This window comes from Artemia franciscana, chromosome 3 (assembly GCF_032884065.1).
Source record: "Artemia franciscana chromosome 3, ASM3288406v1, whole genome shotgun sequence".
Lineage (NCBI taxonomy): Eukaryota > Metazoa > Arthropoda > Branchiopoda > Anostraca > Artemiidae > Artemia > Artemia franciscana.
The window spans coordinates 9876046-10123033 of NC_088865.1; the positions used below are offsets into that span (position 1 = coordinate 9876046).

The window sequence follows — 246988 nt, forward strand, 5'->3', positions numbered from 1 at the left end:
CGATATCTTTCCAAACATCAAATTTTATTAAGATCTGATCAATAGTTCGTAAGTTAAAAATACTTCAATTTTTCTATTTTATCCAAATGAACCGGCCCCCCACTCCCCCCAGATGGTCAAATTGGGAAAACGACTATTTCTAATTTAAGCTGGTCCCGTCCTTGATACGCCTGCCAAATTTCATCGTCCTAGCTTACCTGGAAGTGCCTAAAGTAGCAAAACCGGGACCGACAGACAGACAGACAGACCGACAGACAGGCCGACAGAATTGGCGATTGCTATATGTCGCTTGGTTAATACCAAGTGCCATAAAAAAGAAACATAGGATTATATGCAGAGGACAAAAGGAGACATTAACAGTGAAAAATGCCAGATTTACAGGGATATGTAAAAAAGCTATGTTTATATTGGAGTACGTGATCATTGTTGGTATAAGTGTAGTGGCCCAAAGAGCATGGGAAACTAGAAGAGTGGAAAGTCCGGTGATTTAACATGGAAAGATAAGAGTTGAAAACTACTAGCGCCAGTCGCAGCGTAGTGGCTGGCGAAATCATTAAAATGTCTTTAAATAAGTAGAAAAAATTGAAGTCGAACTGGATAATTGGTAAAGGCCAAACCAAATAGTATTGAAAACTTTCAAGAACTATGTTAGCTCAGTAGGCCTAGGAATGATGGGAGTAAATTGTGACTAATTAGGCTAATTGAGCTAGGAAACTTTTAACAGATAGGTCAACTATTTAAATAGTTTTGGCTCTTTACCCTCACCAGCAGCTTAAGCTGCCTTAAACATCAAGTATTTGGCTGTTTAGGGTAGGCTAACCTACTGTTTAAAAGACATATATAAGGCCTAGCTTATTTGTCGATGATGGCAATTATGCCTAATTGCCTTGTTGACAAAATTAGGCGTAGTACATAATACTAGTACTAATTAGTAGTATGCCTAGGTTTGATGAGAACAAATCATGGCTAATAAATTAAGCTTAAAAAATGCCGAATTTCACGAGACGCTAGATGGTGTTGTTTTTTTTTTTTTTTTACACTAGCGCCAGTTTTCACTCTTATGAGTTACCAATACAGTTTGTAGTTGCCCATAAGTCTTGCAGATATTACGTGGCCAAGTAAGCATTCGTTGTTATCTCTTACAGACAACATCCGGGGAAATTAGGATTTGATGGATAATTCGGTTTAAGGATGCCCAAGCACACTAAAGGTATTTAAAAGTTTTTTTTTTCAAAATGTGTTATTTCCTCCCTTCTATTCTTGCAGAAACGATTGAAAATGATTTTGTTCTGTGCTTAAATAGCTTTTGCTGACTCCTGGATGTCTAAACAAAACCTTCGTTGTGCATACAACCGGTTCTCAATACTTGTTTCAAACACGAAACAGACTTTTCAGTTTTTCCCTCTCCATTAAAATTAGGTTGTTCATCATAATTCCTTGGAAGTACTGCACCCATATAATATTTAAATATATAAAAAAAATAAAAAGCGCCAAGTCCCATTTCTCCCTATGGGTAATATACCAACAATTCATTTCATTAAATTCAACAGTTCATTAATGTTACCTTTCTGTATTTTAATTATTTTTTTTGCGTGCCAAAAAATAAAATTACTCTATTTAAGGTATTGCTGCAGCGGCAAGAAATCCGAAACTTCTTAAATGACAGTAGGTTACGGTTAGAAGAGTGATAAGTGGTAAATGTACAGTTTATTTGCGGTCAGATTGAGCAATTGAGATTCGATGCCAGAGTTACTGAATCATATGTTAAGTACCAAGGATAGTGAAAATCTTATCTGATTGTTTTAGTTGGTTAGGTGTAAACTTACACGACCACATATAGAACTTCCAACTTGGACAAGTAACTATAATCTGCAAAGAAAGTGTCAATTGGTGTAAACCCAGCTGGAGTTATTGAGAAACGTATTTGTGATTTCACTACCGAATGCCAGAAGTGTTTGCCCTTGTTTGTAGATGTCAAAGTTCATTTTTATTTCTGTTGTCTCTTATTTTTTTTCTTGATTTTTACCCTGTCTTTTTCTGGGCTTTCTGCCCAGTCTTTTTGTAATGGGTTATAAATAAAATGATGATGATGATGATGATGATTTATATAGCTTTGAAATTAAGAAATACGGGGAATAAGCTAAGCTTTTCATGAAAAAGGTCTACTTGTGCAGATTTTAGTAGCAGCGGGAGCCTGATTTAAAAGTAAGAACACGGGGGGAAAAAGCAAAAGTTCTATCTTTTTTAAGTCATTTATTTACCACACTAAACTGTATTGTGTTTCAATATTTTTTCAAGTTATTTGATTCGTATGAAACGGTAAAGTCTACAATAGCCAGCATATTTACTTAGACAGGAATCATTGGAGGGAATTATTGGAAAGCAATAAGGAAAAGTGGCAACAGGCACAACTTTTGGGGATACCCCTCGTATCGGCTTTTGTTGTTGGTTGTTTAAGGAAAAGTGGTACCAGACAGTACTTCGGGGGATTTCCCTTGTATAAACTGTTATTGTTGGCTGTCTAAGGAAAAGTAGTGAAAGACATGACTTTTGGGGATTCCTCTAGTATTGGGTGTTTAAGGGAAAAATGATAAAAGCCACAGCTTTTGGGGATTCCCCTTGTATTCGCTGTTACAGTTGGCTGTTCAAGGATAAGTGGTAAAAGACACATTTTTGGGGGACGTCTTTGTATTAGCTGTTATTGTTGACTGTCTAAGGAAAAGTTGTGAAAGACACAACTTTTGGGAATTCTCCTAGCATTGGTTGTTTAAGGGAAAGTGGTAAAAGACACAATTTCGGGGGATGTCCCTTGTATTGGCTGTTTAAAGGCAAGTGGTAAAAGATACAAAACTTTCGGGTATTCCCATTTTATTGGCTGTTTAAGGGTAAGATAAAAGATACATTTTTGGAGAATGTCCCTTGTGTTGGCTGTTGTTGTTGGCTATTTAAGGAAAAGTGGTACCACTTTTCCAGACACAACTCTGGGGAATCCCGTTGTACTGGCTGTTTGATGAAAAGTGGTACAAGGGTCAATTTGGGGGAGGGTGGGGTTCACCTTGTATTGGCACTTATGTTGGTTGTCTAAGGAAAAGTGGTGAGAGACCCGACTTTTGGGGATTCCCCTTGTATTGGCTGTTTAATGATAAGTGGTAAAAGGCACATTTTTGGGGGATGTTCATTGTCGTAAATCATTTCGTTTTTATATAAATCAACAAAATCATATTTTGCAACCTAAACTAATCTGTGATGTGGTGTCTTACCTGGGAAGCAATTAGCTCTTAAAATGCTCTGTATAAATTAAAATATTGAATTGCCATTCAGTATTGTATTTTTTATTCAGTTACCCTTTCAACGTTACATTGAGAGGGTCGTCATATTTTAGTTCTTGCGTTTGTTTTAAGTTTTGATTTTTTATATTATCCTTGGATTTTTATTAATAATTTTTATTTTGTTATCGTGCACTGAGGACGGTCAAGCAGAGGTCTTGACCGAAATATTTGCATTGTAATCTGCGTTTTTTCACTTGTTTCTTTTTTATCCTCGTTTCTCTCTTCTTTACTGTTTTTGTTTTTCGTTTTGTGATGTTCCTTGTGTTGGCTGTTTAAGGAAAAGCGGTACTACCTTTCCGGACACAATTCTCGGGGATTCCCCTTGTATTGGCTGTTTAAGGAAAAGTGGCATCAGACATAACTTTGGAGGGTACGCCTTGTATTGGCTATTGTTGTTGGCTGTTAAGTAAGAGGTGTACCAGACAGCTTCTGGGGATTCCCCTTGCATTGGCTGTTGTTGCTGGCTGTTTAAGGAGAAGTGTTACCAGACACAATTTTAAGTAATCACTCATTTAGAATGGTTATTTAATTTTTTGTTAAGTTTTAATTATAAAATTATTAATATTATTAGTTTTAATTCATTAAGTTTAATCAATATTTTATCATCTGAAAGGGGTTACACTTTGAAATCATGCCCCTTTTGATTGCTTGACTAAACTATATTATATAAGGTCAATACGGTCACTTTTAAATGCCACTGTCATTTTAATTTAAAACTTTCATTTTAGGATCGATTTTAAAATGAAATTCTTTAAATTACAATCATCGTTTCAAAATTTAATGACTAGGTTAGCGGTGAAATTTTGCAGAATCTGACCTCTATTTCTTTTGTGCAATAATGGTTGTTCAGTTATGTTGAGACGACCCAAGACCTATTTTTCTAGCCAAAGCATAAATTCCAACTCGCAGGACTCAATACAACTTCTGACTAAGCCGAAAAGCCAAAAAGATCAAATATAAGCCGAAAAGACCAAAATAAAAAACAGGATTGCAAACTCACCCCTCTAGACCGAGAAAAGATGGAAAACCATCTAACATCTTTCAATGTCTTTCCTTCGGGTAGCGTCACTGTAATGTGTTCACCATTATAGCGGGAGAGTGGATTTTTCCTGGAAAAGAAAGTATAATTATTTTTTTTTAGTCATTAGAAAAAAAGTAAAGAACTTATTATTTTTTGTATCATTAATAGCGTAGTCGCATGGCAACAGCAGGAAATAAAAACTGCTAGCGATCATCGACAGTTGACATTACGATGTTGAATTAAAAAGTACTTTTTCCTTCTAATAATAATTTTTGGTGACTCTTTTTCTCAATTTTTTTTGTCAGAGTATTCTTTCTTGTCTGCAAGCCTTGTATGCAACCGCTAATGTTTATGCCACATTTATAAACAATAGAAGTTACTTTTTGGGATTTTTCCCAAGAACTTCAAATTTCAATCATAAGCTGAAAGCTTGCGAAAAGTTTGTATATTAAACATTATACACCAATGGTATGTATACACACTATTATAATTCTAATATCCTGATATTTGTTGTATTCACTTGATGTTTTGCAAGTTAATCTTATTATTCGCAAAGAGAACTTGACCCGTATGGCTCCTTTTTTTTTAATATTATAAATTATAAAACTATTATATTATTACTTAAGCTTTGCCATTTGCCATTTTACATTTTCTTCTTATCAGCTATTGGTAAACATGAAACTAAATGAACACTGTCTACCTATTCTTTGGTTCAGCCAAATTATAAACGCATATATCTAGTGCTACTACTACAACAACTAACAACTTATTACAGTACTAAGCTGCCTCCTATTTCAAAGCTTTACTCCTTCAATAAACAGATAGCCCCACTTCTCCCCTTCTATGAAGTAGGGATGTCTCCCAATTTCACCCTGCTTTTCTATCTTTATAGAAAATATCACCCTTCTATCGGCTATACTTTCTAAGATACGACCAAATACCTAGAAGCAGGTCCGTATCCTGGATTAAATTAGGGGCGGGTGGGGGTAAACTAGGAAGCCCTCACCCTGGATACAACCACGCCTACAGGGGTAAAAAATATGTCACTATTTTTTTACAGTCGTAAACTACAATAACAAGATCTAGTATCTATGATCTCCAGGAAAAGGAGCGGTAAACAAAAACGGGGTTCGGAAAACCTATTGACGACATTCTGTATCTTCATCAGTTTTTTTTCTTCTTCTTCTTCTTGTTTAAATTGGTATGGAGACACTTTTGCATAATCTCATCATCGGTATAGAATTTCCAGCCCTGTAGCTTGTTGCAGCAGCAGAGGTCAAACTATATTTGTCCTTATTTCAGTTCAAGGATTCTATGCAAACTGTTTTTTTTTTTTATCAATCTTCCTTTCCCTTGCCATCATCACAAATTACACAATTACTACAATTATTCATATGACAGACAACAAATTCTACTTACGAAAGGAAAAATCAATCGGTCTTAAAAAAATTCTTATTATTATTTCTGTAGAATTTGTAGTACAAGCATTTTAAATTTCGACATTGAGGATGGAAGGGGTAATCCAATGGGAGGGAACTAATTCAAACTAACCCACTATCACCTTAGCTTTCCAATAGAAAATGTCTATTTAATGTACCAGAATGATTTTGGAAATATTCTATTTCTTCTGTAATGTGGCTTGCGACCTGAAGTTATTTAGCTGACGTGACCTTTGACAACAAATATATGCTCACGCTACAAAGATAGTTAAGATACATATTGGAGATATTGTATCCTTTTTAGTAATTTGGTAAATAAGCATGGAGCCATGGCCAAGAGTATATTCCGGAAGAAGGGCAATTGATTTCAAGGGAACCAACAAAAGAAAGGGTCTTAATTCATTAATGACATATTCAAACCTTTTATTTCCATATATTTTTCTAGATTTCCAAAAAAAAACACACAAATTAATTACAACTCAGAGCAGCAAAAAGCCACCTAAGGCTAGCCAGAACAGCAGTTAAAAACTGCGCCAGTTTCCTGGCTATTTTTACCTCACGGGTCAACACTTTTTCAGTTCCATGCAAAATAGAGGTATGAACCGTAATTCCTTTAGTTCCTTAGCGCTGGTCACGAGGTGTACTAGCTAATTATTAACTAAGGGTCAACTGTACACTAAAGTTAACTAATAATTAACTAAGGGTTTCAAATCCTACAGTCTCCCTTCAATCAGACTTTTCAGCTAAGGGAAATAAAAATGAAACTTACTGGCCCTTTTCATTTGGAATAACAAAGCCATCAACAGAAGGTCTTGAAGATGAACCAGCCATGAAGACAGAATCTGAAAAGTGAAAATTATTGTCATTAGCAGAATGAAAAAGTAAAATCAAATCATGGTGAACTGAAAAACAAATCGTCGTGAACAATGACTGACTAAAGAAGCTTTAAACACCCGACAGCTATAACTTGCGGCGAAAAGATATGATTGTTATATCAATGGATTCAATAGTTAGAAATCCACCCATTGACCTAGCCAGGATTTGATAATTTTTATGCATATAATACTTTTTATGTATATAATACTTTTTCTTAGTGAACAATCCAAGGCCATATCCATGGGCGTTAGGCGGTTTGAACCCCCCCCCCCGAAATGTTTGTCTGATTCGTAACAACGTAACAGAAATGAATATAAACAAATTATGATGCGTTTTTTAAGTTTTTGTATCCCCCCCCCCTACAAAAAAATTCTTGATACGTTCTTGGAACGATCTAAGCTTGCTTAAAAAAGAAGAAAAATGCCTTATTCTTTAACATATTTTTACAATCATTTCAACATATTTCAAAAATGTTAAGCAGATTTCAAAAATGTAATTTGGTAAATGAATGAAGCAAAAGTTGCACAAGATAAATGAGCCCATGGTAGGTACCCGCCACAAAAAAGTCGACATGGCATGGCACGAGGTAGTTTATTTCTGCCACGTGAATATGATAGATAAAGTTGCGGATATAGCTATGCAGGGATGCCACCCGGTGAAAAAAATCACTAGATGTATGTTGTTTTTGTGTCGATTTAGTGATTTTCTTCAACGATTTAGTAATTTATGTGCTCATTTAGTGATTTTTTTTTGACGAGGCAATACAAAATCCCTAGAAATACTGATAATTCACTAAAGGTGGCAACCTTGTAGTTATGTCCGAAAAAACAGAATAAAATGTTCAGTGTTTTTACTAGAAATCAAAACAGTGGCGTAATTTCGTCAAAATCCGGAGGGAGGGGAAAATTTGGAGCCAATTTTCTCAAATCAATTGAAAAAGAAAACAAAACCTGAACAATGAATAACGTAACACCATAAAGGTAAAGATATACTAAAGAAAACTGACCTTTTTCTGTGGGTGCTTGAATTATACAAGCCTATCTTAGTTCTAACAATATTTCTGAAGAAAATAGATTTCAGCTGGGGGTGAAACAAACTGGGGTCTGGGTGGGGGCTTTGGGCAAATCAAATTATTGAAGGGACAGTTGATCCCTGCTTCATAACAAATTAAGCCCTTGAATCAAAAGTCATTTTAAATTGAAAGCAAATTCTGACTAGCTGAACAAGCTTTATGAAAATACTACTGAGCCAAAATACTAACAAAAAATATGAGGAAAAACGAAAGAATTCAATCCGGAAATCCGTCAAACTGATTCCATAGTGACAGGAAGGGTGTTTCTTGGGATGGCTAACTTTCAAAAAAAAAAAGTTGAAAATTACAATGAAAATCGAACTAGATATCGTCGGTAATTTGTCTCTATCTTTCTACGAATACATACTGAGCATGATTAAATACGGGTCTAAGACCTGGTAGGATGGTGGAAAGAAGTGTGTTCCTATGAGTAGTGAACGAAAAACACATTGATAGATCCAAGTTTAATAACTGTCCCGTTGATGAAGTACTTGTAAGATCTACTTATGCTACTATATATAGTTTTAAATAGTCAATTGGGAAAATCGCATATACAGCAATGGCATAAATCTGGGTAGAGTACTAATTGCACCATCCCCTCCCTAAAAAAACATTTTATTCACTAGGCATTTTAACGTTTTAATCGAGGTTCTGCTCAGCGTTCTTAGGTTGTTTGGTCAAGTTTGAAATATCATTCCTTTACGGATTTTGATCAACCATAAATCAATGAAGCCGTTTTAAAATGATACACAATACTTACTGAAAGGGAGAGAGGTTTCCCTAGATATTGATCTGAACGAATCCCACTAAAAAAAAACTAAAAAAATATGTTAAAAACATTTTTTTTTTAGTACTTCCCGTGATCCTCCCGCAATGGGTCTGACATGAGTGCACCCATGACTATACACATTTCAATTAGCCTAGTGTTATGTAGTAGAGATTCAGTTACATGCTAGAGACCTCAAGGGATCAATTCTTAGCTTATAACGTTGTATCACTTGTTGTTTCCTTAAAACTTAAATAAAATAATGGTTCGAACGTAAGATTTATTTCATTTGATTTAATTGGCATACAGAAACATGTACCATCATGTAATATGGGTAAATATACCAAAATATTGGCGATGACCATCTTTAGCTGGCAAATCACACCCATCAGGCAATGGCTCAAGTCAATCAAAGTCGATCTATGCTACAAGTTCAAAAGATGAAAAAAACAGATATGCTAATTGATTACTTGGAAAAAAAAGGAAATTCAAGTAATTTTTAATGTGTTGGTGATTTGAAATTTCAAGGGAAAAAGGACTATTCTGGATTATAAAATTATTCTTTCAATCTATAAAAAAGAGGCACAGTGGCAAAATCTAGACATTCAACGCCTTCCTTTTATGTTTTTTACTGGTACTTGTGTATTATGGCGACAACATTTGGTTCTTAATCTGTAATAAAACCGGTTTTCTATGTGCACTCGGAGATGATCAGCATAGCCTGAGTGAGATAAACTACTATGCAGGTATATTTTAATTAAGTATTTAATATATAGAGTTGGTCGGGTTAGGGATTTAATATAATGCGTTCTGGGCGGCCTGCTTTTCACATTTCTCTGTACTAGTTTTCATAATTGTTTTACTAAAGTATTATATTTTGATAATATTTTGGTATATTTTATTATGATTAACCTAACTTCTCTTCTTGAGTGTTGTCGCTTTAATACACAAGTACCTTTTTATTTAATACATGACCTGAAAAACCCATCCCACATATCTTGCCTATGCGTCTCCCGCCACCTAGTCACCAATCCCCTATATCTCACAAGCCATGGTAGAAACTATTTATTTAATAACTATTACAGGCTTTTTACCCTGACGAACCAGATCACAAACTCATAATCCGGATTACAAAATATACCGTTCACTACGAATCCACAACTCAGCTAACAGTTGGGATTGAGATTTCATAGTTGAAAATACGAATCGGACAATCAAACAGTTCGTGGTAGCGAACTGTAAGTAAGGAGTGACCCGGCTGAATAGTAACCGAAACTCTAAAAAACGGAAGTTTGATACAAATAGATACATCAAAAGAATTGGATTTTTATGCTGATTTTAAATATATAAGTTTCATCAAGTTTAGTCCTACTCATCAAAAGCTACGAACCTGAGAAAATTTGTCTGTTTTCAAAAAAAAAACTTCTAAAAGTGATAGAATCTTAACGAAAATCACACCGTCGGATTCGGCATATCAGAGAACCCTACAGTTGAAGTTTCAAGCTCATGTCTGCAAAAATGTAGAATTTTGTATTTTCTGCCAGAAGAAAGATCACGATGCGTGCTTCTTTGTTTTTTTGTTGTTTTTTTCCCCAGGGATGATCGTATCGACCCAGTGGTCCTAGAATATTGCGAGAGGGCTCATTCAGACGGAAATTAACAGTTCTAGTGCCCTTTTCAAGTGACCAAAAAAGTTGGAGGCCAAATGGACCCCTCCAACGCTCATTTTTCCCTCCCACGGCTGAAAGTTATGAACTTTGCCCATTGTTTACACATAGTATTTGTTATTGGGAAGTACATAGACGTTTTCAGGGGGTATTTTTCTGGTGGGGGGAAGTAGAGGTCGGTGGGAGAGGGTTACGTTGGAAGATCTCTCCATGGAGGAATTTTTCATGGGGGAAGATAATTTTCCATGAAAGGGGCACCGGCTTTCCCAGCATTATTTAAAAAAAAAACGATCAGAAATTATATAAAAAACAAGTTTTTTCTACTGAAAGTAAGGAGCAACATTAAAACTTAAAGCGAACATAAATTATTAAGTAAATAAGGGGGTTCGCCCCCTCGTCAATACCTCGCTCTTACTGTAATAACAGTAGTCAAGTATGGTTCTGAAACTTGGGCGCTTCGGAAGGCAGAGGATGATTTGCTAAATGTTTTCCAGAGGAATTGTGTACGGGTAGTTTGTTGTACCCGTTTGACTGACGGCATATCGAAAAAGCCTTATAAGAAGTGTGGTTCTGTCCCACTTTCTAGGGCTATAATTATGGAAAAGTTTAGACAGGTAGGGTATGTTTTGCAGACGAAGGCTGACAGATTGCCAAAGATTGCTCTTTTTTGCCATTCATCTGGGGCCAAGAGAAAAGCAGATTGTCCCCGAATGGAGTCAGAAGAGATCATAAGTAAGAATTTAAAGTAAATCAGAACTTCTTGAGACAGGGTAAAGTGTAAAGCTTTGAGTAGGTTGAGGCTGAGAAGGAGTGTACACAGTTGTATTGGCCTTAGGAAGTTTGGTGTTGCAGTGAGTTCTTAGTCGTATTAGTTGTAATAGAAATTGGCCTTTGTAAGATTTCTAACATAAAACAAGAAGAGATTACAGCGAACAGTGAAAAGAAACTTAAATCTGAAATCAAACAAACAATAAAACCGAAATTAATAGAAATTACCACAAATCTGATTGATGTTGCCATACCCTTAAACCCTTCAAAGCTTTTGGTATCATTTACATTTACACCTCACTAAAAACAGAATACAATTTGAAAACTTCTTGCTTTTTTTTTATCGTAACAACAGAATAAGATCAAATAGCGCTTTAGTCTAATATGAAGCCAATTTTCATCAATATTTTCGTTCTTTAAGATTCACTCTTTTCAACAGTATAAGATCAAATGGCTAAAAAATAATTCAAGCTATTTATTTAGCGTTCAGTAAAGTGCAAATGGCATTTCAAGTTCCTGGTGGGTAAGGAGGGATGGCAACAATTTTCATTTCAAGTTCGAGTTCAGGTTTTAGTTTTTAAATTCAATCTTTTACTTTTCACAAAAAATTAAAACTTTAAGTTAACATTTTAAGGAAACGTTCTGCACGTTCTGATTTAACCAACAAAGATTGTAATTCAATTGCTGTTCGTTTTTTAGTTGACATAAACTTTTGTATGTATCAATATTCTTAACGTTGGCTAAACTTTTATTAATAATATAACTAATTTTGGTTAGCCGTAAACGCAAAACTGCATGAATGGTCACGGTGAGGTTAGTGTGATTGTTACTGTTGTGGTAAGATTAATTGCACTGAGGCATCTGGTGGGAGCAGTGGTGGCTGAAGTAATGGTATTGTAATCATAAAGCTCTAAAGTCTTTGAACAAGTTGTGGAAGAAATTATATGTCATTTGTGAAGTGTATTGCCTTTTCTTCAGGGAGGTTCAAAGAGCGAGGCGACCGGTGAAACCCGCCCCGGGAGCCAGGAGTGGGGAAGGGTGCTATGATGGGGAGGGGGTGCCACGGCTGGAGCTTTATATATGTTTGAGTCGGGAGAAGGCGCTGTAATCGATTTTCCCTCGAGAACCACCAACCCTAAGAACAATCCTGCTTTTGTTCAAGGAAGTTCATACTGAAATTTTAATATCATATTAGTAATTAGTGACTAACACCCTAAGTTAGCAAAGTGGTAAAAATCTCGCATTTGTACTCTTCAAGCTAAGAAATCCTTCAACTCAAATTGTGATAGAAATTGGAAGCCATTTATGAAATAGAACTTTTGGGAGCAAAGTTTTTCTGACGAAGTAAAATTGAAGTCAAAATTTAAAACGAACAAAAATTATTGCTCCGGAGCTTATGCAACACATATCTGCAAAACTAACTCAAATAAAATAACTCCCAATATTTGCTTCTATTTGCAGAATTAAATAAGAAAATCACACAAGTTTTTCAGTTGAAAGCTAGGAGCAACATTAAAATGTCCTTTGGTATGCTGAATCTGAATTAGATCCTGAATCTTTGATCGGGTGACTTTGGGGAAAAAAGAGCGTCGGAGGAAGGCTAGCTACCCTCCAGTATTTTTGGTCACTTAAAAAAGGAACTAGAACTTCTGGTTTTCTATCAAATGAAGCCTCTTCCGATCTTCAACGATCACTGGTTCGTTGAGATTACTCCTGAAAAAAAAATAAACACGCATCCGTGATCTTTCTTCTGGCAGAAAATGCAAAATTCCACATTTTTGTATATAGGAACTTGAGACCTCTATAGTAGGGTTCTCTGGTATGCTGAATCTGATGGTAAGATTTTCATTAAAATCATTTGTTGTTTTGGAGATGTTTCCCACTTTTTCAAAAAATTGGCAAATTTTCTCTGGCACGTAACTATTGATAGGTATAATTAATTTTGATGAATTTTACACATTTTGAATAAGCTGTAAAATTCATTCTTTTGATGTGTCTATTTTTATCAAGACTCCTTGCTTACAGCTCGTTACCACGAACTGTTTGATTCTGAAAACTAGCACTGATGAAAATGCGGAGACAAATTAATGCTACCCATGTTAATAGATTATTTTCCATGTTATTCAAAATGGGGATTGTGATTCTTTTCCAGAGGATATTCGACCACGCCGATTCCAATGCTGCAGTTTTCATTTATATTTTCAAGGTACCGAACGACATTGAATTATTATTTGTATTTGTCAATCACAAATTTTCGCATGAAAATTTGACAATATTCAGCTCGAAACATTAACAAATACAATTAAGCCATTATTAAGCTATTTTTGCAACAAATTAAGCCACAAGCCATATAAACCATTTAAATCATACAAGGTCACATGTAGTTATTCATAAACAATGAGTAAAACATTAATACATTATTAGCGCTGAAGTCGTCCAAAATTTCGGTATCTACAAGTTTGACTACAGTGGGACACGGGCGTAAGTCTTAAGGCATCCTATATCTCAAGTTTGATAATATGACCCTTCAATGTAACAACACGTATCGCATTTCATGTTGCATTCCTAAATGAATATACTAATAGGTATTAAAAAAACCCTACCTGAATCTTGTCCATCATATTCAAAATCTCTGATATGAATAGTCCTTGAATCAACTGCATAGACTTTTCCTTGTATTGAGTTTCCTCTAGATTCTAAGTTATCGATGAACTTTCCATAATAAGCGGCACTCGAATATCCTGAAATTACAAAAGAAAATCATATGAAGTAACTGATACAAGAAAGATCTTCTGGTCAAGAGAGACCCTCAATTTTTAACGAACCAAAAGTCGATTTCAAACAGAGAATGTTATTTGGTGGAACTTAAAAATTCAAAATTCACTCACTTAAAACCCTGAAAGTTTAAAAAAAAATCATAGAAGTATGCATTCTTAATAAGCTTTTCGAGGGTTGTATTATTATTATTATTATGCGTTTTTCTCCGTATCCTAAGCTAAGGACTAAAATTCCAGGAGCGTTTTCTTTAAATAGTATTAAATTATTTTAGTTAATTTGTTGTTTGTTTTTTGTTATGTAAATTTCCTATGGCCCACGGGCTTTTTCTGGAATAAAATTATTATTATTATTATTATTATTATTATTATTATTATTATTATTATTAAGCGTTTTTCTCCAGATCCTAAGCTAAGGACTAAAATTTTGAGATCTTGGAGAAAATCCCATGTATGTGGAACGCTAGAATATGGCACGTGTTACTACTGACAAATTTCTCTTCAATTCGAATTTTGTCTCGTATCACCTAAAAAAAGGTTAAATAGTTGACACTTATAGAAGACTCGAGAGGCGTCCTCCTCACAGAAGAGGGTACTTGCATGGGATTGTAATCTAAAAGTAGCACTCATTCTATTCATACAGAGGTTGCACAGAGGTTGAGAGAAATTGTGATAATAGGCTAAAAATATAAGAAATTGGCATAAAATGGCTTAAATCGCCTAAAGAATAGTCCGTCTGCAGTGGTGTTTCTTGGAGAAGGGCAAACGGGGTATGATTGCATACTGGTGAAACTGGGGGTAATTTAGATATCTTATAGTCCTAAAATAAGTAGACAATATTACTATGGAGTAAGTTTATACGACGCAATTCTACAAACGTAGTGCACAAAAGTTTAGTTGAAATCTAAATATCAAAAACAAATCTTTTGATGAAATTTAAAACTGCAAAAATATTTGAGTCTGACATTTTTCAACTGTAGTTCTTTCCGAGGTATCGAACAGAATAAACCAACAGAATATCCAGATATTTCTGGAAAACACAAAGTTTCGTATCCGGTAAGATACACCTAATAAGAGATAATCACGTCACATAGTAAAAAACAAAATAGCCCATAACTCCTAAAATTAGAGACAGATCAAAAAAAGAAGTACACTATTAGAGCCGCCTTGTCCAATACCTCTATGTAGGAAACTAACTGTCCCTTGTCTAGAATAACAAGGAAAATATGTTGGTTTAAAAATCAAGAAAAGTGATTGCAACCACGATATTCTGCATCGAGGGCATCTTTTTCGTTTTCTTTTTTTCTGCTCCTGAGATAACGGGGCACTCGGACATAGTAGAGAGCTGATTAATAGCTCATCTTAAAGGAAACTGCTACATCTGATGCCTTTTTTTATATTAGAAAACAAAGTTTCTAAAATAGAATCACTTTTTTACAAAAAAAAACTGCATTTTATGTACAAGCTTGATGAATGATGATCATAATAGGTTGTAATTCTATATGACGTAATAAGTGAATGCAATATTTATGCACGTTTATCTATCAACAAGATAATTTTACTTTATTTTAGTCCTCAGTTCAGAATCGCTAAAGTTATTATGTAAACTGCAAAAAATTTATTGGTTTCTGATCAATAATTTTAAGTTTTAATAAAACTAGAAAAATACCAGAAAAATTTTTAATTTGTTCTATTTTTTGTTAGGTTTTAACTCCCCAACGTGTGATTTAATGTGTATTTCCAAAAAAAAAAAAAAAAATCAGTTTCAAACAGTTCGTGGTAACGAACTGTAGTAAGGAGCGACCCGGTTCAATAGTAACCAAAACTCTAAAAAATCAAATTTTGACATCAATAGCTACATCAAAAGAATTGCATTTCAATGCTGATTTTAAATATATAAGTTTCATCAAGTTTAGTCTTACCCATCAAAAGTTACGAGCCTGAGAAATTTGCCTTATTTAAGAAAATAGGGGGGAACACCCCCTAAAAATCGTAGAATCTTAACGAAAATCACACCATCAGATTCAGCGTATCAGAGAACCCTACTGTGTTTTTTTTGTTTTTTTTTCTTTTTCCCAGGGGTCATCTTATCGACCAAGTGGTCCTAGAATGTCGCAAGAGGGCTCATTCTAACGGAAATGAAAAGTTCTAGTGCCCTTTTTAAGTGACCAAAAAAATCGGAGGGCATCTAGGCCCCCTCCCACGCTCACTTTTTTCCCAAATTCAACGGATCAAAATTTTGAGATAGCCATTTTGTTCAACATAGTCGAAAACCATAATAACTATGTCTTTGGGGATGACTTACTCTCCCACAATCCCTGGGGGAGGGGCTGCAAGTTGCAGACTTTGACCAGTGTTTACATATAGTAATGATTATTGGGAAGTGTACAGAAGTTTTCAGGGGGATTTTATTTTGTTTGGGGGTGGGGCTGAGGAGAGGGGGCTATGTTGGAGGATCTTTCCTTGGAGGAATCTGTCATGGGGGAAGAAAAATTCAATGAAAAGGGCGCAGGATTCTCTAGCATTACTATAAGAAAACAATGAAAAATAAACATGAAAAAGTTTTTTCAAATGAAAGGAAGAAGTAGCATTGAAACTTAAAACGAACAGAGATTATTACGCATATGAGGGGTTCTAAAAATATTTTAGCATAAAGAGCGAGGTATTTAGGAGGAGATATATACCTTGCTCTTTATGCTAAAGTATTTTTAGTAATTTCAACTATTTATTCTACGGCCTTTCTGATTCAGGGGTCATTCTTAAAGAATTGGGACAAAACTTACGATTTAGTGTAAAGAGCGAGGTATTAACGAGGGTACAAACCCCCTCGTATACATAATAAAAATATAAGGTTATGAAAGTTGGTTACGTAAGTTAATTCTTAAGTTACGTATATTTTTTACTAATAAAAACGTTCGTTAAGAATTAAAAGTTCTAGTTGCCTTTTTAAGTAACCGAAAAATTGGAGGGCAACTAGGCCTCCTTCTCCACCCCTTATTTCTCAAAATTGTCTGATCAAAACTAAGAGAAAGCCATTTAGCCAAAAAAAAAGAATTAATATACAAATTTCATTTTAATAATTTATGTGCGGAGAGCCAAAACCAAACATGTATTAATTCAAAAAGTTCAGAAATTAAATATAAAAAAATATTTTTTTTAAGCTGAAAGTAAGGAGCGACATTAAAACTTAAAACGAACAGAAATTAATCCGTATATGAAATGGGATGTCCCCTCCGCAATCCCTCGCTCTTTACGCTAAATAAAAAAAACAAGTTTTTTCAACTGAAAGTAAGGAGCGACATTAAAACTTAAAACGAACAGAAATTACTGTGTATATGAAAGAGGCTGCTTCGTCATCAACGCCCCGCTCTTTACGCTAAAGTTTGACTCTTTCTCTCAACTCTTCTTTTTAAAACAGTAAATAACTTTAGCGTAAAGAGCGGGGCGTTGATGAGAAAGCAGCCCCTTTCATATACGCAGTAATTTCTGTTCGTTTTAAGTTTTAATGTCGCTCCTTACTTTCAGCTAAAAAAATTAGTTTTTTTTTTTATTTGATTCAGTCCAGGATCGCTAAGGTTATTGTGTAAACTACAAAATATTTACAGTGTTTAAGAATTAATTAAAAATTTTTAATTAAAACTAAAAAAACCTGACAATTTTTAAATCAGTCTTGATTTTTGCTAGGTTCTAACTATTCGACATATGAATTTATGGGAATTTATCCGGCCAGCAGCAGTAGCTAACAACCTAGTAAGAGATAATCACAGCCCAAAGTAAAAATTACAATAACTTATCTATCTATCTATCTATATATATAAAAATAAGTTGTCTGTGTGTGTGTGTGTGTGTGTCGAGTGACGTCACCGGGACAAAAATGACGACCGGGACACAGGGAATATAAATGACGACCGCGACACTCAAAGAGAAATTACAGACTGGGACACCGGGACACAAATGACGACCGGGACACAGGGAAACAACTACAACGGGGACACCGGGGGCACAGGGGGGATATATAAATGACGACCGGGACACAGGGAATGTTCGATTAGCAATCACCATCAACAAAGCTCAAGGACAATCATTAGAATAATGAGGTATAGATCTGAATATGGATTGTTTTCCCCATGGACAATTATATGTTGCATGTTCAAGAGTCGGTAAACCTGACAATCTATTTATATGCAGAGACAATGGCACAGCGAAGAATGTTGTATATTCGCAAGTTTTACGTAGTTAGAAACATATATATATATATATATATATATATATATATATATATATATATATATATATATATATATATATATATATATATATATATATATATATATATATATATATATATATATATATATATATATATATATATATATATATCTATATTCACAGGTGGTACACAGGGACACAACTACAATATAGCTTAACTAATATGGCGCGGAAAAAGCTAAAAAAAGAAAAAACCTAAAAAGAAAAAACTTAAAAAAAAACAAAAAAATAAAAAAGGTAAAAAACAAAAAACAAAAAAAGCTAAAAAAATAAAAAAAGCTGCAAAACTAAAAAAAAAAAAAAACTAAAAAAGAAACTATATCTATATATATAGATAAGTTGTTTGTAGGCATGTTTGTTTGTTTGTGGGTTTGCATATGACGTCATTATAAGTATATAAGGCTTTGTATATGAAGTCATTATAAGATGACACTACAGACCGGGACACCGGGACACAAATGACGACCGGGACACAGGGAATATACAACTACAACGGGGACGCCGGGGGGCACAAGGGGATATATAAATGACGACGGGGACACATCTATCTTTGTTCACAGTTGGGGCACAGGGACACAACTACAATGGCGTGTAACTAATATGGCGCGTAACGACTTACGCGCGCGGGGGGCTTGGGGGGGCGCGAAGCGCCCCCACCAACTAGGTGTTGGGGTGGCGCGAAGCACCACCCCAACAGCTAGTAACTTATAACTTCTAAAAATACGGCCAGATCCAAACAAAAAGCACACCATTAGATCCGCCTTGTCCGAAACCCCTCTATAAGAAATTTACCTTCCCTTGGCTTGAACAACAAGGAAAATGTATTGGCTTGAAATCAAGAAATGTGGCTGGAACCACGATATTTTGCACATATGGGATCTTTTTTTCTTTTCTTCAGATAGCGGAGTGCTGAATATAGTAGAGAGCTGTTTAATGGCTCATTTTCAAGGAAATTGCCACGTCTATTGCCTTTTGTAATTAAAAACAAAAAGTTTTTAAAATATAATCACTTTTTACAAAAAAACTCAATTTTCTTGCACAAGCTTGATGAATGGCGACGTCATAATCTAGGTTGTAACCATATATGACGTAATAAGTGAAAGCAATATTTTATACGCGTTTATCTTTCGACAACATAATTTTATTTTATTTTAGTTCTCAGTTCAGGAAGGCTGAAGTCATTATGTAAACTGCAAAAATATTTATGGTGTCTGAGCAATAATTTCAATTTTTTATTTAAAGCAAGAAAAATACCTGAAAATTTTAAAATTAGTTTTGATTTTTGATAGGTTCTCGATACTTGACGCGTGGTTTGGTGGGTATCTCAAAATATCTATCTCAATATGAGCGATTGGAATTCAGTTACAATTATTCACAAAAGACTACCAAAGGGAACCACTGCTAAGTCAAAGCAGGTTGTGAATGCTGCGCAAAGAACTGGAGTGGCAGTTCACACTCAATTAAAATATGGCGCTGCGACCAATAAGCACCCTGTTACCCCTTTGAACACGGCAAAGCTGGATCATGAAACTGAGGAACTGAAACATGAAAAATTACCCCTAGATATTGGCAAACTGATTCAACAAGGACGAAACGGATTGGGAATGACACAAAAGGATCTTGCTGCAAAAATATGTGAGAAGCCAAAGATAGTAAACGAGTATGAGAATGGAAAAGCTATCCCAAATCAGCAAATTTTAGCCAAAATAGAAAAAGCGATTGGGATAAAATTGAGAGGGAAGGATAAAGGCCAACCCTTGGCGCCTCCTTTTAAGAAGAAGTGAGTTTTCAGGGAGGGGCAGTCTTTGGATAGCCAGCGAAGAGCAGGATTGTTACAATGGTCCTATTTTATAAGACTTGGTTTTTGTTGAGAAGTTACAAGAGGTCAAGATAGCTTATTTCTGCTCTTGTCAGGCAATTTTCTTTTTATGAATCTTGTGTTTTGCAATTTTTATTCACTACAAATTTTCAAACATATGTCTTGAATAAATTCTTTAGTCAAGTAAGAAAAAAAAAAAGAGCCAAGAGCTCATATGGCATGAGCTCTAGCAAAATTATAAGAATCAACAGAGTGATTTAAAATGAAAATCAGAGGCTTAATGCCGGTCAGGATTTAAATAATAGCTCTGAGACACGAGGTCATTCTAAATATAAAAATTCACTGAGATCCAATCACCCACTCATAAGTTAAAAATACCTATTTTTTTCTAGTTTTTCCTCTCCCTTCAGCCCCCCAGATGGTCAAATCGGGGAAACTACTGTTATCAAGTCAATTTGTGCAGGTCCCTGACATGCCAACCAATTTTCATCGTTCTAGCTCGTCCAGAAGCACCGAACTCACCGAAGCACTGGACCCCCCTAACTCCCCCAAAGAGAGCAGATCCAGTCCGGTAACGTCAATCATGTATCTACGACATTTGCTTATTCTACCCACCAAGTTTCATCCCGATTTCTCCACTCTAAGCGTTTACCAAGATTTCCGGTTTCCCCTCCGACTTCCTCAATGTCACCAGGTCAGGTCGGGATTTAAAATAAGACCTCGAAAACATCTAATATCAAATTTCATTGAGACCCGGTCAACCGCTCTTAAGTTAAAAATACCTCAATTTTTACCTTCTTTATGAATTAACGCCCACCCAACTCCAACTCCCCAAAGAGAGTGGATTCAGTCTAATTATGTCAATCACATATCTAGGACTTGTGCTTATTCTTCCCACCAAGTTTCATCTCGATCTCTCCACTTCAAGCGTTTTCCAAGATTTCCCGTTTCCCCCTCCAACTCCCCCAATATCACCGGATACAGTCGGGATTCAAACTAAGAGCTCTGAGACACAAGGTCCTTCTAAATATCAAATTTCATTAAAATCAGATCACCCATTCGTAAGCTAAAAATACCTCTAATTTTTTTAATTTTTCCTCCCCCTCCAGCCCCCCAGATGGTCGAATCGAGGAAGCTACTGTTAGCAAGTCAATTTGTGCGTGACTTTGACATGCCTACCAATTTTCATCGTCCAAGGACGTCCAGAACCACCGAACTCGCTAAAGAACTGGAAATCGCCTCCAACTCCCTTAAAGAGATCGGATCCGTGTATCCTTCTAAATATCAAACTTTATTAAGATCTGTCACCCGCTCGTAAGTTGAAAATACCTCATTTTTTCTCATTTTTTCAAATTACCCCCCCCCCCCAACTCCCCGAAAGAGAGCAAGTCCGGTACGGTTATGTCAGTCACGTATCTTGGACTTGTGCTTATTCTTCCCACCAAGTTTCATCCTGATCCCTCCACTCTAAGCGTTTTCCAAGATTTTAGGTCCCCCCAAAGCCCCCAATCTCACCGAATCCGGTCGGGATTGAAAGAACTCTGAGACACAATATCAATCTAAATTATTAAACGTCACTAAGATCCGATCACCCCTTCGTAAGTTAAAAATACTTCATTTTTTCTAATTTTTCCGAATTAACCGCCCCCACTCCCCCCCCCAGATGGACGAACCGGGGAAACAACTATTTCAAATTTAATTTGGTCTGGTCCCTCATAAGCCTGCCAACTTTCATCGTCATAGCTTATCTGGAAGTGCACCAGGACAGATAAGACGACAGACAGACCGACTGACAGAATTTGCGATCGCTGTATGTCACTTCGTTAATACCAAGCGCCATAAAAAAGGTCTTGATACTTTTCAAGAAGGTTTTACTTAAAATAAAATTATCTTTCGAAGATAGGCACACAAAGATGGTAAACACAGGGTTTAAGCAGGCTCAAACGCCATTTCATCATTTTGAATAATCTAGCCGTGTATTTTTAGGATTCATTCCATTCTATTTAATCTAGTCTCCAAGTATTATTAAAAATATGTATGTTCTTAAATCAAACAGAAATCTTTCCGTATATGAGGGGGGCTAAACTTTCCTCAACCCTCGGCCTTTACGCTAAAGCCTTAAGATTCTTTAAGAATACTTATTCAAATTCTACGGCCCGTGTGCTTCAGGAGTTGCTCTTATATTAGTGGAGTATGCTCTAATATATTAAGGAAGTATGACAAAAAGTCAAACCTTAGCGTAAAGAGCCAGAGTTGAGGAAGGAACATCTCCCCTCATGTACTGAATAATTTCTGTTCGTTTTAAATTTTAATATTGCTCCTTACTTCCAGGTAAATCATTTTCTACACGGTAGTACAAAATTTTCAAGGTATACGTAAAAAAGACCAGTTCCTTTGAAACAGGGTTTGGAAAGGTATTTTGATTTTGTTCTCTATTGTAAGCTTTCCGCTTCTAAAAAGTAATTTGGCTTATTACAGAAGACCGGGAGTGGCACATTTAGGTTGTTCCCCCCACGGAAGCCAGGGATCTTTGGCTTCCCTGTCATCTTTACAATATGATAAGAAATTCTTGACAATATGGTAAGTATTACTTTTTGTTTGCTAGAAATTGAACTATTCAAGGCAGTTGGGTAAACTTTGCAGTCCATGAGTATAATGTTTATACACAAGTAGAAGGGACAAAGAAGAAAGAGACACAGAGAAGAAACACAATACCAACTGTTCTCTAGGAAGACAACCTCACAGGGAGCCTCAAGATAAATCCCTTCAAAATCTTGTGCATTTAGAGTTTCCTTCATATTTTTCGTAAACGAATTTAATAATTACTTAGACCACATTGCTTTTCCATTTGCGAAAAATTAAGGAAAAACCTTAAAGCCCGTTTTTTCTTGCTTAATTTTTCGTAAACAAATTTAACCGACTACATTGTCATTTTTACCAACTAGATCAGTTTTTACCCGACAGGGATCAAGATTTCAGTAAATCGGAAAGATCATAGCTAAACTGGCCCTCCTGGGAGAGAATCCTCTACTTTCGCACTTCCCAAGGATTAAAACTATGTTGAATTTAAGCGTGTTAACATAGGTTACCCAACTACTTAGTTTAGTTAGTTACCCAACTAAACCCAACTGCTCTGGATGTAACATGCCAGTAAATATGAATACGCCAACCACCTCCCTTGTATCCTTGCCCGATACCCGTCCAGGACCACACTATATTCTTTTCTTAATCCCCTACTACCTTTGGTCCTCACAAACTACTTCGTGTCAAAAAGACGCTAGAAAGAAGCTATATTTTGGGTATAACTCCATATATTGGACTCGGTACCATCTTGGATAGCAGCCGAGCTAAATGAACAGTGGCATATTCATTCAAAATCAAGGAGGAGATGTTAGTTTGTTTTTTTTTCATTTTTCAGCAAAAATACAAAAGAACGTATTTAAAAAAAATAAAACAAAAAAGGTACTTTTCAACATCTAGTGGGGAAAGATCAATGCCCCTGTGAGATACTGAGACTTTTAAGAATGGATCCAGAGTCTGAATGGGGTCCCAGGGAGTTTTGAAGTATTTATTCCCACTCCTTTCCCTTCCAAAAGCCACACATCTTTTTTGAACGTTAAAAACTGTTACTGAAGTGAGCCTCATAAATACATCTGCAGTACAAATGACACCCAACAAAAATATTTTAATTCTTATGTCATCTACGTCAACGTCTTTATGTTATCTCATCTACTTTTAAAGATTTCGCGAATACTACCATCTAGAATTTTTCTTTTATTTTTATTATCATTATGATAGATCCCCTGCCCCAGGCCAACTGGGGTCTAGGGAGGGGGCACTGTGAGATCTTTGAGGGGAATCCCCCCTGTCCCATAGCCAATAAGCCCCTGATATTTACCACTTATCTAGCTCATCTATTTTTAAAGTTAGCGAATACCCTCTAGTATTTTTCCTTTTCTTTATTATCATTGTCAAATGTGACCTCACGACTTTTCTGTCGTTTCAATTTCACTGAGTACATGGAATTAACTTCAGTAGTGGTGCGTCAGTATAGAAATACCTCTTCCTTCCGTTTACGTGTCTTCGAAAACAGCTAAAAGTGAATTTGACCCATAGCCCTAATTATAAGTTGTCAGACTTAATTCCTTAGCTTTTAACGGTACACAGACCGGTTTTGATATCATCTGCTGCGCTTGGCGACTTGCTTGAAAAATCGACAGATAAAATGATTAAAGAGAAGCAAATTATGCCTTTTAAAGGCTCAGTGAACCTGAAGATCGTAATCTGGAATCTTTCGGGCCGTGTTTCTTTCAAATAAAGAGAGAAATACTAAAAAACTCGGCTTTCTGTCGACTTTTATCCAGTACAAAAAACAGAAGATGTTTTGGGCTTCATTTAGAATCCGCGGAAAAGTAGGGGGTCCGCGGACCAAAATTAAGGCTAAAAGATTTTTTTTTTAACTGGTACACCTGTTTACAGGTAGTTGTATACGCAAAGGGAACTATTGGATCCTAAGCTCCACCCAATGTTGTCAATTCACCAGAATTAGGAGGGGGCTAAAATATAATTTTCAAAAACTAGGGGGGAATACAATTTCGTTGTTTTTAAATTATTTAAATGAAAGCAGGTCGGACAAAAAAAGCAATTTTTCTATGATTATACCAAAAAAGGGCATTTTTCAAAATCTAGGACGATGAGGCACGACGCCCCTGTACCTCAGTTGACACCACTGACTCCAGCTCTAAATGTGCAGAATATAGCAATTCTCCCTATATTGTCTAAATCTATAGCATAACTTGATCACTTTCTGGGTTTTTGAACCTGTCCCCACCCTGAACCGCCTACTCCCTCCAGGGGCGTCAATTCCCGGAAATTAGCCAAGGAGGGGGAAAATGTATTTTTTGTTTGTTTTCAAATGGGCAATTTCGTTGTTTTCAAATGAATAAAATAGGTCTACCAAACAGCCATTTTTCTATGAAAATATCGAAGAAAGGCATTTATCAAAATCTAGGAGTAGAGGACGAAAAATCTGAGGGGACATTGTGCCCCTGCCCCTTGCCTCCAATAGATACCACTAAATCCACCTCTAAATACAGAAAATATTACGCTTTTCCCTGTGTTGTCTTATTTTGCTATATAATTTAATCTTTTCTTGGATTACAAACCTGTCCCACAAAAAAAAAAAAAAAAAAAACTGTACGTATAACATATTTTTCTGATCAGGAAAATTAACCTAAACCGTTTTTCCCCGGCCTTAGAAAATTGTTAGCTAAAGCCAACACCGTTGGGAATTTCTCTAATGGATAAAAACGTTATTGGAAAATTTTGAGCGAAGTATCCAAGAACTGATAATACAGAATATGACTAGTTTCATACTATAAACGTTGATAGAGAACGTACGGATGCTTGTATTTCCTCTTTAGAAAATTAGTTTTGGGTTTCAAGTGAACATCAGAAAAGTTAGCCTTACTGGCTTTGCAGAATTTTTGTATTTATCGGTTATATAGTAAGCACTCGAGAAGTGAAGTTCGATTAATGCTTATGAAATCAAACAAAATATGATGAAACTATAATAGTTTAGAAACAAATTTGGGCTAAATGTTTGATTAGGAGGGGGGCATATCATATATTAAGTTCGTGACCTGACCTAACCAAACCAAAATACCAACTAAATACTTAAATAAGACATAGCTACAATTTATTTTCCAACCAAGCCAAAGCTAATTGTGTGGTATTAAAAAGTTACTTGACCAGTTTCTTGTGTCATGTTCGCATCATCCGCGATCGAAATTCTATAGTGTTTATTACATAACGGATAAGTACCGAATTCTTTTCCAAGCTTTTGTATAATTATCCGCCCAGTTCATGCATTTCTGAGAAGTGTCTGCTAGCATTTTTTTAAGCGATATAGCACAAAATTGATAGCAAATATTGTTAGTTAACAATTGGATGACGAAAAATTACTGATAAATTAAAATAATGACAAAAAAATAAAGTTAGTTAGTGACAAAAAAAGCTTCGAAAGGACGCTTTTATCAAACTAAACTAACGGTTATATTTATATTAAAGATATATGCCTCTAGCAAAGAGCTTCCTTCTTTGACAGTGGATTATGGTCACAAAGAATTTATTTTAAGAAAAATTTCGTCTCTCAAACTTTTGCTCTTTTTATTGGTTTAGAATTTCATACAAGAGAGCCGATCAGATGTGCAATCTTTTAAGGTGATACCGTACCTTAAACTACTCCTACTAACAACTCATTGTAGCACCAAGTCACCTGAGGCCAAAAAAGCTATGCACGCTCCCCCTCCATCCCTATTGTTATACGAGTTCAGTCTAGAAAGTCAATTCCCTGCAACACGTTGGATTGTCGGTCCCGGTTGTGCCCGTGTTTGGCTTCAGCCATTCCGCTGTCAGGTTACTCTGATACTCTGAACTATCAAACTATCCAGAACTTGAGGAGCTTGGATAAGAGACCTGATCAAATGACAGGAAACTAAAAGGCAACACCAATTTTCCCAAAGATCTTATAAAACCATCTAACTTCTTGCGTTTAGTGCTGAGAAAGAGATATTCAATTTTAATCAAATTTACATCGTCATAAAGAGTGAGTTTTTTTCGACAGTTTGTAAAAGAATTTCCTTTTAAGCTCCGGAAAGGGCTGTCCCCAAAAATGTTTTAGTATATCAGCTAGGAAACCGCTAAAAATATATCACTGAAGTGACTTGGTTGCTTTTGGTGTTCCCTGTGATGTTATCCGCTTGGATGGAAAAGATCACCGAAAATAGGGATCTTAATTTTCATCGTTGTTTCAGTCAAATCTCACAGTCAAACAGTTCGTGGTAACGAACCCGGCTCAATAAAGGCTCGAAAAGGAGCAATACCCGGCTCGAAAAGGAGCGACCCGGCTCAATAGTAACCGAAACTCTAAAAAATGGAATTTTGATACCAATAGTTACATCAAAATAATCACATTTTAATGCTGATTTTAAATATATAAGTTTCATCAAGATTAGTTTTACCCATATCAAAAGTTACGAGCCTGAGAAAATTTGCCTCATTTTCGAAAATAGAGGGAAACACCACCTAAAGGTCATACAATCTTAACGAAAATCACACCATCAGATTCAGCGTATCAGAGAACCTGATTGTAGAAGTTTCAAGCTCCTATCTATAAAAATGTGGAATTTCACATTTTTTGCCAGAATACACATCACGGATGTGTGTTTATTTCTTTTTTTTGTTTTTTTTGTGTCGTTTTTTTTCCCAGGGGTGATCGTATCGACCCAGTGGTCCTTAAATCTTGCAAGAGGGCTCATTCTAACGGAAATGAAAAGTTCTAGTGCCCTTTGTAAGTGACCAGAAAATTGGAGGGCCCCTAGGCCCTCTCCCACGCCAATTATTTTCCCAAAGTCACCGCATCAAAATTCTGAGATAGCCATTTTATTCACCGTAGTCGAAAAACCTTATAACTATGTCTTTGGGGACGACTTACTCCCCCACAGTCCCCGTGGGAGGGGCTACAAGTTACAAACTTTGACCAGTGCTTACATATAGTAATGGTTATTTGGAAGTGTACAGACGTTTTCAGGGGGATTTTTAGGTTGAGGGGGGGGGGGTGGAGAAGATGGAGATATGTTGGGGAACTTTCCTTGGAGGAATTTGTCAAGGGGGAAGAAAATTTTCATGAAGGGAGCGCAGAATTTTCTAGCATTATTTAAAAAAACAATGAAAAAATAAATATGAAAGTTTTTTAAACTGAAAGTAAGGAGAAGCATTAAAACTTAAAACGAACAGAAATTATTCCGCATATGATGGGCTCACCTCCTCCTAATACCTCGCTCTTTATACTAAATTATTTCTAGTAATTTCAACTATTTATTCTACGGCTTTTGTGATTCAGGGGTCATTCTCAAGAAATTGGGACAAAATTTACGCTTTAGAGTAAAGAGCGAGGTACTGAAAAGGGGGTGAACCCCTCATATACGTAATAAAAATATGAAAACACAGAAGTTCTTTACGTAAGCTAATTTATAAGTTACGTATATCTTTTACTAATAAAAACATTCGTAAAAAATTAAAAGTTCTAGTTGCCTTTCTAAGTAACCAAAAAACCGGAGGGCAACTAGGCCTCCTCCCCCACTCCTTTTTCCTCAAAATTATTCGATCAAAACTATGAGAAAGCCATTTAGCCGAAAAAATAAATATGCAAATTTCGTTTTAATTATTCATCTGCGGAGAGCCAAAATCAAAATATGCATTGATTCAAAAACGTTCAAAAATTAAATATAAAAAAAAACAAGTTTTATTAACGGAAAGTAAGGAGCGACATTAATACTTAAAACGAACAGAAATTACTTCGTATGTGAAAGGGGTTGCTTCCTAATCAACGCCCCGCTCTTTACGCTAAAGTTTTTTACTGTTTTAAAAAGTAGAGTTAAGAGAAAGAGTCAAACTTTAACGTAAAGAGCGGGGCGTTGATGAGGAAGCAACCCCTTTCACATACGAAATAATTTCTATTCGTTTTAAGTTTTAATGTCGCTCCTTACTTTCTGTTAATAAAACATGTTTTTTTTTATTTAATACACGATATGACCTAATACAATACGTTTGATTCCAAAAATTCATCGGAATAAAAGTTTTGTTATTTTTTTGGATATTACGGGGAAAGTAACGCTATAGCCTATACAACCAAAGAGCATATACACTAAAAGGCAAATATTTATTGAGTACAAAACCCTTATCAGGTGAAATTTGCAGAGCTTTGCGCTGGAATGTAAAAAGTGAAATGATGTCATTATGTAATAAATAAGTTTGAATTATGCTGAATTTTAGACGGGTCGTGTTTAAATCGATTTTTTTAATATAGTAAGTTTCCCTCGAGATTTACTTCTCTAAAGTTAGCTTTTTTTAAAGTTGAGTCACAATGAGCAAGAGGTGACCAAAAGAAAACGTAAAGGTCATATTTTGAGTGCATGATACTGATATTGTAATTTAAAGTTTTACAGTAGGCACTTGCATGGATTTTTTTTTTTCAGAATAGCAAGCGACTAAATAAGACGTTAAATTATGATCAAACGTAACAAATTTGCGGGGTGGGAGTCCCAAAATTCTTAAGAGTTTTGGGCGATAGCCTCTCTTCGCATGTGTCAGCTATTCAATAGTTACAGAACAAATTTCACTGCTTCATACGAACTCTTCTCCCTTTTTTATTTCTTTTTAAACATATACCGTTTTAACCAAAAATGAACATAAATAGTACCAACTTTTAAATTAGGTTCCAGAGGGCCTCTTATTAGCAATTTTCATTTCAAATATGTAAATATATAAAGCTCTTACGTCTGCATATCTATATTTATATTAGATATATCTATAAAGAAAAAGAATTTCGTCCTCAAAATATTTGTTCAGACGCATAGAAAAACCAATCAGTACGAAAAGAAAAGTACTTAAACAACGGGTGAAAGATTTTTCTTAAAAACCACAGATAGCATGTACTTGTACGCGCTTTCTGTGGTCGAAATGATGGCGAGAAATTCAAAAGCGTCTCATCAGCTTCACTAGAAGCTGTAGCATCTTTTGTTATTGTGTTGTTGCAGCATCTAGTTCATTTAACAAAGCTTTGACATACTTTCGGGTACTAAACTATTGACACGCTTTTCTTTTTCGAAATTTTTGCTCATTTATTCATTCGATGACGAAAAAACGATCGGTACTATAGAAAAAACTGGAAAAATTTCCTAGCGCCAAAAGGTATCGTGGGAAAAACCTGTTGGTTTCCTGTCGTACAGATTTTTGCTTTTCCCTGTTTGTCTGAACGGAGTCCTATATTGGTTATTGCTTGGTTGTTATTATTGTTTCTTTGATTAGAGGAAACGGTTGCAGTAAACCAAATGATTTTACAAAGATATTCATTAGAAACCTGTTTGTTACTTAATATTTCACTTTGGAAAAAAACAATCTAGAACCTGCTTGACTGTAATGAAAGCGAAAATAAGTGACACAGATTTGTATACGCACTTACATATAAACACAACCATCTTCATCGAACAAGATAATGTTAAAAACAAATTGAAAAAACTCATTTTTCGAAAAGATATGGAAAATAAAATTTACTTTATTTGTATATGGAAGCTTTGCATAAAAAGAGCATACTAGGGCGAAAGGGCAAAGCTACCCGTGGCCCACAAAGCAATGGGAAGGAATGTTAGGTCATGTTTTCCAAAGGCTGGAGGCCCAAGCGAGTTTCGGGAAGCAAAAAAAAAGGAAAAAAAAATGCCAAAGACAAGTTAGGTTTATCCAACTGAAATATACCAAAGATGATGATAACATAATAATTTAGAAACACAATTATGGAAACTGTGACAAAGAATTGTGGAAAGCAGGCCGCGCAGAACATATTATATTAAATACCTAACCCAACCTAATTACCTAACCGCCTCTATATATTAAATATTTAGTAAAAATATGTATACATCGTAGTTTTCTCACTAAAAAAAAGCAAATCATAACCAATCCAGGAAGAGAAACAGCGCCATAGTGCTGTCTATATAACGAAACAGGATAAGTCAAAGTATTACCAAAGATTGTGAAACATTATGTAGTGGCATATTCCCCAGATCTAAATAGCGACCGTATTTTTTGAACGTATTTGAAAAGATTAAAATTAGAATTATTAACTTATCTGTTGGGCATTATTCGGCAAAGAACATCCAGAAAATCTTAACAATGCTTAACATCATTTCGGCCGAAACCTCAAATTAATTAAAAATTGCCACGGGTGCCCATTGGATATGAAAATTGACTCTTAAGAGTTTGAAAATTACCTTCCCCCTTGTATCTTTCTTTAAAAAAAGAAAGAATTCTATTAAAATTACATAAACTTTTTTCTTGTATAAATCAGGGTATGGGGGTATAGATTTCCGGAGGGGGGTTGCACTGTATATTGTTTTTATGTCTGTAATTCCCTTCACAAAAAAAGCTCAGTCTCCTAGTCCAGCATGATAAACCTGATAACAATAGAAAAAGATAATGGGCTGGTACCGCTTATACGTGCACACAAAATTTTTAAATTGTGATAAAAGCATGTTGTTTAAATTCTATTAAATTTAATTGAATCTCCAATTTAAATTTCATTCTCAGCAGACATTTCATACATCATGCAGATGCAGGGATAAATGTCCTACAAACAGTGCTGGCATTGAGTGAAATGCGACTAATAATTCTACTTTCCCTCAGTACATTTATGTCAATTCTTTTTATGGAGCTGGTTAAAAGAAACATTTCGAAAAGCGAAAAAAGCAAGAAGTCAGCATGGTATTGTACATACAGACAGTTCTACATTTATAGGTTAGTATCTGAATCCAAAACGGGTAAATGTATCACAGTTAATATTATTGACTTACCAATAAAATGAACATACCACTCGATGCCTTTTTTTATGTTCTTTACGAATATAATAATCGCTTCTATCGCAAATTCAAATTTAAGCACTTTTTGAGCTCTTAAAAATGACGATTTTTCAAATAAAGCATGAGTTATCGGTCGTCTTCCGAGAAAATAATTCTACTTTTTCTCAGCGTCGTTTTCTCGGTCGTTTTCGACAAAATAGTACTACATTTTCTCAGTGCCAAAATTATTTATTTAAATTAGGTCAAAAAGTGCTTAAATTTGAATTTGAGATAAAAGCGATTATTATATTCGTAAAGAACATAAAAAAAAGGCATCGAGTGGTATGTTCACTTTATTGGTAAGTCAATAATATGAACTGTGATACGTTTACCCCAAAACGTAAGGGATACGACGTTACCACAGCTTATTAGGCATTTCAATGACTAATAAGAGAGTCGGAGTTTCAATTAAATACTAGAAATAAAAATTAACACAATTAAATGATTCCTGGAGCGAATTCCCCTCTGCCAAATTTGATGACCAAAGTACAACCGCTTTTATCTATCTCGTTATAGTACGAATGTCATTAAAAAGCACTAAGCCTTATTTTCTTTTCCAATGATTTCTTTTTTTATTCAGGGAATTAGATTCACTGTATATCTACCTTCTTATTCTTCAATGATTCGATGCATGTCCTATTTGCAGATATTTAAAGTGTGCTGTCCTATTTTAAGTGTAATGGACCCCTATTTTCTCTCGATTTCTTAATGTTAAAAACGGGCATGGATTAATTAAAAAAAAAATATCTGCTCAAATTAAAGAGCAAATTTGACACTTAAGACGAGCAACAGTTTAAAGCTACATATTAAATTGTATTTTTCCCAAATTATTGGAGGGACTGCCCCCCTCTCAATAACGCCACTGGTTATGTTAACTAATTATGTTTAAAGTTTCAGGAATCAATGGTTAAAGTGGACTGACTCCACGACACTGGCGGATCCAGGGGGGGGGGGATTTTCGGTAAACGTATCACAGTTGATATTATTGACTTTTTTATAAAGTGAACATACCGTTCGATGCCTTTTTTATGCTCTTTACGAATATAATAATCGCTTTAATCGCAAATTCAAATTTGAGCACTTTTTGAGCCCAAAAATGACATATTTTCAATATGAGTTTTCCGTCGTTTTCGAGAAAATAATACTACGTTTTCTCAGAGCCAAAATGGTTTATAGTTAGGTCAAAAAGTGCTTAAATTTGAATTTGCAATAGAAGTAATTATTATATTTGTCAAGAGCATACAAAAAGGCATCGAGTGGTATGTTCACTTTATAAAAAAGTCAATAATGTGAACTGTGATACATTTACCAATTTTTCTTGTGCCCTCATTCCATTTTTTCAAATAGACCTGACAATTTTGCCTAATTATTGGCAACCTTGTCCTCCCTCCATGATTTTGCTCTAGATCCGCCTTTGCTCCACAGCCCTGATTTTAAGTCATAACCAGATTAACAAAACGAGTAGTTTCTTAAAGTCTTACCAAAACAAAGTAGAAATAATAAGCCTGTCCATTTAACCGCTTTAATGTTCATCCTTTCACAATAGAAAATGAACTGCAGTTGATCAGCAGAGTTAAAAAGATGAAGCAGTAGAAGCCAAGAGGTATCAACCCGCCAGACCGGATATTTAACTCCCGTGACGGTCGGATTCACAACTATTGAGGATCGACCCCGTTTTCGCAAAACTGGAGTAATCATCTTCAGCTTATATAAAACTATCTGATTCAAAGGGTTGTTGTGCCCATTACTGATTGATCAATGATCGTATTTTGGTAGGTCATTATCAATTTTACGCACATCAAAATTCAGCTATTGCTGCCCCGAAATTTTCGTTCGACTCGTAAAACGTAACAAAAACGAATATAAACAAATTTTTGACGTGTTTTAAAAGTTTTTCTGTAGCTCCCCCCCCAAAAAAAAATCCTGAATACCACCCTGCTTAAACATAACCTTAGTTAATTCAATTAAAATTGCCGAAGTTTGACCTTTTCGGCCAACCGTCTGAGGCTACACGGAAAGCAGGTCGTCCTCGAGTGGGGTGGGAGGATGTCATAAATAAAGATTTAAAGAAAATGGGAGCTTCCTGGGAGAGTGTTAAGAGGGAGGCTGAATAGATTAGGTTGGATGATGACGGTGCGTAGCTGTGTTGGCCTCAGGTGGCTTGGTGCTGCAGTGAGTGATTAGTAGTAGTAGTAATTCATAATACCAAATAAACCTAATTAAAAAAAAATACAAAATGTAAAAATTTTTGGATACAACCTATGACTATATCCAGGGATTAGGGACGGGGGCATGAAATATTGCAATAGTAGCAATTATAATATTTAGAAAGAGGATTGAATACAGGTGTATTGAAATACAAATGGTGTATTTATCTTTTATAAGATAAAAGGTTAAAACGACATTGACTTGGGGTTGAGGCTCAGTTTTACTGAATCTGACTTTGAAAATCCAATAAATATAAATCCTTTGAATGGAGACACAAGCATTGTGACACACAACACAAGCATTGTGTTATACTGAAAAGTATTTATTTACATAAAACCATAACCAGAAGCCGACACTTTTCTCATTCAATACATATGTTAGACTCACTTTACTAAGGGCTAAACATACACATACACGATTCTTTTCTACGGGTTTGAATATATTTTCTATAACGTTTTAAGGAAATGCACGAGGATCCAATAGCTACCGATTAGTGGAAATCGCCTTAATTCCTTGATAAAATATATTAACTGTTCTACACTGTGTTACGTTCTATAAACACAGAATCTAAAGGCATTAAATATTTTGGTGTTTAATAACCAAGTTCAAAACTGTCTGTAATATTGTTGAAAAATATCCGTTCAACGCTTATGCATTTTCTCAACAGAACTGAATGCTGGAAGTTTATATCTTAGTTTTTGTAAGTAGGATATTGTTTTGTGTATTTTTTTTAATTTCTTACTTTTTTCATTTTATATACTTCTACTTTAATTAATATACTTTTTCCATTGCCTTTAAAAAAAAAATTGTCTCTAAACTTCATTAAGTTAAAAAAAAAACAATGTTTTCAACTAAAAGTAAGGAACAACATCAAAACGTCAAACGAACAAAATCATTTCAATTATAATGGGGTTTCCCCCCTTTTCAACACCTCACTCTACAAGCTATAGTTTTTTGGCACTTTAAAAAAAGTTACTTATTGCTCTAACTAAACGACCCTTGTGTTTTGGAAGTCGTTTTTGAAGAATGGTGATAAAATTTGAACTTTAGCCTAAGGATCAAGGCCTTAAGGAGGGGAAAGTTCCCCTTATATATGTAATAATTTCTGTTCGTTTTAAGTTTTAACATTTTTCTTACTTCCAGCTGAAAAACTTTTTCATTTAATTTCTGACCATTTTTTAAATACAGCCAGGATATCTGGCTCCACCTCCAAGGAAAAATCCCCCTTCCCATAGAAATATCCTCTGGACAATTTGAATCTGACGAAAATTTACCCCGGACAATTACCATCAATATCATGCGTAAAATTGAAACGGTAAAGAGAAAACAAGACATATAAAATAAATTTCGAATAGAATTTCTGGCAAATTCACCCAGTGTAAAATTTCCCCTACAAAATTCACCCCCTGGAAACTTCAATCTCCATGGAAAATTCTTCCCACGCAAAATCCTCCCAGCAAAAAATTCATCCTCCCCTTCCCAACTGAAAATGTATGCATACTTTCCAATAACAAATACAATACCTAAGCAGCCAATTTTATAACTTAAAAACCTTTCTCCAGGGTCTGTATGGGGTCATTTTAATTAGCTATTGGGTCTTTCAACTATGCTGAAAAAACAGCTATTTCAAGATTTTGATCGGACGATTTCGGGAAAAAGGGGCATGGGAGGGGGCCTAGTTGCCCTCCAATATTTTTCATTTAAAAAGGTCACTATAAAATTTCACTTCCGTCTAAATGAGCTCTCTCTGGACGTTCTAGGCCCACGGGGTCGATACGATCACCCCTAGGAAAAAAAACATACATGATCCATATTTTTGCAGACATGAGCTTGAAACCTCTACATTAGGGTTATTTGATACGCTGAATCTGATGTTGTGACTTTTATTAAAATTCTATGACTTTTAGTGGGTCTTTCTCCCTTTGTATGAAAATCAAACAAATTTTCTCCGGCTCGTGCTTTTTACAGGTAAGACTAAACTTGATGAAACTTATATACTTACATTGAAGTGTAATCAAACAAATAGAAAAGGTTTTTCAACAAAAGTAAGGAGCAAGTTTAAACCTTAAAAAAATTAAATTACTCTGTATATAAGGGGGATTGTCCCCTTCTCGACACCTTGCTCATTAAAAAAAGTTTTAGTGCTCTGAAAAATCTAAGTTCGAGAGGGAGAACTGTCCTGTTATGAAAGGTACATTTTGCGTGGCCGTTATAAAATCAAAACGTGGTATCTATGCAGGCAGGATGATTTTTGAGTATCTCTACTCCTTTTGTAAACTATTCTAAGGCGTAGGAAATGGCATAAAGACAAGTGTACATCTGTTACAATCATCAAAGCAATAAATCTTTCTGTAATTTTGATTTGAGTTTGATTTTCTTTTAAGAATAAATGCATAATAATTAAATATAATATTGATTAAATGAATTGACCCCTTTGCGAGATTAAATATAAAAGACTAGTTTTTTTTAACTGAAAGTAAGGAGCGACATTAAAACTTAAAACGAACAGAAATTACTCCGTATATGAAATGGGCTGTCCCCTCCGCAATCCCTCGCTCTTTGCGCTAAAGTTTTTAATTGTTTTAAAAAGTAGAATTGTGGCAAAGAGTCAAACTTTAGCGTAAAGAGCGAGGGATTGCGGAGGGGACAACCCATTTCATATACGGAGTAATTTCTGTTCGTTTTAAGTTTTAATGTCGCTACTTACTTTCAGTTAAAAAAAAAGTTTTTTTTATTTAATTTCTGAACGTTTTTGAATTAATGCAAGTTTGATTTTGGCTCTCCGCACATAGATTATTAAAATGAAATTTGTATGTTAATTCTTTTTTTTTGGCTAAATGGCTTTCTCTTAGTTTTGATGAGACTATTTTGAGAAAAAAAGGGTGGGGAAGGAGGCATAGTTGCCCTCCAATTTTTCGGTTACTTAAAAAGGCAACTAGAACTTTTAATTTTTAACGAACGTTTTTATTAGTAAAAAATACGCATAACTTAAGAATTAACTTACGTAACAAACTTTTATATTTTTATATTGTTATTATGTATGCGAGGGGGTTTGTATCCTCGTTAATGCCTCGCTCTTTACACTAAATCGCAAGTTTTGTCCCAATTTTTTAAGAATGACCCCCGAATCAAAAAGGCGTAGAATAAATTTATATCCTCCTAAATACCTCGCTCTTTATGCTAAAGCATTTTTAGAACCCCTCATATGCGTAATAATCTCTCTTCGTTTTAAGTTTCAATGCTACTCCTTACTTTCAATTGAAAAAACGTTTTCATGTTTATTTTTTCATTGTTTTTTTATAATAATGCTAGAAAATCCTGCGCACTTTTCATTGAATTTTTCTCCCCCCATGACATATTCCTCCAAGGAAAGATCCTCCCACATTGCCCCCTCCCCTCAACCCTACCCCCAAACCAAAAAAAATCCCCCTGAAAACGTCTGTACACTTCCCAATAACCATTACTATATGTAAACACTGGTCAAAGTTTGTAACTTGCAGCCCCTCCCCCAGGGATTGTGTGGGAGTAAGTCATTCCCAAAGACGTAGTTATTATAATTTTCGACTATGCGGAACAAAATGGCTATCTCAAAGTTTTGATCCGTTGACTTTGGGAAAAAATGAGCATGGGAGGGGGCCTAGGTGACCTCCAATTTTTTGGGTCACTTAAAAAGGGCACTAGAACTTTTCATTTCCGTTAGAATGAGCCCTCTTGCGACACTCTAGGACCACTTGGTCGATACGATGACCCCTGAGGAAAAGAAAGAAAAAAAAAAAAAACAAACAAATATACTTAAAAAGGCAACTAGAACTTTTAATTTTTAACGAACGTTTTTATTAGTAAAAAATATGCGTAACTTAAGAATTAACTTACGTAACAAACTTTTATATTCTTATATTGTTATTATGTATACGAGGGGGTTTGTACCCTCGTTGATACCTCGCTTTTTAGACTAAATCGTAATTTTTGTCCCAATTTTTTAAGAATGACCCCTGAATCAGAAAGGCCGCAGAATAAATAGTTGAAATTACTAAAAATGCTTTAGCATAAAGAGCAAGGTGTTTATCTCCTCCTAAATACCTCGCTCTTTATGCTAAAGTTTTTTTTAGAACCCATCATATGCGTAATAATCTCTGTTCGTTTTAAGTTTCAATGCTACTCCTTACTTTCAATTGAAAAAACGCTTTCATGTTTATTTTTTCATTGTTTATTTTTTATAGTAATGCTAGAAAATCCTGCGCCCCTTTTATTGAATTTTTCTTCCCCCATGACATATTTATCCAAGGAAAGATCCTCCCACATAGCCCCCTCCCCTCAACCCCACCCCCCCCCCCAACCAAAAAGATCCCCCTGAAAACGTCTGCCACTTCCCAATAACCATTACTATATGTAAACACTGGTCAAAGTTTGTAACTTGCAGCCCCTCCCCCAGGGATTGTGGGGGAGTCAGTCATTTCCAAAGACATAGTTTTATGGTTTTCGACTATGCGGAACAAAAAGGCTATCTCAAAATTGTGATCCGTTGATTTTGAGAAGAAAATGAGCGTGGGAGGGGGCCTAGGTGCCCTCCATTTCTTTTGGTCACTTAAAAAGGGGACTAGAATTTTTCATTTCCATTAGAATGAAACCTCTTGCGATATTCTAGAACCACTTGGTCGAGACGATGACCCCTGGGGAAAAGAAAAAAAAACAAATAAACAGGCACCCGTGATTTGTCTTCTGGTAAAAAATACGAAATTCCACATTTTTGTAGATAGGAGCTTTAAATTTTCGCTATAGGCTTCTCTGATACGCCGAATGCGATGGTGTGATTTACGTTAAGATCTATTTCTTTTAGGGGATGTTTCCCCCTATTTTCCAATATAAGGCAAATTTTCTCAGGCTCGTAACTTTTGATAACAAGGACTAAATTTAATGAAACTTATATATTTAGAATCAGCATAAAAATTCGATTCTTTTGATGTATCTTTTAACGTCAAAATTCCGTTTTAAGAGTTTCGTTACTATTGAGCCGGGTCGCTCCTTACTACAGTTCGTTACCACGAACTGTTTGAAAGTTTTTTTAGAACCCCTCATATGCTTAATAATCTCTGTTCGTTTTAAGTTTTAATGCTACTCCTTACTTTCAATTGAAAAAACTTTTTCATGTTTATTTTTTCATTGTTTTTTTTTTACAGTAATGCTAGAAAATCCTGCGCCCTTTTCATTGAGTTTCACTTCCCCCATGACATATTCCTCCGACGAAAGATCCTCCCACATAGCCTCCTCTCCTCAACCCAACCCCCCAAACCAAACACTTCCCAATAACCATTACTATATGTAAACAGTGGTCAAAGTTTGTAATTTGCAGCCCCTCCCCCAGGGACTGTTGGGGAGTACGTCAGCCCCAAAGACATAGTTATGATGGTTTTCGACTATGCGGAACAATATGACTATCTCAAAATTTTGATCCGTTGACTTTGGGAAAAAATGAGCGTGGGAGGGGGCCTAGGTGCCCTCCAATTTTTTTGGTCACTTAAAAAGGGCACTAGAACTTTTCATTTCCATTAGAATGAGCCTTCTTGCAACATTCTAGGATCACTTGGTCGATACGATGACCCCTGGGAAAAAGAAAAAAAAAACAAACAAATAAACACGCACCCGTGATCTGTCTTCTGGCAAAAAACATGAAATTCCACATTTTGTAGATAAGAGCTTGAAATTTTTGCTATAGGGTTCTCTGATACGCTGAATGCAATGGTGTGATTTTCGTTAAGATTCGATGACTTTTAGGGGGCGTTTCCTTCTATTTTCCAAAATAAGGTAAATTTTCTCAGGCTAATAACTTTTGATGACAAAGACTAAATTTGATGAAACTTATATATTTAAAATCAACATAAAAATTTGATTCTTTTGATGTATCTTTTAGCATCAAAATTCTCATTTTTAGAGTTTCGTTTACTATTGAGTGGGGTTGCTCCTTACTACAGTTCGTTACCACGAACTGTTTGAAATCCTTGTTGTTTGAAATTTACTGCATTTTGTTTCATTTTACATGCAATTTAATTGCTCTTCTTATTTGAGAGTTTTTTCCTCAAATTATTTAAAAATAAACTTATTCCTACGAAAATATGTTCTGAAATATATGTACCCATTGTAATCATGTTGGAGGAACACAATTGCTACAGTAAACTTCAGCGTAAAGAGTGAAGGATTGGGAAGGAGAATTCCTTCACATACGGGATAGTTTCTGTTTGGTTTAGGTTTTAATGTTGCTCCTTGCTCTTAGTCGAGAAATTTTTTTTTATTTAGTTTCGGATATTTTTTAAATCCTCCCCAAGCCTACCCAAAATATGATGTGTACCACCTGTTTCATAAAACTTTAATTTCTAGTTGTTTGCCTAACATAGGATATAAAAAGTTCGATTGTACTAACATTTTGAACAAACTTTGAACATTTAGTCAAAAGTTTAGATAGACATTAATTTTGTTGAATAATTTCTTAGTCATATTTTTACTAACAAATTTTGTGTGGATTTAAAGGGGCATTAAAGTTCGCATGGATGGAAATCATACATGACTTTAGATCTTCTATACGGCTCAAGTCATTGCCATCTCTTCAATGGGGTCCTTTGATGTTTAAATATATTGTATACATATGTCTAAATACATTGAAACATAGTACATAAATAGGAAAAGATAAACATTGCCATTTAGAATCGAGGAAAGCGAAGTTTTCGGTAGGCCTTGCCAACCCCTCACCCCATGATATATCCTCCCTGGTGAGGATCATGATTCCCCAGATTGCCTTTTTCTCCTCTGTGCCAGAAAGAATATGAATATGATATTTATGCCATATAGAAAAAGATTGTCTCAATCGGAGGGACACTATTACCCCCTCCCCTGCACCAATAATAAACAAAATTCACTGGAAACAAGATAGATCATATATCATTTTTTACTTCCCTAAACCTCCCCCAAAAGTCATTGCTTGTTTATCTGTGGATATTTGGGTATTAACATACAATCTTTGAGGCATCTGACCCCCAACCTACAAAATGACCCACCACACTTCATAATAGCTGACCCTTCATAATAGCTGATGCGCGCTTACACATAACTGTGTATAATTTTATTAAGTAAGAAGGAAATCAGTTTAGGTAAAAGAAGCTTTTAAAAAAATATCAGAAACATTTGTCTGCAATAGGACAACAAGCATCGTCAAGCAGCACCCTTATTCGGGTTTAGTCTAAATGAAGGGAGATTGATTCCTACCCTCCCCCTATCTATATTTATCTGAAGGCTCATGGAGATTTAAAAAGTTGGGTACTTGTCTGTTAAACGGAACGCACTCAATGAGTGAATTTAGATTAATCCTAATGAAATATACCTCAACATGAGGATTATATAATATTTTAGAAACAAAATTATGGATACTACGAAAAAGAATTTTGAAAAGCAAGCGGCGCAGAACTCATTATATTAAATACCTACCCCAACCTAACCCCTAATCACCTCTACATGTTAAATGTTTAATATAGATATACATACATCTTAGTTTTCTCACTCAAAACAAGCAAATCATGACCGATCCAGGAAGAAAAACCGGTTTTTGTTAGATCTTACACAGAATAATTCTTGAGTACGTTTCGCCTAACGGACAGGTACCAAAAACTCGACAATGATATACGCTCTGTTAAGCACCCTGGACCCCCCAGCCCTTTTTGCCGACACAATTACCCATCGTTCCTCCTTCATAATAGCGCAATTATACATCACTAAAAATAGTTTTATGCAAAAATCAAGTACATCAACTCATCAAGTCATCAAGCATTAAAATAAGTGAGTATATTAATTATTTATTTTGTATGGACTACTTGGCTTTTCAGAACGAATGTGCCAACGTACGACAATACTTCCTCTACAACAAAGAAGCTTGATATATACCTAAAGAATCAATATATACCTGTTTGAGGCCTCCAAATTGATTGGCTATCTCAGAATTTACAATTGATAGCTACTTTGTCCTCTTTGTGGCAAAAATGCAGTTTGGTGCCACAAAATGTGCGGAAAAACGTGAGTTTCCCATTGCAGTCTTTTTAACAGCAGCACCAAAAGGACAAACAAAAGGTCTCTAGAACTTTTTATTTCCGTTGGAATTGATCATGTCCCAATCTTTTAGAACCACTGGTTCGATACGATCATTCCTAAAAAAAAAAAAAAACAACAAACAAATAAATAAACACGTATCCGCGAAATTTCTATTAGGAAAAAAAAAATTAATTCCATATTTTGTGGATAGTTGTTCGAAGCCTCTATAGTAGGATTTTTTGATATACCAAATTTTATAGTGTGATTTTCTAGAAGATCACTTGCCCTTTTGGGAATGTTTCCCCCCTCTTAGGAAAATCAGGCAAATTTTTTCAGGCTCACAGCTGCGATGGGTAACATTATCTTTTTGAATTTTAAATATATGAAACAGGCATAAAATACTGATTCGTTTTACACGTTAGAAATTATCAAAATTCCTTTGTGTGGAGTTTTGGTTACTATTGGCCCGAGTCACTCCTTGCACTTTGTGACCCCTAACTGGTTTATAAACTAGATCTTAGTGGTGAAAAGTAACCAACGAGTAGCTAATCTGGAAACCATGACGTTATGCTCGCTCATTACTCTTCATTTAGCGGGGTCCAGACGATATTGTGCCGGCAGCACTAGAAGGACCTTGGAAAAAGTTCCAAGGACCATTTTGTTCAATTGGCTGCAGCTTCGCTTCTTGAGTTTTGCCACGGGTTTTTTGTTTGGCCTCCTGGTTTAAAATTCAATGAGGGGGCTGGTTCTCAAAATAAGACATCTTGAGATGCAGTGCCAGCGGGACGACGCAACAAGTGACTAAGGAGAATTAGACGACGTCTTTTGATACTGAGGGAGAGTTCTCCTGATTGGCGAAAGCTCCTCCTTAAGATGCTATAATGTTACAATTTTTGTGGAGCTGTGAAGTTTGTTTTTTTGGGGGGGAAGTGGGGGAACGGGCTAAGTTTTTCCTCCGGTTCTCACGAAGCAGTCTAAATTACGATCATCAAACAGTTCGTGGTAACGAACTGTAGTAAGGAGCGACCCGGCTCAATAGAAACCGAAACTCTAAAAATGGAATTTTGATACCAATAGTTACATCAAAAGAATCGCATTTTAATGCTGATTTTAAATATATAAGTTTCATCAAGATTAGTACCCATCAAAAGTTACAAGCCTGAGAAAATTTGCCTCATTTTAGAAAATAGGGGGAAAGACCCCCTAAAAGTCATACGATCTTAACGAAAATCACACCATCAGATTCAGTGTATTAGAGAACCCCGTTATAGATGTTTCAAGCCCCTATCTACAAAAATGTAAAATTTCGCATTTTTTGCCAGAAGACAAATCACGGATGTGTGTTTATTTGTTGTTGTTTTTTTTTCCCCCAGGGGTGATCGTATCAACTCAGTAGTCCTAGAATGTCACGAAAAGGCTCATTCTAACGGAAATTAAAATTTCTAGTGTCCTTATTCAGTGACCAAAAAATTAGAAGGCACCTAGGCCCCCTCCCACGCTCATTTTTTCCCCAAAGTCACCGGATTAAAATTCTCAGATAGCCATTTTATTCACCATAGTCGAAAAACCAAAGAACTATGTCTTTGGGGACAACTTACTCCCCCGCAGTCCCCGTGGGAGGGCTGCAAGTTACAAATTTTGACCTGTGTTTACATATAGCAATGGTTACTGGGAAGTGTACAGACGTTTTCAGGTTTTTTTTTTGGTTGGGGGAGGGAGAGTTGAGGGGAGGGGTTACGTGGGAGGATCTTTCCATGGAGGAACTTCTCATGGGGGAAGAGACTTTCAATGGAGGGGGCGCAGGATTTTCTAGCATTATTTAAAAACAATGAAAAATGAATATGAAAAGTTTTTTTCTAATGAAAGTGAGGAGCAGCATTAAAACTGAAAATGAAGACATTATAACGCATATAAGGGGTTTAACTCCTCGTAATACCTTGCTCTTTACGTTAAAGTATTTTTAGTAATTACAACTACTTATTCTATGGCCTTTGTGATTCAGGGGTCATTCTCTAGGAATTGAGACAAAATTTAAGCTATGGTGTAAAGAGCGAGGTATCGACGAGGGTTGAGCCCCCTCATATACGCAATAAAAACATACGAATACAGAAGTTCGCTACTTAAGTTAATTAGTAAGTTACGTATATTTGTTACTTATGAAAACGTTCGAAAAAAATTTAAAGTAAATGCCTATTTAAGTAATCAAAAAATTGGAGGGCAACTAGTTCTCCTCCCTCGCTCCTTTTTTCTCAAAATCTTCCGATTAAAACTATGAAAAAGCCATTTAGCCAAAAAAAAAAAAATATATCTAAATTTCGTTTTAATTATTTATGTGCGGAGAGCCAAGATCAAAACATGCATTAATACAAAAACGTCCAGAAATTAAACAAAAAAAAAGTTTTTTTAAAAGAAAGTAAGGAGCGACATTAAAACTTAAAACGAACAGAAATTACTCCGTATATGAAAAGGGCTTTTCCTCCTCAACGCCCCGCTCTTTACGCTAAAGTTTTTTACTGTTTAAAAAAGTAGAGTTAAGAGAAAGAGTTAAACTTTAGCGTAAAGAGCAGGGCGTTGAGGAGGAAAAGCCCCTTTCATATACGGAGTAATTTCTGTTCGTTTTAAGTTTTAATGTCGCTCCTTACTTTCATTTATAAAAACCTGTTTTTTTGTTTAACATATATAAATAATTTTAAGATACGTCAACAGAAAGGGAGAAGGTTATATTGATTACTATGAACATTGTAGTGTCGACGTACAAAAATTTAAGCGGAGGAAGTGGGGAGAGACAGTGATTTTTGTTTCAAATGAATATGCAAGAAAGTTCTATTTTTCAAAATCTTAAGGGGGCGGGTAGCTATATATTTCTCGATTTTTAAAATGAAAATAACGGAAAAATGTATTTCCAAAATAAAAGGGTAGAGGCTCTCAATATATACCCCTGACAGTGGGTTCCCCAGAAAAGTGATTAAATTACAATGACTACACATTCTGGAATCGTTAAGTTTCATATTGTATTTCTCTCAGCTTTTGCTTTGTTTCTGTTTCTAGATTCTTTCTGTACCCAAATTTTTCTCCACTGAAATGAACAAAAATGGTGTGAAATGAAAAATAGTGCTATAAGTATGAACAGAGCGATCAAACAAGGTAAGGAAGGCAACTGCTTGATAGTAGCCTAGGTATGGTGGTAAACAAGGCTAATACTGGCAATTTTAATAAGTTTTATTAATTTTTATATGACAACTACTTGGTCAAGGTCTTTTGAAGCAACACAGAACTTCTTCCCATTAAATAGCTATCGTTTTCACTTTCATCATCTATCTACACATACAGCATAAAGAAAATCGCTTGTCATTATTTTGCATGACAGGAAGGAAATTCATTTGTTTTACGAATGTTAAATTACTGTTCATGTCATTTCTAACATTGATGAAACAATAAACACTTGCCGGAGTGAGAGAAAAAAGGGTGAGGAAAGAAAACCAGCAAACAAAGTTATGAAAAACTAAATAATTTAAAAATTGTAAAGATAAGGGAGGAATTATTAACTGAAGTGTATTTGGGACAAATATTTATTTATGTATTTATTTTACTAAGCTTAAAACCAACTAGGACCGCTTACACAGAACAAAACAGATAAATGAATAACTCACAAAAAACAATCAGCAACAAAAAAAAAAGAAAAAAAAGTTCATTCAAATAACAATGGTACATCTAAACATGTCAAAATTGTTGTGTGTAAATCACACTTGACCAAGTCAGCCAAAGTGGCAGAGAGAGGCGAAAAAGCGGCCCAGAAAGCACCAAAATGAAGGGATTGTCTGAAGCAAGTATCCTTGTCTGGATAGAAAAAGAAGATTTTCTATGCAGCTCAGTAAAAGATGGGAGGCCACCACCAACAAACATTCCGGATGCACTACAATTCAAAGGAAGATTAAGAAGCCATCGTAAAGAATTGTTATAAAGAACCCGAAGAGAATTCTCACACCTAACAGACAGAGATTGTACAAAAGCTAGACCGTAAAACGGAATGCAATAAGCTCTGAAAAGAAAGCATCTTACAGAAGGGTCGCGACTCCCGAGCCTACGAATGAGTAAGTTAGCCCTGCAGCGCAGCGAACGTGAAAGTGCCTTAACACGAAGCTCATCCGTGATCCCCAATATTGGGGATCACGATTTATTAGGCAGAGAGCATGTAAAAAACGAAATTGTCTTTTCCCTTTAAAAGTTCAAAAGTGGTTTTCCATATTTTCTGGATATGTTTTGGATAAGCCTCACCTGCGTATGCAGCCTGTCTCAAGCCAGGATAAAGAGGAAGGGTTGGGCTTTAGGCTTGCAACCCACTCTTGTAAAAAAAAACATAGGCAGCAGAAACATCTATTGAGAATAGCCTCGAATCTAATTGTTTTCTTATGATAACCGCGCGCCCCTGGGCACGAGTTTTGACAGCGAAAAATCCCTTCAAATTTGGGTTCTGGGGCGTTCGGACAATGTCCCAATTATCCAAGACAGAAAAAGTTTTGAAAGAAATGATCCAGCATGATCTAGACATCCTCACTCTGTCCGAGGTACGATGGCCTGGTTCAGGCCTCAAAAGGCTGCCATGTGGACACAGCATTATATTCAGTGGTTCAGAGTCAAGGAAAGAATAGGAAGTTGCCCTTATGATGACGAGAAAAACCAGTTTATCCCTTTTAAAGTGGCAGCCAGTTTAATCCAGAATTCCCACCGCTAGTTTTGCCAGCCAGCATGCAAAATTATCTGTGATGGTCTGTTACGCACCCACAAACGAAGCAAGCGATGATGTAAAGGAAGAATTTTACAGAACCCTGCCATCAGTTGCCAGTAATATACCTAGACATGACATAGCTTGTTTTGTTGGTGATGTCAATACAAAAATTGGTGACAACCGCGAATATTGCCCCCAGTTTATGGGTTGCCATGGCCTCGGTAATTGGAACGAAAATGGTGAGCTTTTAATCGATTTTATACTCTCAAATGACCTAGTTATTGGTGGGAGTTTGTTCCAACACCATGATATCCAAAAATCTTCTTGGACCTCCTGAGATGGCATCACCCCAAATCAGTTCGACCACTGCCTAGTCAGTCGCAGATGGCACACTAGCCTCATGGACATACGTTCACATAGAGGAGCTGATGTCGGGTCAGATCAAAACGTGATGATTACCACAATTTGAATTCAAACTGAAGAAATATGTTAAACAAGCACCCTATCAAAACCCACCTTTTGACTCGCATAAACTACTTAATAGCACAAAGAAACTGCGTGATTGAACTTTTTAACAGATTCGAATCACTTTCATTGGCAGAAAATCCAGACCAAGATGAACTGTGGGGAGCCACAAACAACTCCTTACATACGGCTGTGACAGAAATACTAGCATACAACAAACCCCCTAATGACCAATGGCTCTCAGACCGAACTTGGAATCTCGTAAGGTAGAGGAAACGCATAAAAGAAACCTTTCTTCAACGATAAACACCATGCCGTTTAATCTTGAAAAACACACGCTACCGCAAAGCAAACGAAGCCATAAAGAAGAACACAAGGAATGACCACCGAACCCTGATCGAGAACAAAGCCAAACTTGCTGAGGAAGACGTCAAGAGAGGACACTCTAGAGCCCTTTATCGGATCACATGTGCCATGGTTGAAAAGATGCGCATTGTCAATGACCAAGTCAAAGATCCATCGGGTGTACTCGTGACCAAATCAGCAGCAGTGAATGAGTTATGGGCATCCCACTCCGAAAGACTTCTCAGTAGGCCACCACCCAATGAGCCACCCAACATTTCCGCAACGCTATCCTTCTCCCTAAGGATTAGTGTGGAGCCCCCAAGTGCTACGGAGATTCAAGCGGCTGCCAAGATATTGAAAAATGGTAAATCCTCAGGAGAAGACCACACATCAGCAGAGATGATAAAGGTCTCAATCGCAGCACTGATAAAATTCTGGACTGCCTTCTTTGCTACAATATGGGAAAAGGTAAAGCTATAAGTTGATTGGAAGCGCGGAATACTAATATACCTGTTAGAAAAGGGTGATGCCAGTGTCCCAGGAAACTGGCGAGGAACAAACTTGATTTCGGTCCCCGGTAAACTATTGTGTTATTTCATTCTGAAGAGGATACAAAATGAGCTCGAAAAGCACCATAGGGACGAGCAATACGGGTTCCGCCTGAACCGTTCTTGTGCCGATCTTATATTTAATTTGCGAGTCCTCACTGAAGAAAGTCGAGAATGGCACTCAAAGCTTTACATAATCTTTATAGACTATGAAAAGGCATTTGACTCTGTTGATAGGACAAGTTTGTGGAAGATCCTTTTTTATTACAGGATCCCAAGTAAAATAATCGTAATTATTATAGCTCTTTACGATGACGGCAAGTGCTGCATCAAGACATCCGAATACCAAACCCGATACGTTCGAATTCTATTTGGCGTCAAACAAGGCTGTGTACCGTCTCCGTTACTTTTCGTGATAATTATCAACTTTATTCTCTGCAACTCCGCAACCGATGGTACCGAATTTTCTGCCGAATTGAGAGTTAGTGACCTAGACTTTGCAAATGACATTACAATGCTACAGTTCTCCAAGCAACGTCTGCAAGAGCTTCTAAACAGGGTCAGCAAAAAAGCAAGCCAACTTGGCCTAAGAACAAATTCGAGCAAAATCAATTCAATGGCGACTATTGTTTCCCCACTTCATATCAGTTGTGGAAATGAGGAAATCGAACAGGTAATGGAATTCAAATACCTTGGAAGCATAGTGAAGAATATGGGATCAGCATTCAAAGAAATAATGACTAGAATAGGTCAGGAGAATGCCGCCTTCAATAGGTCCAAGCGCATATGAAAATCGAAAAATTATTTGACCCACCTTAAGTTACGGCTGTTCAACAGCAACGTCATCCAGGTCCTCCATTACGCAGCCGAATTCTGGAGTTTGAACAAGCAACAGGATATATATCATTATCATTAGGACTCGGAGGTGGAAATACTTGGGCCAAGTTCTCCGAATGCAGGACACTCCAATCTCAACAACCACTTTACATTGGCACTCAAACAGAAGTCGAAGACAGGGAAGACCTCGCAACACTTTGCGTCGAACAAACCAGTCTGATCTGCAGAGTACCCATGCTTCTCTTCAACCCGATTGGGAAGACATTTACGCAGCTGCCCAATTCAGAAATAATTGACAAAGCCTTGTGGATGCCCTGGGTGCCTCTGGTGGCACAGGTGGATCAAAGGGTCTAAGGGAAAGGTAAGTTTCAGACATGCATCAGTAATCCATATACATCAATAATGCATATGCTTATCACATTTGGGATTACCACTTGATACCCAGGAACTACGATTTGAATCTAGATAATAAATTTCTTGACAATAGGTGCACTGTCAGTGTTTTTCCCTTGACGTATGAAAACAAAGAAAGGGAATAAAAAATGAAAAGAGAACAAACAAATAGGTTAAAAAATGAGGATTTTATCAGCCAGTAGCTAAATATGAAAAACAAGCAAATATTTCGACAAGGACGTCCGCCAAGTCCTCCTCAGTGCTCAAAAAAAGAAACAAAGAAGAAAACAACGGCAAAATCTAACCTTTATAAGTGAACTACACGAGAGGAAGAAAGACACTGATTCAAACAAAAAAACCAAGTTTAAATCAATGAAAGAGAAGTTACCAATTAGATTGAATAAGTATTCTTTGCCTTGCAACAGATTTTGCCTGTCTACAATTTTGGTTTTCATTAGATATGCGGACAGGTTGTCTTAAATTAGACTGGGCGGAAGTATTCATAGACTCTTTTAATATTGAATTATTATAAATTGGGCTTAAGGAAATATCTCCCGTATCTCTTTTTATAGCCAAATTTCTATTTATATGTTTTTTTTATATCAATGGCCTCTTTAAAAGATTGCGGTAGACCATTTACGGTACATATTAAAGTTGCCTCTTCAAAAAGAACTAAATGGTCAGGATTTTCGTATATATGTTGGGCCAGAGCTGAAGCAAAGTTGTCATTTTTATTTTCCAATCTCAGGGACTTATCTATTGAAATTTTGTGTTCTTGCAATCGTTCCCCTAGTTGTTGATTGGTCCTTCCAATGTAAAATTTTCCACATGAACACGGGACTCTGTAGACGCCACTACCTAGTATAGGTAGTTACTAGGTAGTAACAGTCGACAGTCACCAGTAAACAGTCGAATGCGTTTAACTTCGACCGGTTCAGTTTCTCGATTGAATGCAGCCGTGCTGAGCGTCAAAATTCAAATTTCAGCAACATTAGAGACATCATTTCACATTAAGTGGTATTATCTTTAGCCACGTCAAGCCAAGATGGGAAAGGGAGGAGTGCCTGATAGGTTGCTTTTATTTTTGTGTATATTTTAATTTAATGTATATTTTAATTTAAATTCGTGGAAGGATTTTGTAGGTGACCAAGACTAAGTTTATTTCCTGTTTCATTGTTTCTTTTTTTCTAAGAGTCAAATATTTATTTTTCTTTGTATCTAGGTCAAGTTTAAATAATAATAATAAGTTAAATGTTTCATCAGACACATGTGTAATGCTATGATATGATCATAGGCTACCAACTGATCCCCCTCTTGAGGTGTTTCCCAGGAAAATGCTAGTTGAGGGGTTTTGTGCCATCTTGTTAGGTGAATGAAACTTTCAAGAATTTATCCAGGACCTAAAATATACCCCCAGAAGTTGTTACCATGCAACTAAGCTATCTTTTCCCTACTCTTTCCTTAAGATAGTACCTATAGCCAAGTACTTGGACATTGCCTTATATCTGACAGTTTCTTTTTAATCAGCTGTTCAAAAACCTTTAAAAGTCCTAGTTTAGCTACTTTTCACTATCATGGAAAGGGGTTAGGTCAGGGAACTGAAACTTTCAGAGATGGGTCCACAGACTAAAGTAACTCCTGGGAAGGTATTTTGAATTACCTAGCCCCACCAGCCTACTTCTCCCTATAGAGGGCACTGACATTTTCTTACCTTTAGAAATCTTTGGGTTAGGAAAATTAAGCCTTGCAAAACAGATCTTCAGCTTAAATGAAATACAAGAAAACCATTTTCAGCTTCACAACTTTGCCCTATGCTAATTTATGAGGTTCCAAAGATCTACAAACACATTTATTAAATATAGAAAAAAAAATTAAAATGGCTTAAAATTCTTCCCAAATAATTAGAATAGCATTTAAAAAACATAACTTCTTTTTAAGGAAAACATAACTTCTTGGGAGGGTAAAGAGGAAATCTTTAAATATATAGAGAAGGAGAATAGATATATAGAAGTATAGATAGTATTGATAGTATAGAAGTATAGATAGATAGAAGATAAAGAAGGAGCATGCACAGCTGTATTGACCTTAGGTGGCTTGGATCTGCAGTGAGTTGTCAGTAGGCCTAGTAATAGCAAAATCAGCTTACGATTAAGAATAGTCTACTTAAAATTTGCTGTCTACTTGGTTGGTGGGCCAACCAAATATACAACTATAAACTCAACATTTTATTTGCAATTAAAAGACACAGAAGGCCTTGCCACCTTCACTGGAATTTTTAGGCAAGATTAAAGAAGAAAGTTTACATCTAGACTTTGAATGATTTTTTCATTGAACTCTCTCTGAAAAGAATCTTGTGAATAATCCAGAAGTTTATTATTTTGTTAATTACCTGAAAGTTATTTATTTTGTTTTGAAGAAATATGTTAGTTTCAATATTAATGCTTCAGTATATCTACAGATATCTTTGACAGTGTCTCTACAAGAGATTTCGTTAAAGTTGTTTATGAAGGAGAGTGTTTTCCTGGGTCTGTCCAAGAGAAAAACGAGAACAGTCTCAGAGTGAGTGTCATGTGCATGGCAGGTCTAAAAAAGTGGAAGTGGCAGGACCAAGAAGAATCAATATTTTATCCAAGGAAAGACATTTTGAAAAAATTGTTGCCTCCTACCCCAGCACATGGTACAGCTTCCAGAGCAGTATCATACTTTGTGTTTGCTGACTGGTAGTCTAGTCTTGTTCCTAAGGTATTTTTACTTTTGAAGTCAAATTTCTAATGTAGTTTTATGTTATGAATAGTCATTGTTTTCTACCAATCCATGAATCTTTTTACTATGTCCTAGGGTATACCACCTTGTGTTCCAAGATATACCACCTCTGCTTCTTAATGGGTCAAATGGTATAAGCAGGGACAACCCCTTTGTTTTCTTCTGGCTATAAAAGACACATTACAGTTTATTGAGCAGTTCTGGGGCTTTCATTTGAGCCAAAAACCATTTTTCTACTCCAATACTAACTATGCATTTTGAAGGTTTTCCAAAATCCATCCCTGCATATACCACTCTCCCCTAATCCATGGATTAAAGTGAATAAGTCTTTTAGATCTGGAACCCCAAGCAGATGTAGTACACACATTGAGCATAAAACAACATTTTTCCACATAACAAGGTTTCGTTATAGCATGTCACTTATTTTGGTCTGTATTCACATGTGCTGAATTCTTCAGAAATAGCTCAGATTAACATCACTTACTACAAGGCCCATACCCTAGACAACATGAGAAGTTAAGTTGTTCATCAGATTGTGTTGTGAATGAATAGGTTTATTCACATTTGCCATAGACAATAACATTTTTGGTTCAAACGTTTTGAAACACAATTGGAAAATAATACACTAGGATAGCCAACTGGATGTTTGTTTCACTCAAAAATAGTTTTAGCAAAGCTTTAGGCAAACTTTAGGACACAGAACTGGGGCCTCATTGGAAGAAGCAGCATTCCTCATTGTAGGACAGTTCCTACTCTTTTAAGTTAAAAATAGCCACACATTTTGTTTGTGCTTCATTTTTGTGCATCATTACTCCTGGCTTTGGAATGTTCCAATGCCTTTGCCCTCTGAAATATCTAAAATATCCATTGGATAATCATCACTTTATTCTTTAGTTTCAAGTCATAGAGCAGCAAATCAGCAATTTCAGCTGAAATACAAAATTCTGTCATGAATTTTATTCTCCCTTCCTTCTTACCCTTTACGTATGCTAAAATAACACATTCCTGATTCTGTTGTAATTTTCTGAAATATCTAAATTCTACAATAGCATAATTATTGGGTTTTTCTCTGTTTTAAGTCACACTTTTGTTTGCAGCTAACCAAAAATTTTGTTTTGCAACATTTTCGTTTATGATATTTGTTGCTGTATATTGTTTCATGCTTTTTTTTTATCTGTCCTACCAGTTTGTCATCTTGTGCAATTTTGCACGCATCATAGGTATAAAAACAATACAAACACTGCTGGGGGAAATGATGTAATTTATGCTCTTTAAATGTACATAATTATGACATCACTTGCAGGATTTTTTTTTCAAAACAAGACTCTAGACAATACATTAATCCATTAAAAGATCTAATACATTAATCATTTAAAACTACAAGATACTATATATAGTTTGTAAGTTTGATAAACAAAAATGAATTACTAGGTTTGCCAAAGACTAGAAAGATTGAATCCCACAAAAAACTAAAGATTATCATTTGCAAATTCACTAAAAACAAATTGTAAAAAAAAATATCCTACCATCTGGAAAAATTCCAGGATGAGCATGCCATGCTTTCATGTATAGTTTTTAACATTTTAATTTTTTTGTTGATAAGCCGAAACGTTTTCTACTGTTCTTTATGCATTTGGAAATAAAGGCACTTTTTTATGTTTCTATTTTCAAATAAGAATTTGTAAACAAGTTTACCTTCTGTCTAATTGATTTCTGGATTGAAGGTATTTTACAGTTTGGGCGGTGATTTGCCTACCTACCTCACACAGTAGCTGAACTAGAATTTTACCAGACAATTCTTACTTCATATTATGCAAAATAATCACACTTTTGATGCAACTCTGCTATACTTTACTGCCATTACAATATAACCACTGCTGGGGAAAATGATGTAATTCATGCTCTTTAAATGTTCATAATTATGGCATCGTTTGCAGGATTTTTTTATCCAAAAATAAGGCTTTAAAAAATACATTATCCATACACAGTTGATCATTTAAAGACATAAGATACTATACATAGTTTGTAAGCATGATGAACAAGAATTAATTACTAGGTTTGCTAGAGACTAAAAAGATTGAATCCTACAGAAAACTTTTCTTGAAAATTATTATTTGCAAATTTGCTAAAAACAAAATGTAAAAAAATCTTCTGCTATCCGGAAAAATTCCAGGATGACCATACTATGCTTTCGTGCATAGTTTTTAATATTTTTGTTTTGTTAAGAAGCTAAAAATATTTTTCTTTCATATTTCTATTTTCAAAATAAGAATTATATTTACATTCTGTCTAATTGAATTCTGGATTGAAAGGATTTTGTAGCTTTGGTGGTGATTTGCCTACCTGTTGAAGATTTGTGTAGGGCAGTGAGCTTTTGCATAATACCTCCTTCCAAAACTGGAGATATTTATTTTGTTACACATAATGGCATTTTAAAGCAAAGAACTTATTAGTTCATTTTAGTTATTTTCTTAAACTAGGCTGAATTATTTGTATGGGAGTTTTGTATCTTAATAAATTTTCAGCATAATTTTATCATTGTGTAATAATTTTGACGTTTTCTATTCATAAAGGGAATTTTTCTTTTTATGCCCTTTATTTCAATTGCACATTTTCAGTAAGTATAATATTTATGCAGGGAAATGGATATATTCAAGGAGGAAGTCCTTGAAGTTCTTAAGCTCCATTTTTTTCTGAGGAGGGTATTAGCTCCACTCCTATTTGTGGTAATTTCTGTTTGTTTTAATTTTGACTTTGTTATCTGTTTAAAAGAAATTATTAAAAATTAAAAACAAATCAATATCTCAAAAGTGATGTCTTATTCATTTGGTACACATTTTTTTTTGCCCAAGTTCATGACCAATTGCTGCCTTTAATTTCTTTAAAGAAATTGATGGATTGATTGTTCCATGTAGCAACTTACTGTCTGATGTTCTGTTATGTTATTTGGATTTCAAGCTGCATGGCAAGTTTGATCATTTTGAATATGTTTCTATCAGGTTTAATAACAAACTTTATGGCTAATTTACATTTTTAACTAAGCAGACTTTACGTTTGAATTTAATATCAAACTTAAGTAGGCTGCTAGATTAGTTTTTATAGCTATGGTCAATGGTAAAATAATTGAGGTTAGAAATTTCAAGGCCTTCTTCCTTGGAGATGTCCATTTCCCTGCACAGGATATTATACTTACTGAAATAAAGGACTTGAAAGGCAAATATCCCTTTATGAACCGGAAATGGTTGTAAAAAACCGAACTTGGTGCATTAAAAGTAAAACTACTACTACTGATAACTCACCCCAGCACCAAGCCGCCTGAGGCCAAAACAGCTACGCATGCTCCTCCTCCAACCCAATCTATTCAAGGCATCCCTCTTTACATCTTCCCTGGAAGCTCCAATTTCATTTACATCTTTATTTATGACATCCTCGCATCCCAGACGAGGACGACCTGCTTTCCATTTAGCCCCATGCAGTTGGCCAAAAAAGACGATCTTTAGCAATCTGTCATCCTTCATCCACAGAACGTGGCCTAGCCATCTCAACCTTTCTTTCATTATAGCCCTAGAAAGTGGGATTCAACCACATCTTCGTACAACGTACTATTTGAAATTGAGGCAGCTGGGTACCCAGAACAATCGTAGGCAATTTCTCTGGAAAATATCTAGTAAATTATCATCCACTTTTCAGAGTGCCAATGCTTCAGAGCCATATTTGACCACTTTCATCACTGTAGCTTCCAATATTCCAATCTTGGTTTGCAGACTTATCTTCCTATTCTTCCAAACTTTTTTTAACTATGAAGTCTGCAATGCGTTATGATCTGTTCACGAGAGTCCCAGCAGAAAAATTCCCTGGGGGTATTGGCGCTAATTTAGGAAAATTTATGGGAGATAAGTATTTATTTTTAATCTTAAGGGGAAATTTTGTTTTTGTTCTTTTCTCTTTTTTTTTTACAGCGAAAATGCCATAAAAGGATGTTTTTCAATGGACATATAAATAATACGTATTTTTCTAAATTTGGAGGGAATGTTGCAAAAGGGGTCAGGTACTACCAGGAGTTTCATTTTTATTAGTGTATAAATACAAGTGTTTCCCATTGTCCTCTTTTTTGTTACAGTGAGTTGTTGTTAGTTGCAGTAGTGGTTGTGCATTTAAAATCCTCGAAGGAATTAGGACATATTATAGTTAAAAAAAGTGAATTTATAAGCTCTGGTGCTTGCAGTTTCAATCCACTTGACTCTAGGCTTTTTCCCCTGACAAGAGGTAAATGCTTCTGTGAAACTGACATGGCTTTGTGTCATGTTGACCTCATGTGGTTTTGTGCTGCAACAAGATGTTAATAGGAATAGTAGACCTAGTTGTAGTTTGAGACAAAGTAGGTGTCTCTTCATTGCCTTTGCTATCTTGATGACTAGGAATGTGCTGTACAAATTACATTTCAAATAGGGATAAATCCTTTTATTTGACAGTGAAAACAATGACAGTATCTCTGGATATGATATTTCGATCACACACACAGTGATCATCATCAGCAGATAAACTGTGTATACATTATGTAATATTTTATCTGCTGATGACGATCACTGTGTATTTAATCAAGATATCATACCCAGAGATCTTGTCATTGTTTTCACTGTCTAATAAAAGGATTTATCCCTATTTGAATTGTTATTTGTATGTCATGGAAAGGCAGTGCGGTCTTTGAAAATACTTACTAGGAACATGCTTAAACAAATCTTGTGTTGTAATTGTTGGAGCCAGAGTAGTTTTGTCACGAGATGTGCAAGTGCCTAAACATGTAAAAAATCATTAGCAATATAAAGGTGGTCTGGTCACTCCAAAAAAAAGAAGCTAAAGTATGGGATTATAAGTTTCATCCAGAATTTAACCATCCCTAGTGGAATATATTTCCCTAAAATAAATTAATTTATTTACTTTGTTTTTCAGCATTTCCAAACTTCAATCACAATATTTGATTACACTTTTTTCTAAATGGTTTTTTTGATTATAAAAGTTTGTGAAACATCATTTAATGATATTTTAAGATTTATTTAATTAATTAATTAAGATTTAATGATATTTTCAGCTTGTTGGTTGACTTTTCTCTAGTAATGTACCAATTTTCATATTATGTCAATTTTGTACTTAATACTGAAGCTCTTCAATGCCCTACCATCTCAGAAATGATGGCAGGTAGTTTTTTTTCTTTTTGATTCCAGTTTTTTTTTTGCTGGATATTCTTCGAGCCCACTTTACTATCTTATTATATATATATAATTTTTAGTACTCTTTGCGGAAAATGAATGTTACAATGTGATGTTTTGAAGAAAGTAAATGCCCTAATTATAGGCGGGGCTAAAGACTTTCCTGAAAAGGATGGTGGCCAGCCACTCAGCTAGACGGACATAATATCTCCACTGGACTTGTTCCTCTTCTCATTAAATATAATTTTTCAATCATCCCTATGGCTACATATTTTACTCATCCCTAAACATCCAGGGAGTAAGCTGGGCCAGCTCAAGTATTTGACCTCTGATTAGAAGACCTAAAAAGGCTAGTATTGCAATAACCAAGGGAGCACATCTTGTTCTTTTCAGGAAAAATTAAATAAAAAAAACTAGTTTTTTTAACTGAAAGTAAGGAGCGACATTAAAACTTAAAACGAACAGAAATTACTCCGTATATGAAATGGGTTGTCCCCTCCGCAGTCCCTCGCTCTTTACGCTAAAGTTTGACTCTTTGCCACAATTCTACTTTTTAAAACAATTAAAAACTTTAGCGTAAAGAGCGTGGGACTGCGGGGGGGACAACCCATTTCATATACGGAGTAATTTCTGTTCGTTTTAAGTTTTAATGTCGCTCCTTACTTTCAGTTAAAAAAACTAGTTTTTTTTATTTAATTTCTGAACGTTTTTGAATTAATGCATGTTTGATTTTGGCTCTCCGCACATAAAATATTGAAATGAAATTAGTATATTAATTTTTTTTTGGCTAAATGGCTTTCTCTTAGTTTTGATCAGACGATTTTGAGAAATAAGGGGTGGGGAAGGAGGCCTAGCTGCCCTCCAATTTTTCGGTTACTTAAAAAGGCTACTAGAACTTTTAATATTCAACGAACGTTTTTATTAGTAAAAAATATATGTAACTTAAGAATTAACTTACGTAACAAACTTTTATATTCTTATATTTTTATTATGTGTACGAGGGGGTTTGTACCCTCGTTGATACCTCGCTCTTTACACTAAATCGTAAGTTTTGTCCCAATTCTTTAAGAATGACCCCTGAATCAAAAAGGCCGTAGAATAAATAGTTGAAATCACTAAAAATATTTTAGCATCAAGAGCGAGGTATCTATCTCCTCCTAAATACCTCGCTCTTTATGCTAAAGTATTTTTAGAACCCCTCATATGCGTAATAATCTCTGTTCGTTTTAAATTTCAATGCTATTCCTTACTTTCATTTGAAAAAACGTTTTCATGTTTATTTTTTCATTGTTTTTTTTTATAGTAATGCTAGAAAATCCTGCGCCCTTTTCATTGAATTTTTCTTCCCCCGTGACATATTCCTCAAAGGAAAGATCCTCCCACAAAGCCCTCTCCCATCAACCCCACCCCCCAAACCAAAAAATCCCCATGAAAACGTCTGTACACTTCCCAATAACCATTACTATATGTAAACACTGGTCAAAGTTTGTAACTTGCAGCCCCTCCCTCAGGGATTGTGGGGGAGTAAGTCATTCCCAAAGACATAGTTATTATGGTTTTCGACTATGCTGAACAAAATGGCTATCTTAAAATTTTAAGAGGGCCTATTTGCCCTCCAATTTTTTGGTCACTTAAAAAGGACACTAGAAATTTTCATTTCCGTTAGAATGAGCCCTCTCGCGACATCCTAGGACCACTTGGTCGATAAGATGACCCCTGGGAAAAAACAAAAAAAAAACAAACAAATAAATAAACACGCACCCGTGATTTGTCTTCTGGCAAAAAATACAAAATTCCACATTTTTTAGATAGGAGCTTGAAATTTTTGCTATAGAGTTCTCTGATATACCGAATGCGATAGTGTGATTTTCGTTAAGATTCTATGACTTTTAATGGATGTTTCCCCCTTTTTTCCAAAATAGGGCAAATTTTCTCAGGCTCGTAACTTTTGATGACAAAGACTAAATTAATTGAAACTTAATATTTAGAATCAGCGTAAAAACTCGAATCTTTTGATGTATCTTTTAGCATCAAAATTCCGTTTTTTAGAGTTTCGTTTACTATTGAGCCGGGTCGCCCCTTACTACAGTTCCTTACCACGAACTGTTTGAAAAGAAAATAATTCGGTATTTCGGGGCTTCTGACATTATTACTCCTTTGCGGAAGTTAGGCTCAAATTGAAAAAGGATTATATTTTTTCTCTGGGCCCCTTCCACCTCTTAGTTCGTTTATTTTCCCGTTAGTTTTCACCTGTTTTCGCTTTATAGTTGTGTTATCTCTTAGCAGTTCTTTCGTTAGTTGAGTTATGGTTGTGGTATATATGTTTTATCGCTCGTATAGTTCTGTTATTTTCAAATTATACTCCATAATAGAGAGGCTCCAAACACCCAGCATTGTATATTAAGCTCTTAATTTGACGTTTTTTTCTAACGTGACCAGATTCGTCCTGCGCCCTTTTCAGTGAATTTTTTTCCCCCATGGCATATTTCTCCAAGGAAAGATCCTCCCACATAGCCCCCTCCCTCAACCCTACCCCCAAAACCAAAAAAATCCCCCTGAAAACGTCTGTACACTTTCCAATAACCATTATTATATGTAAACACTGGTTGAAGTTTGTAACTTGCAACCCCTCCCCCAGGGACTGTGGGGGAGTAAGTCATCCCCAAAAACATAGTTATTATGATTTTCGACTATGCTAAACAAAATGGCTATCTCAAAATTTTGATCCGTTGATTTTGGGAAAAAAATGAGCGTGGGAGGGGGCCTAGATGCCCTCCAATTTTTTTGGTCACTTAAAAAGGGCACTAGAACTTTTCATTTCCGTTAGAATGAGCCCTCTTGCGACATTCTAGGACCACTTGGTCGATACGATGACCCCTGGGAAAAAAAAAAAAAAAACAAACAAATAAACACGCACCCGTGATTTGTCTTCGGGCAAAAAATGCAAAATTCTACATTTTTGTAGATAGGAGCTTGAAACTTCTACAGTAGGGTTCTATGATACGGTGAATCTGATGGTGTCATTTTCGTTAAGATCCTACGACTTTTAGGGGGTGTTTCCCCCTATTTTCCTAAATAAGGCAAATTTTCTCAGGCTCGTAACTTTTGATGGCTAAGACTAAACTTGATGAAACTTATATATTTAAAATCAGCATTAAAATGCGATTCTTTTGATGTAGCTATTGATATCAAAATTCAATTTTTTAGAGTTTTGGTTACTATTGAGCCGGATCGCTCCTTACTACAGTTCGTTACCACGAACTGTTTGAAAAAAATCCTTGTTAATCACTTGCCTGCCCTAAAGGTTTTTGAAGCCCCCCTGTTGGAACAGTATGTATTGGAAACCTAGAAGCCTACCTATGAATTTATAGTGAATTATGAATCTACGAGGACAGCACAATACTGATTAGGTCCCATCCAATATATCTGTTTCGTGCTCAATTTATCCAGAAGATGGCGATCAACATTAAACATTGCGAGCGAAACGTTTTGGGAAGTATCTAACCAACGCTAGTTACCAATTACTCTGAGGCCTGCCATGGCCAAATCTATGTTTTTCAAGCAAATTTCGCGCAACATCCTTTTTAGTTTGCATGGCCAAGCTGCACTCAGGTAGAAAATTCGGGGAAGGGGGACTAGAGGAGTTTTAGGCGTGGGGGAAGCATTCAATGCTTCAGAAGACTATTTTTTGCTGGTATTTATATACTTTCTAAGTATATTCTCTCATTTTAAAGGGGGAGGGGGGTAATGTTTTTCCAGTTCGCTTCTATGTCTGTAATATATTCCTTGGTAGGCTAATAGAAGTATGTAAAAGGTATTAATTCTCCAAAGAGTCTAGTCATTAGTTCTGAATTACCGCTGCTTGACATCATTTAATATTTTACTTTTTCAGTCATTATCCAGTTTTAGTTATTTTCTTTTTGCTTTTCAGATGGTTGGACTATACTTGCTTTGGGAATGTGATAAATGACACGCGTCTTCTTGCGCTGAAGGTCCCTTTGAAAAAGGTAAGAAATTTGTTATTTTCCCTTGCTCGTGCTGACTTCCAGGCGCATCACATATGCACCATTCCCTCTCTTAGTTTGTTTGGTAACTCTGTGAAACAAAAAGAAGATAAAAAAAAATTGAAGAAGAAAAAAAGTTCGTATGGGGAGTTGGAGTTCTGATTGATTTTGAGATCAACGATAATGATACGGATAAAATATTTCCAACAGAAAAATTAAGTATAGAAAACTAAAATACCAACATAATAACTATTGAAAACTTTATTGGTAATTGATGTGGTTTTGCCAACTACTGCAAATTTCACTTGGCAGTAGCTGATATATATATATATATATATATATATATATATATATATATATATATATATATATATATATATATATATATATATATATATATATATATATATATATATATATATATATATATATATATATATATATATATATATATATATATATATATATATATATATATATATATATATATATATATATATATATGTATATATATATATATATATATATATATTTACAGGGATTTTTAAACTGCCCTCTCGCAGTTCATGATATTTTTGAATTTTTCTGATTTCCTTAACTTGGCTTTTATTACTTCAAGGGATGACAGTATAAACCGCATTTGTTCGGTTTCCTTGCCATCTTTCGAATAGAAAATGTTCTCATAGATGGCACTTTAATACCAAATTTTGTTTTGACTGATTAAGAGATTTGTGCTCCAAGTGTAAGCAAATATCATTTACCTTAAAAAGCATACCAAAAATTCAATTTCCGAAATTATCGAAATCTAGAACCATTTTTGACGCTGAATGAATTGAGTGAAAGAATAGAAATTGTTTTGTTTTAAGAAAAAAACCTCCCTTTTTCTTAAATCAGTGAATAATATTAAAGGTGAAGGTATTTTGCTTGAGCATTATCACTAGTCTAAAAAAGCTAAGGAAATGATTAAAAAATGACACTGGAGAAACCTCCCAAACAATGAGAGGCTCATGATTTCATGTTACTTTTTTCTTTCTTTTTTTAACCAGCTTTATTGTGAAATAAAGAAAGAATAATGCTTGGGGGAAAAACACAATATAATGTTCGGTAAACCTTTCAAACAATGACAGGCTCAGAATTTCATGTTTTACTCGTCGCTTTCTTTTTTTAAAGCAACATGACGGTCGGCTGTAAAAATAAAGGACGAAAAATGCTTGAGAGAAATATGCAAAATAATCTTTAGGAAATCTCTAAAATATTGAAAGGCTCATGATTTGATGTTTGCTCTTGTTCGTCTTATTTCGTGTTATTGTAGGATATGAAAAAATTGTTAGAAAACCAAGGCACAATGATATTTAGGAAACCTCTCAAATAGTTAGATGTTTATGACTTGATGTTTCACTCGTGTTTTTCTTTTTCTTTCAAGTCGCATTGAAAGATGCAAAATCAACCTCAGGATTAAATGTTTATATTCTTGAGCTTTGGGTATTTTTTTCCTGCAAATATTGATGTATCTTTATCCTTTTCATTTTAAAAAGACCATGAACTTGGTTCCTTTAAGGAAAGGTAATTCCTCCCTATTGTTTCCTTGCGTGAGGTATGCTTGAAATCAGCCAAACCTGTTTTTCATCAAAATTCTACAGCCCTATTATTACCTTGAGTTTCCGAATAATATAAAGGTCACTTCCAGCAGAAGGGGTAGCCTAAATGTCGTGGAATGGATACGACCAAACAACGTCGATTTTTGAACTCCGACTGATGTGTCTGATAGATAGTGAAATTGTCCGAGGTTTTCCAAAAAATCCTCTAAAAAGCACACACTTAATAGGCCTACTCATCAAATAGTGAACAGAAATAGTAAACTTTTATCATTTATTAAACTTATTGTTCAATACAATTTAGCCGGTCAGTAAAGTGAACATACCAATTTCGGTCTGCAACAGAAGGCAAACCGTATATTTATCCAAATGAAGATCTTTTTTTCGTTTATCCATTGATACGAAGCTCCGCTACAAGGGCGAAATTCTACTCCTATGAGAACTCAGCCTAAGATCGATCCAAGTACTTTGAAACAGAACGGTTCGTAGTTAATATACATTTGTATATTTCACTATTTTTGAGCCGTCCTAGCCGAGTGGTTAGCTCTGCGGGTTTAAAATCATGAGGCTAGGGGTTCGAGTGTTGATGTCGCTGGTTATTTTGTTTGAAACGGGGGTCTATGGTGAGGCGCTGTAAGCTCAGCCAGAGTCGACCCAGCTCTAAACTGATACCTGGAGAAATCTGGGGGGAAAACATAGGTAGTGTCAGATGATTTGCCCCCAACCAAGCATTAAAATCCCGGACTAGGCATCAAATCAGGAGATCGGGACCTGCGCAACGCAGATCATTAGTCAGCATGCGAAAAAGTATGAGTTAAGTTTTAAGTTGGACTAAGAATTTCTTTCAAATTTGTTCTGGCTTCGTTCAACTTTTTCCTGTTGTTTTAGGACACAATTAAACAAATTATAGTAATCGTTTGAAGACAATTAATTAAAAAGAATGTTAGTAAATTGAAATTGAGTTTAAAATTGTTAGTCAATTGATTAAAAGATGTTAGTATTATAAAGAAAATTTGGTTTTTCCTAAATGTGACCTTTTTTTTTTATAAATGAATGCTTTCTTAAAACGGTTGAAAAACTTGTAAAACCGAAAAAAAGCAAAAAAGAACATGTTTACCGTTTCCTACTTCTCTGTAAAGTTCCTATTGCGTAACATTCCGCCTTTTGAGTTAACATAGCTGAGCATTTGTACTTGTTTATTTAAATAGCTATTGCAGCACTCAGATTGACGCTAAATTGTGCTGCTTTTACAATCACAAAGAAAATGCAAAGGAGGAGGTTTCTACATCTATGTATTCATCTATTGATTTTTTGTAATTTTTTGCTTTTTTATTTTTTCAGTGAAAAAAAAACAGAGTGCATTCTTCAAAATCTAGTAAGGGTGTGTGTGTAAATCTAGGGGGTTGACCTTCCCCCTCCCCTGATTTACGCTCATGATCCCACATGTTTAAGAGAGCTAGGGTTATCTATTATAGTCAATGGTAATCCGAGGAAGTGTATGTTGATACAACTATGTAACCATATAACGCCCCTGTAAATGATGTTTGATATAATTACGTATATACTACATATGCTAATGTTATGTCAGATGTACTTTTGAGAATGTATATTTTTTTTTAGAAAACAAATTTAGTTAACTTCAATATTTATATGCCCTTCTACAGTTTTCTACAGCATATTCAAAGAATTTTTTTTTGGAATATGGAGGAGTTTCTACAGCTATGTATTCATCTGTTGATTTTTGTGGTTTTTTTGCTTTTTTATTTTAATCATTGAAAATGTCAAATAAAAATACCAACAGAGAACATTCTTCAAAATGTAGATAGGGTTGGGTGTAAATCTAGCGGGTTCGCTTTCCCCCTCCCCTGATTGACGCTCCTGATCCCACATGTTTCAGGGATCGAGAGGTATCTATATTGTCAATGGTAATCCGAGGAATTGTATGTTCATGCAGCTATGTAACCATGTAATGCCCCTGTAAATAATATAATCACGCATATACTACATAAGCTAATGTTATGTCAGGTATACTTTTGAGAATATATATATATTTTTTTTAGAAAACAAATTTAGTTTACTTTAATATTTCTGTATTGTTCTACAGTGTTTTTTTTTATCCTAATCCAACTATTTTAATTTCGAATATCTTAAGATGGGGTGCCACAAATTGCTATTGGCAATTTTTCTATATTACCTCCTTCATCCTTCATTGTTAATTCTTTTGACCGACTTTTTGTGTGACCTAAAAATCACCAACTCTTTTAAATTAATTTTTACAGAAAATAAACAATCAATAGATTATAAGGTCGCACAGAAAAATAAATAGAGGGTCGTATTGGTTAATTTATGTGCCAATGGTAATTTTATTCAACTTAAAGTGCGTTCAGCTTCAAGTATTTTTAAATTTCAACTTGCCTCGTGGATCTGTTTTAGGTCCATTCATACCTGAAGACCGCTATTTTCTAATATTTTTCTTTTTATTGTTTAAAAATTATAAACTTTTCAGGGCAGTATCACATTTTTGTCGGTGTTGCCAATTACTTCAAATAAATAAGCAAAACAAAAAACTTAATTTTGACAATATGTTTCGTCCGTCAAAATTTGAACATTAACAAACAGTTTATTTGCAAAGGCGACTACACCTTCCAAGAAAAGGTGCACCTTCTTAAGATGTTGGGTGCCCTGTATTTTTAGCTTATTTTTCGCTTATTTTTAGTCCATGCTGATTTGTCTTTATTTGGCGCTTGGTACTACTAAAAGCCATCTACCTGCGTATGCAGGTCTTTTAAGTTAAAATTGAATTTCCAATTTTTTGTTACTTCTTAAAATATAAAATTGTGTTTTCACTGTCCTTGGTACTTCAAGACAAAGTTGAAGCGTTATGTTTTTTCCCTCTGAGATGAACGTTGCAAAGTTTGCTAATATTTGCTTATTTGAATACAAAAGAATGCACAAAAAAATATATACAAAACCCAATTAATTATGTTTACATTAAGAGTGAATAAGGGAAAAATACACAAAATTTATTTTGAACATTTATTGATGCCATAAAACGCAATGAAAAATCTTTTCAGAACCCCAGCTCTGACGTCCATAAATACAAAACTATCACATTGTGTTACAATATGCACGCTTTTTGGGACTGTGATGGAAAAAAGGGACCTATTGGGCAGATAAGTTTATATTTAAGCACATTTGACCAGTGCAGCTGATTCACGAAAAATGTAAAGGGACAAGTATTTTAGGATGGGAAGGGGGGGCAGAAACGGCCAGATAGCCATGATAAAAAGGAAATTGGCTATGAAATGGATACAAGAAGGCATTTTTCAAAGTCTAAGGTGGACAGGGGGTAATTGTCAACACCTTTGCAGATTAATAAGTCGAAAAACGGGGCTAATATGAGAGAAACGTGTAATAATGTTCAAGCAATTCTTTCAATTTATCCCAGGCACGTGCAGAGGAATTTTTTTTCGGGGGGGGGGGGCTGATAAAAAAATCATTTGATAATTTGGATAAGAAGTGCCAAGAAATTCAGGAAACTTTACATTGTGGGAGCTACTCTAATCCCCCGTGCGTAGGCTCCTGGTCTATACCCCCTCTCGTGCTGAAAAACTTTGTCAAGTTTTTCCTTCATTAGAAAGATTCTCATTAATGCCCGTGTTGAATATAGAAGTCAAGCTGAGGCTACTACCGCAATTTTTTTGTTTCTTTTTTTGTCGGCCCAGCCCAAATATTTATTTCCTTGAAAGTAAACCTCTGTTAGCACATTGGCAGCTTGTTAAACTGCGGTGCTGGCAATTATTGATGTGTATTCCAAGTATGGAATTAAAATCGATGTCTCAGTTCGTAGGTCGAAGATCGACCGTAAATTTGTCTCAACTTGCTAAATATAACCATAGCATCGGACTCCATGTACTTGGTCACTTGTTTGTATTTACGTCTTGACCCAGTCACAGCATGAGAATTTTCGACTTTTCTTCTATCAGTAATGGATTTGCCGCCTTACATAATGACGAAAACGGGTATCTCTGACAGGGCTATACCAACTAACGCCATAGTGCACAATCGTTTGATTGATGTTTTGTGTTGAATTTCGATTGCTTATTAGAAAATTTGCGTTTATTATGAAAGGCCTTCGTGCCAAATCGGCAAGTCAAAAATAGTTAGCTGATTGATTAATTTGTACACTGTGTGGTCTTTAATCATCAGATCTTGACGTGTACATGGTCCGAGAGTATAATTCTCGTTGCAAACTTATTAACAGCTTTTAAATATAACCTACCACCACGACGAAGGTGAAGAATAGCCAAGATCTGTTGCTAAGACGTTAATAAGAGAAAAATAAATTGTCAGTCATTAATGCAAAAATCCTCCAATTACAAAAACGATCTGTTTTGAAAATTATGTTGGAACTTTCCCTTGTAAGCTTGCTAACCTGACAATACAATTTTTCCTTCATTTTTATCAGTTTAACTTCATTAAATGTACAAAGGCTTCTGTAATTTCATTCAAGTTTCATTGTTTTTTTCTTAATCCTTTTGAATTTTCATATTCTTCCAACCATTCATTTCCTATGGTATTTCATTTTTGTATGAAGACGGCATAACGTTATTGAAGCAAACTTTTCAGAAGCTAGGCGTGTGGAAATTAAATAAAAAAAAAGTTAACCAATTTTAACAAACTAAACCAAGTCAAGTTTCAAAGCGATTCCGCAGTAACGTCAAAGAAAGTTTGGTTACTAATGTAAGGTACGAATTTTTGTTGTTATGGTAGCTAATCTAAAAAAGGAATGCTTCAACGAGGTTACTATATTAATAATAGTGTAGTACCTTCACTACAAGAAGGTGCATGGGAAGGGCTCCACATCTTTAGACGTACCATATTTTGATGCACGATAGTTTTAACCGCTTTTGCATAATCCGTCTGTTTTTGTGTCTTTGGCAATTTTGAATCGTAAAGCTAGGTTCTGACAGAGCGCGGATATTGCTTCGCCAGGCAAAATTGCTTGTCGAGCCTCAAAAAGGCCATTTGAAGCCAAACAAAAAATTGCTTCGCCACGCTTCAGCATGAATTTGAAAAAATCGCATAGCAAACGCGATATGTTAAGTAAAAAGATACTAATTGTTGAAAATAAATCATTAATAATTAATTAATAATTAAATAATAATTAAGATAAATAATTAATTAATATCCCATATGGCTTGATACATGCTGTAAATAATACGACTAAGTGGAATCAAAAGAAAATGCATGAATAGAGGTTGCAAATAAACTTATGAATCAGGTAAAAATTTATTGCTACATGGCTTTTCTCAGGAGCATTTTTTGTTTAAGCTCAAGGAAGGTAAATTATTTCAGTGATTAGTTCTCAATGAATGAAAACAAATTTCATATTTACTTTAATGTATTTTAAGTCTGTTTGTAAGCTCAAATAATATCAATAGTAAGCTCTTAATATCTTATTTTCTTTTTTCGCAAAAATGGTAAAAACTGCATGTACAACCTACAACACAGCTGTTGCAGACATATGCAATACAATGTTTAAAAAATTATTGTTTGACCAACAATTTATGACTAAATTTGGTAAAGGTGCAGATGTGCTACCCATGACATAAAACAACTTATTTCCTACTGTGTATTATTCACTTCATGGGACAGCACTTATCCGCGTTTATCCTAAAATTAAATCAATAACCAGATTCAAGCTGAAATGAAAGGATTGAAAATGTTGCCTGAATTCTAGTGTCAATTCTAAATCAAGAAGTAGATCAAGAAGAGACTTTCCATATCATAGTGATTAGTGATTAAGTACATTAATTTACAATGATTCTATTGATGAAATGGATTTTTCATGTATACTGCTTAAAATGCATGGAAAGGGCCATTTTACCTACCAAAATGCATGATTAAGTCCTATGTATATGGGCTGTATTAGGCTATTAGCATTTCCTGTTTTTTTTTCTCCATCATCCACTCCCTCGTTTCCTCTCAGCCTCTTTGACCCTTCTCAGGCATCTCCTGAGGCAGATTGTATTATTTTTTTTATCCCGGATATTGTTCGTTTTCTCCTCGAAACTCAGCCCTCTCTCTACTGTTGTCATTTTTATTCTGTTTGATGTAATTTAAATATTTATATAATCCACCCTCATAATCTTATTTAATTAATTGTAAAATATGCATTGTTGAAATGGCGTACTGTTTTGAGCACTTTTCCAAATGTAAAGTTGCGTAAAAATTAATAAAATATTCAAAATCAGTCGATACATTTCAATATCTGTTTTTCATAAATTTGTTTTTACAATTCTAAACTGCAAGAGAAAATGAGAAGATGAATGAAGATGGCATCTGAGCATTTCCTTTTATTCTTGAGAGTAATCAAAGTAAGCATACTGTCAGATGCATAAGGCACTATCTTTTTCTTTATTTTTTTAAGCCAAAAAAAAGAAAAAAAAATACGGCTTCAGTGTGAATTAACAAGGTGTTTTCACTTGGCGCCACGAACTATTTTTTTTTTGCGCCCTCTCAGAACTTCGCTTAAGACTGTACCGTAGACGAACTAATTTATATCAGACTGCAGACTTACTGTGTTTTTTGGAGCTTTGTGTCACATTGTCAACAGCCAAAGTAGTGGCGCTAATTTGGAAGAACGGCAGGGAAATGTGCCCCCTAGATTTTGAAAGTATAATTTTTGGGGTATTTTCATATTAAAAATTATTTTCAGTTATTTCAGTTACTTTTTGGGTATTTTCAAGAATATTAGAGTTATTTAGATACATTTAAATCAAATAGTTAATTTGAATTAACAAGCTTGTCTGTTAGTTTAGAGAAAGAAAGAAAATGGGGTATCCAAATAATGGATTTCGAACACCAGAAATATATGAAATTATCCAAAAAAACACGGAAACCCTACAAGCGACGATGCCATGTATGGGAGCAGGTGAATGTTAAAGTTTTAGTTTGTTCCACTAGCTGCAAAACACTATTTATGGTACCAAGTGTCAAGATTTTACCTTCAATTACGGAAATATCTACCTTTTTGACAAAAAAGTCGGCAAGAAGTCCTGCTAGTTCGTGAAATCCTTTGTCTACCCCCTACCCCAACCAACACTGGGAGCGTTGCTAGTCAAGCCCATGTCTGTAGTTTAACAATCGATAAGTAAATATCCCACCAAGTCCAACCATCGTAAAATGTAAAATGCAGATTTGAGAATTTTGTACTTGTTGCCTTATTCTGTCAAACAAAAACACCAATATTCATTTCATTATTTTTCCTTGTGCTGTGTCATTTTTTGTTTTCATATTTTTGACATTGCTTGAGCACCGCCGTAAAATTTCAAATTAATCAGTGCCACCCCCCTGTAGGCGGATTGTGAACACCCTCGCCATCGTTTGTTCTGGTGCGTCATTGCGCAGTAATGTGCAACATCTTTCACTTTTTCATAAGAACCATTTGTCAAGGTGTCTATAAAATACTATTAGGATCAGGAATGACTTTTTAATAACAAGGGATTCAAAAGTTTCAGTACGATTTGTAGTGAAAGCAGCGGGTGTTTGAGAAGACTCATTATCATAATTTACATGGATGAACCTTTGATATCAAATTTGAAGTAGGGGGTCATTGATGATATTTTGAATCTGGGTCTCGCTCACTTTCAGAAACTGATCGACCGTTTAAATAATGTGTTGGGATATTCTGATCTTGGTTGGTACGCGTTGAACTGTGAAGTTTTATAGAAAAAGTGGAAAAAATGTCACATTTTTTCTTCTTGTTGTAGCCTATTACTTTTACAAAGAAGTAGTTCTTCGTAAAATTTGATTTTTAAGCATCCAAGTTACGATAAAATAAAATCATACGAATAGCTCCCCAAATTTTACAATATGCCTTCTCAATTACTTTGAATGCCTTTCGAAAGTAACTTAGTTTGAATAACATCGATATTTTTCAAAATAATGCATTTTTATGTATTTTCCGCGTTCAAGTGGGGATTGATCGACCGTTTAAATAATGTGTTGGGATATTCTGATCTTGGTTGATACGTGTTGGACTGTGAAGTTTTACAAAAAAAATGGAAAAAATGTCACGTTTTTTTCTTCTTCTTATAGCCTATTACTTTTACAAAGAAGTAGTTCTTCGTAAAATTTGATTTTAAAGCATCCAAGTTACGACAAAAAAAAATCATACGAATAGCTCCCCAAATTTTACATCATGCCTTTTCAATTACTTTGAATGCCTTTTGAAAGTAATTGAGTTTGACTTACATCAATAGTTTTCAAAAAGATTCAAAATAATGCATTTTTATGTATTTTCTGCGTTCAAGTGGGAAGAAGGGTGAGGCTTCAAAAATTAAAGTTGTCATCTGTTGTATTTGTAAGTTGTTAGTGATTGTTCTTTTACTTTTTATTTATTTATTGTTTATACTTGTTGAATCTTGTTAAATTCTGAAATTATTTAATTGTAAGTTTTTATTTTACCAAAAATTGGTTCTTTGTAAAACAAGAGCTAAGAGCTCATATGGCACTTGTGACGAGGCAAGAAGAGCTAAGAGCCAAGAGCTCATATGGTATGTGCTCTAACAAAATTCAAAGAATCAATAGATTTATTTAAAAAGAAAATCAGAGGCTTAATGCCGGTTGGGATTTAAAATAAGAGCTCTGAGTCACGATGTCCTTCTAAATATCAAAATTCATTAAGATCCGACCACCCACTCGTAAGTTGTAAATACCTCATTTTTTCTAATTTTTCCTCTTCCTTTAGCCCCCCAGATGGTGGAATCTGGGGAAACGACTTTATCAACTCAATTTGTGCAGCTCCCTGACACGCCTACCAATTTTCATCGTCCTAGCAGGTCCAGAAGCAACAAACTCACCAAATCACTGAACCCCTCCCCCGAACTCCCCCAAAGAGAGCGAATCCAGTACGGTTACGTCAATCACGTATCTAGGACATTTGCTTATTCTATCCACCACTCTAAGCGTTTTCCAAGATTTCCGATTTCCCCCTCCAGTGTCAACAGATCTGGTCGGGATTTGAAATAAGAGGTCTCCGACGTGGATTCATTCCAAATATCAAATTTCGTTAAGATCCGGTCTCCCGTTCTTAAGTTAAAAATACCTCAATTTTTCTAATTGTTCCAAATTAACACCCACCAGCTCCTCCAAAGAGAACGGATCCGTTCCAATTATGTCAATCACGTATCTAGAACTTGTGCTTAATCTTCCCATCAAGTTTCATCCCGAGCTCTCTACTCTAAGCATTTTCCAAGATTTCTGTTTCCCTCCTCCAACCCCCTATGTCCCCGCATCCAATTCGAGTCGAAAATGGAGTATCTGATCCGATCTCCTATTCGTAAGATAAAAATACCCCAATTTTCACGTTTTGCAAGAATTCTGGTTTCCCCCTCCAACTCCCCCCCAATGTCACAGGATCTGGTCAGAATTTAAAATAAGAGCTTTAAAGCACAAGATCCTTCTAAATATCAAGTTTCATTAAGATCTGGTCACCCGTTCATAAGTTACAAATACCTCATTTTCCGAATTACCCCCCCCACTCCACCAAAGAGAGTAGATCCGGTCCGGTTATGTCAGTCACACATCTTAGACTTGTTTTTATTCTACCCACCCAGTTTCATCCCGATCTCTCCGCTTTAAGTATTTTCTGAGATTTCCGGTTCCCTCCCCCCAACTGCCAACCCCCCCCCCCAATGACACTGTATCAGACTGATATTTTAAATAAGAGATCTGAGTTACAAGGTCCTTCTAAATATGAAGTTTCATGAAGATCCGATCACTCCTTCGTAAGTTAAAAACACGTCATTTTTTCTAATTTTTTTAGAATTAACCCCCCCCCTCCCAATAGAGCGAATCCGTTCCAATTATGTCAATCACGTATCTAAGACTTCTGCATATTTTTCCCACTAAGTTTCATCCCAATCCCTCCAATCTAAGCGTTTTCCATGACTTTAGCCCCCCCCCCGAACTCCCTCCAATGTCACCAGATCCGGTCGGGATTTAAAATAAGAGCTTTGAGACACGATATCCTTCTAAATATCAAATTTCATTGAGATCCGATCACCCGTTCGTAAGTTAAAAATACCTCATTTTTTCTAATTCTTCAGAATTAACCCCTCCCCCCCCAACTACCCCAAAGAGAGCGGATCCGTTCCAGTTACGTCAATCATGTATCTAGGACTTGTGCTTATTTTTCCCCACCAAGTTTCATCCCGATTCCTCCGCTGGAATCTATTTTTTTCCGAATTAACCGGAAAAAAATAGAAAAAATGAATTTTTTATGGCACTTGGTTAATACAAAGTGCCATAAAAAAAGGTTTTTAAGCATTCAAATTCCGACAAAAACAGAATAGCTCTCAAAATTTTGCATAATACCTTTTGAATTATTTTGAATGGTTTTTATTGTTTTTTATTGTTTTAAAAAGTAGAGTTGCGAGAAAGAATCAAGCTTTAGCGCAAGGAGCGGGGTGTCGAGGAGGAAAAGCCCCTTTCATATACGGAGTAATTTCTGTTCGTTTTAAGTTTTAATGTCGCTCCTTACTTTCATTTAAAAAAACTTGTTTTTTTTTATTTAATTTCTGAAAGTTTTTGAATTAATGCATGTCTGATTTTGGCTCTCCGTGCATAAATTACTAAAATGAAATTTGCATATTAATTCTTTTTTTGGCTAAATGGCTTTCTCTTAGTTTTGATCAGACGATTTTGAGAAATAAGGGGTGGGGTAGGAGGTCTAGTTGCCCTCCAATTTTTCGGTTACTCAAAAAGGCAACTAGATCTTTTAATTTTTAACGAACGTTTTTATTAGTAAAAAAACGTAACTTAAGAATTAACTTACGTAACAAACGTACATAACTTACGTAACTTACGTTACGTTTTATCCCAATTCATTAAGAATGACCCCTGAATCAGAAAGGCCATAGAATAAATAGTTGAAATTATTTAAAAAATTTTTAGCATAAAGAGCGAAGTATTTCTCTCCTCCTAAATACCTCGCTCTTTATGCTAAAGTATTTTTAGAACCCTTCATATGCGTAATAATCTCTGTTCGTTTTAAGTTTTAATGCTTCTCCTTACTTTCAATTGAAAAAACTTTTTCATGTTTATATTTTCATTGTTTTTTTTTTATAGTAATGCTAGAAAGTCCTGCGCCCTTTTCATTGAATTTTTCTTCCCCCATGAAATACTCCTCCAAGGAAAGATCCTCCCATATAGTCCCCTCCCCTGAACCCCACACCCAAACCAAAAAAATCCCCCTGATAACGTCGGTACACTTCCCAGTAACCATTACTGTATGTAAACATTGGTCAAAGTTTGTAACTTGCAGCCCCTCCCCCAGGGACTGTGGGGGGTAAGTCATCCCCAAAGACATAGTTATTATGGTTTGCGACTATGCGGAACAAAATGGCTATCTCAAAATTTTGATCGGTTGACTTTGGGAAAAAAATGAGCGTGGGAGGGGGCCTAGGTGCCCTCCAATTTTCTTGGTCACTTAAAAAGGGCACTAGAACTTTTCATTTCCGTTAGAATGAGCCCTCTTGCAACACTATAGGACCACTTGGTCGATAAAATGACCCCTGGAAAAAAAAAAAAAAAAAAAAAAAAAACAAATAAACACGCACCTGTGATTTGTCTTCTGGCAAAAAATACGAAATTCCACATTTTTGTAGATTGGACCTTGGAATTTTTTCTATAGGGTTCTCTGATACGCTGAATGCGATGGTGTAATTTTCGTTAAGATCCTATGACTTTTAGGGGGTGTTACCCCCTATTTTCCAAAATAAGGCAAATTTTCTCAGGCTCGTAACTTTTGATGACAAAGACTAAATTTGATGAAATTTATATATTTAAAATCAGCATAAAAATCCGATTCTTTTGATATATCTTTTAGTATCGAAATTCCGTTTTTTAGAGTTTTGGTAACTATTGAGCCGGGTCGCTCCTTACTGCAGTTCGTTACCACGAACTGTTTGATAACCTTCAAACGGGGAGGAGCTTCAATAATTTACTGTTATCCACCGATATAATTATAATTGGTTCGCCTTTTACTTATTATCTATTTATTTTTTAAACTTGTTAAATCTTGTTAAATTTTAAGATTTGTCAGTTGTATGTTTTTGATTTTACCAAAAAGTGGTTTCTTTTAAAAGTAGTACTTTTTTAAGTATCCAAATTACGTCAAAAAATCTTCAAACGAATAGCTCAAAATTTTGCATAATGCCTTTTGAATTAATTTGAATGCGTTTTGTATGTGACTTACTTAGCCACACGTTAGATTTTCTCTAAACGACGTCAAATAATGCACTTTTATTTATTTTCTACCTTCAAATGGGGGGGGGGGCTTATAAAATTTGTTGTTATTTTCTGATATATTTTTAATTCGTTCGAAATTGTTCTTTGACCTATTATTCATTTATTAATGCTTAGATTTGTTGATTCTTATTAATTTTAGAACTAGTCAATTGAAATTTTTTATCTTTACCAAGAAGTGGACCTTTGGAAAAGGAAAATTTCTTTAAGTATCCAAATTGCAACAAAAATATTTGGTTCGAATAGTTCCCAAAATTTACATAATGCCTTTTGGATTCCTGGAATTTTTAAAGAAAAATATAATTGAACTTGCTTTGCTTGAGGGCATGTAAAAGCTTATAAGAAAGTCAAAGTTTAAAAATAATTAAAATTTAGGAAACAGAGTGACTGTGTTTCAGTATGAAAATTAAGTTTATTCTTGTTAATTGGATAGTATGATTAAAAGCTAATTTGCAGGTATTAGAACAAAAACATGATGTAAATGGAAAAAAAAAGGCCAATCTACTAGTGAGAAAACTTACCATTTATTTTTTAAGAGTTTTTGTCTTTATAGTTGATCCGTATTTGTCTCATAGTATTTGGTATCGTTCTGTTTCTCCTGAATAAAGTATACTTAATTGTATTTCTTTTAGAGGATTATAAATTGTGCGTCATGGCATGGGTTCTTTTTCCCATGCGAATTGCTGGTAGGTCTTTTCAAGGGGGTAAAGCAAACATTCCATTCATGTCTGATTATAAAGTAAACCCAGTGGAAAGTCGCCAAAGAGAATTTGCTTTTCAAATACTATACTGTCTTATGTAGATGTTTACTGATTGTTTGATTCTGTCAGGGTTGACACTCGAAGGTATTAGAAATTGTCGCGTGTACGGGAAGGGTTGAAGTATTTTGTTCACCCCTTTGCTCTGATTTCAAGATATCCAGTAGGGTTGGTGTTCATTTGTTGTTTTGACTCAATCAGTGGGCTATTGTTCTCAGTTGATCACTTCCTGCTGTTCTGATATGTTCTTTAAGATGGGCTGGATTGATAGGGAAGGTAGAAGAGTTGATTGCTGGCCTAAACGGATTGCTTGTCTTTAGTAGCGGGTGGCAGAGATGATTTAATTCAAGAAGACAGGGTTTTAGAACCAAACCATTTATTAAACCACATGAGCCTAAAAAAGTTGATATGAAGTCTCTATTAAGCTCGCTAAAAGCTTGTCTAACTCGTAATTTTTCCTCTTTCAAACATATGGTGAGGTGTATTCGATAAATAATATCCCATCCTCTTCGATTTGATGTAGAAACTCTATATTCGTTGTCTCTGTAGTATTGAAAGGCAAACTAAAGTATTTTAGATCAAACAGCTCGTTTTAACGAACTGTAGTAAGTCGTGGTAATGAACTCTATATTCGTTGTCTCTGCAGTATTGAAAGGCAAACTAAAGTATTTTAGATCAAACAGCTCGTTTTAACGAACTGTAGTAAGTCGTGGTAATGAACTCTATATTCATTGTCTCTGCAGTATTGAAAGGCAAACTAAAGTATTTTGGATCTTCATAAAGAGAATCCGTGTGAAGTCTGGTTTGATGAATGGTCTGAGTTTCTTCCAGTTACAAGGGAATGGTATTAAAAAATTTCATCTGTTTTAACATGTGATATGTTGCCAGTTTTCAAGATGCCTTATGTTGCGTAACGCAAGTTCTGTGGGAAAGCCAGGATAGAAAAAGTGGGTTTTTTTGTGCTGTTTTAATGATAATTGGTAAAATTATAGATGATAGGGTTTTTGTCGTTCTGGAAAGTGTGTAGGTTAGGTAAATGACACTTTCTGAAGTAAGCTCGGAGTCTCGATTTAGCTGTGGGAAGATGCTTGTGAATCACTATCTCTACTCTTTCTTTATTTCTAGGGATTAGAAAATTGAACCAATCGGTTTTTTTTAGTCATAGCAATTCCAATGTTTTGAGTGATACGAAAATTGTGATTTGGAACGTTAAAATGTTAAAAATGGCTATTTAACTGATATTTCGACTGAAGAATTCAGAGATTTTGAACTGAACTTGTTAGGAGTTTCAGATAATCATCTTCCAAGGGTATGAAACATGGACTTAAGGGCTTTTGAACTTATTTATTCATGTAGGAAGGACGTAGTGCAAAGGCAGGAGTAAAATGATGGATAAAGATTCTTTTTTGTCTTGCATAGGTCGATATGGTATTCAATAGGGTTCTAGTTGCTCATTTTGTGAAAGAAACTGCAAGGTCTCAGTCTTGGTGGTATATGCCCCTGGATATCCGACTGAGGGGAATAGTTATTTTTCAGATGAATTTTACATATAGTTACAGGCACAAATACATATGTTTCAAGGTTGGAATACTGTATTAGATGCTTTTAATGCCCAGGTTAGTAGAAATAGGGATAAATGGTATTCTAGCTTAGGTAAATGTGATGTAGAAAAGATAAACATTTTCAGGTATGCGATCTAGTTATAACCAACACAGAATTTGGTCATAGAATAAGTCAGCATGGTACTCACATGATGGTAAGACAGTCAACTTTACTGATTAAATTATAGCAAGTCACAGACTGACAGAATCGATGCAAGAAACTATGGTATATAGGAGTGCTGTTACTGACGTTGAAAGTAAATATCACCATCTAAACAATGAAATAACTATAGAGAAAACAAACGGATCTACGACAAGTATGAAGAAAAAGAAGAGAAACAATCACAAGAATACTTCACTGGCATTAAACTAGGCATTTTCAGCGCTAAAAGAAACTCGAAAATACAATATCAAAAATTTAATTTTATATATATATATATATATATATATATATATATATATATATAAATAAGTTGTCTGTCTGTCTGTGGATCAGGTGACGTCATGTTTCTGTGTTGACTGTCGTCATGAAATAAGTAAGAAAAGAAAGCGTTCCGAGGAATCACAAGAACAGCAAGAAAACAGGCTTGCGGCTAAAGAACGCAAAACCGCGCAGTTAGATGAAAATCCACCTGGACAGCGAGAGTCAAAACATATCAAAACTGAAAATGATAGCGATGATGATTGGGTTTGGGATTTTGACTTGGATAAGGTCATCAATGCCTACCAGATTTAAGTTAAAAAAACAAAGGTTCGTCGATATGTACTTCATAGTGACGCTGAAAAATAAAGAAGAAAAAGAACACTGAAAAAAGAAAAAAGGTAAAAAACTAAAAAAAAACTAAAAAGAAAAAACACTCAAAGAGAAATTACAGACCGGGACACAAATGACGACCGATACAGAGGGAATATAAGTGACGACCGGGAACCTCAAAGAGAAATTACAGACTGGGACACCCGGACACAAATCACGACCGGGACACAGGGAATATAAATGACGACCGGGACACAGGACACAACTACAACGGGGACGCCGGGGGCACAGGCGGGATATATAAATGACGACCTGGACACAGGGATTGTTCGAATAGAAATTACAGACCGGGACACCGGGACACAAATGACGACCGGGACACGGGACACAGGGAATATAAATGACGACCGGGACACTCAAAGAGAAATTACAAACTGGGACACCGGGACACAAATGACGACCGGGACACAGGGAATATAAATGACGACCGGGACACAGGGACACATTATTAGAATAATGAGGTATAGATCTGAATACGGATTGTTTTTCCCATGGACAATTATATGTTGCATGTTCAAGAGTCAGTAAACCTGACAATCTATTTATATGCACAGACAATGGGACAGCGAAGAATGTTGTATATTCGCATGTTTTACGTAGTTAAAAACATATATTTATATCTATCTCTATTCACAGGTGGGACACAGGGACACAACTACAATGGCGCGTAACTAATATGGCGCGTAACGACTTACGCGCGCGGGGGGGCTTGGGGGGGCGCGAAGCGCCCCACCAACTAGGTGTTGGGGTGGCGCGAAGCGCCACCCCAACAGCTAGTATATATATATATATATATATATATATATATATATATATATATATATATATATATATATATATATATATATATATATATATATATATATATATATATATATATATATATATAAATGACGACAGGGACACAGGGAATGTTCGATTAGCAATCATCATCAACAAAGCTCAAGGGCAATCATTAGAATAATGAGGTATAGACCAGAATACGAATTGTTTTCCCCATGGACAATTATATGTTGCATGTTCAAGACTCGGTAAACCTGACAATCTATTTATATGCACAGACAATGAGACAGCGAAGAATGTTGTATATTCGCAAGTTTTACGTAGTTAAAAACATAAATATACATATATATATAAATATATATATATATATATATATATATATGTATATATATATATATATATATATATATATATATATATATATATATATATATATATATATATATATATATATAAATAAGTTGTCTGTGTGTGGATCTGTGGATCTGTGGATCAGGTGACGTCACCTGAAAAAACTGGATCAGGTGACGTCAAAACTGAAAAAACTAAAAAAAGGCAAAAACTACAAAAAAAACTAAAAACTAATAAAAAAATAAAAAAGCTAAAAAACTAAAAAAACTAAAAAAAGGCAAAAACTACAAAAAAAACTAAAAATTAATAAAAAAGCTAAAAAACTAAAAAAACTAAAAAAGGCAAAAACTACAAAAAAAACTAAAAACTAATAAAAAAAATAAAAAAGCTAAAAAACTAAAAAAACTAAAAAAACTAAAAACTAAAAAAAACTAAAAAAAGGAAAAAAACTGAAAAATAAGCTAAAATAAAGGTAAAAACCAATAAAAAACTAAAAAAAAAAACTGAAAAAACTAAAAAAAGGCAAAAACTACAAAAAAAACTAAAAACTAATAAAAAAAGTAAAAAAGCTAAAAAACTAAAAAAACTAAAAAAACTAAAAAAAGGTAAAAAACTAAAAAAAATAAAAAATAAAAAAACTAAAAAACTAAAAAAAGGCAAAAACTACAAAAAAACTAAAAACTAATAAAAAAAATAAAAAAGCTAAAAAACTAAAAAAACTAAAAAAACTAAAAAAAGGTAAAAAACTAAAAAACTAAAAACTAAAAAAAACTAAAAAAAGGAAAAAACTGAAAAATAAGCTAAAATAAAGGTAAAAACCAATAAAAAACTAAAAAAAAACTGAAAAAACTAAAAAAAGGCAAAAACTACAAAAAAAACTAAAGACTAATAAAAAAAGTAAAAAAGCTAAAAAACTAAAAAAAATAAAAAAACTAAAAAAAGGTAAAAAACTAAAAAAAATAAAAAATAAAAAAACTAAAAAAAAGGAAAAAACTGAAAAATAAGCTAAAATAAAAACCAATAAAAAACTAAAAAGAAAAAAGGAAAAAACTAAAAAAAATTTTCATCTAAAAAACTGAAAAAAACTAAAAAAGGTAAAAACTAAAAGAACTAAAAAAGAAAAAAATAAATGACGAGACAAAAGGAATGTTCGATTAGCAATCAACAAAGCACCGGGACACAGGGAGTATAAATGACGACCAGGACATAAGTAAAAAAAAACTAACAAAACTAAAAAGAAGGTAAAAACTACAAAAAAACTAAAAATAAAAAAAACTAAAAACTAATAAAAAAACTAAAAAATCTAAAAATCTAAATAAACTAAAAAGAAAAAAAAAGGAAAAAAAATAAAGGAGAAAAACAAAACTAAAAAACGAATGTATATACGGACCGGGACACCGGGATACAAATGACGACCGGGACACAGGGAATATAAATGACGACCGGGACACAGGGACACAACTACAACGGGGACACCGGGGGAAACAGGGGGATATAAATGACGACCGGGACACCGGGACAGGGAATGGTCGATTAGCAATCACCATCAACAAAGCTCAAGGGCAATCATTAGAATCATGAGGTATAGATCTGAATACAGATTGTTTTCCCATGGACCATTATATGTTGCATGTTCAAGAGTCGGTAAACCTGACAATCTATTTATATGCAAAGACAATGGGACAGCAAAGAATGTTGTATATTCGCAAGTTTTACGTAGTTAAAACCATATATATATATATATATATATATATATATATATATATATATATATATATATATATATATATATATATATATATATATATATATATATATATATATATATATATATATATTCACAGGTGGGACATAGGGACACAACTACAATGGCGCGTAACTATTATGGCGCGTAACGACTTACGCGCGCGGGGGGGCTTGGGGGGGGGGCGCGAAGCGCCCCCACCAACTAGGTGTTGGGGTGGCGCGAAGCGCCACCCCAACAGCTAGTATATATATATATAAATAAGTTGTCTGTGTGTGTGTGGGTCTGTCGGGTGACGTCATGTTTGTGTGTTGACTGACGTCATGTTTTTGACTTACGTCATGTTTTCGACTGACGAAATTACAGACCGGGACATCGGGACACAAATGACGACCGGGACACCGGCACATAGGGAATATAAATGATTACCGGGACACTCAAAGAGAAAGCGACCGGGACATAAGGAATGTTCGATTAGCGATCACCATCAACAAAGCACCGGGACACAAATGACGACCGGGACACAGGGAGTATAAATGACGACCATGACATAAGTAAAAAAAAAACTAAAAAAACTAAAAAAAAGGTAAAACTACAAAAAAACTAAAAAGAAAAAAAAACTAAAAACTAATAAAAAAAAACTAAAAAAGCTAAAAAACTAAAAAAACTAAAAATACCAAAAAAGACAAAAAAAAAGAAAAAAAGAAAAAAAAAATGAAAAATAAAGGAGAAAAACAAAACTAAAAAAATAAAAAGAAAAAAAAACTAAAAAGAAAAAAAGGGGAAAAATACAAAAATTTATTTCATCATATACCATTTCAAAAACGAATGTATATACAGACCGGGACACTGGGATACAAATGACGACCGGGACACAGGGACACAACTACAACGGGGACGCCGGGGGGCACAGGGGGATATACAAATGACGACGGGGACACAGGGAATGTTCGATTAGCAATCACCATCAACAAAGCTCAAGGGCAATCATTAGAATCATGAGGTATAACTAAAAAAACTAAAAAAAAGGTAAAAAACTAAAAACTAAAAAAAAAAAACAATTCAAAAACGAATGTATATACAGACCGGGACACCGGGACCCAAATGACGACCGGGACACAAGGAATATAAATGACGCCCGGGACACTCAAAGAAAAATCAAAGACTGGGACACCGGGACACAAATGACGACCGGGACACCGGGACACAAATGACGACCGGGACACAGGGAATATAAATGACGACCGGGACACAGGGACACAACTACAACGGGGACGCCGGGGGCACAGAGGGATATATAAATGACGACGGCGACACAGGAAATGGTTGATTAGCAATCACCATCAACAAAGCTCAAGGGCAATCATTAGAATCATGAGGTATAGATCTGAATACGGATTGTTTTCCCATGGACCATTATATGTTGCATGTTCAAGAGTCGGTAAACCTGAAAATCTGTTTATATGCACAGACAATGGGACAGGAAAGAATGTTGTATATTCGCAAGTCAAATATATATATATATATATATATATATATATATATATATATATATATATATATATATATATATATATATATATATATATATATATATATATATATATATATATATATATATATATATATATATATATATATAAATATATAAATATATATATATATATATATATATATATATATATATATATATATATATATATATATATATATATATATATATATATATATGTATATATATATATATATATATATACTAGCTGTTGTGGTGGCGATTCGTGCCACCCCAACACCTAGCGCCCCCCAAGCCCCCCGCGCGCGAAAGTCGTTACGCGCCATTGTAGTTGTGTCCCTTTGTCCCACCTGTGAATATAGATATATATATATATATATATATATATATATATATATATATATATATATATATATATATATATATATATATATATATATATATATATGTGTGTTTTTAACTACGTAAAACTTGCGAATATACAACATTCTTTGCTGTCCCATTGTCTGTGCATATAAATAGATTTTCAGGTTTACCGACTCTTGAACATGCAACATATAATGGTCCATGGGAAAACAATCCGTATTCAGATCTATACCTCATGATTCTAATGATTGCCCTTGAGCTTTGTTGATGGTGATTGCTAATCAACCATTTCCTGTGTCGCCGTCGTCATTTATATATCCCTCTGTGCCCCGGCATCCCCGTTGTAGTTGTGTCCCTGTGTCCCGGTCGTCATTTATATTCCCTGTGTCCCGGTCGTCATTTGTGTCCCGGTGTCCCAGTCTGTGATTTTTCTTTGAGTGTCCCGGGCGTCATTTATATTCCTTGTGTCCCGGTGTCCCGGTCGTCGTTTGTGTCCCGGTGTCCCGGTCTGTATATACATTCGTTTTTGAATTGGTCTTTTTTTTTTAGTTTTTAGTTTTTTACCTTTTTTTTAGTTTTTTTAGTTATACCTCATGATTCTAATGATTGCCCTTGAGCTTTGTTGATGGTGATTGCTAATCGAACATTCCCTGTGTCCCCGTCGTCATTTGTATATCCCCCTGTGCCCCCCGGCGTCCCCGTTGTAGTCGTGTCCCTGTGTCCCGGTCGTCATTTATATTCCCTGTGTCCCGGTCGTCATTTGTATCCCGGTGTCCCGGTCTGTATATACATTCGTTTTTGAAATGGTATATGATGAAATAAATTTTTGTATTTTTCCCCTTTTTTTCTTTTTAGTTTTTTTTTCTTTTTATTTTTTTAGTTTTGTTTTTCTCCTTTATTTTTCATTTTTTCCTTTTTTCTTTTTTTTGTCTTTTTAGTATTTTTAGTTTTTTTAGTTTTTTAGCTTTTTTAGTTTTTTTATTAGTTTTTAGTTTTTTTTCTTTTTAGTTTTTTTTGTAGTTTTACCTTTTTTTTAGTTTTTTTAGTTTTTTTTTTTTACTTATGTCCTGGTCGTCATTTATACTCCCTGTGTCCCGGTCGTCATTTGTGTCCCGGTGCTTTGTTGATGGTGATTGCTAATCGAACATTCCTTGTGTCCCGGTCGCTTTCTCTTTGAGTGTCCCGATCGTCATTTATATTCCCTATGTGCCGGTGTCCCGGTCGTCATTTGTGTCCCGATGTCCCGGTCTGTAATTTCGTCAGTCGAAAACATGACGTAAGTCGAAAACATGACGTCAGTCAACACACAAACATGACGTCACCCGACAGACCCACACACACACAGACAACTTATTTATATATATATGTATATATATTATATATATATATATATATATATATATATATATATATATATATATATATATATATATATATATATATATATATATATATATATATTTATTTATTTATTTATGTTTATTTATGTTTTTAACTACGTAAAACTTGCGAATATACAACATTCTTCGCTGTCTCATTGTCTGTGCATATAAATAGATTGTCAGGTTTACCGAGTCTTGAACATGCAACATATAATTGTCCATGGGGAAAACAATTCGTATTCTGGTCTATACCTCATTATTCTAATGATTGCCCTTCAGCTTTGTTGATGGTGATTGCTAATCGAACATTCCCTGTGTCCCTGTCGTCATTTATATATCTCCCCTGTGCTCCCCGGCGTCCCCGTTGTAGTTGTGTCCCTGTGTCCCGGTCGTCATTTATATTCCCTGTGTCCCGGTCGTCATTTTTGTCCCGGTGTCCCAGTCTGTAATTTCTCTTTGAGTGTCCCGGTCGTCATTTATATTCCCTGTGTCCTTGTGTCATGTTCACATCAGCCGTGATCAAAATTCTATAGTGTCTATTCTCTAACCGATGAGTACCCTATGGTTGTGGCTTGAGTCTTATGTTCTTTTTTTGTCTTTTTTTTTTAATTAGATATTATTGCATTACAGTTGATAAGTCTGGCTAGTTTCCTATGCTGCAAGCTAGTAAAAAACGTCAGTTTTGACATAAGTGCAGCGTTTGTATTTTTTCAAAGCAGTTTTTAAATTTGTGAATAAAGAATCCTAAAACCAAAGTTATTCTGATCGTTACTTGATCTTATTGGACAGTTAAAAACAACAATGCCGGAAAAGTGACCGGTTGCCCTATTCATAGACGGCTTCCATACTTACTTCCCTGATAATTTAGTATACATTTCACGTTCACAGTTCTACCAATAAGAAAGTACTACTATTACCCTTTACTTGCACAATGTCCAACAACAACATTTTTTTAGTATTCAAGTATGCTAATGCAATGTTTATACAACCTAACGAAATAAGCAAACATATTTCTCGTAAAAAGAGTACACAAAACATTACGCAACGTATCACAAAAATTAATGCGTCAGGATTTATGCCGTGGGCTTTCAGATTGGTCGATATCCACAATTTGAAATCCAAACTTTCTTTGGTCATGTTTTTTATGTTCCGTGCTCTAGTTAAACAGTTCAGAGGCTATTCTGAACCAGTCATAGTCAACAGTGGTAATTTAAAGGCACTGTGTTGCATTTTCGAAAAAAAAATAGAATTATGTTCCCAGTACCCCTAACAAACCCATTTTTCATAGTAGGTTCAATCTGTTTTCTCCTACCTTAGTTGGCTTCTATTGTATCTAGAGGTTTTCCCCAAGGGTATATCCTGGACCTTTGTTACATTATTTTGGGAGGTACAAAACACGCATCAATCATTTGTTCATATGCATTTTTGTTTAGTTTTTAAGAGTTCGACAAATTTTTTGTGGGACAGGGATTCGAACCCGGTAACCCCTCCCCCTGGACACGGCCTGATTTCTCTCTTTCCTGAAATGCGTTCTTTCCAGCGGCCTCAATTAATGGAAATTCAGGAGTGAGTGGAAAATTTTTTTTTTTTTTTATATCTAGGGATGCAAATTATTTTTTTTTTTTCAATGGAAATGCCAAGAAAAGAGTATTTTCAATGAAAATAACTAAAAAAGAATTTTTCAGAATATACGTGGTACCTGGGGGAACGTACCCCCTAAGCCCTCCTCTCAGTTGAAACCAACGGTTCTGTTCTCTTGCCTTTCCTTAAAAATTGTTAGAAATCGGAGCTTTTGACAGGAATTTTATTTTCATCTTATCTCTGATCCTAATTGAAGCTTAAAGTTACCAACAGCTGTTTATTAATAAAACTAAAAAGAGGACTGTAAATGTATTTTTCATCCTTTTGGCTCTCTTGCAAAATTTATGTTGATTAACATACTGTATTTTGAATTACCCCAGCTGCATAGTATGGACTTACTAGAGACAGATTTATCCCTATGTATTTTTTTGATTCTATATATTTTTATCTCTGAGCTCGAAGAGTTGATTTAAAGGCTACATGAATATGACGTTAAATGACGTCCAATTAATTTGGCACAAATCTGATATCACAAATGATATCAATCTGATGTAACAATGCTGATATCACAAATCAGCACATCTTTGGCTCGGGCCGTGAGTTCTACTGCTAAAGGATCGGAGTCAGCTATGCTTGTGTGATTATTTCTGGGGCGTGGGGCAAGGCCGTATCCATGGGGATTAGGGGTTGACCCCCACCTCCCCCCGAAATGTTTGCCTGATTCGTAAAAACGTAACAAAAATACATTTATAACATTATAATAACATATTTTATTTCTTTATATAATGAAACAAATCTTATATAAAAATCATTAATTTAAACAGATTTTTGATGTGTTTTAAAGTTTTTTTTTGTAAACCCCCCTCTCCCGGAAAAATCTTGGATACGTTCTTGGTGTGGGGGTAAATTCATTGAAACAGCCAAAAAAGTAAATTATTGGATAATTTGTAAAACTCATGAAAATAATTTTTCAAATATTTTTTTTTGTGTTTTCACTAAACTTGTGGTTAATGTGTTTTATTTAGGGGCAGTTTAGATGTTGTTAACTTGTTGTAGCCCTCATAGAAAGCTATGTTCTGAATTTGGCAAAGCCACATTACTTTTTCGACTAAGTATTTTTTTTTCTATTCAAATATTTATAAAATGTAAATATTCTTAAAGAATTTTGGGGGTAGATGGTGGCACCATTTTTTGCTGCATTACAAGAAATTTTGACAGGGGGTAAGCCCTCATAGAAAAGTTAGTCTCAATTTGAAATGGTGATACTAACTTTTTGCTACAAACATTTTTTCGGGGGTAGTAACTTGTTGGGACCCTCATGGGAAGCTATATTCTGGATTTTCCGTAGCACGAGCACTTTACCCTTTTTTATTATATTCTAACTATTATAAAGGATGAATATCTTCTAAGGAAATAATTCCCTTCTGGCGGTTTAGCTGTGGGAAATATGACTGTTTTTACGGTAGATAAAAGATTTTATTGTGCGTAAAAACAGGAAAGGGGAATTGGTAAGTTATCAGATTCTACAGCCGACTTCAAAGAAAGATTGATGAGGGTTTACACCGTTTGAAGTGAAACGGAAGGGCTTTATTTGTGGTTATCTCAACTATAGCAAATGTATTAATTCCTTCATTAGGCTTCTGAGTAACCAAGTTTCATTCTACTTTGAAATTGTTTCTTCAAGAAAAGCAAATGCGGTAACAATTTCTCAACTCCCTTTTTGTTGTTGTGTCGAAAGAATCTATATTTTTCCCAGGGTCGTATCCAGGATTTTTCTTGGGAAGGTTTTTTTTTCGGGGGTAAAAAAGAAAACTTTAAAAAAAAATTTAATATTCATTTTTGTTACGTTTTTACGAGTCAGGCAAACCTTTTGCGGGGATCAAACCCCCTAACCCCCCTCCTGGATTACCTGGCACACATCTCAATGAGCCATTTATTCTGCTATATGCAGCACAGTTCAGCAATGCCATATTCTTTTTTGCGCCACACATTGTATACTTTGCCCAGTGTTGCATGTGGCGTCAACAGTTTTTGAATGTGGGTGACCCCTCAGTTTGAGCTTGAATGTCTGGTAGTATGAATGTACATAATTTCGTATTATTTTTGCCGTATCATCATCACTTAAGGTAGCTTTTGAAAAGAGTCGGGCTTTTTCAGAAAAAGAAAACAATTGGATAAAATATCAATTCATAAACATGTTTCTTAAATTCAAATGATTTTACTTCCAGCTTAAGGACTTTATTTCTTGTTATATGTGCGTTAACAGCAGAGACAGTCTTAGAGGAGGGACAAAGGGGGCACTTGCCTCGGGCATAGGAATTTCGGGGTGTAAAATTTCAAATAAAAATAATCTAACGGTTATTATTATTTTGCAATTTTTGAAGTTTTATGTCTATTAAAATAAAGTAGATGGTGCAGTTGATAAAAGAAAATAACTAATGAATTATTAATTGCCCAATAAAATAAAAATAAATTAAAAAACATGTAAATAATGATTATTAAAATAATTAAAATAAAATAATTAATAAACATTAAATAATTAAAAATAAGTTAATAAATTACAGATAATTCTGGTAAAAAATGAACATTTGTTAAAGTTTAATCTGAAAATTTTGTGGGAAACAGAGGAAGGGTGCTAATTAAGTTTTTGCTTCGGCGCAACAGAGGCTGGAACTACCACTGGCTAGCAAATGTATCAAACGTTATTTTCCGACTCTAGCGAACGACTCTAGCCTCAAATTTTAATATTCCTCAAATTTTTTGCAGTAATTTCAGGTAAAATCCACAGAATCAACATATTTTCGGCACTTTTCCAAAGTTATACCCCATCCTGACCCCCTCCTCCTTCTAAAATAAATATTACAAATGGACCTGTTAGGAATATTCAAAGTTAGAACTTCTTGAAATTAGTCATGTGAAATGACCATTAAGATATATAAATAAGAAATTGTTAATTTTTCTATTTTCCTCATAGTATATGACCCCACCCCCCTCCGATTTCCTATATATTGGTTGTTTGTTTTTCGAAATTTGTCTCGTCACGTGAAAGATATCTGTGAATCTGCCTGGAAGCCGCCTCAGCGCTTCCCGTGCAGCCACTGAACTATCCTTCTGAGAATAAGATTGCGCGTGACTAAATGAGAGCTGCTCCATCTATTATTAATTTTTCATTGACAGGATATTGCTCTAAAACACTAATCTTCTTATGTATAGCTATTTGCTTTTAACCTTCATATTCTACATGTTTGTAAAAATGTAGTATCATGGTATTATTCTGGAGTGTTCCGGATCCAGTCGTTCCTCGGTTTCAGGTTAGAAAATTGATAAAAGGTAACTTCGCATTATGGCTAGGTCTTCACTCAAGGTTTTATTGCAATGGCAAATACTTAGATAATATATTTTTTTATACCATTTTACTATATATTCCACGGATTTTAAACAAATGACAACTAGGGAAAAACTCGTGCATTGTGTTTCATTCTGTAAAAGGAAACATTTATTTTGGTCACCATCTGTCTTAAACGGAATATCTTTTATTCTTTTGCTCTTTTTATGACACTTGGTATTAACCAAGTGACATATAGCGATCGCAAATTCTGTCGGTCTGTCTGTCGGTCCCAGTTTTGCTACTTTAGGCGCTTAAAGGGAAGCTAGGACGATGAAATTTGGCAGGCCTATCAGGGACCGGACCAGATTAAGTTAGAAATAATCTTTTTCCCAATTTGACGATCTGGGGGGGGGGCGCAAAATTTGGGAAAAAATAGAAAAAAATGAAGTATTTTTAACTTGCGAAGGGGTGATGGGATCTTAATGAAATTCGATGTTTAAAAGAATGTCATGTCTCAGAGTTCTTACTTTAAATACTGACCAGATCCGGTGATATTGGGGAGAGTTGGAGGGGGGAACCTAAAATCTTGGAAAATAGAGTGGAGGGCTCGGGATGAAACTTGGTGGGAAACTTGGTAAGCAGAGGTCCTAGATACGTGATTGACATAACCGGAACGGATCTGCTCTCTTTGGGGGAGTTGGGGGGGGGGGGGTTAATTCTATAAAATTAGAAAAAATGAGGTATTTTTAATATACGAAGGAGTGATCGGATCTTAATGAAATTTCATATTGAGAAGGACCTCATAACTCAGATCTTTTAATTTAAATCCCGACCGGATCCAGAGTCATTAAGGGGGGGGGGACCGGAAATCTTGGAAAATACTAAAAGCGGAGAGATCAGGATGAAACTTGGTGGGAAGAATAAAAATGAGTCCAACATACGTGACTGACATAACCGGAACGGATCCACTCTGGATCCGGTGACATATGGGGGAGTTGAGGAGGGGACCTAAAATCTTGGAAAAACGCTTAGAGTGGAGGGATTGGGAAAGAACTTGGTGAGAAAAATAAGCAGAAGTCCTAGGTACGTGACTGACATAACCGGACTGGATCCACCCTCTTTGGTGGAGTTGGGGGGGGGGAGTAATTCGTAAAATGAGGCATTTGTAACTTACGAACGGGTGATCAGATCTTAATGCAATTTGATACTTAGAAGGATCTTGTCCTTTAAACCTCTTATTTTAAATCTCAACCAGATATGGTGACATTTGGAGGAGTTGGATGGGGAAACCGGAATTCTTGGAAAACGTGAAAATTGAGGTATCTTTATCTTACGATTGGGTGATCGGATCTTAATGAAACTTGATTCATAGTAAGATCTTATGTCTCAGATGCTCCATTTTCAACTCGAAGACCCGGGGACATAGGGGGCTGGAGGGGGGAAACAGAAATCTTGGAAAACGCTTAGAGTGGAGAGGTCGGGATAAAACTTAATGGGAAGAATCAGCACAAGTTATAGATACGTGATTGACATAATTGGAACAAATCTGTTCACTTTGGAGGAGTTGGGGGTGTTGATTTGGAAAAATTAATAAAATCGAGGAATTTTAACTTAAAAACGGGTGACCGGATCTTAGTGAAATTTGATATTTAGAAGGAACTAATGTCTCAGAGCTCTTATTTCAAACCCCGACCAGATCTGTTGACATTGGAGGGAGTATTAAGCGAAAACTGGAAATCTTGGTAAACGCTTAGAGTAGAAAAATCGGGATGAAACTTGGTGGGTAGAATAAGCAAATATCGTGGATACGTGATTGACGTAACCGTACTGGATTCACTTTCTTTGGGGGAGTTAGGGGGTAGGGTTCAGTGCTTTGGTGAGTTTGGTGCTTCTGGACGTGCTAGGACGATGGAAATTGGTAGGCGTGTCCGCGAGCTGCACAAATTGACTTGATAAAGTCGTTTTCCCCGATTAGACCATCTGGGGGACTGATGGAAGAGGAAAAAGTAGAAAAAATGAGGTGTTTATAACATACGAGTGGGTGATCGGGTCTTAATGAATTTTGATATTTAGAAGGACCTAGTGACTCAGGGCTCTTATTTTTTAATCCCGATTGGCATTAAGCCTCTGATTTTCCTTTTAAATCATTCTATTGATTCTTAGAATTTTCCTAGAGCTCATACCATATGAGCTCTTGGCTCTTGGCTCGTCCGGCCTCGTCACAAGTGCCATATGAGCTGTTAGCTCTTGTTAGATTGGGTTTAACGTTTTTAGTGTTCAGTCAGGACCGTATCCAGTACTTTTTTGGTGGTGGGGGCTTATAAAAAAACTTAAAAAGGAATATCAAAAAGACATCCAAAATTCGTTTTATGGCACTTGGCAAATACCAAGTGCCATATAGCGACCGCAAATTTTGTTGGTCTGTCGGTCTGTCTGTAGGTCCCGGTTTTGCTAGTTTAGGCACTTACAGATAAGCTAGGATGACGAAATTCGAAATAGTCGTTATGTGAGGGAGTGGGGGACGGTTGATTCCGAAAAATTAGAAAAACGAGGTATTTTTAACTTACGAATGGGTGATCGGATCTTAATGAAATTTGATATTTAGAAGGATATCGTCTCAGAGCTCTTACTTTAAATCTCGACCGGATCCGGGACATTGGGTGGATTTGGAGGGGGAACCTAAAATATTGGAAAACGCTTTGAGTGAAAGGACCGGGATGAAACTTGATGGGAAAAATAAACACAAGTCCTAGATACGTAAATGATGTAATCAGAACTGATTCGCTCTCTTTGGGGGTGTCTTGGGGGAGGGTTAATTCTGAAAAATTAGCAAAAATTAGGTATTTTTAACTTACGAAGGAGTGATCAGATCTTAATGAAATTTCATATTTTGAAGGACCTCGTAACTTTGATCTCTTATTTTAAATCCCGACCGGATCCAGTGTTATTGTGGAGAGTGAAGGGGGGGGCCGAAAATCTTGGAAATCGCTTAGAGTGGAGAGATCAGGATGAAACTTGGTGGGAAAAATAAACGCAAGTCCTAGATACGTGATTGACATAACCGGACTGAATCCACTGTCTTTGGGTGGGGGGGTAGAGGGGATGTTAATTCAGGAAAAATTAGAAAAAATGAGGTATTTCCAACTTAAGAACGGGTGACCGTTCGTGATGTATTTTTAAATTTTGATATTAAGAAGGAACTCGTGTCTCAGAGCTCTTACTTTAAATCCCGACCAGATCCGGTGACATTGGGGGGGGGGGTAAGAGAAATCGTGGAAAACGTTTAGAGAGATCGGGATGAAACTTGGTGAGTAGAATAAGCAAATTTCGTAGATACGTGATTGACTTAACTGGACCGGATCCACTCTCTTTTTTTTGGGGGGGGGGGCTAGGGGAGGGGTCGATGGGGCTAGGGGTAGGGGAGGAAGTCGTTTTCCCCTATTCGAATATCTGGGGGGGGGCTGAAGGGAGAGGAAAAATTAGGAAAAATGAGGCATTTTTAACTTACGAGTGGGTGATCGGAATTAATGAATTTTGATCTTTCGAAGGACCTCGTGTCTCAGAGCTCTTATTTTAAATACCGAACGGCATTAATCCTCTGATTTTCCTTTTATATTAATCTATTGATTCTTAAAATTTTGCTAGAGCTCATGCCATTTGAGCTCTTGACTCTTTGCTCTTCCGACCTGGTCAAAAATGCCACAAAATACGAATTAACGATAATATATAACCGTGTTTTTTTTGTATTTAAAATTCAATTTGCAACCATTATTTTACTATTCAAAATGAATATCATAAAGTTCTGTCCAAAATCTGAATGTTTTGTTTAGTGGTGTATTTTCAAAGTTGTAATATATGAAACAATCAAGTTTCAAGAAACTTGAATTCTCAAGTTTAGGTAATTATTTGACTTTATTTCTGCTCGTCTTTGGTTTAATTTAGCTCTTTAATTCTTTTGAAAAATTTATTTTTTGAAAAGTGTTTTTAAATTAATTACTGTTCGTTTTTAATTAATAATATTTTTCATTTGCTAATAAAAGAAATACTTTTAAACTTTTGTTTTTGTTTTTTTTCTGTTGGTGTTTTGGTTTTTTCGTTTTTTTTTTGTTTTTTTTTTTAGTTAAAATTCTAAATTGCTATGTTTATGTCAAACAAAAAGTTTCGACAAATTGGGTTAAAAGATTTGCTATAGAATTTTAGTTGAATGAGGAGCGATAATATAAGTCAAACAAATGGACTGGAAAGCTCCATAATTTTCTGCCTTCTTTACGGCTGAAGCTATCCAGACCCTGATCATGTTACTATATTGAATAAAGACAAATATTGAACGACCTCTTCATTATAAGAATCTTGCTGTGTCTTTTCTGTTCTTAATTACTTGCTTGTTTAAATAAATTCATTCTGAGTTCATCTATTAAAATGAGTTTCGATTACTTGTTTAGAAACTAAAAATATCATATCAAGAATCAATGCAACTGGTTTTGTTTTGGGTTGAGGTTCCTGTACTTCTGACACTTTAATTGAGATGTCTTCATGGCCTGAAAAATCGCAATAAGGATCGATACAATTTCGTTTTTCATCAAAAATTTATTTTTCTTTGTAAGTTCCCCCTGTCCTTCACGACGTTAAAATATAAAATTTGCTTGGTCACCCGTCCAATATTCTCTCAAAGTTTTTTTTAGCTCGATTCTTTAAGCTGCTAGTTTATGCCCTCAGCCGTACCTGAGATATTGCAGATACGTATTTTGGACAACTTGCATGCAAAGGTTTTTTCCCTTTGTTCAGCATCCCCTTCAGTATTCCCTGGTCGTTTAGTGTAGTGCCCTTAGCTGTTCCTGAGAATTGCAGGTAGCCTAAACCTTTTTGACAACCTGGGTAGACATAGTGTCTTTTGATGTGGTTCAAGATATCCCTTAACATTCCTTGAAAGTTTCAGCTTATTATCCTTAGCCGTTCATTAGGTACAGAAACGTCACTTTGACAACCTGGATGCACATAGTTTATTTTGAAAATCTTAAGGTGGTTAAATGTAATAGATTTATGGTATTTCACTTACGCTCTTTTTTACCCTTTTTGGAACGGTATTTTTTTCAGATTCATATTATAATTTGCTTTATTTTTCATCTTCAAACCCACTTGAACTCAAATTTTCTAAGACTATCGTTTTTAGCGAAGTATTGTCGGAAAACTTATTTTGTCTCCTTATCTCACTCTTTCTCTCCATCACTCTTTCTCTCACTCGTTCGCACTTCTTGTAGTTTGTTGTTTTACTTTAGTGCAGAAATAAAGTCTAGTAGGTAGACTTTATTTATACTTTTTTGTTTTCAATTTTATTCCCTATAGATTAAAAACCAAATAATTATGGCTATCGTTATCCCTGGGGGTCATAATTTCAGGTGGAGGAGGAAGAAGGCCCCTCAAATGTACACTCAGCAGGGCCAACTGCCGTGTTCACGCGTCAGATGAGTTACAAACCTTCTCCCAGTAATGGGTTAAATTGCATGGTGAAGCAGAACACCATCGTGGGAGGATCCTCTATAGGAGGACAACTGCGGCAGGGCGTAAGATCCAGAATTATGGACAACGGCCTCTGTAAAGGGCTGCCTCGACCCTTTCGGGGTACCTGCAAGACTAGGAAACTTGCGGTCAATTTTTCCCACTTGAGGAGTGGCGCCCCTCGAGGAAATTATAGCCTAGTAAACAACACAGCACTCGTACGGGATTCTGATTATTGGATAATTTTCTGGGCATGGTTTGTTTTGATTGGCGTTTTCGGGCTGAAAAACCTCTTCCTAGCTAATTTATCTACTATGGGCTGCCTCCCCGTAGTAGCATAATATTTGTAGGCATGAATATATAATGAGTCGGAGGTAATAGGCTTGGGACTGTCTGTGCAGGATTTCGACTCTTGTTGATAGAAGAGCATCGCCAAGTGCTGAAAACCATGTTGTGACCAAGATGGGCCCAGGATTGCACAAAGCCTCCAACTTACTGGAGGTCCCAGGGACTTCTTGCTGTCCGGTTCTAAGCCGGCTTAAGCGCTTCGGTGTAGACTTGAGAAGATATGTTGGTCCCCATCCTGCACTGGTATCCGGGATCACTGCTTTTCTTGAGGCCAAAATAATTTCAAAGATTTAAAGAACATGAAAATTGGAACTTGGAATGTTACGACGTTAAAAAATGACTATCGCATCGACATTTTGACTGACGAATTCAGACGGTTTGAACTGGATTTATTAGGAGTTTCAGAAACTCATATCCCAGGGGTAGGAAGCATGAAATTAGGTGACATAGAATTTGTTTACTCAGGAAGGAAGGATGGGGTACATAGACAGGGAGTAGGGCTCATGATGAATAAGGCAGCTGCTAAGTCTTGTTTAGGCTGGGAAGGTATTAATAATAGAATACTAATTGCTCATTTTATGACTAAAAAGTTTAGGGTATCAGTTATAGTAGTATATGCCCCCATTGAACCAACTGATGGAGATACTAGTGACTCAGATGAATTTTACTTACAGTTACAGGAGCAAATAGACAGGGTACCAGGTAGAAATATGGTGTTTTTGCTAGGAGATTTTAATGCCCAAGTTGGTAGAAATAGGGATAGATGGTATCCTAGCCTAGGTAAATTTGGTGTAGGAAAAGAAAACAGTAATGGCTATAGGCTTTTGCAATTTTGTAGGTATAACAGCCTAGTTATAACCAATACGGTGTTTGGTCACAAAATGGCCCATAAGTTGACATGGTATTCACGTGATGGTAAGACAGCAAACCTTATTGATTATGTTATTGTAAACAGAAGACTAGCAGCATCAATACAAGATACTAGGGTGTATAGGAGTGCCGTTATTGATGTTAAAAGTAAAGATCACCATCTAGTAGTGTCTAAGGTTAATTTAAAGCTGAAATTTCGGAAGAGTAACTCCCTCCCGGAAAGTTATGATGTTGGTAGACTTCAGGATGAAAATTTGAGAAAAAAATTCCAGGAACAGTTGAGTACTAAACTTGAGGGTTTAAAATTTGACAATGTGGAAGATGGATGGAATAATTTCAGAAAAACAATTTGTGAAGTTGCTGATGGCGTCCTAGGGAAGAGTGCTAAGACAGCAACTAGGAATATTAGTGAAAAAGCTTTAGGTTTAATAGAGAGTAGAAGGGGTTTGTATAAGAATTATCTGAGCGATAGGTCGTATGAAAACAAAAGGAATGTAAAGAGAGTGGAGAAAGCATTAAAATATGAACTAAGGAGATGTGAAATGGAGGCGATGGATAAAATTGCTGAGGATCTGGAAGATGCGGCTAGACGGCATAATAGTAAAATATTATACTGGCATGTTAATAAATTGAAAGGGAGTAGCCGATCCGGACTAGTCCCAGTTAAAGATAGAAATGGGGCCACAATTAGTGATAAGGAAAAAGTTAAAGAAAGATGGGTGGAACATTTTGAGAATGTGCTAAACCGAGATACAGTTGCAGGAAAAGATATAGATGAAAATGAAAAAGTTTGTGATACCTTGGATGTGAAGGAAGATTTGTTTAGTGAGGAAGAATTAGCGACAGTACTAGAAGGATTAAAAAATAATAAGGCCCCAGGTGCTGATAGTATGATTAATGAGTTCCTTAAATATGGTGGCTCTGAGGTTAGGAATAAGCTACTGAAGATTATGAACATGATTTTTGAAAAAGGGGAAGTACCCAATGATTTTAGGAAAACCTTAATTAAACCACTGTATAAGAAAGGTGACAAAAGTGAATGTCGTAATTATCGAGGCATTAGTCTAGTCTCTGTAGGTAGCAAATTACTGAGTAATATGATACTTTTTAGACTGAGACATGCTGTAGACAAAGTTTTAAGGGAAGAACAATGCGGTTTTAGAAAAGGTAGAGGATGTGTCGACCATGTTTTCACTCTTAGGTTAATAATTGAGAAGTCCCTTCGTTGTCAAACACCTTTGGTCCTTAGTTTTATCGATTATGAGCAAGCTTTCGATTCTGTTGATAGAACAGCGTTAACAAAGGTCTTATCGTTATATGGTATACCAGAAAAATACATTAAAGTGATTTGCGCTATGTACGAGAATAATACTGCTGCGGTTAAGGTAGGAAATGAGGTTAGTAACTGGTTTTGTATTAAATCAGGAGTTAAGCAGGGTTGTGTTCTATCCCCCTTTATATGGATCATTGTGATGGACTTCGTCTTAAGGAGCACAGGAAAGGCAATTGGAGACCATGGAATCAAATGGGGAGGAAGAACGCTCCTGGACTTAGATTATGCTGATGATTTAAGCATATTAGATGAAAGTGTGAGCAAAATGAATGAATTTTTAGAGGTTTTACGAGTTCAGGGTGCTAAAATAGGCTTGAAAATTAATGTTAAGAAGACTAAATCACTAAGGCTAGGAATAAGTGAAGATGAACAGGTGACCTTAGGTAACGAAAAGATTGATCAGGTTGGGAGCTTCAGTTACCTTGGTAGTATTATTAGTAAAGATGGTGGGAGCAGTGAAGATGTTAAAAGTAGAATAGCTAAAGCTCAGGGTGTTTTTTCACAGTTAAAAAAAAGTTTGGAAGAATAGAAAGATAAGCCTACAAACCAAGATTAGAATATTGGAAGCTACAGTGATGACAGTGGTCAAATATGGCTCTGAAGCATGGACACTCCGAAAAGCAGATGAAAATTTACTAGATGTTTTCCAGAGAAATTGCCTACGGATTGTTCTGGGTACCCGGCTGACTGACCGTATTTCAAACAGTAAAAGGTAAAGGTAAAGGATACGGCATTAGACTTTACAGTCCCTACCGGCGGTGCTGATCTCCGTTTCTTGGCCCTTCAGCCAGGAAGTACAATGGGGGGTTGGGGGCCAGCCATCCTGTGCTTGCGCACACCCTTCCTGTTTACCTTCCCCAGATTTCTCCAGGTACCCATTTAGAGCTGGGTCGACTCTGGCTAAGCTTACAGAGTCACGCCACTGACCCCCGTCCCAACTGAAGAATTGGGTACACCGGGATTCGAACCCGCGTCCTCTCAGACAAAGGATCCCGAATCCAGCGCATCAACCAACTCGGCCAGGACGGCTCCTTCAGACGGCAACCTTCAAACAGTAGGTTGTACGAAAAGTGTGGTTCAATCCCGCTTTCTGGGGCTATAATGAAAGAAAGGTTGAGATGGCTAGGCCACGTTCTACGGATGAAGGATGACAGATTACCGAAGATTGTCCTTTTTGGCCAACCGTCTGGGGCTACACGGAAAGCAGGTCGTCCTTGTCTGGGTTGGGAGGATGTCATAAATAAGGATTTAAAGGAAATGGGAACTTCCTGGGAGGGTGTAAAGAGGGAGGCTTTAAATAGATTAGGTTGGAGGAGGAGCGTGCGTAGCTGTGTTGGCCTCAGGCGGCTTGGTGCTGCAGTGAGTTATTAGTAGTAGTAGTAGTATAAAATCCACCTCATGGTATTTCCTGAAATATTCAACTTTATACCATTTGACGTTCCTGAGACATTCCAGGTATACCCTTATGAAAACCTTGGTGGACATTATTTTAATAATATAGTTTAATGATAATAATATATAAATTAATAATATATATTATTTTAATTTAATAATATATCAATAATAATAGATTATTGTCTTTTGGTGTGGTTCAAAATCGCTCAGAAATTTCCCTAAAAGTGTCAATAGTGTCAATTTAATTTCTTTAGCGGATCCTTAGATATTGTGAATACGCCCCTTTGATCGCCTGGATGCATTTAGTGTCTTTTGATTTAGTTAAACATCCCGTCAACGTTTCCTGAAAGGTTTAACTTGATATCTTGACATCCTGGATGCACGTAGTGTCTTTTGATTTAGTTTAATATCCCCTGGAAGTTTCAATTTGATACCCTTAGCCGTTCTTGAGACTTTGTAGATTCTCCCCGTTGAAAACCTGTATCACATGGTGTATTTTGATTAGTTCAGCCTTCCTCTCAAAATTCCCTGAAAGTTTTATCTTGATACCCTAAGCCTTTTTGACATCCAGGCTTAAAATTTCTCAATAATAAGGATTGTATTAAACAATGCACAACTTGTATTATTGACAGCCCTTGTCCTAGGGACTGTAGGGGGTCATGTTATCTCCAGGGGTATGTTTATTGAATCTTTCAACTATTGAAGTAAAATTAACTTCTCAAAATTTTGATCGATGTCTTTGGGGGATCAAGCGTGGGACATAAAGCTAAAACGGCATTTGAAAGAAGCTGGTTTCCTTCGCTTCATAAAAAAGAACACTAGAAATTTTAATTTCCAATCTAATGAGCCCCCTCTAATGTTTCTACGACCGCTCCTTCCATATGAAGTGACCTGGTCGAAAGAAAGAAAAAAAAAAGTAAATATCACTTTGAAGCCAAAGTGCTCTGAATTTAAAGTTATTCGTTAATTAGGCAGCACTAAGACTCTTGCTAGACGGTTTGCTAAATATCACAACACAACAATCACACTGCTTTGCCTCCAACGTAAATACAACCGTATCTATTTGTTCATTCATCATTAAACGGAAGACATTCATCTTATGCAGCATCCATTGCTAGTTCAACAGCTATCTCGATTTACTTCTAAATTATGGCTGCCACAAACTTCAACGTAAAACTGAGCCTAAGCTATTGTTTTTTATATATATATATATATATATATATATATATATATATATATATATATATATATATATATATATATATATATACTTCGGTTGAGTGGAAATGCTTTCACACTGTCAAAAAGCTTTTCATCATAAAATTAAATCCAAGCTATTCATAAATCGGTGCTTCCAATTAAGCGGAGATGCAGTTACGGCGGAAATATTCAGTAACTCTTTCAAAAATATATAGAGAAATGTAATTCAGTCGAAAAAAGAAAATAGAGACAAAGTTGCAACATACGATAGATATTTGTCTGTGGACCGCATAACATACTCTAAACGCTATAGCGTTTCCTATATGAAGCGTCACAAGGCTCCAATGTTTATTATTTTTTACTAGCTGGTAGTTTTTTACTAGTTGGTGGGGGTGCTTCGCGCCCCCCAAGCCCCCCCCCGCGCGCGTAAGTCGTTACGCACCATATTAGTTATGCGCCATTGTAGTTGTGTCCCTGTGTCCCACCTGTGATATATATATATATATATATATATATATATATATATATATATATATATATATATATATATATATATATATATATATATATATATATATATATGTATATGTTTTTAACTCCGTAAAACTTGCGAATATACAGCATTCTTCGATGTCCCATTGTCTGTGCATATAAATAGATTGTCAGGTTTACCGACTCTTGAACATGCAACATAAAATTGTCCATGGGAAAAACAATTCGTATTCAGATCTATACCTCATTATTCTAATGATTGCCCTTGAGCTTTGTTGATGGTGATTGCTAATCGAACATTCCCTGTGTCCCCGTCGTCATTTATATATCCCCCTGTGCCCCCGGCATCCCCGTTTTTCCCGGTCGTCATTTATATTCCCAGTATCCCGGTCGTCATTTGTGTCCCAGTGTCCCAGTCTGTAATTTCTCTTTGAGCGTCCCGGTCGTCATTTATATTCCCTGTGTCCCGGTCGTCATTTGTGTCCCGGTGTCCTGGTCTGTAATTTATCTTTGAGTGTCCCGGTCGTCATTTATATTCCCTGTGTCCCGGTTTTTAGTTTTGTATTTTTTTCCTTTATTTTTCAGTTTTTTTCCTTTTTTTAGTTTTTTTTTCTTTTCAGTTTTTAGTTTTTTTAGTTTTTTTATTACTTTTTAGGTTTTTTTCTTTTTAGTTTTTTTTTGTTGTTTTTGCCTTTTTTTAGTTTTTTTTTAGTTTTTTCTTTTTTATTTTTAGTTTTTTATCTTTTCTTTAGTTTCTTTTTTAGCTTTTTTAGTTTCTTTGGTATTTTCTTTTTAGTTTTTTTTTGTAGTTTTTACCTTTTTTAGTTTTTTTTTCTTCTTTTGTATTAATGCTAAAGCCATGGTTCGAACCTGGAACCTCTCGGACCTAGAACCTGGAACATAACGCTTTACCAACTCAGCTACTTCGGCTTGAATACATTCGGTTTTGAATTGGTATATGATAAAATAATTCAGACCTCATATGCGGACAGACAGACAGACACACAAACAAACAACTATATATATATATATATATATATATATATATATATATATATATATATATATATATATATATATATATATATATAGAGAGAGAGAGAGAGAGAGAGATTTTTCCCCCAGAGGCACTTCATATGGAAGAGGTGGTCGTATAAGCTTCGGAGTGGGATCAATCGATTGGAAATCAGAAATCCCATGAAATCCTAAATTTTCTGGAAATTTATCCAAGATTATCAGAATATTATCAAAATTTATCCAGATCTTCAACTGATTTGTCTTTGCCCCCCACCCTTCCAAAACAAAATCCCGACTATTTCTCTGTACCCTTTGTCCCCCTATTAGGGGCTCTGCCAATCACACTATTTTTCATAGCTGTATGCACCACCTGTATCTTCCCTTTCAAGATTTGCCCAATAAAATAGGTTATTGTAATATATCAATATTGTTTTGTAAAAAAAAACAAAAACAAAACATATTGTGTGTTTTGCCATAGCATGCCTCAACAGTTCCTGTCTTTTGTCTTAATAATTAAACCCAGTCTTTGATGAGATGACGTAATGAAATGAAAGCAGTCATTGATGATAAAAGTAAATAATTTTTTAAAACATCAATTTTATAAAAAAAAAAGAGAAAAATGCTCCTCGTAACGATTGCTTAGCAGCCAAGAATTTTCTTCAAATATGAGGATTTAGGTCTGTAATAGTCGTACTGTTTTCCTTAGGTTATGACTATTTAAATTTTCGAGACCCCCAAAAGATGTCATTTAACCAAAATGGGGGGAAGGGGCAAATGAATTTAAAATATAGGGAGGGTCAAATTTGTCGTTTTTCCAATTCTCCCAATGAAAATACCAAAAGAAGGTATTTTTAAATGACAATACCATAAAAAAAGGTATTTTGTCTGTCTTCTATCCCTCCCAAATGACGATATTGAAGACGCTGGGATGTATGTTTTGGCTATGTGTTGATACAGGCGAGAGTGTACCAAGAAGGATCTTTATATCCTGAACTTCCGTCAAGTTCTCAAAATTTCGTCGTGTAATTTTCCTGTTTTTCCACCCCTCTACCTTCCACAAGAAATAAACTCCAAGGCTCGTATATGTATCAATATGGTAGGTATAGGCTATGGCGTAGATTTACAGTTGACATCCTTATAACCAAATCTGTTCAAAACTTCTATCAAAAGTTCTGGAATTTTTTAATATTTCTAATCTAATTAAATCAGTCTTTTGCCTGAAATTTGTGCCTGATTTATTCTTTTTGGAACCTTCGAAAAATTGTTTTGTTTTTTTGCATACAAATATGACAAGTAATTTCTTTGTGTGGGGTCCTAGTATCCCGCTTCGACTTAAGTGTCTACGAATTACCCAAACTTACAGCTATGGTGTGCCTAAGCAAATGTGTCACCTTTTTGTGTAACCATGGGGGTTAAAGACAACATTCACTTTATGCAGTAAAAATGTCAGAATGCTGAATTTTTTTAGCACGAAAAGTATTTCGTTTTGTGTGGGAATGTAAATGTCAAGTAAAACAAGTAGCGCCCTTCTGCGCTTGTGTTTCAAATGACATAAGGGAATGAGCGAAAGATTTATGCATCTTCGTCCGAAATTTTTCAGTTTTTTCGTCCAACTATCCTTTAAATCAGCTACTTTTTATAGGGGTTTAAGTAATTATTTAAAAAATGATTTAAATAACTTACTTACTTAATCTCCTTACGTCTCCTACGCTGCTGGCACATAAGGTGACAGCGGTGCCTCTCAACGACGACCTCTGAAGAACTTGCGGCCAGAGGTCTTCCAGAGATGTTCCCTCTCTCTCCAGGCATCGGCCAACCGTCACTCTCTGCTGTCTGCGTCTTCTAATACCAGGTGGGACCTAGAACCAGAAGCCATGGGGGAGCATGCAATCGCCCATTCGGACCAAGTGGCCCCAATTTAAGAAACAATGACAGAAAAAATGACAACTTCGAGAAGCATAAAATCTCCATGAAGGGAAATGACAAATTCTGTAATAAAATTGTTTTATGAATTTATGCATTTTATATTGTTTTTATAAATGTGCGAGCAGCGATCTGCTCTTAATATTGTTATCTATTGAAATTATGCTCAAATAGCCTCGATGTAAGGTGACCAAACTCCTGGTAGTTACTTTAAGTGGTTAGAGCATAACGCTGCCGAGCTTCACACATTGGTGAGCATTGTTCCTCGATCTAGTATTTATTGAAAACTTTTGTTTCAATATTTATTTTAAATGAAACAAATATTTGATTATTATTTTTTGTCTGTTATTCAACCTTATGAAATAGCAGTGAAAGTTCTGAAGGAGGCTGGATCTTTTTATAACAAAAAGTATTTCTTTTGTTGTGTTGGTGTGTCAATGTCAAGTAAGAATTGTAGCACCATTCTGCGCATGTATTTTAATTCCTAGGAAGTGCAATAGCGCTGGTTAAGTAAAGAGCGAAGTGGCACAATATATTATTTTTCTTTTCTTTCCACCGGCTGTATTTGCATACTACTACCATAGCTACTATTTCTACTACTACTACGACAACTACTGGAACTAAAGTTACGTGTGTGAAGGTAAAAATTAGGGGTAATACTTCGAAGCAATTAGAATTAAATCAAAACAGACTATTGTTCTCGGGGAGGAGATACAAGATAATCAAAAAGAAGAGGCTTACCCCCCATGAAATTTGTCTAGCTGTATGAAGGAACAGTTTTTTCACCTGTGTTTTTATGACCAACTTACAACTCCAAAAAAAATTTGCTTTTTTGTTTTTAGAAGATTTATTTTTACCGACATTTTAAGACTAATTTAAGAGTTTGAGAAATATTTTGGGTACGGCCCTGAACTATTATTAAATATTGCAGACACTTTAGCTCCTTGGATTTGAAAATTCTTTTTAAGGAGCAAGTCCTTGCCAGAACAGTCTAGGAAATTTAAATTGCCCCCTCACCCACTTCCAAAATAAATTCTGTCATTTGTGCCTGGTAATGGATTCGCCGTTATGTAAATTGTACAATGAGTTAAGTGAATAAATTAATTCTTGTATTATTGGGTGTTTGAGGAAAACAAGAGTATTTGTCAAAACTCCAAAAAATTAAGTAAACAACGAAAATAATGTTATATCTGTTATTTGTCTATCCTTTTTGGGAGAACATTCAGCTAAAATTCTTGCGAAAAGTTCATAAATTTTCAACTAAAAACTATTTTTTCCTGACAACGCAATCATGGTCATTCTTCAAACCACCGGTGTCGTAATGCTACCAGTGACTATCGGAGCGAAATTTTCATATCATTCCCCTTATTTTCTACTTTTTATGGCACTTGGTATTAACCAAGTGACATATAGCAGTCGCCAATTCTGTCGGTCTGTCGGTCTGTCTGTCTGTCGGTCCCGGTTTTGCTACTTTAGGCACTTCCAGGTAAGCTAGGACGATGAAATTTGGCAGGCGTATCAGGGACCGGACCAGATTAAATTAGAAATAGTCGTTTTCCCGATTTGACCATCTGGGGGGGAGTGGGGGCCCGGTTAATTCGCAAAAAATAGAAAAAATGAAGTATTTTTAACTTATCAGCGGGTATTTGGATCTTAATGAAATTTGATGTTTGGAATGATATTGTGTCTTAGAGCTCTTATTTTAAATCCCGACCGGATCTGATGACATTGGGGGGAGTTGGAGGGGGAAAACCTAAAGTCCCGGTTTTGCTACTTTAGGCACTTCCAGGTAGGCTAGGACGATGAAATTTGGCAAGCGTATCAGGGACCGGACCAGATTAAATTAGAAATAGTCGTTTTCCTGATTTTACCATCTGGGGGGGGAGTAGGGGCCGGTTAATTCGGAAAAATAGAAAAAATGAAGTATTTTTAACTTATGAGCGGGTGATTGGATCTTAATGAAATTTGATGTTTGGAATGATATTGTGTCTCAGAGCTCTTATTTTAAATCCCGACTGGGTCTGATGACATTGGGGGGAGTTGGAGGGGGGAAACCTAAAATCTTGGAAAACACTTAGAGTAGAGGGATCGGGATGAAACTTGATGGGAAAAATAAGCGCAAGTCCCAGATACATGATTGACATAATCGGAACTTATTTGTTCTCTTTGGGGTAGTTGGGGGGGGAGTAAGTCTTAAAATTAGAAAAATGAGGTATTTTCAACTTACGAACGGGTGATCGGATCTCAATGAAATTTGATGTTTAGAAGGATATCGTGTCTTAGAGCTCTTATTTTAAATCCCGACCAGTTCTGGTGATGGGGGCGGGGAGTTGGGAGGGGGAACCTAAAACTTGGAAAACACTTAGAGTGGAGGGATCGGGATGAAACATGGTGGGAAAAATAAACACAAGTCCTAGATAGATGATTGACATAAACGGAACGGATCCGCTCTCTTTTGGGTAGTTGGGGGGGGGGGGGGTTAATTCTGAAAAATTAGAAAAAATGAGGTATTTTTAACTTACGAATGGGTGATTGGATCTCCATGAAATTTGATTTTTAGAAGGATATCGTGGCTCAAAGCTCTTATTTTAAATCCTGACCGGATCTGGTGACATTGGGGGAAGTTTGGGGTGGGGAGACCTAAAATGATGGGAAACGCTTAGATTTGAGGGATTGGGATGAAACTTGGTTGGGAAAATAAGCAAAAGTCTTGCATACGTAATTTACATAATTGGAACGGATCCGCTCAATTGCGGGGGGGGGGGTAATTCTGAAAAATAAGAAAAATAACGTATTTTTAACTTACGAAGGAGTGATCGGATCTTCATGAAACTTCATATTTAGAAGGACTTCGTAACTCTGATATCTTATTTTAAATCTCAACCGGATCAAACGTAATTGGGGGGGGGGCAGTTGGGGGGACCGGAAATCTTAGAAAATACTTAAAGCGGTGAGATCAGGATGAAACTGGATGGAAAGAATAGAAACCTGTCTAAGATACGTGACTGACATAACTGGAACGGATCTGCTCTCTTCGGTGGAATTTGGAGGGGGGAGGTAATTTTGAAAATTGAGGTATTTGTAACTTACGAAAGGGTGACCAGATCTTAATGAAATTTGATATTTAGAAGGATCTTGTGCTATAAAGTTTAACTTTAGGTTCTGACCTTCTAACAAGTGCCAAATGAGCTCTTGGCTCTTGGCTCTTCCGACCTCGTACCATATGAGCTCTCGGCTCTTCCGACTTCGTCCAAATGAGCTCTTGGCTCTTGGCTCTTCCGACCTCGTACCATATGAGCTCTCGGCTCTTCCGACCTCGTCACAAGTGCCATATGAGCTCTTAGCTCTTGTTTTTAAAATGTCTGTGCAACTTCCCCTGAAATAAATCCAGCATACTTGCCTGTCCTTTAATGCTCAGAAAATATACATTTTCTTCCGGATTTCAGTCAGTTTATTTGCTAATTCTTCAATTGAGCTGTGATTGATTCAAAAGGGGATAAGCTACTAGACAAGTAGTTCCGCAAATGAGGTTAAACGAAATGAAATTCGGTTTAGGAGCGTTTAACTATCAGTTCAAACTGTACTGGTTCAGAACAATTATTCCTGCGTTTAAGACGCAGCAAAACGCTCAAGGTATCCAGAGCTTTGTTGTCTGCAATTATTTCTGGAATCGAGAAGCGAGAGATAATGCATTTTCAGGTATTGTAAAAATGGTTGGGACCTGTCGATTCGTTGTTTTTTTTAATGCTAGTGGACTAACCTTATAGTGTCCATTTTAAAGTTTTACTATGCTAATACTAACGAGTTATCGCAGCACCACACCGTCTAAAGCCATCACGGCTGTTAGTACTTCGGAAATGCTGGCAACTCATCGTGTCATCCAGCACAGCTCCCCAAAGCCTCCTTGCATCCCCGTTGGTTAAGAGCTACTGTTCCCAAATATATACAATGGAATTCCTACTCTCTTCAAATCTTTTCTTATGACATCTTCCTGTCCCATTTGAGGATTTTTGTTTGGCCTCAATTTGATTGCCAGAAAGCCCAATTCTTGGCAAAATGTCATCCGTAAACCATGACTTTACCCCCTTAACTCTTCTTTCATTACTACTTTAAACTGTAGGATCAAACCACATTTTTTGTAAAGCTTATTTTCTATTCACCCCCCCCCCTCAAACAAAAGCATAAAATTACCCTTATACAATGTTACTGGAAAGCAACTAGCATACAATCTTCGACTTTTTTTTAGCATGGAATTAGTCAAATTGCCTTCTGAAAAAGAAATTACTATATCTTGGAAACTTACAAAGGTGGAGGGAACTTGTTAGGAAACGTCAGATACAAAAATTCAACTCAACCACATTGGGCTTTAAAAAACATGGAAGATAGTGTCACATAAAACCTTTTGGATTATACAGCTGAACTATTGAGCATTTTTTTCAAAGCAGAAAAACGGTGGTTTTTATATTGCCAACAACATATTGTAGCATTGGATTATATCAGATTTTCTTTCATAGCAATCACACAGTTCGTGGTAACGAACTTTAGGTAATGAACGACCCGGCTCAATAGTAACTGAAACTCTAAAAACGGAATTTTGATACCAACTGATATATAAAAAAATCGGCCTTTTATGCTATTTTCAAATATGTTAGTTTCATTAAATTTGGCCTTACCCATCAAAGGTTACGAGCCTGAGAAAATTGCCTTTTTTTCGAAAAAAGGAAAAACATCCCCTAAACGTCGCAGAATCTTAAAGAAAATCACACTATCAGATTCAACGTATCAGAGAACCCTACTGTAGATGTTTCAAGCTCCTATTTGCAAAAATGTGGACCCAGTGGTCCTAGAATATCTTGAGAGGGTTCATTTGAACGGAAATTAAAAGTTCCACTGCCCTTTTTAAGCGACCAAAAATGGTAGGGCAACTAGGCTCCCTCCCGCTCCCCCTTTTCTCAAGATCGTCCTATTAAAAAGATAGCCCTTTTGCTCAACATAGTTGAAAGGCCGAATTAGTATGTCTTTTGTGTTGTCATGACCCCCTCAGCTCATGGGAAAAGTTATTTAAGTTGCAAAATTTGACCATTGTTTACGTGGTGACCATTTATCGGGTGAGGGGGGTGAATGTTCTACTGGTGGGATTTTACACGGGGATAATTCTCCGTGGGGAGGGAAGTATTCAGGGGGTGAATTTCTCAGGGAAAATTTCACACTGGAGAAATTTGCCAGAATTCTGGTACCAAATTCTACTTCTGTCTTGCTTTCTCTTTGCCGACTGAATTTTACGCGTGGAGATGTTAAGGGTAAGTGTCTGGGATAAATTTTCACCAGGGTTGAATTATCTAGAGAATAAATCCGTGTGGAGGAGGAATTTTTACGTAGAGGAATAGCCAGATTTCCTGGTATTATTTTAAAAACGATCAAAAATTAAATAAGAAAACAAGTTTCATCAACCGAAAGTAAGGAGCAACATTGAAACTTAAAACGAACAGAAATTATGACGTATATGAGGGGGGTTACTCCTCCTCAACACCTCGATTTTTACGCTAAAGTTTGAATTCTGTCCCAATTTTTTCCCATTTTTTTAATAAAAAAATAGAATGACTCCTGAAACTATGTTATTTCTATGTTCCTTTAATTAAACAATCAGAAGTTTTTCAAAATACTAAAAAACTTTAGCGTAAAGAGTCAGGTGTTGAGTCGATTCGTTTTAATTCATAATATTGCCCCTTACTTTCGGGTAAGGAGCGACCCGGCTCAATAATAACCAAAACTAAAAAAAAATTGAATTTTGATATCAATAGCTACATCAAAAGAACCGCATTTTAATGCTGATCTTAAATATATAAGTTTCATCAAGTTTAGTCTTACCCATCAAAAGTTACGAGCCTGAGAAAATTTGCCTTATTTAAGAAAATAGGGGGGAAACCCCCTAAAAGTCTCAGAATCTTAACGAAAATGAAATCATCAGATTCAGCGTATCAGAGAACCCTACTGTAGAAGTTTCAAGCTCCTATCTACAAAAATGTGGAATTTTGTATTTTTTGCCAGAAGACAAATCACGGGTGCGTGTTTATTTGTTTGTTTTTTCTTTTCCCCAGGGCTCATCGTATCGACCAAGTGGTCCTAGAATGTCGCAAGAGGGCTCATTCTAACGGAAATGAAAAGTTCTAGTGCCCTTTTTAAGTGACCAAGAAAATTGGAGGGCATCTAGGCCCCCTCCCACGGTCATTTTTTCCCAAAGTCAACAAATCAAAATTTTGAGATAGCCATTTTGTTCAGCATAGTCGAAAACGATAATAACTATGTCTTTGGGAATGACTTACTCCCCCACAATCCCTGGGGGAGGGGCTGCAAGTTACAAACGTTGACCAGTGTTTACATATAGTAATGGTTATTGGGAAGTGTACAGACGTTTTCAGGGGGGTTTCATTTTGTTTGGGGGTGGGGCTGAGGGGAGGGGACTATGTTGGAGGATCTTTCCTTGGAGGAATCTGCCATGGGGGAAGAAAAATTCAATGAAAAGGGCGCAGGATTTTCTAGCATTACTATAAGAAAACAATGAAAAATAAACATGAAAACGTTTTTTCAATTGAAAGGATGGAATAGCCTTGAAACTTAAAACGAACAGAGATTATTACGCATATGAGGGGTTCTAAAAATACTTTAGCATAAAGAGCGAGGTATTTAGGAGGAGATAAATACCTCTCTCTTTATGCTAAAGTATTTTTAGTTATTTCAACTATTTATTCTACGGCCTTTCTGATTCAGGGGTCATTCTTAAAGAATTGGGACAAAACTTACGATTTAGTGTAAAGAGCGAGGTATTAATGAGGGTACAAACCCCCTCGTATACATAATAAAAATATAAGATTAAGAAAGTTTGTTACGTAAGTTAATTCTTAAGTTACGTATATTTTTTACTAATAAAAACATTCGTTAAAAATTAAAAGTTTTAGTTGCAGTTTTAAGTAACCGAAAAATTGAAGGGCAACTAGGCCTCCTTCTCCACCCCTTATTTCTCAAAATCGTCTGATCAAAACTAAGAGAAAGCCATTTAGCCAAAAAAGAATTAATATACAAATTTCATTTTAATAATTTATGTGCGGAGAGCCCAAACCAAACATGCATTAATTCAAAAACGTTCAGAAATTAAATAAAAAAAACTAAATTTTTTTAGCTGAAAGTAAGGAGCGACATTAAAACTTAAAACGAACAGAAATTACTCCGTATATGAAATGGGTTGTCCCCTCCGAAATCCCTCTCTCTTTACGCTAAAGTTTGACTCTTTGCCACAATTCTATTTTTTAAAACAATTAAAAGCTTTAGCGTAAAGAGCGATTTTTACCGAAGGAGCTGGGTGGCAGAAGTATACCAAGGGTGGGGAAACCTTAAAATTGTCTAGCAATCTCTAGTTACTGGTCTTACAAAGGCATAACCACAATTTCACAATTCCATTTAAGGAATTTGCACTTGTGTACTGAAATTAACCTTTCTAATTTCGGTCCATTTTGACACTACTTAAAGCCAAAAAGAAAATTTACTGTTCTGCACTTCCAAGTAAAAAGAAAGTGTGTTTGAATGCTATGAGCTTATTTTTGCGAATCATTTTCTGGACTACTTCTGGAAAACTTAATTTCTGGAGTGATAAATGACTCTGCTTCTTAAAAACCTATTTTTATTTTTGTTTTGTGACGGATATCAAGTGTGATTGCAAAGAACAAAAGTGTGAGTTTGAAGGTAAGGGGAGTTCGAGTTTTATGCTGTTGGAAAAAAGGTGAAATATTTATCCCCCAATCCTTACGAAACAGTAGATGCTACTGTGCCTTTTTTTATGCTCGTGTGAGTATTGTATTGTGCTATCTATAAGTACACAGAACTGAAGTTTTTTTATTTGCAATAACTTTTCAAGTTAGTTCTTTGTCTCTGGGGCACAACTCCCAGCTTGTTGAACTGTACGATACAGCCTTCCGGTGCGAGGTAGGGTTGATTCTTGGCTAAGTAGGTTTGGATGGAGTGATGAAAGCCTGTTATTGCAGATTGCAACGTCCGATTCTGCGGAGGATAATAGAATTTTTTGCATGCCATAGTGACATGATTTTAGCATCAGTGAATATGGCATGGCCTTTGATGGCTTCGACACATCTAGGCGGTAGGCTGATTGACTCAAAAGTGCCGAAGTGTCATCTCTCTGTCAAAAATGATACGTCTATGTTGGTTTTGTGAAAATTCAATTAGCTCTTTTAATATTAATTTTAATTTTCAATCGTTTTTCCTAAGGCTTGACGATAACAATCTTTCAGAAGGAATGCAATTTCATGTTTTTGTGTTTGTCTGCTCAATCACATAGCAAAGTAATATTCAGTTGTTCTTGAATTAAAGGAATTAGCTTTTAACTGCAAGTTGTTTGATTGGGTAAAAAGTAAGTCAAGACTAGTGTTCAGCTTTTGTTTGGTTTGTTTGTTTGTAGATCCCTATTCTCTGTAATGGTGGCACCGACAGCAGCCAACTAATAAAGAAAAAACCACGGCCAATAGTAACAAACATTAAAAAAAGTTTGAAAAATTGGTTTGCAAAAAAAAATTGCAGTTTTATAATAAGCAGCAATTTCCTGTTTTCATGCAAAATATTCACAAATCCATTTAAAGTAATTGTGGGTTTCACAGCTTAAAAAAATAGCCAAAGATCCCAGCATATCCCATGCAGAATTTGTTATGGACGATCCTGTTGTCCAAATTTATTTTAAATTTCGTTCTAACGTGCTTTGTAGTAAAGCTTTGGTAGTAAAAAGAAAATTTTATTTTCACAAAAAATATTTTCCATAAGTTGTATTTTTGGTATAATTCATCAATTTGTCTTTTTAAAAAAAGCAGTTCAACTACTGCAGGTTCGAATTTGGCTCTTTGTACACGAAAAACTAAAACAGACTTCGCGTGTTAATCTTGGAAGATTTATTCTGTATAACAAGGGTTGTCCACTCCTCACCTTAGTCTTTGCGTTAAAGCTGTTAGCGCTTTTAATAGCTTTCTATTCTAATTAAATGGTCCCCGTATTCAGTAGACGCTTTTAAAAAAATTGGGAGGGGGGCAAACAGTCAAACTTGAGTGTAAAGAGCAAGGTATTGAGAAGGGGGCAGCCCTGCATGTAAGGAATACTTTCTGATCGTTTTTCAAGTAACACCAGTAAACCTGGCTCACCCTCTATGAAATATACCCCTTCTCCTCACGGAAAATTCCTCCGTGGGAATTTCACCAAACGTAAAGTGCACCACCCCCGTCAAATTCCTTCCAGGCAGTTCCATCCTCGCTGAAAATCCCCCTTCCTGTAAAATTGCTTGCGGATGATTCAGCCTGAATAATTCTTCTTAGCATTCTTTCATTTGATTAAGACTTTAATTTCTAATCGGTTTCTCGATCACTCCAGAAATTCACCCATCCTTGGAAATAATTTCTCGAAAATCAAAACACGCGCAGAATAGCACTGGATAATTCCCCCGGAATGTATCCACTTGAAAAATTTGACAAAGAGATTGTAAACAATTAAAATGAATATGGTAGAGTAATTCTGGCAAATCCTCCCCCTGTAATATTTTCCCTGGAATATTCGCCCCCCAGAAATTTCCCTCCCAAAGGAATATTTCAACAACAGAAATCCACCCCAAGTACAACTCCCCCACCCCCTCCTTCCCGAAAAATATCTGTATACTTCCTAATAACAAATACTATACGTAAACAATGGGTAAATTTCATAACCTACAGGCCTCTCTTCACAGACTGTGGGGGGGAGTCATTTTAACCCTAAAGACATTGTTATTTGATTTTTCAACTTTACTGAACAAAATGGCTATCTCAGAGTTTTGATTAGATAATTTTGGTCACTTAAAAAGGGTACTAGAAATTTTAGTTTCCATTCGAATGCACCCTCCCCCGATCTTCTAGGAACATTATTTCAGTACGGTCACCCCTGGAAAAAAATAATAAATAAACACGCATCCATGATCTATCTTCTGGCAAAAATTGAAAAATTCCATATTTTTGCAGATAGGAGCTTGAAACTTCTACAATATGGTTCTCTGGTACGTTGAATCTGATGGCGTCATTTTGATCTAGATTCCATGACGTTTAGGGGGTGTTTCTTCCTTTTTTCGAAAAAAAGGCAAATTTTCTCAGGTTCGTAACCTTTGATGGGTAACACCAAAACTACACCAAACTAATGAAATTTGTATATTTCAAATTGGCATAAAAAGTCGATTCCTATGATATACTCATTGGTATCAAGTGTCCGTTACGTACTAATTATACAAAGCAAGAAGTGCCCGGTGGGGTATTCATTCTTGCTACCTTTGTATTTCTCAGAACGTCACGAGTGCCGAACAGTTCCACCTCATCTGGCAGAGTTTCCGCCACGCTTGGCATAGTTTTCGCCACGCTTGACATAGTTTTTGCCACGCTTAACATAGTTTCTGCCATGCTTGGTACAGCTCCCCCACGCTTCTACTGCGCTTGCCACAAACCACTCTGTATACATGATTTCTTCATGTTTGTGTCTCTTCAGAAGTGCCTCTGTAAATGCTGCCCTGTGGGTTGCAGTCCCTCTCGTTTTCAAGTTGTTCATTTTTAAGTTTTTTTTTTACAACTTTTTATAAATTCCTGTAGTATGCCAACGAAATTATTCCCTGATATGATGTTTCGTTTTTGATGAAGACGATATTTTCTTTTGTCAATTGAAAACGCAATTGTTCAAACTTCTATGTGTTTAAAATTTGGCGTTTAGATTTACCAATATATTCATAACTGACAAAGCCTCCAACGTGCACTTCCCTCAAGGGGGGAATTCCAAAATGTTCCGAGGGGGCGTTGCCTTCCCGACACCTAATGCATATTCCGGAATGCTACGGGTTCTATCACGCTTGGCACAGTTTTCAAAACGCTGGCCACGCTTCCCAAAACGCTTGGCACGCGTCACCTGGTGCATATGATTTCTGAGAGAGTAACTCCTCGAAAAGTTTGTCAGGGACATGCGATTTGAAAATAAATGCCTTTCGTCCAGGAAAGCATCATATTAGTTTTGAATGTTGCGAAATTCAGCACTTTTTGTCAACTTTTAGTTCTCTGTCTTTACTTGTGGTTGCCCCCGATTTCTTCCCTCGACATTGATAAACCCAGTCGATGAATCGTATGACAGCCACTCGATTGCTCTCCAAATGTAAATTTAGGCTTAATAAAGCATATTTGTAAGCTATGGTTCTCTTGGATTTTCAATTATCAATTAATTGCATTGCGAGACCTAAAGGCAGTCCGACCACATAATGTCTTATGCTAAATATGTTTGCATAGAGACCAATTGATTTTCCGGTCGCGTTTGTTTAAACAGCTCAACATGACGTCCGAACGCCACCTGCCGTGTCTCGGGCGACAGTTGACTCGCGCGAGAATTGAATTCCTATCGCTTGACCGGACCGCTCATGGGATTTTTATAGTTTTTGGTACAGAAAAATTGTCATGTGACGTAAATCTAGTCTCTGCAATTAAACAGCCCAACACCCATCTTTTCAACGGATGGACCTTTTTTATTTCACCTTTACCTTCGCATTACCTGTCATGATTTTTATCCCTTTTTTTCCTCTCAATTCCTAAAATTACCGACTAGCAAACGAGTCAGTTTTTTCTTCATTTACCGCTTTCAAGATACAAACGAGACGAGTTTATACCATGAATCGGTACTTCTGATTCTAATTGCTGCTTAAATGTCTCCCAGATCTTTATCAAGCTACCGTTTCACTATTTTTCTTCTTCTTTCGGATAGGTAGATTTGAATTATCCAACTTTAATGGCGTGTTTTATACGTTAGCGTTTATTATCTGTCAGAGTAACAGATAGGGAGGTATTTATTTTGGGAAAGAGGGAAAAGACCACAAAACAGGTGGTATGAAAAATTAAAAATTAAGTAAAATTGCAATTTTTAGATTGTGGGGGAGGGTCTACAGGCCTGAACCCGCCCGCCCTCCATAAAGTCAATGTATGTTTTAATAATATTAATTTAAAAACTTTTTCCAGAAAACAAGTTTTTCAAAGAAAAGTAAAGACCGTTAAGCCAAGAATGAGTAAAAATTAAGTCAAATAATCTTCCAAGTGTAAAACTACCACAAATCACTATCAATAAATAAATGAAACTCAAAACGAACAGAAATTACCATTTATAGGGCTGATAACCGCCAAACCTTCTCAAGACCAGAACACTTTCCTAAAGAAAAAAAACAACAACAATAAATAAACAACAAAAGACCGTGGACTGTCAGTTTAATTGACATGTACTGATATTTATTCTTTACAGTTTTAATAATTTTTATTTATGAAACTAAGAAAACTGTAAACATTTCAAAGGAATTTTGTTTTCAGTAAAGCACAAGGTTTTTTACTGTTGTAAAAAGTAGAGTTAAGAGAAAGAGTCAGAGTTTAGCATAAAGAGAGGGCGTTGATGAGGAAGCAGCCCCTTTCATATACGAAGTAATTTCTGTGCGTTTTAATTTTTAATGTCGCTCCTTACTTTCAGTTAAAAAAAACCTGTTTTTTCATTTAATATTGTACAAGGAGAAACATGTAATTGTCACAAGGTATTGAGCAAATATAATATGCATTTATCCTTTAATATACTGTAAGGAGGCTGAAGGTTTAATGCTAGTTGAATAAATAAAATTGAAAAATTAAATTCTTCTTATAATAAATAAAATTGAATAAGTAAAATTTGAACGGTGTAACATGTATTTTCATTTCAATGCTGTAATAACTGGAAAAGAAAATATTTGTAATATAATTCACTTTCAGTGAAGCGCTAATGACGCAGTAGGTTTTAGATTTTTAAAGTTAGGAAAGGAGGCGTAGCTAACTAAATTTCACTAAATTTTTACTAAATTAAACTAATTTTTTTATTTTTGTAATTTAATTTTTTTATTTTCAATATTGTAATGTGTATGTAAGAAAATGTTTGTAATAAAGCACCGATGAAGCTGTAGGTTTTAGACTTTTACAGTTAGGGAAGGAGGCGGTACCTATACTCTGCCTTGAATTGATTTTTGTTCGTTTCAATCTTGATTCTCAAATTTAATTAAAACTTTATTCGTTTTAAGGTTTATTTATTCATTTATGTTTGTACATGTTGTATGTTTCTTCGCAACGATTGTTTTATGGCACTTGGTATTAACCAAGTGACATATAGTGATCGCAAATTCTGTCTGGCCCGGTGTTGCTAGTTTAGTCACTTCCAGATAAGCTAGGACGGTGAAATTTCGTAGGCGTATCAGGGACCAGACCAGATTGAATTAGAAATAGTCTTTACCCCGATTCGACCATCTGGGGGGAGAGTGGGGGGTGACGGTTGATTCGGAAAAATTAAAAAATGAGATATTTTTAAGTTACGAACGGGTGATCGGATCTTAATGAAATTTTATATTTAGAAGGATATCGCATCTCAGAGCGCTAATTGTAAATCCTGACCGGATCTGGTGACATTGGAGGGAGTTGAAGGGGGAAACCTAAAATCTTGGAAAACGCGAGTGGGGGGGATTGGGATGAAACTTTTTGGGAAGTCTAAGTTGCGTGATTGACATAACCGGAACGCATCCGCTCTCTTTGGGGAGTTGGGGGAGGGTAATTTGGAAAAATTAGAAAAATTGAGGGATTTGTAACTTACGAACGGGTATTCAGATCTTAATGAAATTTGATATTTAGAAGGATCTTATGCTTCAAAGCTCTTATTCTAAATCCCGACCAGATCTAGTGACATTGGGGAGAGTTTGAGGAGGAAACCGGAAATCTTGGAAAATGTGAAAATTGAGGTATCTTTATCTTGCGAATGGGTGATCGGATCTTAATGAAACTTGATATATAGAAGGATCTTATGTCTCAAATGCTTCATTTTCAATTCGAATCGGATCTGGGGACATAGGGGGCTGTAGGGGGAAACAGAAATCTTGGAAACCGGAAATCTTGGAAAACGCTTAGAGTGGAGAGATCGGGATGAAACTCGGTTGGCAGAATAAGCAAATGTCTTAGATACGTGATTGGGGTAAGCGGACTAGATCTGCTCTCTTTGGGGGAGTTAGGGGGTCCAATGCTTTGTCACGTTTGGTGTTTCTGGATGTGCTAGGACGACGAAAATTGGTAGGTGTGTCAGAGACCTGCACAAATTGACTTGATAAAGTGGTTTTCCCTGATTCGACCATCTGAAGGGCTGAAAGGAGATACAAAACTAGAAAAAATAGAGTATTTTTAACACTCGATTGTGTGATCAGATCTGAATGAATTTTGATATTTAGAAGGACCTTATGTCTCAGAGCTCTTATTTTAAATCCTGGCCGGCATTAAGCCTCTGATTTTCCTTTTAAAACAATCTATTGATTCTTAGAATTCTGCTTGAGCTCATGCCATATGAGCTCTTGGCTCTTCCGACCTCGTCACAAGTGCCATATGAGTTCCTAGCTCTTGTTTGAGTGTATGTTCGTTTTGGGCTTCATTTATGCTACGATAGTAAAATATTTTTGTACGTTTTGAGTTTGATTTGTATATTCCAGGTAATAAAAGCCCAGCCTAATGCAGGTTAGATTTTAATTAGTTTAACGAAATGTTGCCTTCTTACTTTGAAATCATTAATTGCTATTAATCATTTATTTACACTCTAATTTATTAACATTGTTTCTATATTCATATTCTAATAATATTTATGTTATATTATTATCTATTATAATAATATAATATAGTCATATTATAATATAGTCATCTAATAATATAGTCATTACATATAATATTATTATATTTATACTATTACGTATCCATTAATTATTTACCGTATCATTTAGAGATTCGTTTAAGGATCTGGTCATGCTTATGTAGAGAAACCGAATTGACAAGAATATTACCATATATAAATTGATGAAAAAATAATATGTATAGCAACGACGACAGTCAAACAGTTTTTTGTAACAAACTGTAGCCTAACGAGCGACTCGGCTCAATAGTAACAAAAACTCTAAAAATCGGATTTTAATATCGATAGATACATCAAAAGAATCAAATTATTATGCTGAATTTGGATATAGAAGATTCAAAAAGTTTAGTTTTGCCCATCAAAAGTCACGGGCCCGGGAAAATTTACCCGATTTTTAAAATAGGTGGGATTTGGCTATTTTCGCCAGAAGACAGATCACGGATGCTTGTTTATTTGTTTTTGTTTTTTGTTCTTTATTCACAGGGGGGATTGTATTGAAATAATGGTCATAGAAGATCGGGAGAGGGTTTTCAGGAACAATTGAATAATTTTCAGGAAACGGGGGGTTATTCAATTTGGTAGCATCGTTTTAACACCAGTGCAGTTTTCCGCCACTTTTTAGTTCAGGTAAGTCAGAATAGACATAGATATAGACATGGACATAAGAACAGACATAGAAATAGAAATAGACCGACTAACCTCTCCTGTCTATTCCGACCCAACGAAATCTCTTAATGATGCAAGATTTCCTGTGTGGCGGAAAACCGTGGTGGTCTGAAAACACCCACATCTTTCATTAGAATAGGAAGCTTTATAAAAGTTCTAACAGCTTTAATGTAAAGAACAAGGTAATAACACTTATAAGAACAATATAAAAGCAAGGGAGAGAATAACCCTTCATATACGGAATGAATCTTCCAAAATTAATATGCAAATTTTGTTTTTATTTTTCATGTATGGCGAGCCCAATTCGAACCTGCATTAGTTGAATATCGTTCAGAAACTAAATAAAAGAAAGTTTTTTTTTTTTACTGAAAGTAAGGGGCGACATTAAAACTTAAAACGAACAGAAATTATTCCGTGTATAAAAGAGGAAACTTCCTCCTCAACGCCTCGCTCTTTACGCTAAAGTTTTCATTGTTTTTTAAAGTAGAGTTGTGACAAAGAGTCAAACTGTTGTGTAACGAGCTAGGCGTTGAGGAGAAAACCCCCTTCACATAAAAAAAAACTTGTTTTTTATTTAATTCAAAAAGAAAAGCCCATTGCGCATAGCGTTTCTTATTGGTAAGTAAACAGACATTTTTAGGGGAGGCAAATTTTTTCTGGAGAATTTTCAGTGGTGGAATGTGGATGCCTCCTCTTAAATACTTCGCTCTTTATGTTAAGTATGACTTTGTATCCCTATCCTTTACGAACAACAAGTGAAATACAAGCTTTGTTAAATTAGAATAAGAAGCTTTTTGAAAATTTTAAATAACGTTAGTGTGAAGAGTGAAATATTGTGGAGGGGATATCCTCCTTGTGGTTCTAGGCGAACATGTTCTCTATTTCTCGAGAGCAAACCAGTGTCTTCGTTAGTTTCTTTCAGCTTAGCGCAAGACAAGACAAAGACAAGTGACAGAATAGATGGAAAATATATATAATTTGGGCTATATATTTGCACATAAGGGGGGGGGGTAAAGTATTTGAACAGTTGAAGTCAGAAAACAATTCTTGCTTCATAATATGCATAATAATTGTACCTAACACACTTTAAATGCAGACCCGGTATACTTTATCCCCCCCCCCTCTAATGCGCAAATATATAGCCCAAATTTTTCAATGGCCTCAGGCAGTTTAGTGCTGCGATGAGGTGTCAATATTAGCAGTAGTAGCATTGTTGTGAATTTTGATGTGAAGTCCGCTCCAGGTTATCATTCTGTTCAAGGCATTTCCCTGATTTTTTTACTGTTATTTTTTTATGCCTTCTTCTTGTCTTTTCTTCTGTCTCTTTTTTCCTTTCTTCCTTCGTCAGTTGAGTTTCTTTTGTGTTGAGTAGCGCGATGTAAATTATTAGTTGAGGGTGATCACCTCGCTTGCCCTTCCAAGCTTATCGCCTCTTTGGTAGGCGGATGGTGAATAGTGTTTGTTTCCTTTTTTAATAAATGTACGTCTCATCATATCTCATTTAATATTATAAATATTCTAATAACAAATACTAAATTATTGAAAACATCAGTGCCGGCCCGGAAGTATTTTGGTTTCTGCCAATTCGTCATGTAGAGATGTTCCGGCGGAATTATCTGCGGGGTATTTTCCGCGTGTTTTGATTTCTGGGAAATGATTTCCACGGAAGGGGGTATTTCTGGAGTGATCGAGAAACTGATTAGAGATTAAGGTCTTATTCAAATTAAAGAATAATTAGGAGAATTTTTCAGGCTGAATCGCCCGTAAGCAATTTTACAGGGAGGGGGAATTTTCAGCGAGGATGGAACTGTCTGGAGGGCATTTGATAACCCTGCAAGTTGATAACCCTGCTGCCTCTTCTAACTCACTTTATATTTCAATTTTTTCACGTTTATTTTACTGTCTTAACAATAATAATAAAAATAAACCGTTATCCACATCGTTTTGTTGAGTTTTTATGGCACTTGGTATTAACGGTTCAATTGGAAAAATTAGAAAAAAAGGAGGTATTTATAACTTACGAGCGGGTGATCAGCTCTTAATGAAATTTGATTTTCGGAAGCATATCGTGTCTCAGAGCTCTTGTTTTAAATCCCGACCGGATCAGGTAACATTGCGGGAATTGGGGTGGGGAAACCTAAAATCTTGGAAAACGCTTAGAGTGGAGGGATCGGGATGAAACTTGGTGGGGAGAATAAGCACAAGTCCTAGATACGTGAGTGAATAACCGGAACGGATCTGCTATCTTTGGGGGAGTCGGGGGGAGGGCTAATTCTGAAAAATTAGAAAAATGAGCTATTTTTAACTTATGTAGGAGTGATCGGATCTTATTGAAGTTTGATGTTTCGAAGAATATCGTGTCTCAGAGCTCTCATTTTAAATCCCGACCGTATCCGGTGACATTAGGGGGAGTTGGGGGGGAGCCTAAAATCTTGGAAAACGCATAGAGCCGAGGGATCAGGATGAAAGTTGGTGACAAAAATAATCACAAGTCCTAGATGCGTGATTGGCATAACCGGAATGGATCCGCTGTCTTTGGGGGAGCTGGGGGGAGGAGGGATAATTCTGAAAAATTAGAAAAATATGAGGTATTTTTAACTTACGAAGGAGCAATCAGATCTTAATAAAACTTGATATTTGGAAGGAAATCGTGTCTCAGAGCTCTTATTTTAAATCCCGACCGAATCCTGATGACATTGGGGGGATTTGGGGGGGACCTAAAATTTTGGAAAACGCTTAGAGTGGAGGGATCGGGATGAAACTTGATGGGAAAAATAAGCACAAGTCCTAGACACGTGATTGACATAACCGGAACGGATCTGCTCTCTTTAGGGGGAGTTGGGGGGGGGGTCAATTCTAAAACATTAAAAAATGAGGTATTTTTAACTTACGAAGAAATGATCGGATCTTCATGAGATTTCATATTTAGAAGGACCTCGTAATTCAGATCTTTCATTTTAAATTCCGACCGGATCCAGTGTCGTTGTGGGAGGGGGCCGGAAATCTTGGAAAACGCTTAAACGGGGGAGATCAGGATGAAACTTGGTGGGAAGAATAATCACAAGTCCAAGATAAATGACTGACATAACCGGACCGTATCTGCTCTCTTTGGTGGAGTTGGTGGGGAGTAATTCGGAAAAATTAGAAAAAATGAGGTATTTGTAACTGACTAACGGGCGTTCAGATCTTAATGAAATTTGATATTGAAAAGGATCTTGTGTTTTAGAACTCTCATTTTATATTCCGACTAGATCCAGTGACAGTGGGGGGGAGTTGGAGGGGGAAACCGGAAATCTTGGAAACCGGAAATCTTGGAAAACGCTTAGAGTGGAGAGATCGGAATGAAACTTGATGGGAAGAATATGCGCAAGTTATAGATACGTGATTGACATAATTGGAATGGATCCGTTCTCTTTGGGGGAGCTGCGGGTTGTTAATTTGGAAAAATTAGAAAAATTGAGGTATTTTTGACTTAAGAACGGGTGACCGGATCTTAATGAAATTTGATATTTAGAAGGACCTCATGTCTCAGAGCTCTTATTTCAAAACCCGACCAGATCTATTGAGATTGGGCAGAGCTGGAGGGGGAAACCGGAAATCTTGGAGAACGCTTATGAATGTCGTAGATTCGTGATTGACGTTACCGGACTGGATCCGCTCTCTCTGGGGGAGTTAGGGGGTGGAATTCAGTGCTTTGGCGAGTTTGGTGCTTCTGGATGTGCTAGGACGATGAAAATTGGTAGGTGTGTCAGGGAGCTGCACAAATTGACTTCATAAAGTTGTTGTCCCTGATTCGACTATCTGGGGGGCTGAAGGGAGAGGAAAAATTAGAAAAATTGAGGTATTTTTAACTTACGAATCGGTGATCGGATCTTAATGTATGTTGACATTTAGAAGAACCTCGTGACTCAGAGCTCTTATTTTTAATCCCGACCGGCATTAAGCCTCTCATTTTCTTTATAAAGCAATCTATTGATTCTTAAAATTTTGCTAGAGCTCATGCCATATGAGCTCTTGGCTCTTCCGACCTCGTCACAAGTGCCTTATTCACAAGAGCGTCAAAAGAGCTCTTAGCTCTTGTTCTTATGGAAAATATTATCTCTTGGGGAAATTTTAAGGTGTTGCGTAATTTTAGTGTAGCACAACATTATGTACTACGTTTTTTTTTAGCAAATTATTTGATATATGTATTTTGTTTGGAATTAATTATCAATATCTGGGAAAGGGGAAAAAATTAAACGAACCCACATTTTATAAAAGAGGAAAAGCGAAAAAAACTGATATAATGTGGAAAAATATGTTTAAAGGAAATATCGAAAAGAAGGAAAGGCTCCTTCATTTATTGATTCAAGTACAAACATGCATATGAATTAGTGTATACCCATAGAAGTTTGTTGAGAACCTTGGAAAAGAGCCCAAAACTAATACACCCATAGTGCGTACAATGCGTGCTATATACACCAGCAGTGCGTGCTATGTGAGGGGTACCCCCCCCCCCAATATTTTTGCCGATCGCCCTCTATGTTTCTAAGAATATCTTTTTGTTTGTGTTTTCATTGAACAAAGTTTAAAAAAGCTAAAGTACCTCCCCTTGACTTTGAAAAATATATTCCTCCTAATTTCTATGAATTGACGCCAAAAATAAGTGTAAATTTTGGACGACAGGGCCAATCCAAAAGAAGATTCAATTACAAAAAAATGGCAATATCTTATCAAGCAGGACTCATCACAGATGTCACCAGCCTCTATGGGTTTTAGCACTTTATTGGAAGTTATTATTGAAGCAATGTGGAAGACATATGTGCCATTCTCCATCGCATAATCACAGGGAAGTAACGGTATAAAAATAAGTTTTTTAGGGAGCTACTTCCAAATTATTTGGAGCAGCGGTATGAAAATCAGGATCGTATAATTATTATCATACAATCTTATCGTATGATCGTACATTTACATTTTACTGTACATTAATGTTTTTTTTTCCATTTTTGCGGCTGCCAACGATTCATTTATCAAGCATGATCCGCCCAGGAATTGGAAAAGTTTGTATGTCTCTGCACGAGGGGGAAACCACTTTCAAAAATAACGTACACTAGGCGGGTCGTGGTGAAAGTTTGCCAAGCGTGGTGGAACTGTGCCAAGCATGGTAGAAATGTTTGGCACACGTTCTGAGATATAAACATAGTGGTGGACAGTGGGTGCCGCCTCGTTTCTGCTATTGAGGAAATTTGAACTGAGTTTTATTTTTGTCTAGCTAAGTTTTAAGAGGCAGTGTAGGCATGGCTATGACTTTTCTGCCTCTTGGAGTTGTTGTGAGAATTGCAACTGTCTAATGCGGACAACTCTGCAGAAAATACAGATAAATCCTTCGACCAGACGATTAAATTTGCTCTTAGCCTTCATAATTTTTAGCAGGTCTTGTACAAGAAACATTTGTTTATAGGTAGGTAGCTGGAACTTTGGAATCCTCTCCCGCCGCCCTTCCACCCCAGAATATCAAGATTTATGCGACTTTTTCCCATAATGACTTATATTTTTCACATGAATCTGATTGGTGCTTTTTTCCGAAACTCTAATATGTTCTTTTCCTGTTTTAGGTACTGTGTCAGTTTTTGAAAGAAGACGAAATCTTCACTCCTGACCATGCTATCCAAAATATAAGAAATTTAGGTCTGATTATAGACCTGACAAATACGCACCGTTATTACAATCCCATGGTAAGTTTGCTTCACCCTCGGAATTTTTTTGGAACTTATCTTTTTAATATATTTTTTATTTAATCGTTCTTTTGTTTTTAAACTCGTGAATCCGTTTAAAATGCACTTCTAGTCTTAGTTATCAACAATTTTCATGAGCAAACTCGACTGAAGCATTTAAGTAGTGTTTTGTAACATAGTAATTTTGACAACAGAAAAAAAGAATGAAATTTGTTCTTAGTTTTGACGATTAACAACAACTAGTTGTTCAGTTGGCTGTTATTGACAAGAAAGGATTTCTCAGGTATACGAAGAAAATCGGTAGCAGTGTTTTAACGCCACTGCAGTTTTCCGCCACCTTTTGTTTTTCGCCACTTTTTAATTCAGGTTGGTCAGAATAGACATAGATATAGACTAAGACACAGATATAGACAAAAACATAAACATAGACTAACATAACCTGTCTATTCTGACCAAACTAATCCTCTTGATGATGCAAGATTTCTGGGGTGGCGGAAAACCGCGATGGCCTTAAAACACCCACACCCGAAAATCTGATACGAAATTTACTATTTGGTATGTGTCCATCGGTATCTGTGTACTATCCGGTATCTATTCGGTGTTTAAAAATCAAACTATTAACTATTCGGTGAAACTGTTTTGCAAGTGAGAAATTTATCAAACAGTTCGTGGTAACGAACTGTAGTAAGGAGCGACCCGGCTCAATAGTAACCAAAACTCTAAAAAATGAAGTTTTGATACCAATAGCTACATCAAAAGAATCGCATTTTAATGCTGATTATAAATATATAAGTTTTATCAAGTTTAGTCTTGTCCATCAAAAGTTACGAACCTGAGAAAATTTGCCTTATTTTAGAAAATAGGGGGAAACACCCCCTAAAAGTCATAGGATCTTAATCGACGAACTTAAAACGAACAGAAATTGCTTCGTATATGAAAGGGGCTGCTTGCTTATCAACGTCCTGCTCTTTATGTGAAAAACCAACATAAAATGAGCGAAGGAAACTCTCCCCGAATTTTTCGCGGTTTCTCTAATTTCCCAGAAAATAAAATTGGATTCTCCAAAATCTCCCCAAAAATTAACTTTTGGAAAAATATAGGGAAGATGTCGGAGGACCAAATTTTCTTTGAAGAAATTCGGAAAAATCCTGCAAAATTGGAGGATAGTGCAAGCAATGAGCTGAGTGCTTAATTTTCAGCTTCAAAACATAGAATTCTCGATTTTCTTTTCTTGTTCAAATCGTCTTACAAACAAAATATTCAGGAATCTATCCGAAACGGTTATAAAAATGGGAGATACGCCATTTATCTTTGAGCTTGACGTTTGAAATTGATGGAAAGACTAATGTCATATCAGGTTATCATTGGCAAGCATAGTGACATTTTAGGGCCTGCTTAAAAGTGAAAAGCTATCATGGTAGGTAATAATGACTAAATGTTTAAATAGAGCCTGGTGGAGTTGGGCCATGCCGAATAAAGTTTAAAGGTGACTTCCGACTATAATTAGCAGTAAAACTTTTTGCTTCATTGCTATGAATCTCAAAGAATTTCAGAATGAAGTTGGAAGTGGAAGTCTTTAAATTTTATATTCTTAAATGAATACTGATAGAATGCGGTTTTATGATGGTTTGGATGTTTAACATTTATTTTTCTACCAAAAATGTAGTCCAACAGGTTCTTTTCAAAGCTATTGATGCAAAAAAAAAAATCACATGACTTATTCCTTGTTATTCATACATTTTTAGATGAGGAGGATAATTATATATTACACAGCATTTAAGTCATATTAAAAACATTCGCACATATGAAATTTGAACTGGGTGGAAAACATACATACAAACAAGATAAATATATCTAAACCTACTGGAGCAAGAATAATTAAATTCAGTGAATTAACATAAAAATAAATGTGGTCTTATGAAATTAAAGATAGGGGTGCTTACATTAAAATAGATAGAAGTTATTCATTCCCCCTCCCGCTTTAATCTGTAAATAGCCATCTCTGGATCGACGAAAGCTTGTTGCATGTAAATAGAACCTGACGTAACCCCACATCAGCAGTCACGGTTCCTTCACACTTCGCTGTAGTTTGCTTATAATGATTGTGATTAATTATAATGATTGTGAGGATTTTAGACTATGATTTTTATGATTTCATCGATATCTGTGTTAAGCAAGTGTAAAAGGAGTTTAAGCGTGAAAGGCTATACTTAATATAACGTAACTATGCATATAACTACTTTGCATAGAAACTTATGTGCGTAGTGTTGATACCGTTTCACATGTCGCTTCCTTTGTCCGTCTTTTTACCTCTTACTGGACCTGTTATAAAACTGTAGGAGATTATCCTATCTTTCTACTTAACACTCAAACTCTTTTCGCAAATGCTACTGACAGCTTTTTTTTGCCAACCTATTTAAATTTTTGTGAACTGCTTGATTTTCAGATTATTTACTGTTGATAAGCGCCATAGGTGGTTCTGGTATCTGAATTTGTTTTATGGGTATTATAACCGTACGAAACATGGTGTCACGGGTAGGCTATGCTCAGCTATTTATTTCCCAAGATTCATTAAAAAAATCCGCAAGGAAAGTTTCTCTAAGAGAAGTAAAGAGCCACAGTAAAATATAAAACAAATTGAAATGAAGTCTAACAATAAATTTTTCTGTTAAACGTTTCAGACTTTTGATCGTCGTGCCCCACTTCCAACGCTAAAAGCTTCAAATCGACCCCCCCCCCGCAAGCCATTTTTGAGATATTTCAGATACGCTGTTTGGATAACCTGGATATATATATATATATATATATATATATATATATATATATATATATATATATATATATATATATATATATATATATATATATATATATATATATATAGTATTTTTTGTTTTGCCTCTTCCCCCTCTCACCAAGTGAAAATCTGATGTCCACTTGTCGTCTCAATTCACCCTGAAATTTTGAATCGATCCCCTTGAGTCGTCCCCGATATATCCCTAATCCGCTAGTTTGATAAGTGTCTTTTTATCTGCATTGCTAGTTCATCGCAAATAGATTTGAATGCCAGGGCGGCCTAAAGTGTAATTTAGGCCTAAAGGCGGCCTAAAGTGTGATCTCTCCTCCCCAGCTACATTTCGAGGCCCGCTTAGCCCTCCAACACTCCGTGAAAGCTTCAGCGTGATCCACCAAGTTGTTCCCGAGACATTGCAGATATGGTAATTTGATAACATGGCAATACGTTGTGTCTGGTGATTTACCTCGTTAACTAATCCTGAATATATAATTATGTCTGTTCTCCTTAATTAAGAATATGTTATTTGGGCGTTGAGTTTAGATAATTTCCAACTGAGATATGGCTTTCTTTTCACGGTGTAAATTCAACTAATTTCTTGGCTATTGCACCTAAGTCTAGAAAAAATAACTTAAAAAAAATGGTCTTTGTAGCGATTATTTTGATAAATATTGAGCACTTAAGATAGGTTTTATTTGTTTGTAGTTTTAAATTTTTTCCAGATTGAGGTGTGAATTTTCTAATCGAAAAATTGGGTGATTAACTCCTTAAAACCTCTTGAGCCGGAAAAACAACAACTAAAAGACGATATACTTTTTTTATGGCTAAAATAGAAGCATAAATGTACACAAATTTAAATTGTTCTAATATTTTTAAAATTTACTTAAATACTTACTTAATCTCCGTATGCCTGCTGGTTGTTGCTGGTAGTATTATCAGACTCCTCCAAGAAAGTTTAATCTGCAGCGATGCTAACTAAAGACCCTTGCATGGCACAGAGGTTTATTTTGCAGGCAGTGGACAGCGAAACTTTATAGAGGGTATAATTTCGAAAATTCAACCTAAATGCTGCAAATTACATTGAAATAAATGGGCATAAGCATTGTAGAATACATCACAAAATATCTAGACATCCGGGGGAGGAAGGACAGGACCGAAGCCCCCCGATATTAACTCCGCTACTTAGCTAAACTATCCATGTGGTTGAAGTTACGTGCTTCATGAGACTCCTCCAGGAAAGTTAGTCTGCTGCTATGACGTGGGCATTAGGGGGAGGGGGCTTTTCGAATCCGGCAAGGAACTAAATCAAATAATAACACTATTGGAACTCAGATCGTACCATTGGACGGTTTTATCCGTTGGACAAGGGTGAAAATAGCAAAGAGCTTGTGCCGGAGCATTTTGGCTGTCCTCTGCTACACATGGTATCTGCATTTCTCAAGGTTCAATATAATCTCAAAATGATCATTTTTTTTTTAGAAATAGATGATGATACACAATTCTATGGATAGATTGTTTGAAGCCCGTTTCTTTTAGTATTTCACAACCATATTCTGCTGGACTTGGATACTAGTGCTATTCATTCTAATATGTCGGCACTAGGTTTTGACTTTGGGAAAACCAGTGCAATTAGCTGTACCACCTGTAGATACTAGGCCGCAAACAATAAAGCCAGGGGTTGCCCACTTTTCGTCAACTGGTGTGTGTCTCAGAACGAAATGTCTGCCACACAGTCTTGTGACACGATGGTTCCCGTCACGCTTGGCAGAGTTTATGCTACGTTTGGTGCGATTTCCGCCACGCTTGACGCATTTCTGCCACGGTTGGCATACCCCATCATGTGTGCGTTATTTCTGAAAGTGGTCCTCCCCTTGTCATAAAGTTTAGCTGATAGAAAAATTGCTGGTATTGTCATTGGAATCATCGTATAAAGATTAGGGCAGGTCCTTCCTTAGCTCAAGATCAAATTTTCGTTTATTTACTACTAAATTTGGAGCTGATGTTGCGGCAAATGTAAGATATCATCGAACCATCCTAGAATAAACTGTTAATCTCATACCGGACACCCCAACTAAGTAGTAATCTGTCTTTCACCATCCTAGATCAGCTCTTTGATCCTCAACTCACAACTTGCTGAATTTGGGCAACAAGGGCAGCATAAGTTACCCTAATAAACGCTGGTCGCATCTACTGAGAGTCTATTTCCAATTATATTCTATGGAATCCTTTTATTCTTTTTTTTTCAACTTCATAAATATACCTAAAAATACTAGTTTACGCTATTGCTACATCCATCCTTTTCTAGACCTGTTCTATCAAATATAAACTGTTCATTGTTCAGAGCAGGACTTGCTAAGGTCGGCAAAAAGAGCACCATCCCTATCGTACTCCTTTGGCCATGCCACCCAAAAACCACTACCACCTAACAAATTGCTAAGGTTGAGCAGTAAGAGCACCATCCCCATTATGCTTCTTTAGCCATGCCATCTAAACACCAACCTGTCACCCAAGAACTCGCTAAGGTCTTGTAAGAAGAGCACCATCCCCTTCATGCTTCTTGGTCCATGCCACCCAAAAATCACCATAAATTCCGTTCATTTACCATCAAACGTAGAGAAATGTCCTCCAAATGGCTTGCAGCCGATAATTGTGGTAAAGGGATTTATTGATTTCTTTACTCGCACAGATTCCCTATAGCTGAGTAGCTCAATATTTTTCATACATTTCTTTGCTTATTTTTAAATTAATTCCATCTTTCTCGGATTGTAAAGCCGATTTTTTTATATTGTGGATGCGAGTACTTCACACTGTGTGAAATTTATTGTTTGAATTATTTGTAATATTTGTTTGTTTGAATGTTTCATGTTTGAGTTTAATCAGGACTATTCTTTAACGTTTGAAACGATGTTCAAATCTAACTGAAATTTAACAATTGAGACTCATTATAACCTACTTACTTCGCAGGACTTCGCAAGATATGGGATTGCTCACGAGAAAATAATGTGTGAGGGTCATGTTATTCCACAAGATCATGTGGTTAGAAGGTGAGAAATTCTCATTTAGTAGCCTAAATTGCATTCTTAGGTTTTATTGTGAAGCAGCCTAAGAATTGTTTCATTAACCTGTTTCCTTCTGGAGGGATCAAGCACCAAATATATATGCATGTATATTTTTATTAGCCATTTTCCAATTTACTTTTTGTCGAAAAACTGATTTTCTGTCAAACTAGCATAGGCTTATTTAAATTACCATCTTGAAAGAACATTAAAATGTGTATGGACTGGTAGTCTATGTTCATTTTAAAGTAGCATATAAAGCAAAATATCACATACATTAGAAAAATTTAAAACGCTTCGCATCTTATGTAACATCGAAATATCTTGTATTTGTCTCATTCAATAGATTACCTTTAAATAAACTCACATTCGTTGATTTCAAATAAGTTATCCCGATATTCAAAAAAAAAATGAAAAACACTCTTAGGTTTTTTTCTAAGGAAATTTTGCCCTCTAAAAAGTCTCCAAAGGGTCCAAAAAAGGTTCCAAAAGGTCTTATCTCAGTTTTTGTTTTTCGATCATAGAAACTCTAAGCAGTCAGCTGTCAGGGTCCTTTAGTATCAAAGCCAAGTCCGATTCGACTAAAACCGTTAAAATCTAACAGCAAAATTTAACTAGCGGTAATTTGAGCCAATCTGAAAATTATAGAAAAATCTGATTTGATGAAATTAGCGCAAGCTAAATCTCATTGTGAACGTTTCAATTAGTGAAGTCTCATTTTGAACGGGCCTAAAGCAAAAGCGACCAAGCCCCGTCGATATATGAATTACGAATTGTATGCATTATTCGAAGTGAAATTAGCTGTAGTTTTTCTTGAAAATTTTTCAAAAAGCAAACGATTCTTTAGAGTTTTTGAAAAAAGGATTTCATTGCCACAGTAAGTTTTACCAGGACATGAACAGGGAGATTTTATTTATCGTAACAATATTTTGCCGACCAACTAAAAAAATATTCGACTCTCATTTGGAACAGAACCGACGCGATTATTCGCCCAATACATACAGTTTTTCCACCAGTCGATGTGACATCCGAAAAATTTAATCAAACGAAAAATTTAACTCATGGGAGAGAAGGTGTCTTAACAGAGCGAGATAGGCTGATTGGGTTCTTTAAAGTAAGCATTATCTAAAATTGAGTTTTTTTTAAAAGATATTCCTCGTAATTTAAAGAGGGGGGGGCAATATTTAAAGGGTGCCTAAATGATAGTCACCTATTTCGAGCTTCTTTTTGCTTCAGTCTTGGTAAAAATCTGGGCGACAATTTTGTTCATAACGAGAATGTAGAATGGTCAGTGTAAATATTCTCGAGTAGCAGGGAACACTGACCACGACAGGCCCTAAAAACAGTAGGGTTTACCTATATCTGAGGATCAGAGAAAAAATATTTCACTTACTCCCCAGCTCCAAAAGTAAAGTCACCCCCCCCCGCCGAAAATCTGCATTATAAAGTTCTCCGGAAAAACAGCTTTGCCAACACCTTTAGAAACCTAATTTTTGCTCTCCTGTAAACTTTTAAATGGTTCAGGTGCGTGGTTTTGCTCTGGATACCTCGATTATAAATCGTTCAGAACAATGACGACGGTTCGAAGTTCGAAAAGTTACTGAAGTCGGGGGTGTGTCTACTTTTGCCACAGCAGATAATCCCTAAATTCAACCGAATACTCGGGAATTTTTGGGGGAGGGGGTCGAAGGGTTATATTTTAAATGGGATGGTTGCATTTTGAAATTTTTATAGGAAGAATCGTTTGATTTTGGATATTTGGACCGAAAGGCCCTTTTTACGCATAGTTGTCTATGTTTACATTCTTAGATGGTTACCATATTTGCCAAACTTTATGTCGGTCTCTTTGGATATAAGTATTATGTTATAAAGCGATGGCAAGCATGTAATTTTGATAATTAGAGCGTGAAGATATTGCATGCGACACGGAAAATATGTATTTTTGCTTTATTCTTCCCCTTGTATTAAGTAATAACAACACCATAACTATTTCAGACACCTTATACTTAGATATTAAACAAAAAGAGGGAAGTCTGAAAATTCATAGATTACTATTTCGGTGAAGATGATATTAGCAGTACAGAAAATGTTAATGTCAAAAAGTCATGAAATAAGTTGCCTGGTTTATCTTGATGATTTAAAAACGAGCTTTTTAGTATCTTAAATTTGGATTTTGCAACCATGGACTATGGTTTGGTTATGCTAATTGCCAACATTTATGCATAAGAAAATTGAGCATAAATTATCTTTGATGAGAAACGAACATAGAACACTTGGCAAATTTTGGTACACCGACTTCATTTAAGTATTGTTTAATGCATGGTGTTGGCAATATAGTATTGATTTTAACATTTCAATAATTATTTATTCACTTTTGGTATTAATTTTTTGACAGCGGGATTTCAGACTAAGCGTCGTCTACCAGATATAACATTATGTTGTGAAATATTATACTTTTTTTAGCTTGTTTCTAAGCAAGAAATTGACCAATAATTCAAAGAATCTTAAGCTATATACGTAGCTTTGTTATGAAAGGGAATAAAAATGAGTTTCTCGGCTGTATTACAATCTATGGGAAGCATAATTTAATAGTCAAAGAGGCTATCTCTCTATACAAGTATCATGGATTGTTAGATATTAAATCGAGAAGATCTTAAACTCAAACATTTGGTTAGTTGTTTGGTGCCATATGTAATAGTTTATTTTTCACCCACTTTTCCATCTTTTGAATCTTGCACCTGCTACAGCCAAAAACTCCATAATAACGTATAAGGATCTTTTTATATTATCAAAAATTGGATTCCCAGTTTTTAAGATATGCCAATTCAAGATAGGTTTATTTGATATTTGGAACCTACTGTTGGTAAGAAAAAAGAGAAAAATAAAGGCAAATTCATCACCTGTTAGGTTAAATTTCTTTTTTCTTACCAACAGTAGGTTCCAAATATCAAGTACACTTAAATAGTTGTAATAGTTTATTTTTCACCCACAATTTTTGATAATAAAAAGAGATCTCTATATGTTGATATAGTTTTTGGCTGTAGCAGGTGGCAGATTCAAAAAATGGAAAAGTGGGTGAAAAATAAACTATTACATATGGCACCAAACAACTAACCAAACGTTCGAATTTAAGATCTCTTAACTTAACCTAGCACAAGTTAGGTTAAATTAGGTATGAATTTGCCTTTTTTTTTTCTTACCAACAGTAGGTTCCAAATATCAAATACACCTAAATGGTATAATAGTTTATTTTTCACCCACTTTTCCATCTTTTGAATCTGCCACTTGCTACAGCCAAAAACTCCATAACAACGTATATAGATCTCTTTTTATTATGAAAAATTGGATTCCCAATTTTTAGGATATGCAGGTCTACAGTGGTGGTTTTGGCCTCTCTTGCGAACGGGGCAAATCTTGATTAGCCCGATCTACTTACTTTTATTTTCAAGGAATGGTGGTGAAGATATGGGGAAAATGAAAATTTAGGATTAAATTTGCTAATATATATTTACTGCCAACTGCGCCCTCTTTGTTTTAATAAAAATACAATTTAAAAATTGCAAAATTATTGTAACTTTTAGATTATTTGTTTGAAATGTTACGTCCCCATGATTTCTACGCCCGGGGCAAATGCTCACTCACTAAAAGTGCATCTACAGGGCTATGTAAACTTGCACTTAGCCGGTTGAAACAACCAGATTTCATTTCCCCTGTCCTTGGTATTTTCGGAAAAAATCACCAGTACTATTATATCTGTAAGATGAATGTCTTGGATATCAAACAGTTCGTAGTAACGAACTGTAGTAAGGAGCGACCCGGCTCAATAGTAACCGAAATTCTAAAAAATGGAATTGTGATACCAATAGTTACATCAAAAGAATCGCATTTTAATGCTGATTTTAAATATATTTCATCAAGATTAGTCTTACCCATCAAAAGTTACGAGCCTGGGAAAATTTGTCTCATTATAGAAAATAGGGGGAAACACCCCCTAAAAGTCATATGATCTTAACGAAAATCACACCATCAGATTCAGCGTATCAGAGAACCCTATTGTAGAAGTTTCAAGCTCCTATCTACAAGAATGTGGAATTTCGCATTTTTTGCCAGAAGACAAATCACGGATGCGTGTTTATTTGTTTGTTTTTTGTTGTTTCTTTCTCTAGGGATGATCGTATCGACTCAGTGGTCCTAAAATGTCGCAAAAGGGCTCATTCTAACGGAAATTAAAAGTTCTAGTGCCCTTTTTAAGTGACCAAAAAATTGGAGGGCACCTAGACCCCCTCCCACGCTCATTTCCCCCGAAAGTCACCGGATCAAAATTTTAAGATAGCCATTTTATTCACCATAGTCGAAAAACCTAATAACTATGTCTTTGGGGACGACTTACTCCCCCGCAGTCCCCAAGGGGAGGGCCGCAAGTTACAAACTTCTACCTGTGTTTACATATAGTAATGCTTACTAGGAAGTGTACAGACGTTTTCGGGGGATTTTTTTTTGGTTTGGGGGGGGGGGGTACGTGGGAGGATCTTTCCATGGGGGAAGAGACTTTCAATGGAGGGGCCGCAGTATTTTCTAGCATTATGTAAAAAACAATGAAAAAATAAATATGAAAAGTTTTTTCTACTGAAAGTGAGAAGCAGCATTAAAACTTAAAACGAACAGAAATTATTACGCATATGACGGGTTTACCTCCTCGTAATACCTCGCTCTTTACGCTAAAGTATTTTTAGTAATCTTAACTATTTATTCTACGGCCTTTGTGATTCAGGGGTCGTTCTTAGGGAATCGGGACAAATTTAAGCTTTAATGTAAAGAGCAAGGTATCGACGATGGGTGAGCTCTCTCATATACGCAATAAAAACATACGAATATAGAAGTTCGCGACGTAATTTAATTCGTGAGTCATGTATATTTTTTACTTATGAAAACGTTCGTAAAAAAAATATAAGTTATAGTTACCTTTTTAAGTAATCAAAAAATTGGAATGCAACTAGGCCTTCTCCCTCGCTCTTTTTTTCTCAAAATCTTGCGATTAAAACTATGAAAAAGCGATTTAGCCCAAAAAAATTAATATGCAAATTTCGTTTTAATTATTTATGTGCCGAGAGCCAAGATCAAAACATGCATTAATTCAAAAACGTCCAGAAATTAAACAAAAAAAAAAGTTTTCTTTAAATGAAAGTACGGAGCGACATTAAAACTTAAAACGAGTAGAAATTACGCCGTATATGAAAGGGGCTTTTCCTCCTCGACGCCCCGCTCTTTACGCTAAAGTTTTTTACTGTTTTAAAATGTAGAATTAAGAGAATGAGTCAAACTTTAGCGTAAAGAGCGGGGCGTTGAGGAGGAATAGTCCCTTTCATATAGGGAGTAATTTCCGTTCGTTTTAAGTTTTAATGTATCTCCTTACTTTCATTTAAAAAAAAAAACGTTTTTTTGTTTAATTAAATTGAGAAGATCTTAGCTTTCTCAATTCATATGTCAGCTCTGGATATTCAAAAGCCGGTATGTGAAAATTTGTCAAAGTCATATTTAGACAGTAAGTGCCAACTTTTTGAGACTGGGAGCAAACAAGTGTGTTTTTTAAGTTTTCAGCATGAATGCGAAGCTGCCCACTATGTGGCATTTAGAGGAGGGACTGGGACCTTTTTTATTTTTATTTTAATTTTTTTTTGTACAGTAACTGGTGAATTTAAGGGGAGGTTTGTATAGTCATGGTAAAACAAGCTGCTACTTCGGATCCTTATATCAGACTCTCCTAAATACATAATGACATCAGTTAGTATTATGTTAAAAGGTTTAGAGGCACGTAAGTAGGACGTTTTCCTCACCCCCTTATCTTTTTATACGAGCTTGAGTTTATCATTTTTACTGTTCGCCTTTCCTTTCAGCCTTATACCCTGCTACGATACATCCGCTGTCACGTCTCCGTATATAATGCTTCAACAAAAGACCTTGAGGAAAAATCCTCTGTAATTCTATCCCCAGTAGTTTTGGGAAACAGTTGACATGTTTTCTGTTTGACCTAACATACTGACAGGGGTTTTGCATTATTGACACGGAGTTGGAATTTTTAAAGTTAGTGGGGCTGGGCATTTTAAAACTTTTATAAATGTTTGGATTTGAAAAATCTTTAGTAACAATTGAATAAAAGAAATAGACTATGTTGAATTTCCAAAGGAGTCTGTACCGGGTGATTTTTAAAATGATTTCGGAACATTACACTGAATACCTAACCATAGCCTCAATTCACAAAATTTTAGGGGCTGAGTGGGTTTTCTATATCTAAAAGATTCAAATTTGCTTTTTTTTTCAACATTTTCAATTATAATACTGAAAAGGGCATTTTTTAAATGTAAATACTCCAAGAAAGGTATTTTTGAAATTTTATGGTGACACAGGCCCCCTCTTCCCAATTGACGCAGTCTAGCCTGACTCTTGTATGAAAACTTGACCAACGCCTTTTGGGAAAAAGAAGAAGTGATTATAGTTGTTTAGATTTGAAAAAAAAAATTGAGAACGAATTAAAGGAAACAGGAAAAGACTAAGTCGAACGTCTAGAGGGAATTTAAAAAAAAAAATTTTGGAACTTAATACTAATCACACTTATCAAATTCTTTATTTTCTGGAGAAGTTTGATACCCTCTTAATTTTTACAGCTAAAGCCTAAAATTTCTTATGCTCAACTGTGCAAAAAAAGAGTAGAAATCCCCTGAAAAGAGGAATAAGAGTTAAAACTTTAAAAATATATAAGCCAACTATTTTCTGGTATCTTATATTTACCGATAAGGCGGCATCCTTTACCGGTAAGTCAAGTATCAGCAGGGGGCCTAATAAAGTTTGGCGCAATCATTATCGAAGCATTTGCATGGCATATAAGCTAGTAAGTATGGGAACCATATAGGTTACGGCTCCCACCTTTTTGTAAAGAGAATAATAGAGGCTATTAATATAAAAACAATCTTTAAAAAACGCTAATTATGAAAGTAAAAACAGGAAATCAGCCGTTAAATGCAAAAGACATTCTTTGAATTTTGTTATGAAAACAAGAAACTAATTGAACAGAAACATGTCCTCTGTGTAAGATTTGTAAATCAGTTTTGCGACTTATAAATTTATGCGTGGCTAGTGGCGGCACTTTGACCGTGTAAAAAACAATGATAAATATTCTGGATATTTCAATCACATACACGGTGACCGTCGTCAGTAGATAAACTGCTAAGCTTATCTGCTGATGACAGTCGCCTCAATAGGCACAATTTTGGGGTTCAAATCGTGTAATTTTTCCTTCTGGTCTTTTTTGAAAATACGATTTTTTAGTCAGAAATCGCAAAAAAGTTTCATTTTAAATTGGTGCACGTTTCAAATATTTAAATCCAAAAATTTGTTTAATTTTTCACTGTTTTTCAACAAACTTCTTCTTTTTTTCTTTGGATGCCAACTTCGTAGAGGTTTTGAAGTTAGAGCCAGCCCAAAAGTATTGTTGGTAATGCTAGGACCCCTTACAGATTTTATAAAGTGTTCTATGATCTATCAACACGTCCTTCAAGTGTAATCTGACTATATGAAATTCAAAACAAAGAGTCGTACCTCTTCCCCCCTCTCTGGCGTAATGAAATATTATACCCGTGCGCAAGCAAGTCAAGGTTTAAAGTCTTGGTCAAATTCAAGCATCTCCCTCTATTTCTGAGCCAGGGTAGAAAATCAACCCAACTTGTACAGACACTATGTCTAAAAAAGGTAATGGAAATTTTTCAGAGATGTTGTCAGTAGTATCCACCCTTTGGATCCAAGCACACACATATCCTATTCGTTTAAGCTTTACTATCCTTTCAATCTGATACATTCCAGCTTTTTTTAACTGTTTGTAATTCATAATCATAAAAACCGCCAAGAATCCAATCATCTTTCAAGTCACGTAGACCATACGTTATGGTTGTAGTGTCTAAAATTCTTGAAGACTTTAATAAGTTCAGTAGACTATAGTCTACCGAATAAGTTCATAAGTTAATAAGTTCAGTATATTCAGTAATAAGTTAAGTAGTTACCGTTTTACAAAAAAACATTAGTAGTTCGATTGATTCGAACAATATCACCAGCTCTGAATTCCTTTTTTTACTTTCCTCCCCCCTTCATTGGAATTTTGTTTAAGAAAAGTATTGAATAGTTCTAATTCTTAAAAATCGGATTGAAAGTCGAATAGTTCTTACCAATCATTCAGCCAATGCTGCCTTTATTGGACTATGACTGTGATAGAGTACTGTATTATATTTCAATATAACCTTCTTTACATGTGGATTAACAAATTCACTACCCCGATATGTTTGAATCTTCTTATAACAATCCTGTTCTATGATGGTTTCAAGAGCCTTAAAAACTTCGCCACCTCTCTTTGGCCGATATGGAATGGCATATGCTTAGTGACTAAAAACACTGATTACAAGTAGAATGTACTTCTATGGCTCGTTGTGACGTCGTTGAATCTCATCCAAAAGATTTGTTTCTAATATTTACAATGGGATCAAATTGTAATTTGAAGTTCAAATCGATTCAAATCGAAATGGGGGGCTTTAGTTTTTTGATACTGGCTATCACAAACTATGATTACGGTATAGGATGTAACTTGATTCTTTCTGTAAATACTGTGCCGCTAGCTTCTTTTCAAGTCCAGTGGCATGAGCAAGTGTGGTGGGTGAACGCAAACTTCCCACTTCACAAATATTATCATAAACATGTTTCAAAGTTTCAACCGTTTAGAGCGTCAACACTTAGTGAAGTGTCCACTGTCCTTTCTCGTACTAACAGAGGTGGGTGATGCAGTAATATTAAGACGCTTTCGCTCTAGTCCCCCCACTTTCGTCAAAGCATCGACATTGCCACATGGCGTGCTAGTATTTTCCGAAAATGATGTTTAAAAACATCTTTTGATATTTGACTAAATTCCTTCAATTGTTTTGAAATATGGTTATTGCCAATAAGACTTTTGGGGAAGTTTGGCTAGCTTAAAAATTTATTCAAATGTCTGTCAAATGATACAAGTCTTTCACAATTTGATAACAAATCTAATAGCAAATCAAGTAGAATGTAAGTCTTGCCATGGGTTACAACTTGATCCCACTACCATCAATTTCAACATATGCATTTCCAGTGAGATAAGTCAAGAGTCTTTTACACTGCTCACGATAGGAATGAGGCATTAGGTCTGCAACACTTGTTCAAATTTTAGACAAATCTTCTTTATTGACCTTCTTAAGCCGCGATTTCGAATTACCTTGGACGGTGTATGACTTGGACGGTCATGATGGCAACTAACGGCATTTTTTACTGCTCAATGGCTGATATACGGCAATTTTACTGTCAAATATACCACTGACTACACGTAAATCCTCGGGTGTGTTCTGACTGAGATCTAGTAGAAAATTACCATAGGGTTTATTTGTAGCCTGATTGTATGCCGAGAGTACAAATATCGGTTCACTCGTATATATTTCTCTGTTTAAAGTTATGAGGGAACTTGAATCACGAATAACCCTTTAGATTACATAGTAGATACAATTTAAATCACGTGTCCTCATACACTTGCTCTAATGAAAGAGATTGTGTAGAACTAAGATTACGGAAATCTGTTCATGATGAGATCGGACAGTTACCAATTGTAATATCACCTGAGACCATTCTTCAATGCATTCAGCTATATCAACAATAATCAACCAAGAGTTTGGTTCAGTTATATTAAAATGTTGATTCCAGGCATGAATTTCGTGTCGAGCGCAATAGTCTTTATTTTATCGTAGGATTCTTGCCAGACACTGTAGTAATAGTAAGTGTTTTTCGGATTTTTTAAAACATTTTATTACGATTTTGAATTGTTTTTTTTTAGTGTCGTTTTGCCAGACATTGATGCTCCGCAAAGAAATAATCTGAATGGAATTTTAAATTGTTACATAGTCTCTCAATGTCAAAATACAACTAACCATAAAATGTTCTGACCATTGAATAAATAATAATAATAATTTCCTATATTCGAGAACAATAAATTTAAAGAAGAATACATATTTTTTATAAACAAATAAAAGGCATTACAAAAGTGAATTTAAGAATAATACACTTTTTTATTTTACAATAAAAGGCAGTGCAAAAATTTTTGCAAATAGGACTTATCACATTTAAATAATACTTCTGAACGTTTATTGACAAAAGTGTCAATAAACGTTTTCAAACATGGTCTAAAGTTGAATTGGAGGGATCTATGTATCTTTGTGAACTTGAAACCGTTGGCAAGCATCTATCTCAAAAGAACCTGATGTATAACAATATTCTCTTTTAGATGAAGGTCGGCAATAAGTTTTTATTTTGTAGGTGTCCAGTGCACACCTCCATCCTGTACCAAAAAAATATTATGCGGACTCAAATAGTCCTTAGTCATCGGTCTGCTTATGCACAGAAAAACAAAATATTTTACCGAGTTATGAAGTTCCATCGGTATTTCAACATCAATTTCCAATACCTATCCTTGCGGTCCATTCTCCTCAACAGTGGCAATGTTGGGGAAATTTACAGCACAAAGCTATTTAAGCCCTTTATGATTACCACATGGCAAAGAGTTGTGACATTGCTGACGGATAAAGGGAGTTAATGTCCAGAAAAACTGCATCCGACTTTACACCGTTGTCTTGTCCAGTTGGTTCAGTTTCAACGGTACGATCTCCGTGAAAAACATACCATTGCCTCATTGATCTATCTACAAATAGATGCTGATCCTCGTCGGTGGTCAAGCTTATACTCTCTTCTGATTTTAAGAATTAAATCCATCACCAGATGAGGAGTGGAAAAAAATAACTCAAATTCCTAATGGATTTTGTCCGTGTTTTTACATACAATATCCAGCAACATCAGTACATCACTTGCCAGGTAGACTTTACAATAATCCTCCCCATTTTTACACCCTCCCTTAGCCCAACGCTTTTATCAAATTCAAAGTTGGTACTGGTGCATTGACGGCCGTGAAAGAATCATTGAGGTGGTGTTGTAGTACTCATATGCGTATATGCCCTTACACGTTAATAAATCATAAATTTTATCATCTTGAAAGTGTTGTTTAAGGAAGGGGAAACTATTAAAATCATTTATTTTCTTTACTAGAATCAATTGACTTCGGGGTTTGGGGGAAAACTATAGGAATTTAAAAAAGGATTTTATCCAAGCACATGTGACCGTTAGCTATTGATTTCTATTTGAAATCCAAGACTATTAGCTTCTCAGATGATTTGGGTATGATATTATACTGAATATCATACCCATCCATTGAACCGTCTACCCATGCGCCATCTGCAACTTCACCTTTCTGCAAACATGCCAACGCTGGTAAAATGTATTTTAAATCATAATTGGAATTGTGTATATAAACAGGTAGAGTACTGTTGTCTAATATTCAAATTGCTCACATTCCCCGACTACCCTCCAGAAGTTTCATCGTGCAAACACGTGATTTAAAACCGGATTAATATCTAGTATTGGAAAAAAAAATATCCATTTGAATCGGGTTCACTGGCAGGCTTGTAAAGAAGCCATACCCAACGTTTCACCGATTCAATGATTGGAGCCCTCTCTGGATTTATTACCTCCTTTTATTACTGCACTCACCCTCCTCAAACTCTGTATAATATTGTAAAACAGTAACAGCAATCTTTAAATGTTCATTAGCCCGCTCAAAAGTATTTATCCCTTTAAGTGCTTTAAGTGATGCTGGATATTGACGATTTATACAATTAAAATCTGCTTTAGGGAATTTTGGGCCCCCATTAACTGCAAAATTGTCCAAAAGGGTCTTATCTGTATCCTTTTCCAGGGGTTTGTGAGCTGCCACGAAGAATATATATTTGAAACAGTGAACCCCTGTATCGAAACAAAAGCGTTGTACACCTTGACACCCTTTTAAATCTACATTATAATTTATTAAATCCCCCTCCCACCTCTTAAGATGAAATTCTTTTTAAATTTACCCACATTAACATCTAAACTCGCAATAAATAAAACCAACGCCCCACTACCACTCTCACTATAATTATCCCATTTTGTTACAATGCTATCCACTTTGACTTAACTTTACTTTGACTTATGTCTCCTGCCGCGCGTGGTTCGGTGTAGAGAATGAAGTCAGCCTCCTCCAACGTTTGCGATCAGCAGCTAACGCTGGTGCAACATGGACATCAATGTTTGCCAACCTCAGGTATTTTGAGAAACTATCAGACCGTCCATGTTTCAGTCTGCCGCGGGATCGTTTCCAGCCGGCTTCTTTGGAGCGAAAGTCCAGCACGATTTCCGCAGGTAGGAGAGATGGCATTCTATGGAGATCACCGTACCACTGTAGAGTTTGCTCTGCACTTTGGATGGAAAACAGAGTCTGCGGCATTGTCTGTAGTAACTTCTCGTTGTTGACGAGGTCGAACTATCTCAGACCTTCTATTCTCCTAAGGCTTTTCGTCTGGAACACGTCTATGGTCGAGAGAGCTGTGATTGTGGCCGGCCAAGTTTCTGTTCCGTAAGGAACTACAGACCCGACTAGGTCGTTGAAGATTCGCAGCTTCGTGTTTCGGCTAATACTTGGTTTCCGCCATAGGTGACGATTTAACCTCCCCATGCCAGCAGATGTCTTGGCTATTCTTTCTTGTAGTTCAGAGAGATGCGAGCCATCAGCAGCAGTGACAGAGCCCTGGTACGTGAACTGCTGAACCACGTCGACAGTAGCTGTTTTGTCTAGGGCCACAGGAGGGCTTTCGTTGCTAGATGATGGATCAACGACCATAATCGTTGTTTTGTCCCAGTTGACCTGTAGACCTACTTTCGCAGCTTTTTCTTGTAGGGTGTGATGTGCTTCTACCAGTTGATCTGTGGATTCTGCCATGAGCTCCAGGTTGTCGGCAAAATCAGCGTCCGAGAGGGTGCGATCGCCAAGTTTAAGTCCAAATCCAATCCTTGAGGTCTTTTTCGCCATGACTTTGTCTATGAAGACGTTGAACAGTTGGGGCGCAACGGAACAACATTGCTGAACCCCTGTGCAAATTCGGAAGGACTGGCTCTGTTGGCTGTTGACTGGGATGCAGCTCTGTTTCATGATAGAGTGCTTCGAAGAGTCTGTAGTACTTATCTGGCAGGTCGATGGACTTCAAGATGCTCCACAGGGCGTCCAGGTTGATTGAATCGAATGCAGCTCGGAAGTTGACAAAGGCGATGAATGCTTTCTGTCGAAACTTTCCGTTTTTTCGAATACTTGACGGACTGTGAATATTTGCTCTTTGGTTGATCAATGACATAAAACCGGTTTGTTATGGTCATCGGATTCGGTGGATAATGTTTCGGCAACGATCCAGAAGCACCATTGAGAGGAGTTTGCCAGGCACTGAGAGAAGGGCTATTCCCCGGTAATTGGCACAGTCAATTCACCTGCCTTTCCTCTTCCATAAGAGGATGATGATTCCTCTTCGCCAGTCTTCCGGAATGACCTTCGTTCCCCACACAACAGAAGAATGTGGACGTCTGCAGAAGAATGACCATGGCTGGGCCCGCATATTTCAGCAACTCTGAACTTATGTCGCATGCACCAGACGCCTATTGTTTTTCAGCCTATTCATCACGCTTGTTGTTTCTGAGCTGTTAAGTGGATCAGTGGGAAGATCGCCGACGTCGACGGCTGTTCTGGGAGACTGACAGAGTATTTTGTTGGCTATTACAGGGGGAGTAGTTCTGTTCAGGTGCGAGAAGAATTGTTTCTTCCAGTGATCGAGGCACGAGCTTTAATCCGAAAGAAGAGTCCCGTATCTTGAAATGACTGGTCCCACTTTAGGAGCCTTTTTTGATTTTGTCAGCTTTGTTTTGGACAAACTTCTCTTGGCCTTGGTTCTTGAGCTTATTGTGGGTGCCGTTTATACTTCCCGTAGGACGCTATGTCACCATGTAGTCTAGACTTCTGCCTCAGTTCTATGACATGCGAAGTTTCTTCTGAAATCCAAGCTTTCTTGGGGTGCCTCTCCTTGCCTAGAACTAGTTGTGTGGCTCCATGCGTTTGAGTCTTGAAGTACTTCCAGGCACCTTCGCTATTCGTGAAATTGAAGTAGCTCAAATCTGTTCGATACCTCGACGGCGTACTTTTGCTTGGTGTCCAACTCCTTCAGTTTCAAGACATCAATAACTGTTGGCTCCGTTTCTGACCTCTGGACTTTCAGGCGAAGCTGAACTTCAGTACAGAGAAGTCTGTGGTAAGCATTTCCAAGCTTGGCTGATCTGTTACGTTCTGCAATCCCTCAGCGACGACCTCCATCCGTTTGAGATGATAGCAGAGTCGATAATTTTTTCTATGGCCGTCTTTGCTGTGCAATGTATATTGGTGGATAGTTCTGCTCTGGAGGTACACACAGCTCAAGTATACACAGACCATTGTCATTAAGGAGATCGGGCATTTCGCGTCCTATGGTGCCTCTCCTTATGCCTGTGTCGGCTCTTACTGTTTAGTTGTAGTCCCCAAGCAGGACGCTGATTTTGTGGGGGGATATGGTTGCGAGTGTTCTGGAGAGCTCAGTATGAAATTCTATTTTGATATCATCATTGGAATCGTTCGTCGGAGCATAATACACTAGAACCGTCATTTTGCCGTGTTTGTGCTGGAAATGTGCTTCCATAAGTGTGTCCAAAATCGCTTCGTGGGACAACAGGCACTTTCTTGCTAAGCTGTTGAGCACAAAGCCGACACCGTTCCATCTTGTGGCACCACCAGACCCGGACAATGAGTGCTTATCGCTTATTTGTTCTTCAGCACTCTAGATCAGGCGGGTCTAAGTCAGCCTCGAAATAGCTATCCTGTTCTTACGTAGTTCTCTCGATAGAAAGTCTTTTGCTGCAGCTGCGTTCAGGGTGAAAACATTCCAGGTAGCTATTCTTAGTCCCCTTTGGTCAATAAAGCTAAATCTGTCGGTCTTTCTGACGTCATCAACATGTTTGTTGACGCGCCGGTCGTGATCTTAGGCTGATTTATCACTTTGCATAGCAACTGTGTTCAAGTGGAGGGTCGCTAGCCTAACTGACCCTAGGCATGGGGTTCACTAAACATTGGGGTGGGTTCAACCCACCTGATGAGGTTCGGGCCACCCTATACGGCATGATTTGTTTTAACGGAGCTGGTGAGTCCTCCTATCCAGCGAGACGTGGCTACTAACTGGTCACCTATTCCAAGAGCCGGACAAGTGCCTTATCCCCACCTATTTATGCTATCCACCCAATCCATATATACACCCTCAAAATTATGGAAGTCTGGATGAAGTGGTAGCATTTCAGTTTACACATAACGCGAATACACCTCATCCGCGCGCATTTCCAAGAATTTTCTTATCGCCCTGGAAATTGCAATAAAACTATATGTGCGCTTATAATCGTTGAATATTTTCATTGGAAATATATGCAAATATTTTCCTCAGAACATGTTAAGTCTCTCTTAGAAGTTACTACCTGATACGTGGGACTAGCAAAATCCAAATAGTACATTAGGCTATGTGTCTGCTCGGAATGATTTGATATGTGTGTGCTTGAAGTCATGGGTTATGTGTGTGCTTAAAGTCGTGGGATATGTCTCCGCTTAAACGAATAGGATGTGTCCGCTTAAACGAATGGGATATGTGTGCGCTTAAAGAAATAGTATATGTGTACTTAAACGAATAGGATATGTGTACGATTAAACGAATAGGATATATGTGCGCTTAAACGAATAGGATTTGTGTGTGCTCGGATCTAAAGGGGGGATAATACTGTTGTCCAAGGATTTGATGTTTGGGAGACGGATTCAGCTATGAAAAAAGTAATTTGTGTCTTATTGGCCATTCAATTACCAAAAAGTGTACACGTTGTGTAGGGCTGTATCCATTTTTGAAGGGGGATGGGGGTGGTACAGATTTCTTTGCGGGGGGGGGGGGCTACACAAAAAATCTAAAAAAAACTAATAAAAAAGAAATTTATAATATCCATTTTTGTTCCGTTTTTACGAGTCAGACCAAATATTTCGGTGGCGGGTCAAACCCCCTAATTCTCTTTGGATACGGCCCTGATGATGTGTATTCTCTGTGCATTATGGCGATAGTTAAAAGCAAAGCCACTTTCCTTCCCTTGAAGAGGGTGGTAGTTGGAATTTAACTTTATCAGTGTTTCTGGGTCAAAGTTGCAATGGCCTCATTTTTGTGTTTCTTCTATGGAATATGGTGGTTTCAGAAGACTTTCATTTATATATGCAAAGCACGTGCAATCAGTGCTATTCTGTAGCTTTAGCGTCTTAAGAAGCATGCTAAAATAGACCAGGCAATAAAATTTGTCCATAATTAACTATAACGGCAGCTTTAAAATTGTCTGATTTTTCATATTTACGGTCAGTGGTCTCCCCACTAAAGCTTACATTTATTTAGGATCCCAAATAAACCTGAAGATCTTCTAAATTCGTAATGCCGAAGTCTGCCAATTTTAATCAATAATTTGTATTTTACTAATATTAAAGTAATGAAGGCTGTAAGTGGGAAAGTAAATTCACATCAAATTTGATGTTTATTTCATATTTAAACCTGTATATTGCAATTGCCTGTTTGCTGATTTTGGTTTTTATTCAATCAATCCTGTAAGTATTTCGTTCAAGTAACCTACATTTTTTTTTTTAGGTAGGTAGGTAGGTAAGTTTTATTTAATCCACAATACAAACATAAATAAAAAAATGACAACACTAATAAATTATTGCAGCAAAAAGAAAGTCCTAAGGACTTGTGCTGCAATTTCATATTATGATTTACATCTTATAAATAAATATCTAAACATAACATCTCATGATTAACCACCTAGCCTATCATATATATAAAAAATAACAACACATACACATGAACAAAATGCAACAAAATAATCATATTAAATATCATTTACCGGTAATCAGCCCCCACCCCACATCAATAAACTGCAAAAAAAAGACATCAAAAACCTTCTGCCCTTCAAAACCTATTACTTAAATAAAATATTTTCAATTTATTTTTAAACCCATATAAAGTGACAGACTCCCTGATGCCAGCCGGCAAACTATTCCAAACAGAAGGCCCCAGATTACGAACCACATATGATGATCGAACTGTTTTTCTTTATTCATGGCTTAAAAGTTGTGAATTTCTTGTATCATAATTATGGTACTCCTGATTCATGGAAAAATAATCATGAAAATACTCAGGGCATATGTGTTTCAAAAAGTAACTTTTAATTTTTTTAATTTTATTCCTATTGTTTCTGTTCCACAAACATGTTCGAAATAATTGCTTTCTGTTTTATCACTACAATTAAGTTTATTACTTTCGAGAAAAGCATTAGTCGGAAAGAATGAACTTGTTATCAGGCCTAGCTCTGAAGATATGTTTATCTTCCAGAAAAGAATTGGCTCACCCTGAGAAATCTGGAGCATCTACGATACGGTATATTCTGATCTGTGCTCTATTATCTTTATAAGAGTTTATAGCGTAGGAAATGGTCATTGGGCTTTGCTGTATCATCAGTTTTTGAATATTTAGCTTCAAGTTCTCCAACGGTTTTCTCGAACAAAGATTCGATTTCTTATTTAAATCGAACAGTTCGTGATTAATGAACTGCAAGTAAGGAGCGACCCGGCTCAATAGTAACCGAAACTCTAAAGACCAGAATTTTGATACCAATGGATACATCAAAAAATTGGATTTTTGTGCTGACTATAAATATACAGGTTTCATCAAGTTTAGTCTTACCCATCAAAAGTTACAAGTTTGAGAAAATATACCTTATTTTTGAAAAAAGGGGGAAACGCCCTCTCAAAGTCATAGAATCTTAATGAAAATCACACCACCAGATTCAGCGTATGAGAGAATCCTTCTGTTGAGGTTTCAAGCTCTTATTTGTCAAAATATGGAATTTTTATTTTTTGCCATGATAAAGATCACGGATTTTTTGTTGTTGTTTTTTTCCCAGGTATGATCGTATCGACCCAGTGGCTACAGAATATTGCAAGTGGGCTCATTCGAACGGAAATTGAAAATTCTAGTGTCTCTTTTAAGTGACCAAAAAATTGTAGGGCAACTAGGCCCCTCTCACGCTGATTTTTTTCCAAAATCACCCGATAAATTTTTTTAGATAGCTATTTTTCAGCATAGTCGAAAGATCTAATGACTATGTCCTTGAGAAGGGCTTAATTTCCCACAGTCCCCGGGGAAGGGTTGCAAGTCATAAACTTTGCCCATTGTTTACATATTGTATTGGTTATTCAGTTGTTGTTGTATGGAAATGCAGTTGTTATTAAAAATTGTCTGCTAACAATTTTTGGTAGAACGGTCGAGAAATGGCTTTAATTAGTTAAAGGTCTGTCAGTGGTTCAAGTTCTGTTCTCGCTGGTTTGGAACATGGGTATCAATGGTGTGACCCTGTAAGCTGGGGAAAAACACGGGAAGCGTCGGATGATTATCTCCCATTCACGCATTGCATTCCCGGCCAAAGGTATTGAACAAGGAGATTGGTACCTGCGCAACGCTGATCATTTGGTCAGTATGCGAAAAAAAGCCACAGCTACTTACTTTTGGCGAGAACTAGACGGCACTCTACCTCGCTCGGGATCCATAATTTCATCAGCAGATGTCTTCCATGAGGTACGGTCATGTGCAACGACTTCGACACGGTATAGTCAATATCTATTCCAAAGCTGGTCCAAGAGGTGGAAAGTGGCTGTGCTATAAATGGCGGACTTCGAGATACCTCGGTCGTCTTCACACCTTAGACAATGACCCAGCGAAACAAGCCAATTTGTACTGAGAAAACGCGTCCTGTGTACAATCTCTACGACTTGTTGTTTGCAGCGCTCATGTGTCTCCTTGTCGGATACTCGTTCATGGCGCTGAATGCGAGGAATGCAACGGCGGCAGTCATGGTTGCAGCATTAGCTAAAACCTAGTAAAAGGCGAACCACAATCCATAGTAAGAAGTTAAAAAACGCATTTTGAAAAAAAACTTACTAGTGAAAAAAATTCCCATCTGACACTGATTCGGGAATGGTAACTACTTTTTCGGTTCGTCTTGAAAGTAAAAGTTCATAGCGAAAACATATTTATCGTTATTTCGAAAAAAAAGCCTGGAACCCTCAAAAATGGCGTCAGATCAAAATTAAAGTTTACCATTTTAATCAAACATGGTCAAAAAGTGTTCACAGGGAAATTACAGTCCCCTTCCTTGAACAGCAAATAAAATCATTTTTGCATCGGTAGCACTGATCTGTTTCCAATCTGATCATTCCCATGATCTGTTTCTTCTTTTTTTTTTTTTTTTTTTTTTTTTTTTTTTTCTTTTTTTTTTGCAGGCCTAGCGGGTTACCAGAATATCATAGAGAGATGCTTAGTGACTCGTTCAAAACCTATTTCTCATATCTACGTCCTTTTTTATACATAAATTTTGCCACCTGCAAGTGCTGTATGGCACTAAAATGGCATCGTTTGTGTCATTTCGTAACGGGTGGCGCTAGCAGGCCACCAGAACATCATCGACAAATTGTATATAGCTCATATAAAAGATATTGTTCATATCTACATGTTTTGTTGTTGTTTTTTTTTTTCAATTCTACCATTCGTAAGTGCGATATTGCACTGTAAACAACACTTTTGGTGCCACTTCTTAAGTGGAAAAGCTGTGAAGTATTAAACAGGTACTATTGTAATAGTTATGTTCCAGAACTCTTAACAAGAAGTTTACAAGAACCCCTCTCGTACACCACCTCCTCCCAGCCTCCTTAGTAATTTTCTATACATCGTCTTCTCACCAGTAAGCTACCGAAACATTATCAGACTAGCCCACCATCGTAGATAGATGTTTAATGGCTCAATTAAAATCAATTGCTCATATTTGCTAGTTTTCACAAATTCTACCTTCTATTAGATTTCACAGATGTCAATGTTAACTAGTTTCTTGGGAGACTTTGCAATGAACTCTTTGTCATGACTGAAGCATTAGCTGCAACCTAGTAAAGAGTGAACCACAGCCCATAGTAACTTAAAGTTAAAGGCCTTTTCGGGCCTATATGGTTACTAGAACATTTAGAGAGATGCTTAAAAGCTCAATCAAAAGCTATTTCTCATGTGTAAGTGGCTTACGTAAATCCCGCCATTTGCAAGTGCCATATGGCTCGAAAAAAGGGGCTTTTTATCTAATACGTATCTAATACGTATCAATAAAACTAGTACAAATAAACCAACTAACTATGTTTCCCTATGTTTCTAGGATTATAGAGAACTAGTGCTTTAGTGAAAACACAAAATAATATAGGAGTTTTGGTACAATAAAATCGAACCAATGAAAGACACTTCTTACAGAATAAAAATCATATCAATTTCTTTTATGATCAATCCTTTTGTTGAAGCAGCAATCCATTTTAGGATTGTTGCTTTATTATTATTTTTTCGTTTAATTTGGTTTCACTTCTGCACAATGGCTCAGCTCAATGACTGGCTCTCGTTTTGGTTCTGAAAAGGACATGTCATGATTAGTTTGTAACCAAGTTCGAAGTAAAGCCATCTTGATAGTATTAGGATTATTGACTAGCTTTAGAATTTGTATCATAGCTTGAAATTCACTGTTGTATATAGAAAAATAACAGGATTTCCGGAGTTCATATTATGTCTTATTTGATTTTCATCTCAAGTAATACTGAAGCATATTTCTTACAATTTAAAATTGTATATTACTGACTATGGGTATTATAGCTGGCGAGACCAATATGCTACCTGATAAATCAATCCAATATTTCTGCATGCTGTTCAATCACTTTTCAGTTATTAAAAAATATATAATTATATGCTTACGTTTTTAAGATAATTCTTAATTGTATACTTACAGTTACGGATGTCACAACTGGTGTAAGACTGTGAAAAGTTTTATAGATTAGTTTATTGTTGTCAGGCTACATGCTCCTTTTTGACACCCAAATCAATATTCCTATTTTTTATGCTTGACTTTTGTGTTTTCAGTAAAGCGCTGGTTTTTGCACACTTTTTGTCTGTTTCAAGTTTCAACTTCGCTCTTTACTTTACTCGGAAAAAATGTTTTTTTTTTCAATTATCATGATCAAAGACTTCTAGATCTAGATTATCGTCACAGTTGTTTGCAGACAGGGTTGTCATCTGTAGCACGTGCTACTATGAATGTACTATGAAGCTACTATGAATGCTACTATGAAACACGAGCTACATTGAATGTGGTATTTTTTCTCTTATATGACCAAATTGAAAATATAGACGTATAAAATACAATTTTATGTATTTTATATTTAATGTAACATCAAGATATATGTCTGAACATTTTTTATGCATGACACTAATCTAAATACACTCAAATAGGGTATGCGCCTGTGCGCTTACATTTTTCCATTCAGCGCTCTGATCAGCTACATTTTTTATGGATACATTTTTATTTCTCTACATTAAAAAAGATTCAAAAATGACGTAGAAACTAATCTAACTACACTTTAACGGATCTTTAATACTAACGGACACTTTAACGGACAAAAAATTTGTTGACTGTGGCACCAAAAATCGCTGTGTAGCACGTAAATTTGTGCAATTATAGCACTTTAGGAACTGACACTTATTACAACCCTGTTTGCAGGTCAAGATATTAGGCCTGATTTTAGAAAGCTTTAACAGATACATGTTGGATGTGTTAAATCTAAAGGTGCTATGTGACATTAATTGAAAGCAAAGATTTGTATTCCATCCTCTCGAGCAAAGCAAGCGCCATGTATTGATTTTCGCTTACCTTGTTTGGATCCTTGCACGTTTAGAAGTTTCTCGTTATCCCAAAATAACGCCATGCATTGGTTTTTTCTTACCTTATTTGGATCCTCGGACGTTTAGAAGATTCTCGTTATTCCAAAATATCGCCGTGCATTGGTTTTCTCTGACCTTATTTGGATCCTCGGACGTTTAGAAGTTTCTCGTTATTCCAAGATAACGCTGTGCATTGAATTTCTCTTACCTTATTTGGATCCTCGGACGTTTAGAAGTTTCTCGTTATTCCAAAATAACGCCGCGCATTGAATTTCTCTTACCTTATTTGGATCCTTGGACGTTTAGAAGTTTTCGTTATTCCAAAATAACGCCGTGCATTGATTTTCTCTTACCTTATTTTGATCCTCAGACGTTTAGTAGTTTCTCGTTATTCCAAGATAACGCTGAACATTGAATTTCTCTTACCTTATTTGGATCCTCGGACGTTTAGAAGTTTCTCGTTATTCCAAAATAACGCCGTGCATTGATTCTCTTACCTTATTTGGATCCTTGGACGTTTATAAGTTTCTCGTTATTCCAAAATAACGCCGTGCATTGGTTTTCTCTTACCTTATTTGGATTCTCAGACGTTTAGTAGTTCCTCGCTATTGCAAAATAACGCTGTGCATTGAATTTGCTCTTACCTTATTTGGATCCTCGGACGTTTAGTAGTTTCTCGTTTTTCCAAAATAAACGTCGTGCATTGAATTTCTCTTACCTTATTTGGATCCTCGGACGTTTAGTAGTTTCTCGTTATTGCAAAATAACACCGTGCATTGAATTTCTCTTACCTTATTATGATCCTCCGACGTTTAGAAGTTTCTCGTTATTCCAAAATAACGCCGTGCATTGGTTTTTCTCTTACCTTATTTGGATCCTCGGGCGTTTAGAAGTTTCTCATTATTCCAAAATAACGCCGTGCATTGAATTTCTCTTACCTTATTTGGATCCTTGGACGTTTAGAAGTTTCTCGTTATTCCAAAATAACGCCGTGCATTGGTTTTCTCTTACCTTATTTGGATCCTCGGACGTTTAGAAGTGTCTCATTATTCCAAAAATATGTTATGTCCTCCTTTTTTGCTCTCTGAAATCGTTCACTTAGTCGTCCAAAATAAATTACGCGTTGGTTTTAGACCCCGCATTTATCTTATTTTGGTCAGTATAACCTTTTTTATAGGACAATGCACTGTAGGTATTTGTCTAACGCCTTCCATCCGTAAGCCACCGTATCATTGGTTTCCCTGTTTTTGTCATTAAGCGTGAGTAGAGGATAAAAACTACTTTGTCCTAAAATCTGATAGAATCATACAAGTTATTTGTTACTCTTTCTTTTTTATTGTAGCCTACTGAAGGTTTTTTATATGCCTATTCTATTTTATGTATGCCCCTCTGCACGTGTTGTCTGGCCTATTGTTCATCCTGGTTTTCAACATCGTCCGGAAAAAAAGTTTTTGAAGAAAAATATGAGGCTAGTAAAATATTTAATTGACTATAAAGCCTGGTGGGTGTTTTGTATAAAATGAGGCAAATTGACGGTTTTTAGCATCGAAAAATCCGGATCCGGATCCGAGCACTGAGCTATGAGTGTTTTGTTCTTTTTTTTAGCAAAAAATTTGTTTAAAAGTCCAATATTTTAGCTTCGCATAGAGAAGCCTTTATTGCTTTGCCTTAAACAAACTTCAATGTGGACTACCATTTCTGTTAAAGCACCAAGGACAGTGAAAATACAGTCTTATTTCTGAATTGGTTAAGTGGAAATTTATGCAATGTATCTAAAATAATTAGCATAAATCGGGAATAGAATTTTTAGTTAAAAAGGCCTCTATATGCAGACATAAAGTTTTTGGTAGTAACTGCCCCAAATTAAAAAAAAAATTGTGGGAGTAAAAACCGGGGGAAATTTGCTTTAAAGAATATGGTAGCAAGCATCTAAAGAAGTCGCAGCTTTCCTTTGAAGGCGTAGTTTTTTTTTCGAGTCGACAGATTGCAAACATTGAATATTTCATAGAACATAAACGTTGCCAAGTTCAACTGGTCAGTTTGTCTAATTATTTTCATGGTTGAACGTGTTAACACTGACAAAAATATGGTACTACCCTAGAAATCTCGTAGTTTTGGAACTACCAAAAGAAATTTCTTAGGAAATCGCAGTTTTCAGGTATGAAGAGACCTAAAATGGATCCAAAAGGTGTTTTTTTTTTTTTTTTTTTTTTTGATGTCCTTGGTATTTTAAACATTGAGGATGAATGTAAATGAACTCTGTCTTTAGGTAATCTGTAAAAGTTGCTGACCCCTTGCCAAGTATGCTTTTCGACGGTCACATTATGATCAGAAAAATCAATTAAAAGAACATATGGGATTCGAATGAAAAGGATTTATTTTTGCCCTTTTTAGATTATGGACATCTCTTTACATTCTAGATGAACCGTGTTTAATGGTTTAACACTATATAGAAAGTCGCAAAATGCGCCCTTTTTTTTTATCAAAGTGTGGTCTTTGCTAAAAAAAAAATAAATGTGCATATCCTCACTCAGGCTCATAACTGACCCCCTTCCCTTCTCGATAGGTCTATATTATATTTTAAAAATCGTATTGTATTTTCGTATATTTGATACTTGTTAGCTCTTCTGAGGTACTTCATAAGGCAGTATGTCCCACTGGATACATTTTACCCTAGAGCAAAAACGGAAAATACATTTTCCGATACTTGTTAGTATCGATATTACTTGTTAGTATCCGATATTTGATACTTGTTAGCTCTACTGAGGTACTTCATAAGGCAGTATGTCCCACTGGATACATTTTACCCTAGAGCAAAAACGGAAAATACATTTTGGGTTTTTTATTCTTATTAATAAACTAGTTGCTTGTCATCGGACTATTTTTTCTATATGTGTGAAATAGCGTATAAACTGTTTTGGTATCAAAAGCTCCGATTTACCACTGTTATTCTGTGATAAAAAGGACATAATGTGTTTTATAGAAAAAAAAAAGAAGCCACTAAATATCCTAGAACTCGAAGAAAAACATTCATCGAATAGAAGGAACTTGCTTTGTTTGAGGGGATGGAGCATAAGCCTTTATTTTCCAAAGATGTGACATAATGCCTTTTGAATTACTGTAACTAATCTTGATCCCAAAATAAATTGCACCGTACATGCCTGCCTTTTATTGTTTTAGGATCTAAATGAATGTTTCCATACAATTTTTTCTTCTTTTTTGGACATAGCGAGAGGTTGACACTTCACTTGAAATTGGAAAAGTAAACAACATTGTTTTTCAAAACCTCATTTGTGATTTTATATTGAGTATATAATTCGTCTAAATATATACGGACTATCGACCTTAAATCTAGTAGCCATTCAGTCATCATATCGTTCAGTCTTTCTTAAGATTTTTTTTAAAAATGCAAAAAAAGAAACTTAAAGATTTGAAGTAAATTTAAATCGAAAATCATAAATTTGAATATCAACTAGCGACACTAATCCCTCGGAAATCAAGTTGTTCCCTAGCAATTATAGTTAGCTCCTTAAAAATACATTCCTTATCAACCATTACAAATTGTTTATTAGTCTCAGACAAATTGTAATTCCATTTTATGAATTTTGGGCCCCCTGCTGGATAGGAACTCATCACCCTGTCAAATTTAGCCCCCTTAAAATTCACCATAAATATAACTAGAAAAACAAAGACAGTATTTCTGCAAAAAGTTACCGACCATTGGATTTATAGGTTATCAATTAATCTTGCTATTAGTCTGGGACAATTTAGGTAAGACTGATGATGACTGCTGACGGTGGGGGTCTTAGATTCCATAGTCAAGAGGGGGCTTAAGAAGACCCCCTGATATGCACCTGCAAAGCAAGCACAAAGATTGGTATGCTATAAGAATAGACAAACACTGCCGGCAACTCCGGTAATTTTTCTTTAGTAATTTTGATAACCGAAGTATAGTCATGCGCGTGGTTTTATTGATGTGGTGGCCAGATGAATTGTAGGGTATTCCAGAAATTTTTAATTTTTGTCAGAATTCCAGTGAAGAAAACGTTACTAAATTTGAAATTACTTATTTTATTGATGTGATCGCCATTGTGGTGATGGAGTTTTACTGATATGATGGCCACTCGAATAATAGGAACAACATAAGCGTATTGAGAGAAATTTAGAACTCTTGATTTAAGCCCTTTGTCGGTTTTGTTCAATTTTCAGATTACTCGCATACATGGCCGTATTCAGGATTTTTGTTCGGGGTGTGGGGGTTACGATAAAGCTTTAAAAAAACGCATCAAAATTTTGTTGTCATGCATTTTTATTACCTTTTTACGAGTGGGAAAAACATTTGGGGGGGGGCTTCGAACTCCCTAACCTCTCCCCTGAATACGGCTTTGCTCACATAAAATTGATTTTGCTACCAAACAGTGTTCAATACAGCATGATAATTGAGCTTGTTTAAAACATAATTGTAATTAACATCAATCAGAGGATCTTTTCTTTACGCCTATGTCTAGGGCGTATCTGGGAGGGGGTCAGGAGGTTTGAACCCCTTGAAATGTTTGTCCGACTCGTAAAAACGTAACAAAATTGAATATAAACAAGTTTTTGTATGCGTTTTTAAGTCTTTTTTGTGGCCTCCCCCCCCCCTGAAAAAAATCCTAGATCAGTTGACCTATACTACTATTTAAAATATTTTTTAGTCGACCACGGGTATTAAGTTGAAACAAAAGTGACGTATAGAGAATTTATTGGGAAATATATAATTTAGGCCATATATTTGCACATTAGGGGGGGGGGCAAAGAAAATTGAATTGCTTTTAGGAATAATATAAGCAATCCTAAAATTCTTACTTATATCATTCCTAAAAGCGCTTCATTTCATTTTACCTCCAACCCCCCTAATATATAGCTCATGTTATGCATTTCCCATGCATTTTGCCATATATCACTCTTTTGTTCAAACTTAATACCCGTAAACTGAAGAAAACTGAAACTGAAGAATAAATAGTGGTATAACTATACGGAAAAGATCCCAATCAGCTATATTGAATGTGAGGTAGACTAGATCAGATATATCTTTTTCATATTTCATCTTAGCTTTTGTTCAGCCTGGTTACCGCACTGTTCAGCCTTTTTCTTGTTTTAAGGGAAGCTTCCTATTGGAAGTATTGCTTTATTATATTCTTTTTAGCGGCCCTGCAGGAGAAATGTCAACTTTGACGGGGTGGTATGTATGTAAGAAAAGTTCCATATTTTTATATCAAACAGTTCGTGGTAACGAACTGTAGTAAGGAGTGACCCGGCTCAATAGTAAACGAAACTCTAAAAAACGGAATTTTGATAACAAAAAATACATCAAAAGAATCGGATTTTTATGCTGATTTTAAATATATACGTTTCATCAAATTTAGTCTTTGTCATCAAATATTACGAGCCGGAGAAAATTTGCCTTATTTTGGAAAATAGGTAGCAATTCTACTGTTTAATTAAATAAAAAAACAAGTTTTTTAAATGAAAGTAAGGAGCGACATTAAAACTTAAAACGAACAGAAATTACTCCGTAGATGAAAGGGGCTTTTCCTTCTCAACGCCCCGCTCTTTACGCTAAAGTTTGACTCTTTCTCTTAACTCTACATTTTAAAACAGTAAACAACTTTAGCGTAAAGAGCGGGGCGTTGAGAAGGAAAAGCCCCTTTCATACACGGAGTAATTTCTGTTCGTTTTAAGTTTTAATGTCACTCCTTACTTTCATTTAAAAAACCTGTTTTTTTTATTTAATTTCTGAACGTTTTTGAATCAATGCATGTTTTGATTTTGGCTCTCCGCAGAGGAATCATTAAAACGAAATTTGTATATTATTTTTTTTTTTTGGCTAAATGGCTTTCTCATAATTTTGATCGAATGATTTTGAGAAAAAAAGAGTGGGGGAGGAAGCCTAGCTGCCCTCCGATTTTCGGTTAATTAAAAAGGCAACTAGAACTTTCAATTTTTTACGAATCTTTTTATAAGTAAAAGATATACGTAACTTATAAATTAGTTTATGTAAAGAACTTTTGTATTATTATGTTTTTATTACATATATGAGGGGGTTCGCCCCCTCGTCAGTACCTCGCTCTTTACATTAAAGCTTAAATTTTGTCCCAATTCATGACCCCTAAATCACGAAAGCCGCAGAATAAATAGTTGAAATTACTAAAAATACTTTAGCGTAAAGAGCGAGGTATTAGGAGGAGGTGAGCCCCTCATATTGGTAATAATTTCTGTTCGTTTTAAGTTTTAATGATGCTGCTTACTTCCAGCTGAAAAAAATAACTTTTTCATTGTTTTTTTTTAAGTAATGCTAGTAAATCCTGCGCTCCCTTCATGGAAATTTTCTTCCCCCATGTCAAATTCCATGATGGAAAGTTCCCCCAGCATATCCCCCACTTCTCAACCCCTGCCTCCAACCAAAAAATCCTCCTGAAAACGCCTGTACACTTCCCAATAACCATTACTATATGTAAGCACTGGTCAAAGTTTTGAACTTGTAACCCCCCCCACGGGGACTGTGGGGGACTAAGTCGTCCCCAAAGACATAGTTATAAGGTTTTTTGACTACGCTGAATAAAATGGCTATCTCAGAATTTTGATCCGTTGACTTTGGAAAAATAATTAGCGTGGGAGGGGGCCTAGGTGCCCTCCAATTTTTTCGGTCACTTAAAAAGGGCACTAGAACTTTTCATTTCCGTTAGAATGAGCCCTCTCGCAACATTCTAGGACAACTGGCTCGATACGATCACCCCTGGGGAAAAAAAACAAACAAATAAACACGCATCCGTGATCTGCCTTCTGGCAAAAAATATAAAATTCCACATTTTTGTAGATAAGACCTTGAAACTTCTACAGTAGGGTTCTCTGATACGCTGAATCTGATGGTGTGATTTACGATACGATTCTGTGACTTTTAGGGTGTGTTTCCCCCTATTTCTAAAATAACGCAAATTTTCTCAGGCTCGTAACTTCTGGTGGGTAAGACTAAACTTGATGAAACGTATATATTTAAAATCAGCCTTAAAATGCGATTCTTTGGATGTAGCTATTGGTACCAAAATTCCATTTTTTAGACTTTTGGTTACTATTGAGCCGGGTCGCTCCTTACTATAGTTCGTTACCACGAACTGTTTGATAAAGTAGAATTGAGAGAAAGAGAAAAACTTTAGCGTAAAGAGTGGGGCGCTGAGAAGGGAACAGCCCCTTTTATGCACCGAGTAATTTCTGTTCGTTTTAAGTTTTATTATCGCTCCTTACTTTCAGTTAAAAAAACTAGTTTTTTTATTTAATTAATTTTATAAGGCGGGATTCCCCAAGCTGTAGAGCCATTTTTCAATATGGGGAGAGGGAAGGAAGCCTCTTGTTTAGGGTTTTAGACAATGACAAATAAACTGGCTATCTTGGAATTTGTATTTCCTTATTGATGTTTTGTGGTATAAAATGGGAGAAAACACTATTCGCTATGGTTTGTGAAGATGATGGGTTCAAAACCCTGTATTTAGGGTTTTAGACTATACAAAATTGGTTGGCAATCTTGGGTTTTCTGTTTTCTTTTCATTTTGGCCCTGTTCGGGACAAAATTGATGTTTTCGTGAACAAAATGTTTTGGCTACTTTGGCGTGGCATGATTTCTATTATTACTAAAAATACATTATAAGACCACACTGGATATACATGACGTCCGATACCAAGAAAGGAAAGAATATAGTAAATGAAAAATAAAATCAAATAGGTAAGAAAACGAGGATTTTGTCATCCAGTGGCAAAATATGAAGACGAAGAACTTGCAAATATTTCGACAAGGACCTCCGCTAAGTCGTCCTCGGTGCTCATAAAAAAAAAGAAAAAATCCGACCTTTCGAAATGAACCTAACTAGAGGAGAATAGATACTAAAATAGTATCTATTCTGATACTATGGTGAAGTTTTTAAATTTGTTTTCAATTTAATTTTAAAGTTTTCAAATAGATACTCAAATAGTATCTATTTTGATACTATGATGAAGTTTTTAAATTTGTTTGGTAATATCCAACATTCTTGGAATGCCTCTACCTCCCCCTTTATTAAAGCCTCTGCCTTTTTTTAAATAGTTCGAAAAGTCTTATCTTTTTTTAAGTAGGTTAAATTTTATACCTCTGCCTCTCCCTTGAAAAAAAGAGCTAATTGTTGCAATGCTACTATCCCAGTATGTGGTCAAATAAAACCCACTGTGTTGTTTGTTCTTCATCAACCATAAAGCCAAAAAAGGCGAAAAATAATTTCATTTTGCCAACAATTGCATATATCTCACAAACGTTCGTGATCACCTTTCCACATCATTATCAGGGGAAAAACAGAGTAAAGACAGTATATTTGAAATGTTTCCCTTTTTGTAACAAATGGTTGTGTGAGGTCTTTGCTTGAATTTTGACATGCTTTAATCTTCTTGGGGTTCTGCAGCTCAAATTTAGAGATGTTTGCAGAACTTACGTTATAATTAGACTCATGCTTGAAGATGTAAAAACCTCATTAAGTGAGAATGTGCCATACTTTAAATAGGAAAAAGTTAAGCAAATGATTTGCGTGATATTATTCTAATAAACTATAGGCCAATTAAGATCTCTTCGCAGAATAAGGCCTTCTAAGCTCAAAAATTCGTGTCAGGTTTTGAAAACGAATTAGTCAGTAACATTGACCGACGCCTACAGAAGTTGAAGACCTTCGCCCCCCCCCCCTCAAACCCGAAGAATGCTGCATTTGTTTCAATAGGCTCCAATAGATTTTGTCCAGTTTTTAATTTTTTCGAATTTTCCCTCCCCCCCCCCTATAAAATTTATAAGATATACTTAAAATTATCATTTAATGTTGAAACAGTTGTTCTTACAATCAAATGATAACGCAATACAACTAAGAAAATAGGTTCCATTGTTATTTTATTAATTATATGTTTTTATAACTGCAGTTTTTACGTATATTACCATATGTTACCATATATTGCTAGATATTGTGTCCTAGACGTTCATGTTTGAAGTCCCAAGGATTTCAATATAAAAATATGTTTGACCCCAGTACCCATATTTGGTTCTATTCACATAATAAAACTAAGGCAGTACCACATTTTTGTCAGTGTTGCAGAATTAAAACGTCGAAATGAATAAGCTAAGCTGTTTAGTTAAATTTGACAACACCGACAACAAATTTAACAACTTTTCGTTCTTAAAGTTCAAACACTAGTGTGTTGATTCTCAATGACGGCTACAACTTTAAAGGAAAGTTACATCTGCTTAAGCTGTTTGTGCCTTATATTCGTAGCATTTTATATATTTTAATCATGCTTCTAATTTTGATTTGGCACCCACCAGTATCAAAAACTACGTAACTGTATATCGAGGTATGTCTGGTTTAAATTTGAATTCCTTATTTTTTACTAGTTTTTAGGGTGTATACTCGTATGGTTATGGTTGTGAGTGTATACTCGTATGGTTTCCACTTAACCAATTCAAACAATCCAATTTCATCTTGGCTGTCTTTGGTCCTTTAAAATTAACCTACTAAACACATGTTGGAGGGTAAATTATTGTAATTGCTGGAATAGGATACTAAATAAAACTTCTTGGAAAAAAACTTCTACCAATATAGATGGTATTTTTTTTTTTTCATATTCCTTCAATTTTCAAAGACAAAACAGTACAAGTATCCAAGTTAGCGAGAGGTTTGCTGTTCCGCACTTTTACCTCATTTTTGCAGCAATATTGCAAAAAAAAAGTCGACAGAAAAATAGAGAGTCAGTTTTGAAGTTAAAATGACCAGAAATTAGCTTATATAACATTTCAGGCCTAAAGTGAATGGAGATTACTATGAATGTAGAACTGGAACCAAAATCAGCACAAGCTATCATTCATAACTTTTATATTGCCTCCTTAAACCACTCCTCCCAATTAATTAATTTAACTCCTAATTAATTTAAAATGATTAATATTCAATACTACTCCCTAAATAGCCCCTGAAACATCAGGGTCACTTAAGACCATTTCGTGAACGATTTTGACCGAGAATGATTTTAAAGATGTGTATGTGTATCAATTTTCAGGCAAGATTGTGGCTAAAGTTAAGGCCTCTTGTTGTTAATGACTTCACAAACCCTTAAATACGAACTATGAAGGATATCAAAATTCATGCCTCTGTTTTAGATTAGCCGTTTGCGTAGCTTGGGGCCCTTTCCCCTGAAAACAGTACTCAACATGTCGCCCATGGGGCACTTTTTTGGACCTTTTGATCACTCTGGTTAAAGCAGCCTTCATTTTATTTTGACTTGATGCCATGTTTGACTATGGGCCTTTTGAGGACAAAAAGGTGTTGAAAGACATTTAGGATGTCCTCTGACCGTTTTAGACCTGAAATTCGCGCTAAAGATTATAATTTGCTATTTAATTAGCCGTCTTGCAACAAACATTCGCTCTATATGATGAGACCTGGGAGAAAAAGTAATACACGAGAGATTTGTTACTCTTTACTGAGCTAACGCCATTGCGTTTATTGTAAAAGTCAGCTTTTGCTACAATCATGGTGGCTCAGTCGGGGCAACCTAGCAAAGAACGAACCCTAGCTCATAGTAACCGATAATTTTAAAAAGCATAAAAAAAAACCTCAAGTGAAGAATAACTGCTGGTTGAAGCTTATTCAAGAATGTTAACTATTATTTCGACTAATCTTAATGGAAAAAAGTTATTGCTAAAACAAATTTGTGGGAATTTAGGAAAACAGATGGAAACTCCACCAAATGGTGTCAGATCGAAATGGAAACTGCATTGTTTGAATAGCCATAGCCAGAACCCCCATTTAGGAGAATTACAGTCCCCCGTCTTGAGCATCAAGGAAAATTACTCTTTTCACATGGGACGTAGTGATGTGCCTCTTTTTCGAAGAGGTTGATCTGAAATACCCCAATTGCTAACCATCCTTACTATTATTAAATAAACTATCTCTTCTGCTTTTAGGCCTGCCACAAAGCAATTGTCCCATTCATATGCCAGAATATGTAAGCATGCAGTCTTTATGCGAAGATCATATCACTCCATCTCTTTCTCTGTCATAACTACTGGCATCCAACACAATCCAAATTTTGATAGAATTAATATTCCTTAGCAAATTTCTCTCCTTCCTCAGAAAATTAAACTACTCCATATAGTTACATCTATTCCCCTGTGCTGGGTATCCTGCTCTTTTAGTTGAGAAATCTTTCTTTACTTGCTATCAATATAGAGAAAAATAGTTTCAGAAGGACCCCAGCTATGAGTGGGTCCTAGGCCAATAAGTGGTAAATAGAAAACAATTTTTTTTTTTTTTTTTTTTTTTTGTAAAATAAACGGTTGGTGTCATCATGTGGCGATAAGGGTTGGTGTCATTACAGTAGGTCTATTCAAATTTTAGTGTAAGTTCACATTAGACAGTTTAGCCTGTATACGGAAACAAAAGGGGGAAAAAACAATGAATAGCAAAGAATGCATTATCAAGCCTAAATTTCTGCTGATCCTAATGGAAGTGAACCAGACCAGAAACGCTCATTCCGTTTCTTTAACTGCATCATCATCGGCCTGTCATCAGGCAGTCTATTAAGTCAAACCCAAAATTATAGTTAGATGACTTCTATAGTCAAAAATGTGTAAAAATTCAAAGTTTAAGCCTGTAAATTGTGCGATTCACGCACTATTCAGTGAGAACATTCTGAATTCCATGGATTAATCGTCCTCTGTGTTTTGTGAATTTATTTACTTCGAAGATATTGCTGACATATTCCTAGGACAAGGGAAATGATAGATCATTCAATTTGTGGTTTATATCTATCTTTGTTGGTCTCTTCAAACAGAAGGCAAAAAATGACAAACAATTGTGGAATGCTGAAATCTGGGCTCGAAACATTGTGACAGTTCTTTGAAGGGAATATCTTTACTAATGTTTTGTTTAAAATGCTTATTGGCCGTGAAAAGCAGCTCCTTTAATGGAAACTTAATGCGGGCCGTGCTTAGTAGTAGCATTTAGCCCTCTTGCCCTGGAATTAAATGACGTTGCAGATAATCTGTATACCTTGGAGAATCTCAACTTTACAAGATTTATCAAAATAATGGTTATCATTCCTTAATCAGCTTAAAAATAGCGATTCTTCCTGATGATATTTTTTTTAAACCGTTTTTTTTTTACTTCGAGCTAGGGTTCATTATTTACCAGGTTGTCCCTGAGAAGGCAACCATGATGTTTTTTGTGTAAGCAGTTACTGTTTTACTTCCCTTCAGTCCTACAGGTTAACTGTACACACGCAAGATGACATTTCTGCAACCTTATGATAGCTGAGAGTCAGCTTTATCTACCTACAGGATTATATTTTTAAGATTTAATTTACACTTTTTTTCAATTAAAAACATTTTTAAAACAGTTTGAAAATTGTTGAAAAAATTTCCAATTTTTCAAGCTACCTTACATAATCTTGTAGTATTAAGTATAATTAATAGCAATTCCAGTTTGGTGAATGAATCAGAGACTATTAACTCCCATGGAATAAGCATCATGCCCTGTTGTTGCAAGTTACACCTGTTGGCTTGTCATAAAATCGCATATTTCACGGGGAACATTAACCTTAAGCTCAACGTTTCGCATCAGATGTCCAATTTGCTTAAAATTTCCTAATTTCTGGTTGGCCAGATTTTTCCTGGTCGTTCTTTTTTTCTGATCGAATCCTTTTTGTTTGTTTGTTTGTTTTTTTTTTCTTCAGGTGGAATTTGAACCTGAAATTACTACATTTCGAGGTGGCACTGCGTTCTTGTAATGGCTTCTAAACTGGGACCTGTTTGATGTTCGTCGTTTCAGTACTTTTAGTTTGTGTTTGTGGATTTTTTCTACTCGTTACTTATTTTATTCTGAGGGTTAAAACAATTAATTATTATCGTCATTAAAACTATGATATTACGTAAATTAGCGCTTAAAGATGAATAATCAATTTTGGACTTATAACATCTTGTCTAATGTTTATCTACAAAATTTCACTTTGACACCGTCATCTTATTACTGTTAGATATCAAATAGATAGAGCATTACAACAAGCGTGTTTCAAGCCAAAACTGTTTCAAGCCAAAACAACCGTGTTTCAATTTCAAAACAATCGAAGTAGTTGCTGATAAATAATATTTTTCTATTATATTTTACGCTTATTTTTTTCGCTTAAAAAGTAATGCCTGGAAAAATGTAAGGTTGAATCCTTTGCTGACTGAGGGGAGGGTTTAATCATACCATTAAGCACCTTCCGAGGCATCCTACCGTCAGACTTGAAATAACTGAGCTGGTGCAAACCTTGAGACTTCACTACAAATTTTACATTTTTAGATAGATGACCTAACCTCCCACAAAATAATCTACCACACCCCTTAAAGTTTTAGCTATAACCATCTCTGTCAGGAATATTTTGTGGGACTAATTTTGAGACTGTATCCAGGTTGGCGAATAACTTATTCCGCCGCTCCTTCTCAACTCTGAAAAGTTACGTAAAATATAAAATTTTCGTTTATTTTAATGCTACCATGGCTTATAAATGACGTCCACTTTTTTAGAACCCTCACCTCCCATAGCAATATCTTGTGGTAGTCCTTGGTCGAATATAGAGGCATAAAATGCCTGTATTTTATAAGGATAGTACATAAAATGTGAATTAATATGGAAATGATTTTTTTGTAATTACTGAAATATGTTATTTTATAATCTAAGAATGGATAATCCTATCATTTGCCCATTTAATGCGGGTATCCCTTCAAAGAAGCTATTATTCAAATATTATGAGATTATCAGCTATTTTAATCTACATAATTTCGATTCATTCGGTTTCATTTGATGTAATGATAGCATTCGTCTTAATGGCTTCTTTATTCAAGAATTTCATGTTTAAAACTACTACTTTCTTTACCATCATTAACAAAAATAAACCTTTTTTGAAGACATAAAAACAGAATTTAAACACGGAAAAGTAGGATATTCATAGGGGTACAACTTAATCTACCCACATTATCTGTTGTAATTTCTATTTCTATACCCGTAATCACTTAGAAAAACAAGTCTCATCTTACTAACTTTACTTGGCTTAATCAGGTTATGGCAGCAATAGGCCGCTTTTGATGGCAATCTCTCACTTTATTTAACAAAACCGGCCAAAATTGATGCAAAACATGAAATGAATAGTCGATTATTTGAAGAGGCTATTTTAGATAATCATGGCGACGGATGGTAAAAAGTTGGAATAAAAATTTTTCAATTTTAAGTCTGGTACAAAACCCAGAATAAATTACAGTTTTGATAATAGAACTGAGTTTTTGTGTGTCTACTTTAGTAAGCTTCTTGTGATTTTGGTTTGAATGGAGGAAAACATATGTGTAGTGGGCAAATGTCCCACTTCTTCTGTCGATGAAATCATTCAATAAGATCTCGGAGACTTTTCATATGCAGTTGCAGACAAAAAAAAAATAAAAAAAAAATAAAAAAAACTGTGTCACTTCCTAAAGTATAATAAGCAAGGCCGGCTAAAATAGAACATCTCATGTTCGAGTTAGAGCCAGACTCTATACTAAGGGAATTTTTTATGCGCTAAAATTTGTACTAAGGGCAACGAGATAAATAAAAAAAAAAGTAGAAATGTTACTTGGAAAATATGGTTCGATTCGAGAATAAAATTAATTTAAAAACAACAAGTTTTTTCGACTGAAAGTAAGGAGCATTGTTAAAACTTGAAAGGAGCACAAATTATTCGGCGTATGACTGGCCTGCAACTTCCTCAACCGTCGCTTTTTACGCTAAAGTTTTAAGTTCTTTGAAAATGCTTCTCATTCGAATTCAACCATTGTGTTTGTGCAGTTTTTCTTAAAGAATTGTGACAAAAAGTCAAACTTTGGCGTATAGAGTGAGGGTTGACAAAGGGGCGATCCCCCTCATAACGGAATAATTTGTGTTCATTTTAAGCTTTAATGTTGCTCCTTGCTTTCAGTTGAAATTTTTTTTTATTTAATTTCTGACCGTTTTTCCAACCATGCAAGCATAACCCTTTCCCTCCCCCCGTCTAAAACTATTCGTGGAAAATTCCACCTGGGGCTACTTTCCACTCCACGGTGGAGATAGAGATATTTAGTTTTAATGAAACTTAAATCATAAGAAAGTGTGAATTTTGTTTTGTTTTTAATGAAACCGAACCGATTTCAGGAAAGGGTCCAGTTTCATTAAAAGTTATTTGGAATTATTGAAATTATTTTAGCATACCTTTTAGGAAAGTGTTAAAAATCAGCCCAAAGGGGAGTTCAGCTTAGCATTTGGAGTTCCTTGTTGTGCTACCCGCCTTGATTGAAAAACCTTGCTGACACAGTGGACGTATTATTTACGATTTATGTAGGCTAAATTAAATACACAGCCCTTTGCTTAACAATTAGTAAGAGATTATATGTTTTCAAACAGTTCGTGGTAATGAACTCGGCTCGGTAGTAACCGAAACTCTAAAAAGCAGAATTTTGATATTAATAAACACGTGAAAAGAATTGACTTACTATGCTCATTCCGATTAAATAAAATTCATCAAGTTTAGTGATACATATCCGAAGCTACAAACCTGAGAAAATTTGCCTGATTTTTAGAAAAAGGGGGAAATACCCCCCTCCCCTCCGAAAAAAACAAGTAAGGAATCTCAACGGAAATCACACCATCAGATTCGGCGTATCGAAGAACCCCATTGCAGAAGTTTCAAGCTCCTATACACAAAAAAATGTCGAATTCTCACGAAAAGAAAGATCACGGATGCATGTTTTTCAGGGGTGATTGTATCAAATTAATGGTCCTAAATGATCGGGAGAGAGCTCGTTTGATCGAAAATCAAAAGCTCTGGTGCTCTTTTTAAGTGACCAAAAATACTGGAGGGCAACTAGCCTCCTCCTCCCACTCCCCTTTATTCCCCAAAATTGTCCAATCAGATTTTTGAAATAGCAGTTTTATTCAGCATAGTTAAAAGATCCAAATAACTATGCCTTTAGGTTTAACATGACCCCCCCCCCACCGCCCGTCATGAAAAGTCTGTAAGTTATGAAATTTGCGTGTAATATTTGTCATTGGGAAGTGTACAGGCGTTTTTCGGGGGGTGGAATTTTGTCCATGGGGAGAAATTAGGGGAAATTTTACACTGGGGTATTTGACGGAATTCCTATACGAAATTATTTTTATCTTACTTTCTCTTTGCCAAAGCACTTTTGCATGTAGAGATGTTCCGGGGGAAATTTTCAGCGGGTTCGGAATTCCGGGAAAAACTTTCCACAAAAGGGGGAATTCCCAGAGTGATCGGAAAAACGGTTAGAAATTTAAGTCTTTTTCAAATGGACATTTGCCAAGGTGATTTTTTAGTCTGAATCGTCCACAGGAAAATTCTGGGAGGGGTTGGGCTCAGCGAGGATGGAATTGTCCGGAAAATTTTACGGGGGTTGTATTTTACGTGGCAGAAACTTCCATAGAAGGATTTTTCCTTGAGGGGAAAGAATGTTTCGTGGAGGGTGAGCCTGATTTACCGGCGTTGTCTGGAAAACGATTAAAAATTAAATTAAAAAAAAATGTTTTTCAACTGAAATTAAGGAACAACATTGAAACTCGGAACGAACAGAAATAATTCTATACATGAAGGGTGCCCCCCCCCTACTCAATACCTTGCCCTTTACGCTAAAGTTTGACTGTTTTACCAATTTTTTTAAGAACGACTCCTGAAACACAAAGGCTGTTTAATTATAATTGAAAGCCTTTTTAAACGTGCTTATAACTTTAGCCAGAAAAGTAATGTGTTGAGGAGGGCGCAACCCCTTTATATATGGAATTTTCTCTGTTCGTTTTGATGTTGCTCCTCACTTTCAGTTGAAAAACTTGTTTTTTTAAAATATATCTATATTTTAAATTAGCCTCTCGTTAACTTTTCGAACTGTTGACGCATTTAAGACCCCCCATCAAATTTACTGAAATTGCTTTGGGAGTTCCTTGTGGTATTGGAAAAATTTGTTGATTGACTTTGAGACGGTCAGTCGACACATTAGGCTCGCAAACGATTTTGGTATCGAATGGCCCTAATCTCTTAGCATAAAAATTGCGTGCGTAGTGTGAAAGCTGCTTAACCTTCTTACTATGTATGTACGACGTAAAAAAAAATAATCGATCACAAACTGTCTACGGGGCAAATACTTTGGATCTTTGGATGTCACCTTCTATTAGTAACCTCCTTCATAATCCGATGATTTCTTTGACGACGTGAAAAGATCGCGGTGAGAGATCTGTCTATTGATGTCTTATGTAAACTGTTATGACAGGTCGGATAATTGTGGAAATTGAGCATTGAAAATTTTCACACATTTTATATGCGAAATTAAAATTTGTCTCGAGTGATCAAAGAAAACAAATAAGGCTGAGGAACTTGCTATAGAATTTTGAACAAGCCAATTATTGAATCTTTAACTAAGAATATGTCATAAGATAATGATTGATTTAATGTTTTATGTGTATTGAAGATATGCAAGGCGCCAGACGGAGGACTAATTTCCAGTTTTGGGATTTATTAACGCCGGGCATAGGCCTATTATATTCTTGAGATAAACATTGCTTGGTTTTCAATGGGGAAACATAAAATAAATATAGAGTAGGCCTGTATTAGTAATGACTTTCTTTGGTTTTAATGTAATCCTCACTCTACAGTAAAAAAAGGCAGTAATATCTTAACAATTAATGCTGTAACAATCATTGGTATTTCCAAAATTATTAGGCAGTTGTACCAAAGAGCATTCCCTTAGGAGTATTTTTTAGATATAAAAAGTAAATATTGTAAACTAGACCTTTAAATAGTGTTCTCAAAATGGGGCTCTTGAAACTGAAATCTAGCGTATTTTTGACATTAAGGAAACGTGATATCATTTGGCATTAAGTAAACTAGCACTATTTTACTTATTTTACTATTATACGAGAAGGAAAATGTGGTAAAAAATATGTTATTTCAAGAACTTATATTTCTTTTTCAATAGTAAAATATGGCCCAGTTTAATAGATAATTCTGTTGGGCTTGGTCTGTTTTCGTGGGCATTTTAGGGCTGAAAAACCTCCTCCTAGCTAATGTATCTACTATAAACTGCCTCCCCGTAGTAGCATAATGTTTGTAGGCATGAATATCAAACAGTTCCTGGTACCGAACTGTAATCACGCCATCGGATTCAGCGTATCGGAGAACCCTACTCTAGAAGTTTCAAGCTCCTATCTACAAAAATGTGGAATTTTGTATTTTTGCCAGAAGACAGATCACGGATGCGTGTTTATTTGTTTTTTTGTCGTTGTTTTTTCTCAGGGGTGATCGTATCGACCCAGTGGTCCTAGAATGTTGCGAGAGGGCTCATTCTAACGTCTCTTATTTTAAAGGCCATTCTAGTGCCCATTTTAAGTTACCAAAAGTCGGAGGGTACCTAGGGCCCCTCCCACGCTCATTTTTCCCCAAGTCACCGGATCAAAATTTTGAGATAGTCATTTTGTTCAGCATAGGCGAAAAACCTAATAACCATGTCTTTGGAGACGACTTAATCCTTCGCAGTCCTAGGGGGAGGGGTTGCAAGTTACACAGTTTCACAATCGTTACATATAATAATGGTTATTGGGGAGTGTACAAACGTTTTCAGGGGGGACTTTTTCGCGTTGGTGGGGGGAGAGGGGGTTATATGGGAGGATATTTCCATGGAGGAATTTATCATGAAGGAAGATAATTTCCATGAAAGGGGCACAGGATTTTCTAGCATTGTTTAAAAAACAACGAGAAAATAAATAAAAAAAATTCAACTGGAAGTAAGGAGCAGCATTAAAACTTAAAACGAACAGAAATTTTTACGTATATAAGGGGGCTCGTCTCCTCCTCAATACCTCGCTCTTTACGCTAAAGTATTTTTAGTAATTTCAACTATTTATTCTACGGCCTTTGTGATTCAGGGGTCACTCTTAAAGAATCGTGATAAAATTCAAGCTTTACTGTAAAGAGCGAGGTATTGACCGATCGGGCGAAACCCCTCATATACGTAATAAAAATATATAAATATAGAAGTTGGCTACGAAAGTCGATTTGTAAGTTATGTCTATTTACTACTAATAAAAATGTTCGTAAAAAAATAAAAAGTTCTAGTTGCCTTTTTAAGTAACCGAAAATTGGAGGGTAACTAGTCTGTTGAACCAACTGACGGAGAGAGTAGTGATTCAGATGATTTTACTTAAAGCTAAAGGCAGTGGTGTCTTTAGGGGGGGGGCAGATAGGGAGGGGCAATGAGGACAGTTGACCCCTCCCAATAATTTAGAAAAGACTACAAGTAGCTTTAAACCGTTTCTCATTTTAAGTGTCAAATATACTCTTTAATTTGAGTAGAAACATTTTTTTAATCAATCCATGCTCGTTTCTAACATACGGAAAACGAGAAAAGTAGGGGTCCATTACACTTCATAATATGTTCCACATTAATATTTTTCCAAATATTCTGCCTTTGAAACCTTATCGTCAAGTATAATGTGAGCCTAGTTAATAGTAAAACTAAAGAAAAATCTTTGCTTCCTGTTTCGCCACATTTGCTCAGGTGAATTTTTTCCCTGATATTTAAATTGTATTTATTTTCTTAATTCTGTCAGTTCATGATTAGATACTCTTGTTTTAAAACTTTCAAAAGTGGAAATGAATACAACAGTTGTATTCATGAATACAAATATCAAACAGTTCAAGTTAACGAGCTGTATGTAAGGAGCGACCCCAACTCTGACCACAACTCTAAAAAACGAAATTATGATACCAATGGATACATCAAAAGAATTGAATTTTTATGTTGATTTTAAATGTATAAGTTTTATTAAGTTTAGTCCTACTCATCAAAATTTAAGAACCTGAGAAAATTTACCTTATTTTCGAAAAAGGGGGAAACACCCCCTAAAAGTTATAAAATCTTAATGAAAATCACACCATCAGATTCAGCGTATCAGGGATCATTACGTGGGAGGATCTTTTCATGGGGGAAGAGAACTTTCCATGAAGGGGGCACCAGGTTTCCCAGTATTATTTAAAAAACTACTACTACTACTGCTAACAACGCACCAAGCCGCCTGAGGCCAACACAGCTACGCACGCTCCCCTTCCATCCCAATCTATATAAAGCCTCCCTCTTTACACCCTCCCAGAAAGTTCTCATTTCCTTTAAATCTTTCTGTATGACGTCCTCCTACACAAGACGAGGACGACCTGCTTTCTGTTTAGCCCAAGACGGTTGACCGAAAAAGACAATCTTCGGCAACCTGCCATCCTTCATCCGTAGAACTTCCATACAACCTACTATTTGAAATACGGTCAGTCAGCCGGTTACCCAGAACAATTTTTCGCTAGTATTGGTAATAATATCGCTTCCACAGCTACTTTATCTCGGTCTAAGTCGGACTTTAGATCTTACCTCGGGCCGTCTTGTGTTAAGTCTATGTTTCTAGAGCCAGTAACAGAAATTGAAATTACTAAAATTGTTAATGGCTTGAAAGACTCATCTTCATCTGGGCCAGATTCTATTCCTACTAAGGTAGTTAAATCTATTCTTCCTTCAATAGTTGTGCCTCTTACAAAACTTGTTAATCTTTCATTTAAATATGGGGTTTTTCCAGATCCTCTCAAGCGTGCTCGGATTATTGTTCTGTATAAAGGTGGACCAAGAAATGATCCAGCAAATTATCGACCAATTTCAATTTTATCAGTATTTAGTAAAATCTTCGAAAAGGCTATGCTTTCTCGTCTGCTTAAATTTCTAAAATCTAAAGAGTTTCTTCATGATTTTCAATTTGGTTTCCGAATGAAGCACTCCACGGAGCATGCCTGTATGACCCTTTTGAATTTTATACATTCTGAATTGGATTCGGGATTAATTCCGGCTGCTATATTCCTGGATATTCGCAAGGCATTCGATTCCTTAACCCATGAAATTCTTCTATCGAAGATGTCTCATTTTGGCATTAGGGGTAATGTATTTTCTTGGTTTCAATCTTATTTGAATGATAGGTTAATTTCTGTCAATCCACAATTTAATTTCTGTCAATCACAAGTGAATTTTGGCGTCCCTCAGGGATCAGTTTTAGGGCCAGTGCTATTTTTGATTTATATAAATGATCTTTTTTACGCAGTAAAAAAGCAGAAACCTATTCATTGCTGTAGACTCTGTCATCCTAAACCTTCCCTTGCCCATAGTGCCAGCTATAGTTCACCATCTTCTGATGTCCTTGTTTGTTTTGCTGATGATAGCACACTCGGCACTTCGGGGAACTGTGAATCCGAGCTTCGATTAAACTTGGAATACTTGTTTGAGAGAGTAATTTCATGGCTTGATGCTAATTTTCTTACCCTAAATTATTCAAAATCCAATTTTTTGATATTTTCGCATGTTTCTCAGATTTATCCCAAGTTATCAGAAATTCATCAGCCAAATGGAATAATTCACAGATCTAAAGATCGATATGTTCGTTTTTTGGGCATTCTTGTTGATGAAAACTTGTCTTTCAAACGTCACATTGATTTGATTAAAATGAAGATATGCAGGAGTCTCGGTATTTTAACGAAACTCAAACATATTTTCCCTGGATCAATTTTGGAAATCCTTTTTCACTCCTTGATCCGATCTTACGTTTTCTACTGTCCAATAGTATGGATGTCAACCTTTCCTTCACTGTTAAAACCACTTTCTAAGGTTTATAATAAAGCTAGAAACCTCATTAAGGAAACTAACCATTCAAGAGTTATCCCATTACTTGATCTCGAGTCACTGTATATTCTTTCGTGTGCATGTTTTACTTTTTCTCAGCGACATGGTGATCTCCCCCGTCCTCTAAGTGTTCAGCCATCTTTCACCTCTGATCAGAATAATTATAATCTTCGTAATACCGAAAATCATATTCAAGTTCCTTTTACTCCTTGTGTAAGGTCAGGGTTTTAATCCTTTAATTGCGAGTTATATTGTATGGAATAAGTTGCCCGAATCAGCTCGAAGGTGCCACTCATTCGGTTTGTTCAAAAAAATTATTAAAAATTCATTGGCTTCTTAGAAATTATTTTATCTCTATTTATATGTGTATATGCGTGTATGTATGCATATATATTTTCTTATTATTTCATTGGAGTCTATTTTATCTACAGATCTACATAATTAATTTAGTTTGTTCAATCTATTAGTCTTTTTAGTTTTGTTTTCTATAGTTTTTCATTTTATTTATACTTTCCTCTCTTCTCCTTTTTGCTCTTCACTCTGTGAGTAAGTGATTATTTTTTTTCTTCTCCGAGTAAGTGGCTCGTTCATTTTTCCCTTCCTACAGGCCAAAGAGCCTTTGGGGAAATAGTAAAATGTAATATTGTATGTGTGTTTCGTGATGAATAAATCTTATCTTATCAATCCGTAGACAATTTCTCTTGAAAACATATAGTAAATCTTCACCCGTTTTTCGGAGCGCCCATGCTTCAAAGCCATATTTGACCACTGTCATCAGTGTTGCGTCCAATATTCTGGTCTTCGTTTGCAGACTTATCTTCCTATTCTTCCAAACTTTTTTAACTATGAAAAACACCCTGAGCCTTGGCTATTCTACTTTTAACATCTTCACTGCTCCCATCGTCTTAACTAATAATACTACCAAGGTGAGCGAAGCTGCCCACCTGATCAATCTTTTCCTTACCCAACGTCACCTTTTCATCTTCAGTTATTCCTAGCTTTAGTGACTTAGTCTTCTTAGCAATAATTTTCAAACCAATTCTAGCAATTTGAGCAATTTGTCCTCCCAATTTGATTCCATAGTCTCCAATTGCCTTTCCTGTGCTCCTTAAGACAAAATCCATCAAAATGATCCATATAAAGGGGGATAGAGGACAGCCCTGCTTAACCCCTGATTTAATACAAAACCGGCTGCTAACCTTATATCCTTTTTTCCGCGGCAGTATTATTCTCGTACTTAGTACTAATCACTTTAACGTATTTGTCTGGCATAGAATATAAGGACAAGACCTTTGCTAAAGCTCTTCTATCAACAGAATCGAACGCTTGCTCATAATCTTTAAAACTGAGGACCAAAGATGTTTAACAACTAAGGTGCTTCTCAATTATTTACCTTAGAGTGAAAATTTGGCCGACACATCCTCTACCTTTTCTAAAACTGCACAAAAAGTTTTTCAACTGAAAGTAAGGAGCAACATTAAAACTTAAAATGGACAGAAATGATTACGTATATGAGAGGGTCCGTGCCCTTGTTAATACCTCGCTCTTTACGCTGCAGTTTTTTCTAGTACTTTCAAATGAGCTTTTTATTCTAATTAAACGGCCTTTGTGATTCAGGGGTCATTCTTGATGAATTCGAGCAAAATTCGAACTTTAGCGTAAAGAGCGAGGTATTAACGAGGGGGCGAACCCCCTCATATACCTAATAGTTTTTGTTCGTTTTAAGTTTTAATGTTGCTCCTTAGTTTCAGATGAAAAAACCTGTTTCTTTCTTTCTGTAAATAAGACGGAAAGGTAATCATTGAAGAATAAGAAGTTACATATGCAGTGAACATAATTTCCTAAATTAAAAAGAAAGCCTTGAAATAGGAAATAATACAGTGTGCTCTTTATAATAATTTTCGTACTATAACTAGATAGGTCGAATCGGTTGTAGCTTGGTCATGGAATTTGGCAGAGGGGGATCTGCTCCAGGAATCATTTAATTGTTTTAATTTTTATGTCCAGTATTTAGTTGAAACCCCGATTCTCTTATTTGCCATTGAAATGCCTAATAAGCGCTAATAATGTCCTATTCATTACGTTGTGGATTCACATACTAACCCATAAATGTATAACTGCCTCTATGTATAATACCAAGAATTATGACTGAAATTAGTCGCATCTCACACAACGCCAGCGCTACTGCGTCACAATTTAGTGTTTGTCACAATTGTGTTTCTCACAATTGTGACATTTTGGGTGCGCGCATAAGTGGTACCAACCCATTCTCTTTTTCTATTGTTATCAGTTTTATCCTTCAGCTCTAAGAGATCGAGCTTTGCTGGTGAAGGGAATTATAGACATAAAAATGAATTTTCAGTTTAACCCCCTTTCGGAAATGTATTCCCCTATGCCCTGATATACACAAGAAAAACTTTTGTGTAATTTCATTGAATTCGTTTTTTTATTAAGCAAAGTACAAAGGGGAAGGGAATTTTCGAACTCCAGGAGTCTATATTCCCTTCCAATTGACATCCCTGGCAATTTTTAATTAATCTTAGGATTCAGCCGCCATGATGCCAAGTATATTTTATATTTTCTGGATATTCTTTTTCAAAAATGCCCAACGGATTAATTAATAATTCTTACTTCATATTTTGAATCCTTTTAAATTTGAAATACGGTCTCTATTTAAAAGTGGAGAATATGTTACAATGCAATGTTACACAATTTGTGATAATGCTTTGACTTATCCTGTATCTTAACTGAAGCAGCGCTATTGCGCTGCCTATGATTTTTGTTTCGGCTATATGGGATCCACTGATATCAATGCTATTTATTAATATACATCGGCCAACCCATAAACACATCATTTTGATAAAAAAATTATAAATAACGTTAAAAATTTACTACAACAAATTAAATCTTACGGAATCCTAGTAGGCTGGTAGAATAGAGCTTTCAATTATGAGATTATGAGAATAGAATAGATTATGAGAATGGATTATGAGAATAGAATAGATTATGAGAATAGAGGTTCAATTATGAGATTGAGAATCCCCTGCTGGGTGTAGGGGCTGGAGGAAGTGCAGGGGGATATTTAATGCAGCATTAGTGGTGAATCTGGCTAAAAAGCCGAGTATACACGACATTCACCTTCGCCCACCCGAAACTTGTGTACTCTATACTACTGTCGTCTGCAGCAGGTCGTTGCTGACAATTTTAGTAAAAGCCAAGCACCAGCACTTAATATTTATGATTGTTTAATATGTGTTTATTGTTCATAATGTATTACGTAATGTTTTTAATTTCTCCAAGTAGCGTGTTTGCTAAATAGTTACTTTTCTTCACTACCTCTTGAATAGCACATACTTCAATAGCACCCCCTCTCCCCCCGATACAATACTGTAGCTACGTCTCTGGTTACAGGAGCAAATAGACAGGGCCCCAGGCCGGAATTATGTGCTTTTATTAAGAGATTTTAACGCCCAGGTCAGTAGAAATAGGGATAGATGATATCCTAGCCTAGTTAAATTTAGTATAGGAAAAGAAAACAGCAGTGGCTACAGACTGCTGCAATTTTGTAATTGTAACAATCTAGTTGTAACCAAAACAGTGTCTGGTCATGAAATGACCCATAAGTTAACATGATATTCACGCGATGGTAAGACAGCAAATCTTATTGATTATGTTCTTGTAAACCGTAGACTGACAGGATCAATACAAGATACTAGGGTATATAGGAGTGTTGTTATTGATGTTGAAAGTAAAGATCACCATCTAGTAATGTCTAGGGTTAATTTAAAGCTGAAATTTCGGAAGGGTAACTACCTCCCGGGAAGTTATGATGTTGGTAGACTCCAGGATGAGAATTTGAGCGAAAATTTCTAAGAACAGTTGAATGCTAAACTGGAGAGTTTAAAATTTGACAATGTAGAAAATGGACGGAATAATATTAGGAAAATAATTTGTGAAGTTGCTGATGGTGTCTTAGGGAAGAAAGTTAGGAACGCAGCTAGGAATATTAGCGGAAAAGCTTTATGATTAATAGACAGCAGATGGATTGTACAAGAATTAACCGGGTGATAGACCGCATGAAAACAAGAGGAATTTAAAAAAAGTGGAGAAAGCATTAAAACATGAACTAAGGAGGTGTGAACTGGAGACCATGGATAAAATTACTGAGGATCTGGAAGATGGAGCTAGACGGCATAATTAAAGTATTGTACTGGCCTGTTAATAAATTGAGAGGAAGTAGTCAATCCGGACTTGTTCCAGTTAATGATAGGAATGGGGCCCCAATTAGTGATAAGGAGAGGGTTAAAGAGAGATGGGCAGAATATTTTGAGAATGTGCTAAACCGATATAGAGTTGCGGGAAAATATGTAGAGGCAAATTAAAAAGTTTGTTATACTATTGATGTGAAGGAAGATTTGTTTTGTGAGGAAGAATTAGCGACAGTACTAAAAGGATTAAAAAATAAAAAGGGCCCAGATGTTGATTATGTGGTAAATTAGTTTCTTAAATATGGTGGCTCTGAGGTTAGAAATAAGTTACTGAAGATTATGAATACGATTTTTGAAAAAGGGGAAGTACCTAGCGATTTTAAGAAAACCCTAATGAAACCACTGTATAAGAAAGGTGATAAGAGTGAGTGCGGTATTTATTGTGGCATTAGCTGGGTCTCACTAGGTGGCAAATTACTTAGCAATATGATACTCTTTAGACTGAGAGATGCTGTAGACAAAGTTATAAAAGAAGAACAGTGCGGTTTTAGAAAGGGTAGAGGATGTGTCGACCAAATTTTCTGTCTTAGGTTAATGATTGAGGAGTGCCCGAGTTATCAAACACCTTTAGTCCTCAGTTTTATAGATTATGAGCAAGTGTTCGATTCCGTTGACTAAAGAGCTTTAACAAAGGTCTTATCCTTTTATGGTATACAAAGCAAATACATTAAAGTGATTAGTGCTATGTACGAGAATAACGCTACTTCGGTTAAGGTAGAAAATAAGGTTATCAGCTGGTTTCTTATTAAATAAGGAGTTTAGCTAGGTTGTGTTTTTTATTCCCCTTTATAGGGATCATTTTGATGGGCTTTTCTTAAGGCGACGTAGAAAGCCAATAAGAAAGCTCGAAATCAAATGGGAGGAAACAATTTCGTGGACTTAGATTAAGCCGATGTTTTAAGCATCCTAGATGAAAGTGTGAACAGGGTGCTAGAATAAGTTTGAAAATTAATGTTAAAAATACTAAGTCGCTAAGGCTAGGAATAAGTGAAGATGAAAAGGTGACGTTGGGTAACACAAAGATTGAGGTGGACAGATTCACTTACCTTCATAGTATTATTAGTAAAGACGGTTTGAGTAGTAAAGATGTTAAAAGTTGAATAGTAGGCTTTGAGTGTTTTTTCACAGTTGAAAATAGTTGGAAGAATAGCAAGTTAAGTCTGAAAACCAAAATTAGAGTCTTGGAAGCTACAGTGATGAAAGTGGTCACATATGGTTGTGAAGCATGGGCGCTCCGAAAAAAACGGATGAAGATTTTTTAGATGTTTTCCAAAGAAATTTCCTACGGATTGTTTTAGGTACCCGGCTGACAGACCACATTTCAAATAGTAGGCTGTTGGAAAAGTTTGTTTCAATCCTGCTTTCTAGGGCTATAATGAGCAACAAAAGAGAAGTACCATGTAGTTGTGGAAATTATTACATTGGTCGAACCCACCAAAATTTAGGAACAAGATTACAGCAACACAAAGAAAGTATTGAAAAAGCATTAAAATCTAAAAATAACTCCATATCTTTCGATTCAGCTTTAAGTAATCATATTTTTGAAAATCCAAACCATTATGTTCTATTTGACGAAACAATTCTAATTAGCAATGACAAATACACACTGGGTGAATACACACTCAACCCTATGTACACAAAATTAATTATAGAAAATAATCTAATTCAAAATAAAACAAAAATAGGAACGAACAAAAACAATCAGATTAGCTGCAGAGAAGGCAAATATCGCAATAAGAAATCATTCCAATTTTTAATAAATACAGTTAGTGAAATGAATGAACCTTTTTATCTTGTAAAATGTTAGCTTTTATCAGACAGTCTTGGCTGAACTTTTCGTTAAGAAGTAATGATGCCAAGAATATTGAGATATTGAGGATGTGAGTTTAAGAGGGTGTTTGAACCCCCTCCCAATCTTCTCCGAAATGTTTGTCCGACCGTAAAGAACATAACAAAAATGATTAAAAAGATTGGATGTGTTTTTAATTTTTTTTGTAATCCACCAAAAATCCCTCCCAGGAAAAAGATCCTTGATACGACCCTGCTTGTGGTTGCAGAGGGATTGATCTTGAAAAATATGACCTGGATTTCGATCCCAACTGCAACCAGGACCGATGAAAAGGCCTTCTTAGTCAAGAATTTTGGGTTATCATATATATGTATATATATTTACGTCGATATATTGACCTTTAAGTACTGTTTGGAAAATGATGTTGCCAAACCTAAAGTCTAACTTAGTTTTGACATTGAATTGATTTTGAAACAAGACAAATTTCACAAGAATGCTTTATTTCAAGAAGAACAATCTAATTATCTTTTTAGAGAGCAAAATATGGCCAAGATACTTAAACATTCTTTTGTTTCAAATATAATGTTAAGAATTCTGAGTAGAAAACTTCAAATGGTAAAAGAAGTAATACTGCAACGGCCCGCTAAATATTCTTGGAATATTGTCTTTTCTCGTTTCCTAATCTCTTCTCTGTTTCTAGAAAACTTCAAATCCCAACAATAAAATAGAACCTTTTTTTTAATGTAGATTTTTTGCGATTGTTGATAGCTTTCTGCATGACAACCATGACAAAGTGGTCGGGGTACACTGCACGCATGGACTGAACAGGACAGGTTACCTAATATGCAGGTACCTTATACAACGACTTGGCTACAATCCAGGTGATGCACTGACAGGTGAGTCTCTTTCTTTTTTTTCGTGGCTCCTGTTTCAGATTTATTATTTTCAGTTATTCAGCCCTCTGATCATATTGATTTTTTTTTAGAATACCACTGGAAAAAGATCGCTCTGATTATATTGGCTGTCTTGTTTAACGTTCTCTTTACTCTTCCCACCCAGTAATATTTATAATATGTTGTTGTTTTTTTAAATTGTTGACGATAGTTAGTCAAATTAGATGAAGCATCATCCCTCCAACATGTTGAGGGCTGGTAAATGGATTTGAAGATATTCGTTGTTGTTTTGTTTGTTGTTTTTTTTTCGCTTAATGAGTTGTTGGAAGTGTTTTCAAGCCAACAATTCAGATCGCTTGATTTTTTTTTTTTTTCAAAACCATCTTTTACCATCTATGCCTGTATACAAATTCATTATAGTTTAGCTTAAGTGGAAAAGGTATATTAGAAAGAGCACATTGTTACACAGCTTTAATAGGAGTTTTGAGAAAATCTTCATTGTGTTGCGAAAACAACACTTTGGTTTTGTCGTTTTTTTTTTTTTTTTTTTTTTTTTTTTTTTCTAGCACCCCAGTTCCAGCTTATTCCTTGAAAGTGGTAAGGGTCTAACCTCTAAGGTTTTTACGGAAAGTGTGGACCTTAAGCCGGATTGATGAATATGACTTTGCATTTTGGAAAGCTTCTTAGAACTCTTGCCTGGGGCCAAAAATCTATTGTTTCTACCTATGTCTGTTCGTGATTTCAGCTGAGTTTATCATTTGGGTTTTTGCACTTGGGATTGCAGTAGAGAAATGGTATCAGGTGTGCCTCTTAAACTTTAAAAGTTCTCTCATTGCTAAAGAAATTTGAGTTTATCCTTTGCTCCTTTCTAAGTGATGACGTTAGAAACTTGGCCTACGGCAAAAAAGTCAACTTTTGAACTAAGACAGACAGTTTTTTTTTTTTTTTTTTTTTTTTTACGGCAGTCGATAGCTCTTGATGAGCTGATCAAAGTATATGTCATCCATTTTTTATTAGAAAATTTCCTTCATGACATATACCAGTTTGAATGTTTAAAGGGGTTGACAACTTCAGTAGTAAGGTACACACTGAAACCAAAAATAGGCCGATACCAATTGTGAGACATATAGGGGAGTTTTAAGTGACAGTCGGTGGCTGGTAAGCTCATAATCATTTTTGGCAATGAGGGGTTCGTAACTTTTGCTATTTGGTGTACCTATTATTTGTTTCCGACGTATTTGATGGTAAGACCAATTTGGTTCCAGTGGTAAGACATGTATGGGACTTGTAAGTAATAAACAGCTGTTAGTCTACAATCATCTCCAGCGATGAGGGGTTTGCAACTTTTGTTAGTTGCAATGAAGGGCTTGCAACTTTTGCGAGTTAGTATTTATTTAAGATTCTTACAGATTAACAACTTCAGTATTTAATCGAAGCGATGAAACAAAACCAAAGTGTTGCTCTCGCAGCACTTTACTCTGCGAAGCCGAACAAAGATTGCCGCAACACCTCAGGTTGTCCATGGAACGTCGATCTTTAATTCGGTTCTAATATATGTGAGTCAAGTCTGTAAGTGTAAACGTTAAAATAAACTCTTACAATAAACGTTACAGTATCAACAGATAAGTGAGTTTGAAAGCGAAAGATTGTTCGTTTTTCTTTCCTCTTTTTTGTTTTTACATATCAGGCTTTACAGGATGTTCATATATATATATATATATATATATATATATATATATATATATATATATATATATATATATATATATATATATATATATATATATATATATTATATCTATAAACGAGCAATAATTATGTATATATGTATTTTTTCTCGAAAATGACTCCATACTCTTTGGGGGAAATTGGTATTCTGGTATTTTCTGGCCTAAAAAAACTACCTATGTAGGTCAGAAGTTTGAGAAAATTCGTTAAGAGCCTTAATTTTGGAAAAAAATAATCATGTCAGTGACATCGTATCTACGAATCTATTCGAAGGGTATACATGCCTTTTTTGGTGTTTATCGTTTTTGGTGTCTATGATGCATGCAAAATTACACAGGAAACAAATGATTGTCAAGAAAAATCATATGGTGGATGTCATATTTATTAGTACGTTTCAAAAGAAAAAAATCATCATTTTTCCTCCTCTCCAAGAGTGAAGGTATCGTTTTTATACCCATAACGTATGCGACATTACAGAAGTAATATAGCTAAGCATAAAATACGAAGTCTAATTAGTCTATTTCCAAAAGGCGTTTGAAATAGCTTCATCATGCATAGAGGAAAATTGAACAACCTAAACCATCAAAGGTGACGAGACCAATCCGAGCAGCTAAGGTAAAAGGTATTAAAAATATCAAAAGTAAGGATAAAGGAAAATAAACAACAAGTGTATACAGTCAGAATACTTCCATCAGCAACAATTACAATGAGTCAAAAATAAAAGTATACAAACAAAGAAACATACGGTTCGAAGATCAGCGGCATCAAGAATTAAAACTGCTCAAAAACAAAAGTGAAGATCAAAGAAATACGCGGCTAAAAGACGAGCCACAGCAAGAACTAGGGAATATGTGGTCAAAGGGTAAGTGGCAATGAGGATTACCAGCATTTGCTTGAAAGCGAGCATCAGAACGTGTAAATAATTCAGCGAAAGACAAAGAATTAGGCTGTTAGATGACGAAACCATTCAAAGTTCTATGTGTTCCCTGGGGAGCCCTCCATTTTGCCCAGTACCCGAACAACGCTAACTGACTTTGAGGTTGCAATTTACAACGAGAATCAATATATACATGCCTGCCACCTGCCGATTGCCGTGGCCCAGCTTCGAAATCGGCTAAATAGTTAGATAAATTCGAAGACTACACTGCCTTTCCACGACGAAAGTGTAACAGTTCAAAACAGGGATGAAACCTTTTAAAAGACAGTGAACAGATATAAAAAAATTTTAATGGGTATTTCTAACACATATACAGTGTTCATCAACAGCAGTAAAAAACAGCAGTAAACGTTTTTTACTGCTGTTGATGAACACTGTATATGTGTTCGAAATATCCCGTTAAAAATTTTTATATCTGTTCACTGTCGATTAACAGGTTTCTTCCCTATTTTGAACTGTTATACTTTCGGCTAGATGGTTCTTTTTCTCAACGGGCATATTGACATTTCTGGCCCCTAAAACGGTATAAAAAGGTTAAGGTTTTAAACTCCCTTCTGAAAAAATTTGGATTGCATTTTATGCTAGAAGAAAGATCGTAGATGCGCATTTATTTCTTAATTTTTTCCCAATGGGAATTGTATGGAACCAATGTTCCTAGGAGATCGAGGGACGGTTTATTCGAGTGGGAACTGAAAATTGAATTGTTCTTTTAAAGTGACAAAAAAGAATGGAGAGCAACCACCCTTCTTTTAACCAAGGTTGTACAATCAAAATTTTGAAATAGCCATTTTGTTTAGCACAGTCGAATGGTCCAGTAACCATACCTTTGGGGATGACAATTTGACTTTTTTCTTGCTTTCAATCAAGCACTAATCAAATTAACGACGGCATAGGTGGAGTGTGTTGTTATTTTTGTTTCTTCACAGAGCTTTATTTTCCTTTTGACCTCTAATTATGAGTAGGTTATCTGATATGCCGATTGTATTTCTTCCTCATTTTACCCTTAACAACGCTATAATAGGATAATAATGGCGTTCACTATTTTTGGGCTAGTGATTACGCCGGCTTGGGCTATACATTCTGCCGAAAACCTGGCAACCGTGCATACCACTTGATTTTCAGCCCTTGTAAGCCCATAACAAACCCTCAAAGACGATACCTTCTTCTCTAATTGATAAGCCTCTGTTAGCGTCACTGTAGTTATACTGTTTCCTGTAAATTGAATCGACGCAAAATCCAGAATGCTAAAACAAAAAAAAAAGACATGGGAAACATATAATATGGGCTATATATTTGGGTAAGGTTAAAAGGTTAGACTCGAATTGAGTTTGCCCCAGAAGCGATAATTATATTTGGAAATAGCCTACAAAATGCATAGAGTGGTTTGTTCAATTAATTCGTTGGTTAGAAATGTGGACTACTCAATATTTACTAATATTTGATTTTTTACGGACTGAAACTATAGTCGAATTTAACCAGTTCTGCTTATTTATTTTCACAATTCAACGTGGCAACACCGACGAAATGTGGTTTTGCTCCAAAACAAACTCGGTAATTCTGTAACAACGAAAAAGAAAGCCTAAGAAAATCGCGTTTTTTCAGGTATGAGTAGACCTAAAGGGCAAAGAATGTCCTTGGTACTTTAACTACCTTAGGTATCAAATGCATAGTAATCGCAACTGTATTATGGTATTATAGCGGGATAGCCTAACCTAACCTCAAACAGAAGGGGAATCGCTTTATCTTTATCCCTCTTTTTGTTGCTATGATTTTCTATGAAAAAAAAATCAATTAGGTTCAATGAAAGAGTTCAAATTCTATATACAGCAATTTTGCTAGAACGCACCAGAGTATTTACTGCCACCAAGGCTGTATCCAGGGGCTTATGGTTTGAAACAAATTTTTGATGCGTTTTTTATTTTATTTTTGTAACCCCCCCCCCCTTTCCCCGAACAAAAATCCTGGATGCACCCTTGTCAGCCACTTAATTGCCGATTCCTGTTTTTCAAAGAGCTTTCTTAAACAAATGTTCGTTGGCTATTTAAATCAGTGACATGGAATAAAGAGGGCGCATTTACCTTCCCCCTACTATATATTTGTTCAATACTTTTTGGTATTTTCACAAAAACATATACATATATTTTGAATTCTTAATTAGAAGAAATGGAAAATATTCCCCCTTAATTAAAAAAAAAGAAATTCTTCTCCCTCTCCTGTTTTTCGTGAATTTAAGCAATTGATTTAAATGTGCAGCTTTTTACCCTCAACTGTGTTTTAATTTCAGGGTTCAATAATGCAAGAGGGCATGCTATAGAAAGAAAAAACTATACAGACGACCTGTTTATGGCTAAATGGAGATTTATCGAACCTATCATCAACTTCACTTTTACTAAACGGTAAGTCCTTTGAAGTTGGGTTCGAAAAGAAAGTAACTGTAGCTTTGACGCCTGGATTTCACTTTTTTCTCCCTTCATCTTTTATGTAGAGTTTTTTTCTCTTTTCTTTTCTTCTTTGTATTTTTTAGTTTTCCGATGTGAGTCAAAACATTAGATTTTTTCGCTTTTCCAGGTTTACACAGTCTTTAAAAAAAAGAAAAAGAAAATACTTTCATTTGTATGGGTGTGTTCGGCATGTTTCTGTTTCGAGTCGGACTTGAAGAATCCTCTTTGATGACAAAAAAAAAACTATGTTAGAAAGGACACTTCCAAGTACTTTCATGATTTTTTTTTCTAAGCGGAAATTTTTGGGAGCTGATACAGCAGCAATGGTTAAGACAACAAGTCAAACGACGAACGAAGCTCTGTGACTCTAACCCAAAGCCTTTACTTTATTTCTTGGCCAAAAAAATAATAAACATAAGACTGAGAGTGATTAATTTTGAGTAAATGGCATGCCTTTTTCAGTCAAAATTTACAACGTATTTTCCTTACCCATATTCAGTCAAGGTTCCAGGTTCCTATTTATGCTCGAGTAAAGGTGTACTCTTTTTGAGAAATGTGTCAAAAATAAATATCTAAAATAAAAAAAAAGTTCTTTAGATAGGGGAATTCTCTGGAAAAGGTTTGAGCAAATTTTGCTACCAGCCAGATTTCGGACAGGTTGAACGCTATCAGTGGGAACCAATTGGACGCTACTAGCTTGACATATTACAGAATTTCACATGACAACACTGCAAGGTCATTTTTGCTGTTCCGAATTTACCGTCAGATTTTGGACAGGTTGGACGCTATCAGTGGGAACCAGTTGGACGCTACTAGCTTGACATATTACAGAATTTCACATGACAACACTACAAGGTCATTTTTGCTGTTCCGAATTTACCGTCCTCTGTCAAAACGTAGTTTGAAAGATGTTAACAGAGCTTTTGAGAAGGTGGGGTGAAGGGACGTTATGTTGAAGTAGGACTATTTTCTTCCTCGTTTGTCACCACATAGCTCCTCGGTCATAAATATTAAATATGGTAAATTTTATTTATAAACCAGAATGATTAGGGATTTTTTTGTAACCTCTTAAGAGGACTCATGAATTTAAATTTATTTTTCTTAAAAATATAGATGTTTCTTCTCAAATGAATCAAAAAGTACGGGTTAATAAATTGTAAGCAAAGAACATGCTATAAGTAACGAGAACTCATGCTAATAGTAACGAGACTAAGGAAACGACACATACTTAAAAATATTTCGCTTTCTTTTCTATAATTAAAGCAAATATTTAATATTCATTAAGCTAATCATCAAAGTTATAATCCAAAGAAACTTTGCCAATTTTAGAAAAAATCATAAATGTCCCTAAAAGGTGGGGGGTTGGATAAAGGTGGTCACAGACGCGTGTTTATTGTTGTTGTTGTTTTTTCAGTTGTTATCGTATTGAGTAAATGCCCTCGAATAGGAGAAGAGGGCTCATCTAAATGGAAATTGAATATTCTAATCGCCTTTTTAAGTAGTAAAAAATATTTTAAAATAGGGTTTTCTGCCAACTATGCCGCAAAACGACAATTTTGGCCCTGAGAAGGCCAAAATGATATCGAAGGAAACTTTTGGATTGCCAGTAGATTTAAGAGAACCGAAATGCTATGTTTTCAGGTCCTCAGTTTATCGGGTCATAATGTTGTAAGCTGACACAAGGCCATAATGCCGTGCTTTGCCATCGGGCCACAATGCCATACGCCTGCATATCCCTTCCTCAAATGTACGTGGTCCATACATAAACGGTTAATGTATACCATTATTTTCAGCTTCATTTAGCCGAGTTTATTCATTCTCAGGCTTCATAAAATTACGTTTAGTTTTATTTTTATGTTCCCTTTTTCTTTATTTGTTACTTTTGACCAAGTTTGACTGTGAGAAATGTTTTAATCTTTTACCCCCTAATGCTTCAAGAACGAATTTTATAACACAAAAGCCAAAAAAAGCTAAAGTGTCTCGAGAATGCAAAGCTTATCTGTTGGCCGAGTCTGTATCAAGGGGGTAGGGGGTTTGAACCCCCCCCCTTCCATCCAAATGTGTACCCAACTCGTAAAAACGTAACAACAATGATTATAAACGAACTTTTGATCCGTTTTTAATGGTTTTTGTTGTACCCCCCCCCAAAAAAAAAATTGTAAACCCTTCCCCTCCCTCAATCCAGGATACGGCCTTGCTATTGGTGTCCAGAGTTGCTTGGTCTTTGAGCTAGAGCTGCTGAAATGTCTTTTGATCAGAATCTGGAGGCTGTTTGCTTTCAAGAACCATATACGCCATGTTTTGGAATTCGGTCATTGTGTGGCATAAGGAGATGTAGCGTGGCGGAAGTTTGTCTACGTGTGATTCTGAGTGTGCCACGAATGGGCAAGCGGCACTCCGGTATGTACACTAGATGGCAGGGAATGGGCGATCCCTCTACTGGTATACCCTACCGCCTTTGGGATAAATACGTCTCTAGAAACACAAGGATTGGGCTGTGCTTTTAAACTTACATCACTTTTTAACTCATTTTCAAAAATTGCGTTTGATATACGCCCTTTCGTCGTTTGCACAAAGGTAAAGTTCTACACAATCAAAGGCAAGCTATATACATTGGCTGAAATACGGTTAAATACCTCCCTGAATACGAGATTAATGTACTTAGTGTGTTCTTTTTTTCTTCTGAGTAATGAATAACCTTGTGCTAATTGTAAACATTGACCCGATCATATGATGCAAGATGATGTTCAAAGATCTTTTATTGAATTTTGAGCAATATGCGTAACGATTTCTCATTATAATTTTTATAACTATAATTATAGCTACTGTCAATTTTGATGAATGTTGGGAACAGGCGCACACAGTTATATGTAAATTCTTCTTTGGAAAATTCTACCTAAAATCCATTCCCTACTTTAATTTTAAAAGATGTTTACTATAAGTAAATCATACACTTGTAAATTCAGGAGTGTGGGACCAGTAAGGGACCTTATCTTTCTCCTGGCTTTTTTAAAATATCCTTGATTGATTGTTGCAATATGTTTTCCTGTATCATATTTCGCTATCAAGGTAATAAGGAGTTCCTGTTTTTTCAGAGGGTATTAAATCCCCCTTTTTAAATGTAGAAATGGTTTAAATTTGAAGCTTTTTACATCAGATTTTGTTTCGCTTGCCCCGAAAACATTCCTTTTTCAGACAACTCTTCCCCAGAAATAGTAATATAAACAAAAACAAACGTATTTTTCGTTTTTTTTTTCGCTCCCTAGAAAATTTATGCTGTATAATACTCCGCCTTTTAAATGACCAGTTAATGTTTTCCCGACCGTTCGTTATTTTAAAACAGTATCGCGGTTTCGGTAGATATAATTTAAAGATGGTTGGTGATTTGGATAGACATTTTTTGAGAACGTTTTAAGAGGACAGTCACTTTATTTTATTTCTTTTTACGGGGAAGGAAGTATTTTCTAAAAAGCCCATTGACTTAATATAACTGTTAAAAGATGTTGGTTTTTCATTTTACTATAATCGGGCTGTCGGAGCAAGAATTTGGTTTGTCCTTTTCTCATCCTCTGCCAAAAACTTCTGTTTATTGCGTGAAAGGGCTAAGGGTCTAACCTTTGTGGTTTTCATGGAATGTCTCTGGTTGGATTGATGGAAATCACGTCACATTTTGGAAAGCTGCTCTTTTACCTGGGGACAAAAAGGATTGTTTTCCCTTGTCCAAGAGCCCAAGGTCTACAGAGTTTCAGCTGATATTGCGTTTACAATCTTGTGTCAGAGACAATTCCCTCTCTCTGCTCACAAACTTCTTAGCAGAAAAGGCATGATGCCTGCTGTTTGAAGTGGACTCGCCCAAGTTTTTGCTGTCTATGTTCATGGAGGCATGTTAATGTGGACCCTTGGCCCTAATACATACCTCCCTCTCGCCCCTTCCAACGCCAGACACGTTGCCCTTTGTTTGAATCTGAATCAAGCAAGGATATCCAATATGTGTGATGAGTCAACCAAACAGGGATTGCCTTGTCCAACACACCCGCCCCTCTCCACTCCAACTCTTTAGTAGAAAGGTTGCCATATGAGATTTTGCTTGCACCGGAATGATGCAACAATTTTAGTGTTTATGATCGGAGGCACAAAAAAGTACCGTGGCCCCTCTGACACATCCTCTCACCGCCAGGTGTTCAGTAGAAAAGTAGGTAAGGTTTTTTTCACCTATGGGTGATAAATTTACAGGATAAACATATTGGACCAATAGGACATGAGGATTATGATTTTCAAAGGCGTGCTTTTCTTCTCCAACTTTACCAAAAAAAGAAAAAAAAAGTAAATCTGATTTAAATTTGCGGGGTGAGTACCTTTAACCAAGGGGACGGAAACGATTTAATTTTGGTACTGTATCTTGTTCCTTAGCCCTATCTATCTTCCGCATTAAAGTGTCCGGATTCTCTTGAAGTTTGGTTTTTACCCACCCTAGGCGAGGAAATTTTCTCTTCTTAGTAGCTGCTACGAAACGATTTTAAATAATACTGCATTATAATGGGGCTATTTTGTAATTCTTTTTGGGACAATCATTTTAAAGTTTTGGAGGTTGACAATTACAGTGTTCCAGGGATTGCGAACTAGTAAACTTAACACATTGCTTTTAAGGTAAAATTGAATCTAAGTACACCCCCCTACTTCCCTTGAGTAGTGTTTAAAATGGAAGAACGTCCTAAAAGTTACGCAGGAATTAGGTAGCGAGATAAGAACAGCGTTGATGGTCCTTTGATGGCCTTTTATAAATGGAGGATTTCTTTTTAATTTGAAACCTAAAACCTTTCTGCATATTAAAGTTGTTCTGCTCAGCTTAAAATGGTTCTTTACTACCTTTGTTGTTCGTACAATTCTTATTAAGGTTATACTTCGTATGAAATAATTGATCCTTTTCGCATCTTTGCCAGACGGATGATAACTCTGGGGGGGTTGTTACCCTACATATGAGTACGTTTACTCTGCTAAATAGAATATTTTCAATTTTATAAGTAAACCTTGGAAATTGCTAGGTTCTCAAAATTATAAAAAAAAAACTGCTCGTATCGTGATTGTGCTAAAACTGGGTCTATATTTATGAAAACATTACACATTTTCTTGTCAATATTTTGGTTGTAGTTTGAGTGTAGTAACGCCCGAAAAACCGGCCATAAGTTGCCAAGTCATAAAGGCAATATATTTAGCGATATTTCGTGTTGTTTCCACTACATGTTATTTTAGGATAATTGATTGCTGAGAAGAAAAAGAGGAATTTGATTCAAAATGGTATATTTTCCATTCCTGCTCAGAATAACAACAGAATTGTATCCTCTTTTGGAGTGGGTCTGGAATTTGACAGTCATTGTATTCCTTGACGAGTGCGTCAAGCAATTCGTATATTTTACTGAACATTGCGTTCAATATAGGTTATTGTAATTATTTACCGAATAAGCGCAATTTATGCTTCATTAAAATGCCGTTTGGACATAAGATTTAATTTTGCGTTGAATAATTTGAAAATTTGAAAAGTCTAAACTGTCCCTCTGCCTGTGTTGTTCCTATTTTACCAAAGACCATGGTAGAAATAATATATTAATATTATATTAAAATATTATATAATACTATATTTATATCATATTATAAATAATAATATTAAAATTAAAAATCTTGCAGCTCCATGGCACGATCTAAGAAAGGTTTGAAGAGGAAGATCTTTGATTTGTCGTAATTGTGACTGCCTTATAGACTGCGCATAAGCAAAGAGCGACATGGCTTCAGTTTATTATTTATTTATTTTATATGTTTTTACCGGGCCACTTCGCAGGAAAGGAGGTATCATTGAAACTTTGGAGGGCAACCAGCTTCCCTCCCACGCCCGTTTTGCTCAAAATAGTCGAAAGATCTATTAGCTATGCTTCTGGGAATGATATGGCCCTTACAGCCTCTGAGTCAAAAGCTGTAAGTTATGCAAGTTGCGCATTGTTTACATTTAGGGCTTGTTACTGGGAGTGGAGGTATGTTTGAACCTGGATCTCTGAAAAGGTATATCAAGGAATGCTGAGGGGATGTTGAAATAGTTCAAAACACGTTATATGTACAGGATTTGTCAAAAGAACGGCTTAGGGCATTAAGTTGAAACTTTCTCGCTACGTTTAGGGATATTTTTGACTGATCAAAAGACACTATGTGCGTACTACTACTACTGAGACTATAACTGTGACCGTGACTACCTACAACTACGACTGTGACTACTTGTGAGTTTGACCACTTTGCGACAGCGACTACTTTGGACCGCGACTCTTGTAACATCCCAAGAACAGCTAAGGTAATTACGTTTTAAGTTTCAGGGTATGCCGTTGGGAATTCTGAACTAACCTAAAGACACTACTTGTATTCGAGATTGTCAAAAGGGCGTATTTGCGATATTGAAGGATGTCCTTGTTTATCTTTCTCCCTTCTCAAACGGTTCTCCATATCAATCCAGAACCTTAAAATAATTGATTTTTCTTATATAAGACCCTCTCTTGAATATGCTTGTCCTGTCTGGCACCCTGGGTTGACTAACGCCCAATATTCTAAAATTGAAAGCATTCAAGAAAGAGCAATAAAAATTATACTGGGGACGTCCTATACTACTTACGATGAAGGTTTGGCTAGACTTGAACTTACTACATTGGAATCACGACGTCACATCCTTACCATGAGCTTTGGGCACAAGTGCCTTAGTTCTGACTATCATTGACGTCTTCTTCCCCCCTTCAAAGAAAATCCCCCAATCCTTCCCAATACAAGACTTAATGCTCGTAGAGCTCCAAATACCCAACTTGACTTGTGTCCCCAAATGTTGACCAAGATGTACAAAAACTCTTTTGTTCCCTATTTTGTCTCGCATTTTAGTAATTGATTTAACTTTGCAATTATGTTTATCCCTTAACATTTGTTTTATCATTGTAATTGTTCTGACGTGCTTATGCTAGCTTGTGTGCTATTTTAGCCAATAAATCATATTCTATTCTAATAAACTGGAACACTCAAGGCGTGTTTAAAACAATGTTGAGCTAAATAATAAGAAACTATGTGCATCCACTTGGTCATTAGGGAATATCTGCAATATCTTAGTAATGCCTAAACTTTCAAGTGTTGAGCAAGATGTTGAATTGCTTGAAAAGACACTATTTGCATCCAAATGAATAAAAGGACTTATCTGCCTTGTCCTAGAAACGGCTAATTGAATTAAGTTAAAAAATTTTAGGGTATTTTGTGAAGGGTAGTCAATTAATAATTGATTGATTTATTTAAAAAAAACTATCATTAAAATTTGTTGTAAAATTTTGTCTAAAATATAATTAGCAAGCCTAAATGTCGATTCACAAGGAGGAAAATTGGAAAAAAGCTGTACAAATTCTTATTTATTAATCAATACAAAAGTATCGTCAATTTAAAATTAATAGAAATTAATTTTAAAAGAAATTTCACATTAGAGGTGTTTCAAAGAAAGGTTAAGAGCTATTAAACCTAAAACGATCAAAAATTAAGTAGAATAGTAATTCAAACGTAAAATGATCAGTGTTATCCGTTTATGTTTTTTTTTAAGTTCTTAAGTCGCATAAGCATTGATAACTTCGAAGACCACACTGCCTTTCCATGGCGAAAGTAAAACAGTTCAAAATAGGGATGAAACTTTTTTATTGACAGTGAATAGATATAAAATTATTTAACTGGATATTTCGAACACATATACAGTGTTCATCATCAGCAGTAAAACTGGTAAAACATCATCATCAGAGTTTTACTGCTGATGATGAACACTGTATATGTGTTCGAAATATCCAGTTAAATAATTTTATATCTATTCACTGTCAATAAAAAGGTTTCATCCCTATTTTGAACTGTTTTACTTTCACATAGGCATTGGTATGAAATTGAACCAGAAAAGAAATAATGGAAAATTGGCAAAGGGAAAAAGCGTCTGCGACAGTTTTAAACTACAGGGAGACCAAAATGTCCCTCTAATTATGAGACCTTAGCAGATTTTTTCTTCTTATTCTTCTAGGGACTATGCACCCTTAGATGTTGACAAACCTTACAATCCTCGAGAGACAGGGTCGAAACGGCAATTAACCCCTGCTGAAGAAACAGAGCAGTTACCAGTTGCCAAGAAACGAAAGCGTCGTCGGAGGCGTGGCAAAAGTATCCAATCCGCATGGACAGTTGGGGAGAGCTCCCATCGTGTACACGTAGATAACACGTTTCATGAAAGGCAGAATGGGTGGTACAATCAAGGCTTAAATGGGCAGTACTTTGGGCAACAGAGGTTTTAATTGTGGAAGTGTAACAGCCGAATATTTACGATTCTCAACTTTTACATAGAGCTAGGATATTTTACATTCACAACAATGTCAATTTATGTTAGTTAGGAATTGTTTGAACTCATATTGTGTCCGTTCTTTGTCTGCAAACTCAGATCACATACTGTCCAAAATCAAAACATTTAATTTTGCTTTATATATATATATATATATATATATATATATATATATATATATATATATATATATATATATATATATATATATATATATATATATATATATATATATATATATATATATATATATATATTTACATATATATATATATATATATATATATATATATATATATATATATATATATATATATATATATATATATATATATATATATATATATATATATATATATATATATATATATATATATATATATTTATATATATATATATATATATATATATATATATATATATATATATATATATATATATATATATATATATATATATATATATATCAAAACTAGTTACGAATTACGTGTTTTGATCAAGAAGAAGAAAAGAGTTAGTTTCGGCTCTCCTGTTAAATTTAAAGTACGCAACATACTGCCTTTTCAGTTACTGGTACCTCCTTCAAATTCCTCCTTGGAAGGTTGAATACATTTAATTAACGCAATCTTAACTTTATGGTTGCTGCATCGCTTCACATCAAGCTGCAAATCTATGACTGCACCTATACTTGCACCTATGACTATGCTCTTCTGCACCGTCATGGTGAAATTTTGTAAAAAAAAAGTAGTTTGTCGTTTTCTTGATATCACCAATCAATACAGTATAATTGATTTTCATGGTGAATGTGTCTTATATCTTATAGCCTGCGTTCTTTTTTTCCTTTTTTGATGAATGTGTTTTAATTTGGAGGTTCCAACTTACAGCCTGTATTCTGTTTTGTCTGTGAATGTATTTTAATGTTGGAAGTACCAATATTTTGGAAGCTTCAATAAGTATTTTTGTCATTCTTTTGGTGAAAATAAAGTTTTTGAAAGTTCATATATCCATCCAATCAGTACAGTAGGATCGATTGTTTCATATAATGGACATGACTTTAAACTGCATTATTTTTTTATTGTTTTTTTTTTCTCTTCAGAGTATGTGTAGCTTTAGTAAGCAGTTAGGTTTTTGGTTGTCATTTATCTACTACAGCCAGAATTTTTTTTTTGTCTGGACCAGCAACTGCGCCATTAGTCTGGGTGCATTTCTTTCTTAAACTCATGCAAGTTATACTGCACGAAAGTACGTGTTTATGAAGCAGAACAAAAACTCCACCCTATGTGTTTAAATCCATATGGTTATTAGCCACTAAAAGCTTTAGAAAGCAAAATATTACTCTGATTTTGACCATTTCTATTTTTAGTTTTTGTTGTTATAATTTTTACTATCTTTTTTTATTCTTTATTATATATTTTTTGTTTTTTTTTAATTTATTATTATTATTTTATTTTATTTTATTGTCTATTGTTTGATTTTAATATTGAAAGCAATTAGTATTTCTAGTCAAGTAAACGTAGATCTTCATAGCCGTGAAAATAACTATAATCTATAAAAATAACTATTGAATAACTATAAGGGGTAACGTGACTGCTTTTGAGTTAAAGATGTCGTGTGACATTTCTCATAAACTGAAATTTATCATCCGATTTTTTCCGTTCAATCATCTGGTGTAATCCGTTCTCCCATGTTTCTTCCAAGTGTGCATATCACTCCCGGTCGAAGACAAAAAAAAAACAGGAGATTGCTACCTGCGCTACTGGGACTATTGGTCTCGATACAAAAAGTTTTTTAAGCTTTTTCCACGTCTCAACTAATTCTCAAGATACTTAGAACTTCCTCTTTTTTCACTTTTAAATGAAGGATTTTTTCCAATTTTAAATGAAGATACAAAAAATATTCTCAAAATCTTGGGATGGGCGATTCTGTTTGATTTGTCTCTTGTTTTCCTTTTTAATGAAAATATAAAATGGTACATTCTCAAAATATAGGGGTGAGGCAACCACCCTCGGCCGCGTCCCAAATGGTGGTCCTGTATATAAATAGTTGGGAATCAAAGCTTTTGATATCAAATGCTGCCCTACTAATAACAAAATATGTATCTCAAGAGACCTGACTTTTTAAATGAGCGTTTCAATAAATACACACTCTAGCTACCTTTAGCTTGAAGCCCTTCTAGACTAATAGTTTTAATAGTACTAATATTAGCATTAGTAATTAATGCTATGTATTAATAAAATTAATTATTAATTAGGTTATAAGTTAGTCATTAATATTGGCAGTTCTAAACTGTTAATAATTAGGGATATCGCTTCTTTACTTTTAAATGACGCTAATTAACTCCTATCTTTTGTAATTATAATGAAATCTGAAAAAAAATATCTGAAACCTGCTTTACGGTGAGCCAACCTCAAATTAGTTTTTTTGCGGGGGGGGGGGGGGATCTATCTAATCCTAACAATAAAGAATTGGGTTCATTACGGGTTTTATTTCTTTTTTAGGCCTTTCGACCGGCTCTTTCCTTCTGAACAAACTTTGGTAAATGTATTTTGTATGGCAAAAATCAGATAGAGATAAAGAATGTGGAAATTTGATTGTCCATTGAATGCGCTTTCCAATAATATTTTTAACTAGTGTTACGATTGCATCTTATAGGTTCAAACCGGGTTGCCACCTTAGTGATTTATCACTATTACTAGTGTTTTTTTGTTGCCTAAAAATGCCGCTAAATCAGCACATAAGTTACTAGATTATTAAAGAAAATCACTAAAATCTCGTGATTTTTTTCACTAGGTGTCAACCCTGGGTTCAAACTATTTTATGGAGAAGAGGATCTATGATAAGATAAAATAAAGTGTGTTTTGAAGCCAAAATTACGGCCATGATCACATAAAAAGCACAAATAGTATAAACGTTCATTAGCGATCCCTTCTCTTCCGAATTCCTATCGCAATGAAAATACTAAAACAAAACATTACATATACTTAATAAGTTATTATTTTCTTTTAATAAGCATAATTTCCAGATACCTCGCTATTCTAAAAGTAAAAGGTGGCGACGTAAAAGTAAAATGGAAGTATCCACTCAATTTTTCCGAATATCCCTTCCCCTATCTATAGCGTATACCTTACATTCCCTTATACATTTTTCTTTTGATAGCATATTGAAGAAGGATTAAAAAAAAAAGAAAAAAAACTTGAAGCCTAAAAGGAAGGATTTTACAGTTTGTAAATTCTCTTTATGAGCAAATCAGTCTTAAGTATAGAAGTAGGAGGAGTATACAACCTTCGCATCTAATCTTTACGAAACTTCTCCGTAATTTATTCTCTCGGATATTCAAGTTCGAAACAACTTCTTTGTTTGTGAATGAAAACCATCAAAAAGCAGAGTATATGGATTCCTGATATTTTTCTACCACAGGATTTTTTTTTTTGATAAGATACATTAAATAACAAAACACTATTTGCATCGTAATATATCTTTCAACAATTATCAGGGAAAGTCGTTGGGTTGCTTATGGTGGTTGATTTCATCCTTACAACCCTGAACTACGTTTGTCAGCCTTCCTGCTCTTCTATAAGATATATGGTTTATAAGCCATAATGCATCTTGAGCTACTGCAGCTGAATTTTGGGACAAATGCGTAAAACCTGCTTATCTTCACAATTTTTTCAGAAAATCTTGACATCTTCACAATTATGTATATATATATATATATATATATATATATATATATATATATATATATATATATATATATACATATATATATATATCACAATTTCGCTCATAAAGAAAACCAACATAAAAAAATTCGTGGTAACGAATTGTAATAGAGCGATCCAATTCAATAGTAATTTAAACTCTAAAAACTGAATTCTGATACCGAAAGAATCTAATTTTTATGATGATGTCAAACATGTAAGTTTCATCAAGTTTAGTCTTGGGCCTACCTATCAAAATTTTCGAGCCTGAGAAAATTTGCCTTATTTCCGAAAATGGGGGAAACCTTCCTAAAAGACTTACAATCTTAATGAAAATCACATCACCAGATTCAGCGTATCAGAGAGCCCTACTGTAGAAGTGTCAAGGTCCTATCTTTAAAAATGTGGAAATTTGTATTTTTTGCCAGAAGAAAAGTCACGGATGCCTGTTTATTTGTTGTTTTTTTGTTTTGTTTTTCAGGGATAATTGTATCGACCCATCGGTCCTCGAGTATTGCGAGGTAGCTCATTCGAGTGTAAATTAAAAGTTCTAATGCCTTTTTTAAGCGACCAGAAAATCAGAGGGTAACTAGGCCCCCTCCCACGTTCATTTTTTCCCAAAGTCACCAGATCAAATTTTGAGATAGCCATTTTTTTAGCATAGTCGATGAATCTAATAAATATGTCTTTGAGGATCATTAATCCCTCACAGTCCCGAAGGAAGGACTGCAAGTTATGAATTTTGCCCATTGTTTACATATAGTATTGGTTATTGGGAGGTATACGACATTTACTTAGGGTATTTTTTGGCAGGGGTGTTGGTGGGAGGGGGTTGCTTGGGAGGATCTTTCCAGGGAGGAATTTTTCATGGGCGAAGAGAATTAAACAGTCTGTGGTAACGAACTGTAATTAAGGAGTGACCCGGCTCAATAGTAACCGAAACTCTGAAAAAACGGAATTTTTGATACCATTAGATATGTAAAAAGAAAATGATTTTTATGCTGATTTCAAATTTATCAGTTTCATTAAATTTAGTCTTACCAATCTAAGGCTACGATCCTGAGAAAATTTGCCTTATTTTCCAAAAAGGGGAATAAAACCCCATAAAAATAATAGAATCTTAATTAAAATCACACCATCAGATTCATTATATCAGAGAACCGTGTTGTAGAGGTTCCAAGCTTTTACCTTTAAAAATGTGGAATTTTACATCTTTTGCCAGAAGGAAGATCAAGAATGCGTGTCTCATTTTTTTCCAGGCGTGATCATATCGACCCAGTGGTCCTAGTGACCACTAGCACGTGAGTGTGCTTATTCAAACTAAAATTAAAAGTTCTAGAGCCCTTTTTAAGTGACCGAAAAGATTGGAGGGCAACTAGGCCCCCTCCCCTGCCCCTTTTTCCCCAAAATCGTCTGATTAAAATTTTGGGATAGCCATTTTGTCATAGTTGAAAGGCCAAATAACTATGCCTTGTGGATATAACATGACCCCCCACAACCCCAGGGGAAAGGTATTTAAGTTATAAAACTTGCCCATTTCTTACGCATAGCATTTGTTATTGGGAAGCATGTATACATGTTGGGGTGGGAAGACGGATTTTCTGTTATGGGATTTTCACGGGGGAACTTTCCAGCGGGAGGGAAGTTTCCAGTACGTGAACTTGTGAAAGAAAATTATACACTGAGAAAATTCCCGGAATTCATATATAAAATTGTTTTTATATTTCTTGCTTTTTCTTTTCCATCTCAATTTTACGCGTGGAGTTGTTAAGGGTAATTGCCTGGGTATTTTTCCACCGGGATTGAATTGTCTAGAGGATATATCCGTGGGGAGGGTGTTTCTCTATGGAGGTGGGGCCAGATTTCCTGGGATTATTAAAAAACGATCAGATATCAAATAAATAAAAAACAAGTTTTTTTTCAACTGAAAGTAAGGAGCAACATAAAAACTTAAAACGAAAAGAAATTATTATGTATATGAAGGGGGTCGCCTTTTCCTCATCACTTTGCTCTTTAGGCTCAAATTTGAATTTTATCGTAATTCTTTTATAACGATTTCTGAACACTATGTTCGTTTAATTGAAAAAATAAGGAGCTTTTTTCAAAAGTACTTAAAAAGAACTCTATCGTAAAGAGCGAGGAGTCGAGGAGGTTGCAATCCCTTCATATACGTACTAATTTCTTTTCCTTTTAAGTTATAATATTGCTCCTTACTTTCAGTTTAAAGAAAACTTGTTTTTTTATTTTCTAACCAAAACCATTATTAACCTCCCAAGAGGCAATGTTTCAACCTACTCTCGAATTGATTGATAGTCGATAATTAGGTAAGATCGATTTTTGATCCATTACATTTAAAAATTTTCAACCATATAATACGGAGAATATTAAGCAAGGGAACCGGCAGGACCATGGTCCTCTTCCCTGGAAGTAAGATTTGTTTAATAGTAGCAAAAATTAAGCTACCTAGTCAAGGTTGTATCCAAGTTGTTTGCCTGGTCTGAGGTTGGAGTGGGGGATTACCTTTCCTTCCTTCTTCGTATCTTTGTCCAAGTCCTAATAAGTAACCAAACACTGAATTCTTGATGCATGTTTTGTAAAGTTTTTTTCTGTACCCTCCTTCCTTCCGAACAAAAATCCTGGATACACCCCTGTATTTTCACATTTTGTATATTTAAATCTAATTTCAATTCAGTCTATATATATAAATCCATGAAATGCCGCGGATCATCGGATAGGGAAACTTCTACATTTATGAAAAAATTAAAATGTTCAAAATGCTAGAACATCTATTGAATATAAATTTAAAATATGAATTTGCATGCCTCCGAATTTTGTTCTGTATTTTTTTAAAATTGTTTAAAAATCGAATTTCCGTGCGTCTTCACTTTCAATCGACACATTCTATAAATTATTTAATCTATACTGATTCATTGTCAATCAGATAGTTTTTATTAGTTTTAGCCTGGAAAATGATCTCTCTCCAGAAGCAACGCTTACTGGAGTTTTTCTTCTGTTCATTTTGATGGTAATGCGAGGCCCTTTCAAATGCGTTGTCCGATTTGGCCCGAGCACTCCAACCGCCCTTTATCCGACCCTGCCTGAAAGACTGTGTTAGCCTTTGGTCGGAATTACAAGTTGCTCGCTATTGGAATAGGCGAATTTCGACTAGAAAGCCAAAGATTGACTCTTGTAAAAGTATCAACGTCGATCCTCACTCTTTCTAATTTGAATTATACCACGCTATGAGTTACATCACAGAGGATCAGAGAGATCACTTGTAAAAAATCTTGTGACTCAAAACGTTTCGATCCTTTGACTAGTTTAAAGATTAGCACCGACATTCCAAAAAGGTTTCAAAAGCCTGAAACCTTGGGAGGATGGTCCTTTATCTGAAAAGGACGAGGCGTTCCGAATACAATGTAACTAAGTTCACTAATCACTTTTTTGTGCTTGCTGAACTCTTAACGTTATATAATCATATGAAAATTCCAATAAAATAGGAACGCAATTGAACTTAAAAAGAGTCCTTTTTATTTAGACATGCAAACATAATTTACTTAATTTGCGTGTATTATTGCTTTTACTGTAAAGCTAAAAATTACACGCTCTTTCTATCATTTTTTTGTAGTGATGTTTTTCTTTCTTGCTATTTCGTCCTTTTATTCCTTTTCTACTATTAATGTGTTTTTTTACGTCTTGACAATTACCGGTTCTGTACTAAGGAGCGATTCGGCTCAATAGTAACCGAAACTCTAAAAAACGGAATTTTGATACCAATAGTTACATCACAAGAATCACATTTTAATGCTGATTTTAAATACGTAAGTTTCGTCAAGTTTAGTCGTAACCATCAAAAGTTACGAGCCTGTGAAAATTGGACTTATTTTAGAAAACAGGGGAAAACATCCCATAAAAGTCATAGAATCTTAACGAAAATCACACCATCAGATTCAGCGTATCAGAGAACCCTACTATAAAAGTTCTAAGCTCCTATCTACAAAAATGTGGAATTGTTGTATTTTTTGACAGATCACGGAAGCGTGTTTATTTGTTTTTTGTTTGTTTTTCCAATGGTGATCGTATCGACCCAGTGGTCCTAGAATGTCACGAGATGGCTCATTCTAACAGAAATGAAATGTTCTATTGCTCTTTTTAAGTGACCAAAAAAATTAAAGGGCAAATATGCCCCCTCCCACGCACATTTTTTCCTCAAAGTCATCCAATCAAAATTTCGAGATAGCCATTCTGTTCAGCCTAGTTGAAAACCTAGTAATTATGTCTTTGGGGACAACTTAATCTCCCAGAGTCCCCAAGGGGGAGATGCTGCAAGTTAAAAACTTTGACCATTGTTTACATATAATAATGGTTATTATTAAGTGTACAGACATTTTCAGCGGGACTTTTTTCGTTGGGGCGGGGTGGGTCGGGGGTTGCGTGGGAGGATCTTTCCATGGAGGAATTTAAAATGAGGGAAGAGAATTTCCATGAAGGGGGCGAAGGATTTTCTAGCATTATTAAAAAAAAAAAACAATGAGAAAACAAATAAAAAAAATTTCACCTGGAAGTAATGAGTAGCATTGAAAATTAAAACAAACATAAAATATTACGTATATAAGGGTGTTCGTCTCCTCCACAATACCTTGCTCTTTACGCTAAAGTATTTTTAGTAATTTTAACTATATATTCTACGGCCTTTTTGATTCAGGGTCATTCTTAAAGGTTTGGGATTAAATTTAAGCTTTAGTGTGAAGAGCAAGGTATTGACGAGGGGGCAAACCCCTTCATATACAGTAATAAAAATACACAAATATAGAAATTCGTTACGTAAGCTTATTCGTAAGGTAGGTGTGTTTATTACTAACAAAAACGTTCGTACAAAAAATAAAAAAAAATCTAGTTGTATTTTTCAGTAACCAAAACTTGGAGGGCAACTAGGCCTCCTCCCCCACTCCTTTTTTTGTATCAAAATCGTCTGATCGAACTTATGAGAAAGCCATTTAGCAAAAAATTAATATGCAAATTTCGTTTTAATTATTCATGTGCGATGAGCAAAAATCTCAACATACATTAATTCAAAAACCTTTAGAAATTAAATTAAAAAACGACTGTCACAACTCTACTTTTTAAAACAATAAAAGAACTTTAGCGTAAAGAGCGAGGCGTTGCGTAGGGGACAACCCCTTTCATGTACGGAATAATTTTTTGTTTGTTTTAAGTTTTAATGTCGCTCCTTACATGTAGGTAAAAAAAAACTTGTTTTTTTTATTTAATTAATTATATGGAGCGCATCCAAGAAGTGAAGTTAATCCCAATGAAATAGACCAAAATATGATGATAATATAACACTTTAGAAAAAAATTATTGGAAACTACGACAAAGAATTATGGAAAGCAGGCCGCCTAGTACACATTATATTAAATACCTAACGTGAGCCCTAACCACCACTATATATTAGATATTCAATTAAAATACAACTACATTTTTTTCTAACTCAAAATAAGGAAATCATAACTGATTGCGAAAGGCTAACCGGTTTTTGTCAGATCTTAGAGAACGAAATTCTTGAGTGCGTTCCGTATAATTAACGAGTACCTAATTACATTCTAATATAATTGATAAATTAAAGTAAAAACCAGCGATTTATCTTTAGTTTAATGCTAAGATTTATAATGTTTCTTTCTACTTAGACACACAAATAAATTTTTTTTAACCTGCAGGATTATGGCTGTAACTGAAAAGCCAAAAATCACATGCTCTTTTTGCAATAAAATTAATTTTTTAGTAGTAATATTTTCTTCTGCCTTTTGTCTTTTTTTCTACTATTAATGCATATTTTGCCATGTCTTGACAATACAATAAAAACCATTGATGTACCTTTAGTTTAAAATTCCATCTGTTTTGGCCTTTTTTTGGTCTTTTTTTGCAGATTTTAGGCGTAACTCTTTTTGCTTGTTGTTCTTGCTTCCTCAAATTCTGTATCAAATGAAATAGCAAAAGTATTAAATTTCTTTTCATCAGGAAATACGATCACACATCTCTTAAATTAGCTAATTGTTTTAAGAACTCAATCGATTGGCTTCTGAAATTGATTTTTTTTTTTTTTTTTTTAATAGTAATATTTTTTATTTTTTTCTGCCTTTTGTCATTTTTTCTCTTCTACTGTTAATGCAATTTTGCTATGTCTTGACAATACAGTAAAAACCAGTGATGTATTTTAATTTTTCCGGGATTTAGTTTAAATTCTCAACTTTTTTTGGTCTTTTTTTGTGGATTTTAAGCGTAACTCTTTTTGCTTTTTGTTTTTGCTTCTTCAAATTCTGTATCAAATGAAGCAGCAAAAGTATAAAATTTCTTTTCTTCAGGTTAGCTAATTTTTTTAAGAACTGAATCGATTGGCTTTTGAACGACTCATTTTTTTTATCACATAGCAGGGTCATTTTATTGTTGGTTTTATGTCTTCGAATTCTATAGTAAATGAAGAAAGAAAAGCATTAAATTTTGTGTCTTCAATTACCGCCTCCCAAGTAGCCGAAACCATCCCCCGTTTCACGCTCCTACCCCGGTATTTACACTAATTACTTCATTCTCAACCAAATCAATCTTAAAACTTTGCAACGTAATACCGCCCTCATGGTTGGGACCGGAGAAACGAAATTAAAACATTTTTATCACACAAGAACTCTATTATTAGGGGGGTTACCGACTGCCAGACCCCTTCGATTACACTTTCTTAACCATCGGTTACGTTTGATTAATCGAATCATTGGCGTGTGATATCCGGGAACCTTTTTAGTTCGCGATTTAAAAACGATATTATGAGCTATCTAAAATTAGAAGGGATTCGAAACGGCTGTCCCCACCTACATAAAGGTGTTTTCATAGACAAATCTGCTAATTAATAATTTTATGCATTAACCTTTTTGAGATTTAATTGCCTTCAAGTTTAACCGCTAATATTCAATCAATAAGATTGATTAGAAGCGGGCTATTATCACCTTAGTTGTCTGTAACCGAAACATATTTAGCAGGAAAACAAAAACAAGTTTTTAGTATTTGTTCTTTGTATAGAGCAATGATAAGTAAAAAGCAGCCCTTGAGATTTCCAGGAAATGGGTCACGATTACTTGTTTATTTCATACTTTCTTTTGCTACAGGTGATGCTACGGAACCAACGGTCGTAAAATATCAGAATTATACTACTAAGGCCCCTTTTCAAATTTAATCTTTGGCATAGAAAAGTGTCGATCTCCGCCATTTTGTAACTAAACTCAACAGTTTCGGCCTAAATCTGGCTTCAATTTCTTTAGAGCCAAACTATTTATATACCCAATCGTTTGCAATTTATCAAAGAGCAGTTTTTATTATCTCCTAGTGTCAGAGGTCATATTGCCCTGCGTTGGTACATTTGCTCCAAAGCATAAATGCAGGTAAAACATATGAGTTGAATCAATTGATGTGCTCTTCACTTACATACAGTAAAGCATAAGCGCTCATCAACTGTTGTAGGGGGTAGGGGTCAAAGGAATCTTCTGCAGCGAGAAGGGGTGCCAGAACATTTGTAGGCTCCAATGTGGAGGGAAGCGAATCTCCTGACCTACCTACATTGGTAAGAACAAACTTAAACTAAGGAGCAATACAGGTTCTGAGTGAGCAATAGCTCCACTGTTATTGCGGCTACATTTGGATTTAAATAAAAATCTATGTTTATTTGCTTGCCCTTAAAAGGGGGGGGGGGAATTGGGGCATCCTATAAGTACAAAATTTGTCAGAAGCCCCATCCTTCCCTGATGCAAAACGTGGAAATTATGGTAAAAAATACATTTTTAAATTATAATCCATCTGAGATGGGTTTGAATCTTTTGTGAAAGGAGGAGGGATTGATGGGGTGATAACAGCCCTCACATTTAGAATAAAACTATTTTTTGTATAAAGAATATTCAACAAAATGAGCTTTTCCATTATCGAAGCATGTTCAAAAAATTAACCGTATCTGATTGCGCCGAGCTTTGAGAGGTGTTTGTGGTACCCTAACAAAAATGGGTTGGAACAACAAAATTTGATTCAAAAAAAAAATTAAACACATAAGAACAAGTTTTTTCATAAGAAGTAAGGATATAATCCTCCTCATCAACTCCCCCCCCCCCCCCAAAAAAAAAGAAAATAAGAAAAACTGTATCTTAATTTTTACATTTACATCTCAATGTTTCAAAAATGAGTGGAGAGATCATCTGCTTTTATAAATCATGTACATCAGGCGGCTTATTCCAATCGTGATAAAAGTGTCCCAAGTGTGAGGAACTGTCCCAAGCCCTGTGGGGACTTCGCCATGCGTGGCTGATCTTTGTGGCACACGTGGCAATCCAATATGTACTCCAGTGGGCAGAAAGGGGCAACTCATCGGGATGAATTCTCTAGCACAAGAGCAATGCAATAAAAGTTCAGATTTTTTGCTACAAACCTTTTATAATGAAACACTCAAGAATTTTTTTTCTGTATGTGATTTCGATAACTCTTTTATTCTAAAATTTTTGCTATATGTCTATGTGCTAATGATTTTCATCAGAGATGAAAAATAGAATAAAATATTTATAAAATGCCTATGGCAACATACGTGCCTATCGTGCATAATATGCTTAGGTTTTTGAACGAATGACCTATATTAACCTGTTTTGGCCATTTTGTTCAATGTAGTTGAAAGGTCAGGAAATGATGTCTTTGAGGATGATAACCCTCCCGCCATAGCGCTAACACACATAAAAATGTCTTTATGGTAGACAAAATCCCCCAGAGCCCACGGGCAAGGGTTGTAAGTTATGCCCTGGGGTAAATAAGGTTTTATGTAACGGGTGGTCGTATAAATTTTGGATCGAATGGAGCTCATTTGATTCGAAGCCGGATGTTTTAGTGCCCTTTTTAAGAGTATAAATGAACGGAGGGCAATCAGCTCCCCCCCAGGCCTATCATTCCTCAAAACATATCTGATCGAAATTTTAAGAGTACTATTTTGCTCAGCCTTGTTGAAAGGTCCAGTAATTATGTCTTGGGGATGTCAACCTCTCCATAGTCCTCAGGACAAGGGGTGTACGTTAGGCAATTCGTTCATTGTTTAAACATAGTACATACTATTGAGAAAGGTATAAAAGTTTAAACTTTACTTTACCAGAAGACGAAAGGCATTCAGGTGAGGCTTCCAGAGAATGTCCAGGGGAATGTTGAATTAAATTAAAACACTTTATGTGCATAAGGACTGTCAAAAGGATGTCACACAGGACTAAGTGAGTATATTAATTTGGAAAATTCAAGAAATGATGAGGGAATGATTAGAAAGGCAACCGATACTACTACAGGCTCCTATTCGATCTGGGCCTGTTTTTACTGCATTTTCATTTTGGACTGTATTACTTCAACCTTGCAATAAACCAACCAAATACATGGATACAGACTCTGCTGGAAATCAAAGGCTACAGATGGAAAAAAGTAAACTGCAACAGATAAGACACTTTGATATAGGGCTAATGTAACAGGTATTGCAATCGAAGTCTTATATTTTTGGTTAGTATGTTGGTCTGTCGCTTTGTCTGTCTTTCTGTGTTTGTATGTCTGACCCTATGTATTTTTTGTCTATCTTTCTCCATGCCTGTGATTCTAACTGTGTCTTTACCTGTTTTTATGTCTGTCTTTGTGTTTGTTTATGTGTCTGAGTGTTTTTTGTCTCTCTCCCTGCCTATGTGTCTGACAGTATGTTTTCTGTCTCTGTGTCTGTCTTTGTTGGGTCCAAAAATAAAAAAAATGTAGTCCAAAAAAACTAGTTCATAAAATACATACATATATATATATATATATATATATATATATATATATATATATATATATATATATATATATATATATATATATATATATATATATATATATATATATATATATATATATATATATATATATATATACTAGCTGTTGGGGTGGCACTTCGCGCCACCCCAACACCTAGTTGGTGGGGCGCTTTGCGCCCCCCCAAACCCCCCCGCGCGCGTAAGTCGTTACGCGCCATATTAGTTACGCGCCATTGTAGTTGTGTCCCTGTGTCCCACCTGTGAATACAGATAGATATAAATATATGTTTTTGACTACCTAAAACATGCGAATATACAACATTCTTCGCTGTCCCATTGTCTGTGCATATAAATAGATTGTCAGGTTTACTGACTCTTGAACATGCAACATATAATTGTCCATGGGAAAAACAATCCGTATTCAGATCTATACCTCATTATTCTAATGATGTGTCCCTGTGTCCCGGTCGTCATTTATATTCCCTGTGTCCCGGTCGTCATTTGTGTCCCGGTGTCCCAGTTTGTAATTTCTCTTTGACTGTCCCGGTCGTCATTTATATTCCCTGTGTCCCGGTGTCCCCGTCGTCATTTGTGTCCCGGTGTCCCGGTCTGTAATTTCTATTCGAACAATCCCTGTGTCCCGGTCGTCATTTATATATCCCGCCTGTGCCCCCGGCGTCGCCGTTGTAGTTGTGTCCCTGTGTCCCGGTCGTCATTTATATTCCCTGTGTCCCGGTCGTGATTTGTGTCCGGGTGTCCCAGTCTGTAGTTTCTCTTTGAGGTTCCCGGTCGTCACTTATATTCCCTCTGTCTCGGTCGTCATTTGTGTCCCGGTCTGTAATTTCTCTTTGAGTGTTTTTCTTTTTAGGTTTTTTTAGTTTTTTACCTTTTTTCTTTCTTCAGTTTTCTTTTTCTTCTTTATTTTTCAGCATCAATATGAAGTACATATCGACGAACCTTTGTTTTTTTAACTTAAATCTGGTAGGCATTGATGACCTTATCCAAGTCAAAATCCCAAACCCAATCATCATCGCTATCATTTTCAGTTTTGATATGTTTTGACTCTCGCTGTCCAGGTGGATTTTCATCTAACTGCGCGGTTTTGCGTTCTTTAGCCGCAAGCCTGTTTTCTTGCTGTTCTTGTGATTCCCCGGCACGCTTTCTTTTCTTACTTTCTCTATCAGCTGCAAGCCTGTTTTTTTGCTGTTCTTGTGATTCCTCGGAACGCTTTCTTTTCTTACTTTCTCTATCAGCAGCAAGTTTTTTGGCATAAACTCTTTGAGCAGCTTCCTCGGCTGTTGCCATTGTAGGTTCTTCAGTCATTTTACAATTAAACATTTTTCCGTGAACAAATGTCTTAAATACCGTTAATGACGTCACCGTCAAAGCAAAAATGACGACAACTAATTTCATGACGTCAGTCAACACAGAAACATGACGTCACCTGATCCACAGACAGACAGACAACTTATTTTATATATATAGATATATATATATATATATACATATATATATATATATATATATATATATATATATATATATATATATATATATGTCTATATTTTTGAATTATGTAGTTTAATGTATGTAGTCGTTCGTCCTCAGAGTTTTGTAGAGTTTTGTTTCTCTTTGGGTGGCTATTTGTCAAATGATTGAATTGTATGTTGTTGTTTTTTTCTTGTTTAATAAGGTTAAATCCAATTCAACTCAATTCAATTTTAAACTAGCCAGAAGGCCCTATGTTTATAATTTTAATATTACCACTACAGTTGCTGTAACTAGTGACGCTAAGGGCACTAAGCTGAAACTTTTAGGGAACGTTGAGGAGGATCTCCAATTAAACGAAAAAATGTAGGCATACAGGTTTTCAAAAGGGCTAATAAGCGATATCATAGGCAGCGCCACTCTAGCTAGAGATATCATTGAAACTTTTAAAGGAGCTAATTCGCTTCAAAAATAAAAGTTCTGGTGCCCTTTTTAAGAGTAAAAAAAAGACTGGAGGGCAAGCAGCTTTTCTCTCAAGCACATACATTTTCCAAACGCATCCAGTCAACATTTTGAGGCAGCCATTTTCGTCTGCATAGTAGAACGGTCCAGTAACTATGTCTTTAGGGATATTCGGCATGTCAACCCCCCTAAAACTATGCAATTGACCCACTATTTTTTAAAACTAAATATTGGTTTAAACCAAATCAAAAGGTATTGTGTTTTTGGATTCCAATAAGCCTCCTCAGCAGTATATCGAGAACGACTGGGGGTATAAAGTTGGAACTATTGTATTACTACTTCTGCTCTTACAATTTAAATAAATGAAAGAGTGTAAGTCTATCCAGGTTCTGAAAGTGCATAGAATCTTTTGGGAATGATATTAAGTTTTGTTTTTCAGGTCAATTCCAGGAGTGATAAAATTCAATTAACAAACAATTTTTGTGTCAGGATTCAAAAATGTTGAAAAGCTTCTCCAAAAGACAAATAGCGACCCAAATTAGGGATTCTTATAGCAAAAAAAAAAAACGAGCAAAAATTAACATGCGTACGGCTAATAGCCTCCATGCCTTCTCAAGATCAGAACATAGCTTGCGCTTTATTGAAAAAAATATTTTTTTAATATTTCCCTTTTTTATTTTCATCAATTAAAATTTATTCAAAACTTTAAGGAATAAATATCAGGTATATTCCAATTAAACTGACAATACAAGGTCTTATTTTTCAGAAAAGCAGAAATTATGTTTGATCTTCAGAAGGCTTTGGGGTTATCAGCCCTACGCATGTTAATTATTGCTCGTCTTGAGTTTTATTTGGCTACTTATTGTAATTTCTGTTCGTTTTGAGTTTCATTTATTTATTGATATTGATTTGTGCTATTTTTACACTTGGAATATAATTTGACCTTATTTCTGCTAACGTTTGGCTTAATAGAGCTCTCTATTTTCCTTTGAAGAACTTGTCTTGTGGAGAAAGTTTTTAAATTAATAACGAATACAGAAACATTCCTTTATTCAAAAGGTAAAACAACGTAGCAAAAAAGTTTAATATTTACAAATTTGTAAATTGATTCTGGGGGGTGGGAGCAAAATTGAAGCTACAAGAAAATATCCACTTGGAAAATCACTTAAAATATTTTGCCAAAATTGGTATGTAGGATTTAAACGCACCCACCACAATATAAAGATGAAGTAGTTTTCTTTTGTGTTAATTCATTTCCTTGTCAGAAGTCAAAGAAATTGACCAAAACCAATATTTTGATTCATTGAGAGAAGTAACTGACGAATAGACGTGTCAGCTACGAACGATTACAGGACTAAAATTGTCATTGCACAATTACCTAAATAAAAGGTCCAATATTTGTCTTTGACTGTAAAACGATATGCTCTGCTTTGTCATTTCGAAACTGTCAATGGACAGAGCTCAAAATTGACTTTGGTATCCATATGACATGGCTAGGTTATATTTGCTTTTGGATGCTAGAGAAATATATATATATATATATATATATATATATATATATATATATATATATATATATATATATATATATATATATATATATATATATATATATATATATATATATATATATTTATTTGATAAGTGAAGTGACAAAATAGATGAAATACTTATAATTTGGGCTATATATTTGCACATCCGAGTGGGGGGAGTATTTGGATAGTGTAAAATTAGTAAACAATTCTTACTACATAATGAAAGTAAAACAGTTCAAAATAGGGATGAAACCTTTTTATTGACAGTGAATAGATATAAAATTATTTAACTGGATATTTCGAACACATATACAGTGTTCATCATCAGCAGTAAAACTGTTTTACTGCTGATGATGAACACTGTATTTGTGTTCGAAATATCCAGTTAAATAATTTTATATCTATTCACTGTCAATAAAAAGGTTTCATCCCTATTTTGAACTGTTTTACTTTCGTCATGGAAAGGCAGTGTGGTCTTCGAAGTTATCTACTACATAATATACAGTATAATTGTACCTAGCGCAATAGGCATCCAGACGCGCTATAGTTTGCCCCCACCACCCCTAATGTGCAAATATATAGCCCAAATTTGTTTCCGAAGTATCATATTTTTATCTTACTTTGGTATATTTCATTAGGATTGAGCTTCAGAGAAACATTTTAGAAGAACATTAGGTAGGATGTACATAATACAAGTACCATTTTTTTCTACAAATGTATTATTTGAGTACATTATATTGTATTACATTATATTACTTAAAATAATATAAAATGTGTCATATTATCCTATGGTATATTATGAGGCAGATGGCATTACTACATTTATTAAAGGTAGCTCCTATTCATTTTGTTACAAAATTGTTTTTTAAGTTTTTCGTCTAGTATGGATAAATTCATCTTTATTTTAAATTTATTTAATTTCTCTTCGAGTTTTTAATTTCGCTTATTCTGGTGCTGAATATATCCTCAGATATTTCGGAAATTTGCCAAGTGAGAAGAACAAAAACTTCTTTTTTTAACTGGGAGTAAATTTGTATTCCAAAAAACTCTTCACCATAGCTCCCCTGTAGGTCATTTGTAGGTCTTTTTCTTCCGACCCATGGATTGAGAATTCCTATTTCTGTTTTGTTGGGACACCTCGTATGCCTCTAATCGCTCCCCTCTAAAATCCAACCATAAGGGCATCAACTCTACATTACTGCTGCTAATAATTTGTCGCAGGAGAATACTGCCTTGAGGCTAATACAACCGTGCAAAGCCGCCTAAGATTCTTGGGTAACACTTACGTCCAGGGATACCACTGCCCAGGGGAAGTAAAGTAAGCATATCTCAGACACACAGGTTTGACCGACATCACCTTGAATTTTCATATACGGCTTCTTAAAACAGACCCTCCCGCCTAAGTTAACTTAAAAGCTTATAAACATGATAACCAAGTCACTATTATAGAAGTCAATGTTTACCCTCCCTATCAACGAAATAGCTAGTATGATTCCTGCCATTGTTGGGGCAGTAAGAGTAATATTTAGCAGCTTTGTTCCTGCTGAGAACCTTCATCAGAAAACTTGCAATACGTCTAGAATCAGCTTCCTTCGAAAATCAGTTGGTATGTAAAATGAAGTTTCACGAAAAAAAGGCCATATTGACCTCTACCAAGTAATGCCGTGTTTCCAAATGGCTTTTTCAAGCGATGTCGTCCGAGTAGTTTGGGCCTTTTTCTGACTGTTCCAGTCTCCCATGGGGTTTTTCAAGACTCAAAAGGCAAATTATATGTATTAGAAGTGTTTTTCTTTTTTTAAGAATAGCCTAATGTAGCGATTAAAAATTGCCTACGATGATATAACACTCGGCTGAATTCGCCACAAAAAGGCAGGATGTAGACACGGCCTAGGTCTAAACCTTGTACTTATTTCACAATGATAGTTGCCAAGACTAATCACATTAATAATGTCGTCAGGGGCAAGATAAATTTCTGTCTGAGTCGTAAAAAAGTAACAAAAATATATAAAAACTAACGTTTCATGCGTTTTTAAAGCTTTTTTCTAGCCCTCTCCCCGACGCGCCACTCCACCGAACATAAATCTTGGATACAGCATTGCATATCAGTTTCCAATTTTAAAAAGTCATTTTCCTTTTTGCTAAAAGTTGGGGACTAGTTCTATTAAATGGGGTTTTTGGCTATGATGATTTCAGTGGTGTAGTTTTCATTTTTAATCCGACACCAATTTTCTGGGTTTAGGTTGTTTTCTGAAATATCCATTGCTTTGCTTTCGCAATAAACGTTTATCATTAAGATTAATCGAAATTGAAGTTAATATTACAAAATCAGCTTCAAATGCTGATTCTTTCTCACTTGGTAGTTTTTTTTTCAAAACGCGGTTTTAATTTTTCTGTTACTATGTGTAAGGGTTCGTTCTTTACTAGGTTGCCCTGTATCTGTAATATTTTAAGAACGGCCGAGGGTATTACGATGAAACTTAATATTCTCTGAGCGCCGTGCGGCCTTCTAATCTCAACATCCCGATAATCTCAATAACGCTGTTTGATCACAATATCTCTGGCGGTATTGGAGAGCTGATTTGTTTCAGTGCTTCCTGAGGTTCTTAAAGTCAGACAACCCTCTAGGATTGCCCAGTTGCTGCACCTTCGACGCCAGTTAGATGGTCTCATTAGAGATCAATTTTTTCATCCCCCAAGATTCTTTTTGGCTTCCTCTTTTATATTTTCTTTGATTGATTCCCCTTTGTCCCCGATAATGCTCGTTGACTCAAAGCCAGGATCCAGAGCCAGGATGTAGAACCGACTTCAAAACTCTAATCGGAGTAATTCCAGTATTTGCATATCCTCAAACTGTCTTAAATCGTATCTTGTGGGGGGATAGCTCTTTTTTCGTGCTGCTAGTTTGAGGGATAGAATAGACTTCGCTAGTGTGAGGTCGGACCCTCTTTGGAACCAGTTTCAGCGCTTCCAGAGGCTCCACAATTCATGACAGAGCTCCTCCAACGCCCAGATATTAGATTGTAGTCGAGTTGAGATCATGTCCTTCCGTCTCTTGTTCTCCAGGTTATCGTGAGCAAGGATTTGTGCTTTAACAGAATATTTGCAATGGCTATGTTATGCAGTTGAGCAAACTTCAAAACTGTTCTACCTCGCTTGCACCTATCATTGAATCCGAATTTGCCTACAGCTGGATTGCTGGTGGCTTTACTGTTACCAACGTAGGCAATAAATTCATCTGCAATGATATGAGGGTCACACCTTGGTATGGATCAAGCTAATTCTTCAGCTTATCAAAGAGCCTAATTCTTCAGAGATTCTTGTGGGATCATTTGTGACAATAACAGTGGTATTGAATAAGTGGTTCTTAAAGCAGGCCACACCTAGACTGATTGTGGCTCTGTTATTCAGGAAGATTCTTACACCAGTTTGAATCGAACCATCGTCTAAACCGGAACTAAAGAAGTGAGAGGGGTCCTGTCCGCTAGGAAGTAAAGGTAATTTCACTTTCGGTGGTTTCGTTCGCTCTTGTTTCAAAGAGGCCAAGGATGTCATTGTCGTAGCGTTTGCATTCCCGAACAATAACTGTTCTTGTTGTCAAACACTCGATTGAGCAAACATTCCAGCTTCCCACATTGAAAGATTCTCATTGTTTAAATTTTGGGCCGGCTCAGTGACTTTTCACTGGATTCGTTTGAGTCTCTGGCGCATCACTTGCCAGGGAATCGGGGATGCCGTAGATATAAGCTTTTCATTACTATTGTCTGCCATTTCCTTACGATTCACAGGAATATGTTTAATCGTCCTGTCCCTAGTCCCAGACGGTACTATATCGTTTGATGTGTGTTTATTGTTCATTATGTATTGCAGAATTTTTTGAAATGAACCATGTGGTATCTTTGCTAGATAGTAACTTTCTTCGTTACCGCTTAAAGGAAACTAGGCTATTGAAGACTTAGGGCGGGGTCAGACCTCCTTTGCTTTTTAACTGTTTCATATTTGTTATAAAATAATTTCTCAGAACAAGCTTTCAACCAGCTTAAAAACACGTTTAGACTTGCATTTTCGAAAATTTTTGGATGAGATCACCTGAAAACCTTTCTTTCCCCTAAAGGATATCCTAGACCCCCCAACCATAAGCCTCCTCTTGCCCCTCCAATTGAAATGCTGGAATTACGTCCATACTTGTAAAAATCACATGGGTCTGAACTTAGCACTCGTTACATAATCATTGTCTATGGAATAAGTAATTTGCTACTTTTAAAGTCTTTTGATTCACTCCATAGTGATCCTGTCACTTCTGCCTGTCACTTCTATGTCGGATGATTAGAATCATTTATCAGGCAGGTGAAAATTTGATGACAGATAAGAGGCATCTTGTAATGCCAAGATTGATTGACAATAATGTTTTCCTCTTGCAACCTAGATGGACATCACCAGCTGTCGGTGACAGATCAGTTTCTTGCAGTTCCTTTTTTTTAGAAAAAAACATTATTTTATTACCAATCACAGAAAAAAAAAAAACAACAGCATCGAAGTGATTGTGCAAAGATGTAATAATGTTTACAATTATTTTAATATAGAAAAAGAATACTGGGTTGGACAATGCTATCAGCTGAAACTCCCACGTAAGCAATCAGGTGACTTTAAAGCTTATAGTTTTTAAACAGAACATTGCTAGAATTACTCCTAATAGAAACATTCATTTAGATACGTGATTCCCAGCGTGGGGTGAGGGACCCACCGGTGGGACATGGCCATATTTTGATTATGGGCAGGACGTGCACCCTTCAGCTGACTATACTTTAGAGCAGAGGCTCCCAAACGTTTCTTACTTATAGACCCCTTTCAAACATTTCACTAGTTCTGGTGGACCCCCCGCAGTTAAGTTTCTACCATATTCCCAAAACTAGAGGAAAACACGTGAAGATTAGAACAAACAACGGAGATTTTGCTGTAGTTGAGTTCCAACCAGAAACTAACTGTTTTCGATACAGAAAGTGAATTTTGATTGGTTAATTGATTAACTGATTTTATTGTGAGTGGATATCCAAAAGTGAATATGGCAGTCATAAAAGGGATTCCATCCAACTTTACCTTTTTGTGACTACTCATAGCACAAAAAACCAACCGATTTTTACTTACCTTCTTTAGAAAACTCCCCATTCAGAATAACAAAATAAAAGAAACAGTACATTTTCTGGTGTTGTATTACTTCAAATACTTAATTATCACACTATTAAATACTATTGTTTTCAAATTACATTTTAACATAACAGTTATAATATAAATACAATTAAATATTAAAAAAATAAAACGTAACAACGCAATCGCAAAACAGTCATAATTTTAGTGAGAGGTATATACTTGATGGACTGACAGCGAATTGTCAATATTTAGCTTCATTATTTTAAAGAATAACTGTGAATCTTTCCATTCGGTGATATTCAATCTACGTGTTGTCTGGTTAAAAATTTTGTAACGGAACTAAAACCTTTTGACACGTAATGACGAGAGAAATGCTATCAAAGCTTTATTGCAATTCTCCAGAGTCCAAGATATTTTTTCGGTGTTTCTACGTGCAGCCGAATTACTTGATACCCTCTTTATCCTCATTAGTACTATGCTCGAGCCCCTTTTGCAGTATGACATTCTGTACTTCTATTCTATCAGATTGATTCATAATCCATAGTGATATTTCCATCGTCAGAATATCTTCAAATCTGATCTTGAAGTCACCATGCAGGGCAATTAAATGTTGAACGTCTGTCTGAATATCCTCTTCAGGCATTCTACCTATGACAAGTTTTAAAATTGGGAAATTTTGCGCTGACTAATGTTTTGCTTCAAATATTTCAATTTCCCAAGAAAAGCTGAAATCACATCCTTTGTTTTTTTTTCTTTTAATTGAGGCTGTCTCCGTGTAATTGTAAGTTAATTTCATTAATAAATTTGTCAAACACGCTGTCTTCTTTCAAATTCTTCAGGTTTTCTTTTAAATCTTAATCCATACTTTCCAAAAACTCTAAAACCAATTAAAAAATTGAGTAAAACTTTTAAACATGGGCCTCTTGACAACCAGCGTACTTCAGTACGTAAGGGTAATAATTTTAAGTCTTTAACAATTTCATCGCAGTATTGCGCAAACAAACGCGCATTGAATGCATTGTTTAATTTTTGTTGACTGGATTAACACAAATTGAAGCAATTGGTGCAATTTATCACTCAGATTTTCTCTACTAGGCGTTATTGGTGGATGACACAGTGAATTAAGGTTACCATTCTTACAAGTAACAGTTGCTGAGCTTCTTAAAATATTATCTGCGTAAATTGATGTGCGAAGTCAAGTCAGCAACTCAGTTCTTCACAATCTAAACCAGACAATTTTTCGAGGACCCCTGTTTATAAATCGTAGACCTTTATTTTTTAGTCACGCCAATGTAGACCCCTTTAAAGTCTCCCGTGGACCCCTTGGGATCAACCTGGACCACTTTGGGAATCACGGCGTTAGAGCCTTAATTTTGGGCAAAAATTTTTCATGTGAATGGCGTCACATTCAAATGTATATAAAGAGTAAGAAAATACATGATAAACGTGTTGAATTCAGACAATATTTTTTATTTAAGCTTCTTTTTCATTCTTCTTTTTTTCATTCTTCTTTTTTTCATTCTCTTTCATTTCATTTAAGCTCTTTAAATTTTCTTTTTCATTAGTATAAAATTTAAGCTTCTTTTAGCATTTTAAGCTTACTTCATACGAATACACAAAAAATTGATCTTAGAAATGCCTAGGAGGGGGATGGCCCAAAACCGGTTAGGAACCAATGATTCAGATAGACCTTTTACTATTGTAATCTCCGGTTCACTTCTTAGCTAGAGATGTAAAACGTGGCCCTAGATTAACGAATTTTTTTTCATTAGTTTTATTTCTTTTCATTATTTTACCCGCACTTTGGCAAATACATTTCAATTTTGCACATTTCGCAAAGATTTCCCAGTGTATAATTGGATCGTTTCTACTCATTGTAAAAATTGTCAATTTTCATACCCCTTTGTCATTCATACCGTGCCATCAACTTTTGAGCGTGGGAGACCCAACGATTGTAGAAATCATTGACCAAATCAACCGCCAATCAAAAAAGCATCATTTACTTCCTAGTTATCAGACTTTCTTTTCTTCAATTCCAACGAAATGAGGCGCTATTCAGCGACACACCAAGTGGTCTATGTCATCACACTGAAGCCGTGAAATTCTGCAATTGATCCTGCTCTGCGTGAAAAGATACTTGGGATCCAACTGTCATAACGGAACTTTATTTAATTCAGCAGTGATTCAGGAATTTAAAAATGAATTTGGAAGCTTATATTATGGATAAGATCCTATAAATCGGTGTTGACCAAGTTTTGCTCGTGATCTCTCACGACTTGTTTCTTGACGATTTTTATTCAAAAAGGAATTGAAAAATTTATAAGAATATAGGCGAAAATTCCCAAATTTTGGCATAGCAGTAGAACTTAATTTTCACAACATAGCAGTGATTCAGGAGTTTGAAGTACCAAGGACAGTGAAGATAAAATTTGAGTGTTTTAGCTTGTTAAAACTTACAAAGCCACAAATACTTTAAAAAAATAGAAAAATTGATCCCCCATCTAATCTCCAAGTAATTGCCTATATGTATGTTTATTAAATATCTGTAATTTCTTTCTCGAAAACAGCAAAATAAATTTATCTGGAAACTGACCTGCTTTCTGAAATTTTATTTTCTCTAAAAAAAAAAAAAAAAAAAAAACAAAGACGATCTAGATAGGTCATGACATTGGGAAAATTGGTTTATGGCCTTAATTTTGAAAAATGAATCATATGAATGACGTTGCAATACCCAAGCTCCCAATACCCTAATGGTTTTACTTCATACAGCGAATAAATTAACATGAAATTGAAGTTGTTAAGTGAAAGAGGTAAAAAAACTGTCCTTCTTTTCAAAAAAGGAAGTTCGGTCCCCTGGGACTATCCTGTTATGCAGACAGTAGTGGGTACCGAATTTAAAAATAAAAACCTTGGGTGGAAGATCAGCAAAAAACAAACTAAAACAAATGGCACCAAACCAAACAGCTTGAGAAGTCTTTGAGAATCAACAAATTGTTAATGTTTTGTTATGGACGAAGAATATTTTCAAATTCTAATAATTAGTTTTGCTTTTTATTTTTATTCAACGTGGAAACGCTGACGAAAATGTGGTGCTGCCCGAAAAAATTCATAATTTAAAACAGCCAAAAGGAAAATTTGAGAAAATCACAGTTTTTAGGTATGAATAGACCTAAGATGGGTTTAGGGGAAAATATCTTTATTTGTGTTTTTGAAATAATTTTGATACTTTTGTGCCTTAAAGCTAAAATTGAGAGCTTACTTTACGAATTAAATACTTACAATTAGTTTTCATTCATTTATGCTTGTGATCTTGGGTCTCGACTGGATGATATACATACAGAAATGAAATGATAGATTTATGGTATTAGATTATGATAAAAAAAAAAACTATGGTAAAATTATTGTAAAAGAATTTATGGTAATTAAGGTATGGAATGTTATACACTTTTTGCAAAGCAGGGCTAGCTTGAGAATTATCTATGCGGCACGAAAATTATCATTTCTGCTCACGAGCAGTAAAGCTGCCCATTTTTTTAAATATGCGAGGAATATTTCCAGAGCCTACGACAAGCCTGCAGCTGTAACTTGTACCTAAATGATTAGGTATTCAAATCATTGGATTTCTAAATTCGGATTTATCCATTTCCGGAAACTTTCAAGGTGTTTTAATCTAAAAATCATATTTCTCAAAATTAAAAAAATTAGTATGATCGATTGATAGAACTGACTCCTATTTACAAAATAATAGAAGTTTTTGTTTCTCGTTGATATGTTAAAATTGCCAGGCATTTGAGGCAAAACGAAAAGCAGGATTTCCCTGAATGGGGTGATAGGAGGTTGTAAGGAAGGATTTAAAGGACATTGGAAACTTATCGGGAGGTTGTAAAGAGAGAGCCTTTGAATAGATTGGAATTGAGAAGTGTGCGTAGATGTGTTTGCCTCAAGTGGCATGGCGCTGTGATGAGCTGTTAACAGTAGTAGTATAGGAGAGCAAAAACTTGCACGGAACAGAATCCTCAAAAATTAATGAAATTATATCTTAGGCTTGATATCTTTTTCCCAGAATGGAAAATACTTCAGGAGTATCGCTAAGGAGAAGAATTCATCCCTCCTCCTGCATTCAGGTGTGGAAGCTGATTACTCCTGATAAAACGAAGCTATGTTTGTATTCCACAAGGAGGAGTTGGTATTCAAAAGACCTAACCGGTATCACAGATCCGTTTTCAGTTGAGATGTTTTTAAAATAGTCCATGCTTCTACTGGACGTTACTAGCTTATTCTATAAATAGCACTTCAGAAATAAAGATAACTAAACTGTATGAAAAAATGAGAAAATTAAAGTCCAAAGAAAAAAAGGCAAAATACGATAGAAAACCTTCCTTTCAGGATTAGTAACAAACATCTCCATTTTCAAAAGCAGAATGTCCAGAATACATCAAAGTATGTATTTTTCACAAAGAAGACCCAATAGGATTTTGAAAAGTTGGAGCTCTCTGACTTCAGTTTGTGACATATTACTGTGAAAAAATAATAGGATCGGCTTGCAAAAATACAATGCAAACGTACACCAGCGAAATCAAAACGCACTTTTTGTCACAGAACTATAAACAGTAATTCTTCTATTTTTCTCTTATTTAACCTTCAAAAGATTAATAAGTTAATTATCGCCACCTTTCTCAATTAAGCCTACTAAAAAAATTAATAAAACGTTATTTCGGAAGCCTCTAAAGATTTACGTTACCATAGGGTTTACGTCTCAAGACAATATCTAATTAAATACTTTTCTGGTCATATATTTCATGAAAAAAAAGTTCTACATCCAACTGAAATCTTTAATATTTCCCATTATTACATCTTATAAATAGAGAAAAATAAACAATGCCTTCAGAATAATCAATTAAAAGAATAATTTTTAATCAATTAAAAACTAAATAAAAATTAAATTTAAAAATTTAAAAATTAAATTAAAAATTAAATAATCAATTGAAATTTATCAACGAACTTCGTCTCGCTATCAAGAGACCATCTAGAAACATGATACCATGGAGGACGAGTGTGCACATCTGTGTTGGCCACAGGTGCCTTGGTGCTGCTGTGAGTTGTTACTAGTAGTAGTAGTATTTAGAGCCATCTGTTCCCACGTTTTCCATGCTAGCAATTGGTTCGGACGGGTAGAGGAGTATCAGGAAGTGTTAAAATTACATGTTGTCAGATAGTTTTGTGTTGTATTTGTTTTGGAGAAGTACATAAAATGTACCTCTGAGAGGCCAATATGCAGAAAATGTCAGTCTTGTAGCTGAATTTTTTAGGTGAATAAAAAAGAGACTCTTCGTTCTCTAAAATAAGCTCCAACTGTTTCATGCAGTGAAAAATATATAACACACCGAGAGTAGCGGTTCATTGTCTTCATTACTCGTGTGATTCTAAAAGAAATTAGCTCTCCTCCCGGTAAATCCTGGTTGGGAGGCTTTTTTGCAAACTTCTGATTGAAGTTGAAACAAGTGGGTATAATAGTAGTTTACAAGTGTTTATAGTGTTTTACCCAAGTTTCTGTCAACAATTTGTAATCTCAAGAGTACTGCTCCGAAAAAAAGAAAAAGGAAGTCTAACACAATTTTAAAATCTAAAGAAACACTTTTTGAAAAACTATGGTAAGTTTATATTGCTGGATTCAAAATATGTTCTTGAAAGTAGAAACATACACACACTCCAAACCCCCTTCCATCCCTATAAATTTACTATCTTATTGTTGTCTTTACCTTTCGTACCACTATTTCTCGTTTTTTGTTAATAAGTTAACACCAACGAATCTTTTCGAAACTCATGATCCTCCTCATTCATAAAATATTAAAAATCATTTTTGGTGTTTTGCACACACCCTTTTGAGCCCGAGAACCCTTAGACAAGAGTACAAAACAAAAATTTGAGAATAAAGGCCATAGATCAGAGATGCAAGATGTTAGCAGTTCGATTAATAAAATTGACCCTTCCCTCTTTTTGAGCCGTGGCAGTCGATTGCAGTTTGATTTGAAATAATGAAACTACAATTAATTACCATGGCTAATGTAGTCTTTGCATTTATTAGAACTGGAAAACTCATACACCTGCGCAAAAAAAACGTCAGGGCAGTAAGTTTTCGGATCAGAGAAACCAGATGTTTATAGTTATTTAGTTAAATTACCCCATCCATCTCTCCGAACAGGTGCAATTTCTGCAGTTTGACCTGGTATGATCAAGGTTGAAGACGTTGTCCTTGCACTTCAGAAATTACAGTTTGACCTGGTATGATTAAGGTTGAAGGAGTTGTCCTTGCACTTTTTGGAAATTGAGAACTCATAAAGGTAAACTCATCAAAATTTAAGGTAGTAAGGCTTTAGAATAGAGCTAAAAGATGCTAATAGTTTGATCAAACAGCTCGTGGTAACGAACTGTAAAAACTTTGACCATTGTTTACATATAATAATGGTCAAACAATTCGTGGTAACGAACTGTAGTAAGGAGCGACCCGACTCAATAGTAAACTAAACTCTAAAAATCGGAATTTTGATGCTAAAAGATACATCAAAAGAATTGGATTTTCATACTAATTTTAAATATATAAGTTTCATCAAATTTAGTCTTTTTCATTAAAAGTTACGAGCCTGAGAAAATTTACCATATTTTGGAAAATAGGGGGGAACACCCCCTAAAAGTCATAGAACCTTAGCGAAAATCACACCATGGCATTCAACGTATAAGAGAACCCTATAGCAAAAATTTCAAGCTCCTATCTACAAAAATGTAGAATTTCGTATCTATAATACGAAATTATATAAAAATCATATATTATATAAAATTTGGCCCCTCCGACCAATTAATTAGCGCAATTTTGGGCCTTCTTGGGGGAGACACGTACCCTTCTTTCCACCTTCTAGCATCCGCCCTGTTTGGTTGTTTGGTTGCCGATAAACAGACCCATTGATTCAAATTCGTTCATATAACTGCTATTCCAAACTTGGGATAAAGTGGAAAATAAATGATCAAAATAAGGAAAGACAGCCTATTTTTGAAAAAAGAGACTTTGGCATAAGCGTAAGCTATAAACAAAATTAATGACGCTAATTATGACACAAAGGATTCTAAAAAGATTGACACTAATCCAATGAAAACAAAAGCTTGTACTTATTACTGTCAGTATCAACACAGCAAATTTTCCATATTGCACGTAGTCAAAAGGATGAACTTTGACCCGGGATGACCTTGTCCTGCTAAAAGGTGTAAGGCTTTCCTAATACTAGGTTTAAAATGGAAGAAGTTCAAATAGTAGAGAAAGAAACTTTCTTGAATATGTTTTTCAAAAATATGTCCTGTGAAATTTGCAAGGAAATGGAAAGTTGAATTGAAGAAGTGTAGTAATGACAGAAAGGAGGACATTGGAGGATTGGGTTGGAAGCTCCATTTAGATTAAACAATTCTATCTTTCGGAAAATTCTCCCTTATTCCCCCTCGATAATTCCAGATGTTCATTAGTAGGGAAACTGAAAGTTCTACTCACCTGTTTAATTCAGAGACAATGCTATGGCGCTGCCAAAAAAGAGCCACAAGGGTTCAATCTATTAACTTTTTTTCCCAGAGGTACTTTGTATGGAAGGGGTGATCGTATCAACTTTCGAGGGACTCATTATATTGCAAACTAATAATTCTGAAGATAATTGAGTAAAAAAAGAGTAAAACATAACTGGAAGGCAACAAGCCACTCCCCACTCTGTTTTTCCCCAAACATATCCGACCAGCATTTGAGACACCCATTTTGTTTAAAATAGTCACACACCATACCTCGAGTTCAACAACCCCCTTCTAGATCCCCAGGGCTAGGACTGAAAGCTATGCAAGTTACCCATTGTAAAGAAATGAGGTTTTTATGGGAAGGCTGGTCGAATAAACCCTGGAGCGGGCTTCAATAGAAAATTAAAAGCTCCAGTGCCCTTTTGTAGATTTAGCCTGTTTTTTTCAACCAGTTTACCGACTACAGGGTCAGAAAAAAGTTTCTTATTCCAGTTCAACGGTCCTTGTTTGTCAGCAGTCATTTAGCCCCCCCCCCTTATGTAAAGAATTTTTTTTGGCTGTTTTACGTTTTAATATTACTCCTTACTTTCAGTTGAAAAAGTTGTGTTTTTAAATATAATTTCTGATTGTGTTTCAAATCATACTCAGGCTTAAGCAAGATTTGATGTGGGCAACCAGCCCGATAGACACTCGATTTATTGCTTTTAAAGTGTATGTACCCATAATTGTAAATTGGTGATAGCTTCCCGCTTTTCCAGCCTTCTGTTTGAAGCATAATTTCGGAAAATATTTTATTATATAGTCAAAATTTTCGATAAACAGTAGTTTCGGTGAATAAGTTCTTAATAACAATTTTACTAAAGGAATTCGGGTGGACGGAGACAGGTATTATTGTTCATGTGGGTGAAAGTTCTTCGTGACATGGTCCTCCACGTGGCCGAAGCCATGACAACCTCAACAATAGCATTCCCTGATGTTCGAATATATTGTACACATATGTTTGAAGACATTTAAACATTTATATAGGAAAACAGGAAAATTACAATTTAAAATTGGTGAAAACAAAGCTCCTGGTAGAACTTGTCACCCTCCTATCCCCAAAGAATTTTTTGGCAAGGCCCGTGACGCCCTTCTTCTCATTTTTCCCTCTGTGCCGGTAGGCATGTGAGTACAATGTTTATACTACATAGAAAAAATAATTTAGCAATGAGCGTGATATTATTACCCCGCCCCCAGTGCCAATAATATAGGTGTAGACAAAAATATTCTCAGGAATCAAAAGGGATTTGAATCTCTAACTCCCCTCCTTCCCCAAAACTCATTTTATATCTAATTGATGGTTCAATATTTTCGGGCATTCGGTGGTATACTCTGACAAACCACTCAGGGGTTGGCGTCACTCTCGGCAGAGCTTGAGAGTGGTAGGTATCGCAAGGTGCCAACTCTTGCCCTTATTGGGGTCACCACCACCCTTGCTGAGGTTAAATATGAGGTTTTATGACCGCTTCTTATCTGATGACGCAAAGTCTATTTTAGGGATTATTTTGTCCGCTGTTTGGGCCAACTACCTATTCAGCCGAAAAAACAGCCTCGGATCGGATTTCCTTCCAGTAGACGACCAAGTGCGCATCCCGAGACAAGTTCTTACGAATACGTTTACTGTTACCCACTGCAATATACGTGGGCTCCGATCCAAATTGGGTCACCTTCAGCATATGATTAATGAGGTGTCCTCTTCTGTCATGGGTGTATCTGGGACCAGTCTGAATTCTGGCATCATTGATAGTGGGTTCAACATTTCTGGTTACACTTTGCTAAGGCTTGATCGCAAAAATTAGAGAAGCTCGACTTTTAGTGGCTATGAACATCCTACATATCCTACATCTTAAAAAACATCCTATTTTTGGCACTTTTGATTCCTAGTGATAAGGAGGTCCTTTGGGTGAAACTAAACGTAAAAAACAAATGGTTTGTTATTGGTACAGTCTACAACACACCAAAGATGAAAATCACCGAATATCTGAAAGATTGCTTGGAATTCATGAAGCAAAAGTTCCCTAGATCATGCATAATAATCAGAGGAGATTTTAACATTCATCATAGCCATTGGCTGAAAAGTCGTACGACTGATGCGGAAGGCGTAGGTCTGCTAGACCTGATTCTTGTTTATGGCCAGAGCAGCTTGTTGAATTTGATATTTATAATGACCCTCATGGATCATTATGTGTTTGATCTATTCCAAACTGATCATTCAAATTTCCTTTTGTGTCGAATACTATCCTTTTCCCAGCGAGCATGTGGCAGTTATAGTTCGTGAAAATGTTAAAATACCCCACCTGTATAGTATGAGCGGATGGTCAGGAAGTATCACTACACAGGCTGGGATGGTCTGTAGTAGGTTTTCAAAAGAAGCCCCACATAAAGCAGTGGCACTTTACGAAAAAGGAATTACAGAGACCATTGACTAATTCGTCCCATCAAAAAATAAAAGGGTCTTCTCGAGATGAGCCTTCGTTCAATGGTGGGTGCAGAAAGGCAACCAGTGCCAGAAAGAAGGATCACAAGAAATGGTGCTAGACTGAATCTGACGAGGACTGGGCTTCTTTTATTAGCGCTCGGAACGAGTCTGTTAAAGCCCACGTCAAGCTAGAGCCAATTACAAACACAAGTTTGTAGACAAAGTGAAAACTGCCCTTGCAAAGCGGTGGTGGAGGTTCGTCGAAGAAGCTCTACCGTTGTCTAAACCAACATCAATTCCCTCGCTTTATGTTGAAGGGATGATGATCCAATCAGGCCATGAAAGGACAGATGTTCTTGCATAATCGTTTTCAAAAGTACCCTAGCTTGAATACACCAGAGTCTCCCCTCCCCCCTTTCCACCACGAACAGATGTGAAAATCACCAGCGTTAACATAACTATTAGAAAGGTGCTCAGAACGCTAAGCCATCCGGATGTCACCTTCACCTTCTGGACCAGACATGATTCCCAATCTCATTCTCAAAAGATTTGCCCCTGAACTTTCTGGTCCTCTCACCTTACTATATAGAAAATGATTAACAGCGGGATTATTCACGAAAGCCTTGAGAATTCCTTATTTGGTCCCTGTTCCAAAAGCAGAATCCGACATTACTAATGTAAGATAATATTGTCCAATAAGTCTGCTGTCCTGCATAGGTTAAGTTCATAAAACCGTCATTAATAAGATCCTTTACCAATGCTACGACTCACATCTGTTGCTGGCAGACGCCCGATAGGGTTTTTGCAGAAAAAGGTCTACATTAGACTGTATGATTGGGCAGTATCAAGAGGGGTTTGAGCTCCTTTCTTAGGGGCAAGATATTCACCTTCTCTCCTTTGACATCGCCGAAGCCTTTGGTCGTTTATGGCACTAGGAACTTCTTTGTAAACTGAAAGCCTATGGACCTGAAGGTCCATAGGCTTTCAGTTTACAAAAAGTTCCTAGTGCCATAAACGACCAAAGGCTTTGCTGACTTTCTTCGTCAACCTTCATTGCAAGTTGTCCTTGGCTTAATATCAAAAGACCACCCAGTCTTATCAGGAGTACCCCAAGGAAGTATTATTGAGTAAAATCTTTTTTTTTGTGTTCATACACGACCTAGGGAAAACCTTGTGAAGAAACCTCACCACTTTGTTGATGACACGACAAGAAAAACATCAATTGCAAGGGCCGAAGATCCCAGCGAACACAACAAGAAACTCCAGGCTGACCTAGAGAGAATTGAGGCGCGTAAAAATGAATGGCTTGTCAGTTTTAACGCATCAAAAATGAAAGTGCTCCTAATTTCTAAGGCACATGATAAGAGGATTCATCCTGATTTCGTCTTACAGGGAGAGGCAAGAACACGAGTTCATACACTAGGCCTTCTTGGAATTAATTTATCTTCGGATCTCTGATGGACGAGTAACTCAGTTAAATTAGATCCTCTTACTCCAAAAAGCTAGGAGTCATCCTAAGATGCAAAGGTCTCCTCCCTGGTGAATCTATTTTTCCGCTATTCATTTCGTGCATCAGACCTATAACGGAGTATACATGTCCTCTCTTTGCTTGCGCAAAAAAAGCCGCATCACTCCGATCGAACGCATTCAAAACCGAGCAGTTTCTGTAGCAACCTCCGGCAGCACGAAAGCTAAAACCCTACAATTGATCCAGGGACGCTACGACGTGGCGTGCATGTCGTTTTTCTACAAGTATATGTCGAACCCTCCATCAGAACTCGATGATGTAAATTTCATCAGGCCTACCTTGAACAGAGTATTCCTCGCAAAGAATATATGAAAACAAGTTTCACCCTACGATCAGTCATCACATGGAATAGCTTGCCGGCAGAGGTAATCCCGAAAAATCCTTCCCTTAACGTGTTCAAAAGAAGGTAGAATAAATACGTCAGTGTTAGAAAATGAGGTAATTATCTAAGACTAGCGGCATATCATAGCCTATGATCGAGCATCTAAGCACGTAATAAAAAAAATGAGAATTAGGAAATTTGGGCACTAAAATGCACTCTTTGAGGAACCTGCCACTTGCCATTCTTTCATATAGCTGATTAAAAACATAAGCAACTTTTTTTGTAAGAAAAAGGGAGGCATCTCCCCGTAGCATTCTTATCCAGGCTTAGTCTAAATGAAGGGAGATGATAAATTAACACCTATCCTCCCCTAGACCCTTTCCTGTATTTATCTGAGGGTTCATGGGAAATTAGACAATTTGGGTATTGAAATGTGCGGGGAATTTTTTGGATATTTCCCATGGAATTTTTCCCGGGGGGATTTTATGGGGGGATGCCTAGGCCCAGTTTTAATGATTTGGTTTGGTTCAGCTTGGTTCAGTTGTCTAGTAATGAGCTAATAAAGGCAGCATATGAAGAGCGGCAGAAAGTTCTTGGATATTTAAACTTAGGAATATTCTAGATCAAACTGGGTTTTTTATATCAAAAGCCACAAGAGCCGTATGGGCCATATGCCATGAAAATCTACTAAGCTTGAAAACATTCAAGTATGATACCTGAAGAGTTTTTTTTTTGGCTGCATAGCATGACTCACTGCCGGTCCTTGAATGGTCACCTAGGTCCATGGCCTTTAAGAAATCACAGATTAGTTTCATTGATTAAACCTTAGTTGAGCGTTGTTCAGTTCCCTACCCGTAAGTTAATTAAGGGGGTTTGTGAAAAATACCAACCTGGGATCCGAAGCTTTGCCCCCCCCCCATCCCAAATATTAATTTTGTAAGCACTCCTTACCAGATGTTTTACTTCTTGAGATAAGAACGGGGGTCAAGATTAGCGTTTGGTTTGCTCGTTTTTAAGATGACAATGAAGATTTGGTGCATTGTTTGAGACGATGACAGGGACCTTCCACTTTAGCAATCATGAAATAATTTAATAAAACAAAATTACTTAAAATAAAAGTAAAGATTGACGTGGAAACTATAATAGAATAAAAACACCAAAGGGCACTAAAACCGGAGGTCGAAACAGAAACAATCGAAATAATAGCTACCATTACCAAATAGGCAGTTTTTCTCATTATTCAGTTTTGTTTCAAATACATTTGTGGATTTTTGGTTACTATGGGCCATGGTTTATTCTGTACTAGTTTGCCCCCAGTGGGCAACCATGATATTTAAATTTTTCTCTCTGTCACTGGCTATAACTTACTTCGTTTTTCTTCCTTTTCCCGCGTTTTTTCATTTTGTCTATTTTGAGTTTCTTAATATTTGTTAAAGAAACAAAAGAAAAAAAAGAAAAAAAAAGAAAAAGAGCCTGACAAACTTCCATGGTGCTTTTGTGCTTTAAGGAAAACATGGATAAAATATAGAAAATGTTTTCCCTTTTATCTTAAAATAAAAAAAAAAATATCCATAGAGCCAATCAGAACCAACCTACTTCTAGTTTAGTTTTGAGAACCTGAATATTTGGTTTAGTTGTTGATTACCAGAAAAATATTTCCTCGTTTCGCATTCTTCCACGCAACCGATGATGCCCCGTAAACGGAGAAACTAAAAATCAGAGATATGGCTAAAAGCCATATCTAAACTAAAAAGCCAGAATATGGAAATTCAGGTTATTTTTAAAAGTAAGACTTTGTCTTAGCTGTAAGCCGCAAATAAAAACAATGATTCTCATTACGAAATAAAAAAGATTATTTCAAAAGATTGACACTAATCCAATGAAAACAGAAACTTGCATTGGCTGATGACAATATCAAATATTTGCTCTTATTGCGCTTGATACATAGGTGCAAATATTTATTAGTGTTTTGTAATACAAAAAAGTCTATAAAGTCAAGCGCAAAGTAATGTTAGGATTACTTTTTCATACTACTTATAAGGACAAAGTCGTCCTGTTTCTTTCAACTATATCTTCATACATTTTAATGATAATGTTTACGCTAGAAAATTTGTTGTGAGGCGTTCCACAAGTTACTACTTATTGTACGAACTGGAAAATGGGGTATTTAGGTGCTCCAAAGGTTACTATTTAGCGTTCCAGCTAGAAAATGGATGTTCAGGTGTTCCACAAATTACTATTCGTCGTATGAGCAGGAAAATGGGTGTTCAAGTGTTGACAAGTTACTTCTTTTCGCACGAGGTAGAAAATAGGTGCTGAGGCATTTCACAGGCTGTTACATATCTAGTATCTCTGACTAAAGTAGATACTGAGACACAATAGCAGTGTTTATTCAACATTAATTATTAAGATAAAAGGGTAAATTCTACTATTCACTGAAAAGTTTATGCATTGTAACTAGTTTAAGGACACCCTAAGTGATACTTCATACATGAAACATAAATAAAGATGTTAAAATTTGAAACGAATAAAAAATATCCTATATACGGGGGGAACATCTGGTCCCACCTTAGTCTCACACTTATTATAGGTTTTCATTATAGTGCTTTACTGAAATTATTCAAGACTGAAAAAATAGCCAACTGGTCATTACAATTATTTCATTTACTGATTGTTTTCGGATATATTTAAACTGAAAACTTATTTATTAAATTAAATACGAGAAAACCATCTCTTTTCATTTTAGAGGCATTATGATATGCAATTTAAACCTGCATGAATATCCGTTCGTGAAACACTAGAGGAAAAGCAAACTTCAGCGCCAAGAGTTGAGGGACAATAAAGGTGGTAGCCCTCTCTTGTGCAAGATAACATTCCGTTCGTTTTCAGTTTAATTTCACTCCTACTTTCATTTAAAAAAAAACATTTCCTCATTTAACTTCTTTTGTTTGTTATTGTGTTCTGGGTTACCTTAAATAGAAGGGGGGCTTTCCCCTTTCTGACCTCTGCTCTTTACCTTAAACTTGAGCCTTTGTTTTGATTTTCCAAATAGAGTTCCTAAATATTAAAGAGACTGTCACCTGAAATCAAATTACTTTGCTACCTTACCAGGAAAAAAAAAATCGCACAGGGACTTATACCATACAATTTTTGGGATGAAATATTGCATGATGAAAATGCTATTATTTACTCTCATTCCTTGAAGGGGTGCTTCCTCCGAGTCACAACTTCTTTTTCACTTGGCCTCCCCAACACTCCTTAACAATTTAATCTCAATTCCCAAAGCTATTCTGGAGAAATTGCAGGTCTACGTTTTTATGTTCTGTGTACATACAGCGTCTGGCCCTTTTTTGTTTTCAAACTAGTTAAGAAGGGCCACTTCCTGGGGCTTGTCAGTATTATGGAGCCCGCTTCGTTAGCTTATTTCACCTCTCTGTGCTTGCTCAGGTCTTTGACCATAGCAAAAACAGCCTGTCGTTTTCTTCCACTTACTCCGTTTTCCACGGTTGGAAATACAGGGATTCAGCCTTCGGACTTCGCACTCTTATTTTCGGTAGACCATATTTCCTGGTTTTTTATTGTCTATTTTGCATTCCCTCCTCCGGAATTATTTTTACATTTACATCTCCTAGGTTATGGGGAACAGACATTTATTTAAATGTTCGTTCAGTCAGAGCCAAAAAGTAACAAACACCAACACCCTCTCTTCTGCCCCCCCCTCACAAACAAACACACAAATCTTCCTTGACTTGGCAAAGTTGATGTCTACGACTCAAGGAACATATCAAACAGTTCGTGGTAACGAACTGTAGTAAGGAGTGACCTGGTTCAACAGTAACCGAAACTCTAAAAAAACATAATTTTTGGTACCAATAGTTACATCAAAAGAATTGCCTTTTGATGCAGATTTTAAATATAAAAGTGTCATCAAGTTTAGTCTTACCCATCAAAAGTTACGAGCCTGAGAAAATTTTCACTATTTTAGAAAATAGGGGGAATACCCCCTAAAAGTCATAGAATCTTAACGACCAATCACACGATCAGATTCGGCGTATCTGAGAACCCTACTGTAGAAGTTTCAACCTCCTACCTGCAAAAATGTGGAATTTTGTATTTTTGCCAGAAGAGAGATCACGGATACGTGTCTATTTGTTTGTTTTTTTATTTCCCCAGGGGTGATCGTATCGACCCAGTGGTCCTATAATGTCGCAAGAGGGCTCATTTTAGCGAAAATTAAAAGTTCTAGTGCCCTTTTTAAATGCCCAAAAAATTGGACGGCATTTAGGAACCCTCCTACGTACATTTTATCCAAATATCACCGGATCAAAATTTTGAGATAGCCATTCTGTTCAGCTTAGTCGAAAAACCTAATAACTATGTCTTGGGGACGACTTAATCCCCCAGAGTCCCCAGGGGAGGGGCTGCAAGTTACGAACTTTGACCATCATTTACATATTGTAATGGTTATTATGAAGTGTACAAACGTTTTCAGAGCGACTTTTTCGCGTTGGGTGGGGGGGGGGGGTCGGGGGAGGGGGCTACGTGGAAGGATCTTTAAATGGGGAAATTTATCATGAGGGAAGAGAATTTCCATGAATTTTTAAGTAACCAAAAACTGGAGGGCAACTAGGCCTTCCCCTACCCCTTTTCTCATCAAAACCGTCCGAGCAAAACTATGAGAAAGCCATTTAGCAAAGAAAAATTAATATGCAAGTTTCGATTTTATTATTCATGTGCGGTGAGTTAAAATCAAAATATGCATTAATTCCAAAACTTTAAGAAATTAAATAAAAAAGAAACAAGATTTTTTAAAGTGCAAGTAAGGAGCGACATTAAAACTTAAGACGAACAGAAATTATTCCGTATATTAAAGGGGTTTTCCCCTCCTCAACGCCTCGCTCTTTACGCTAAAGTTCTTTTATTGTTTTAAGAAGCAGAGTTGTGACAAAGAGTCAAACATTAGCGTAAAGAGCGAGGCGTTGAGGAGCGGACAACCTGTTTCATATACGAAATAATTTATGTTCGTTTTAAGTTTTAATGTCGCTCCTTACTTGTGGTTAGAAAAAACCTGTTTTATTTATTTAATCTTGAAAAGATTGAAGTCTATCACCCCAGTCGTGTCCAAGAGATATCGTTTTTATGGCACTTGGTATTAACCAAGTGACATATAGCAATCGCAAATTCTGTCGGTCTGTCTGTCTGTCGGTCCCGGTTTTGCTACTTTAGGCACTTCCAGGTAAGCTAGGACGATGAAATTTGGCAGGCGTATCAGGGACCAGACCAATTTAAATTAGAAATAGTCGTTTTCCCGATTTGATCATCTGGGGGGAGTAGGGGGCCCGTTAATTCGGAAAAAATATAAAAATTGAAGTATTTTTAACTTGCGAACGGTTGGTCAGATCTTAATGAAATATTGATGTTTGGAAGCATATCGTGTCTCAGAGCTGTTATTTTAAATCCCAACCGGATCTGGTGATATTGAGGGGGGAGGGAATTGGGAGGGGGAAACCTAAAATCTTGGAAAACACTTAGAGTAAAGGGATCGGGATGAAACTTGGTGGGAAAAATAAGCACAAGTCCTAGATACATGATTGACAGATCCAGAACGGATCTGCTCTCTTTAGGGTAGTTGGGAGGGGGGTTAATTCTGAAAATAGAAAAAATGAGGTATTTTTAACTTACGAACGGGTGATCGGATCTGAATGAAATTTGATATTTAGAAGGATATTGTGTCTCAGAGCTGTTATTTTAAATCCCGACCGGATCTGGTGACACTGTGGGGAGTCGGGAGGGGGAAACCTAAAATCTTGGAAAACAGAGGGGAGGGATCGGGATGAAACTTGGTAGGAAAAATAAGCACAAGTCCTAGGTACATGATTGACATAACTGGAACGGATCCGCTCTCTTTGGGATAGTTGGGGGGGGGGTAATTCTGAAAAATTAGAAAAATGAGGTATTTTTAACTTACGAACGGGTGATCGGATCTCAATAAAATTTGATAGTTATAAGGATATCGTGTCGCAAAGCTCTTATTTTAAGTCCCGACCGGATCTGGTGACATTGGGGGGAGTTTGGGGTGGGGGAACCTAAAGTCATGGAAAACGCTTAGATTGGAGGGATCAGGATGAAACTTGGTGGTAAAAATAAGCAAAAGTCTTAGATACGTAATTTATATAATTGGAACGGATCCGCTCTATTAGGGGGGGGGTAATTCTGAAAAATTAGAAAAGATGACGTATTTTTAACTTACGAAGGAGTGATCGGATCTTCATGAAACTTCATATTTAGAAGGACCTTGTAACTCAGATCTCTTATTTTAAATTGCAACCGGATCCGGCGTCATTGGGGAGGGGCAGTTGGGGGCTGGAAATCATAGAAAATACTTAAAGCGGAGAGATCAGGATGAAACTGGATGGGAAAAAATAAAAACCTATCTAAGATACGTGACTGACATAACCGGACCGGATCTGCTCTCTTTGGTGGAGTGGGGGGGGGGGGGGGGTAATTTTGAAAATTGAGGTATTTGTAACTTACGAAAGGGTGACCAGATCTTAATGAAATTTGAAATTTAGAAGGATCTTGTGCGTTAAAGCTCTAATTCTAAATTATGACCAGATCCTGTGACATTGGGGGGAGTTGGAGGGGGAAACCGGAATTCTTGGAAAATGTGAAGATTGGGGTATTTTTATCTTACGAATAAGTGATTGGACCTTGATGAAATTTGATGTTTAGAAGGAATTCATGTCTCAGAGCTTTTATTTCAAATCCCGACCAGATCTTTTGACATTGGGGGGAGTTGGAGGGGGAAATTTTGGAAAACACTTGGAGTGAAGGAATCGGGATGAAGCTTGGTGGATATTATAAGCAAATCTCCTTGATACGTGACTGACGTAGCCGTACTGGATTCGCTCTCTTTGGGGGATTTGGGGGGAGGGGTTCATTGATTTGAAGTATTTGGTGCTTCTGGACGTGCTAGGACGATGAAAATCGGTAGGCGTGTCAGGGAGCTGCACAAATTGACTTGATAAAGTCGTTTTCCCAGATTCGACCATCTGGGGGGCTAAAGGGAGAGGAAAAATTAGAAAAATTAGGTATTTATAACTTAAGAGTGGGTGATCGGATTTCAATGAATTTTGATATTTAGAAGGACATCGTGACTCAGAGCTCTTATTTTAAATCCTGACCGGCATTAAGCCTCTGATTTTCCTTTTAAATCAATCTATTGATTGCTAGAATTTTGTTAGAGCTCATACCATATGAGCTACTGGCTCTTAGCTCTTCTTGCCTCGTCACAAGTGCCATATGAGCTCTTAGCTCTTGTTAAATGTGTAATTGGCTTTCATCGTGGATGGTAAAAAAAAGTATTCCCATGATGCTCGTAGCGTTTTGTAGGATTAAATAAAAAAAAATTAATTTAACTGCAAGTAAGGAACGATATCAAAACTTAAAACAAACAAAAATTATTCCGTATGTGAAAGGGGTTGTCCTCTCTTCAACACCCTGCACTTTACGCTAAAGTTTGACTCTTTCTCACAACTCTAGTTTTTAAAACAATAAAAACTTTAGCGTAAAGAGTGAGGCGTTGAGGAGGGGATAACCCCTTTCATATAAGGAATAATTCCTGTTTGTTTTAAGTTTTAATGTCGCTCCTTAGTTTCAGTTAAAAAAAACTTATTTTTTTATTTAATTTCTTAACGTTTTTGAATTAATGCATTTTTTTGTGGCTCACCGTACAATAATTAAAACAAAATTCGCATATTAATTTTTTTTGGCTAAATGGCTTTCTCATAGTTTTGATTGGAATATTTTGATGAGAAGGTGTGGGGGAGGAGACCTAGTTGCCCTCCAATTTTTGGTTACTTAAAAAGGCAACTAAAACTTCTATTTTTTACGAACATTTTTATTAGTAATAAATATACGTCACTTGCAAATTAACTTAGGTAACGAACTTCTATATTTTTATTAAATAAAAAAAACTAATTTTTTAGCTGAAAGTAAGGAGCGACATTAAAACTTAAAACGAACAGAAATTACTCCGTATATAAAATGGGTTGTCCCCTTCGCAATCCCTCGCTCTTTACGCTAAAGCTTTTAATTGCTTTAAAAAGTAGAATTAAGGCAAAGAGTCAAACTTTAGCATAAAGAGCGAGGGATTGCGGAGGGGACAACCCATTTTATATACGGAGTAATTTCTGTTCGTTTCAAGTTTTAAGGTCGCTCCTTACTTTCAGCTAAAAAATTAGTTTTTTTTATTTAATTTCTGAACGTTTTTGAATTAATGCATGTTTGGTTTTGGCTCCCCGCACATAAATTATTAAAATGAAACTTGTATATTAATTCTTTTTTTTGGCTAAATAACTTTCTCTTAGTTTTGATCAGACGATTTTGAGAAATAAGGGGTGGAGAAGGAGGCCTAGTTGCCCTTCAATTTTTTGGTTGCTTAAAAAGGCAACTTGAACGTTTAATTTTTAACGAACGTTTTTATTAGTAAAAAATATACGTAACTCATAAATTAGCAACTTACGTAACAAACTTTCATAATCTTATATTTTTATTATGTATACGAGGGGTTTATATCCTCTTTAATACCTCGCTCTTTACACTAAATCTTAATTTTTGTCCCAATTCTTTAAGAATGACCCCTGAATCAGAAAGGCCATAGAATAAATAGTTGAAATTACTAAAAATACTTTAGCATAAAGAGCGAGGTATTTATGTCCTCCTAAATACCTCGCTCTTTATGCTAAAGTATTTTTAGAACCCCTCATATGCGTAATAATCTCTGTTCGTTTTAAGTTTCAATGCTACTCCTTCCTTTCATTTGAAAAAACGTTTTCATGTTTATTTTTCATTGTTTTCTTATAGTAATGCTAGAAAATCATGCGCCCTTTTCCTTGAATTTTTCTTCCCCATGACAGATTCCTCCAAGGCAAGATCCTCCAACATAGCCCCCTCGCCTCAGCCCCAACCCTCAAACAAAATAAAATCCCCCTGAAAACGTCTGTACACTTCCTAATAACCATTACTATATGTAAACACTGGTCAAAGTTTGTAACTTGCAGCCCCTCCCCCAGGGATTGTGGGGGAGTAAATCATCCCCAAATACATAGTTATTATGGTTTTCGACATACTGAACAAAATGGCTATCTCAAAATATTGATCCGTTGACTTTGGGAAAAAAATGAGCGTGGGAGGGGGCCTAGATGCCCTCCAATTTTTTTGGTCACTTAAAAAGGGCCCTAGAACTTTTCATTTCCGTTAGAATGAGCCCTCTTGCGGCATTCAAGGATCACTTGGTCGATACGATGACCCCTGGGAAAAAGAAAAAAGAAAAAAAAAAACAAAAAAAAAAACAAATGAACACACCCGTGATTTGTCCTCTGGCAAAAAATACAAAATTCCACTTTTTTGTAGATAGGAGCTTGAAAATTCTACAGTATGGTTCTCTGATACGCTGAATCTGATGGTGTCATTTTTGTTAAGATTCTACGACTTTTAGGGGGTGTTTCCCCCTATTTTCTTAATTAAGGCAAATTTTCTCAGGCTCGTAACTTTTGATGGGTAATACTAAACTTGATGAAACTTATATATTTAAAATCAGCATTAAAATGCGATTCTTTTGATGTAGCTATTGATATCAAAATTCAATTTTTTAGAGTTTTGGTTACTATTGAGCCGGGTCGCTCCTTACTACAGTTCGTTACCACGAACTGTTTGATAATTTTTTTAACGTATATAAGGGGTTCGCATCCTCGCCAATACCTCGCTCTTTACACTAAAGCTTGAATTTGGTACCACTGATTTAAGAATGACCCCTGAATCACAATGGCAGTAGATTAAATAGAATTGGCAGTAGCCTAGGCAGTAGATTGGCAATGGCAGTAGATTAAAGTAGATTGTCAAGGTCATCACTTAATATACCCAGAACCATTGCTATGGCATGTAGCATTAATTTGCAAAAAGAGGCAGCAAATAAACATGAATTTGCAAAAAAGGAATGATAGGGTATGTATGAAGAAGTTTGTCATCAGGTATCAGTCTTGCCTATACTCTATTTTACTTAGTCATTTAATTCTTTAGTTTCACTTCCTTTTCTGCCCATTATGCGAGACCTCTATGACTATGGAGGTAAAAGGGTAAAAAAAAGGTAAAGGATACGGCATTAGACTTTACAGTCCCTACCGGCGGTGCTGATCTCCGTTTCTCGGCCCTTCAGCCAGGAAGTGCAATGGGGGGTTGGGGGCCAACCATCCTGTGCTTTCGTACACCCATCCTGTTTACCTTCCCCAGATTTCTTCAGGTACCCATTTAGAGCTGGGTCGACTCTGGCTAAGCTTACAGAGTCTAAGCTGGGTCGACTAGGGAGGTAGCACAACCAGTAATAGATACAACGCTGAAAAGCCCTCTCCAAATAGAATATTGGGCTTTTAACGACAGAACAGTCCAACGGTGTTGAATTTACATCAAGCTTTTCCCCTCCCCGGCTCGCAAATTGGAAGAGCTCCATTGATGCTCCTTTGGGCTGCTTAGAGATTGAGGCTTTATACTTTGCATGTGCTTTCTATGTGCTTGCATGTGCTTTGCATGTGCTTGCATGTGCATATGATTGCAGACTACAGTCAGTCAAGTGAGCTTAATCATCACCGTGTTAATGAAGCTCCATTGATGCTCCTTTGGGCTGCTTAGAGATTGAGGCTTTATACTTTGCATGTGCTTTCTATACTGATTGCAGACTACAGTCAATCAGGTGAGCTTAATCATTACCGTGTTAATGAAGCTCCATTGATGCTCCTTTGGGCTGCTTAGAGATTGAGGCTTTATACTTTGCATGTGCTTTCTATACTGATTGCAGACTACAGTCAGTCAAGTGAGCTTAATCATCACCGTGTTAATGAAGCGCCATTGATGCTCCTTTGGGCTGCTTAGAGATTGAGGCTTTATACTTTGCATGTGCTTTGCATGTGCTTGCATGTGCATGTGCTTGCATGTGCTTTGCATGTGCTTGCATGTGCATATGATTGCAGACTACAGTCAGTCAAGTGAGCTTAATCATCACCGTGTTAATGAAGCAATGTGTCAGTTTTCTGCATTAAAACACCAGTGGTGCTTTACGACTAAATAAATAATTTAATTCATTTTTTAGCTCTTTCCTTTTTATTGTTTATGTGGTCCCCCTTCGTAATCGTCCTCATAACAGCCATTTTTTCCTAACATGTTTCCTAACGTTTATACTTATGTAAAAACATATTTTTAATTCCATGAGAAAAAACTGTGGAGGTATAATGTATAACAATTAAAGACATCAATAATTTACAGAGTAGAAACAATGTATTTATTGGGACTATTTAGAGATCTTAAAAGTATTTTGACCGTAGATAGCTAATTTCAAATTCATGAGTCAAATTACTATTTGCTTCAACTAATTCTTGGTTTCTTTCACATTTTTTGTAGTAAATCAACTTAATTTTTATCGTATCTCCTTAAGGTCGGCGGTTCTATTTCTATTTTTCAATATCAATAATTACAGGCCAAGGATCACCATGGCCGTTTCTCCCAAAGATAATAATTTTATTTACAACCAAAGCGGTTAACAATTGAAAATGTAGAGAATGCTGCCTATCAATTAGGTGTTTAATTTAGAAACACTAAAAAGCTATTAATATTCTTGTGTCAGTAGATATTAAAGGTAATTTAGTTGCTAGTCTGTTTGCCAAGTGGTTAATATATTACGTTTTGGTGCATATCTTTTCGTTTACGAGGCGATTACCATTTACTTATATTAACGTAGCTTTGAATAGAGATTCATAACCATCATTCCAATTTATCTTCGGCTTTTTGCTTATTCATCAAGGTGCTGGGTAAGAATTTTTCTAAAGTTTTCCCAATATCTATCGGCTGTTTATTGAAAACAAAACTAATAGAATTACTGTTTCAGAAAAAGCTGAGGTGGACGATTTGAAAAATTTAGTTAACTCTCTATTCAAGAATTCACTTCTTCTTAAAATCATTGTTTCAGACGAAAGGATATGCTGGGCCCTGAAAAGCTATTCTCTCATAAAAAAAACTGCTTGAATTACATTAATTTTTCTACGAAATCCAGCGCAGAGGGCTCTTTATACAAATTATATTAAAGGAGGTGTGAAGTGAATGAAAATGGCTCTTGATGTGAAAAATCAATCGAAGTTTTCCATTACGCCATCAGATCTGATCGAGGTGGATCCTCGAGTAAGATCATCTGAAAAACGAGTTCTTTAAGACCATGCATAGATGTCAATACCCTCCAGTGCTGGATTATTTACTCATACCACTCTGTTATGCTTATATCTGTATTTTGTAAATTATTTGACCAAATATTTTAATTGGTTTTGCAACAAAAAAACATCCCTTATAGGCCATAATATAGATTTTGTAGATTTTATTCCGCCACGGAGATACTTCACTTGATAAACGCTCAACCAAAGGATGTGATTCTTGGGTTGGCACCTCTAGAAACTGACGGAGCTTACGAAAATGTAGATGGCTGAGGCTTAAGCAAGCATGTATTTAGCGTAGGCTTTCTAGATAAAGCTAATGCTTTCTTGGTTGACTTCTTGAAATATTGACCACCATAAGTAAGGATAAGTAGAAAAAAAATAAAATGAAACAACTAACTAAGTCAATGAAGCACCCAACTAAGCCACTCCAGTATCTCAGGATAATCCAAAAGATGAAATATCTACTGTTCCACTGGCAGATAAACATGATGATGAACCTGACAGGAACTGAACTGGGATGTAGCGACAAATTATCAACAAAGTTTTATAAATAGCATATTCTCCCTGGCATGTCTGCAGGATTCTCTTAGGGGGGGGGGGATAACAATAAAAATTATTTGATGATTTGAATAGAAGTGCCCACAAATTCGGGATTTTTTTTGGGGGGGCGAGGATCCTATTGCATATGTTCCAGCATCCACTTCACACTAGAATATGGTATCACATCATATGCTACTGCTGAATCACCAACAAAAAAAGCTTCAAAAAACTCACCCATGTGTACCTCCTTAGGTATTACCCTCAACTTTTGATCTATTTTCTTCCAAGAAGAGTTTCGAATACCAATCATGCTCCAGCGTCACGGGTTATTTCAAATCAAACGTTTTTTTTTTTTTAATTCATCCCAAACAACCTATGCAATTCATTTTAATCCACACCTGCTTAAAAAGGTGTTGTAACTGTAATAATAAAACTGTAATAATAAGACTGATTACCGTACGACAACAGCTCTCATTAAACCCCACCCAGCTGCATATCTCCCTTGTCATCATTACACTCCCCAGTTAACATAGAGCTCATTCCGGACCCTAAATAGGAGGAAACCACTGATTCCATTGCTCAGGCATAGTTGCACTACATTCAAAATTTAATGTGCATGAATTATTTTTCAATATCTGTTTATGGCTTCAAGCCAGACACAACCCCAAGCTGTGCTGCTTCCTCCCAAACGGAAGGTCATAGAAGCTGAAAAACCTCTCTCATCCCTTCACATTTTCTTTATCGAGACTTCAACAATTACGGTAGGCCTAGAAGCAACTCTATGATCCTAACTGTTTGCCTGACATTATCATCTTCTCTGACTCCCTCTTTGCGTTGTAACTATTAAAACCACATCAAACTAAAATAGAGTACTTTTAGATCTCCTCAATACGTTTCGTATTAATCAGCTTCCAACCGAGAATTTTTATGGTCAAATTTTAATTTTTCCCAAGCCCTCTTGTTACCGAAGAAAACGCAAGGGTTGACAAGGCAGTCAAAGACTCGTCTCTCCTTCCATACATCAGTCACAGAAACCTGCACTTAAAGTACCTCTTCGACAAAGACTGAAGTGCAAATTTGGCTGCCTCTCTTTAAGGGAATGAAAATTCGTCACAAATAAGAAGTGGTCCCCTTGTCTTTAAGCTTTACGCCTTCAACTATAAATGTCCACATTGTTTGGAGTTCCCCCAAAGCATACACTGGGCAGTTTTTCCATTTAAAGACAAGACCCTATTCCAATTATTGATTAGTTCTGTGCATAGAGATGCAATACAACTGCAACCCTCTACGCTTCGTTTAAAAATTTGATTCTTTTAGCATTGTGGCAATACTAGAAATCATGCGGTCAGAGTCGGACGAGCAAACCCATGAAATGGTCGCTTGGATTTTTTAGAGCTCATAGGATCTTACTGTCTATTAGAACTCTGTAGGTTACTTTTCTTGTTTGAGTCATTTTGACAACATCCTTATGTTTTGTGGAAACACAACAGGGCTAAATGGGCTAGTGCCTAAGGGCATTGTCAAAGTTCAAACGTCTTGGTTTTTCTTTCGAAAGGGATAACAGATGTAGCCTTAACAAATTTAACTTCTCACGATTGATGTATCGAATTTACTGTTAATCTCGACGGCGCGCCAGTTTTTCCAAAATCACAAATGAATTATATAGGACTTCCTATCGGTGACAGTCTTAAAGCAACTAGAAGGCTCTTGATCCTTCATTTCCAGTGTCAAACAGCAACTGCACACGGAAGCTTGGTAGCCAACAAACTTCAATTCAACCGCAAACTGCTAGCTAAATTTTACAATGCTTCTGCACTCCCGAATTTCCTATACCTTGCATCTTTTTGGCGTACGTTTACGATAACGGAGACGAAGGAGCTTCGGCGGATCTATTTCCGGTATGCCAAATACCTGCACCACCATGGTCAAGCAGCTCCTGGGTCATTAAAAGATACGGTATCATAGACCCGAATGCTTCTATCAGAAAAAGCATAGAAGCTTATAATAGTAGAATTGGTCGGCACCCATGGAGCGCTATTTTGATAAAATTGTTTTCAAGTAAGATGAAGTGTCGTTTAGATTCTTAGGTCATTTTATTTTTCCTTGTTTCTTTTATTCACATTATGCTCCAGTTTTCATGTGTATTATAACGGGTTATAAATAAATTCAATTCAATTCAATTTTTTTGATGAATAAAACCAATATCCTTGTTTGCCGGCGGACTGGCGGAAAACCTTCCAGTCTTCAATTATAAATCCGTATTTTATTTATTTATTTGTTACAATCACAGGTACCCAAACTTACCAAAGGGACAAACATACCAAACTTACCAATTATTTCCAAATTGAAAGTGTAAACTGCAAAAGTATGGAGGTGTAAAAACAGTGAACTATATGTTAACAGAGTACCAAAGTGATAACTGAAGGGACTGTAAGGATTCTTTGAAGAAAATTCACAAACCATTAAGTGCTATCATCATGTTAGGTAACCATGAAAACAACGAGCTTGTGCTTCGAGGAATCGAGCTGACAACCCGATTCTTGAAGAAGAATGGAAGAGAAGCAACTATCTACATGCGATAATCTACTCAAAAGAAGACGTCATGAGAATACGCTAAACAAAAAAGAACGTAGATATTGTAGTTCAAAAAACAACGTTTGCATAAAGTGTTAAAAGTCAATGACCTTACTCTTTTCCTCAGTAAAGATTGCGGCGACTCTCAGAAAAGAGCCAACATCCTGCAGAGCCTATTATTCTCAAGCTTTGCTGATGGGGTCGCCAACCCCTGTGTAGATAGACGACGCCAACCAAAAATGCGTTTTATAAATTTTTATTGCTGTAAATGATATTTTATTTGATCAAGTTTCCAATTATTTGACCTTCACCTTTATTCAATCATTCAACGCAATTGATACTTTCTCGTAATATGAATGGTTTTTACCATGTACTGGCAGTTTAGGCGTAAATTTATTATTAGAATATGGAAGAGTTTCCTGCAGAAGGAGCAATAAACGGGAAAATAAAGCGCTTAAGACTTCTTAATAGCTATAAAATATGAATAGTTTTTAAATAGTTTCAAACAAGGAAGCTTATTTGTGAAGCCATCAAAAAGGCACAAGTATATATTATGACATAAACGTATTTTGAAAGTGATATATAGATAATAAACTACCTCTACGAAGATATGATTGTGAGCATACAAGTAAAAAAAAAAGTTAATATTATATTATAAAACTCATTTTTATAATAGCAAATAATTTTGCACATTATAAGAGAACATATTATAATCAGACATATTAACCTACATATCCTTTTTCATGAAGCTAAGATCTACTTAGATTCAGCATCTATTAACGGCGGGATATCTTGTTCCCGGAAAAGATAAAAGTAGATTAGACAAAAATTTCGAAAAGTTGGGAGAAATTGTTGATGGACTCCGAGAGCAAAATAAGAATCGAATAATAAGAAAATATAGACATACACTTTTATTTTTTAATAATGAAATAAATTTGAGCAACTTTTGCGCAGTTTTGTAATGTATTTCTATGCTGGTTTTGAAGTTTGAAATGCAGATAAAATCCTTGTTTACATTTGAATGTCTAGCTCCTAAATTTCCTGCGTTTTTCGAATTGTTAGTAATTCATTTTGTTTTTGGACATCAAAACTTAAAACGAATAGAAATTATTCCATATATGAGTTCTATAAAGTGGCCTACTGGCCACTTTATAGAAAGAGTCATGTAAAATAGATCGTGATGCAAAAACCCTCTATTACTTCTTTAAACCAAAGTTGTGATTAGAAAGTAAGCTGCAGTACAAAAGAATTCCAAGAAAAAGAAAAAAAATGGAGAAACAACAAGTTCGTTTGTAAAATATTTTTTTGTAAAAAATGACATGATTGTTTCATAAATCTCTTCAAGACCGACTTATCTCTTCGGACAAGAGAGCGACGGGGTTATACAAATACTCTTTGCCACAACTTTGTTTAAAACCAAGTTGTAATTAGAAAGCCATCTGTATTAGCTAAAGTTAGAAAGCCAGCTGTAGCAGATGACAGTTTCATGGCTAAAAAAAAAAAAAAAAACATAGAAACAGAGATTTCACTGGTAAAATAATTTATAGTAAAAAAAAATTATACATGTAAAAAAAAAAAATATTGTTTTTATGTAAGAAAAATAAGATGATGCAAATGCTCTTTGCTACAACTTTGTTTAAAACTAAATTGTAATTATAAAGCTATCTGTATTAGTTGAAGTTAGAAAGGTAGCTGTAGCAGATGACAGTTTTATGGCTAAAAAAATAAAAAACATAGAAACAGAGATTTCACTGGTAAATATTTATAGTAAAAAAAGGGTAATGCACCTGCTCTCTACTAAAATTCGTTTAATCAATATGTAATTAGAAATACAGCTGTAATAGCTGTCTTTAGAACTCCGGCTGAAGTAGACGACAGTTTTATGACTAAAAAAAAAACAACAACAGAAAAAAAACAACAGAGAAACAGAATTTTTACTGGTAAAACATTTTGTAGAAAAAAAAGTGATGCGCCTGCTCTCTACTAAAATCTTGTTTAAATAAATTTTGATAAGAAATAAAGCTGTAGTAGCTGCAGTTAGAAACCCAGCTGTAGTAGATGACGGCTTTATGGCTAAAAGACAAAACAAAGAAAGTGATAGTTCATTTGTTAAAATATTTTGTAGTAAAAAAAGATAATACACATGTCTTCTACTAGAACTTCATTAAAACTAAGATGTAATTAGAAAACCAACCGGAGTCGCTGGAGTTAGAAAGCCAATTGTATTAGATGACAGTTTTACTGAAAAAAAAACCCAGAAACAACAAGCACAGACAAGCACAGAGTTCGTTTTGAATATTTTGTAGTAAAAAAATACAAGGTGATGTGCATGCCCTGTGTTACAACCTTGTTTGATACTAAGCTGTAATCGGAAAGCCAGCTGGAGCAGCTTTGGTAAGAAAGTCAGCTGTGGTAGGCAACAGTTTTATGGATAAAAATAAAACAAAACAAAAACAAAAAATAAACAAAAAAACAGAGAGTTTATTTGTGAAATTTCGTGTAGTAAAAAACAGGATGATGCGTATACCCTCTAATAGAACCTTGGATAAGACCAAATTTTAATCAGAAAGCGAGCTGAAACAGTCAAATAGATTAAGAGTCAGCTGCTGCAGATACATTTTTATGGGTAATAATAGAAAGAAAAATGGGAAACAGAGAGTTCATTTGTTAAATATTTTGTACCTTTAAAAAATTTTTCTTCCTTTTACTTGCTTAACATTTCCCACTAAAAAAAAAACATTTAAAAAAGCTGAAATATTTGTCTCTCCAGAAATTGCGCTTCGTTGTTTGTCCAGTCTTGCCGTTCAATTTTGTCTAATTCTCGAGATTGTTGATTGTCAAACAGTTCATGGTAACGAACTGCAGTAAGGAGCGACCCAGGTCAATAGTAACCAAAACTCTAAAGAATGGATTATATGAAATGATAATTACTTCGTATATGAAAGGGGCTTCTTCCTCATCAACGCCCCGCTCTTTACACTAAAGTTTTTTACTGTTTTAAAAAGAAGAGTTGAGAGAAAGAATCAAACTTTAGCGTAAAGAGCGGGGCGTTGATGAGGAAGCAGCCCCTTTCATATACGAAGTAATTTCTGTTTGTTTTAAGTTTTAATGTCGCTCCTTACTTTCAGTTAAAAAAAACTTGTTTTTTTTTATTTAATTATATAATAACACTAGCTGTTAGGGTGGCACTTCACGCCCCCCCAAGCCCCCCCGCGCGCGTAAGTCTTTACGCGCCATATTAGTTACGCGCCATTGTAGTTGTGTCCCTGTGTCCCATATATGTTTTTAACTACGTAAAATATGCGAATATACAACATTCTTCGCTGTCCCATTGTCTGTGCATATAAATAGATTGTCAGGTTTACTGACTCTTGAACATGAAACATATAATTGTCCATGGGAAAAACAATCCGTATTCAGATCTATACCTCATTATTCTAATGATGTGTACCTGTTTCCCGGTCGTCATTTATATTCCCTGTGTCCCGGTCGTCATTTGTGTCCCGGTGTCCCGGTCTGTAATTTCTATTCGA

General features: G+C 35.7%; 2 protein-coding genes across 2 annotated transcripts in view; one reads left to right on the top strand and one right to left on the bottom strand.

Moving 5' to 3' along the window:
- LOC136024860 (uncharacterized) overlaps positions 1–32890 on the bottom strand; it is an 80246-nt gene extending 47356 nt beyond the window's left edge. Inside the window, exons 1-4 of the mRNA XM_065700373.1 lie at positions 32732–32890; positions 13542–13679; positions 6559–6631; positions 4330–4438 (exon numbers count right to left, since the gene is read on the bottom strand). Coding sequence (XP_065556445.1) covers positions 4330–4438; positions 6559–6631; positions 13542–13679; positions 32732–32783 — 372 coding nt within the window. The 5' untranslated portion in view covers positions 32784–32890. The remainder of the gene's footprint in view (positions 1–4329; positions 4439–6558; positions 6632–13541; positions 13680–32731) is intronic.
- Positions 32891–49797: 16907 nt separating this feature from the next.
- LOC136024862 (RNA/RNP complex-1-interacting phosphatase-like) lies at positions 49798–194193 on the top strand. Its single transcript, XM_065700377.1, has 7 exons — positions 49798–49913; positions 60744–60819; positions 124042–124161; positions 129920–129999; positions 180445–180593; positions 185540–185651; positions 193759–194193. Exons 1-7 carry the CDS (start codon positions 49888–49890, stop codon positions 194024–194026), a joined length of 831 nt encoding a protein of 276 aa, XP_065556449.1. The 5' UTR covers positions 49798–49887; the 3' UTR covers positions 194027–194193.
- Positions 194194–246988: the final 52795 nt, after the last annotated feature.

Excerpts from the sequence above, each read along its gene's own strand:
- LOC136024862 (XM_065700377.1), top strand. The coding sequence starts at position 49,888 with ATGGGAAAGGGAGGAGTGCCTGATAG. Across the intron at positions 49,914-60,743 it reads AAGGGAGGAGTGCCTGATAG|ATGGTTGGACTATACTTGCT; the intron begins GTTGCTTTTATT and ends TTTGCTTTTCAG. Across the intron at positions 130,000-180,444 it reads CAAGATCATGTGGTTAGAAG|ATTTTTTGCGATTGTTGATA; the intron begins GTGAGAAATTCT and ends TTTTTAATGTAG.